At 35.5% G+C, this 275,169-nt stretch overlaps 11 protein-coding genes and 1 long non-coding RNA gene across 15 annotated transcripts; 5 read left to right on the top strand and 7 right to left on the bottom strand.

Moving 5' to 3' along the window:
- Positions 1–3,291: 3,291 nt before the first annotated feature.
- LOC136817151 (piwi-like protein 1) lies at positions 3,292–31,615 on the bottom strand. The gene is made up of 26 exons (XM_067073488.1): positions 31,386–31,615; positions 26,989–27,030; positions 26,523–26,742; positions 25,606–25,667; positions 25,099–25,190; positions 24,572–24,604; positions 24,142–24,216; positions 23,587–23,707; positions 21,323–21,441; positions 20,320–20,447; positions 19,960–20,026; positions 17,176–17,364; positions 16,707–16,791; positions 15,821–15,913; positions 14,153–14,293; positions 11,589–11,702; positions 10,980–11,084; positions 10,113–10,292; positions 9,341–9,457; positions 8,738–8,838; positions 7,103–7,196; positions 6,013–6,204; positions 4,915–4,979; positions 4,451–4,558; positions 4,192–4,261; positions 3,292–3,859 (listed from the first exon to the last, which is right to left on the bottom strand). The coding sequence occupies exons 1-26, from the start codon at positions 31,437–31,439 to the stop codon at positions 3,773–3,775; spliced, it is 2,754 nt and encodes a 917-aa protein (XP_066929589.1). The 5' UTR covers positions 31,440–31,615; the 3' UTR covers positions 3,292–3,772.
- A 1,368-nt stretch (positions 31,616–32,983) lies between these two features.
- On the top strand, positions 32,984–64,727 carry LOC136817142 (uncharacterized). 2 transcript variants are annotated; one of them, XM_067073478.1, is made up of 22 exons: positions 32,984–33,190; positions 34,272–34,484; positions 35,748–35,948; positions 38,495–38,602; positions 39,161–39,232; positions 45,868–46,380; positions 48,191–48,388; positions 48,791–48,936; positions 49,704–49,854; positions 50,630–50,766; positions 51,461–51,609; positions 52,539–53,857; positions 55,442–55,534; positions 55,706–55,837; positions 56,695–56,913; positions 58,255–58,485; positions 59,366–59,526; positions 60,450–60,626; positions 60,881–61,099; positions 61,642–61,792; positions 63,199–63,312; positions 63,480–64,727. In XM_067073478.1, the coding sequence occupies exons 1-22, from the start codon at positions 33,127–33,129 to the stop codon at positions 64,385–64,387; spliced, it is 5,676 nt and encodes a 1,891-aa protein (XP_066929579.1). In that variant the 5' UTR covers positions 32,984–33,126; the 3' UTR covers positions 64,388–64,727. The 2 variants fall into 2 exon arrangements, with proteins under 2 accessions (XP_066929579.1, XP_066929578.1); XM_067073477.1 differs by having other exon boundaries at positions 60,450–60,629.
- A 1,388-nt stretch (positions 64,728–66,115) lies between these two features.
- Positions 66,116–69,380, bottom strand: LOC136817141 (RNA-binding protein 41-like). Its single transcript, XM_067073476.1, has 3 exons — positions 69,182–69,380; positions 67,687–67,837; positions 66,116–66,588 (listed from the first exon to the last, which is right to left on the bottom strand). The coding sequence occupies exons 1-3, from the start codon at positions 69,347–69,349 to the stop codon at positions 66,488–66,490; spliced, it is 420 nt and encodes a 139-aa protein (XP_066929577.1). The 5' UTR covers positions 69,350–69,380; the 3' UTR covers positions 66,116–66,487.
- Positions 69,381–70,078: 698 nt separating this feature from the next.
- On the bottom strand, positions 70,079–75,526 carry LOC136817175 (uncharacterized). The gene is made up of 3 exons (XM_067073511.1): positions 75,451–75,526; positions 72,231–72,350; positions 70,079–70,302 (listed from the first exon to the last, which is right to left on the bottom strand). The coding sequence occupies exons 1-3, from the start codon at positions 75,524–75,526 to the stop codon at positions 70,079–70,081; spliced, it is 420 nt and encodes a 139-aa protein (XP_066929612.1).
- A 6,835-nt stretch (positions 75,527–82,361) lies between these two features.
- On the top strand, positions 82,362–90,660 carry LOC136817174 (aldehyde dehydrogenase, dimeric NADP-preferring-like). The gene is made up of 10 exons (XM_067073510.1): positions 82,362–82,406; positions 83,055–83,198; positions 84,118–84,175; positions 84,524–84,697; positions 85,269–85,354; positions 86,100–86,263; positions 86,883–86,964; positions 87,635–87,783; positions 89,602–89,915; positions 90,527–90,660. The coding sequence occupies exons 1-10, from the start codon at positions 82,383–82,385 to the stop codon at positions 90,658–90,660; spliced, it is 1,329 nt and encodes a 442-aa protein (XP_066929611.1). The 5' UTR covers positions 82,362–82,382.
- A 22,835-nt stretch (positions 90,661–113,495) lies between these two features.
- On the bottom strand, positions 113,496–116,848 carry LOC136817169 (uncharacterized). Its single transcript, XR_010848042.1, has 3 exons — positions 116,568–116,848; positions 115,498–115,726; positions 113,496–113,574 (listed from the first exon to the last, which is right to left on the bottom strand). It is a non-coding gene; the product is annotated as an uncharacterized lncRNA (long non-coding RNA).
- Positions 116,849–124,183: 7,335 nt separating this feature from the next.
- LOC136817140 (ganglioside GM2 activator-like) lies at positions 124,184–130,148 on the bottom strand. Its single transcript, XM_067073475.1, has 5 exons — positions 129,903–130,148; positions 129,176–129,269; positions 127,985–128,180; positions 126,669–126,834; positions 124,184–124,934 (listed from the first exon to the last, which is right to left on the bottom strand). The coding sequence occupies exons 1-5, from the start codon at positions 129,957–129,959 to the stop codon at positions 124,806–124,808; spliced, it is 642 nt and encodes a 213-aa protein (XP_066929576.1). The 5' UTR covers positions 129,960–130,148; the 3' UTR covers positions 124,184–124,805.
- Positions 130,149–138,054: 7,906 nt separating this feature from the next.
- LOC136817150 (kinesin-like protein KIF21A) lies at positions 138,055–201,317 on the top strand. Of its 3 annotated transcripts, XM_067073485.1 has the most exons (38): positions 138,055–138,099; positions 152,021–152,253; positions 152,645–152,824; positions 154,066–154,108; positions 155,515–155,697; positions 156,696–156,810; positions 158,994–159,136; positions 160,902–161,054; positions 162,102–162,217; positions 163,264–163,366; positions 163,899–164,080; positions 164,635–164,729; positions 166,290–166,350; positions 167,211–167,376; positions 168,933–168,983; positions 169,517–169,673; positions 170,719–170,801; positions 176,609–176,781; positions 177,195–177,354; positions 178,411–178,503; positions 179,082–179,228; positions 180,428–180,688; positions 182,261–182,407; positions 183,525–183,635; positions 184,393–184,494; positions 185,151–185,332; positions 186,992–187,040; positions 188,256–188,782; positions 190,403–190,480; positions 193,529–193,662; positions 194,003–194,139; positions 194,661–194,701; positions 194,935–195,169; positions 195,486–195,521; positions 195,929–196,063; positions 196,874–197,000; positions 198,328–198,400; positions 200,817–201,317. In XM_067073485.1, exons 2-38 carry the CDS (start codon positions 152,210–152,212, stop codon positions 200,884–200,886), a joined length of 4,893 nt encoding a protein of 1,630 aa, XP_066929586.1. In that variant the 5' UTR covers positions 138,055–138,099; positions 152,021–152,209; the 3' UTR covers positions 200,887–201,317. The 3 variants fall into 3 exon arrangements, with proteins under 3 accessions (XP_066929586.1, XP_066929588.1, XP_066929587.1); XM_067073487.1 differs by lacking the exon at positions 190,403–190,480 and having other exon boundaries at positions 200,817–200,977; XM_067073486.1 differs by lacking the exon at positions 138,055–138,099 and having other exon boundaries at positions 170,722–170,801; positions 200,817–200,977.
- A 4,613-nt stretch (positions 201,318–205,930) lies between these two features.
- LOC136817139 (uncharacterized) lies at positions 205,931–234,964 on the top strand. Its single transcript, XM_067073473.1, has 9 exons — positions 205,931–206,144; positions 208,724–208,813; positions 210,239–210,293; positions 212,006–212,151; positions 212,730–212,766; positions 216,554–216,646; positions 230,024–230,113; positions 231,928–232,044; positions 233,368–234,964. The coding sequence occupies exons 1-9, from the start codon at positions 206,106–206,108 to the stop codon at positions 233,439–233,441; spliced, it is 741 nt and encodes a 246-aa protein (XP_066929574.1). The 5' UTR covers positions 205,931–206,105; the 3' UTR covers positions 233,442–234,964.
- A 4,522-nt stretch (positions 234,965–239,486) lies between these two features.
- On the bottom strand, positions 239,487–242,711 carry LOC136817138 (uncharacterized). Its single transcript, XM_067073472.1, has 3 exons — positions 241,960–242,711; positions 240,824–241,750; positions 239,487–240,301 (listed from the first exon to the last, which is right to left on the bottom strand). Exons 1-3 carry the CDS (start codon positions 242,635–242,637, stop codon positions 239,516–239,518), a joined length of 2,391 nt encoding a protein of 796 aa, XP_066929573.1. The 5' UTR covers positions 242,638–242,711; the 3' UTR covers positions 239,487–239,515.
- Positions 242,712–255,456: 12,745 nt separating this feature from the next.
- LOC136817173 (uncharacterized) lies at positions 255,457–259,326 on the top strand. Its single transcript, XM_067073508.1, has 5 exons — positions 255,457–255,634; positions 255,720–256,672; positions 256,942–257,035; positions 257,144–257,307; positions 257,530–259,326. Exons 1-5 carry the CDS (start codon positions 255,457–255,459, stop codon positions 259,324–259,326), a joined length of 3,186 nt encoding a protein of 1,061 aa, XP_066929609.1.
- Positions 259,327–262,525: 3,199 nt separating this feature from the next.
- Positions 262,526–266,523, bottom strand: LOC136817137 (uncharacterized). Its single transcript, XM_067073471.1, has 3 exons — positions 265,831–266,523; positions 264,617–265,543; positions 262,526–263,486 (listed from the first exon to the last, which is right to left on the bottom strand). Exons 1-3 carry the CDS (start codon positions 266,506–266,508, stop codon positions 262,749–262,751), a joined length of 2,343 nt encoding a protein of 780 aa, XP_066929572.1. The 5' UTR covers positions 266,509–266,523; the 3' UTR covers positions 262,526–262,748.
- Positions 266,524–275,169: the final 8,646 nt, after the last annotated feature.

Below are 275,169 nucleotides of genomic sequence, written 5' to 3'. Positions count from 1 at the left end.
TCAATTAAACTGGGTATTCGGCGCTATTACGTCACTTTCGTTTTCAACCCCGTTCATTTGCCAATGGTCGAAGTGAAAAATACCCTGTTCATTCAGTTAGCCACACTAGCGTCCCGCCAAAATGCGTATCAAAGATTAATGCTGCGAAAGCGCTATATCGTTTACTTGACTCTCAAGCAAAAAAATGCGCCGCAAAACTTCTAAAGGGATTCATGAAAAAATAACCCGGCGCTTTTTAATGAAATTAATATTTTCAAAAACTTTGAGAAATTGCCTAAAATTTGTGCCATAGATGAAAAAATTTGAGCCAAGCCAACCTTGAAAACTAATTTGAAGATCAACTTCCCAAGAAAAAGATCTACGGGGGAGGCGGAACCCACCTAGATCCGCGCACTGCCGGATAGGCTATCTCCCGGAAATTTTGCCGGACCTCAAACAATGACCAATTTACATGTGCGTAATTGTTTTACTTTAGCGTATAAACAAGGCCTTAAAAATCGAAGTGCTGTCTCGGGAATTGAATGACAAATTTTAGTTGGTTGATTTTGGCTGCTGCACGTTTTATTTTGTTTCCAACTTTTATTTTTAATTATTATTGTCTTGCGAACTTGATTCAGGTAACTCTCATCCTTGTTGTTGAAATGTATCCTGTAGATGACTGATGTTGTTTTTTCTGAAAGCTAGATTTCCTAGTGTGACTAACTGTCATTTGCCAGGATGTGCCGACTGCTGGTCATAATACAACTACGCAGCTCCGCTTGCATCTTTACTCTACCATTTTTGTTTTGATTTTAACTTTGTATTTTAATGACCAGCCAGGTCTTTCATTTGAGGGCTATGCATGTTAACCTCCAATGATGCAAGTTACCCGATCTCACGGTATTTGTTAAAAAACAAATTGCGCAATTTTTGTATTTTTTTCTGCTTCTCCACGCCACACTGACTGCTGGAAAATCAGCAGATTTCCAAACAATTTTTCAATGGCCCATCAAACTAAATTCCCAGGCCTAGAATCTAGAATTTCCCAGAGGCAAATTTTCAATCACCAGCCTATAAAAAAAAGACACAGCAAAACGGGACAAACGACCCCGATCATGAACAAAAAACATTCTTTATAAACGTTAAACCTAAACTCCAAGCCAGATGTGACTGCTCATGTATAAAAATTTATAAATAAAACTCACCAATACTATCAAAGAGGATTTCCAATATCAGTTAGTGTTAGAACAGAACAGCAAGGAAATTATAAAGAAAAACATCAAAAAGGGACCAAAAAATCTTTCAAAATTTTCTCCCCCTTTCCCAATTTTCTTCCGAATCCGAGTCCGCTGGTCATTTGATTCCGCTTTGCTAAATCGGGGAAAACTTAAACCCGCCCAGGTGTATCAGGGTGTTTTCTAAAAACCGCCCACTCAGCAGTAGGACCTACTGCTAAACCTGGTTTAAAAAGTAAGTCTTTGTTCCCAAGGAAGGGGGGGGGGGGCGGAGTTACTCGGAGGTACTCGATTTCAAAAACGACCATAAGGTGCGTGGGCCAAAATTAGGTCCTTGAAAATACAGTGCAGAGAAAATTTAGCCGAATTTGAGTAAATTTGGGCGAAAAATCGACCCTTCTTACACCTCTACTACGGTGCGGCTTTTTGACCATACTGTAAAGTTAGGGCGGGCAAAATGGGTGTCGGGTATGTGCGAGTTAACCATCGAAGGTCTCTCAAAAAACGATAAATTAGCAATTGAGTCTTTGAAAGGGTCCCACAATTACAAAATATCAAAAATCAAGTCTCCCCAAAATCTTGATAATTTTGAGCTAAAATTGGAAATATAGTCTCTCAAAGGGTCGCAAACAACGTCGAAATTTAGTCTCTCAAAGGGTCTATTTTCGAACTTTAGCTACATACACCTGACAACCCCCGCGTTACGCATCATTTGAGGATTTTTGCCAATTGTTTGGGAGAAAGTGACGATAAGATATAACCAACATTTTTCGATATAGATATCAAGTAGAATAAAAATGTCAACTCTTCACTTCAACAAAATCTAAAATATATAATTTTCCAAAGTAAAAAGTTTTGGTTACCTATCTAAAGCTAGCTGCATAGCTTTTGTAATAAATGTTATTCTGGTCTATGTACAAAGTTTTGCCAAAAAAGGGCGAGCGCTTATTTAACAGTGGACTCTCGTTAATTCGAACTTCTATTTTTCGAATCATTCTATAATTCGAACTTTTCTTCAATTTCCGTCATAGGGAAACCCTCGCAAAATAATTTTTATAACTCGAATCTTTCTGTAATTCGAACAAATTAGACTCCCGTTCGAGTTCGAATTAGCAAAAGTTAGAGACTCCCCAGAATCAAAAAACACCCCGGGTGTGGCAAATGAAGGAAAATCCTAAAAACCTAGTCAAATACCAATAATATACTATAAAATAATAATAAGAGAGAAAAAACACAAATAACTAGACATAAAAACTAAAAAATGCGTTTTTCTAAATAAAAAATATGGTATCAATGTACTCAAATAATATGAAGAAACCCAAAGCATGGAACAAAATAAAACCAAAAAAGATTGCTTGGAAGATAAAATTTAGGAAATTAGATGATATCTATATGATTAGAACTGGTGGAATCTTTCTAACTTCGTTTATAGAGATAAGATGGTCCATTTTCTGCAGCCATGGCCGCAGTACTAAACCTTTTAACCATTGGAGTCCAAAGTCTTGAGAAATGGAATTATCAATAAAAATACAAAATCATGTCATCGAAATTGATAAAAAATAAGAGGAAAATGTCAGGGACAAAACCTATTAACGTTACCTACTTTCTCCTTTCTTTCTAATTACAGTCTAATAGACCTTTTCATAAACTAAGTCACGAACATCACTTGCCTCGTATTCAAACAATTACCATGGTGATTATGTATATATATATATCCCTTGAGACATAAAATGATTTTTTTTATAAATAGAAAGTAGTTTTAATAAAATCCGCTGGGAGTTAATCACCTTGGTAATAATTTCAAAACGAGGCAAGTGATGCTCGTGACGTAATTTATGAAAAGGTCTATTACTCTCCTTAGTTCAAATTCGAGAGGGAAGTCCAATTTGTTCGAATTAAAGAAAGCTTCGAATAATAGAATTTTGAATTAGCGTCAGTCCACTGTAAATAGCTTTGATAGTTCCCAGTGCAAAGGGTTAGCAATTTAGATGAAACATTTGTAAAATGGCGCGGACAAAACTACTACATCCACTACATCCGTTAAAAAAAACACATTAGAATCCTTTCGTTTTTTTTTCGTTTAAAATACTAGTATTAGTAATGTAAGTTTAGTCATCAATAGTAAGAAGTCTGTCACTTATGTACATACATGCTATCAAGAGTCTCCTTCTCCGAGGGTATCCAACTTTAATCTCAGAATATATACATACAAGGGTTCTGTCTCGGTTAGTTACGCTTGAGGAAACATTATTTCAATAAAAAAGTGATAGTAAAAAGAATTTTCAACGCATTGGTTTCGTTTTCTTCGTAACAAAAGCAGCCAATAAAGCATGAAATGTAGAATGTAGAATTTCCTCAATACGAACGGACACAGTCCAGCGTAAAGATATCCTTTTTATGAAATAATCAAAACAAGTTCCACACCTAGCGAAGTAAAAACAAAGACCAACACTTTCAAGCGTGAAGTATTCCATTCGACCGTAAAATGCGGAAGATTTCCGTATTAAACAAATCGATGACTTCCGTAAGAAATAAATGAACGATTTTCCGTAATACGGTTATAAGAAGAATAAACGATCGGATAGTTCTTGTGATGGATCTTTGTGAAGCGATTGACCGACCAAGAAAGCCAATTTGTGAGCGTACTGAAAAAATAATAAATTGATATAAAGAAAAAAGCGTTTTGAATGCCTTTTAAATCACAAACAATAAGTTGGACAAAGAATTGGTCAGAAAAAAAGTACCCGTAAGAGAAGACAATGTGGCTAATGAGAGGAATATTTTCGGCCGAAGAAAATACCCTCCTGGGTAGCCATAATAATGATAACACTTTTTATAAACAACCCCTAGATTTTTGACTCAGGACTGCATGCAGTATTCTAAGCTCAACTCTTGAAAAGTAAAATCCGTGGAAACAATGTTATTAATCAAAGGTGAAATAAATTATTGAGCAAATTGAAATAAGATGTTAACATACCTGACATGGTGCAGGTACACGAATGGTGCCAGGCCAATTGTAATACAGATGCGTCAGTTTATACGAAAGTCTGAATAGAAGAAACGAAGTAACTTTTTTTTTAAGGTTTATTTCCTAGACCAAAACCAAGAGGTTTAATCTTAAATAACAGGCTTTTCATTCAGAAAAATTTAAGAAAACCTAGAAAATTTAATCTTAATTTTTTTCTTTTGCTGTTTTTGCTTGATTGATATTTCTATAAGAACATTTTCAAGGTCACCTTTGAATATGATCTGGCATCATTCCAGTGTCGTCGTGGACTACCACGTAATGAGTCGGCGTCACGGTGCCTTGACGGACGTGTTGTGAGACAAGGAAAAAGTCGAACCTAAAATATGAAAAGGTACACGCTTTTTTTATTCAAACAATTTCATAAGAACACGCTGCTCTAATAAAATTGAAATATAACAATAACGCTATTTTGGCAGGCGTGATGATTTAAGTCCGCGATTGTTCACAGACGGGGGCATAAATAACACTGAAGGGCCATATAATAGACAATTAATGGCATAATCAATCATAAAGTCCAAAAAGAGAGCGTTATTACTTTTACAACTCGCTATCTATCTTTCTATCAATGTATTTTATCCTTGTTCACAAACAAAAGTATAGAATTTTCATAATTCGGATCAACAGAACAGTTTTTGAATGTCCAAATATAGATTAAAACCTTAAGAAGCTTACCATTCACGTCTGGTGATTGTGTGATCGAGAACTGAACCAGGTTTTGGATTCTCCAATTGATTGTTCTAGAGGATGGAATAAAAAGTTTCCAGTTATTCCAATTAGCGGGAATACAATACAGAGCCTTTATTTCTCTTAGCCAGGAACTGAGACCGAAATTTTCTTCACCTGATAGCGTTAAGACAGCCAGTTCATACGTATAGGCTATTCGATCTTGCAATTTAGGTAAAATGGATAATCAGATAAAAATTAAATTCAACCAAAAGATTCCTTCCATATAGTCCTTAGCAGGACCTTATTAAAGTTTTCCTGGCTACTTGTTTTTTAATGTCAAAATATTTAAGAATGTAATTTTTAGATTAGTGCTTGAAAGCAAAAAAACAATAGAACTTCAAGGTGAGGTACGTGTGTGCGGTACGAAAAATAGGAGATTTCAAATCGTCATATATCTTTTCTTTGAATGTTATTTCTTTAAAAAAATTGGTGGTCTTACATTACAAAGGACCATGGAAGGAATCTTTGAGCTATGTTTTACTTTTTATCTGGTTAATACCTTTAAAAAGTATACTGATTTATTAAAATTTTAATTTTTTTTTGTCTTTTGAGGTCTAAAAAAAATGATTGCTTTGTTGAGATTCATGGAACTATGAATAAATTTTGCGAAAATGACCAAAATATGTGAAAATCGCAAAAATTAATCCACTTAATGCATATTAATTGTCACTTTAATAACTGCATTATTGTACCTTATTGGTACTAATTTTCGCGGGAACTAATTTTAGCGGTAGAAAAAAATATCCGAAAAATTGCATTTCGCGGGTTTTAATTTTCGCAGTTTTTTTTATTCTGGAATTTTCGCGGGTTTTAAATTTCACGATTTTGCCCTTTTTTGGACAATTTTCTTTCATTTTCCTAAGGATTTTTCAAATTTTTCGATAAAATTGGAAAAAAATTGTGTTTCGCGGGAATTAATTTTCGCGGTTTTTAACTCTCAAAATTTTTCGCGGGTTCAAATTTTCGCGATTCTGACGAAAAACCGCGAAAAACGCTAAAATTAATTCCCGTGAAAATTAGTTCCAATAAGGTATACGTGGGTACCTTAGCAGAGAAAAGCCTCTGGCTGATTCTCTTCTGAACAACCACCACACACAGCTTCGGTTCGTAAGATGCCCCTAGCAACGGGAAACATTCTCTCAGCTGTTGCACTTCATAGTTCGCCACAACTTGCATCTGCCCGTCACCCACACCGTCACGGAAAACAATGATCTTCTCAGGTAAGCAGTGGTTGTCCTGAAAGAAGAAAGATTTTACGATATGAGCGGTGTTTAAGTTTGAAGATTAATATCAACCCTGTTGCTAAACCTTTATCACACAGACCCGATATTTACGGCTAAATTCATTTCCGTAGAGGGTCTGTTGTCATTGTCTTTTCTGATTTGAGATTTTTCAAACCGACCGCTGCGCTGGAGTGCGGGTGAGAAGGTTTCCGTACGGGAATTTTTTTATCAAACAGACAGACAATGCGCACAGAGTGCACTACGAAACGATAAACTTGAGATACACTCTAGTACATAGTAAGGTGAGATATAACAGACTGTAATCTAGTTTGGAAAAGCTTCCAGCAGATATAAAAAGTTTCAGGTATCAGTTAATAAAAGAAATCGTGAAAATTTTGACAAACTATTTTCTACCGGGTGGATAAAATTGGGGCGTATAACCGATTCTGGTGATTCAAAAGATGCGATCATTTAAATACATTATACATATACTGGCTAACACACTTCAACCAAGATGGTTTCAATAGGTAAAATGGATTAAAAGGAATCGGTCCGTAAATAAGATATGCTTTGAAATGAATTTAGACTTACTAGCTGACAAATTTCATCGGCTCAGTGTAAAAGGCAGAGCCCCATTAAAGAGACAAAAACTTCTGACAAAATTTGGAAACAAACCGTATGCAGCGGGATACAAAATCAAAACAAATGTCACATGTCAAAATAAAAAATAAAAACAAATATGGCTGATTTTAATTGTTTCAATTGTTTTACAAGTTTGTTTTGGACACGTGATTCTAATTGTTCTCTTTAATGACACGTGGTTTTCGCAATGGTTACATTTTACTACTTTTATATCCCTTTAAGGAAATTAAAAGTTAACAGATCTTCGGGTCAGTAAAATACACACTTACATCGTGGTACTTCTTGAGGGCCGACGTGAAACAAACTTTCAATCCATCGATCAGCTCTTGACCGGGCATTTGGAAACAACAACGAGAATACCACCTAGTGGAAAGGTTTGGAAAATATGCGTCAAACATTGAAGTAACATAAGGGAATTAATTTTCGCGGGAACTAATTTTTGCGGCAACTTATTTTTGAGGGTACTAATTTTCGCGTTTTCGGGTGTCTACTTCAAAAATCAGTTCTGCAAAATGCAATTTTTACAATAAATTCTCGAAAACTCGAAACAGGGTGTCTACGGATTTTTTATCAGGATTTTCAAGGTTTTCAAGGTTTTTTTGGTCATTTTTAAGTGGTTTTTCAAGGTTTTTTGGCAAAAACTTCGGTACTTTTCAAGGTTTTTTGATACTTAGTTGACATGGCTCTTTACAGTTTTTTTTCAGAGTGGTAGGTGAAAGAAAAATAGAGGAGGCAAATAAAATTTATTCGCTTTTGGTGCCCGGGGAATTACTTCACAGTTAAATTTCTTTCTCCCTCTCGAGAACAATACCAGAAAAAGAAATACTCCAACTCCCTAGTCTTCCAACCGTAGAAATAAAGAATTAGAAGCAAACCAATTGTTTACAGTGACCGAGGAGGCGCAACCATGGTTTGTGCCGACGAGAGAAAATTTTGATTTTGACTCTTTCAAATCGCTAAAGACGCCTTGTTTTTTATTTATTTTTTACAAAAATTAATTGCCAAAAAAGATGTTTTAAGGCGTCCTCGAAATTTTATTGATGAACGGCCATTATTCCAAGACGCCCTGAAACGATTTGAAAATTGAGGAACAGTCGATTTCTTAGGGCTCATGCAAACGGAAAATTAGTGACAAAAACTCAGCTAATGATAAAAGAATATGTTGCATTTGTTGCGACAGAATCGCAACAGAAACAGGGAAATATGGAATTCTCTAAATGTTATAAAGGTTTAGCGCCGCAGGCGGTTTTTTAGTTATTCCTATTTTTCGAATGACTGGATAGTGCTTTTCAAGGTTTTTAACGATTTTCAAGGTTTTCAAGGTTTTTCCCAGAAAATTGATAGTTTTCAAGGTTTTCAAGGTTGGGTGGTTCATTTTCAAGGTTTTCAAGGTTTTCAAGGTCCCGTAGACACCCTGTCGAAAGGAAAATGAAAGAATTTCGACAAAAAGTGGGTGTCAGCCGCGAAAATTAGTTCCGCAAAAATAAGCTACTGCGAAAATTAGTTCCCTTAAGGTAAATGCGAGATCAGTGTTGTATCTTTATACTATGAACATCTGATGTATACAGGACAGGACGGGTTCAACCTATGAGGCAAATTTTGAGACTTAAAAAAATAACTGGCCGGTGTTAAATGGGCCAGCGCTAAATTAGATCCGGCGTAGAAATGGGCGCTAAGGTACATTAAGGGAAGAAATTTTCACAGAACACGAATATTCTCAGGATTAAAAAATCACCAGTAAAATTGGTCTTTTTAGGGCAGAATAGCCTATTTTGTAAAAAAAATTCTCTCAACCAAGAAACTAAATTCACGAAACTTCCGAATTTTGAGTTGTGAACCGCGAAATAAAATTCTGCGAAAATTTCTTCCATTAAAGGGCAAAGGCGTCCTTCCAAGGGCGGTACCTGGTAAACGTTTTGTTTGTGCTGGCGACAAAACCTCCAATAGAGCGAGACCCTTTCGAAGAGTCGTGATAAACATCGATACCGATTATCATAACGTTTTTCTGAAATGATAAAAAGTTAAAAATTTAAGAGAGAATTTTTTTAAAAGTTTATTTTCAAGAAGGAAATACTAATTTTTATTTTATTACATCGGCCATCAGGTGTCAAGGAATCGATTAACCCACCCTACCCGAATGAGTGTTCATAATTAGCTAATATACGGAGTCCAAGACTTATGACTATCCGGCAACATGACTGAGAAGGGCATAAATAGGATACTTTTTGAAAGAGTATAAAAAGACTTTCTAAAAGGTACCAAAACCATTTTCTAACTCCTAAGTTGCAATATTTTATGCCAGTTTGAAGTTTTGGATTTCAAAAATAATGTTGCCCGCTGGAAGAGTTAAGTGCATAAAATTAAAAGAAATTGCGTGAATTGCGAAAAAAAATGCGCGAATACGTGAATTTGGAAAACTTTTTTTGCGTTATTGCGTGAATTGAAGGTCCGCTGGGGGGGTTCATATATCTAATCAAGACATCCTGATTGGTTGAAAAAAAACTTACCATTGGGATATTTAAGGCCCAGAGTTCACCGCCAAGTTTGACGTTGATTTGTAATGCGACCTTCTGTGTGACACTTCGCAATTTGTTGGCTTGAGATATTGTTCTCGCGTTGATACACTAAAAATATTGAAAGGTGAAAACCGAAATAATCAAGAAGGGTTCGTATCATATGGAAACTTCAATTGCGAGAGACATTTATTATAATGTCAAATATCAAATATATAACATATTTTTTATAAGAACAAACATTTAAACATAAGACCAAAATGTAAAGAACAAATCATTAAAAATCAGTTAAAAAGCTTTGCGGACTATAAAACACCCGATTTTTTAATAGGAAATTAAACATTTGCAGAACATTTTTAGGGTGAAAACTCAAAAAGTTAAGAACATCCGAAGGCTTCAAAAATTTTGGATTTTCTCATGTGTAGTTTCATCTTTTGGATTTTGGATCGCTAAGTGGTCAATGGCGTCAGCGTCTCAAACCAGAGATTTGCGGTTCGAGTCCCCACTCCTTCCAATGTTCCATTCAGTTCATAGATAGCCGAGAAAACCCCGGACCCCGTGAAAACAATCGAAAGACTGTCTAAAAGTCCTAGATTACTGGGCTACCTTATCGGGGAAAACTTCGTCGGGGAAAAGTGACGAAATTTTGGACAAGTGACGAAAATTTTCCCCGACGAAGTTTTCCCCGATAAGCTATCACGTAAAATATCGACTCTATTTCTTATAAAAAGAACACGTTTAATATCAGACAAACAAACCAACCAACCTGTGACGGTACTGGAGAATCGACACAACACAATTTCTTGACGGCCGCATAACGGTCATCACGTGACGTCGGGAAAATACAGACCACCATTTGTATTTGAGGATTGAGGTTCTCGCGGATGGAGCGCAGATAGGATTCCGTGCGGTCGTCTCGAAGACAAAACGTGTGTGGGTCGTTGCACTGGAAAGGAGAAAGAAGGAAGAATGTTTTTCAATTACCCAATAAAACACGGGAAACACGCAAAAAGAACATATGTGGGAAGCTGTACTGGAAACGAGAACGAACGAAGGAAAGAAGTTCTAAGTTCTTTGATTAAGGAAGCAAAAATTCCCGAGTTAAAAATTCAAAAATAACTCGGAAAGCTAAAAGAAGAAAAAATTCCCGAGTTAAAAAATGGAAAATAACTCAGAAAGCTAAAGGAAGAAAAAATTCCCGAGTTAAAAAATGGAAAATAACTCGGAAAGTTAAAGGAAGCAAAAATTCCCAAGTTAAAAAATGAAAAATGACGTCACTAAATTCCCCAAAAATGACGTCATAACTCGAGATAACTCGGTTTTTTCTTAACTCGGTTTTTTAACTCGGAAAAAATAACTCGGGAATTCCGGGCCTTTTTGATTAACCCTATAAAACAGCAATAAGGCATGAAAAACGAGGCATCGACGCAAAAAGAACATAATGTGGGACGCTACATTGGAAAGGAGACAGCATCCCCTTTTTTTTAAATAGAAAAAAAAAATCCGCGAGAAAACCGACAGAGAATGTGACCGCTAGATACTACTCATCCATTGTGATTTTTGAAAAGGTTCTCGCACCCATTTTAGAAAGGGGGGATTGGGAAATTTACAAGAAAATTCACAAGAAATTTACCTGTATCCCCATTTGCGGGCAGCATTGTTTCATTGTTTGTACGAAATCCATGGCTTTTTGTTGATCGCGTTTAGTGAATAAAACTAACCACTGATTGATACCAACCTATGTATTGGAAAGAATAACTCACCAATCAATGAAGGAAGCTGTTTCTATCAGTGCAAAGTTTTTCGTCTGAGACGGAAATAAATAGCGAGGTTAAGACCATGTTCGGACGCTTCGTATCGCTCCGGTGTGGTATTTGTTACGGATAGGAAGTGTTCATACTGATTTCAGAACGTTTCGGAGCAAGAAAACGGAGCAGTTCCGTTCCGAGTGAAGCGAAATCGTTTCGATCTGTTTTGCTTTGTAACGTCTTCTTTTTTGACGGTTCCAATTTTGACGTTCACACAGTGTTTCGGAAACGTTTCATTTCGGAGCGAAACGGAACGTAGCGGGTGAACGTGGTCTAGGTAAATCGGTATAATCATGACAACGGAGGAACAATTAATAGGCCAGTGAGTATCTTGGAATCGGAAAAAAAGTGGATCTAATTTGAGTGTGTTGCATTCTCCAGCAGAAAAATACACAAAGTGTTTAAAAAAACAGAGGGAATAAAAGGGTACTTACGGCGCTAATGACTCGTTCTCGGGTCGCTTCTCGCCCCCAATCAGCCTGGTCGTTGGCAACAATAGTTTTGCTTCCAAAGACAATCTTCTCGTTGGGCAATTCACGACCTTCAGTCTAGAATAGACAAATTTCAAATGTACTCGAGAGTTTAAATATATTTATTATTATACCTGTAGGCAAAAACAGGCATTTAAATAATTCCTAATATACCACGGCTATTACGAGAGATTCCTCAAATATCTAAACCAACCTATTAGCCAACTTCTCAAGAAGGAATCATTTTTGTCCATGTTACAGTTTTCAATCACATCTTTGCTAGGATATGATGATTTAAAAAATAGGATTGCTAAATCAGAATCGAATCAAATTGTACACGACCAATCAAAGTTGTATTTAATGGCGGGCATGTAAAATACAAATTTATGAGAAACTTAAGGGAATTGAAGCAGTACGACAAGTACGCCAACATGAGCATTACAGACGATTTAACAATAATGGAAAGAAACCAAGTAAAAGAATGGAGAAGTAAAGCAAACGAGAGAAATCGAGCAATGCCGCAGAGCAATTACAAATGGAGAGTGCGAGGAAGTCATCAAGGAGGATTATATTTAAACAAGCAATATGCTGAATGGACCTACCTGATGATTAAAGTTAGATAGCAATGCGAAAAGAAAAATGAAAAAAATCAGTCAGAAAATATAGCGTTTAGCGAAAATACACAACACAATAAATTCATCATTGATTGTTGATGGGGGGAGAGGGAAGGGTTGTAGGGAAATAATAAATAGGAAGTTCTGGTCGCAAAAATCAGTTTTATTGACAATTGAATCATGCTTGATAATGAGCATTCTTATGAATAATGTTTTTGTGTGAAAAGCATAGAAATATAAGTAAACTAAAGAGTCGGACTAGGTCATGTTTTGGGCATTGTTAATACGATTCTTTGAGCAAAAAATCAGAAAAAACTAATGAGAAAATCTCGAGAAAATGCCAAAAAACAGTTTTTTTTTCCGGCATATTTCCGGCATTTTCGGCCGGAAATGAATTTTTTTCGAAAATCAGGCTTCGTCATAATTTAGGTATTGACATTTTGCATCAGTGTGCAAAATTTCATGAAAAAATATAAAGTACAGCTCAAAAAATTCAAGAAATACCGTTTTTCCGGCGAAAATCGGCTGTTCCGGTGATTTTTAGAAAGTTCCGGCTTCAAAAAATCTATTTTATTGAAAATTAAAACATGCTTGATGGTGGGCATTGCTATTAATAATGTTTTTGAATGAAAAAACAACCAATTATAAGGAAAAAGTTCAATGAAAATCCAGAAAAAGGCGATTTCCGGCATATTTCCGGCATTTCCGGCCGGAAAAAAAATTTTCTCAAAAATCGGACTAGGCCATGTTTTGGGGATTGTTAATACGCATCTTTGAGCAAAAAATCAGAAAAAACTAATGATGAAAATCTCGGAAAACCAGTTTTTTTCCGGCATATTTCCGCCATTTTCGGCCGGAAAAAGATGTTTTCGAAAATCGGGGCTCCGTCACAATTTAGGTATTGACATTTTGCATCAGTGTAAATTTATGAAAAAAATATAAAAGTACAGCTCAAGAAATTCAAGAAATACCGTTTTTCCGGCGAAAATCGGCTGTTCCGGTGATTTTTAGAAAGTTCCGGCTTCAAAAATCTATTTTATTGAAAATTTAAAAACATGCTTGATGGTGGGCATGCTATTAATAATGTTTTGAATGAAAAAAACAACCAATTATAAGGAAAAAGTTCAATGAAAATCCAGAAAACGGCGATTCCGGCATATTTCCGGCTTTTCGGCCAAAAAAAAATTTTTCTCAAAAATCTGACTCGGCCATGTTTTGGACATTGTTAATACGCATCTTTGTGCAAAAAATCAGAAAAAACTAATGATGAAATCTTGAGAAAATGCCAAAAAACCGGTTTTTCCGGCATATTTCCGGCATTTTCGGCCGGAAATGATTTTTTTTCGAAAATCGGGCTCCGTCACATTTTGGGCATTGCCATTTTGCATCATTGTGCCAAAAATCAGAAAAAACTAATGAGCCAATCCTGAGAAAAGCTGGTAACAGACGGACAGACGAACGAACAGACGGACGGACGGACGGACATCGGTTAATTTATAGGACCTCCGAGGTAGGTCCAAAAAGATATTTTGTAAAACAAGATCGGTTTAGTAACCTTTGTAATAAACCAAACCAATGTATGAGCGATTTATAGAAGCCCATGTGCATGCACGGTGGCCTGGAAATCTGTAAAACATTATTATTATTAAATAGGTGACGTTAAAAAGTATCCAGAGAAGCTCATTCATCATTGCACTGTCTTCTAACTTTACACCATGGACCCAACAGCTGATTGGTTGCAAGTGACGTATTGATTGATTTTATGCAACAACCAATCAGCTGTTGGGTCCGTGATGTAATGTTAGAAGACATTGCAGTAATGCATTTTATGAATTAAATTCTAGGTAAGATATCGTTCAGCAGAAGGTCAAATTGGACCTGTCAGTAGAAAAGCTCAGAAAATTGGACACTTACAGAGAGTAGATCTTTGTCAAGCTCGAGATTCCACGATTGTAGTTCTTCCAGAGCTGTTGGAGTCTTGTAAATGTTATCAATGAATTTCTTCATGGCGATTTTACGTTGGTTGGGTGTCACTCTGGTGTGTTGCGCAATGTCCTGAGAGGAGAAGGAGATGAAAAGAACCATAAACAAGCAACATGCTGAATGGACCTACCTGATAATGAAAGTTAGTTAGCATTGATAGCAATGCGAAAAGAAAAATGAAAAAAATCAGTCAGAAAATAAAGCATTTAGCGAAAATACACAACACAATAAATTCATCATTGATTGTTGATGGGGGGAGAGAGAAGGGTTGTAGGGAAAAAATAAATAGGAAGTTCTGGTCGCAAAAATCAGTTTTATGACAATTGAATCATGCTTGATGGTGAGCATTGTTATCAATAATGTTTTTGTGTGAAAAAACATAGAAATACAAGGAAAAAATCCAATGAAAATCTGCAAAAACGGCGATTTCCGGCAACCGGAAAAATTTTTTTCTCAAAAATCGAACTCGGCCATTTTTTGAGCATTGCGAATACGCATCTTTCTGCAAAAAATCAGAAAAAAACTAAAAATGAAAATTCGAGAAAAAGTCAAAAAACCGGTTTTTCCGGCATATTTCCGGCATTTTCGGCCGGAAAAAAATGTTTTTCGAAAATCGGGCTCTGTCACATTTTAGGTATTGTCATATTGCATCAGTGTCCAAAATTTCATAAAAATATATAAAGTACAGCTCGAGAAATTCAAGAAATACTGTCTTTCCAGCGAAAATAGGTTGTTCCGGCGACTTTTAAAATAGTTCCGGCTTCAAAAATCAATTTTATTGAAAATTGAAACATGCTTGATAGTGGGCATTGCTATTGATAATGTTTTTGAATGAAAAAACAACCAATTATATGGAAAAGTCCAATGAAAATCTAGAAAAACGGCGATTTCTGGCATATTTCAGGCATTTTCCGCCGGAAAAATTTTTTTCTTAAAAATCGGACTCGGCCATGTTTTGAGCATTGTTAATACGCATCTTTGAGCAAAAAATCAGACAAAACTAATGATGAAATCTCGAGAAAATGCCGAAAAACCAGTTTTTCCGGCACATTCCGCCATTTTCGGCCGGAATAATTTTTTTTTCGAAAATCGGGCTCCGTCACATTTTTTGGGCATTGCCATTTTGCATCATTGTGCAAAAAATTAGAAAAAACTAATGAGCCAATCCCGAGAAAAGCTGGCAACAGACGAACGGACGAACGAACGAACGAACGAACGGACAAGAGTTAATTTAAAGGACTACCTTAGGTAGGTCCAAAAAGATCTATTTCATACTCATACATGTGTGACCTGTTTCACCTATAATAATTTTACGTTGATTAGGCACAATATTCTGAGAGGAATGAGGATTTTTAGATTTTTAAAATTCACAATTCACTGCAAGGTTTTTGTAAAAGTCAAAAATGACAATATTCATGATATGCACTTATACTGCAATGTCTTCTGACATTACATCGACATTACATCACGGATCCAATAGCTGATTGGTTGTAAGTGACGTAAAATCAGTCAATACATCACTTACAACCAATCAGATGTTGGGTCCGTGGTGCAATTTTCAAAGATATTGCGATGGTGCATATCATGGATAAATAATACCTTCATGACTCTGAAATCAGCACGAATGGCATCTGTCAACCCTGTCATTGAGCATAACTCCGGAATGAGACAAATAATCTCCAAAGGTTTTCCCTAAAAACAAATTATTATAAGAATTGTTCAGCAACACTTAAGTACACTAACAATATGTATAAAATTAAAAGCAATATCGAAATTTATTCATCACAGCAATTTGCTTGCTTTAATTTCTATGCTCTTGTAAAGAAAACACCCCCATATTAAAATCTACACAACGTACTCACCTTTCAGGGATTGAAATATCGGTCAACGGTAAAAGTACTCTTTCTCCAGCCCAAAAATCATAATTTTTAAGCTAAAGCAACCCAGGTCTTTTGTACAGTCACAGTGGGCAACCCCCCTGGGATCTCGGGGGGGGGGGGGTTGAGGATATTTCAGATTTTTCAAAAAAGGCAGGGTTAGGTTAATGATAAATTTAAGGTGGGCTACCCTATCTAGGTAGGGGTTGTCAAGTTTTCTGTGTTTCTTCTGTCTTTTTCAATCAGTTTAACGCAAACAAGAGAATAAGCAAAAAACTAATTTCAAAAAAAGTAATCCATGTTGAAAGTTGTTTTCCTCTAGTCTCTTTCTCCCCAGTTTGTAGTAGACTCTAAACCACAATAATGAAGTTGGGGTTTTGAAGATTTTACAAATTTAGGTAGAGATGGTTGAATAAGGTGGGGGTTGGGCTGATAAGAGATTTCAGTTGGGGTAGCCCTTATATTGGTGGGGTTAGCCCTTATATTGGTGGGGGTGACCTTTTTCAGGTGGGGGTTGGAGGGTGTTGCCCACTATGGCACGACCCACTTGAAATCCTGTGAAATCGTTATTTAGAGCCCTGCTTAATATTTGAATTTAGTAGGGTTACCCTTTGTCTGACGCCTTTGGTTTCTTTTGGTCGATGAATGAGGAGAGGTTGTCCTGTGTCAGTCAGTTCTTTGTTGTAAGATTTTCTATAGAGGAAAAATTAAAGACAAGTCCGTGTCAATGAGACATACAAAAAAATACTTACAACAAGGGGTGGGTAAATAAGGGTGTCGTAGATTTTCAAATAGGGGTATTGATTAAGGATTTTTAGAAAAATCTTCCGCAGTGATAAAAATATGACATAATATATAAAGCTTGTTATTTCTCAAAGAGCAATATAATTTCTAAAAAAAATAATGCCAAATAAAGGCTCAATAAAGGCAAGATTAGAAACATAGCAATTTAAGTCATCATGATACAAAAATTTTCTTAGGGGGTAGGTATATTTGGTGAAAAAAGTGTAGTAAAAAAATACTTCCAGGCTGGTCCCGAAATACTACTGTAAGGAAGAGCAAACATTGTTTCCAAACCTGTAATACTCGATGTAGGACATTTCTTCTCCGTTGAAGTACTGGAATTTGGATTCGGGTGATTTGTCCCAAGCAATGTCGTCAATACGGTAGGTTTTGTTGTTGTAACGAGTGAGCACGACATTTCCTACCAACTGTTTCGTGACCTCTGCTTGGAAATTGTTGGGATTCTTTTGAATAATATCGTACCTGATGAGAGATAAAGATGAAGTTATATACAGGTCATTTTTCATACCAGGTTATCGGACGCTCCCCCTCCTGAAATTACTAGAATATTGGTAAAAACAGCGGTTAGTGTAAAACGCAGGTCACAGGTCACAAGTCGCAGGTCACAGGTCAGTGATGACAGGTTGACTCTAATCAATGTCATTGCAGAGGAAAATGTTTGGAAAACACAAAATATTATCAAAAACATAATTCTCAAGCAATTTCATCCATATAAAACCATTTCAAACATCAAAATTTAACCATGTGCTTTTATCGATCTTTCGCAGTTTGCGCCGTATATAACGCAGACCAGAAAATATTTGAAACCATATTATACGTATAACAGGTATATTACATATTGTAATGTTTGTAATGTTATACTTATAATAATACACATCGCTCTAAAACTACCTTCTCAGAGAACTCACGAGCTTCTGATTGGTGTAATTTTATATCCAGCCATATTGTTATCATTACATTCGGTATGCTAAATATTTTTGGTGTTTTTCTCTTGTAAGACATGATATTTTGTGATTCTGTCAGTATTTTTGTCAAAAATTGTCATTAAGTCATTAAAATAACAATTGAATGATTAAAGTCTATTCACGATAAGTGTGCACTCTTTTTTCTTTTACCTATAACTTTTGAAGGAATTCTTCAATCTTTATAAATTTGGTATCGTTGGAGAGATATTTGGGAGTGGAACAATTCGAAATAAAACAATCTTCTAAAAGATTCTGGAAATGAAGATGAAGATGAAGAAGAAAAAGATGAAGATCTTGTAGAAAAGTGCTATAACTATCATTTTCACTGAAGTGAAACCTTGATCATAGAACGTCATCACTGTGAAAAAATTTCTCAAAAATAATCATTCAGTCAAAAGATATCAAACAAAGTTATAAGCTAATTGACGTCTAAAAACGCTGTTTTCTGCTGTTTTTTGGGGTCAATCACTTATTAACTTTGTATCATAACTTTGTATTGAAAAATATTTTAGTGAAATTTCTTCACAGTGATGACTTCCAAAGATCAAAGAATATCTCCAGTGAAAATGAAAGTTATAGCACTTTTCTACAAGTTCTTCATTTTTTTCTTCTTCATTTTTATCTTCATTTTTAGAATTTTTTTAAAGATTTTTTTATTTCAAATTGTTCCACTTGCTAATATCTTTCCAATGTTACCAAATTTATAAAGATTGAAGAATTCCTTCAAAAGTTATAGGTAAAAGAAAAAAGAGTGCACACTTATCGTGAATAAACTTTAATTAGTTTCATCCTTCTAAAACCACTCTTAGGGACCTCGCAAGCTTCTGATTGGTGCCGTTTTATATCCATTCACACTATCAACATCACATTCTGTATTATAAATATTTTTCGTGTTTTTGTCTTTTCTTGCATCAGATTTTATGATTCTGTTAATATTTTTGTCAAAAATTGTCATTAAGACATTAAAATAATAACTGAATAATTAATTAGTTCCATCCTTCTAAAACCACTCTCTTAGGGACCTTGGGCAAGCTTCTGTTTGGTGCCATTTTTTATCCATTCACACCATCCACATCACATTTTGTATAATAAATATTTTTCGTGCTTTTGTCTTGTTAGACATCATATTTTATGATTTTGTCATTGTTTTTGTAAGTAAGTGTCACTAGGTTGTTATTCTATTCAATTGTAATTTTATAATATCTAAATAACATATACTTATTACTTTTTTGTAATTTAATGCGTTATGTATTGATGTTATGTTATGTATATGTTATGATCTTATTATCTTTTTTCCGGTCTGCACTTTGTTGACCTGTGACCTGCGTTTTACACTAACCGTAAAAACAGCCTTTTTAGTGGAAAAACACTGGGAAAAGTGCCCTATTTTGCCACCAACGGACGCTGCCTTGCCTTTCTAAAATATGGCATGATATACATTGAGTCGATATTGGAAGTGGATAGCCCATAGGATTTTTAGACGGTCTTTCGATTGTTTTCACAGGGACCACAGTCAGCCAATCTATGAACCCGAACATTGGAAGGAAGAAACAACAAGGTCAAAGTATTGCTCATTATTGACGTGTTGTTTTTCAAAACAAGTATTGCTTTTTTAGAATTTCAGTAAAAATGAATTCGGATCAAATCAGATGAAATGCACATTTTATTTTTGAAAAGTTTCATTCTCTCCAGACGAGAGCGATTAATGCAAACAAATGCAATTGAATCAATCGATCGTAATCAAACAGAATCGAATACAATCTAACATAATCGAAGCAATCGAACGGCAAACCCTGGATAATATTTGATCACAATTCGATTGCGTTCGACAATCGAATTGCAATTATTCGATCACATTCAATTATGTTCGATTCGTTCGAGCGCGATTTTCGTTCGAACGTGTTCGATTGACACCGTCTGGTTCTAGTGGAAAAAGCGAAAATATCACACGTGCAGCCGGGTGTGAAACCGCCCAATATTCACTCATAACAATCTCAAATTCCTCTTTTCAAAGCAGTCTTGTCTGCCGAGTGAACAGTTTTTGTACATCTGAGGGTAAACTACCTACACTACAACAAAACCTTTTACTTACATGAAGGTAAGCACAGTGTCAGTGCGTAGAAGACGATGGGAAACATCAGCTAGAAGCATCACGCCTCCTGTTAGAGAAAAACAAGCAAGATGTCAATTTTTTAATGAGATCAAATACATTCTACTAAATACGTCTGATATTCAGACATGTTACAAGAATGTTCTTTTTCATCAAAGTTGGCACAAAGTTCTTTGTCTTAGCGACTCAGTGGATGAATCCGAAATCCTTCTGGCTACCCTAGCTTCTACATGTACTTCTAGAGGGTTCAAAACTCTCTTATATATTATATAATGACTAAAAATCATGAAAAAATACAAACGAACAAACAGTCATGAGGTGAAGTATGTGTACAAAACCAACCTTCGTAAGCTTGGATGGACGTGATGTAGCCAGGCCATAATTCTAAACGATGTTGAGGGATGGGTGCTGGTCTTTTTGGGTCGTAATAATAACGGCCTACTTGACTCATCTCAAGGACCTTCATAACACTGAGAAAAAGAAATAGAAATGAACATGATTGCTTGCTCTAATTTTTACAAAAGAATGAAAGTGTCATATATTGCACTTTTTTTATTAGAATGTCAAAAACATTAGAAGGCTTCAGATTTTTTTTTTTTTTAAGGCTAAAAATGTTCTTTAACATGTTCTTATTTTCAGCATATGTTGTGAGTATTTTGGTCTAATTTCCTAAGAATTTGCATAGCGTCAAAATGTTTGTCTAAATTTTTTATCACAAAGCCTTATGTTTTTGTATACTTAGTTCTTATTAAAAGAATGGTCCATTGTTAGAAATAGCTGATAATAAGAGGAGTGTCTGGTTTTTACATTTACTTTGCCAAAAGCACACAGAATTCATAGCATCTTCCCCCCCCCTTCTAGTTGGGGGGGGGGGGGTTACACCCTAAATTTTTCCCAAAAAAGAAGGGAACTGGAAGTACACTATTTTTTTGGGGGGACCTATGTAATTGGGGGGAGCTAAAATCTCATCACTTAACGTGGGGGCTAAAATAAATCGGCTTAATAGTTGCCTCCAATTACCCAAATTGAAGCTCATGAATCTGAAAAAATTTTGCCTGCGGAATATTTTTATAAAAAATGTGCAAAATATTTTATCTTAAACTTATAACTGAACGCAATTTACATTGGAAAACCCTTTTTTACTGGATCAATTTTTTGAAAGAGTCTAGGGTCAAAAGTCCTGGGGGCCAACAAAAAATTCATAAATCTTTGGGGGGACTTAAAACTCAGGGGGGGGGGCATAATTTTTGCCTTGGACCTAAACCCAGGCTGATGCTATGCAGAATACATTGGTAAACAACCCAGTAAAAATCATGAGTATGGCCAGGAATAAAAAAATGTTTACCGTCTGAGAACGATGTTATATAATTGAAGACATTCTGTTGGAGCAAGAATTTTGACGAGAGTGATTTTCAATTCTACTGTTGCTCCGTCTGTTATCCGTTTGCTTTGCAGTTTCATTTGCTATAAAAAGAAAAATAGGGCATTTTTTCAAAAATGTTCGGATTCACTGGGCACTGGTACTTCCAACGTACAAATGAATAACAATTTTTAATGGTTTGAAGATATTCGACCTTTAAAAGGACATAAAACTACTGGCGAAATTTGTAAATAAACTGTATGCAGTGGGATACAAAATCAAAACAAATGTCACATGTCAAAATAAAAAATAAAAACAAATATGGCTGATTCTGATTGTTTCAATTGTTTTACAAGTTTGTTTTGGAAATGTGATTATAATTATTGTTCTCTTTAATGACACGTGGTTCACGTAATGTTTACATTTTACTACTTTTATGTCCCTTTAATGTACATAATTCAGTATTTTAAAGGAAAAAATTTTGGTTGAAAGAAAATGTAATCAAAATAATTTCCATGCTTTTTTGTTGTCAGTCACAAAGTAATATTTGGGTAAAATATCTTATCTGTTAGCAAAGAAGAACATGAAGTGTTGAAACTAGGTTTTGTGAACATGGACGAAAAACTCCTCTTACAGGTGAGACCGAAATGGAGATAATTGTGTTTCAGCTCGACAGATTTTGGTCTACAGACAACAACACTTACATGGTCCATTAATTATATTGGAAATATTTGGAATTCTTTAAAGGAAAGACAAGTGATACTTTTATGGACCTACCTGGTTATGCATTTAACACATATATAATTGATATCACAAATAGTGACGATCTATTAAAATTAGTCGTTTGTTTCTTATATAAAAACACGTTTAGAAACCAAAATTTCATGCTCTTGAAATATTCTTTCATATTCAAGACTTCGAGAGCAAAAAAACATCTCATCAAAAAATTCAGTAATTCTAAGAACATTGATGTATGATTATTAATAGTGATTCTTATAGATAAATATGCATTTTTTGAGCTGAAAAATTCTTTTTTTACAAAAATCTGCTTGAACCATCTTTAACCTACTTTCATGCAAAAAGTCAGAAAATAACAAGTCCGAAAAACCCTTTTTTAAGCTGTTTTTTAGCTGAAATTTACCCAAAAATTTTCTTTCCAAAAATCGAGCTCCATCACATTCGAGGGTTTATAGTTATGCATCTTTGTGCAAAAAATCATAAAGAATAAAAGAGCCAATCTTGAGAAAAGCTAATACCATAATTGATAGTGCGCTTATAAAAAAATATCGAATTTGGCCACTTTTTCTATAAGAACAAGCCAAGCAGCCAAAATTTCATGTCTAAACACATATATTCTTTAAAAGTAAGCCCTCATGAGCAAAAAAAAACATCTATCTCATAAAAAATTGAGTAATTTGACAACAACATTGAGGTATGCTTATTAATAGTGATTCTTATAGATAAACATGCGTTTTTTGAGCCAACTACAATTTTTTTGCAAAAATCTGCTTGAACCGTATTTTACCTATGATGGTACCTTACTTTCCTGCAAAAAATCAGAAAAAATTAATGATCCAGTCCAAAAAACCCATTTTTAGCCGTTTTTGGCCCAAATTTGCCCAAAAATTTTTTTTTTTTGAAAATCAGGCTCCGTCACATTCGAGGGTTTACAGTTATGCATCTTTGTGCAAAAAAACGTAAAGAATGAAAGAGCCAATCTCGAGAAAAGCTAATACCTAAGTAATTGATAATGTGCTTATAAAAAAATATTGAATTTGGCCAGTTATTCTATAAAAACACGCCAAGCAACCAAAATTTCATGTTGAAACACACATATTCTGCAAAAGTAAGCCCTCCTGAGCAAAAATCTCATAAAAAAATTGAGTAATTTGACTAAGAACATTGATGTATGCTTATTAATAGTGATTCTTTTAGAAACATGCGTTTTTTGAGCCAATAAAATTTTTTTCCAAAAAACGCATAAGCCATCTTTTACTTACGATGGTACCCTACTTTCATGCAAAAAACCAGAAAAAATTAACGAACTAATTTTTCACAGAGTCCAAAATCAACGAACGAACGAACGAACGAAAGAACAGACGAACGGACAAAGGTTAATTTATAGGACCTCCACCGGGGTAGGTCCAAAAAGTCATTTGCAATTTTTTATGTTTTCACTGTAAAGGGTCCCTGGATGGTTTGAAAATATAATTTATCCCAAAAATGAAAGAACTCTTATTGCTACTCACTGGTTTTGGTAATCGATGAGGAATAAAGAGAGTTGCACCATCAAAGGCTTTTGTCTTTCCAATCAGTTCTGCGTGTTCTTTCAACATTCCAAATCGCATATTTCGACTTTCAACCGGAGGGCTGTCAGAGAGAGAATGCATTAATTGGCAATTGGGAAGTGTTCAAAAAGGCGTTCTAAAAAATCTTCTAAGGTTTGCTTAAAACCAGTTAAAACCTGATAATGTTAAGATAGAACAGTCAGTTTTAATTTTTTGTTGATACCTTATAATAGGGGCCCAATTCTTATGATCTGTAGCATCTTTCGTGGGACTCAATTGCATGTAATTCGTTCGGAAAAAAAATAGGATTATGGAACTTTTTTGGGAGAGGGCCCGCGAATTAGGCCTGGCAAAAGTTTTATGGCCTTTTTTTAACCTCCGGAAAAGTAAAGAAATATTGACGATTTTTCAAAAATTGAAAGCAAATGATTGATACCATCGGATAGAGCATGAAATTCTGAGCAAAGAAGTATTCCAGCCACATGTTAAAGTTCAATTATGAGGATGTAAACTTACTTGAAAGAAACATTGTATTGGAATGCACCTTCTTCGCGTGCTTTAAATGAAATGTAGTTGACAAACATCGGGCTCCTGAATAAGAAATGGTCTTAGTTAGAATTTTTTCGTCAGCCATTCTAATTTGTGTCGGTATTCGGCTAATGCTGTCACAAATACCGACGTAAATTTGGCTTTTGCCGGTGTAGAAGTGCTTAATGTACTTTAGAATCCAGAATTTTTTGCAAACACAAATAAATCTGAATTAGAAAGGCTATTGATTCATACAAATCCCCATTATCAAAACGACTTGCTGAGTACGCCATGATTTGCATTGCTGCAATCAACTTTTCATGAATCTTATAAAAAAGAAAGTGGTAAAAAACTTTCCCGTTGGCTACCATTGGAGAATTTCTGATTACATGAATAATACTATAGTTTGAAAACTTACGGGATTCCAGCTGAGCCTTTATCCATTCGCTTCCTATAAAAAAGAAAAACAAAAGGTTTTTTATCTTTATAGTTAAATGAATGAATATGAAGCACAGCCTTCAAAAACAACAAGCTGTTAGAAAAAATATTGTTTTATACAGACTGTTAAACAATTATTGTTAAATTTATGAAATGACATGAAAGTCTTTTTTCATGCCCTTTTTGCATCCGGTCATTGGACGCTGCCCCTCCTAAAACCACTAAAATTTTGTTAGAACCTGCCTTTTTAGTGGAAAAACACAAGAAAAAGTGCCCTTTTTGAACAACAATGGACACTGCCCTGCCTTTCTAAAATGTGTCCTGACATGGGTATAAAAATCTGGCTCATTCTTTGGAAACAACCAAAAGAAGTCTAACCTTATCGATGTTGTGAAAAAGTATTGCTGGGTGTTTCAATAAAAGTGTATATAAGTCTGATGTTGAAATTAAGATTCTGAAAAAACTAGAATTTAGAAACTATCAATTTCACAAAAAAATATAACTTACGTCAATTTGGGTGCTTCAACTGTCAAACGTTCCAACTCAGAAAGTAAAGTGCTGTCTTCTGATGTTGTTGATGTACCAACCGTTGAAGGAGCCTATCGATAATAAGAGTGAAATTTTGAAAAAAGGAATTCAATGTCAAAAAAATTTTCTCAGCGACAAGAATTGTTTGAATATATCTAAAACTAGGAGAAAAATTCTTAAACAGTTGTTAGTTGTTAGTTGATTCCAATTCAAAAAGCAGGAAAGTTGTGTGAAAGTTATTCAGAAGGAGCTTTTGGAGGTTTTGTTTTTAAATAAGAGTGATATTGTTTGCTTACTCGTCAATTTTAATCTAAAAGCTTTTTCACATTGAATTGACACAGATGCGGAGCAAGATTAGTCAGAAATAGGAAAAGAAAAACAATAATTTGTTTGTTCAGCGCAATATAACGTTAAGGAGACACTGTCCTGTGTAAAAATAGTGTATTATATATAATCAAACAAAATGAATTTAACATGAGTGTTCACCTTTTGTTCAGACGCAGTGGATGGAGTCGGCAAGCCAGCAGAAGGGACAGGAGGTGGGGATACTAAAACAAGGAAAAGTTATGATGAAAAATAGCAATTTGTTGTCGTTTTTCACATGTCTTATCAGTACTTTTATCAGCATTTGCTTCATTTAATACTGACTTTTAAAGCTTAGAGAAAAAAACATGTTACTAAAAAAGAAGCACACATGCTCAAACATCAGTATTTAAACTTTTTCTTCAACAAATCTCACCATTTAAATGCGACTCCACAAGCAATTAAAAGTGCCTGGAAATCTGACCAGTCTTGCTAGGCTATTGTGAGCGGTCTAGTTAGTGATCAAATTTTTGTTTTAGATCAGCCTTTGGACCTTCTAGAAATGATTTCAAATGATCTTGACCACTTCTTTCACCGGTCCTGGCTGCTCGTTAGACCAGTCCTGGCAAATTTCCAGGGTTTTGAGCTGCTATCGTTTTTATTGCAAAGATTGAGTTTGAATTTAGTTTGAAGAACGAAAAATCAACTTAGGCTCTGTTTAATTAGTTGGGAACTATTAAAACAAAAAGAATTAACCTCAAAATGGGGTTTTTCTGTTAATAAGGGCCTAGGATATCAAACTTTTGTCATGAATCTCATTGCTCATGTACAAAAATAAGGATTGAGTTTCAAAATTCAAGCAAAGATTGAGTTTCTGCCACCGTTATCCGGTAGCAGAAACTGCCACCGTTATCCGGTAGCAGAAAAGGCCTGGCAATTTGCCTGCTTGGGGAGTCACAAATTTCTTCATTCTTCTTTTTACAAAGAAGAGTGCATTCTAAAGCTTTATGATTATTATATTAGCACATTAAAATTGTCCTTATCAAGGCATGACCCCATCATTTTGAAATTAGGAAAGAAACAAACAAATTTCATGTTACCTGACTTGGTTCTTTGGGGTTCTGATGGGGGTTTCTCATCTGGTGGTGGAGGAGTTGGAGTTGGGGATTTAGCTTTCTTTTGTAGAAGCTGTTGAGCAAGAAGCCCTCTACCCATCATGACAGGCCCTGTTTTTTGAGCTGGAGCTTTTGATGTTTGGGTATCAGCAGTAGAAGGTGGCTTGACACCACTAGGTGCGGGAGGCGATGTAGTTTGTCCATTCTGAAATTGAAAGAATGTACGGAACGGTTAGGATATTAATAAACCGTTTGCGCTTCACTTTTACAATTTATAAAGAAATCTTTCCATAACAAGAAACAAATTGAAATCAAACATAACAGAATTGAACACTGATTGATTCATGTTTGATTGAGCTGGATTGAGTAATCCTTTTGTCAGAATGTCAAAACGACTGATTCCAACGAGACTGTAAAACAGTAGGAAAAAATATCAAGAAAAAGAACAAACCTGACTTGAATGACCGGGAGTCTTCACAGGTGTTTCAAGGGCCTGAAATAAAAGGTTTTGGGAATACAAGTAAGAGTAAAAGGATCACTAAATGATAGCTTGTTGCAGTGCTTGATTTTGAAATAGTTTGATCTGGTTTGATGGCAGATGTTACTTTTCTTAACTACACAATATCAAGTCACTAAACAATATTTTGTAAACAGAAACTGTTAGTGGTCGATAAAATTTAAGTCAGTTAGTTAAGTTAGGGAAAACTAGGTCAAAATAAAAAAAATGTCTTTTTTCCAGAAATTGACTGGCTGAAGTTTTTTTGGGGACACGCCCGGTCGCAAAGGAAACGTTTTTTTTTGTGCTGTCATTTCTCTTTTATTTTCATTTGTTTTTTGTTCTCACAAAACGTTTGTTCACTTCACATGCGCTTGATCGCAGATATTTCATATGACTTTTAAATAGAAAATTTTTAGGTCTTTTAGCTTCATGCCTGTTCTCACTTTTGGTCAAAACTTTTAGTAGTAAACTTAATGCATTTCTATTTTCAAACCGCGTACTCCTCATTGCTTTTTTAAAAATGTGTATTTTCTATAGGATACTCTTCACTAGATATATCATTTTAGTCTTTTGAAACTATAATCTTACATAATCTTACAAAAAAAATCAACAAACCAAGCGAAACACACAAGTTTTGTAAATCTGCTAAAAAAGAAAAACAAGAGTGTGAAAAAATTCTAAAAATGGAAAAAGAATATTTTGAGGTCAGCTGGGTGAGTCTTTTTTGTCACCTGCATTTTACTCTAGGGGCTGAGTTAGGAAACGTGTGTGGCGTTATTTCGATCAGGCACAAATTTCCATAATGGCGGATTTTAGATTTTCAACCCTTTTTAGCCCTCTTGCTTGAAAAAAAATTGAAAGATTTTAGAGGCTCTGCCAGCCTAAGGAAAATATTTTTTGAGCTTGAAACCCTGCATATTATATACCAGTGCTGCAAATAACGGCCAGTGACCGGTAATTACCGGTCATTTTGTAGTTTCTACCGGCCATTCTGAAGCTCAGTTTTTCGTTTTGTCCGGTTAAAATTTGAAGATTAGGGGCTCAGATAAATACTTAATAGCGCTTCTAATTAAAAGAGGAACAATTTTTCAATTGAAATAGGTGTTTAGCCAATCTAATAATCCAATAAGTCAATCTGTAATAACAGACTACAAAGGTGGTTCCGCCAGGCCCCCTGCTCGTTACACTCAAAAAATTATCGGCCAGCTGAAGTTTCCCTATTTGCAGCACTGTATACCAATCGATCAGAAATTTTATGCTGATTAAGAAAAAAGGTCAGAACCATGGTCTGAAAATTTCATTACCAAGAGATACGAAGTACTTACGTTTTCTAAGTTTTGAAAACGAAAGTACTTCATAGCTCGAGATAGCAAAATTTTCAGACATGGTTCTGACCTTTTTCTTAATCAGCATAAAATTTCTGATCAATTGGTATATAGTATGCAGGGTTTTAAGCTCAAAAAAATATTTTTCTTAGGCTAGCAGAGCCTAAGAGCCCATGTGACGAAAGAAAATTTTGAATTCGCCATTATGGATTTCGAAATTCATGTAGAAAAAAAACTTTTCCTGAATTTTATTATTTGAACGGTAGGCAAGTCCCTCCAAAAATTTCAAGTAAATTAAGTAAGCCAATCAAATGTTACAGCCACGCAAATCTGGAACCAAAAGTAGTCATTTCAAAAAATCGAAATCGAAAGTGCTTCATATCTCCAGATAACGAAATTTTCAGACCATGGTTCTGACATCTTTCTTAATCAGCATAAAATTTTTGATCGATTGGTATATAATATGTCTACGTTTAAAGTTAAAAAAATTTTTTTTCAAGCAAGAGGGCTAAGAAGGGTTGAAAATCTAAAATCCGCCATTATGGAAATTTGTGCCTGATCCAAATAACGCCACACACGTTTTCTGACTCTTCAAGGACTATACTTTCATGATCAAAAGAAAAAATGACTATACGCCGATGCGCATACGGGACCTAACTCAGCCCCTAGAGTATTTCCAGAAACAAGACCCTTATTTATTTTTTGACCTAAGTAAAAAAATTGGTACCGTAAAGTTGGTTTAATTTCGACATCCTTCTTTAGTTTAGAGATAGGAATAATAGAAAGGTCTGAATCACTGATGGACTCCTTAACTAACTGACCATGCTAAAAGCAAAGAAAATTACCTTAAGAGAAGAAATTTTGGCAAATGGGCAAGGCCTGGCTTGGCAATTGGGCCCATTTTGATGCAATTTGGCGGAATTTATTTTGGCGATTTAATTAAATTTCTAAATTTTAACTTCCTGAAAAAAGTAGAACGCTCTACTCAGCCAACGTGGTATGTTTCGAAAGCTAAACTATTACAGTGGAAAATGCTAAGAAATCAGGCTGATAGTTCTTGCTTTTGTTATTGCCACAGGTGTGAGCTTCAACCTCCCTACTTGAAGAAATGGCAATTTTAAGGGAAAATTGAGACTTATGCAACGTTACGTGAAAGAATTTTAATTTTGGCAAGAATCAATTTTGACAAATGACCAATAAATTTAAATTTGGCAGGAAGGAATTTTGGTGAATTTGTCAAAATTTCTTTCTGCTAAAATGACCCTGAAAAAAAGGATATTTTTTTGTAACCATGTTTAAATGGTTTTTTAGAACGTGTTAAAATCATATAATTTGTCAAAATTTTAAAAAACATCGGAAATTCCAGATTTTTCTGCTAAAAAATTGATTTTGTATTGGAAATCCAAAGTTTCAATTGCTTTTGTATTGGAAATCCAGGAATTTCAAAAAAACATTTTGCCTCGGAATTCCGCCGTCGTCCACCCCAGGGTAACCTGATAACAGCTGTTCGTAATTTTCTTACGCGCACGGTAAACCTCTGAAAGCGGTTGAAAAATATACATCTGAGGAAAATAGTCCTCTCGCGGGAAATTCTACAACAAAAATCTTGTTGTGCGCCGGAAAGTTAAAAACTGTTACGGCGCCCTATTCATAAACCCAGACGTCCGCACTCGATGACGGATCGATATGTGATTGATGGATTACTTAACGATCCGGATAGGAAATCGATGGAAGATTCAGCCATTAAAAAGTCTTGAGTATCGATCCTTCGTTGATCCATTATCGAGCTAGTATTTCAATGGAGTATACCGATTCGTCATCGATTTGTTATCGATCTTAAATCGAGTACGAGTTGATAGGGTCGATAAGGTCGATAAGATCGATAAAGATCGATGATAGATCGATAACTGAATCATAAACTTAAAAAAATCTTGAGTATCGATTCGTAACGATCCTCTATCAGTTAGTACCTTTAGCCAAATTAGGAACATTTTTCTTACTTTTACCAATATTCCTAATTAGGAATCCTATTCCTAATTAGGAAGAAATATTTAAAAGTTTAATATCTCTGAAACAAGCTACATTCGCAAATTCCAAGTATGACCAATAGATTCGGTATACCAAATATGATAACTATTCAAAAAATTGAAAAATTTCATTCGCGGATGGTGGAATTATTAACCCCCCAAAAAAATAATTCCAAATTAGGAATTAAACGAACTGCCGTTTTTATTATCACGAAGAAAGTGAGTTTCCCGCGTTTTATAAATAAGATGTAAATTTACTGGGAGGAGAGGCCTGGAGAAGTGAAGTTTTTTCTAGGAATTATAGCTCGGTCCCCCGAGAAAGTCAAGAGCTCAATCTTTCTTTCCCACCTAAATGGAATGGTTAGAATCTTATGAAGTACTTTTTAACGTGCGATTTTTTCTATTTTTGGAGAAAATCTAGGTATTTGCTTTATATTCCTAATTAGGAATTTTTTTCTTCCTAATTAGGAATAAGATTCCTAATTAGGAATACTAGTAAAAGTAAGAAAAATGTTCCTAATTTGGCTAAAGGTACTGACTGTCTATCGATCTCCTATCCGGATCATTAAGTAATCCATCGATCACATATCGATCCGTCATCGAGCCGTTCCGATGATCGATCCTATCGAGCGCAGACGTCTGGATAAACAAAATCACGCAACTTTGTTATTGTTCCTAGTCCTTTTAGACGAACGCTGTCCTTACAACTTCGAGATTGCATATTCGTCAGATCGTTATGTTTTCACACACCAAAACATTCAAAATCTGATCTCAGGTTACCCCAGGGGAACAAAGACTTGAAGACTGGAAGAGCCCAATAATAGTTTTTAATAATAAATTTTTCCTGTTCCACATGTGGAACTTTATAAAAAATCTAAACTACCAAAGCTAACCGACTGTCTTTAAAATCAGGGAAGTCTGCAGATTGGATGAAATGTGTATATAAACAATAAAAGAAATGAAAAATGAATAAAAAATTATAATAAAAAAAGTTAACCTTTAGAAGCAAAGCACCACGACCACCACGTCCAAGACCACCTGAAGATGCCATGATGGCTGACCAATGTATCTATACGAATTGAAAATTTTCCTTTAACTGTTTGATACTAAAAACCACTAATAAATTTGAATATGAGCATGAACATAATATGAGCAATAATCAATAAAAAATCTTCACAGGAACAAGAAGACTAATTTTCTGGTTTGTTTTGAAAAATGGCGTAGCGTGCCAAAATTTTTGAGCTTCATTCAAAATGGTAGCCGTTCGACAACCTCGTCTCCAGTTCCCTTGATATTTGCGTGTGCATTGTGTAAGGTTATGAGATATGCGGAGCGAGTAGCGTAATCGTAATCATTGGTTTGGTCAAAGACTTAGATTGGGTAGGCCAAGCAGCCACCCAAGCACAGTAAATCACAAAATGAGCAAAATATTTGTTCTGTTTTGCAAACAAAGGATTTTCGAAAGATTTTTTTTTAAGAACAGATGATACGTCAGCTTCGGAAAATCTCGCAAAAAGTTAGTAGAATAAAACATTTTAAAGTCCTTTAAAGGGCAGCCCTTTCGATGGATGTAAGAACCTTTAACCCCACCTACCTGCAATCAAAGTCATAATATTTGAGAAAAAAGGGATTCCCATGAAATCTTACAGTCACAAATGATTTGGGAGGGCTCTAAATTAGGTTGGCCGGGTTTTAACGCTAGAACGTAGAACTAGAAGACCTTATTATCTGAGGAACTAAATAAAAGTCCAAGAATGATCCAATAGGGCTCAGAATATAACCTGGAAGTCTATAAACCCCTCCCGATGAAATATTCGAATAAATTTATCAATTTGTCCAAATAGAGACTTTTTCGCACGAACTTTAAATTGCTGAAAACAGGAATTAGCCAGAATTCCCGATATATTTTGACCGAGATTGGCCTTTTATGACCTGTTATTTGTAACAAGGTTATTAAGTTCGGAAAATTCCGACCCTTAGAGATATTTTGACTTTAGTTGCTTTTGTAAACCTTAGAGTAGAGACTTTGTGAAAGGTAAAGAAAAACCACCCTTCGAAAACACAGGTGGTGGCATCACCGATCTTCGAATGGTTTGCCGGCGGAGGGGGTAATTAAGGTAAACGACATGCCGTACGTACGTGCGACCCTTAAATAAGGGTCCTTTAAGCTTCTCAAAGGTGCATTGTGGGTCGAGATGAGCAAAAAATAAGAAAAATGCCACTCCAAGAAAGTAAATTTTTGGAAAATCATATTTTGCCTTAAAAAGGTAAAAAAAAAATTAAGAAAATGCACCGTTATGGTCCATTTTAAGCCTGCAAATTTTCTCAAATTCAGCTAAATTTTCTCTGTAATGTAAAGGTCCAAAAAGCCTTTTTTTAAGTCGTTTTTTAATCGAATACCACCCACCGTGTTTGCGAGACGGCGACGGCGTCTGTTTGGTGTCTTTAGCCAAAATGAATTGGCAACTTAGAGAATGGAGAGTGCTGCTTTCAAATCAGGAAATCAAAAAAAAAAAGGAAATTCAAAAAAGAAAAGAAAAAAGAAACCATTTGTAACGCTTGGATGAACAATTCCAATATACTGTTTTCTTTTGTAAACAAAAAGTTCGAAACGTAAAGAAACGTTCGAAACATAAAACAAAAAGCGACTAGTAAAATCAATATATTTAAATTGTCGTGAAAATTGTAATAAAATTATGAAATAAAATATGTACAAGGTTTATGATGCTGTATGAAGAATGTCTGGTTTGTTTACTTCATGTTTGTTTTGTTTGTTGATTGTCGTCTTTTGTTTGCAAAACGGTAAGTAAATAATAACATCAAACTAAGCACAGAGCTGCCTCTCCACTGCGTACAGGAATCATCGTCCTTGAATCCGAAATCTTAAATACTCTAAGACATCCTCTTCTCAGAGACCCTTTCCCACTGCAAAAATTGTCTATAATATCGTCCTAAGTGGAAAATTATACTCTAATTTTTGTCTCCGCTGAAAATAATCAGATTAGCAAATCGTCACTGCAAAATAATATGCTAATTTTTCCATTCCTAGTTTTATGGTTCAAAAACAATGGAATTAAAATCCCCAGCCTTTAGAAACACCTGAAAATCGATCCCCATCGCGTTTTGGTGCGTTATTTCTACCCCTTACACGGAGCTTTCATTTGCCTCGTTGTATCAGAATCATATCACGTCGACGAGTCTGAACTCTCTACTGTACTGAATATTTGAGCTGTAAAGAATACACCCCCTTCTCACAGACCCGGTGGGATTCTTTCAGCCAGTGGCGGGGTGAAAATAACGGACCAAAATTCGATGGGGATTGATATTCCTATGATTTATTGTAGCTGGGGATTTGAATTCAACTTTTTTCGAAACAGAAAATTCAGTGGGGATGGAAAAAATAGCACACTATTTTGCAGTGAGGATTTGCTTATCTGACTATTTTCAGTGGGGACAGTATAATTTTCCCATGGGGACGATATTTTGGCCAATTTTTTCAGTGGGAAGGGGTCCTAGTGGGTCTGTGTGAAGGGGGTGTTCCAAAACAAGACGTTGATTCGATTCCCCATCAGTATTTGAGTTGCTCCTGTTATCGTAACTGGCCAAAGATTCCCATTGTGGATCACTAAGAAAGAGGAATTGAAAAATTGTATAGAATTCGCAAAGGAAATACAAATTGTTCCCACCTAAAAAACTCGCGTTGGGATGGGTTTGGATAGTTTTTTTAATTAAATTTCTATTAGAGGTAACGTTATAAAGCACTTTTCCTATCATCGAGTTTAAAATTTCAGGCAGTTTTAGGGTATATTTTCAACCGATGAATTTTTCACGTGGTGTGAAAGCTAATAAATTGTAAAAATGTAAAAATTGGTCATTTTTTTAGCCTCTGCAAATGAGCCGAAACAAGATGTCGCAAAATGGAAAACAGGAGCTGATGGGCTAGTGTATTTAGTCAATAATCATAAACTAGCCTGGGAAGATGCTAAACAATTTTGCGAGAAGAGGTCAGGAAAGCTTGTGGTGGTACCAAATGAACATGTCAGAGAATCTTTAAAAGATTTGTTGAGAAATCAAGAAGATGCTCTTTACTGGACAGGTAAGAATTTTTTCAATTTTCTTTGCTTTATTACAAAGGGCAATCTTCTTAGGAGGGGGTCGTACAGGCTCAAAATACCTTTTTCCCATCAAAATGTTGGCTGAATCCCGGAGCCCCGGAATCCCGAAAATTTAAGAAATTCGTAAAAACCGTCACACTGGTTTGTAGAGAATAAAAACCGGGATACCGATAAAAACAAGGCTAAATATCGTCACTGTCTGATTTTAGAATACCGTTTTCCCGTCTTATTTTTCGTCAAATCCCGTAATACCGTACTAAAAAAGGGCCAATCCCGTCACATTGTAAAAGTACAACCCCCTTCTTATAATATTCCTTACAGCTAACTTTCTCTTTATCTAAGACTTAGTCACACTCGGGGTTCCTGCCTTATAGATACCTTGGCTAGCTACGCAGCAAACTTGCGTAGCGAGAAAACAATTTATCAAGCAACAAAAAACTCTCAAAACAAAATCAACTCAGATGAAAAACTTTTAACACACAAATATAATCCACACACATATTCTTTTTCAAGAATCTATTTTGAGCGAAGGAAAAAATTATAATTGCAATATTGACATTTTTCTTTTGTTTGGAGTTAGTGCACAAAGTTTTAGGACATTCATAAATAACAACATCAGTCATCTACAGGATGTTTTTGCTAGATTAAAAATGAGAGTTACCTGAATCAAGTTTAAAATCACAAGTGCCGATATTGCGCTTTTGCAGCAGTATTATTTGATACACAATTCAGCGGACACTAGTGTGACTAACTGTCTAAGGTTTATAGTAAATCAGCACTATTTACCGTCTTCGATTTTATTGGTCCAAATCACTTCACTCCCCCGTTTCTAATAAAAGAATATATAAACTCGCTAATGCCTGGTAATACACCATTAAACATTAAAAAGCCGATGATACATACACGAAGCGAGGTTACATACAAGACGGTAATAGACCTTTTCATAAATTACGTCACGATCATCACTTGCCTCGTTTTGAAATTGCTGCCATGGTGATTAACTCCCAGCGGATTTTACTAAAACTACATTCTATTCATTAAAAGATCATTTAATGTCTCAATTGACATAATCACCATGGAAATTGTTTGAAAACGAGGCAAGTGATGTTCATGACGTAATTTATGAAAAGGTCTATCGGCAACATGATCCCACCCGTCCATCTGCTCAGTTATTTTTTACATTGTAATCATGTTTTCGGGGGATACGTATTTATTTAACGGTGTTAAAACTGTCTCTTTTATAGGTCTTTCCGAAGATCTTTTTAAAAAATGGGCATGGGAAGAAGGTGGTGGTGCAACGCCTTTCACAGACTGGGCGGTTGGTCAACCATATGACGAAGATGGAGTTCCAGGGTGTGGGGTGGTGGATGTCCATGCTAAATGGCGTGTTTCGCATTGTGAGACCGAGAGACGTTCTGTATGTCAGAAAGCAGATAATGGATTAGGTAAACATTCATTTTCCTGTGGGTTTACCAACTGACGGTACGTGCGGTGAAAAAATTATTACTTTTATAATCGTGTATCCTTATATTCAAGCAAAAAATCGGTGAAATTCATAGTGCATTTTTCTCAAATTTTCAACTCTTTTAGAGTAACAAACAATCAGAATTTTCGGGCAAAAATTTGTAACGTTTTCTGTATTTGTTGAAATTACGGTGCATTTATGAAAAATTCCATCCTTACAGTGCATTTCTGCTATCGTGAAACAATACCCTTAACCACCGCAAATAGCCATTGGTATATTTGTCTGGTTGCCCCCCCCCCCGGTCTCAAATCTGCAGATTCTTTCCCTTTTCTTTTAACACGTTCACTGTAGACTCTCTATCGACTTGTTACACATACATATATATGTATATACATTCATATATACTTGTTATACATACATATATATAGAACTTCAGAACTTTTCAAGCGCATGCTCAATCAGGGAGCTGAAAGATCTTTCTTGCGAAAACAAATAGTAAAGTGTTTTGATAGATTTCCAGAGACTTTTATGAAATTCGGAGAATCTTTAAATGGTTTTTTAGCACAACTGCATTTTTGAAAAATTGAAACATTTTTTTTTTTTTAATATTATGTATTGTATGTTAGTTTTCTCAGTCATTTTCTTTTTCGTTCTTTCCCGTACAGACGGCTGCACGGACTTTAGGTGTCGAACCGGGTTCTGGGCCTATTTTTTGAAGATTTGTGTTTTTTGATACTTGTCTTTTGTCGTTTGTCTTGTTCTTGTTCTTGTCTGTTGTTTACCCTTTTTTGTTTCTTTGTACCTATTTGTGTGGGAGTTTTTGTTTATTTTTCTATGTTTGTTAGTTTGTTTGGACTGCGGGTCGGTTCAGGGACTGCGCCTGTCGCAAGTCAGGGACTCCAGATTGCATTGGTTGGGTTTTTGAGTGGGTTTTGGTGTTTGTGTTTTTCTGCTTGGCTTTTTAAACTTTATGTCTATTGGTTTGTTGGTTCTTTTTCGCATAAAATTCTCATTTCTTGACAGGATGTTTGATTGGTTTGATTTAAATATTTAGAAAAATTCAAAAAAATGGAAAAAAACGTATAATTATAAAAATATTAGTGCATTTTTATGTTTCATCTTTATTTTATTTAGTATTTTCAACACTTTCTCTCCTTGAGGTAAGATCTCTGATCTTCACCATATATATAGTATGAAAATAAAGTGTTTTCTCCTGTCAGATCTACAAACAACAAAGAATGGCCGAATTCTTTTTCCTCTTAGAGAGACGATGTTATAATGAAAGGGTAATTAGTCCTCTCTGGGTCCCTCTGTCTTTATCCTGGCTTGGGACAGGCTGACTGTCATTCAAGACAGTCAGGCGACATTACCCCCAGCGGCCTGTACAAGATGACAACAAACTCCAGGTAGACTGACAGGAGAAGAAAACAAAAAATGAATCAACGAAGGTGTAAACACCTTAGACTCCTTTGGAGCCGGCTGCACTAGACACCAGGCAGGGGACATCCTCGCACATCCTGATGTACTAGGCAAATATATATAGTATGAAAAAATAAAGTGTTTTCTCCTGTCAGATCTACAAACAACAAAGAATGGCCGAATTCTTTTTCCTCTTAGAGAGACGATGTTATAATGAAAGGGTAATTAGTCCTCTCTGGGTCCCTCTGTCTTTATCCTGGCTTGGGACAGGCTGACTGTCATTCAAGACAGTCAGGCGACATTACCCCAGCGGCCTGTACAAGATGACAACAAACTCCAGGTAGACTGACAGGAGAAGAAAACAAAAAATGAATCAACGAAGGTGTAAAACACCTTAGACTCCTTTGGAGCCGGCTGCACTAGACACCAGGCAGGGGACATCCTCGCACATCCTGATGTACTAGGCAAATATATATAGTATGAAAATAAAGTGTTTTCTCCTGTCAGATCTACAAACAACAAAGAATGGCCGAATTCTTTTTCCTCTTAGAGAGACGATGTTATAATGAAAGGGTAATTAGTCCTCTCTGGGTCCCTCTGTCTTTATCCTGGCTTGGGACAGGCTGACTGTCATTCAAGACAGTCAGGCGACATATATATATACTATAACCGTACATCCTGTGCCCAAGTTCAGGAGTTGCCATAAAGCCATTATGGTAATAACCGGGAGGGCGCATTTCTATACATTGTATATACTATATACGTATTTGAAACATCCAGAAATAAATAAAAAAAGAACACTCAAACATTATACGACGTAAAGATTCTCAATCATCAGTTTATGTAGGGCAATTGCCCACACATCTTAACGAATCCAACTCGGACGTTAAAGAGGCACTCGCACTTCCGGTCTCATTCTATTGTCTACACATCACAACACCCTTATGTTAGATTTATTTATTTATTTATTTTTTTTACGTATTTATTATATTTACATATACGTATTTGTAAAGTACATCAATATAGAAAGGTGTCCGAATTATATGGGTATCATTTTTTTCGGACACTAGTGTGCTTTACAGCCCAGAATGTATCAATTATGTTTAGATGACGAGGAAAGTGAAGTAACAAACAGTGAACGCCTTCAAGCGGAACAATCCGGTAAACGGAAATCGAAAGTACCGTTACACATGACAACAAATCATAAGCTGTTCAGTAAGTTAATAAATTCTTATTTCATAAGAATAAGAACGCTTTTCTTTTTTCCTGGACAATCAATCTCTTCTACTCCAGGGGGGGTTAACCTTGTCAACCGACGGAGGTGCTCCACTGAGGTTCAAAAAATGGACCCTACGAGGGAATTTTGCCGAAATTTGCGAAAAAAGTGACCCTGAATTGGACTGATATTCCAAAATTTTCTACTTTTTCTCCAAATTTTCCAAAAAAGGCACCCTATGAGGGACTGATTTTTCTATTTTGGTGTTTTTGTGATCCTAGCTGGGACTCATGGAGGTGGACAAAAGGTACCCTGACCAGCGGCGCATCCCCGTAACCCATTTTGCCCTAGTACCCCCCCCCGTGCTTCTACTTTTCTAAAAGGAACCAGATGAGGATTCTCCTTCCAAGGATAACATCATCGACTGATTTATTTGGAGTTTTATCCAAAAATGAGTTTAGGTTTGGGGGACAAGGTTGCCAAATTGGATATCACTTTGACCACGTTTCAGTGGATAAAAAAGCTGATCAATAGACTATATATTGTTTTATTTCCAGAGCGAGGATTCATCCCACGACCATACATCCTTGATATCAAGCCAACGTTTCATATCCGTCATAAATTCGAAGGTATTAATTCATGATATTCATGATGTAATCTTTGCGCCTAAACAATAGATGTGACGTAACAACTTGCCGCCATTATTAGTGGCAAAGAAATTGTCCCGCTAACCTATTTTGTATTGTAACCGGGGGTTTACGAAAAAGAAAGCTTAATATCTTGTAACGTAATATAATAGAATTAAATATCTTTTGGAAATCTATTGCAGATAATTAAAGAATTTCAATGAAAGAGTTTTTTCTTTGATTTGGAGTATTTGTACTTCTGTATTAATCTTTTCTTATTTTTTTCCGGGGGTCCTTGCTTGGAAAACATTGGGGAACACATTTGTTTTGCCACCAATAATGGCGGCCAAATGTTTTGATTCGGAGTGTCAATCAACGAAAAGATTACATAAGATTACATCATGAATATCATAAATATTACATATAATATGAAGGCTAGAAAGTCTTCAACCTTTTCTCTAACCAGCGAATTCAAAGGAATTCATGATATTCATGACGTAATGTTTTCTACGGAAAGAGCCCGGTTTTAGCCAGTAGTGGCACTTTTTAAACTAGACAAAAGGTATATAAAAAGTGCCACTACTGGTAAAAACCGGGGTCTTTCCGTAAAAAAACATTACGTCATGAATATCATGAATTAATACTTTAGAATTTACTTAGTTAGGTTTGTAACCTTCGGTGCAATGATTTGATTTGGAAAAAAATATCAATGAAATCAGGAGACTTCAAAGTACATCCATTAAAATTTTGACTTGAAAAATTGGCTAAAAAAAGGCAAGCAACAATAGAATTAACGCACGCCTAAATTGAATGCTCTCATTACTTATAATGCGAAGTCTAAAGAGGAATATTAAGCCTTTCTCATGCGAGCAAAGATGACAACTTAAATTTTGCGCCGCCGCCGCTTTACGGATGGTTGATCAGATCTAGTGTATCTAATTGTTTTGGCGATGCACATTTTTTAAGACCCTGGTGGAGGATTGTTAATTTCAATCTAACGTTTTAATCAAAGCCAAGTAATTCATGGAATTATCTCTAGAGCTTTCAGCTATACCTCATTGAAAGACGTTAGATTTTTTGCTAAAACTTAGCACAAACACTACAGTAAAACCTCTAATTAACGGACAATGGACAATGGTGCATATTATGGATACCTGATTCATAAATAAACTTCAAGGTCAAATCCTCATAAAAAAGTTCCCAAAAGGGGGACACTCAATTAGGGGACCCTCTGATTAGTGGACAAACCTATTATCCAAATTAGTTTTACAAATTTGCAGTTTTTCCTTCACCCTAAATTCACGACCCTCGACGACGAATTTAGTATATTTCTAGACATTCTTTGAATCGTGAAAACTAAATTGTTGCGTTTCAACAACCTTTCTCTAGTTCTTCTATGTTCTAGTGTCTGCAGATAAGTACTTTAGACTTCAATTTTACATTTTCGACACCCGTGGAATGGCCTAATTTCAAAATTGGAGCTCTTAGATCAAAAGTTTATACTTTTAATTAGCGGACATTCGCCAAATTTGGTACAATTTGGCGGAATTTATTTTGGCAATTTAATAAAATTTCTAAATTTGGCGAGAAGAAATTTTGGCGAACGACCCATTTTTATTCAATATTTTAGATGAAAAAAGGGAGAAAAAAGGGTCTTTAGGAGAAATAAAGACTAGATTGAAAAAAAATGAAATTTGGCGAGAATTTATTTTGGCGAATGAACAATAAAAATTTGGCGGAAAGAAATTTTTGGCGAATTTGGCCTTCCCTTAAGGGCGATGGTGCCCACTAATTAAAGGTTCAACTGTGAGTTTGGACATGCAAGTGTAACCAGAGACGATTAATCTAAAATATTTTCTTTCTTACAGAGTATATATTTGCCAAATACAAGCAAGAATTTCAATTACGTTTATGAAATTTATTTTTAAGAAAACTGCTAAGACAAGCTTATTATTCGACTCACTCTGTTTGTTGGGTCAAGCTGGAGTTTTTACAAGGTTTTCGATGATTCGATCGGTTGGTCGTTGAATCTTGAGACAAAGGATGTTATTACCCCAAAAAGTTGATAATTAAAGAAACCGTAATTATGACGTCATAATTTGATCGAAATTTGGACCAAACATGTATCAAACTGATTCCTAAGTTTTTGAAAAAAAGATTTTTTGGCATAATAGCACTGACCTTTATATATCCCTGGACCAAGTTACTCAATGCCGACCAAGCAAAATATTACCTTAAGTGGATTAATTTTCGCGTGGACAAAATTTCGCGAATGGAAGATTGAAAATTTTCGCGTGGACTAAATTTCGCGATTTGGCCTATTTTTTACCTAATTTCTTTCATTTTCCTAGGGGTTTTGGCAAAAATTGCAATTCTAAAAATTTCGCGTGGACAAAATTTCGCGAAAATGGCCAAAATACGCGAAAATCGCGAAAATTAATCCACTTAAGGTATGATCGGAGTTTTTTTGAAATTGGTACCCGCGGATAGATCTAGTTTCGCTTGTACGCTAATGATGTAGCACTGTTTGTCGTTAGGCAAAGTTTCAAACTACAAAGGCTTTTTTCCCGGTACCAACTTTAAATAAAACTTCAATCAAAGATGGCGGGTATAGCTTGGTCCAGGGATACATAATGGTCAGTGCATGACATGCAATCATGACAGGGAAATAATTAAGAACGATGGCGTGCTTTCGGGCTATGTTTAACGTTCTAGCTATTAGCAAGTTTATTCATCGGATGATATCGAGGGTGAAGGTAAAAGTCGACGCAAAACAAAGTCGATAGTTGATGTACGGCTCTATATCGCCTTTGCTTACCTAAAAAGACGACGGTATTTTGGTGTTTTTACCTTCGTCGAGCAAAGTGGATGGCGATTTTGTCAACTTTGCTTTATATCGTCTCCTTCGGTTTGTCTCTTGTGATTTTTGTGATCGCGATGACAGCAAAAACGTAATAGAGGGGAGTGCTGGATGGCGAGTGGGCTCATAGTTATTGGCAGAGCTAAGATCTTTTATTTGATACAAAGAGTTGAATTAAGGTTAGATCTAGAGAAATTTTCTCAAATTTCTGTTGTACTGTATACACGTTTTTTATGAGAGCAACTATTTAAGAACATAAGGCTTCGATGACCAAAATTTTACAAACAAGTTTAGAACATTTAAAGATTTTGCAGACACTAAAACACCAATTTTCTTTTAGTTATCAGGCAATTACACAAAAATTTTCAGAAAATGGTTAAAATTAAAACATTTTTCAGAAAATTCTTAGGCTTAAAAATAAAAAATTAAGAACATCCGAAGGCTGTAAATATTTTGAACGTTCTTATAGAGAATTAGCGGTTTGTTTGCTCTCGTGTTTCTGTTAGAAATCTAATCTCTAGAAAAAGTCTTTTTAATCATATCTTGTGAAACATAAAATCTGAAAGTTTCTTGTATTCAAGGGATAGCATTATTGATAGTTTTACTTCGAGAAGGTTAATGTCAATTTATACAGAACCAGAAATGGATACACAAGAACAAATCGAAAATTTGAAGATAGAATATAAACAACTGTTTACAGAAATTCATAACGAAAAAGACCGAATTTGTGATTTAGAAAAGCGAGTTGTTGATTTTGAAACTCGTATTCAAGAACTTGAAAAGCAGCAAGGGGTAATTGAGCCTCAAATAAAAAGCCAAAAGGATGTAGAAATAAATGATATAGGATGGTATCAGAAATTGAAAAACATTTTCAAAAAAGACGCGACGAGAAATGGCTTCGTCACAAATGAAATGCGTTTTCAGGAAGGAATCGAAAGGTTTATCGAATGTAAAGATTATGACGAGATAAAGCATATTTACGAGAGCTATGAGGAATATTACGAAGACATTTGGCGACGTATGGCGCTCGGTAAAGCAAACTATTGCGGAGATTATGTTTTCATCAAGCAAAAGATAGATTCTCCTGATCTTAAAGTTTCTGGCCATAAAAAGGAAAAGTTCATCCAGTTTGAAGCAACTTCAATCTTAGCTTTTACTGGTCGATTCTCTTTGGCAGTTTTTGTTTTGCATCCAAAACACGTTGGAAAGTATCTCATGATGAAAGGAATAACTGAAACGCGCTTTCAAACAGATTGCATCACAGAAGATTTTTATAAAGATTGGGATGGTACTGTTATATTTTGCTGTTGTTGTTATAACTTCATACAATATCCTATCAAAATATTCAAAAACCACGAATTCCCAATCAACGCTAGACTTAAGGTAGAAGAAGGGGTAATACGCTTTATTGAACAGGGAAAATATGAAGCTGAAAAACAGACATACTCAACCTATGCATAGTTTTATGAAGATCTATCTAGTCGAATGGTCTCCGATGTATCATATGGTCCTATGGAATACCGCCTGACAAAGCTAACGAAAGAGGAAAAACACCCTGAAGTTACATTTATACCAGAAGTTTGTTTTAACCCAAGTATTTTCCTTAGTAGAGTCTTCGTACTGCACCCTCAAGATCCGGAAAAATACCTGGAGCTAAACCCAACTGTTAGAAAATCACTCTTCAAATCTATAAAGTCGATAATGTCAAAAATAGGTATTCAGGAACCTTCGATGCCCCAAGGTGGTCAAGAATCTTGGACTTTTGATAGGTTAACCGAAGATTATTATAAAGAGTTCAATGGACAAAATAACTTGATTTTATGTGCAAGATACAACATGAATTATAATTTAATTTTATTGATTTTGTCCGTAATTTTAAGTGTTATGCTAAGTTGTTTAACCCCATTCCCTATTTTTGATTTTATCGAATTGTTTTTTGTTTTTATTATCCTCCTTTTTTTTGTTCTCGGAATGGTTTTAATTTATGTATCTCCAATATTATTTGTTGTGATGTATTTCAAATTTTACTATCTTTAAATTTATGACACCATATGAAATCAACCAATTTATGGATTCCGAACTGATAAATAAAGCGATGTAATTCAATATCTTCGAAAAAATACAAGCAAGGGCCTTTTCACAAATCATTTGAGTGCAACGAGTAAATCTCTTGAGTCTTCAAGTGTTGCTCTTGTTTAAATAGAGACTTCTTACGAACTCCCCTGGGAATCAATTACCAATTAGCAATTTTTTGAAAACGAGGTAAGCGTTGATCGTGACGTAATGTATGAAAAGGTTTATTGCAATCCATACTAAAGTCTGTCTCAAAATAATTTGCAGCTGGAGACAAAAATAGCTGTAACTTTTGATAGAATTCGATGCTGGTTGACTCTATAAACACTATAAAGTAGTAAAAAACGACAAGAAAACAGCCTTCTGTCGATCAACCAGCAATAAACTTTGTTTGATATCTTTTGATTGAATGAATATTTTTGAAAAATCTTTTCAAACTGATGATGATCTAAGATTGAAGAATCACTCCTGTGAAAATGGTAATTATACCACATTTCTACAAGAAGTTGATTATTTTCTTCTTCATTTTTCATTTTCATTATCCTTTTTTTTCTCAAATTTTTTACTTCATAATATTCCACTCAGGAATATCTTTTTAACGAGCACAAAATCGCAACTTGATTCGAATTCTATCAAAAGTTACAGCCATTTTTTTCTCCAGCTGCAAATTATTTTGAGACAGACTTTAAAGATTATCTTTGAATGTTACCCGAGCTGTGAGAGAAACACAGAGAAATGGATAAATTCGTTGGTTGTCATTTTAACATTTTGTCATTATTTTTACTTACTTGTGTTGTGCCAGTTATGCCATTGTCCTGGTAAATATATTTCATTCATAAAAAAGTTATGGACTGTTTCTAAGTGAAAACCATGAAATCTGAGCTAATTTCTTAACAGGTTTGATAAGAGGCTGTTTATCGTATGCTTGCTACCTTTATAAATCAATTTTTGACTTAAAGATTTTATTTTTACATAAGTATTTCCGTTTTTTATCAGACACATGTTTCATATCAGGACAGTGTCTTCCTATTGTTATATTATGCTGATATAAGCAAAAAAAATTTTTTTCTTTTACTCTTCTGACCAATCTTGCTCCACATCCGTGTCAATTCAATATAAAAAAGCTTGTGAATTAAAACTGATGAGTAAGCAAACGATATCACTCTTGTTTTAAAACAAAACCTTAGTATTCTCTGAATTCAAACGCAACGGTAACCATTACACCCCCTTATCACAGATCCGGTGGGACCTCCCTCATATTGGTTAAACTGGCCAAAACATCGTCCCCAATGGAAAATTATACTTCAATTTTTGTCTCCACTGAAAAAAAAATCAAATAAGCAAGTCTTTAATACAAAATATGGTGTTATTTTTTCCAACCCCACTGAATTTTGTAACTTGAAAACACTGATAGAATTAAATAAAAAACAAGAGGATATCAATATCCCCAGCAAGTTCTAATCCGTTATTTTTGACCACACTGGCTGAAAAAAATTCAAATATGTAAGTCCTTAATGCAAAATATGGCGTTACTTTTTCCAATTCCGCTGAATTCTCTAACTTGAAAACAATGATAGAATTAAATAAAAAACAAGATCCCCGGCAAGTTTCAATCCGTTATTTTTGACCACACTGGCTGAAAAAATCTAACAGGGTCACATCTTTACATCTTGGATGAAATCAAACATCTTTCATTTTTATTCAGAAAACGATTTCATCAGAAGAAACAGAGTACCTACAAGACATTCAGGAACAAGAAAATTGCGTATAAACGGCAGACCTTACAACGCGAAACGATCGCAGACTATACAATCAAAATCAAACCTACCACAACAGGGAAATGAGTTCGATTTCTGGATCCGAGAAAGACTTGGTGACAATGATATGGAATTATTACAACAGAACCTCGCTGAATTCACCAAAGACACATCAAAAGGCACATCAAAAATCAAAAGTCTAGAAAAATCATCTTCTAGTCTACCGCAGACTGGTAATCGACGTAGTCCTCCAACTGAAGCCAAAATCAAGGTCTATGGGGGCACATCAAAAATAGGTGCTGGTGGTGAATATTGCGTGCTACCTTTCCGGTATAATTCGGAAGTACATAGGAATTGTTTACCAACTAAAGATGGCAGAAAAATGTGGTGTTCGCTAAGCAGTAATTATGATCGTGATGCATTATGGGCTTATTGTGATGGAGATATTGAAGACCCAAAAGGTAACGACCCTTACCGGAAATTTGACCAATTTTGACCAAATTTCGATCTTTCTGGGGGGTCAAAAAAGTTAAAGTTTTCCTATTTCTCCTATACCCTTAGTGGGAATGAAATTTGATTTTCTGATTTTAACGACCCTTAGCGGGACTTTGGAGATCTAAAAAAGGTACCCTTAAGGGCGGCACATACCGTACCCTCTATTTGCCTAAGTACCCCCCCCCCCCCACCAGGTCTTTTACTACTTAGCCCTCTATAACTCAAATTCTTCTATATCTCAAATACCTCCTTAACTTTGACAAATTTTTTCGCCCATTGAGTTACACATTTTTTTCAGAAGCAACTCCAACTCCAATTTTCGGGTCAGGGCTGGAGTTGCTTACTAGCATTCTAGCTCATTTTCTGAAAAACTTGCTTTGACCACCCCTGATATTAAACCATATTTATGCTTTATTAGTTGAAGGGCTATTGTTTGCCATGCTTAATTTATCTAAAAAGCTTTAACGCTTTAAGAGATAGTGAAATAGCAAATTTCATTTTGTCTAAACATTAGCAACCTGGTTGCTTATAATGCCTTATAAAATTTCCATAACTCGAACAAATGTGTGCCCCCCTTGCGTGTTTGAGTACTCTCGAGTTCCTAATAAACGTACAGTAACAAATAAACATACAGGGTTGAAAATGGAGGCATAAAAATCTAATTGAAGGGTCTTTTCAAGTTTAGGTTAGGGGTGTAAATAATGGTTATTCTGCTTTCATTTGACGAATAGATAAAACCTTCATAGTCAAAGAAAGGTATTTAGCCTCAGAAGCACAAGTAGAGACTTGAAATTGAAGAAAATCTTTGTCAAAATTAATAAACGTACATGTACGTTTATTAGGCACCCGAGAGTAATGGGCTTTTCCGGAAGTCCGTGCCCCCCTGTTGAGGATATCGGATATCCAGGAGGTTAACGGTTTTTGTTCAAAAGTGGATATCCAGGAAGTAAAGTGTCTTTTCAAGTAAAAAATACGATATACAGCCATCTTTATAAGGATAACGATTTTTGTTCAAAAGTGGATATCCAGGGGGTAAAGTGTCTTTTCAAGTAAAAAATACGATATACAGCCATCTTTATAAGAGAGGATATCCAGGGGGTTGAGCATAATTTTAAGAGTGGATATCCAGGGGGTCTTTACTAATCAAGTAGGATATCCAGGGGGTTCGATATTTCGAAAAATCGATATCCTCAACAGTGGGGGTAAAATCTTTTTCTGGAAAAGCCCAATGGAGACTCCAATTGCTTCGGATCATTTCTGCAAGATATTCTTAAAAACTGATTAGCAAAAGTTAATTCTACCGTTAGTAATGCAAAATGCTTTTTTGGATAAGGTAGATGAATGCAATCTAGTCTTTATGTTTTGCTTTTTCTTTGACGAATATGGTTAGATTTTAAATTTTCTAGATCATGATTGACTGAAGACGACGGTGTACTAGAACTTTTACCCCCCCCCCCCCCCCCATTTTGTGACTTAAAACTGCGGGTTGTTCCAAATCGCTTCAGCCACTTTGCGCTCTCCTCAAAAGTGCATAAACTCACTAAGGTCTCTCTGGGTACTGGAGAAAACATGCCATTTCCATTAGGTGGGGGGGGGGTAAAAATGTTGCCCACGGGTTTGACAAAGAAACTCTTTCGCTTATACCCTCGAAACACCCAAAACGTTATTTAATTTTGGAGAAAAAAAGTTTTATGATTTGCTTTGATTTGGTCTGTTTAAAGTTGCTCTTGTGATGAATGAAAAGGATGCTAAATTAAATATTTTAAAACTTTTCAGCTTCAAGTAGTGGCTCCAAGAAACACATTGTTGCGCCGAAAAATGAGACTTCATCAGGCCGCATTGAAGGGAATGAAATCAAGGAAATGTTAGGTACAGTTCTCGATAGCGAAGGAGCTTCACACAATGAAAAACGTAAAATATTGAAAGGAATTATCGAAAAACAAAATGGCGGAGAAGGAAACGCAAATTGGCAAGGTAACAATTGTTATACCGTTGAATCTCTCTATATCGAACTTGAACTGGGAATTTTATTCATTCGACTTAAAGAGAGATTGGAATTATAGAAATATATTAAGAGGGTTTCTCATTGACGGAAACTGGAAATAAGTCATGTGCCCGGTGGTAAGATCAACTCACTAGAGATCTCACAAACGTCAATTTTTATCAATTTTTTTGCATTTTTTTTAATTTGCGGCTCCATAAACTCGCTGAAACAAAAGTAAATTTCCAACTTTTCTCTGTCAAACCAAAAAAACGAATATCAATTTTTTGAATATGACCAAAAATGACGGTCTTAAATTCGACTTTGGTGTTAGGGGATGGCTTCGTCCATCCTGGGGTGATTTGACATTTGACTTGCTTCATTTTTTATCATAGGAACACAGCAAACATCAGATCCATTATTTTATGAGATGAGTGACACATTAGAAGACGAAGAGGAAAAATTATTGAGCGAAAAATCCGATTGGAAGCCTTCAAATGATATGTTGGCAAAGAAAAATGGTACTTTTATCTTGCCTAAGGTAATGTTATCTCAGTGACATACATAAGAAATATTCCAGACTTAAAGCAGTGTAGATAGCCACCATTTTGTATTTTTAGTTAACAAAGAAAATTCCTATGATTAGCGACCTTCCTTTAATCAAGGACTCTCTTTCCGCTGATTCGATCTAGTAGGCGAAAGATCTGATTGGAAGCCTTCAAATGATATATTGACAAAAAAAATGACACTCTTATCTTGCCTAAGGTAATGTTATCTCAGTGACATACATGAAAAATATTTCAGACTTAAAGCAGTGCAGATAGCCGCCATTTTGTATTTTTAGACAACCAATATTGCACCATGGTACTATATTTTAAAGAACATCTTAGCCTACAAAATAAAAAATTCTAGACAAAACACGCTTTTACTCGATGTTTTTATGTGCTCGATACATGACATTTATTTCTGATTAGTTCGAATTTATTGACACTAATAAAGGTATCAGCTGTAAAGCAAGTAACATGGGAATAAAATCACTTTTTCGAGTAATCACATGTTTTGACTGCATTGATATAATTTTGCAACTCGTGTATTAAGGACTATTTTTCCGCTGATCCGATACAGGGATACAGTTCGTTACAGGGTCACTTTTTTCGCAAATTTTTGGCATCCCCGGACTGTAACGTTAGATAAAAATACTATATGTATATGTTGCCAATATATGTCGGACATTTTGCTCGATAAGTCATAAACTTAAGATCCTCATTCTACAGTTACCAAACGACCTTGTGTTTTTTTATCGGACAGGTAACATCAGAAGGTAAAGAATTTTCGGACAACAAGATTAAAGCTTTATTTGCCAACAAACATAAAGAAGACAAAGCAAAACAGAAAACAGAAGCGGATAAAAAGGCAATGCACAGTGAACACACAATCAAACATATATTGAATAATTATGGTAAGTCTTGTGAAATACCATAATCGTACCCATCGTACCGGGGGGGGGGGGGCACTCGATCTGAAAACGACCATACGTTCGGCCCAAAATTTGGCTTCTAAAATCGGACCCTTACAGTGCAGTGAATTTCCATGAAAAATCATACCCTTACAGTGCACTTTTTCAAAATTTCTCGCCCGTAAGCGCGAAAATTTTTGCAATTTTCCAAGAAAATGTGGAATTTTTCCTCAAAAATTGACCAATTTTGTGCCAATTTTACCGAAAAATTTGCCTTTTATCACAATTTTCTACCCTTACAGTGCAGTTCAGTGCAGTTTTGTAATTTCCTACCCTTACAGTGCACTAGCTGAACTATGAAAAACCTACCCTTAAGGGCCGAACGTCTGGTAGGTCATTTACCTTGAGTGCCTCCCCCCGGGCCATCGTACTGGTATGGCATGTGCGGGAAGTAAAGGTTGGATTTTAACCTTGTGAAATCACGTGTTGCAAAAAAAAATTATAACAATCTCGGGTTTTTGGAGGTCCACACCCTATGAATAAGCATTCCGACTTCAAATAGACAATTTTAGGGTATTAATCTCACCATAATACTCTTTACGACACAGTGCGTGTAAAAATGGAGAAAAAAAAATAAGAAAAAGAAAGAAAAACATCTTTTGGTTTTGCATAGCCTGACAAATAATACAAACACTGAAGTTCCTAACCTTCCGGCTAGAGACCATAAGATTATACCACCAGGAAAAATACAGAAGAAAACAAATTCTCATTTTTTTAGGTGTGAAAGCTCTCAATGATTCAGGATGGGGAGAAGATCCAACCGTCAATAAATTTGCTCCGGATGGAGAAGAAAAGAATAAACCTTCTGACGCTGTGACGGAGAAAATCACACTAGCACCTACTGCTAATGATAAGGTATACATGATACAATCAACTCTCTCTAATTCGAACTTCTATTAATCAAATCCTTCTGTAATTCGAACTTATCATCATCCCCCTTCAAGGAAAAACCTTAGCTTTCTATAATTTGAATCTTTCTATAATTTGAATCCTTCTATAATTCGAACAAATTCGACTTCCCCCTTCGAGTTCGAATTAGAGAGTGTCAACTGTACAGATTTTTCAATCTATGTATGCATCCAGGTGGCTCAGTCGGTAGAACATTCACCTTACAATCTAAGGGTTGAAGGTTGAGGGTTCGCTTCCCGGTAACCGTCAGGTCGGTGCAGATTCAGTAGCTTGTATTCTGATCAAAGATCCACCTCAGCATTCGATCTCTCAGGTTCTAGCGTAAATAGAAAACAGGATAAACTCCCTCATTCTCGACCAACGAGCGTTGCACTCTTTCGCATGTTTCCAACGTACTTTCTCTATTGTGTTAAATCCGCCAGAGTCTGAAACACCTTATGTACAGTTGACGCTCTTTAATTCAATTTCCAAGAAGAATTGTATAACGTCAAATTTGAGAGCGTCGTCTAAAGAAACAATATTTTAAGAAAATACTGGAAAAAACCACACGTATCATGTCCAGTTTGTTGTATTTTTGTGTACTTTTCCTCTGCTAATATGGATAAAATTCTCAAACAAATATTTTTCATTTTCTCGCAAGGCCACGGAAAACATGTCCATGGATAAACTGACGAAGACAAAATCATTTGATATTATGGACGAAGAAATTAAGGAGAGAGTGAACAAGGGAGAAGAAGAAGAAACTGCCATCTTGTCTCAAGAAAACGAAGTGCTGGGTCACCATAGCGGGTAAGACATAGGAAACATTGTGATAGCAGTGTGGCTAGTAATTTCTGAGGCGTTATGAAAAGCAAGGTCGATTTCGCTTTCTAGCGCCCCGTTCTTTTTTGCATTCTGAAAAAAAAACAGTTTTTAGCAAATGGAAAGAAATTTACCTAAAAATATTCACAGACTTTAGTCTACTGTTAAGAAGTTAATTTCTGAAAAGACAGATCTCCAGCTAACAAAAGGTTGGTAAATAAAAAAGCTTCGCTTGAAATCTTACTTTATACAGTCTTTCAAAATCGACTTTCCTTAAGGTAAAAATCAATCTTTAAAAAATAGATCAAGTTCTTTTAATCAGTCCAAAACATTTGAATACATAGACGTTTGAAAAACTGTTAAAACTGAACATTCCATCGATTTTGACGCAATGCTGGATCTAAGGGTGGCTCAGAATTTATGATGGTGAGTGTTTCTCCATTGTCCGTATAAAAAACCTTGGTCTGGAAGCTGGAAGCTTATTGTTTTAATTTTTTGTCAGCTTTTTCCTTTTGTTAATATCAAAAGATGAAAATCGATTTGCTCAGTTTTTGATCCCGTTACCAAGTACTCTTCTTGGGATTGGTTTAAGGTTTAATCACATGATCAAAAAGTGAGCAAAACAAACTAATTTCTCAACGATAAGTTCAAGTAAGAAACAATGGAAAGAAACGAAAGGCTTCCATACCGCGGTTTTTTATAAGGACTATGGTTTCTCTTAGCCATACTTAAAAGAAAATCAATAGAATATTCGTCATTGATTTTGAAATCCACACTTAGATCCGCCACTGTCACCGCAGCTGACACACAACGTTACTTCAACGTTTATCTAACGTTAACAGAGTCTTTTCAACGTTAGATAGGCGTTCAAACAACGTTGTGTGCCACTGTGACTAGCCTTTACCTTTCTCTCATAGAAACCCCACCAATCTTGAGAACAATGATAGTAAATCAATGAAAAACAAAGGATTCGTAATGGTAGCCCAAGACACGACATCACATAAAGATCAACTGGAAGCTGATGGTTCTGGCAAAAGTTTCACTAAGAACAAAAAGTTATCAAGATTGAATCATAACGTAGGGTTCAAAGATACAGATTTAACTTCGTTCAAAATAACCAAGGGAAGTTCTGGTAGAAACAACAACAAAGGCAAATTATCATTTTCAAGGGATGAAGATAAGCCAAGGAATGGTCATTCAACTAAGCATCTATTAGAATCAATGCAAGGTTTATCTGGTAGACAACCAGAGCCAGCGTCCGGTCTGGAACACTCTGAATCTAAAGCATTGAAACATTCTGAGGATACTGATGCTAATGGAGTTGGTGACCCTTTGAATGCTCTAAATGATGTTTCCACAACTTCTTTTAATGGTTTGTCGGATAATGACATCAAGAAAGTTGCCAATATTACCGAAAATGAGAATGCCGATATATCTTACGATTTATTGAAAATTGATAAAGGAAATCGGGAAAATCGGGTATCTGATAAACCGGGAAATCGGGGAACAATGGTGTTAACTCCTGAAGAGATGGAAGAAGTGAAGGAGAAGAGAAAACAGAAATTGAAAGAAGAGAAGGAACGATTGAGTTTGAAGATGGAAGGAGAGAAAGGATCGGATGAACGAATGACAGAAAACCAAGAAAAAGTATTAATGAAAGTTGATGAAGAAGAAAAATTGAAAGATGTTCAAAAAGAAATTGATATGAAAGCTGAAGAACAGGGAGCCAACGATCCAGTGAAGATGAAAGAAGATAAAAAGAAAATGAGCACGAAATTGGATAAAAACGAAAAAGGAAATTCGTTGGAAATGGGAAACGATAAAAATGCATTAAAAGAAGCTACCAAGGATTCAGAGGAAAAACAAAAAGGCGATTTAAAGAAAATTGAAGAGAGTAAAGGATTGGATTTAAGCGAAGAAGTGAAGAACAAATTAAACGAGGAAACGAAAAAAGAACAAGAAAAGAATCGAAAATTAACACAGAATCAAGAAACAGAGGGTGGACAAAAGGTGCCCTCAAAGGCGGAACACAAACAACCCTTGGGTGTACTCAAAGTAGCACAAAATTTACTTTTGAATGCCGCCCTTGCCGCCAATAATAAACAAAAGACTGCTGCCAATAGAACAAATGCGTTTTTGAAAGAATATTTCATGAGATATGGTAATCACACATTTGATAAACATTTGAAGGAGGCTAACCCGAAGAATGGCAAAGAGAAACAAGCAGCTTCTGAAGGTAAGCTATCAGGGCCCGGTTGTTCAAAAGTGGATTAGCGGCCGATTAGCTTAAGTTTTCCCGCGCGATTACTTAATTTGACGTTCGAACAACGGAAGTTAATCCCTGCGATTAACTAATCGAAATTTAATCGCGATTAGTGCTAATCGAGATTTAATCTAATCGATTTTTTGAACAACCGGGCCCAATTGAATAAGTTAACAAAGTATGACAAAGACTTTTGTAATTTTAGGCCTTTTTCAATGTCAGAACATATTGTCATTCCACTATAACGACTTCCTGTATTTTATTGACCGCTCTCTGAAGCAGATCTTGATCATATCATCATTGGGCTCTTCCAGAAAATTTTCGTACATGGGGGGAGGGGTGGAGGTGGTGGTAGTAAAAAATCTACAAAATTTGCTTTGTCCGGGGGGGGGGGGGGTGAAAAACTTAATTGATGGTAATTTTGCTGTTTTAGGGGACCCCAGCCCCACTGGAAAATCTGGTAAAAGCTTCGACCCCGGTAGGAAAATACCCTGGAATTTCAGTCCCACTGGGAAATTTACATAGATGTCATCCCCACTCGAAATATTAAATGTTTAAAAATTGGACCTCGAAACCATCCCCACTAGATTTTTTAACCTTGGAACAATAGAATTTCTATCCTCATTGGGATTTCAATAGGGAATCTTATCCCCACCGTGGAAAAGATTTTTACCGGGGCTGTGAGACATACTTATTGGCCCTTTTTACACCGGCCCTTATTGGCGTTATTCTTGGGCTCGTGGCGTAATAAGGGCCGGCGTAAAAAGGGCCAAGATTTTGCAATTTTAATCTAAAAGCGGCGTTAATTTTAGACTAGAGTCTACTTTTGGCTGAACTTTGCTTTTTGATAATCTTTTATGACGCTGAGTCCAATGAAGTAGACTGGGAGCATTTGGCGAGGTTGCCATTTTGAAAACAAAAATGTTTAGAATCCAAATAACAAAAAAGCTACTTGAAGTTGAAAAATATATGAGAAAAAAGCATTAATAACAGATTTTGAATACCTTATTTTCAAATAAAAACATTGCTTCATTCTTTTTTTACCTGGCAAAAACAACGAAAATCTGGTGTTACAGTCCGCCTAAGCAAAAGCATATTACCATATACTACCGGGCCACTTAATCGCGCCATCCAGTCTATAAAAAAAGCTTTAAGTGGACCCCGGGCTACGTTAATTTCTATCAGTATTTCTCAATTTAAAGGATTTTAGGTTTGATTCGAAGACGAAAATCATTCATTGTTTTACTCCATATTTAAAACTTCAGTTAAATATTTAATATATTTAAAAATCAGTAATTTTCGATGAAATATTCAACAGTTTACTACTGAAAAATGACATTTTAATGTAAAGTTTAGTCATTATTTACTAATTAGAAGCAAAGTAGCCATTTTTACAAATTTTGGCGTTATTAACGGCCCTAATTGGCGTAAGCCCAAAATTAGGCTGTGACGTAAAAGGGGTCGGCGTTAAATTAGGGCCGGCGTAAAAAGAGCCGATAAGGTAGGCTAGTTCACTCTGGTTCGAATCTAATGATTTTACATATTTTCTCATGAAAGGGTCAGCAACAGTGGATGGGCAACCGATTACACAATCAAGCACTAATCCTCATGATACGAACCGAATGATTAAAGCTGAAAGTCCGGAAGGAGGTAGGAAGATTCTTGATAGGGCGTTTGTGGGCGTTCGAAACACCGTTTTCCCGTCAAAATTTTGGCTGAATCTCGGAATCCCTCCTTTGGGATGGTAAAATACTGGGTAAGCAAATGAAAGCCATACATTAAGATGTCATTAACTTTTAAATTTGTTTGTCATTTTTATAGATTCGTTCTGTGTGTTCCCCTTTGTATACAAAGGAAAGACTTATTTCGATTGCACATCAGATGATGATCCAAAAGGCAAACTGTGGTGCAGTACAACTCCAACGCACAACTATGATAAAATTCCTAAGAAAGGTTAGTTTCTTAGCCAGAGTGTCAGACGTGATGTCTAACCTCCGTTCAGTTTTCACTACACTTATACAAACGCCTGATTCTTGATATAAGTCAAGATGACGTCATATTTTTTAACGGAGGCACTCGAAAAAAGCCGGATTTTGACCTCCGTGTTTCTATTTTTAGTAACAGAGAGGGGTTAAATCCCTGATTCTTTTTGGGCGTTTCCGCTAGAGAAATGACTTACGCATATCAAGAATTACAAACAACTCTTATTGCGGCTCGTTTCACCGCATCCAATCAGATTCTAGTATTTTCTCTCGCAATCATTTTTAAAGGTTATGAGAATAGCGCAGATGTTATTGTTTTTGACTTTGATAACCAAATATTTCTATTGCCTCGGAAGTAAGAAAAGTCTTGCAAAGGCGAGCATGCTTTTAGCGAGTTTGTTTGCAACTAAGCTAATAAGCTTTTTTAAAGTCAAAATTATTAGCTTAGAATCTTGGCTATAAGTTTCGTGGTTGTATAACCAGAGTCGAGATCGACTTTAAGAATTCAATTTCCAATAGCTGTCTACAAGCCATTTTTTACAGGCCCGGCGGAACAACCGTTAAAGTGGGGAGGCTAAAAGCTCAAAATGAGGTAAAATTTGCTAGGAATTTGAGAAAAAAATCTCATTTGCTCAAAAGTGGGAAGGCTGAAGTCTCCCCAATCTCCCCACTTCCGCCGGGCCTGAAATTCACAATAATGTCTGATATGCTATGCTAAATAAACCGACAGCCGTAAATTTCTAAACGAAATTATTCTATAGGGGAAGGGGCTTGAAACTAAATTTACAGCTTGACGATTTTAAAATTAATGTTCTCTTTTGTACAAAGGGTATTGCAAGTTGAATAGACGGGACAGTATCCTTGCAAGGAAGACTAGAACTACGGGTCGTTCTTCTACATCTACGGGCCGAACAACGGCTAAACTTGAGGCTTATACACAGAAATATCAAGCAATGAAGACAGCCCTGTCAAACGCACCACATATGCCAAAGAAACAAATACTGACAGACCAAAAGAAACCGTGCGTTTTTCCGTTTGTCTATAAAGGTATTCTAGCTTTTTCTTTCTTTTGACTATTTCTTGTAATACTTTAAGGTCCCCAATAAACATCTTCCAGTTATAAATACACCCCTGTGTCACAGACCCGCTAGAATCCCAGTCCCACTGGGAAATTTGACCAAAATTTCGTTCCCTTTGGAACAATACTCCATTAGAAATATGAATTTGAATACTTCCTTATACAAAATTCAATAGAAGAATTGCAAATTTCAATCCTCATTGGGATTTCTATAGAAATTTTAATCCCCTCTGTGGAAAAAATTTCCACCTGGGCTATTACACAGGGGTGTATTTTATTAATGGTTTTTATCGTTTGAAAGTTGATAAGATTCGATAAAATCAAAATTTTAACTTTTTTTCATTATATTTTCTTAAAAAATTTCTACTCCCCATTTTAATCGGACCACATTCTATTTGAAACCTTAGAGCATAGTCCGTATACTTAGAGTAACTTTTCGACTGCGACTTTTTTGCTAAAGCTGTCTATTCGAAGCAAGGCGAGCCTCTTAGTCTTTTCTTTGAAGTTTTCCACCTATTTTTGGCCTTTCTCTTAGTAGATAGGAATCAAGTTTAAAGGGATAATCAGATGGTTTGAGATATTTTGACTGTAGATTACTTCAATGATTCTGAGCAAAACATCCAATTCTTCTGTCTAAATCTTTATCAAAGCCGAGATATTAAAGTTACAATTTTTTACTTTTAGCAAGAAAACAATAGAACTTTCACGTAAGAACCATGTAAAGAACTCATTTTCAAAGGTTTTAAATTGTCATATGTAGACTTTGAAAAATAGTTAGACAAAAAGATTTGTAAGTTTTGGCTCAGAATTATAGAATAAATGAACAGGTGGAAGATCTCGAACCATCTGATAATCCCTTTAAACACCATAGCCTAATTCTCTGCCGTAATGATGCAGCCTCTTTAGCCATACATTAGTCTGAATCGCAGACCTCTACAAAACCGCAGGTAGCATAGGGAGCCCGAGCTCTTAGTGGATGCGAGCAGCCTAGTAATTCATTATCTACCTTTAGGGAACTAATTTTCACTGAAATTAATTTTCGTGTATTTGAGTATCTATGGTACCGCGAAATATAAGTTCCGCGAAATACAATTTTCACTATAATTTCTCGAAAACTCCTAGAAATATGAATGAATTTTGGCAAAAAGTGTTAAAAATCAGTAAATTTAGGACCCTGTCAGATATCTTCAGAACCTAAAAAGGGACCTTGGCTAGCGGCACGTCCCTGTACCCAATTTTGCCTAAGTGCCCCTTCCGGGAGTTCTACTCTGACATGATCTTATATCAATTAAACATCTTTCCAAATTTAGGTGAAAGTTATTTCGATTGTACCACCGAGGATGACACAAAATCATGGTGTAGTTTGACAAAAAGTTATGATCAAGACTTGAAGAAAGGATATTGTTCCAAAACAACAGATCCACAACACCAATCGTCAGATACGAGAGAAGTAGACGAAGAAGAAGTCCTTGCATTGCAACAACAACAAGCATTGTCGAATAAATTGGATCCATCAGCTACGGTTGCTGACCAGAAGTTAGGTAAAAGGACTAAATCTAACCTCGTCTCCAGTGTATTATCGGCATTTTATACGCTTACTGATAGTGTCAGATATTACCAGGGCATTGTCTGTTTTTTTTTTCAATCCCCCCAACTATTACCATTTCAGAACCCCCGTTTTTAATATTTGAAAATATTTGTCAAAAGTTGTCAAAAGCAGAGTCCCTTTTTTTACTCCAATAGACCTTTTCATGAATTACGTCACGAACATCACTTGCCTCGTTTTGATATTAATGTAATGGTGATTAGCTCCCAGCGGATTTTATTACAACTACTTTCTATTCATAAAAAAATCATTGAACGTCTCAAGGGACATAATCACCATGGTAATTGTTTAAATACGAGGCATAAGATGTTCGTGACGTAATTTATGAAAAGGTCTATTATCTCGGTTTTAGTCCATTTAGAGGTAAAATTTCTAACATTCCTTGGTAATTACATTTTTTCTAAACCCCTTTTATTAGGTTCCTGAGAGTATTCATCTAATAATCTTCCAAGTGTGAGAAGACTGCGTCAGGGCTTTTACCAGGGAGTAAGAGACGTCAATTTCTAAAGTTTTTGAATAATTAAATGTTGACAAAAAACGTTGGAATAACGCTGTGTGATAGCTGGGATAATTTGAACAAATAAGATTTCCCATTCGAAATCGAATCATAGAGAAAATAAACTGTATACGTTTTTGTTCGAGAGACGATATCGGCTTTCCGAGTTCTCCCCCAATGATTACCCATGATGCATTGCGCAAAAAGATTCACGGACGATATTGACTTTCCGTGAATTCTTTGCGCAATGCATCATGGGTAATCATTCGGGGAGAATTCGGAAAGCCGATATCGTCTATTGTTCATTAACATTTTTCAGCAGGAGCAGCTGTTACTGATGACGAAGAGCTAAACAATGGAATCGTAAACGAGGCTGTTAAACAAAGATTAGCTGAAAAAATGAGAGCGAAGTCCAATCCTTTTGATAAGAAACCTCAACTACTGGATCCTTCAAACCCAGCATCGTTACCAGAATTGCAGGTACAACAATGCAAAACAATATCTAGATAGTGGGGGCGTACGGTATTTCGGAATTGCGGAAATCGACCCTTTTTTCTTCGGAATTTCGGAATTCGGGCAAAATTCCTTCGGTATTTTAGAATGCTGAAATTGTTTCGGTATTGGAAATCCACGAATTTTTGCTTTGGAATTTTTATCCCTCTTTTTCGGAATTCATACATGAAAAATCGATTAGATTTGAGGAAAAATCCCCAAAAAATCCCCAAAAAATCGGTATCAGAATTGCAAGTATTATTTTACGGAATTTCGGAAATTTGGTAAATACGGTACGGTATTTTGGAAATAGCAAACCCCGTACGCCCCCCTTTATACACAAAATAATATAGAAGCACTAACCTTTATATACCTGGACTAAAATTAAAACGCAATTTCGGAAATTGCGTTTTCTCCAAGAAAGCGTGACCAGTGAAAGAACTCGATTGGTTGTGTTTTCAACCGTCATAAGGAGCTAGGGAATTCAAACTTTCAACCCTAACCATGCTATTCATTTCGCCATCAGTATATAAAAGAAGAAATCATAGCATGGATCTCCAGGCTAATCTAATGGGCTTTTCCAGAAATAGTCCGTGCCCTCCTGTTGAGGATGTCGGATATCCAGGGGGTTAAATATCTACAAGGGAGCGGATATCCAGGGGGTAAAGTGTATTTTCAAGTAAAAATACGATATCCAGGGGTAAGCATCTTTATAAGAGAGGGTATCCAGGGGGTTGAGCATATTTTTAAGAGTGGATATTCAGGGGGTTCGATACTTCGAAAAATCAATATCCTCAACAGTGGGGATAAAATTTTTTTCTAGAAAAGCCCATTGTGTGAAGAAAAATTATATTTGCGAAATAAAAAACAAAAACGCTCAAATCTTTTCTCTTATTATTCAAATCTTTTAGAACCCATTGAACCCGCTTCATCCAACCACATCAATTACATCACAACCATTGACACAACCAACGCTCAGCAAACCTGATTTATTGTTAGAAGCAAAACAACCGACAACACTTCAAAGCGTTGGGACAACTGTTGATGAGAAACTTCATCAACAACAAATACAAGAACGACTTGCTAATGTAGTAAGGGAGATAATTATCTTGTTTCTCTCCATGATGGCGTGGCTGGATGATCGATCACGCTTCGTAAATATCTCCCTCTCGGGCAAATTAAGACAAGTCCAAAATTTTCTAATTTACCTTAAATTTTTACCATATCTAAGCCTAGATATGCTTATGAACGTAATGCTTACAAAAAAAACATGTAGGGCCTGGTGCCTAATTTCAATGTATTTTTTATTTGATTTTTCATACTTTTCTTATTCACTCCTTAGAATCCACAGGCTATCAAAGAAGTTTTCACAGAGAATGGAGGACAATGCGTTTTCCCGTTCATATACAATGGCAAATCATACTTTGACTGTACCAGTGATGATGACATTTCTGGCAAAAAATGGTGTAGCACAAAATACAAGAATTTCGATTTGCGCCCTGAAGGAAAAGGATATTGTGTTGATACAACTACGGAATCAGGAAGACTTTTACACGCACAGGTTTGATTTGCTTAGAATTATTTGTAATCTGTAATTCCTTTGTTATGGCTGTTTTGATTCCTTCATTTTTACGGTCAAACTTCTCTTAAAAGATTTTTTATCCGACCGGGCCTCGTTTCTATTCTGTTTCCATGGAACATACCTTTGGAATCAAGGGACATTTGTCACCTTTTAGCTAGACTGGAGTCGTTTATAATACGCGTGTAATACAGTATAGGCGTTATATGATAATACGATTATTGTTACGGGGATTAGTTTGTAAATTTGTTCCCTCCATTGCTTTTTGCTTTATTATTATTTCTACTGTGTTTGAATTAGTCGTCTAGCTTGCTACCTTTTAGCCAATTTTCGTTTAAAAATTCTCATGTTTATTCCAATGGTTCACGAAATATGTTTTCCTCAAATTCGCGAAAAAAAGTCGTAAATTTTCTGTTAAAAGGATCTGTCCGCAAAAGTTTGTACACATAAAGTTAGTAGGGTGATGAGTAAGCAAATCGTTACAATGTCTCTTTGAGCTTTCAAGATTCACATTTTTATTTCAGATCAAAATGGAAAGGACAAAGATGGAAGTAACAGAACAACAAGCACAAGCGGAAAAACTTTTACCAGACCCGTTGAATCCGGAATCGACACCGGAAAAGCCAATACAAACGGAAGATGGGAAAGAATGCGTATTCCCTTTCTATTATAAAGGTTAGTATGAATTGTAAGTTTAGCCGCACACACTTTCCTATAAAAGCAAACTACGTCCCCGTATATCCCAGGCTTTATTTACGTTACTTGCTTGACGCCAGAGAATACCCTGGCGTTAGCTGATGCGAGTTCCCCCTCTCGGGGGACTTCTCAAAACTACGTCATAAAAGAATCTTACGTTACAAAGTTGCACTGCAATGCAATGGTTTTGAACCCAAGAAAAATTGAAATCTGACGTTTTGTTTTTGGGTTACGTAATCTTATGCGTTCGAAAACCAGCCGATGCCAGGGTATCATCTAGTGCTATCAGTAAGCATAAAAAAGCTGATACAGTGGAACCTCTAATTAGCGGACACCATCGGGGAAAGGGGTTAGTGTCCGCTAATTAGAAGTGTCCGCCTTTTAGAAACTTTTGATCTCGGAGCTCCAATTTTGAAATTAAGCCATCCCAGGGTATCGAAAATACAAAATTGGGGTCTAAAGTACTTATCTGCAGACACTAGGCCCTAGAAGAACAAGAGAAAGGTTATTAAAACGCAACAATTTAGTTTTTAACAAATAAAAGAAAATCAGTGATTTATGATTTCTTTGGCCCACCTAAATTCGTTGAATGGGTCAAGGGAAAACTGGAAATTTATAGAAATAATTTGAATGATAAGACTAATAAGTGCTCGAAATTAAAATATCTAAAATTTTTTTTTTCGATTTTGGACGTTTGTGACCAGTTTGATATTCAATGTCCGCTAATTGGAGAGCTAAAATAGGGGTTTTGGTCATTTCGTGCGAAAAAATTTGTCCGCTAATCAGAGGGTCCGCTAATTGAGTGTCCGCCTTTTAGAAACTTTTTTATGAGGATTTGACTAGGAAACGGCCGGGGAAAATATAATTGTCCCCTAATCAGAGGTGTCCGCCTTTTAGAGTGTCCGTTAATTAGAGGTTTTACTGTAATACGCATGGAACGAGGTTGCAAAAACTACCTTATTACATGAATATAAGTATGGAAGTATTTAACGGCCTTGAAATTAACACGGCATCAAATTAACACGGCATCAAATTAACACGAATGAGCAGGTGTAAACTTTCGAAGTGAGCCTTCAAAAGTTTGAGGACTCCAAAACACCAGATTTTTAAGGAAAATGGACAGAAATACTCTTAAAATAGTGAAAAAAAGAACATGAACTTTTTTAGGAGTATAATTACCGGTATTTTGACCCTCTACTACACCAATAACCTCGTAGTGGGTAACAAACGTGTTAAGGGAAACTTAACAAAACTCCTACATTAGTTGTGCGTCCCGTGTGGTTTTCACACAAATGCGAGATCATTGAAAATGAGCCACACACAAACAAAAAACAAATGCAAAAAAGTGCTAGATTCAATCCATCATCCGATTTTTCCCTCTATAGGTCAGAAATATTACGATTGTATCGACATAGATGAACCGTCAGGGAAATATTGGTGCAGCACAGTCGAAACATCTGTTCCCGTTAACGGACAATCACAAATCGCTCCTGTCAAAGGTATAAACTATTTTAAGCAATTTTTGGCCGTACTTGAGTTAGTGGCTGACCGAAAGGCTACAAGATTTTAATTTCATACGAATGGCGTGCCCCCATTTCATATTAATTGTATTTCTTTGAATTTTAAGGAAACTGGAATCTAAGATTTTCAATAATATTTCATTTAGGATATTGCATGGATGAACGAAATCCTGGTCTTATTTCATCAACAATGCCATCAAATACTAATCGATTGGGAGCCTTAAACACCAATCCATTAGATCCCAATCGACCGGCAACCGATCCAGAAAAGATGGCAGAGCAAGACAGATTACGCGAGGCATTGGATCCATATAAAAATCTGAAAGATCCTTTATTAGCCAACGCAAGTCCTGAAGAAAAACTGAAAGCTAAAATCGATGCCGAGAAAATTCGTAACGGCGAGCCAGTCACTAATAACCCTGATCCAGAAAAAGCATTACAACTGGAGCAATCAATTCAAAACGGGAACCCGTTCGAACGTAGAGCCATAAGAACGGAAACGGGAGCTCCTTGCGTATTCCCGTTTATTCATAACTCAAAATCATACTATGATTGTACGTCAGATGACGAGCCGACTGAGAAATTCTGGTGTAGTACAACAAATAATTTCGACCGTGACGAACGTAAAGGCTATTGCGTTGATCCACGTAATAAGAACGCGGGCGGGACGACCAGCGAAGCACAAATGAAGCTAGACGCGTTACGTAAACTTCAACGTGCTAGTAACCCACTCAACGAAAAAATATCCGTTAGACATAAAACATTAAATAGTGTAAATCAACCTTTAAGTCGTAAAGATTATTTACACTTAGCTGGTGAAGAATTAGTAAGCTCTGATAGTGGATTAAAAATTTACGGAGGGAACAGTAAAAAAAGCGCCCGATGCGCCATTCCGTTTATTTATAATAGGAAGAGTTATTTCTCGTGCGTCAACTTCACAAATCCGACGCGCAAAGGAGAATCTTGGTGTGCCACAAGTCATAATTTTGATAAAGACATGAAATGGGGATTATGTTGTACACAATCAAAATGTGGTAAAGATTGGGCTGATTGATCTATTTTACAGACCAGAATGATCTATTTCACAGACCAGAATGATCTATTTTACAGACCAAAATGATTTATTTCACAGACCAGAATGATCTATTTTACAGACCAAAATGATCTATTTTACAGACCAAAATGATCTATTTCACAGACCAGAATGATCTATTTCACAGACCAGAACAAACAATGATTTGATGTTTATAGTTGTATTATGTACAGTTTTTATTGACCAAAAACAGAATTTTTTTTTTAATTGTAACGAGCTGAATTAAATTTTATTTCAAATTTATTAGATTGGGCTTGTAAAATTAAATTAAAAAAAAAGATATTATGCTCATTTAAATGTATATGCCTTTTCAAGAAAAAATTTGAATATTGGGGGTGGAGGATATAACATTTTTTGGAAATCTACTCCCCAGACATTGTGACTATGGACCCCCGGACAGCAGGTCTAACCCCCCGGACAAGCATCATGGACAATCAAAATTACCCTCAAACAGAGCAAAATCACCCCCAAACAGTGCAAGTTAACCTACCGGACAAGGCAAATTTTGTAGAATTTTCTCTACCCTCTCCCCCGGACACTATATCCTCCACCCCCACCCCCCCATGTAGAGACATTTTCTGGAAGAGCCCATTTCAATAAAATCAGGAAAGGAGATCGTGGACTCCGTAAGGGAATCTACGGAAGGTTGATTAGCTAAAATTACTTCTCGTCAGAAGTTGTGGCTTTCGTGAAATTTAATTTCGCTATTTTCAAAAAAAGTCCAATAATCATATAGATTTATCTTTGCTAGTTAACGTTAAGAAAATTTCGCGTGGACCTAATTTTGCGAATCACCTTCATAAACATAAGTTGAAGTTAGTCCTAAAAAGCATGAAAATTAAAAATTTACAGTGCAGTTTACGTTAAAAATATGATTTTAGAATTATCGCAAAAATGAAAAAATTGCAGAGCTTTGTTGTGTCGGACGCAATTTTTGATGACGCCGAGTACATCGAAGTAAACTGGCATTTTGAGGATTTTCAATTTCTTTTTGAGAAATTCTATGAAAATATAAATAAAACAATGTAAGATCTTAAAAATTGAACTTAAATATTCATTAAACTATAATAAATATACAAAAATAATTTCGGTCACTTTGCCATTTTGACATTTTGTTGGCTTGTTTTTCTTCAAAATGGGATTGGTTGCATCTACAATCGCCGCCAAAATATATTGACAATTTTGGGTACTTTAACGTCTTTCAGAATTTAAAGCTCGGGCGAGAATTGCAGTTTCAGTACTTGCACTTTGTTTCATTGGATTTTTCGATTTGGGAGGGGTTAAGTGGCTTCTAGGCTACATTCTCAGCCTTATTGAATCATTTTTGAGCTTTTTAGATCTTGAGATCCTAAGGTCCTAAGTCTCGTCAAATCTAATGTTAAAACTTTCCAACTGTACTTCAAAGCACTTAAAAATCACTTGCGGCTTTAAAGTTTTGAGGGAATTCCCCTTTTTGTCCACAATATTTCGGCGCCGATTGTAGATGTAGATGTTTTGCTGCGTTCTATGGCAAAGTCAAAAATGAAGTCATTATACACCAGGCTACTCATCAGTGCCATCCAATTCATCAAGAACTCATATTGAGCCTCCAGGCTAGCATCCATAATCAATTAATAAATTAAAAGTTTTAATTCACCTCTCGTCTACCATTTTAGACATCCTCTGGTTTCCAACCTTCGAATCCCCGCTCCTTCCAATGTTCCGCTCAGTTTATAGATAGCTGGTCGTGGACCCCGTGAAAACAATCGAAATACTGTCTAAAAGTCCTAGATTACTAGGCTATCCATGTAAAATATCGACTCTGGTAGGAGAGTCTACAATCGGTTATAACATCAAAGTTTAACCGTCACTTATCTGGACCCAGCTTGGACACAACGTTGTTTAAACATTCATCTAACGTTATATGGACGTTGTTGTGTACATTAGATAAACGTTGAAAAAAACGTTAAGTGTCAGCTGGGGATGACCTCGGACTTTCCACCGAGGAAACGCTAATCACTAGATAACCTTTGGTTTGGTCAGGACAGGACACCAAGACAACCCATTAAAAAAATTTGAAATTCAACCCTCACTTCTAGGTCGGCCATATTGAATAACCATGGGTTTTCCATGAAGCATGTAGCCATTACAAAGATTTAAAGCGCGGACAGCGCATTCAAGATCTGTCAAGAAAAAATAGCAATTTTAATCCGTTTTCTATCCATACCTCCGTAACACAAAAAGCACAGTTTTGAAACAAAACAAGAATCATTAAAAATATATCACACTTCTAGCTGTTAACTTTGTGCAGGAGTCTCTCATATTATAACGCTCATCCACAATAAATGACTTAATTAAGATCGGTCAAGCAACCGAACTATTGCATAAGACTAAATGTACACTGTTACTACATCCGGTTACTGGTGATCACGACACAAAGAGCTACGTACTGGTGATATACCATGGTAGACCATGGCCAGCGGATTGCTAAAGTTTCAATGCCGCGGTGAACAAGCTTTGACCATTAATTTTAGTCAACTTGAGGGTGCTGATTCCGAATTTGAATGTTACCAAGCTTGAAAACCTGCAGTTTTTGCGTAATTTGCGATTTTTTGCGTTTTTTGTCAAAACTGTAAGCCCTAAAAATTCATGATTTTTTTTTGGGGGAGGGGGGGGGGTCTTCAAATTCAAAAAAGACCTATACCACGTGATAAAGCTCTTCAAAATGAGCAAAAAATGTATTATATCAAAGTCTCAACTTTTCTTTCTGGTGGTCAAAAATTGATTGAAAACAGGGAAATTCCCCACAATCTGCATAATTTATGCTAAATTAAAGCATAAATTATAGCACTCTTTTTACCACTCAATCATAGCAAATGCACATTTACTTGACAAATGAATCTCAGGACTGAGTGGGAATCGAACCCCGGCACCCTACATGGAAGTCAAAGCTGGAATGGGATGACTAGGGTGAAGGTACATTCATTCGCTAAGTAAATCTCAACACTGGATGAGAATAGACCTTTTCATAAATTACGTCACGAACATCACTTGCCTCGTATTCAAACAATTACCATGCATGGTGATTATGTCCCTTGAGACATAAAATGTTTTTTTTTTATGAATAGAAAGTAGTTTTAATAAAATCCGCTGGGAGTTAATCACCATGGTAATAATTTCAAAACGAGGCAAGTGATGTTCGTAACATAATTTATGAAAGGGTCTATCGAATCCTGATTTCAAAATGAGCATTTATCAACCCTAATGCATCTCAAACTTACCAGAAAATGTCACAAAGGCTTGTCCTCTTATACGACCTTGTTGAAGTAACTTATACTCCACGCTTGATTGATTCTGAACGAAAAATCTTGAAAATAAACAAGCCAAATCTTCGGATGTCGTTTGCTTGGCAAGATTCTTGATGTATAGTACCTATAGAAGGAAAAAAATTCATACACATTTTTTATTTGAGAATGGTGTTATTGATAGAGAAAAAAGTTTAAAAGGGTAATTTTCACATACAATCATGGACAAAAGGTTTGTAGACTTCTGCAATATTTGCAAAATACTTCAATATCGATCAAAAACAAGCTCCCAAGAGGTTCTGGGTGCTTTCCAAACCCATCCAAACCCATCGAAAGCTGTTCAAAGTCTTTGAAAGTCACCCACTGGAGTCTAACCACAAAGGCTTACCACAAAGGCTTTACTAACTGGCTTACACCAGTATCAAAACGCTTATTTTTTGCTTGTGGTCCCCTCAAAAACAATTCAAAAGCAATGCAACGACTTCAAAAGTGTTTTTCTTAGCTTCCCTCCCCTTTCAGACACATTGAAGAGTCATTTTGCTCTATTTCTCATCATTTTTCACTGAAATTTCATTTGTCTACAACCTTTTGTCCATGATTGTAAACACCTAGAGGTACTTAAGAGACATTATTTCATCGCCATCGAAAGGGGACACTTATATAAGATTAAACCTTCAAGGTAATCACATCCAAATCGTTTAATAGGGGGGGGGTTCATGGTTGGTGGAGGAGTGGAATCGGCCCTTTTTTGGACGGAGGAGCAAAGTTTTGGACGGAATTTCAAATTTTCAAATCGCGGAATCTTTGAAAAAAATCTTGAATATCAAAGAAATTTTCCAGTGTCGCAATTTTAGTCCTTTTTGAAACGATTTGATGGATAATGGAGAAAGATTTGGCGGAATTGCAGAATCGGGTACCCCCTGAAACCCCCTAAAGAGAGACACTTAAAGGGATAATCAGATAGTTTGAGATATTTTCCCGTAGAAACTTTCCGTGGTTCTGAGTAAAACCTCCAAGTATATTTGTCTTTTTTCCAAACTAAAATTCTAAAATGAGTTCTTTTACTGATTTTACGCTGATATGCAATATTGGTTCTTTACTTATAAAAGTCAAAAATATGTAACAAACAAAAATAGTTTGAGGTTTTTCTCGGTACTAGAAACGGAATCCATGTTTACAATATCTACACGTATATATACACGTTTTTTTATAAGAACAAACTATATAAGAACAAAACGCATTGATGGCCAAACTGTTAAGAACAAGTAAAGAACACCTTAGCGCTTTGGAGACTCTAAAACATCTGATTTCTTAGAAAACCAAACAAAAATACCCTCGAAAATACCCACAAGTTTGGGAAAATAAGAATATGTTAGGAAAATTTTTAGGCTTAGAACTCAAAAAGTTAAGAGCATCCCGAGGCTTCAAAGATTTTGGATGTTCTTATAAAAGAAACGTGCAAGACGCTTACTTTTGTGGGTTTACCAGCTTTGTATGATTTGAATTTCTCAATCTCCAACAGTTGGTTTAGCTCTAAACGATTCTTATATATTAGTTGTTCAGGCGTGGGTTGGACACGCTCGTTGATTGGTCGGTGTAATGGACCAATGAAATCGCTTGATTTGTCGTTGTCTTCCATGTCTATAGTCTCGTTAGATGATTTTTTCTCTTCCTCTGTTCAAATGAAAAAAATTCAAAGGGTTAAACAAAAAGAGTTTTTAAAGAGAAATCTTCCACCTTTCTAAAACAAGGAAAAGTGAAAACTTTCAGGTTTGCAGCGCATTTGGGACGACTTTCTTTTTTCTGTGGTGTACTTTTTTCGAAATCTTGCTGTACATTTTTTTACGGCACATCAAACCGGCGTTTCAAAACCACGCAGTGCATGCGTTTTTAATGGAAAATTTCCATTTGCTACTACCGTCGTTTACCCATCTGGCACACAACGTTGTTTCAACGTTCATCTAACGTTATATAGACGTTGTAGACGTTAGATAAACGTTGAAACGACGTTGTGTGCCAGCTGGGTTTGCATAAGATTCCTCTTTCCTCAATAAGATTCCTCTGACACTTTCCAAGTCCGGGACTCCGGGTAGTGAAAAAATGAGCTTTGGAAAGTTCGGCAATTTTGTAAGTAAAAAAGATTTTCCATATATACATTGAGAAAAAAATCTTTCCAATCTCATGCCGGATATACCGGAAAAAAAGCGGAAAAGTCCCGGAAAAGCCAGTGAAATTCTAGTACTTCTCATCTACCATTCTAGGCATTCTCTGCTTTCAACCATATGTAGCCTTCGACCATTAATGTACCATTTGGAAAACAGGGTTTCAATAAGAGTGTGTAATTTAACGGAATAAACTTTCGAGGGGATTAAATTTCGCGTTTGGGCCTATCCACAAAATTACCAGCTTTGTATGATTTGAATTTCTCAATCTCCAACAGTTGGTTTAGCTCTAAACGATTCTTATATATTAGTTGTTCAGGCGTGGGTTGGACACGCTCGTTGATTGGTCGGTGTAATGGACCAATGAAATCGCTTGATTTGTCGTTGTCTTCCATGTCTATAGTCTCGTTAGATGATTTTTTCTCTTCCTCTGTTCAAATGAAAAAAATTCAAAGGGTTAAACAAAAAGAGTTTTTAAAGAGAAATCTTCCACCTTTCTAAAACAAGGAAAAGTGAAAACTTTCAGGTTTGCAGCGCATTTGGGACGACTTTCTTTTTTCTGTGGTGTACTTTTTTCGAAATCTTGCTGTACATTTTTTTACGGCACATCAAACCGGCGTTTCAAAACCACGCAGTGCATGCGTTTTTAATGGAAAATTTCCATTTGCTACTACCGTCGTTTACCCATCTGGCACACAACGTTGTTTCAACGTTCATCTAACGTTATATAGACGTTGTAGACGTTAGATAAACGTTGAAACGACGTTGTGTGCCAGCTGGGTTTGCATAAGATTCCTCTTTCCTCAATAAGATTCCTCTGACACTTTCCAAGTCCGGGACTCCGGGTAGTGAAAAAATGAGCTTTGGAAAGTTCGGCAATTTTGTAAGTAAAAAAGATTTTTCATATATACATTGAGAAAAAAATCTTTCCAATCTCATGCCGGATATACCGGAAAAAAAGCGGAAAAGTCCCGGAAAAGCCAGTGAAATTCTAGTACAGGAAGTTGAGTCTTATGCAAAAGGACAATATAGTAGTATAGACAGGAGAGTCGCTAGATATAAAAAGATAATTACCGTGTCATAAGAAATCTGCTCACCTACACAAATTTTGCACTTCTATTGTATGTGTTAGATAGTAAAATCTACCACAAAATTTCGAAAATGTATAAGGTACTCGATATTTTAATTAAAAATAGATAGCGTAAAGTTTTTGTCAGACTAGAGATTTGGAAAAAGAGATACGAAAATTCTTTTTTTTTTCTTGTTTCATAAAATATCTTTCTTTTTCTACTCAAGTCGTACTTAACGTAGGTCTTTTCAAGGTTAAAGTCAAATTTTAATTTCAAATTGTGTGGACTATTTGAGGTAGAAACTATATCCTTTAAAAATCACGGTATACACGGTTTAATTTTGCCAATATAGCAAGTCCCAGACTTAAGGCTATAACTCCTAACCACTTGATTTAAATGGCCATAAACCGCATATTTTTAGAAAGACTGGCCAATGGCCATAAACCGCATATTTTTAGAAAGAGTATTAAAATATCTTTCCGATGGTACCAAAACCATTGTTAAGGGCTCTCTGACCATAGTGTTTTTTTTATATTTGCCCAGGGCTCGAAATAACGGTCGGACATCGGACATTGTCCGGCCCAAATAGCTTCATGTCCGAGCGACCCAAAAATCATAATTTTCAAGCTAAAGCAACCCTGATTAAAATATAGTTTTCTGCCTGATGTAAGCAACAAAACTATGGCATGTTATACATTTTCTGTTGGACCAACTATTCCTGAATCTGAAGATTTAAAAATCATAATGAAAAAATTTGATGAAGAAAAAAATGAAGACTTTTGTGAAGAAGAGTTTTTCAACCTTTGAGGACCTTATTTTCAACGAAGAAAAAACATTTCATCTTTAACCAAACTAAAAAGAGATTTTCGGAAAATTTTTGTAAAAGCTTCTTTGTCTCGAAATCTTGAAAATGGTTAATCTAACAAAAAGGTTAATTGCCCATTAAAACTTAGCACTTTTTGATGAAGAAGGTAATATAACATTTTATCAGCGTCTTTTTAAAGTTCATAACGTCATTATTGTAACTAAATTCTTACTAGTAATTACTCTTGACAGGATGAATAACCAAACAACTTGTAAAGGCAGTTTTTTATTAAGTGTCAAAAAAACCAAAACAACAGTTTTATCTTCAAATCCCTTAATAAACTTTCTGACTATGATCAGAGCCCTTAAACTCTCAATCTACAAGCTTTTATGGCCCTTTTATCCTAGTTTGAAATTTTGAATTTCAAATTTTCACATCTTTGAAAAAATGTTGCGCTCTGCTCTAGAAAGATTAATGAGATACCTTCTTCAACTTCAACTTCATCTTCTTCGTTCAGATTGTAAGACTTTCTTAATTTCTTGAGCTTAACTTTTTCTTCATATTCACGTAACGTTGCAACGACTGGATGGTCAAAAGAAAGATCTGAAAAGAAAACAAAATGACTTTAGTCTACACTAATACAATAATCAGTAGCGTGGTGGTATTGGGGGGGGGGGCGCTGAAATACAAAGAGCTAAAAAAGACGTCTCTTATTACTAATTTCGGCGCCCTTTTGCTTTTTTGCACCTTAATTGGCAGTTTTCTACATAAAGAGAGTAAAAACCCAAAAATTTTCGTGCTTGCTTTGCTCGCGTTATTTTTGCAAACTTATTTATTTTTTAGCAGGGGGCGCCAAAATCAAAATTTTCTCAAATTGCCTCCCCAGCTTGCCCGATTTTTTGTCGCCCCACCACACTACTGGACTGACAATAATGACCGGTTAGTGAGGGCTTTTCTGAGAAATATTGCCTGCTGTCAAGTAACGACCGAGCTTACACAACTTTGCAGTGTATAGGCCCGTCGTCATACGAAAAGAACCAATTGCATTGCGCAAAAAGCCGTGTAGCCGGCTTCGAAAAAGTAACCGGTTAACAATATTTTATGTGTCCAGAAAACATCATCAATAAACATTCTCAAACCTTGTATATTGATTTCTATACAGGAGGGCATAGCTGCAGGATACTGACCCATAGCCAGGTGGTGGTGTCTAATTTTGAATAACCATCAAAATAGTATTGCCTGGTACTATATTTGGGGTGTCTATCACTTACTTCAAGTTAGTACCTGGTTTTGAATTTCTGTTCTGATGGTTATTGGTGGGTAAAAATGGTAAGGATTTTCAAATTTCGGAAAATCAGAACAAAAATTCCTAATTATCTGTAAAAAATTCTTGAAAAATAATCAGATTACTTTTCAGAAATATATTTTTTGAATTCTAGATTTTCTAATTCAAAAAATCGAAATGTCACAGAAAACTTTCCAGACTTTTAGCTCTCTACATTTTGGGGAGGTGGATTTGGCTGCTAGTGCTAGTTATTAAAAGGCATTTTCCCAGGTGAAGTATCCATATTTTGTCCATATCTTGGTAACCAGATTGAAAATAGGGATACAGGTTCCTTTTTTCTCACCAGGTAAAAGGGGGTGGTGGTACCAAAGACAAATTTTCCTGGAAATCAAGGTTAGCCCTTTAAGTGTCACGGTTCTTTTTTCTAAGTTTTTTAAGAAAATCGTTCAAACTTTATAGAAAGGAGTTAGAAGCTCGTTTATAGCTCGTTGAATAACTTAGAGTCTCCTGCGCGGACCTGACTGAATGATGGAAAGGTACCCAGCGGTAAAACTTCAAATCAATTCACTAACAAAATAAAGTAAAACAGGCCCAAATCCAAGATCTAATCTCAATATTTTAAAATAATGAGGTTTGAATATTTTACTTAACAATCTGTTTCATTCGTCTTTTTCCGGACACTGTTTTTCCTGTCAAAAAGCTTGTAATTCAAAAATTTGATGAATGAGGAAATAAAGCATTAAAAACTAATCGTCTCAAAAACTTTTTAACCCTATTCGAACTAGGGGGGGGGGCTCTTTCTGTTCGGAGGTCAAACTATTGGTAATAGCTCCTGAAATAATAGAGCTTTTGCCGTGAAATTTTCTGTAAATTCCTAACTTTTATTTAGCTTCAAAATAAAAAAAAATTGACACCTAAAAATTTTCACACCTTGAGCATGATGACATTTCTGACAGTAAGGTGTCAAAAAAATTGACACTTTTCCAATACAAATTGATTCTTAATGTCAAATATATCCTTTAAACCGTAATTTATTGAATATTTAGGATAAAATAAGCATTTTAAACTCAGGCAACTTTTTGCTAAAGCTTTTGTTAGAATACAATAGCTATTTATAAGAACAAAGGCAATTTTCGGTTTTTGCTCACTTTGGGCATGATGAGTGACGTCATCAAAAAACTTTTTTGTCAAAAGTTACCTTACGTGACAAGGGTCTTGTGTGCCAAATTTCATCCAAAAAGACCCACTAGATCAAAAATTAAGGGGTGGTGCAGGAAAAGCCCCCCCCCCCTAGTTCTGAACCGCCCCTAAAAGCCTAGGTTGAATAGGGTTAAGGCTTTGGAAGTTTAGGTTTTAAGCCTAAAATGTTCTTAAAATGTTCTTAAAATGTTCTTATTTTCAGTATTATGGACTAATTTCCTAAGAAATTGCATTTTTTAGAGAACTTTATTTTTTTCATTTAACTCTTAAACCAAAGTGACGTGTATGTACCTTCAAAATTGGCCAATATACCATATCCTATAATTAAGAGCCACTTGATTTAAAAGGGTATATATAAGCAGGGTACATTTTTAAAAAGTATACCGTCAACTGCTCTAACATGGGACTATCTGACAAAACATGGGACGGCAATTTGGCTAGCATTTCACCGAGCCTCCAAAGTCATTTGATTTGAGTTAAGGAACGGCGTATTTAAAAATACACGATTTCTCTTTCGATTTTACAGTAAGTGAAAATACAAACAAGATATGCAACAGTCCCATGTTTCGACCAATCGTCCCAAGTTAGAGCATTTGACGGTAACATTTCATCATGGATATTCTTAACCTTTTTGGGAAAATCATCCTAAAATATTCTTATAGCACATTCTTAGGTTAGGATCCTAATTCATACTAGATTTAACATTTAGTTCATACGTCTCAAGCATAAAATCGCACTTTTGTAAAAGGAGTGAGCCTAACTTGGGGATAATTTATAATTTATAATTGGAAATGCTCTTAAAATGGCATTCTTAGCTTCAGTAGCAAAATTCCATGATGGTGATATTCATAGCATATTCTTAGTTTTTTGGCCATTTTCATCATGGACATTCTTATAAAGTGTATTCTTATTAAAAAAAAAGCGTGTATCGTCTATTTCTCAAGTTACAAGATTTCATGTAAGTTTGAAGTTGCAAGTTGAGCATTTTCATGATGAAAAATGTTGCGCTAAAAAGGTTAAAAACGATATGTTGCCTCTCTTTAATTAGACCTTCAAAGGACAAAATGCTTTCTTCTATCTAAAGAAAGATTCGAATTATGGAGAGCATTTTACGCTACTCTTTACCTGAGGGGATCAATGTTTTTATAGTTCAAATAAAAGAAAAATTCAAATAATGAAAGTTAGAAATAGGTAGTGTCCACTGTATGAATTACAAACCAGTTTTTGCTCTTTTGACTGCATGGTTGACATCATACGATCCAGAAATTTCTGAAGACAAAATTAACAACAACATCAGAGAATCGAATTGGTTCTTCTAAACTTCGTTGATACTCCGTTAATTTACGCTTGATTTCAATTAGTTTTCCTTTTTCAAGGAATGTGAGATCATCCTAAAACAAAGAGCATAATATACCATAAAGTAAGTTGGTTTTTAATGTCAACATCCCTTTTCTAATTTCGACACCCTTCTTTTATAGTGATAAGAATAACTGAATAATATGAAAGTTGGAATCACTGATTGAAAAAGGATTTTTCTTCTGATCACCAAGCAAAGAAAAATAGTTTCGGCATTTTTATTGTTTTCAGCTCTAATGGGTGTCAGAATTAGATGAAGGATGTTGACATTAGACCTCCAGGCTTCGGCATATTAGGCGTGCGATCGCACGCGCACGCCTCCGCACACGCCTAAAAGCCTTTTAGGCGTGCAATTTATCACACGCCATAAATCATGAAAACCTAGCGAGGCGTGCGATCAATCGCACATGCAAAAATTTATTCTAGAAATATTTTTTCTGCTTGTTGAAAGAAAATCAAATATCATTTTCTACTTTAATCATAAGAACCAAATAGATGAAAGATAAACTTTCCTTTACTCTTTCAAACTGCTATAATTATGTATACAAAATTTCTTATAAAAAAGTTACTCTAATGGATACACATCTTCTCTCTCCTCTTTCTCTCATACTATGCTTTGGTCTTCAATAAACAAGCCTTTCTCAAAAATAATTTTTGCTGCACAATTTTTCGTCTCTCTAAAACCTTTTTAAAAAATGACTTTTGCTGTATGATTTTTCCTCTCTCAAATCTTTTTCCTTCCCTCTCGCAGGGAGTTTCTAAACATCGACCAGAAATGGCGACCACGACCAGCGACCACGACCGGCGACCAGATAAATTTGGGTTATCGAGTTTTTCCTCTTTCTCCACCGTAGAGTCTTTCTCTATTATGATCATTTATTTATCGAATTGAAGAGTAAAGCTCACCCCTGTCTCACCTACAGTGATTATAAAGCCACGTGCAAAACGTGTAGAGCAGCCATTTCAACGCTCTTGGAGCTTGAATAGAGCGTAAATTTCTATCCTTTTGTATTTTCGGCATCAAATTAATTAGTGACAAAATTTGTGCTGGAATTTATTTAGGAAGCTTTATATTTGATCATCAGATCATTATTTTGTCAAAATAAGTCATTTTGACAGTGTAAGGACAATATAATAATTGATGAGATTGAAATCTCTAAAACTGGCCTTCCCAGCTTTTTCCTACTGACAATTTCTATCTATTCATACTAAAGGCATCTCATTCGGTACAATTAAAATATTTGGTGTAATAAAGTTTACAGGCATCACACTTAATTGCCCTGTCAATATTTTTGTCAAAAAGTGTCACTTTGTCTAGAAAATGACTGGTAACGTCAAAAGTCACTTTTAGTATTCTCTAGCTAGAGTAATTCTCAGCCACGTGCTCAGTGGTTCATTTGAAAGCCACATCAGGACTCGATTTGGATGTTCTCTAAGGTGGAGAGAGCAGGTAAACTCGATAACCCAAATTTATCTGGTCGCCGGTCGTGGTCGCTGGTCGTGGTCGCCATTTCTGGTCGATGTTTAGAAACTCCCCCTCTCGCATGCTATGTTTATGAGGTCGTTGGTTTATGACAATAAACTAGCTCTTCTTAAAAGTTACTTTTGCTGCATGATTCTTCTTCTCATTTGTTTTCCTAAAGTAAAGTATTCTCCTTCGTGATTATTCAGTGCTCTTTTGGTTTCTGTTTTTGTTTTTCAAATATGAAGATTGAATATACACTTTCTTCTTTCCTGTTGTCTAGTTTTATGTAGATAAAAGAAAGATCATTCTTAGGAATTGTTCAAAAGTTTCAGCCTCATCATTATTAATGATGTTTATAAAATAAAAGAAAAAAACGATCGCACGCGATTGCACGTCTAAAGAAAATGAGGCGTGCCATAATTCGCACGCCTAAATTACTAAAAATTACTACGTAGGCGTGCGATGATCACACGCCTTCTTTTTTCTTATGCCGAAGCCTGGACCTCGGGTAACTTAATGCATGTCCCAGAATAAATAATGACCTCATAATCACGTTTTCTTAAAAAAACTCAAATTCTGCTGAGAAAAAAATTAAAGTTACACCCAATACGGTATTCTACATCCAAATATGCTTCCAAAAATGTATAGTTTATTATGGTTTAGGGACTGGAACTTGGGCGGAAAAATTAATGCAATTCTGGGACATGCATTAAGTTACCCGAGACCAAGTTACGATACTAAAATTCAAAATTACACAGTGAACTGGACTGTTTATTTTTGTCTGGAAAAACGCCTGGAAAAATTTGGCGACATCTGAGCGTGCTAGCCTCTGGGGTCCTGGGTGGTCCTGGTTGCAGTAATTTGTTTATTTGATAGACCTAGAATGTTGCGTTCTAGGAAATATGAGGTAACCAACACTAGACTGCTAGATAAACTTATTTTAAGTAATACAATCTGACTGAGAGAAAACTGACAGTATCAATGTATATAAGATAAGTAAGTAAAAGAAATTACATGAATGGTACAACCTTGACAACCTACCTCCTTAAGAATTCCATCATCAAGCTTTAACTTCAATCTAATCTCTGAATCAGTTAGTCCTTTTTCACGTAGTTTTGAGGCTCTGTTCTCTTCTTTTTCAATTATATGGTATTCATTTAGTGTCTTTGTACCAGATCGTACAGTTGAATTATTCTTTGAAATATGCTTTCTTGAAAATAGTTTCTCATCCATATCATTCTTTTTTTTAGCACACACACTGAAAACGAAAGTGAATTTGATAGCGATAACTAAAATGCGCCAAAAATTGTGGTTGTTCGTACTAAATAATTTTCAGGTTTGTTTTGCGATTGTAAGTGAGGCCACGACTAAGGAAAGGAAAGTATAATGGTAGCCGTTGCTGCGAAGAAATTTTGAGGTTTTTTTATCTGATTTTTATTATATGGTCGCAGTCACAGTCATGTGACCAGTGACAGAATTCTTATTCCTCTGCATTGTAGGTATGAATATCCAGTTATCTAGTATCAGATTTAAGTAAATATGAATAGGTCATCAGTCTTTTTGTCAATTTGTATGTATGGATATACTAGCTGGAACTAGAACTGGGTCTCTAGTTGTCTACCCGTTGGATGGAGAAGAGAAGTGAAGCTGGGTACCGTAACTTGGTCTAATGTCGACATCCCTCCTCTAATTCCAACACCCTTTTTATCAGCTGAAATTGATAGAAAGGTTGAAACTGTTTTTCTTGGCTTAGTGGTCACAGAACAGAGGAATAATCCTTTTTCAATAGACCTTTTCGCCTTTCCATCCGCCATCTTGAATTGTATGCAAAAATAGAGGAACGAAAAAGCCGTGGTTGGATTTAGTTGGAAAGTATGCAAAACATATGCAAGTTTACACAAAGATTAAAAAGACAACAAAGCATCTTATAAATAAATATTATAATCATTGGAACAATAAAAGATGGAATTTCTCAATCCAAAAAGAAATATTCACAGAACAACAAAAGCTTTTTAGAAATTTGTTCTTAAAGACATAGCATATTCTGTTTTCATGCCATTAAGAAATTCCACGAAGACGGAGTACACACATCAAACTTTCAAAACACGCAAACTGAAAAGCAGTAATTATGACGTCACACATTATCATTGTTTTGATTTGATCATTTGGCAGCTCTATTCCCAGCAGAATAATTTACCGTCAGCCAAATAAGGATTATTTTTTACCTTCGCTGATGATTTTTCAGTTTGAATTTATGTCAAATGTTATTAATTTTTAAAGTGCTTGTTCTAAGAGATGAGCGAATATAATTATTTTTAGTTTTCAAGAGAAGCAAATTTAATCTTTCTTCTACAAGATTACACTTTAATATAATGCCAATTATGCATGTAAGTTTTATTTTAATACTTTCTTTTTTCATATGTTTTGCATACTTTCTAAGGGAATTTCACCACGGCAATTTGGCCACCATAATTTTTGCATACAATTCAATATGGCGGATGGAAAGGCGAAAAGGTCTATCAGTGCAGTGATTCAAGCTTTCATATTTATTCCTGTCTCTAAACTAAAGAAGGGTGTCAGAATTAGACGAGGGATGTCGATATTAGACCAACTTACGGTAACTTGCATCAGTGGAGGGTAACTTGCATAGCCATCAAATGGTTGATTGGTCAGTCAAAGCAGCAAAATTTCAAAACAAATGAACTAATTCAGCTTTGCTTGCAGCTCTACCATTTAACTTTGTATTTTAATGACCAGCCAGGCCTACTGTAAGTAGCTATAAAAAACATGCTTTTTTATGTTTCTTTTGTTTTTTGACTGAATCTATATATACGATCTCGTTTAACTGTAGCATACTAAGACCTTGCTGATGCTGTAATCTTAGTAAATACTATACTAAGACATATATAACATCGCATTCAATTCCATGTGCAAAAGTTTCCAGAGGCTCATCAAACAATGGAAAATGCCCCTTAACAAATTTTTATTTTTTTAAGGGTAAAAGCAGCCATAAATCTAAAAATGATCCGTTTTCTTAGAAGGATTCACTATTGCTTTGTTTCCTAATGACCAATTAATTAGGTGCTACTCATTAAAAGATGCCAGAATGGGAACATTGTGAATTGTGACTGTGTAGGGTATATATCAGTAGTGTATATCAGTCTAATACACAAACTACTCATCCGCTGAGCTAAGTTTCATCATTGATTAAAATATTTCTATCAAATTAGACTACAGTTAATAAAATCATTTAATAAAAGGACCTGTACAATACGATTGATTAGACAGCCATAGAAAAATAGTTTTGTTCCCGTCACGCAGCGTTTGTTAAAAATACATACGGGCAGGCGGGACGGGCGGAAAGATTTCCAGGTTTTTGAAAGTTGGGTCAGAAAGCCAATTTTTGCTTTGATCTGGGAGGGGCTGTATCTTTTGTGTTCTTCTTGCCAAGTATAGTTAAAAAATGCTGTTCTCCCACTTAATTTATCAGTGTTATTTGTTTTGTTTATGTGTTCATTTGTTCTGGGGAGAAGAGCTAGAGAAAAAAGCTATACAGATGAAAGCACAAGTTGCTTTTTCTGGATTTTTTCCCGCTTCTCCTCATTGGAAAAGCAGCAGAAAATATGAAGGGGGGTGACGCGAACAGAACAATTTTTCGATGGCCCCTTTAGAGGTAACTCTAAATAAAAAAGACTTCTGAATAACTCCCACAAAGTCTTCATTCATCGTTAAGAAAATCGTCACGCTCTTACCAGGGGGGTATTTAGGTTTTTGGGTATGTGCGGTAAGGGTAGCTTTTTTTTAAATCTCCTGTAACTTATGGCATGTCCAAAAAATATATAATTTTGGTGCAGAAAACTGGGAGCCTTTGGAATGTTCATTTATACGTCAAAGTAAGCGTATGTAGATTTCAAAACTGCCTGTTAATAAAAGTAGTTTTTTGTCTTTTTGAGTAAAATTAGAGAAAAAGAAATTTATAACGTAAAATTTGAAGGTCTCAAAAAGTACTAATCGAGGGCGCGTCAAAAGGGTTTTTAATACTATCTTTTTTTTCAATACCAACTTATTTTTTTAGGTCTGGAATAGTCGATTTAAAAAACTTTGAGTTAACAATTTTCAAGTTAGGGATTTTTGCATTAGCTATTTAACTCACACACAGAAAAATCTACCAACAAAGCTCAAGGAAGCCGCAATACATTGAAAATGCAAATTATGACGTCACAAAACTCTAGTCCAATTGATTATTCATTTTCATAAGAGGAGTTTCTAGTTAAAAATCAACTACAGTATCTGGAAAAAGTATTATATAATTAAGTTGGTATTAAAGACCCTTTTGGCGTGCCATACTAATCAAAAGATGAAATTTTGCCCAATGACAGGTATTGGTAATTTCCAACTTTTGAAGAAAAAATTTCTCAATTTTTCTGATGATGTCAGCAGAAATTAGCAATTTAAATATTTTTTGGCTAGATGGAGATCCATTGGAAAAGTAGTAAAAATATTTGTTGTATGTTGTTCGAATGTTGCATTATCTGATAGTGTTAGACATTTTAGACATTATAATGCTAATAAATCGTGTAACTTTTATATTTATACTATCTTTTTGCATAGGTTAATTGCATATTTTTCAAAAAATCTAACCATGGAAAATTTGCCATTAGTTTTTGTATGTTATTCAAGATAATATATAGGCTGTCGTATTCACGTTGAAACTTTATTTCTTTGCTTAGTGCTCAGAGGAGGGATAACTTTTTCAATCAGTGATTCCAACCTTTTTTTTTCCTACCTCTGAAAAGGGTGTCAGAATTAGATGAGGGATGTCAAGATTAGACCATCTTATTAGGGTATGGATAAAAGAGGTGTAGATAATCAAAAAATGAAAAGATTTTGACAGAAAAACCCTTATAACAAAGAGTTTTCCCCAAAATTCCATGACTTGTATTTTATTGACTAGTTATCTTATCTATAGTACCCTAGGGAAGAAATTTTTGCAGAATTTAATTTTGCAGTTCACAGCTCAAAATTTGCAAGTTTAATTTTGTGGTTGAGGTAATAATTTGCCTAAAAAGTCCAATTTTACAGGTGATTTTTTTTAATCCTAAGAATATTCGTGTTTCATGGAATTTAATTTCACCGATTTGTCAAAAAAAACAAAAAAATTAAATTCCGCGAAAATTTGTTCCACAAATTAAGTTACTTCGTCTTTAAGTCTTTTTGGGACAGCTCCAAAAAATTGCTCTGTTTTTTAAGAACAGTTAGTTCAAAAGGTTATGTTGCTTGTTAAAGGGTTAATGTTTTTATCTTTTAGATCTATATAAAAAGTCTCAAAATGGCAAACTTTGGTTATGATAAGGTGATATGAAATGATTTTTATTATTTATTTTATGTGTAATTATCAGAAAGCTGGAGTAAAGAGCTCTGAACTAGTGAAAAGTAAAAAAAATGTTTTGTCTGTTTTTAAGATTCAAATAACTTCTTTTCCTTTATAATTGTCAACTTTATTAACTTTGGTTTCATTTCACATTACAATCTTTACATATATACTTAAAAAATTTATGGCCGGGTAGCTCAGTCGGTAGAGCATTCACCTTTCAATCTTAGTGTTGTAGGTTCGATCCCCGGTCACCGCCGACTCAGCGCATGTGTAACATAGATTGTGTAATCTGATCTAGGTGGTAAGTTTCTGGGAGCTGAGAGTAGGTGTGGCACTCCACTTGAGCATATATTTGCACCCCCCTTATAAATGTCTTAAAAAAGTTGGGAAAAAATCCCAATGACACCACGGTTTTGAGGTGGTTCCATCAAATTTTGAAATGGTTGAACCTAGAGTAGGGGGAGGTTATTCTAAGCTAGGGGGTGGGGTAGTGACCTCCTTCCAAACTATTCAGCATTCGATCTCCCAGGTCTAACGTAATAATAAAGGGGATAGACTCCCTCACTCCCAGCTCTCTGCTGACAGATACCAGATGAATATATTTACTTACTTTCTCTTTTTCTTAAGATTGTGTCAACGTTACGCAACAATTACAGAGAAGGCAATCTCTATGAATATGGCAAACGATTGGAACAACTTCAAGCATTATATCGCTTGGTAGAGGAAAATGAAGGTGAACTCCTTGAAGCATTACACAAAGATCTTGGGAAGGTATATGGTGTAATTTTATCATTTTATCGATATTTTGCTGTTTTTTGTTATCATTTTAATTAGGCGAAACCAATTTGATTAGTTGTTTTACGGGACCGACCGACCCTGAAATTTCAAAACTCGAAATAAAAATAAAATAATTTTGGTATTATATTTTTATTTTTATTGCTTTACAGTCTGCCAAATTTTCAAAATTTTGGTAGTTTTTCCAAGGTTTCGAGAATTTTATGTTCAATTTTTCATTTTATTTATGAATTCAAGCTTTTTTTTGTCTTTTTTCTTCTTTTTCGCATTTTTGTCAAGATGTATGATTTTTTGTCTTTTTAGGAGATTTTATAGGTGAAATTCTACTTTTTATTTTAATTTTTTCGTTGACCGACCGACCCTCTTTTTTGGGTAGCTTGGCCCGTAAAACAGCAAATTAAATTGGCCTCGCCTTAGAATTGATATAATGGAGTAATTGACTAACTAGCTCTAACTTTTATTATCTAAATATTAGTTTTTTCAAAAAATGAAAATTTTGTTGTTTGTGATCTGACTCCACATTGATCCATGGTAAAATCAATTTTCAGATTATAAGTTTTATCTTGTTTTTACTGAAGCCGTCATATGGTCAAAACTTTTAGCTCTAACTTGTCAAGTTTAAATCGGATCATACTGTACTAAGAAACTTTTCTTCTTACACACTGCCTATAGAGGTTTTCATGTTTTGTTAAGTTATGTAATTTCTTCCGTTATAGAAGCAAATGTTTGATTTGTGTAACGTCGTCTCTACAGATTCGAACGTTTGCTTCCACAATGGTGGAAATTATGTAACTAAACAAAATATAAAAAACCTCACTTTATATAGATTTTTTATACCTACTCTCTTTATCTACAATGTCTCATCATAATATTTTTATCTATTTTTGTCTTATAGTGTAAAACAGAAGGACGGATCATGGAAACCATGATTGTAATGAGAGAATGTGGTGAAAGTAGGTATCCTAGCTAGCTAGAATTAATTGAATATTGAACCTGGTGCAGCCCTTAGGTGTATGTTTTTAAAGGTTCCCCAAGATGCACTGTAAGGGTTCGGTTTTAAGACCCCCATGAAAGTCTGCACATGGGGGGGGGACAGGGACCCCAATATTTTGCAAAGTTATTTTTATTTTACTTTAAAAAATCTTATATATACCGTTTAGAGGGGTGAAATAAGGGTGAAAAGCCATTGTGGGTGACATATTTTTTTGGCCCCCTCAATTCGATTAGCACGCCGGGGGCCATGAGTCACCCTGGGGTGAACTGAATTTTTCTAAATATCAAAATCAAATTTTCTTTACCAGCAATTCAGTACCTGAAGACATGGATGAAACCAGAATCTGTCAAACCAGATCTTCTCAATTCACTGTATGCATGCAAAATCATTCGTGAACCATTGGGTGTTGTTTTGATTATGGGAGCATGGAATTATCCGGTGCAATTAACGTTGTTGCCCTTGATTGGTGCCCTTGCAGCTGGTATGTCAAAATTAGTCTAATTGAAAATCCTTTCAGAAAAAAGCGTTACATGGACTTTTTCAGCAGTCGACCCACTGCTTAAGAGAATTTCGACAATAGTCCCTTGACCCTTCTGGACAAGGATTTCAACCATAAATTTCCACCAGACATTGGTAGTTAGTATGACTTTTTATTTTTTGCTAACCCCGGAACAATACATCCTTTGCCTCCATTCTGGCGTCCATCTGATGTCTGGCTATTTCGATGATACCCACTTCAAATATTCACGATTAAAATATGCAGGGCGAAAAATGGGCTGTCTTAACCTGAGCTCATTTTCTGGTGTCCATATCCGATGTCTGTCTCACCTGAGCTCATTTTAGTGGGGCCCTTTATTTATTTTTTTGTTCTCTACACTATAAGAACGTTCAAAGTTTTCTGATATGATATTAGTAATTTTGAATTTGAGAAATAAAGTTAAGATAAATATCTGTAAACCCAGAAAAATCCCTTCTCGATGAGTTTTTTTTTCTACTCACGATGTTAGATATATCTTTTTAATTGAACCCTTTTTTAATACATCAATTTTCAGGTAATTGTGCCATTTTGAAGCCATCTGAATTATCACCGCATAGTGCTCAAGTCATGACAAAATTGGTGCAAAAATACATGGATCCAGTAAGTAATCAGTGCCATTACGTCATCACAAAGAGCTAACGAGGGAAACTCTTAAGATGAGAAATGAAAAGCCAATAGCACAACGCACTTAATCTAAAAATAGTAACAAATTTGCACAAATTTATTCGTTTGTTGTACGACCGTACAGTGATCCTATCCTCCTTTGCGTTAATTGCTCTTTGCACGTTAATAGATTACAATATCAAGAGAAAGGTAATAACTTTCACAGTTTTCCAATCATTTCGAAATGAACTGTGGAATTGTGGGAACTCATACAAATTTCAAGTTGAAATAATTATGACGTGTGAGATGTGGAGCGTTATTATTTCCCATCCAGAACGCGTGACATGTGTGCGGATTGAACAATAAAATCTATTGCCAGGTTTTCGATAAATTTACCCGCGTGAAAATGAGGAAACTAAAACTCTAGATTGGTGAATCTCAAGGCTTGAAACTAGATTATCAATATTGTATATATTAGACTGGAGTCGCTCAAAATCCATGTAATGCAGTAGTTATCTTACAATATCAAAAACATTTTTTTGGGTGACTTTTGAGTGTATTTAGAGGGAAAAAAAGGAAACATTTCTCTCGCTTTACCAGACCTCTTTTGTTGAACGCAGTTTCGTATTTTTTCGTTTAAAATATAATTAACAGCATTACTATACCCGATGAGCGAGTCAGAATGCTAACACTTTTGACGATGATACACAGAAATGAGAAACCCTTCTTCCTTCTTCCCTAGGATTTCGTTCGAATTGTGAATGGTGCCATCCCAGAAACAACAGAACTCTTGAAACAACGTTTCGATAAGATTTTCTTCACTGGTAGTCCTTCCGTTGGAAAGATAATCATGAAAGCCGCCTCTGAATATTTGACACCTGTTGATTTAGAACTAGGTGGGAAATGGTATGTATCTTTATAGTCTATCAGTCAAGAATAGAGACAAATTTATTTTCCGATACTACAGTAGTCAGATTTTTTCTTGAATCGCAAGTCAGATTTGCAAATATCTTTTTATAGTCTACATAATCGAACCCACATCTTTGCGCACCGTAGCGCACCGTCATGCTACGGTTGCTGTTTACATAAACATTAAAATGGCTTCTTCCAAATCAGAAAGATGCTGATGTTCGTTGTTTACTAATTATAATTCATCAAATTCCCTGTGGTTTTTCTAGTTTTTCAACGACTGACCATTGCGCATTATAGTAAACGAGCAACCGTAGTGCAGTGGTAGAGCATCCGGCTACGGTGCGCAAGGTTGTGGGCTCAACCCCCAGCCGGGTCATAGCAAAGATTTCCAAAATTGTACTTGATGCCTATCTGCTTGATACTCAGCAATTAAGAGAAGGAGAAGGATCAAGGGTAAGTGGAGCAATCCAGGGAAGGGAGTGGCGCCCTCCCTCGTCTACCTTCGGGTAGATAGCTATCGGAAGAGGAGCCTTCGGGTCGCCTCCGACTGTGGTCGCAGACTTACTTACTTTATAGTAAACATCATTGTATTTTTTTCTCTCTATTTTTCTAGCCCAGCAATTGTTGACGAGAGCTGCAATTTTGATGCCATTGGCAACAGGATAGCGTGGGCTAAACTTGCTAATGCTGGACAGGTGATTTTGTCTTCTAAACTTTCGAAATCTTTTACAGTTCGGCAAGTTTATTGTAGAGTGTATAATCTTAAAAGGTTTCATCTCAATTATCTATATAAAGCGATTCTTTTCTGCATAACTCACCAAAATTTCAGGTAGGGTTGTTAGCCGCGTTAAGTAATAAAATAATTTTGTTCTTTTTCTAAAGAACGCAACATCTCCATTACTTCAAATGACCAATTAGTGAAGTATCTATAAAAAACTCCAGCTCATCCCAAATTTCAAGAACATGTGCTTTTTTGCTGTTCATTTTTTAATAAGAACAAACTATATATACAATGCTTCGATGGCCAAAATATTAAGAGCAAGTTAAGAACATTTTGAGGCTTTGTGGACTCTGAAACACCCGCTTTTTTAGGAAAATGAGGAAAAATACTCGCACAATGTTGAACATAAGAATATTTTAAGAACATTCTTTGGCTTAAAACTAAAAAAGTTAAGAACAGCCGAAGGCTTCAAAAATTTTGGACGTTGTCATAAAAAACGTTTTGGACAACCTGATTCATCTTTTCTTTACTGTTCAGGCTAAAACTCAAAAAATTAAAAAGATAAGGCTTCACAGATTTTGTATGTACTTATAAAAAAGAAAACGTATGGGCAACTTGACTAAATTTTTCTTTACCGTTTTCAGACGTGTTTGGCAGTAGACTACATCATATGTGTTGGTAATTGTCGAGACAAACTCATCGAATCACTGAAGAAATCTATTGAATCGTTTTACGGTGAAGACCAACAAGAATCGGACAGTTACGGACGGATCCTGAATAAGCGACATGTTGCGTAAGATAACAATACACGTTTTTTTATTAGAACAAACTATTTACGAACATAAAGTTTGGATGGCCAAAATGTTAAGAACAAGTTAAGAACATTTTAAGGCTTTTATGGACGCAAAAACACCTGTCTTCTTAGGGAAACGGGTAAAAATGGTCGCAAGAACATTTTTAGGCTTGAAACCCAAAAAGTTAAGAACGTCCCAAGGCTTCTAAGATTTTGGATGTTCTTATGAAAAAATAACGGCTAACGTTGTTTCAACGTTCATTATGTTATATGGACGTTATTATGAACATTTTGATAAACGTTGAAACAACGGATTCTGAATAAACGACATGTCAGATCACATCACAGCACGCATATATCATTGTTTCAATATTCAACTAACGTTAAATGGAGGTTTTGAACTTTAGCGTACTGCAGTGAATCTAAAAATAGTGATTAAGTAATTGTAATTAATTAAGGTGCACGAGCAGTTAACGCAAAGGAGGATGGGATTGCAAATCGTACAAAAGAATAAATCTCATTTCTAAATAAACTATGAGATTGAAAATCGTACAAATTTGAGCTAAAGGTTCGAGGGCTCGAATTAGCCGATTTTTTGTCACCCTCTCGTATATTAAAAGCTTTTTAAGATAGCTAACCATGACAACGAACAAGCATAAATATTTATAATATTAGGGATGGTCAAACCAAAGTTTTCAAAAAATGAGCTAGAATTCTAAGAAACCATACGGGCTGACTCGAAAATAGAGTTTCTTATAAAACAATGAGTATCTAATATCCACAACGTCCATATAACGTTAGATGAACGTTGAAATAACGTTCTTGGCCTGCTTGGATTGTCTTTTCGTATCATTGATAGCAATTGAAGTTTATTGGCTTCAAGTGTGAACTCTCATTTCTTATCACGTGGAAACCATTCTCAAGGGATTTGCCAATAATTATATCGACATGGTTTCCAAGCAAGACTTTCCCAATCGGCATAGTGTCCTCCCCCCCCCCCTTTATAAAGAGGGGGGGACCAATTTTCAAATTTTGAATGGGTGAGGGGGGAAAATGAAAATTTGAATAGTAAAGGGGGGGGGGAAAGAGGGGGAAAAACATCGATAGTTGGCAAATTTGGTGGGGGGAAGTGTGAAATCACTTCAATTTTATCTCAGCAACCAAGGTCAGTCCACATTATATCATGTGATTAGATCATGATTGAAAAATTAACCAATTTTCGTTCTATTTTGTCTAGTATTCCTTTTGCAGCAAAATTTTACGTTTGTGTCAGGTTGAAATTTGAGAAATCTATACGGGTATATGGGGGGGGGAAATGATATTTTCAGAATTTTCTGGGGGGAAAGCAAAAAAGAGGGGGGAAACTAAAAAACTGAAAAGTCATAGGGAAAAAAAAGAGGGGGAGATTTAAAAAAATCAAGAATTTGGTGGGGGGAACAAACCCTGGAGGACACTATGAATCAATAGAAAACTTTTTCCAAATGATGACCAATCGATAATCAATACGCCTTTTCGACCGTAGCCGTCAATTGCCGCGCGGGCATTTTTTTGTCCGTTCTACCACCCTAAAACCATCCCAATCTTTTTTTCGCATTTTAAGACAATAAAAAAAGTGTAAAAAAAGGATTTGATCGAGTTTAGTGTGGTAAGTTAAATAATAAAGTGGCACGCGCCTGACTGCGCGACTACGATTGGAAAAGTGTATTTATGGATTAGATATTGATAGACAATCGACAATCAGGATTTTAAGGGAGGGTTGATTGCCTATTGATCTTGTGACAGTGTTTCATTTTTTTAATTTTACCATTTCTTTTTCAGACGTTTACAAAAATTGATCGATCCATCAAAAGTAGTTTACGGCAACAAGGTAGACGAAGATGACCTCTACATCTCGCCTACCATTATGAAAGACGTTTCACCCGACGACCCGGTCATGCAGGACGAAATCTTCGGCCCCATTCTTCCAGTCCTCACAGTCAAGAACATCGATGAGGCTATACGTTACGTTCAAGAACGCGAAAAACCGTTAGCATTATACATTTTCTCCAACGTTCAAAAGACAATCGATCGCATCTTAAAGATGACGTCATCAGGCAGTGTTTGTGTTAATGATGCAGTTGTACAGGGAGCCGGTAAGGAGTTTGTTTTAATAGCTACATGGTAGCACACCCCTGTCTCGCAGGCCCGGTGGAATATTTCCCTCAGTGGGGATAAAAATTCCTATTGAATTCTCAATGGGGATGGTTTTGGAGTGGAATTTTTAAGCTTTGGATCTCGAATATTTAGGTGGCCGCATCTTTATGATTAGTCCAGGCTATAAGGCGGTCTCCTTCCTTTTTTATTTTGTGGATACCGTCTCATGTACTTTAAGTGTTCAAATGGTAAATAAATAGTTACTTACTTGCTTGGTACCAGGAATGGGGCTGAAATTCCAGGGTATTTTCCCAACTGGGACGAAATCCTTGCCAAATTTTCCAGTGGGGCTGGGGTCCCAGCGGGTCTGTGACACAGGGGTGTGATAGCACTGGTCTTTACTGGTCGTTTATAGTAGCCATTAAGAGCCTTGAGTCAATGCTTCATGCTTTAAAATTCATCGTTTTTTGACATTCATTTGTCTTTTTAGGGCAAAATAGGCCATATTGTGAATAAAAAACTCTCAACCCGCGAAATTAAATTAATTATCACTTTTAAAAAACCCTGGTTCTAGTTACTAACCTGTCTGAATTATAATTTTTTGTTACAGTGCCAACTTTACCATTTGGTGGAGTAGGAAATTCAGGTATGGGAGCCTACCATGGCCATTTCTCTTACGATGCTTTCTCACATCGCAAAGCTTGCATCATCAAAGACCAAAGACTGGAGTTTTTAAACAAGTAAGTCGCATCTGTATTTGATTCTACTTTGATTTTTTTTTTTACATTCACCAAAAATTCACAAAAATAGAATTCGTCGTAATTATGAAAAATATTTCAGCCGTCTTAAATATGAAAAATATTTCATCCGGTAGAAAATTCGTCGGTGAAAAAGATTATTAAAGATTTTTCTTCTTTAAAAATCGTCTGCCAACTAGCCGCAGAATAAGATAAAAGTGCTGGCTTTCCTAAACAATCCATTTAACAGGATCTTCTTTCCAAATTAGCCACAGCTCGCCACAGAATAGTAAAAAGAAGCCGGCAGCCGACCTTACCACTCATAAGTTACATAATTTTCGTTAAGCCCTTGCAATTTGCATATCCTAGCGCTTCTTTCGGTGTGTGGCACTCAATGTTGTTTCAACATTCGTTTAACGTTATATGGACGCTGTGAACTTCAGATGGATGTTGAAACAACGTTGTGATTTTCTCTTCGTAGAATCCGATATCCACCATATGTCTTTGACTGGAAGCCATTAAATTGGATTGTCTGGTTATTGGTCCCCAAAGGCCGACCGTCGTCTTCATGGTCCAGTTGGCTGGGTCTTGCACTATTGGGAATTGTAATTGGGTTTGTTTACAATTTTGTTTTAAACAAGCAATGATCTTTTTTTCTCTGGTGGTGAAAGTTCAAACATTTTCCCCTGTTTTGCTAGTCGAAACAGCTATGGAAAGCGCGGAACGCAAAGGGGTTAATATATATTCTCTAAAGTTCCAAATGAACGTCCCATCCCGGTTTTTTTTTTTTCGAAAAAATTTCTCGAAAGAAGTCCCCCTTTTTATTTTTATTTTTATTTTAAAATATTTTCAGCTATCAAAAGCTGAATTGCTCTTATTAGCCTGGGTTTAGCTTACAACTACCTTTTTTTTGGGTGGGGTTTTTGGAGCAATTTTTCGGACCCCCTCTTTTTATTCGGTCGTTCACTAGATTTTGACGAATTTCGGACCCCTTATATTTGGACCCATTGGGACCTGATAATTTGAATCATAAAGTCTGTCTCAATATAATGTGCAGCGGAGACAAAAAAAGCTATAACTTTTATTGGAATCCGAAGTAGAAAGAAGTAGATTCGTTATATATATTACTAAAAATAGAAACACAGAGGTCAAAATCCGGCTTTTTTCGAGTGATTCCGTTAAAAATGTGACATCATCTTGACTTACGCATATCAAGAATAGCTTTTTAGTGTCCGGTACAGATTGTTTCGAGATATACTTTAGTAATTTTATTATTTTATTGATATTTGTAGACGCATTTAAGCACTATAGGTAGGATTATCAATCATGCATTTTTTTTCAATAATGTAGCATTCAAGATTTGTTCATTCAAGCTCTCTTCAATTCAATTCATAGCTAAAAAAATCTTGTTCTGGCTCATTTCTGCTATACCAGATAACACATACACTATAGATTTATAAAGCCCGAAGGGCTAGATGTCGGGCTTTAAGCCATCGCAGGCAAAAAAAAGTGAATATCGTAAAAAATATTGTTGCTATTGTTTTCGAAAACCTGCGAAAGCTTCTTATCGGTCAAGCGCTGAAATTCTATTGTAATGTCATGCGACTTAGATAGGATTTCCTACCTAACCACGTCACACTTTTCAGCAAAAGCTTTACATTTAGCCCTTCAAGCTTTATAAATCTATGACCTACACGCCCCTTCTCATAATGTTATGAAGTGTTTACAATTAAAAACTTTCTGTTGGAAAAAATGTTTGTTTTTTCAACTCTGAAACATTCCTTTTCTTTTGACGTGATATAGAAAATTCGCAAAAGTCATCATCAAGCGTAAAACCATTGCTTTGTAGACATTTTTAAGCTACAATCATGGTCGAAATCTATTGAGAATTAAGCTTATTTCCTCGTTTTTCGAACTTTGAAGTTCGGGCGAGAAAGTCGATTTTGGGTCATCTCTTAAATTTAATCGGATATTTCAATTTGGCTCGTGTTTATAGACTTCAAGACTATATTATGAGCCTTATTGGACCATTTTTGAACTTTTGGATCCTCAGATCCGATTATTATAGTTTCATAAAATTTGATGGGGTGTTAGAATATTTGTTATTGATTTATTTTTTTCTTATAATTTTGAAAGATTCAATATGGCGATATCCTCTAGTCTACTTCACTGGACTCAGGAAGAAAATTTCAGTAAGAAGTAGGCTCTAGTCTAGGTCTTCCCTGATGACCAAACCCGTTCCTGAAACCATCACCATCATAAAAATCAGAAAGATTGGATTCAGCATGGATTTATCATAGAACTCTGGATAAACATCAAATAAAACGGTGGAGAGCGAACTATTGTCTTTCCATTGTTTTAGAAAACAATCGATGTTCTAGCTTTGTCCGCAAAGGACAACTGTCATGGCGGCTCGAAGGTCCCGGATTTTGAAAAATGATTAATAATCCCATTTCTAAAAAGTCCTGTAACTTCTTGTTTTTGTATATTTACCGGATGCAACTTTGAAAATGAAAGCAAGAAAGCTTAACGAATACATTTATGAAATTAAATGTGAAAAAAACTTCATAAAACAAGAAAAATTGAATAAAATGCCTAGAATGACGCTGAAAATAAGGTTGGTAATATCTTTCCAATTTTTTTCCTGGGGAGCTAGGATTGACATATGTTAAACAGGAGTATGTTGGCTTCATAGTGATATGAAAATCTTTTGGAGGCACGCGGTGGCACGGTGGTTTCGGCGAGGTGGAAGTTTGAAATTTTCTGGTGTCAACATTCAATTTCTTATACATAGCATGTTTGTCGCATCTTTCTCACAGCTTGAAACGTCATAACGACATATTATCAGCAATCAATTTGATGCATTTGACTCTCTTGAGAGATCTTTAAGTCTCATTTGGGAATTGTATAGCTGTGTTTTGATGAAAAATGCAATAAAAAAATTTACGAAAAATTACTAGTGAATGGAGGAGGGTGAACAATAATGTCATTACTGCGGACAAGGCTAGAACATGAGAAATCGATGAAAAACCAGCTCGTTGTGTATCCAGAGTTCTATGATAAATCCATGGATTCAGTAAACGAGTTTTCATCGCCAAGTTTCCGGGGCTAATGCGAATAAAACGTTTTTTTTAATGGGTAAATCGGGGGTGGAGGATATAACATTTTTTGAAAATTTACACCCAGACATAGTGGCTTTTGACTCCCGGACAAGCATCAGTTAACCCCCCCCCCCCCCCCGGACCTTCATAATTACCCCCAAACAGAGCAGTTTTGCCCCCCAAAATAAACCAGGGTAAACTTTGTAGATTTTTCACTGCCCCCAGGTAATATATCCACCCCCCCCCCTCTTCATGGACGAAAATTTCCTGGAAGAGCCCAATATACAGTGTGGCTGGATTAAAAGCGGAACAGAGCCTCACAAAGGAAATTTACTGGTTATATTGTAGCATAAAAAAATGGACACATGTTTTTAAGTATTTTGTTATTTTAGTAAAATTCTTTTGTATTCTTCGAATTTAATTCAAGAAATAGAAATTAATGATTATAATAATATAATTGTGTTTGTTTAAATTGACCAGATAATTATTTTTCGTTCTTTACAAAAAGACAACAAAAAAAATAAAATATATGTTACAATAAATAACCATCTTATTGCTGTAACAAAGTAAGATGGATCTAAAATCCACAATAATTTTTTTTACAGTTCATCTAAAATTCAATATTCAGCGATCTTGTTTATGAGCCATCTTACCATTCCCGCTCGGCCATACGTCGTTGAGTGAGCGCGCGTCTTAAAAGTAGTCCGCTAGCATATTCATCAGAACGCTTATTAACAATACCGCATCCAGCCTTGCATCTCTTGTTGCAATTAATGTATGCGAATGGATTATTCACATTTGTATCGTGTAGACACACATCAGTACAATCATTTTGACATGACGCAGATTCAGCGCCCCATTGATGAAGTGCCATAACAGCAAATATTGTTAAAACAACTGCGACTTTCATTATTTGTTCTGTATTTTGTATACTTTTTCTGTAATAAAAATTAAGATTAAGAATTTTCAAGATATGTCTCCAACTTTGTCTAACCCATTGGAATCTACAAACAGAAAAGGGAAACAATGAATTTTGCGCCGCTTTTGGAAAGAAGGATTAAATTATTTTGAGCGGAACGATTGCCTCGTTTTGAAATCGTATTACTAATACGCTTATATCCCTTGAGTCTTCAAGTGTCGATTTTTTAAAAATATAGTAGCACTGGGCGAAATAAGAGATTTCCAATCCTTGAAATATCTTGAAAATATGTATACTTTTGTAAATATGGAAATATGACTTTTCTATATTTCCAAAGTTGTGGAATACCATATTTCATGATATTTCCAAATCTGAAATTCATTGAAATATCATATTTTCAAGATATTTTCAGGATTGGAAATCTCTTATTTCGCCCAGTGTAAATAAAATCCTTTGGGAATAAATTACCATAGTAACATTTTCACAACGAGGCAAGCGTTTCTCCAGACGTAATTTATGAAAATCTTTATTACTAGTGTCTTTCTGAGACGAAAAAAAAATTAGCTAAAGATACCTTTCCACTTCAAGCAGATCCTGAATTTTATTGTTATCCTGAGTAATTTTTTTCTTTTTTTATATACCTTTTGAAAATAAAAAGATAGGTGGGAGGTGGAAATCTATCAAAAAAATATGAATAGTATATTTGAAGTGAAAAATAAATGTTATCGATTTTTTTTAATCGAAAAAGCATTAATTTTAGTTGAAATAGTTTTTGTAGATTACTTTAATTTATCTCTTCTTTTTTTTACTTTTTGTATCCTTTGCATAATTTTTTCCAAATCGATGTTTACAAAAGGAATAAAAATTGAGCAACAATGAAAAGATATCAAAAAAATAAATCTATCTCTCCTGCCGATAAATTTCCCCTTTTCTCTGATTGCTCCGCGATAAACTTATAAACAGGCTTGTTTGGGCGCAATTTTTGTATCCATAGCAACTAATAGACCTGAGTAGAATAATAATAGCACCCCCATCTTTTGTATGAAAACTTTTATGAGCAACAACGGGGCTCCAAACGCCAAGAAAAATCACGACTCACGCCACCGGGGGGAGAGGGTTATGGCCCATGACCCAAATAAAATGCCGATTGGAAAAAGGGAGCTCTCCAAACGTATATAATTATAAGCAATTTGTCCAATGAAACTTTGCAGTGTTTAAGGAATAAATAGTTTTGATAAATCAATCCTGTCTAATTTTTTAAAGTCTCTGACCAGTTTGACCGTCGATGTCCGCTGATTAGGAAGAAAAAAGTAGGATTTTGACCAATTCGTGCAAAAAAACTTTGACCCCTAATTGAAGGGCTCGCTAATTGAGTGTCTGCCTTTTATGAGGATTTGAATAGAACTGTCTGCTAATCAGAGGTGTCCGCTTTTAGAGTGTCCATTAATTGGAGGTTTTACTGTATAATAATTCCATGTAATTTAGACTGTATTTCCTAATATAATGAAAGGGAGCCTTCTAGTGTAGAGATGCTATAATCATAATAGGATTTCCAAAATGGACGAACTATACAGGAAGTTCAAGTTTGGTGGATAAGCCCCATAAGCTTTTTTTTGCCTCTAATATGACGGAATTCGTTGAAAGATTTCAACGGCCTTGCAAAATTTAGGTCAATTGTCCACTGGAGATGGAAAAATTTATTTCGTTTTCGAAAAACAAAACAAGATTCGGGAAAAGAATTGTTCAGAATTTCGGAATTGGCACGAATAATTAGTCAAAAATAACGTCAAAATATTAATTCTCGACAAAAAACTCAAATTTCAAAAAAGAAATTTAGGTGGCAAAATTTTGTATTTTATTTTGACAGTGCGATAGAAATTGTGGAAAAATCGACGGAACGGCGAAGGCGAACCGGGTACCCCCTGAAATCCCCCTCCCCCGTTTTCATGGTAAACTTAGAAAAGATATATCATGATAAAAAAATTATTTTCGGATGGAGAAAAAAGATAGAAAAAACATTTATATTACAGTAAGGAAAAGATTCTTATCTCAGCAGACTGTATCATGCTGTCTGCAAAGTGAAAAAAACCTTTAAGAGATTAAGAGCTATTAATAATCGATAACAGAGTAAATCTTACAGTACCAACCCACCCTTCTAACAGAAGTGACGTGTACTTATACACAATATACCGAGTCCTAGATTTAACTTGGTCCGCCCCCAGTGGCCGATTCTTTTTTTTTGGGGGGGGGGTATAATTTAAAAAAATGCTGCGCACTGGAAAGGTTTTTAGATCCTTCATCAAAGCTTCCAACCATTGCGATTTCTGACGGGAAGAAAATAACTTTAAATAAATCAATCCTTTCATACATCTTCAGTATAAGATTAAGTAACAGAAGCTGCGTTTGGTTCATTTTTTAAGTTTTATTTTTCTAAACGTTTCGGCCTCAACAGAGTACCATCATCAGTAAAAAAAACAAAAAACTTTACTTTAAATACAACAAAAAAAGAAAAAAATATATTGAATTTGTGGTGGAGGATAAAAGATTATTTTGAAATTGTCTCCCTGATCATTGTCCCGGGCAACAGGCATTTCTAACCCCCTGGACAAGCATCAATTAAATCCTGGACATTCGAAATCAACCCCCAAACAGAGCAGTCCCCCTCCCCCGGAACACAGACAAGGCAAAATGGACAATATATCCTGCAACCAGAGCTCCAACACCACTCCTTTCATATACGAATATTTAGCCCATTAGCCCATTGTACCTTAAGTGGATAAATTTTGGCGTGGATTTAATTTGGTGATTGGCCAAAATACGATTTTTGGCGGGATTTAATTTGGCAATAGATCAATTTCGTAAAATTTGGCGGGGATTTAATTTGGCGAATTGGAAATTTTGTCACACTGAAATGGGCGAAAATTACTCAAAAATATACTAAAAAGTTGTGATTTTTCACATAATTCTCTTTTTGTTAAATTTGGCGGGGATTTAATTTGGCGAATTTTGGCAAAACTCGCCCAATCCGCCAAATTTAATCCCCGCCAAAAATTATCAATTATCGTATGCGTGATGTCATAGAATTTTCTTGATTAAAACAGTCTGATAAATAAAATAAGTAATCAAATTAAAAAAATATAAGCCTGAATCTAGATGGTGTAAAAATACATTTGCAAAACTTTGAAAAAAAGAAGAAAAATACAAGAAAATGAAATATTAAAAACAACCTTCAAAAAATAGATTAAAAAATATACTAAAAAATATAAAATAAAAGCACTTTAGTAGTTTTGTCTACTTCAGACTATACACGTTTTTTTTTATTAGAACACCTAAAATTTGGCTGAGCCTGAATGTGCTTATTTTTTTAGCAACTTTCAGCCTAAAATGTTCTTAAATGCGCTCTTAATTTTTCAGACTACTCTAAATCGACAATATCATGCAAAATAAAGAGCACTTAAAGCCCTTAAAATTGGTAAAATTTGGACAATATTTGACTCTCGATTTTAGAAAATCCCATGCCTAAGTTCGGTTAAAACTGCTTGAAAAGAGGAAAAACTTGTAGTCTCTTGTCATTTTTTCCAAACTGAGGTTGGGCATGTTCTTACGATGCTCTTAATTTTTCGACAAATTTCAGCCTCCATGTTCTTATAAATTGGGTTCTAATAAAAAAAACGTGTATGGTATTGACTGGTGAGATAAATATTCCAAAATACTTTTGCATTTTCACAGATGGTTCAAAATACAGTTGACACTCTCTATCTCAACGTTCGAATAATTTGTGACAAGCCTGTTTATAGTGTCTCCAGGTTTTAATTTTTTAGCCCTGACTTTGTCCTATGGTCCTACTGAAAGAAAAAAATTGTCTTTGCGTTTAAAACAGTATTTACATTCTTATATCTTCACTTTTTTATAAGCATAACGTTTATAAGCACGTTGAGGCTCAAGTTTGCAAAAAAATAAGTATAATGTTAACACATTGAAACCCCTGTCTCATAGCCCCGGTGGAACTTTTTCTCACAATATTAGGATAGAAATTTCCATCGAAATCTCAATGTGGATAGAAATTCTATACTCCCAGCTCCAAAAATCCAGTGAGGATGATTTTGGAATGCAAATTTTCCAATATTTGGTGAATGAAAATCAAAAAGAAATATTCCAGTGGGCCTGATATTGGAGAGTATTATTGCCACCAAGGACTAGATTTTTAGCTAAATTCTCCATAAGGCGGGGCTCCCGCAGGGTATCTGACACAGGTGTGTACATTGAAACATATCTTTAAAATATAAAACGTAAGAATATTAACAATTATCGTGTTGACTATAAACATAAAATTTTGCTGAGTAAAATGAGCCTGGAATTTTATACACGATATGCATCCCCTATATCAAAACATATCAGAGAGGATGCCTAAATGAGTCTCAGCCTGAATTTTCTTCATATTTATAAAACAAAAAAGAGTGTAATCGCATATTTATCATGAGAGAGAAATAAAATAGGTCTGTAAATTCCAAAACATTAATAATGGAAGAATTATAATGACTAATAAATTCTCGAATTGTATCTTGTAGTTTTTTAGATCAAAACAGCGTTTCGAATTTTCTGTGATACCCTTTTTGATTTATAACACGGACTATAACATTGTCCGGCAGCTTTCTTGGCAAGACATGCAAATAAGTTCTGCATATTCCCTTGAACATTTGGTAGTTCGTCACATTTTTCAACCTTAAAACATACTCCACATCGCGTAGCATCCGTCTTTTGTACATTGTGTAAAATCAAGACCAGAAAAATAGTGAATGTGATAGTGTAGATTCGCATATTTTCTTTGGTCTGTATTTTTTATGTTGTTTCGTATTTTTTTTTTACCTGAAATTTGAGAAAAGAATTTGATTTAATATAAATTCATACCGCCACATCATACCGTCGTTTAAGGCAGCATTCTATTTCCCGGGCTAGATTCCACTGCCACTCTAAAGTGAAAATAGACCTGTCAGTTGAAAAATGGATTTTAGAAAAAAATAGCCAGTTTCTTTCAATCCGACACAAGCAATATATCCCGTACATCTGGAGAAAATCTCTTTACAAACTGCAGCAGAGAGATGTCCCGGAAAGGCCGATCAAATCTTTAACTGGAGTCTAACTCAAAACGATACTATCACCTCCTTTCTTCTTTCTTACCCACTGGAAAAACAATGGAATTCAAATCTCCCGCCATAAAAGACATGGGAATATCCCCATCGACCATCAATCCCCATCGACTTTTGATCCGTTATTTTTACCCCCACTGACTGAAAAAATCCTACCAAGTCTGTGAGAAGGGGGTGTAGTACCGATAGACTCATTTCCGATTCATTTTTTTAGTTAGAAGCCATCCATTTGTCTTTCGCAATGCTCTGTATGTCATTGAGGTTTGAAATGACTAATAGTACTGTAGCCAGTATTCTCGATTCCAATTCCACTTCTAGTAAGTGGGAAGACATCAGTTTATTGGCTTACAGGCTAGTCATGTCTTGTTATGGTGATTTGAAAATAACTTTAGTACTGCGTCCAAATAGTCTTATATATCCGACTTATAAGCGGATTACAGGCTAATCAATACATGTTTTCTTAGCACTTACATATAATTTTTTATAAGAAAATCCAAAATTTTTTCGAGGCCCTTTTTCAGTTTTAAATACCTGAAAATATTCATTGTAGTTCTTGGTGTCACCTTTTTGAGTATTTTTCCTCTTTAAAATTCAGCTGTTTCAGAGTCAACAAAGACTCAAAATGTTTTTAACTTGTTCATAAAATTCTGACCATCGAAGCCTTATACACCCCCTTCTCACAGACCCGATAGGATTTTTCAGCCAGTGGGGGAAAAATGACGGACTTAAACTTGATGGGAATTGATATTCTCATATTGTTTATGACTAGGGATTTCAATTCTTTTGGTTTCAAGTCAGAAAAGTGGGGATGGAAAAAAAGTTAATATTTTGCAGTGAGGATTGGTTTATTTGATTATTTTCAGTAAGGACAAAAATTGGAGGATAATCTTCCACCGGGGACGATATTTTGGAAAATATTTTCTTAATGGGAACGGGTCCCAGTAAGTCTGTGAGAAGGACGTGTCCTTATGTTCTTGTGTTTTTTGTTCTTAGAAAAAACAAAACGTGTGTAACACAAACTCATTGCTATATACCCTAATATATGGATTTGAGAGAGATTTGAACAACAGTTTTTGTTTGGATAAGTCTTTTTCGCTGGTTGGTACAAATTTCTCAACGTCCTTAAAACGTTTTTTTGACGCCAGATGGATGTATGTAAGACAGTATTAAAATTTTTGTTTGTGCTTCCACCGAGCGCTGAAACTAAATCCTTTATTCAGGAAATATTGCAACATATGGAATTAATGAATATACACCTTTTCGACCGTAGCCGCCAATTGCCGTGCGGGCATTTTTTTTGTCCGCTTTATCCCACTAAATCCATCCCAGTCCTTTTTTCGCACCTATACACAATAAAAAAATGTGCCAAAAAAGGATTGGGTTGAATTTAGTGGGATAAAAGTGGCACGCGCCTGACCGCGCGACTACGGTCGAAAAGCTTGAAAATTGATCATTATTTTGTAAGGAGCCATCTTTTTATAAGAACAAACTATGAGAACATCAGACTTCGATTGCCAAAACATTAAGAACAAACTAAGAACATTTAAAGCCCTTTAAAGCACCCAATCTCTTAAACAATTGCATAAATATACTCACATAATGGTAAAATTAAGAATATTTTAAGAGCATATTTTGAGGCTAAAATCTCAAAAAATTAGGAACATCCGAAGGCTTTAAAAATTATGGATGCTCTTATAAAAAAACGCGTATTGGTAACTGAGCCTGTATTAACTCTTTCCTAAAGTCTTTTTGATTGAAGAAGATACTACAATACTACACAGAAGAGTTTTGAAAACTCGAACACGGCAAAAATCTTGTAAGGGACTTCAAATCTGCAAAAAAAAATGTAGAGCTTATCAAACAACAGAACATTGAATCAAAAAGCGCCATATAAATGTTTCGAAAAATTTCCACCCAGGACATTCTTATTCCAACCCCGCCCCGCTTATTAAGTTTTGAGATTTTTTCCAACCCCCCCCCCCCCCCCGGTTAAATAGGTACCCGAGAGTAAGATCAGGGTGGTAGTAGCAAATATTTTTATTCGTAATTTATTCTGAAGACTCTACTAGGATGTGATGAAGGTCGACTCTGGCATGTATCTTATACTTTAATTGAATTGAATTTCGGTCATTTTCGCAAAAATGAGCCCTCGTCAAGAATTTAAAATCTGAATTTCTACCAAAATCCTTTGGAAGATGTGAAATTGGTTCGAAAAAAGACCAATTGGCGATTTTTTTGTTTCCGCGAAAATTTTGGATCCTCAATTTCGGTTTTTTCAAAACTGCATGTACTTTCACCCCTTAAACAAACCTATTTTTGGACTTTAATGATGCGTATTAATGTGGTGGTGATAAATCTACCCCGTCAGATGGTACATAATGCATTAAACTCGAAAAAGTTAATAAAAACCGTTATAAATCTGCCATTTTGATGACGTCAGAAATAGAAAAATTTGAATAACTTCATTTAGAAAAAAGCTTTCGAGCTCAAATTTGAAATAGCTCCCTTACGGTAATTGAGTAAAAGTCCACGCGGAAAATTAATCCTCTTCAGGTATGCTTTATATCAATTACGACAAATGTCTGAATCATTTTTTGACAATAAAAAAAACAAAACAAAAATAACCGTCTAATGACGTAACTGTGAAATTTTCACATTCGAAAATATATTTCCAAAAGTCTTCCGAATGTATATTTTGTTGATTTTGTTAAGCTTCTGACTAGACAATTTGGCCCATATCAAAAATAGGGAAAGTAGATTTTTCAGCCAGAGTATGTCTGCGGTATTTTATAAAGGTTTAGACTGGCACGCAAGTCGGGCTGGAATGGTATCACGCGGGAAAAGTGAGCGTAGGAGTAAGGTAAGCGTAGGAAGAAATTTTTTTTGTCGGCGACAAGCGGGCTAAAGTTATGTTAATCAGGAGCCTCTGACCAACATTTGCTAGTTCTCCTACGCAGCTCTTATGTTAACAAACGCCTACTGCTTGTACGTTCCCGCCCTCTGACATGATTACTTAACAAACTAGTTTGCTAGTCTAAAAGATAGTAAACCAAACTTACAGCTACCTTTCCAAAAGTTCGCTTGACATCCAAATGCGACAAAATGAAAAGAAATTCGGACAACTGTGCGGTACAGCCTCGTTGAAATAAAGCAAAAAAAAGTTCTCACATAATACCACAAAAGAATTTTTGTGAAGTCAGTTTTAGATGGCCAGCTTATTTTGTCCTTCGAAGTATAATCAGAGTTTCCCAGCTGACACACAACGTTCTTTTAACGTTTAGCAAATGTTATTTGGACGTTGTGAACATTAGAATAACGTTAAAACAACGTTGTGTGCCAGCTGGGTTCTCATTTTCAGCGGAAATATTTTCATTTGAATATTGAGCGAACCTTTGGCACTTAGCTGGTACCAGATGCCGAAATTTACTACGACACACCCCTTTGCTCTTAAGGTCAGGCAAATTTTAATATATTGGCCCGATCTTTAGAGCTTTAGCGTGGGTGGCCGCCAATCTGCCATCGGAATATCAGATAACTTTTGAACTAGATAAAAATGATTGCGGTACACAACATCATTTCGCAACTTTTTTCTTATTGTGCTATAATAACACGTGCGTGATTTTCCATCCATCGGCATTTAGCCCCTTCGATGCATCCTTACGGGCTGAAAAATTCTCAATCAGTGAGTCCAAAAAAAGTGTCCAAAAGAGAGCAATCTTTAACCTCTCGCGCGCAATTATCAATTGACGAATCCAGGCTAGAAATTGAATTATCTGAATTACTATTGTGCGCATGCGTAAGAAAACCACAAACAATTAATACCCCCGATTAATATGGTGAAATCTTTCTAATTATATAGAGATACTTATTTCAGAAAAATTAATTTTTTATTGCTCGCCCGACTCGAGCTGCTCTACATATCAAAAAATTCACTCCTGTAAATTAAGTTGTATGGCGACCCTGCCACGGAAAATATGTTAACACTACCAACACGGCTGGGCCTTTAAGCCGCTTAGGCTTTCTTGTTACTTTTAGTTTGGCGTTTGTACGGAAAATAAGTATGGCTTCATTTCCCATCCAAGAGTCTCATCTCTAGCCCCTTGGCAAGCTTTAAACTATAAATGTTCGTCAAAACTCACATCTTGTGAGTTTAAAAAAATCGATTTCTTAGGATGCTCAAAATTTTGTTTCGAGTTTTTCTAAGATAGTAAAAATGTGTAAATTAATATTGCGTGCCAAATTTGTATTACAATTTAAAAACTTTGTCATCTTTTTGAGAGGGGTAAGACTTATTATGAGCACTGCTAAACAACGGGCAAATAAAAAGTCAATCAGGTCAATCGATTTGTTTTGCTTTGAAGTGGTGACCCTTATATCAAGGTAGCAAGTGTGTACACGTTATTTATAAAAAACGAAATATATGAGAACATAAGACTTCGATGGCCAAAATATTAAGAATAAGTTAAGAACATCTTTATGTATTATGGACTCTAAAACACCCGCTTTTGTAGAAAATTACGCCAAAAAAACTCTCAAAAATGGAAAATTTAGGAACATTCTAAGGCTTATAACTCTAAAAGTTAGGAAAATCTAAAGGCTTCAAAAATTTTGGATATTCTTACAAAAAAATGTGCAAGTGTTTAACGAGTGAGTCATGTTGGCCCACAACATTTTCTTTGAATGAAGGGTATAAACGCCCGGTTTTTTTAAGTGTTTAACTCAACCTAAAGGAGGGCATGAAAGTCAGATATACATAGAAATATTTTAGTCTAATCTTTCCTCCATAGGAGAATCGTTTAGATAGAGTAATGTAGTTAAAAGTTAGAGAAGATGAATTGCTTCACGATATCTAGATTGAGTTAAAAATGTATGTCGGATGGACAAAACGCGCCAAAATTCGTTGCATTCAAAAGTTGCACTCAAGAGAGAAGCATTTTCCTACAATATTTGAAAAACTTTAAAATGAGTTTTAAAATGTTGTGACAATGTGGGCTAAGCATATTAAGATGTGGTGAAAAAAATAATTTATTTTTGAATCAGCTAGTCTCGAACAACCTTTCTTACTTAGATTTTTTATCTCAGTATCGGGTGGCGTGGGCATACTAAAATTTCGAGTTAGAAATTAAAATGTTGCTTATGGAAAAAAAGGGAGCGTACTTTGCAGTGTGACGGTATAACCATTAAGTTTAAAGCCCGAAGGGCTAGAGTTCAATCTCTAACCTTTCTCAGGCAAGAAAAAGTGAAGCTCTAAAAAATGCGCCGCATTTTTGACGACAGATTGAATCTAGCAATTCTTTTGTTTACGATTGATATTTTTTTCGAAATTTAACGGTAAATTTTAGTTTCAATCTGTCATTTGTGTAAAAACCAGGCGAGCCGCTCAAGGCCGCGCAACTTTGGTAGGATTTGTTGGCTTCAAATCCTACCAAGGAGATTGACTTCTAGCCCTTCGGGCTTATACTTCATTGGGTATAACATTACAAGTGGTGAGAAAATAAGGATGAGTGATCCATGCCTCGGTATTTCAGTTTTCGTGACCCCCATACGCCCCCTTCAAAAGCCATTTGTCCCTAAACTCCCCTGGAAAAAGCTGATTTTAAAGCTCAGCGTGCTGACCAATAACAAACATGGGACAAAAAGTGCCAAAAATTTTTTTTAAAACAACAGAGATCCAACGAAAACAAAAGTGTATTCCCTCTCGAGAAAACAGGCACCTGGCGTCACAACCGACGTCGAACCATTCTCTATTGCAAAACGTCAAACGTCTGAGATCAAACATCGACTGAACATTACTTCCTTCGACCTAGTTAGGTAGTTTAGAGCAAGTGCTCACCTTTCTTTTAAAATATTTTTGTACTATGCAGTAAAATTCACCAGGTGTTATGCAAATTTTATGCTATTATTTTGGCCTGATAATCTATGATAAACAATCTATAAGCAGTTCAATTTTTTTTAGAATTATTATTTCTAACTGTAGAAGATGCTACAGTATCGCAAAATGACAGCTGGCACACAACGTTGTTTTAACGTTCATCTAACGTTATATGGACGTTGTGAACATAAGATAAACGTTGAAACAACGTTGTGTACCAAATAAGATGGTTTCTCCACACAACGTTAGTCCAACACTCATCTAACGTTATATGGACGTTGTGAACATAAGATAAACGTTGAAACAACGTTGTGTACCAAATGAGATGGTTTCTCCACGCAACGTTAGTTCAACGTTCATCTAACGTTATATGGACGTTTTGAACATAAGATAAACGTTGAAACAACGTTGCGTACTAAATGAGATGGTTTCTCCACACAACGTTAGCTCAACACTCATCTAACGTTATATGAACGTTGTGAACATAAGATAAACGTTGAAACAACGTTGTGTACCAACTGAGATGGGTTCACCACACCCCAACAAGACCAAGCATCGAATGAACATTGATTCATACGTATATAATATATACTACCACTATACAATCATGTCGATTAATACTATCCTTTCTATTATAAAATCAAACAACATTTTTTTTATAAAAACAATCAAAATTTTTGAAGCCTTCGGATGTTCCTAACTTTTTAGTTATTGAATTTTAAGAAAAATGTTCATAGCATATTCTTTATTTCAGCATTTTTTGGAGTAATTTTGTGCAATTTCCTAAGAAATCGGATGTTTTAGAGTTCCCACAAAGCCTTAAGTTAGTCTTAACTTATTCTTATATAATATGTTCTTATAAAAAAACGTGTATAAGATGTTTGTTTTCTGATGTTTTTATCAAAATAAACATTGGAGGTCTTGTTGTAGTCAACTTTGTTATTGTAAGAACAAAGTGAACTAAAGAATAATAATTCTAAAAAAATGGAATTATTCATAGATTGTTCATCATAGACTATTAGGGCAAAAGAATAACATCAAATCTGCATAATACCTGGTGAATACCACTAAAATACAACAGCCCTGGTATTCAAATCAAGGACAATCCTTGGTTATCTTTTGGACAAATCAAGTACAAAACAAAGTACACTTTGGGAGGAAAAATCCCTGGATATCAGGGGTAAATTGGAATGTACTGGAATTGTACTAGTACTTGATTAACTCCATCCAAAGTTGTCCTTGATTGTACTTAGCTTAGATTTTACAAGATTGGGCTGCTCCAGATTGTCCATAGTTCACACCTAATTTTTTTCATTACTCTTAAAAATTTATGTTTAATCAAGTACACCCTGGTTGTCCACAGTGTACTTAGTTTTGTTCTTGATTTGAATACTAGGGTTACTAGATAATAAAGTTTTGATTTTTTTTTCCAAAGCAGGTATTAACATTTTCTCTAGCAAGGACAAACTTGACCCGCACATCACAGTTTGGTATACTTTAAAAGACACATCAGAAAATATTCTTATAAATAACATTCTGTCTATAACAGAAGGAAATTTGCTTATTTTTGATGACGTCATTTGAATTATGCTATGTTTTGAAAGAGCGGTTGATCATATTTCCATCTTATTCGATGAAAAAGCTCATGCATGTTGCACACAGCTCTATTCTTTCCAAAAAGAGGAGAGGTTTGCCGCAAAATCACTTTTGATAATCATATTTGATCGAACTTGACCCTCAATTAAAGGAGGAGGCAGTATGAGGCTTCTTGAGGCTTCTTGTTTCCAAAGTATCGAAGTATTTTGTCGTTATTTTAGAAATTTAGAGGAAAAAATATTTGAGTTTCATTTTCGATTTTACTTTTTTTTTTAAGCCATTTTGCCAGAATTCCAAAAGAACGACATCTTCTCATTGCCAAGATTTTGGCGTAAAAAAAGGTGGGCTATTTCCGATACCGAAACCCTTTTTAAGGATTCCGAAATACCGATTTGTTTTTGTTGTATGATTACTGAAATTCCGAAGTAAAACGGTCTATTTCCGTAGTACCGAAATCTTGTTCGACCCGCCACCCAAAATTGAATTTTTATGGAATATAATAATGTGAGACATTCATTCGAATGTATGTATCTATAAAATAAATAAAATGAACATGGAAACGAGTAGGGATTCCATCCAAGAGGCCCTGGTACATTGCGCTTACTCCTTGAACTCTCTAGTTGTTAGATTGAGAATGAAATACACGTTGTTTCTTTTAAGAAACACACTTTTATGAAACATGAGGCTCAGCATGCCTAAAATCTAAGAAACATCTAAGAAATATGCTGAGGCTGAGAATGAGAAAATAACATTTTTTAATTCGGTTTTTTTAAGAACCTTCCAATCCAGCCTTCCATAAGGCTGATTATGTCAAAAAGTTGTGAGAAACATTTAAGGCTCAAAAGGCTGATTTCTTAAGAAACATCGAGGCTGCTTGATAAAACTAGTTTCTTAAAAAAAAAACGTGTAACTAAATAAAACTTAGCTCACCTGGGTTGATTCTTTACTTACAGTTGTGGATCCAAGGATAGTTCAAACTTTTACGACAAAGAGTGTGTCTTTTAGCCAAACAAAGATGAGGAATCTTTCCCAGCAAGCACACAACGTTGTTTTAACGTTCAGATTACGTTATGAACGTCATGGACGTTGATACGACGTCGAGTGCCGGCTGGGTTGTCGTAAATTCGGAACCCTCTCAAATGCACGACTGATTTAACGTAATAGAAGAAAAAATTCAAAGAATCGACTTGAAGGAAAACAAATTGAAAAATCGACTTTACAGGCGTTTCATAAAAAACGTTCCCAGCTGGCACACAACGTTGTTTCAACGTTTATCTAACGTTCACAACGTCCATATAACGTTAAATGAACGTTAAAACAACGTTGTGTGCCAGCTGGGTTGTAGATACCGGTGGTATTGAATAAGGTCATTCTAGTCGATACTCAATGGGCTTTTCCAGAAAAAAACCGTGCACCCCCTGTTGAGGAGGTCCAACCTTTTGTGACCTACCCCCTTGGAATTTCAGGCAATTTTAGGATCATACCCCTCTGGAATTCCGAATTTTTACAAATTTTCAATCATTACCCCCTTGGGATTCCGCTTATTTTTGACGGATTTTCGTCTACCCTTATGGAATTCCACTGCATTTCAAACCTTACCCCCTCGGAACGGAAATGGACCTCCTCAACAGGGGGTGCACGATTTTTTTCAGGAAAAGCTCAATTCACAAGTGTTCGCGTACTACCTACTCCCTCTTCTCGCAGACCCACTGGAACCCTTCCCACTGGAAAAATTGACCAAAATATCGTCCCCAGTGGAAAATTATCCTCCAATTTTTGTCCTCTTACTGAAAATAATCAAATAAACCAATCCTCACTGCAAAATATTCACTATTTTTGCGATGACTACTGAATTTTCTGACTTTAAAACAAAATAATTGAAATCCCCAGCCATAAAAAAATATGTGAATATCAATCCCCGTCGAGTTTCAGTCCGTTATTTTTATCCCCATGCATTGGATGAAAAAATCCTACCGGGTCTGTGGGAAGGGTGTGTTCTTAAGCTGGATCTATTTGATGTTTTTTGGTCCATTTGGACCTATATACATGTTACCTAATTAGCAGTTATTTTATCTGTAAGTCAAATGACAAATAGCCGCTTAGTTTTAATAGAAGGAAACTTACTATATTTTTTGACAAATCTTGACATATTTTGTCTGTCTGTTAGAAAGTCATCTAAAATTAGAAATGGTTGTGTTTGTTGTTCTTGCGAAAAGGAAGTAATAGCTTAGCTCCAAGATCAATTTTACATCATAATGCTATGTCATACACGTTTTTTTTTTATAAGAACAAACTATATAAGAACATAAGGCTTCGAGGCCCAAAAATTTAAGAACATTCTAAGAACATTCTAAGGCTTTGGAAACATGCATTTTCTTAAGAAATTACATCAAAATGCTCAAAAAATGCTGAAAATAAGAACATTTTAAGAACATTTTTAGGCTTCAAATCCAAAAAACTAAGAGCATCCGAAGGCTTCGAAAATTTTTGACGTTCTTATAAAAAAAAAACGTGAAATGTGATAATATTTCGTTTGTTTTATGGAAGGTTTTCTCTGGAATTTCTGTACCCTGGACTATATATTTTTTCATACAGTGTCAAATATTTCAGTCTCCACAGGCTATATTTTAGAGAAAAGAAAAGACTAGACTGGATTTGTTTATAATGCGTGTAATACAGTAGTATAGTCGTTATATGATAATACGATTATAGTTATGGATTTAGTTTGTATATAAACTAAAATTTCTGTACCCTTGACTAAATATATATTCTTAATACAGTGTCAAATATTTCAGACTCCACAGGCTATAAATTCCTAATTTTTGAGACAACTAAAGTGTGGTGCTCAGACTAGACTGGATTTGTTTATAATGCGTGTAATACAGTAGTATAGTCGTTATATGATAATACGATTATTGTTACGGGATTTAGTTTGTATATAAACTAAAATTGTTCCCTAAATTACTTTTTGCTTTATTTCTACTATGTCTGAATTAATCGTCTAGCTTGCTAGACTTGTCGTTGAAATACATTACAAAATTATGCAAAGATAGAAAAGATGACATAATTCTTAAACTGTGCAGGTGAATTTTGATTTGACCTTTCCCCATTTCAATTGATAGTGCAACATTCGTGTCAATGAAACCGTAATTTAATTGCTGAAACGACTCGGCTCTTTCTCTCTCTGATTATACAACCAGACTGTGTTGCTTATTTATATGTGGAGAGTCTGGCGAACAGTTTTAGCCGCGCGGATCACTAGTGGTCCGCTCTGGTTGCTTGATCTAAGTATTTTTATAGTTACTGGATCTCAGACCCCAAAGCGCGTCAACTCATGGGACAACGCTAGGAGAAGGAGGTTTTGATGTCACATTTCATTTATGACAGCAACAAAAACTCTAAGGCTATTTAATAGGGTAGCAACTAACACGTTTTTTTCATAAGAACATCCAAAATTTTTGAAGTCTTCTGATGTTAACTTTTTCAGATTTAAGCCTAAAAATGTTCTTAACATGTTCTTAATTTTGCCATTTTGTGGGTATTTTTATTCGTTTTTATAAAAAATCGGGTCGTTTAGAGTCTGCAAAGCCTTAAAATGTTTTTAACTTGTTCTTAACATTTTGGCCATCGAAGCCTCATGTTCATTATATAGTTTGTTCTTATATAAAAAACGTGTAAGACGCCTAACAAATTCGTCCTCCTTGTAGATACTACCTGCGGTTTTGTAGAGGTTTTTGAACAACAGGTTTTTGACGTTAAAGAATTCAGTCTGCAGAAAAGCTAAGAGGCGTGGCCCTCGTATCCCCCTCCTTTACCAGACGCGAGATTTTAATTTCGTTTTCAATATCCAAGGCAAACTCCTGAATTAACTATTTTTGACAACTTGAAGGCTGCGTTCGATGGATCAAAACAATGATACTTTTGATTTTCTCGATATGGTTTGTGATGTGTTTGCTGTATGTCATGTTAACATCCAGAGTGACTCCTAAATCCTTCAAGTCCATCTTGGTTTCGATAGGAGAGCCAGTGTCTGAGAGGTAACTTGAGTGTTCTTTCAGTTCTTCATTTTTTCCGTATTTAAGATGGTTGACAACGTTGGTGTTTGACGTGTTTTTTGTTTGTTTTTTCATCCCAGGGAGGCTCTTTTATTACAGTTATTTGCAAGTATCAAGGGTCTCTTTCCCAGCTTTCACGCCTTCTGCTAAGGGTTAATAAATCTCTTTAAAAGACTCACGAAAATCATGAACTTATGAAATTATTCATTAATGATTTTTTACAAGTAACCAGGTTGTTAAGAATCGAGGATTCAAATTTTTCACTATATCGTAAAGTTAAAGCTTTTTAGATAATCGGCAAAAGATAGCTATTGTCCAAATAAACATAAATATGGTATGATCAGGAGTGGTCGGCCAATGCGAATCTCCCAGAAAATGAGCTAGAATGCTAAGCAAGCCAAAGACTGTCCCAAAAATTGGAGTTACTTGTGTAAAAAATGTGTAATGATTTTCAACTATAATTTTAAAGCCCCAAAGGGTAAAAGAATCTTCAAACTTTTTCAAGCAAGAAAAACTGACTTCTGACTTAGGTTGCTTTTGGAATGACCAATTTATGTAATCTACCTGTTTTCTTTGTTTTCGAGCGAAATATTCTAGCGATAGAATCTTACTTTCAATTTGGTGTTTGTTTGTGTGAAAACCACGCGTTTTATCTCCCTAAGGATGCTAAAAACATACCCTTTGCTGAGCTAATTATCCCTGGGTTAGAAGTATAAGGTCCTAGGTGGAAGGATACAAGAAAAATAATTTTTTTTTCATTTCTTCTGCCTGCAGAATTTGACTGTCCAATAATAAAGATTAATATATGATAATATACATTCTAAACACTACACATTTAATATTAATTAAATAAATTGTATATTGATACCCAGTTGGCACACAAAATTGTATCAAAGTCAATTTAATGTTCACAACGTCCATATAACGTTAGATGAACGTCAAAACAACGTCTTGTGTTAGCTGGGCATGTGAAATACCTTTAATGAATACCTTTTAGAGGTTTCCTTTTCGAACCTTCCTAAAGTGCACGTGTAAGTGTAAGTGTAAAAGTGTAAAAGCTAACGATATTATGCCCAAAAAGGCTCCACTTTATAGGCCTATTTGGGCCGCACGTACGGTCGTTTTTTAATCAAGTGCTCCCCCCCGGATGGATAAATATTTCCGTGGACGGTTTTCTTTAAAAAATTTAAAATCTTTGCATGAAAAAGATTTCCAGAACCGTTCCTTATTTCACTGTGTCAATTAGTAGACTTTGGTAAACCATACCGTTGTATTTCGCAGCAGCCTACGCTTTTTGGCTCTAACTATGTTCACTTTCCAAACTTCTTTACCAAGGCAATTTCATTCTTTTTAATGAGAATTCTTATACCTTTACATAGATGATCGCATTAAGCGTGAAACTGGCTGTGGTGTGTTTTTAAATTTGTAACAAATTGAAATAAGGAAATCTTTATAAACACTATTCCCGCGTTCCTGTGTCTAAGGAAAGACAGACAATTGCTAATCTACAATATTCGTAGCCAACAACAAATGATTAGCTTCTACAAACATACGTATTTACAAAATCAACTAATTATAAATCATTTCCACAATATTAATGAGTTTAGATTTTCAGTAATTAATTTACTAATTAATTTACCAATGTATAATATTAGGCCTAAATCTTTTTCAAGGCTTCCTAAACAAATCAGAAAATTTCAAATTCGAAAGGTTCTTAAAGGGGAAAACATGGTAGGGGAAAATTGATGAAACCTTTAGGAAAGTGACGAATTTTCCCCGACAAAAATCTATTCTGGAATTTTACGCGACTAAAAAATTTCCCCCACTAAATTTTCTTTTATTCGTGATATGCATCACTGCAATGTCTTCTAACATTACAACATGGACACAACAGCTGATTGGTTGTACGTGACGTAAAATATTAATCAATACGTCACTTTCAACCAACAAGATGTTTTGGTCCGTGGAAGACATTACAATGGTGCATATCATGGAATAACGTATTTAAAAAATTTAAATTATTGGTCTTTTGTGTCTATTGTGTCATATGCACATGCGTGTACTCGTTACCATTCTTCTTGGGCCATCAACTGCCGTTTGATTTGGTAAAGTGTGCGAAGTAAATCCAATTCACTTTCACTTTCTTCCTCCCCTGTTGTTATGACGTCACGTTTCGCATCATCGTCGTTCCCATCACAGACATCGAAACATTTATTTCGTTTTTGCATACACTGAAAAAACAAATGTGAAGAATTTGTTTAAAACACAGAAGTTTCTTCATAATCCTTTCAATCACAGACATCAAAAATGTATTTCGTTTTTGCATACACCGAAAGAAGGTTTGAAAAAGGGTTTGGAAGATGAATATTTTTACATAATAGGTTAGAAAGTTTGAAACCACAGTCGAGGGGGGGGCCCTAAAGCTCCCTTTTCTCTAGCTATCTACCCGAAGGTAGGAAAGTGAACCACCCCTTTCCCAAGATTTCTCCACTAACCTCTCGAATTTGTCTCTTTAGCTGCTGAGCATCAAGCAGAGAGCCACTAATACCCAGAGTGGAGTCCACTCTTCTTTAAAACTGAAGACTTGTGTTACTGCCTCATCCTACCATCTCAAGTATGAGTTGGGGCGTGTATATTTTTTAGATGCACAAATCCCAAATTTGAGTTCAATGGCACCTAATCTCAGGGATTCCTTTATGGATTTTTTCCTCAAGGTTTCAGGATCCAGACATAATCGTAATCAGTGGCGTGGTGGGAAAATTTCTCTGGGGTGGCCAAGGCAAATATGGCGGCCTTTTTAAAGACTTTTTGTTTTTGGCGCCCCTCTCTATACGCTCATTATGAACACAAAAAAGAAAGTGTGCGAGCGAAGCGAGCCAGAAAATGTTGAGTTTTTGAGGTGATGAGGGGCGCCATTTTTGTTTTTTCATTTATCAATCTTTCGATATGGGCGCCTGAAAAATCCTTCTTAACGTCCCTTATTTTTGGGCGCCCCTTCTCAAAAGGGCTCCGCTGGGGGGGGCCTGGCCCCCTGCCCCCCTGCCACCAAGCCATTGATCGTAATCAATGTAAGAACATAATCAATGAAAGAAAATGTTTTGTCATTTTTGAGAAATTAGGGAAAAACTACGTAATGACGTCATAATTGACGACAAATTTAGGTCCTTTGGAGATGTCATAAGTAAGTTGGCGGATGAAGATTATTTTGTCCCAAAAACGATATTGAATATGAGAAAAAAAACTTGTTTTCAGGGCCTGAATAAAAAACATTTTGAGATTGAACATAATAATTCAGATTTTGCGGCGATTGGATAATAAGGTGGATAAAAAAAAGATTAATTTTGGCGGAAACTTAATTTTGCGGATTTCAGCAACATCCGAAAAATCTGAGAAAAAAGTTTTCTGCCCAAATTTCCTCCCATAAAGTAGTAATATAACAGGCAGGGATAGCTTCAAATTAGCCTATCATCTCGGAATATCAGCTGATTAGCCTATCATAGGCTATTTAGCCTATTTCATACAGGCTAATTAGCCCATAATGAAGAAAAATTAGATTTTTGAGCCAAATACTAATAGTCGCATCTTTTTTTCACTAAAAACAAATCTTATATGTTTCAAAGAACATTCTCCACTTAAAAATCTTTTGTGTTCAGCTCCCAGAAAAGATGTATTTAAAAAAAACTAGCTGATAGGCTAAATAACTGATAATAGGCTAATTTTCTGATCTTGTACCGTGTGCAAAAAAAAAAAAAAACAAATTTAACAAATTTTTCCGCGAAAAATGTCGAAGTTTTTATACTGCGCATGCTCGGCGCATGCGCAGTCAGAAAAAATTGAATATCTCCTATTCTGGAGCTGATTAAGGGATGATATTTGGAATATACATTAATTGAGTGATTAGAGATTAATCTGAGGATTTATAGAATGCGACTATTAGTATTTGGCTCAAAAATCTAATTTTTCTTCATTATGGGCTAATTAGCCTGTATGAAATAGGCTAAATAGCCTATGATAGGCTAATCAGCCTATGATAGGCTAATTTGAAGTTATCCCTGCCTGTATAAGTAAATAACCTTATAGGAAGAAATTTCGATGGAAAATTCTTTAGAAAATAAGTAAGCAAAGAAAAGAAAATAATAAAATGAATAACAAACCTCAAATTGTTCTTGAAGGTTCGTTCCACAGTTTAGAAAATTGGTTTTACACACTGATAAACATTGCTCATGTTGGATGATTTTGTTCCTGTTGATGGACGCTGCATTAATGTCTGTTGATAGTATTAGACATGTCAATGCGATGGTAATGGAGACAGTTTTCATCATTTGTGAAGCTGTTGTTGAAGTCATCTTTGGTGAAAAATGTTCTTGCTTGTTCTATGAGGATCTATAAGAAACAAAACTTTCTTGTATACAGCGTGTTCCAAAAAGGCGGATAAATGTTTAGGTTAAGTCAAATTTTCATAAATTATGTCAAATTTTATGACTTCTATATTAAATATTTCAATCTCAAAAAGCTATTCAGGCATTGAATACCCATTGACTGAGCAGAGAATTTTAATCTTATTTCAAGTCCAGATTAGATTCCATTATTTAAACTGGGCTTACAACGTACTCTTTATATGGGAATTTTATACATGTTACGCATCTCCTATGTAAAAACATATCCGGAGGTGATACGCACAGCCTATAAAATCATATAAGTGCATATAAAGTTTTTAAAACATTGACTTCCAAGCCAGAAGGGCTAGACTCGAGAGTCTCTGGATGGGAAATGAAGCCACTTATTTCCCATCCAGAACACCCGCGCGTGGTTTTTACGCAAACGCTGGACTGAAAGTAAAATCTATCGCTAGATTTAAAAGAATTCATTCCTCAAAAACAAAGAAACCACTAGATATAATTCGTCGTCATGATTGCCGCGTTCTAGGTGCGTTCTAGATAAAAAATAATAGATCTTATCGGAGTTTTTGATTTTTCTAAAAAAGCGATGCATTGTGGAATTGTTTCGGGGGTACATAGAAATCTCTCAGGAATCCCTCGATGGAATTCTATTGTAATACCCCCGAAACAATCCCACAATGCAGCGCTGTTTTAGAAAAATTAAAAACTCCGATAAGGTCTAAGTATTGGCTTCACATTTCCATGCCTGGGATAGGTTAGAAAACTGAATGAGGGCTCTAGCTTTAGGAAATAAATTTATATTAAAGATATCTGAATTTTCTCACCTTCTCGATCAATCAACCAATCACTGAGACGACGAAAATTTAAAAAGGTCCAATCAGCTTTCAGAATTGACAAACTGATATCAAGCGAGTGTACTCAATTAAGATATATCTCAAATTTTCTTCCGAAGAACATTACGAAAAACACAAAATAACACCCCTTTGCGAAAATAAACCAGCTTCTTTTCAAAACTGAATATTACAATAATTTAGAAAATTAAGGAAATTCAAGGTACTGTTGTTCGAGAGAAAGTTTGGAGGGACCAGCCTTTAACTCTTTGCTCTCAAATATATTCTGGAACATGATACTTTCTCCGACCATATCTTATATACTCGAAAAAATTAATGACGTAACTGTTTAGTATAAAAATCAGGATGTTTCAATTAAAGACTAATTTTTAAGTTAACTCCGCTGTTCAAAAATTTTTCTTTTGAAACTTTAGAATCAAATTTATGCCCAGTCTCTTTACCACTAGCAACGTACATCTGACGAACACCCAACGTACATTTAGCGTACACCTAACGTACATTTAACGAAAACCTAACGTCCATTTAACGTACATCAACCGTACATCAAGCATACATTCGACGTTCACCCAACGTACACCCAACGTACATCTAACGTACATCTAACGTACATCTAACGTACATCTAACGTACACCCAACGTACATTTAGCGTTCAAAAACCTATGATTCGGCTTCCTTTTCACTATCTAACTTTGAATCTTATCGATAAGACAACAAATACTAATTATAAACACACTCGTTTTCGGGGATTGGTGGGTCCAACCGAAATATCTTTAGCTTTACGCCCAAGAGAAGTTGAACCCGACAGAGGATGCAACACATCAAAGCCAAACTATCATTCCTTTCCGATGGGAAATTGGCTCGTTCCTTTAGAGCTTTAGCGTGGGCGGCCACCAACCGTCATCGGAATATCAGATAACAAAAATTCGGGATTTTTTAGAAAACTGTCTCTCCAATTGTCACTTTTTCGCTGACTTTGTTTCTCTAGAGTTAATTTTCCTAAATATAAAGTCTGTATAATATAAGGGTCTGTTTTATACCAAACATTCTCCAACTCTTGAACCCCTCGGATGAAATCCTGCTCTCGTTACTTTGCTACACGGTATACACCTTTTTGATCGTTGCCACCGATTGCCGCGCGGGTAATCTTTTTTGTCCGCTTTATCCCACTAAAACCGTCCCAGCTCTTTTTTCGCACTTTTAGAAAATACAATAGAAAAATGCGTCAAAATAGGATTGGGACGGTTTTAGTGGAATAAAGCGGACAAAAAATGCCCGCGCGACTACGTTCTAAAAGGTGTATTAGATAAATAATGGTCAACGGTACCGTGAATAGCACGCACAGGTCAAAATCATATATTGACGCTGTGTCGACGAATCGAGATTCTATTCAGCGCGCAATCAACGAAGACAAAAGTAACCATGACGACCATCCAAGATCTTGGATGAGGTTCAAAGCTGATATTTTTATTCCCGTCGTTGAAAACACAAAGTCATCAATGCTTTGTAAAAAGAGCAGTGATAGAGAATTATAACATAAAGTCTGTCTATTATTTCGATTCAATTAAAGTGACATTTCCATAATTAAAAGTTTAGGAATTACTGTTATACATTTGGGGATCATGTAAAAGATTTCTTTTGAAATAAACTGATTTCAACTACACTTGGAGGTTTCTGGGGAACTCGTAAATTAGTAAACTGCATACTGATACAGTCTGCAAGACATTAATATGGTAATATTTGCTCTTCATCTTTGATTTTTTCTACAGTGATTAGATTGACACATGCGCGATAAAATTTCTATTCTTTGTCTTCAGAGGTTAATATATTTTTTGAAAACTTAACCTCTGATACTCAGGGTAGGTCAACGGTGGTCAAAAAATTTACGAGTGCTGGTAATCCCGGCTAGCACGGGTCGGTTGAAAACCTTAGGTATTCAATTTTGCACCCAGATTTGGCTATCTATTTCGGTACTGGAAAAATGGCGAATCAAAATATTTAAATTTTCACTTACGGGGGAATTTTAGATTGAGAAATCCAAAAACTATCAATGAATTTACTTTTTGTTGACGTTATTTTCCAGTTGGGAATTTCTAGAGCTTTTTGATGGTCTCTCGTTTATTTTCAAAGCGCTTTTCATTCTCTGAAAACTTAACCTCTGATACTCAGGGTAGAGGTTGTCTATGTGGAAGAAAAGGCTCGATTCGAAATTGGAAAGGTAATTAAAGGGATCATCTTTCATTTCCAACACAAAATCCCTCTTAAAAAGGGATAATATTTTCTTAATAATCTGCATCAATAAAAGTTAAAGATAAGGTGCTTCGTTCTTGTTAATTAGAAAAAACATCCCCCTATTATTTTCAATGTCAATGATGAATGAAAAATTTGAAGATTACACACTCTTTATATAAGAATATTTTTTAAAAACACGCGGCTGAAAATGTACCTCAGATTTCAGAAATTACTTAGAAAGTACAGTTGACGCTCTCTAATTCGACGTTCTACTATTCGATAGGCTCCCTTATTCGATGAAATTTAAAGTCCCCGTCAACAGAAAACTCTCATAAACGACGCTCCCTTACTCGATAAGCTCCCTTATTCGATGAAAATCCTATTCCCCTTGAAGATCGAGTTAGAGAGCGTCAACTGTATTGATTTTAATAGATTATTTTAAGTTCTTAAGTAAAAAGAAGCTTAATAGTTTGGATGTAAGCAAACAACTGGAAATCATCAAAACAAAATGGCGACAGCGTGAACAGAAATCACAGATGAAAATCAGGAAAAGATCAGCCAGTGATTGAAAATGTCCTCACTTATCATGCATGGAAGAAGAGAAAGGTCAGTCGAAGAATGGAGGTACCAATTCAAGATTATTGTTTGCTATATTTCACTTTCTGATTGGAAATAAATAAAGCGAGCAAAATTTTCAGTGTTCTTTTTTATAATAGGAACATCATGAGAACGATTTCAAAAAATTAAGTACAGCCCAGTCTGAGATCTGAGCTCTGAGCCAAAATTTACTAGTTCTTATAGAAAATCGTGTACAGACACAGAAGTATGATTTCCAGCTCACAAGTTTATAGGAAGAATGTTAAAAACTTGAAAAATAAATTAAAAAACAGGAAGGACTTTTCACAGCTATAAAATAATCACCTAAATAATTATTTTTCTTATAAGAAAAAACTATATAAGAACACCTAAAATATCAGAAATATTAATTAAGAACAAATTAAGAAAAGACTTTATAGACTATATCCATTTTCTCTAAAAATACTCACAAAAAATGCTCATAAAATGGTTAAACGAACGTTTTAACCCTTTAAGTGCCACAGTCCTTTTTTCTAAGTTTTTTAAGAAAATCGCTAGTTCAAACTTTAAAGGCTTATATCTCCGGATCTAGAAGGAGTTAGAAGCTCGTTTATAAATTATAGTTCGTTTGATAGCTCAATTCCAGCTGGCACACAACATTGTTTCAACGTTTATCTAATGTTCATAACGTCCATATAACGTTAGATGAACGTTGAAACAACGTTGTGTGCCGGCTGGGATTGCTAAAAATAAAGTATGAAATTTGATCTTTAGCAAGAGACCTGAAAATGGTCAATAGTGTAGACAGGAGGGACGAAAAATTTGTGCAAGAGAGCAGATTTTTATGACACAGTAATTATCTATTCATATTTTAAAAATATGATTAACTGTGTATCATAAAATTCTGCTCTCCTATACAAATTTTACGCCCCTATTGTCCATTTGACCATTAAGACCATATGTTCTTATATGAGGCCCCCAGCGGTTTGCATGATGGCGTGATTGGAACTTTTTCCTTGCGTGATGGCGTGATAGGGCAAAAATCCGAGGCGTGATGCGTGATTTGGGCTATATTTCGCTATTTTTTGCGTGATGACAAATTTTAGCGATTTTCGTGATGCGTGATGGAGAATTTTTTTTTGCGTGATGGCATGATTAGAGGTGCCGCTGGGCTGGGGGGGGGGCTTTTATATAGTTTGTTCTTATAGAAAACGTGTATCTTCTTATCTTTATGTCAAGCTGTGGACAACTCACTTCCCCATCCATGATGTGCAAATATTAAAAAAAATGATATCAAATTTTGAAATCTAAAAGATTAATATCAAATTTTGAAATCTAAAAAATTGATATCAAATTTTGAAATCTATTCTTTTAGTTCATTTATTTCATCATATATGACCCAATGAATAAAATGTATTAATCGTTAATAAATATGTTTAGACTTCTGCTTGTATCCTCTAGCGAAAAGAATTTCTTACTCAGGTGAGTTAAGGAAAGTCCAAAACCTATTTCCCGATTTTTTCCACCGCTTCCCATTGTTCCTTAACTCTCGTATATAGCTCAAAAGAAGGAGGATTTCGGAAAGTGCTGGGCCGAAAATTTAAATCAAGCAAATCTCAAGATATCGGCCAAAAACTGATTTTGACGTTAGGAAATACGTCGAAAAAAACACGTCAAAAAGACAAGTTAAATGACGTCGTTTTTTTAAACAGCGATAACTTCGATTCTATTACTACAATTAAGACCAAATTTCGACTGGGCATGTTGATTGTTGATTTTGAAATAATGCATGAAAAAAAATTGAAATTTTTTGATGACGTCATCATTATTTGACGTATTTTAGTTTTTAACGACAGTAAATGACGTCATCTAAAAATTTTGAAAATTTCTCAACAAATATTTTAGAATCGTTAATCTACGTCTCCAGTCAAAGTTTGGTGTTGATTGCATTAATAGACTTGAAGTTATCGCTGTTTTCAATAATGACGTCATTTGAATCTTACTTATGACGTGTTTTTTCGATGTATTTCATAACGTCAAAATCAGTTTTTGGTTGATATCTTGAGATTGGCTTGATTTAAATTTTCGGCCCAGCACTTTCCCAAATCCTCTTCTTTTGAGCTATATACGAGAGTTAAGGAACAATGGGAAGCGGTGGAAAAATCGGGAAATTGGTTTTGGACTTTCCTTAACTCACCTGAGTACGCACGGTAAACCTCTGAAGGCACGTGAAAATTATACATCTGAGGAAAATAGTCCTCCCACGGAAAATTCTAAAACAAGAATCTTATTGTGCGCCGGAAAGTTAAAAACTGATACGGCGCCCTATTTATAAACACAATCACGCAACTTTGTTGTCGTTCCTAGTGCTTTTAGACGAACGTGGTCCTTACGATTTTGAGATTGCATATTCGTCAGATTGTTATGTTTTCACACTTCAGTGTGGTGTGCAGAAAACATTCACAATCTGATCTCAGGCTATAGCGACGAGAAAGCCAATTTAACAACGCTTTAAAGTACGATACTGAATAAAATCTAAGGCTTTAAACATTATCCACTCACAGTGCAACACAGACCTTGTACTCACAGTGCAACACAGACCTTGTACTCGCAGTGCAACACAGACCTTGCACTCACAGTGCAACACAGACCTTGCACTCACAGTGCAACACAGACCTTGTACTCACAGTGCAACACAGACCTTGTACTCGCAGTGCAACACAGACCTTGTACTCCACAGTGCAAACACAGACCTTGCACTCACAGTGCAAACACAGACCTTGTACTCACAGTGCAACACAGACCTTGTACTCACAGTGCAACACAGACCTTGCACTCACAGTGCAACACAGACCTTGTACTCACAGTGCAACACAGACCTTGTACTCACAGTGCAACACAGACCTTGTACTCACAGTGCAACACAGACCTTGTACTCACAGTGCAACACAGACCTTGTACTCACAGTGCAACACAGTACCTCACAGTGAACACAGACCTTGTACTCACAGTGCAACACAGACCTTGTGTCACAGTGCAACACAGACCTTGCACTCACAGTGCAACACAGACCTTGCACTCACAGTGCAACACAGACCTTGCACTCACAGTGCAACACAGACCTTGCACTCACAGTGCAACACAGACCTTGCACTCACAGTGCAACACAGACTTGTAGCACAGTCAACACACCTTGCACTCACAGTGCAACACAGACCTTGTATTCACAGTGCAACACAGACCTTGTACTCACAGTGCAACACAGACCTTGTACTCACAGTGCAACACAGACCTTGTACTCACAGTGCAACACAGACCTTGCACTCACAGTGCAACACAGACCTTGTACTCACAGTGCAACACAGACCTTGTACTCACAGTGCAACACAGACCTTGTACAGTCACAGTGGACTCACACACACAGACCTGCACAGTGCACAGTGCAACACAGACCTCGCACTCACAGTGCAACACAGACCTTGTACTCACAGTGCAACACAGACCTTGCACTCACAGTGCAACACAGACCTTGCACTCACAGTGCATTTACATTAGTTTAAATGTATAATTTCATAGCAATGAAATCTGTTTGAAAACGAGGACAACAATATATTTATGCATCTCGAGAAGAGTGTATTCCCTTCCTTACAAAGGAAGAATTTCATTTGAAAATTTTCATACGAACAAGATAATTCACTACCGTACAGTGCAAGTACAGGTAAAAACATACCCGCACATCAGTGCAGCACTGGCCAAAACATACCTTTACGGTGCACATGCTGAACCTTGAAAAACCGACCCTTAAGTGGGGACAAGCTGGAGTTTTTATAAGCTCTTATTTGATTTGGTTGGTCGTTAACCAGTAATAAAACAATTTTGTTACTTGTTCTAAAGAACGCGTCATCTCTATCACTTCAAATGACCAATTAGTGAAGTATCTTGTAAAAACTCCAGCTCATCCCCTTAAGTGCTGCACTTCTGGTAAGTCATTTACCTTAAGTGCCCTTCCCCCCTCGGGAATTTACCTAGTCATAAAAATGCGGTTCTTAGTCTATTCTCTTAAACTGTTAACAGGAGAGCAAGACCACACCCTATGCATCCTTTCTCATATAACGTTATGGAGCGAATCTATCATAAATATTTTTTTTAATGTCCTATCTTTCATGCGGTGATATAAAGACTTCCCCCAAGTGATTACACATTAAGTAATTGCTTTTTGCGAGATTTCTAATCTAAATCAATCCCGGGCTACTCGATTTCGAAACGACGGTATGTGCCGCGCAAAATCTGCCTTTCAAAATCGTACCCTTACAGTGCAGTTCAATATGGCTGAAAAGGTACCCTTTCAGTGCATTTCTCTTGATTTACCCAACCCTTATAGTGCACTATATTTTTCAGCTGTAAATCTGCGTGTAAAAAAGGCTTGGGAAGTTTTCTGTCTCAAAGAAAAACTGAGAAAATTATTCTTGTCAGATGTAATTATCAGACAATAGAAACTTTTTCAAACAAAGGAGAAGTAAAAACCTTTCCTTTTATCAACTTTTGAATTTGTTTTAAAATTCGACCCTTGCATTGCAATCTCAAAGAAACACACCCTTGCAGTGCATTTTGGGATGCTGAAAAACCCCACCCTTAAGCCCGGCACATGACGTAGGCCAGATCATATGAGTGCCCCCCCCCCCGGGAAATTAATCAAACACACAGACGCACAAAAATCTGTGCCAAGTCTTCCCTGGCGACGAAACCAGTATAATTTCACTTAAAAATTACTTGAAATGAAATGTTACTTGAGATAGAAATTTCTTTTTTAATCGGAAAAATACAAATAATTCAAATAATCAAATAAAAAATAATTCCTATATCATAAATCCCTATGAAAAATTACATAACCTCGTTCCCAGGGACTGGTGCTCACTTTTTTTATAACTTTGATGGACATCCTATATATAAAAAGGCAAATCGTCGTAGAGACGAGGTTAGATTAAAAATACTCTAAATTTCGTTTTATTTTGTAAAATAACACATTTTAGATCTAAAAATATTACTATGTGGATGAAAAATGAAATTAAGAAAAAATTTTATAAAACAAGATATCTATCAGTCCTTAAGAGCTACTTAGACTACACAATATATTGACGAACAATATTCAACAATATGGTTTGCGGACCGTAATGTACGAAGTAAACAACATGTGTACTATTATAAAAAGGAATTTTCTTTCTATAAACAATCCCCTTTATTGTTGGAATATTCGAGAATATTGCGAATCGAATTGACAATGTATTGCGAACATTTTTTCAATATATTGCCGGTATTCAGCAATATATCGTCATTATATTGCCTGACAATATAATTGTGTAGTGTATATAGCCCTTTACGACAACATTTTTAAGCGAATCGGATCTTTAAACGGTAATTTCGACGTCGTTATGGTATTGTTCATCTTGGCTATTTGCTTTCAAGGAAACTTTGAAATCATAACAAGCCAAAACAGTTGATCCATTACTTAGGGTCACTTTAGCTTCGTAATCGCCCTGGTAAGGAAAGAAATCAATGTAAATCTTCATTCAACACAATCATGAATTTTGCCCTTATGTATTACAATGAAAATGGCATGGTGGTGAGTTTGAGTCTCGCCGGATCCGTTGGTTTTTCAACAGTTCTGGTGGCTGGTCAGAAGAGAAACTGTACTCACTTCATCATTTAACACAAGTCCTTTTAAAATACGACCATGGGTCACAGACCCGATGGAATCTAAAAACTCATCCCTGGAGCTTGTTAAGGTTGGAATATCAAAGTGAAATTTCATCCTCTATTTTGAAAACGACACTAAAAGATTACTCAATGTCACTTTAGCTTCGTAATTGCCTTGGTAAAAAAATTAAATCAATAAAAATATTTATTTAACACAAGTTTAAGATGCGACCATGGGTCACAGACCCGATGGAATCTAAAAACTCATCCCTAGAGCTTATTAAGGTGGAAATATTAAAGGGAAATTTTATCCTCTCCTTTAAAAACACACTGAAAAGTTACTTAGTGTCACTTCAGTTTCATAATCGCCCTGGTAAGGAATGAAATCAGCAGAGATAAATAGAAACTAAAAACTCATCCCGTAAAATCTGTGACAGTTATTTTACCAAAAACCCACAGTCAAATTAACCCTTAGACGGCGAAAACCGTAGATTTAAGGTCTGAAAAGTCGATTTTACCTTTCGGCCACATCTCCTGATTACTTCATCTTAAGGGGTATAAACCAAATGCTTTTAGAAAGAATATGAAAAGAGCTTTCAAATGGTACCAAAATCTTTGTATAACTCTCAAGTTCAAGCAAGGTGCGCCATTTGAAAGTTAATTTATTTTGAAAAGAATTGCTTAAAATTTTGGCTATTATCAAAAGTGGTGCGCTGCAAAAGGGTTAAATTCTCGCAAAAAAACAGGGCTTTTAAAAGCGATGCTAAGCTTTTACAAGTTTATGGGTCCATAATAGCTTAATAGTAATTCTCCATCGAACAGATACAAATACAGGCATTGCAAAATTATATCAATGCAGTCAAAAAATGTGATTACTCAAAAAAGTTCCTCAATCCTCTTTGAAAATATTTGTGATTTTTTAGAAGGGTTCTCCCAAAGTCTCTCAAATCGCACAGGTTTTTTTTATTATTGTAAGTGTGACGACTGCAACGTTTTGGAAATATTACCAGGGTTAAATGTTACTTCTATGAATAGAGTATACTTCTTTCAAACCTTTCAGGAAATAAATCACTAAAATCACCAACAAAATATTTTGGAAACAAGCTAAAGATCCCTTGTGACGTAATATATGAAACTCCCTTGCATAGGCCATTTCACAGTTGCAAAGCGTAATGGGTGATCAGAACCACCACGCGCTAATGACGATATACTATTGGTCCAAAGTTTTAAAAAGTTTTGAAGATTTTTGCGTCAAGCCGAAGGGAAGCCGTTATGGAGGCGCAATCAATCCTGATTACCCATGATCCATTTCGACTATGAAAATCGGTGTCCACTTTCGCGCGACATGAGCGAAAACTTTTTGACGTTTTTGTAAGGTCATTGGTCGGTTGAAAAATGAAGCAAATTCCATTGGTCGAAATTGACGTATCGGATGAAAAAAGTAGAACTTCCTTCAACTTTTTTTTTTGTTCACGTGAAATTTCATGACGTAATCTTTTCTTCAGGCAAAAAAGATTAAGAAAAAAACTGTCGTCCATTTCGCGTGAAAATGGAGACCGGTCTTTACAACTTACATTTTCGGCAAATGATGGTAATGGAAGCTTTGGTAATGCAATAACAGTTCCAGCAGGTACGTTGAACTCTTTTGCAGGGAATGGACAATGGCATTTGAACCCCATGTCTATCAATTGTTGGGGACATTCGATTTTAGCCAATAAAGAACAGACATCGTTGTAAGTGCTATAAAAGGTGAAAAACATTTATGAATGGAATCTTTATGATGAAATATCTGCAAGAATCTTTAAATTAATTAACAAGATCTTGACAAGAATCTTGCAAAGTTCTGTAAAAGTTTCTTGATAAGATCTTGGTAAGCTCTTGTAAAGATTTTCTACCAAGGATGGCGGTGGTAATAGGCTACACAAATCCCCTCTGATGTGTTTCGATGTAGGGGATTCGTGTCATGTATAAAACCCCCGTCCGAGAGTTACCCCCGTCTTTATTATTTTGAGGGGTTATATTGCCATTGCAAACACTCCACCGCAGACGATCATTATGGTAGAACTAGAACATGCGAGCTTTCGAATCGCTTCTCGACTCGCTTGCAACAGGTTACCTTATCGGCCAAAACTTAGGGCCGACTAAAAATTTGGGCCGACTAAAATTAAGGTCAACTAAAAATTTGGGCCAAATTAAAAGTTTATAATTAAGCTTTCCTTATTTCCCAGTATTTTAAGCTTTTTCCTATTTTCCATCTGCTTGTAAATTTAGAAATGGTCCAAGTTTTTAATCGGTCATAATCATTAGTCGGCCTTTAATGACTGAATTTTGACGCAGTGACTGAAATCAGGGCCGACTAATAATTAAGGCTGACTAAAATTAGGGTCGACTTAGTTTTGGCCAATAAGGTACTTGCAAATTTAGGGTACCTACCAGACGGAAATTTTATACACGATGCGCATCCCCTATTATCAAAATCAATTTCGGGGTTAGAAGTAGCCGTAGTCGAGTGATGGATAGTGGAAGTATATACACCCCCCTTCTCACAGACCCGGTAGGTTTTTTTAGTCAGTGGGGGTAAAAATAACGGATCAAAAGTCAATGGGGATTGATATTCCCATGTTTTTTATGGCTGGGGGTTTGAATTCCATTGTTTTCAAGCCAGAAAATCCAGTGGGGATAGAAAAGCGACTACAAGTGATGTAGCACCGTTTCTCGTCAGGCAAAGATTTTTAATGGTTTACTACGATGTTAATACAATGGTTTCTTTGGCACTTCCAAAAAAACTCTGATCAAAGATAGCAGATATATAGCTTTGTTTAGGGTTTATAAATTTCAGTGCATGTAGGGTTGATAGGTCTATATAACTTTGGAAATGAAGTTTTCATACCATGATCCGAGATTATCAACGCATGGAATTTCAACAAAGACACCAAAGATTTTGCGTTTAAGAACAAGAGCGGCAGATGTAATGTCGGTGATCTCGGTACTGATCGCAGCATCTAACCCGATGGTTACGTTTCCTGGGATGGTGATTGGATCTGGAGAAATGCTCAATGATTTGATGTTCAAGTCAGAGCCTTCAGCTGAAACGATGATAAAAAATGGTTTTTAGCATCACTGTAGAAAATCAGTAAAGTAAGTAGATAAATAAATACAGATGGCGCTTTCTAATTTGACGCTTTCTAATTCGACGTTCTACTATTCGATAGGCTCTCTGATTCGATGAAATTTTAATAGGTCCCCGTCAACAAGAAACTCTCATAAACTACGTTCTTCTATTTGATATGCTCCATTATTGGATAACATTTAAAGTCAACGTCAACAAGAAACTCTCATAAATTACGCTTTACTATTCAATACGCTCCCTTATTTGATGAAAATCCAATTCCCCTTGAAGAACGAATTAGAGAGCGTCAACTGTAAGTTTCGACCGCAGTCAAGGATGACCTGAAGGCTTCCTTTAGCTGTCTACCCAGAGGTAGGTGGGGACGTCAATCCTTATCCTAGATTGCTCCACATACTCTTGATCCATCCTTTCATTGCTGAGCAACAAACAGAAAGGCATCAAGTACCTTTTTTTGTACTAAATACGTCGACCCGGCCGAGGATTGAACCAACCACCTTGCTCACATTTATACACCCCCTTCTCACAGACCCGGTGGGATCTTTTGAGCCAGTGGGGGTAAAAATAACGGGCTAAAAATCGATGGGGATTGATGTCCTATCGTATGTTATTTCATAGCTGGGGATTTGAAATCCATTGTTTTCAAGCCATAAAATACAGTGGATGGAAAAAATAGCACAAAATTTTTCACTATTTTTCATTGGGGACAAAAATTAGAGTATAATTTTCCACCGGGACGATATTTCGGTCAATTTTGTTAATGGGAAGGGTTCCCAGTGGGTCTGCGAGAAGGGGGTGTATTTATCATAGTTGTTCTGTTTGGGGGTGAGAGCCCCCCCCCCTCCTCAAAGAGGTAAGCAATTTGTTATGGTGGTTTTGCTTGGGTTGCTTATGCAGTTAAAGCTCTCAAGATTCAAGACTTTTCCTTTATTATAAAAATCAACATTTTCTTACCACAGTTAGAATAACTGAAACCCAAGTTGTTGCTTCTTTGAATTTTAGATGATTTGACTAATTTGATCATTGGGATTCGCTCCACCTCAACTCTCTAAAAAAAACATCAAAATTTGAGTTATTATTCTTGGCATTTTCAAAGCTGACCTCTTTAAAAGACAGAACATGTCGAAGAAGGATATTGGAAGGCTAAAAACAAACTAGTCTGTCCAATAAGCCTTTTTGCCATTGATGTCATTTTATATGCAAGCAAAACCATTTTTCACACAGTTGGCCCGGTACGATATCACGCGGGAAAAGGGAGCGTTGGAAGAAGCGGGCGTATTTTAACGAGCACCCGCCGCCCTTATGTTCCAGTTCGCTGGCATGATTGATTAAACCGACTAGTTTAGTTTTCTCGTGACGATTTTTTCTCGCAACAGACGTTCACCTGCGACTCTGACCAAACATCTCCCAAATCGAAAATTCCCCGACAGTCTTTTCCCCGAAACCAGACATTTCCCCAGGAAAAGGACGTTTAATTAAGATCCTTATTAAGGTACTGAAATAAAAAAACCTTTCCAATCTTCAGCCAGCTATTCCACGCAGAAAGAGAAGCTGAAAATCCCGAAAAACTCAGTGAAATGCTACCTGTTAAATGCTACCCGTCGGTTGTTTATTACCCTTAAAAGTGCACCCCGGGTATCCAAAACGACGACCATAGATAAATAAAACAAATCTAACTTACTTGTGGTGCAGCAAAGCAAACAGCCACCAGGGCTGCCAAAACAAAAGCAATCTTCATTTTTTGTATGGTGATAAGTTATATTGCTCAAAAACCAACAACCTTCTTTTTCTACTTGCGATTTGATAAGAAAAGAAAGCTTTTTGGCTTTTACAGAACTGTTTTTAGTTTTACACTTAACCGTTGACAGCTTACCTTGTAACAAAGTAACATAAAAGTCACTTATAACATAAAACAAAGTTTAAGAAATGAAACCAACCATATAATGTGTCATCACATGATTATAAATCATTAACCATCTACAAAGGAGAGCGTCAACACTCAGTTTTTTCCTTATATATGGAAATAAAAAATCTCCACCGTATGTGTTTTTTAAAATGTCATATGATTTGATATAAATGCATGTTGATGCTCGAAAATGTTGATATCGTTACCTCCTATACGTTTTCTTATATAAGAACATCCAAAAATTTTGAAGCCTTTACATGTTTCTTAACTTTTGAGTTTTAAGCACAAAAGCTCTTAAACGTGTTTTTATTTTCACTATTTTTGTCCATTTTCCTAAAAATTTGGGGTTTTCAAGTCAGCGAAAGCCTTAAAATTAACTTACTTTTAAAATTTAGCCATCGAATCCTTATGTTCTTATATATCTTTTTCTTATAAAAAAACCTATTGAAGTCTCATTTTTTCAAATGTGTGTTTATTTATAATACGATTTCTAAATGTTTTCATAAGATACTTATGTGGGAGTGTATGTGCTTTCATCCCATGTCAGTTTATTTTTCTGTCACAGTTACGAGGGTATTTTAGAAGCCCTGGGGCCCTGTCAGATATGAATTTTTGGTAAAATGGTGATCCTGTCAGATAGACATCTTGAAAATAGTAGATTTGGGACCCTGTCAGATACCTTCAAAGCCTAAAAAAGGAACCCTGACCAGCGACACGTCCCGTACCGAATTTCGCATAAATCCCCCTTGGGTACTAGGTTTGCGAGATGACGGGTGTGTGCTGCCGGATTTTGGCGGTTGGGCCCTTAGAGAGACTAAGGCTGACCCTTAGAGGGATATTGAAATAAAGGAAAAACCCGAATTTCTATAAAATTATATGACCCTTATCGGGAATATTTTGCTCCGAATTTCGGCCTTTAGAGGGTCAAGAAATGGGGTTTTGGGTTTTGTTTACAACACTTAAGAGGACTGGAACTAGATTTTGTGATTTTACCACCCTTTATACATTTTAGTGGGATTTTGAAAATCAAAGGGCGGCACAAACCCGCAACCCCCTTTTGCCTAAGTGACCCCCCGGGTTTAGAAGAAGGTAGACTGGCACGCCAGTCAGGCTGGAACGGTATCAAGCGGGAAAAGTGAGTAAGGTAATCGTAAATTATCAATTTTTCGTCTTGACAGGGTTACCATTTTACCAAAAATTCATATCTGACAGGGTCAACTTTTCGAACTCTAGCGGCACGTCCCCGTCGGCTGTCAAGGTTAGAGCCCCCGCCCGGGCTCCAAAACAACAACACAAGGAGAATATTTCTTGTCAAAACCGTTATTAAAATTTTTTTTACTTTGTTTAAAAGAGACGTTCATAAAATGTTTCATTTCACAACACAATTGATATTTTAATTTCAAGTTTATTGTGTTTCTGCAGAAGAAGCAACCGGCAATGGCCTTTTTTTTGAATATCTGCTGTTTGCCCATAGCTAACCTAGATTTTCAGATCTGTTGTTCTGAATACTTTGGAATCCTTACTCTTAGAAATATCTATGTACTGCTTCCTTAACATGTCAAACAAAATTTAAGACCCCTTCTCCTATACATATTTAAATCTGTTGTTCAGCTAAAATCTACTTTCTCTTTCTAGAGAAAGTGTATTCAATCTGTACCTAGCCAAAACGGGTTTTTTTGCAAAAGTTGATGACATCAGCAAAGAATTTCAAATATTTTTTTCGTGGATCGCTTCCTTTTATTGATATTATAAAGCTTTGGTAAAACTTTGAAATCAAAAGCTTTCTTCTAATAGAAGTTATTCAAATTCTTATTTCTGTGACGTCGAAAAATTAGGGTTTTTCGAAATTTTTTGATTTTTCAGCAAGTAAGACCATGCCCCATCTTATTTTCTATATCGAAATGCTTCGAAAAAACCACACACACGACGTTTTTTTGATGTTTATCTAACGTTCACAACGTCCATATAACGTCAAATGAACGTTAAAACAACGTTGTGTGCCAGCTGGGGCTGTACCGCATGCTGGCTCACTTCGTTGAAAATTTATCTGTTAGTGTTATAACCCTTCGACCCTTTTCCCTAACCTAGAAAATATGATGTCACGTCGTCATCTAAGAAATATTATTTGGTGATACATGGTGATATCCTTCATCAACAATCTCTTTTCCTGTAAACACAAACAGCAGATAATTTCATAGGCTGCGTTTAGACCAGCCTGGCATTTGTAATTGCTTGCAGTATTCTTTTGAATTCTATTGTTCCGCGCAATTGTTCCGTTTGTCAAATGCCTAATGATGCCAGCGTGTTGGCATTTCGTTGGCTTATGAAATGCCATTTTGAGCAAAGGAATCCCCTTTCTCCACAGGAATAAGGCGGGTTCGTGGAGGTCAAAATTCTTGCAACGTTACAAATCATTTTCAGAAGCTCCTTTTGGGCTCAAACGAAGCGTATAACTAATTAAAATAAGATTCAGTCTAGGCAGATGTTTTTTCATTTTGAAATTTTGCGTAATTCGCAAAAATCCTCAATTTTGCGCTATTTTGATGACGTCATAAAAATTGAAATTCAAATAACTTTTGATAGAATCATCAAAATAATTTCAAACTTTCACCAAAGATGCATTTCAATGCAAATTTTCAAAAAAATTTCAAAAATTTTCAAAATCTTGATGACGTCAGCATTTTATGAGGATTTTAGTTTTTTGCCTTAAAATTGATGACGTCATCAAATTTCATAAATTTTTTTATGTAATTCTGACAACATTATTGATATGCATCTTTGGTCAAAATTTGAAATTATTTTGATAATTGTATCAAAAGTTATTGGGATTTTAATTTTTATGACGTCATCAAAATAGCGCAAAATTGAGGATTTTTGCGAATTACGCAAAATTTCAAAGTGAAAAAACATCTGCCTAGACTGAATTCTATTCTATTTAGTCATACGCTTTGTTTGAGCCCAAAATGAGCTTCTGAAAATGATTTGTAACGTTGCAAGCATTTTGACCCCGCCTTAATCCCCTGGAGTTTCTGGCATTTCAAATCAAACAAAGTCAAAGGAACCAAAACAAAGAGAAAAAATGACATTTTTGATTTTTTAAAGTATTTGCACGTTTTTTATTCAGTTCTTTCTATAGATTGTAAAATTTGCAAGATTTGCCATAGCCTAGCCCTACGGCAAAAATTTTCAGTCTTAATGACTGCAGTTTTTGAGAAATTTCATGCTTTTCATTGTTTGATCTGTCAAAATTGAACTTGAGGGAATCACCTTTTCAGTAATGACTCTAAAAAGACGATTCCTTAAATGCCATGACAGAAAATACAATGGAAAAGCTATTACAATCGAATCCCTCATGAGAAAATGCCAAATTACAAATGCCAGTTGGTCTAAACGCAGCCATAGTCCGTATAAAAAAACCCGATCTGGAAGCCTTTTGTTTCTTTCCATTGTTTCTTAATTGAGCTTGCGTTGAGAAATTAGTTTGTTTTGCTCACTTTTTGATCATGCGATTAAATCTTAAACCAATCCCGAGAGGAATACTTGATAACGTGATCAAAAACTGAGCAAATCGACTTTTGTCTTTTGGTATTTACAAAGGAAAAAGATAACAAAAAGTTAAAACAATAAGCTTCCAGACCAGGGTATTTTGTACGGACTATGATAATTTGAAGAAAACAAGCCATCCTGAAAATGGGACGTGCTGGTCAGTTTCGAAGAAAAACCCACTACCTGGAAAAGAACAGCATATACCTTAAGTGGATTAATTTTGGTGGGGATTAAATTTGACAAATTAAATCCCCGTCAAAATTTAACAAAACGAATATTATGTAAAAAATAGCAACTTTTCAGCAATATAGTAATATTTACCCATTTTAGTGTTTCAAAATTTGGATTACGCCAAATTAAATCCCCGTAAAATTCTTTGTATTTCGTACAAATGGCTCGCCGAAGTAAACTAGACTCAAAAACAAATTTCTACTTGACCTCGTGTTCTGAAACAGCTAGAACTTTTTTTCGGGACACCCTATAGAAAGAGACCATTTCAATCAATAGCATGTAGTGGTGAATCTTAAAATAGACACTGATTTTTCTGTTTGACCGAAATTCAATCCCCTTTGAGCGTAAATTACACGTAAATTACACTATTACAAAGAAAAAGTAATAACTTTCACGACGAAAAGGATTGTTGGATTGAATTTTGGTCAAATAAGAGAAGTGATAATCAAGATGTTTGTATAACGATGCGAAATTACACTTGAAGTTGAAGTCTCCAGAAACAGACTTAGTCAATAGTAAACATGCATACTGATCAGTGGCGTGGTGGGAAAATTTCTCTGGGGTGGCCAAGGCAAATATGGCGGTGGTGAGGGGCGCCATTTTTGTTTTTTCATTTGTCAATCTTTCGATATGGGCGCCTGAAAAATCCTTCTTAACATCCCTTATTTTTGGGCGCCCCTTCTCAAAAGGGCTCCGCTGGGTGGGGGGGGGGCTGGCCCCCTTGGCCCCCCTGCCACCACGCCACTGATACTGATACAGTATAGGTAATATTATAGGCTCTTCATATTTGATTCTTTCTGCAGTGATCAGATTGACACATGCGTGATAAAACACTTGGGCGTCAGAGATTGATATTTTTTAAGAAACTCGGCCTCTGAACACTGTCAGAGGGTCGTTTCTTCTATCTTCTGAAAATTCAAATTACAACCCACTTTCAATAAACAGAATTGAAAATTCCTATTTTTGGCGAGGTGTACGCGAGTTCGACTGTTATCCATGTATAAGCTATAAAAATCTATAAAAGTCTGTTGAAGGTTTATCGTTTTTCTGATTCGCGTGTTTATCAGAAAAGGGAGACTTCCCAATTCCGTATTATACAATAAAGTGGTCCCAGACGGCGTAACAACAGACGAATTTTCTCACATGTCACAATTCCAAATTTGTTAAAGGAAGGTGGTTTATTGTTTTCAAACCAAAATTCAGTGAGGATGGAAAAATAGCACAACATTTTGCAACGAGGCTTTCCTAATCTGATTATTTTCAGCGGTGCCAATAGCGTGTAATTTTCCACTGGGGACGATATTTCAGCTTTTTCCAGCGTGCTCAGGCAAGTTAAGGCCTGTGCAAAAAACTCGATAAATCGTGACGGCCGTGACTTCCAGTTGTTCAACCCCTTTTTATGGGAAAATTTTTCGTTATTTTCACTCTTCATATTAATACCTTCCCAAAAATTCCTGGGCCAAAAATTCTGTTTCTGCCATTTTGGGAAATTTAAGGCAAAACACTTTTTGCTGACGTCGGCAAAAATTTGAAATACTAATATCTCCTGGAATATTTATTGAAATGAGCTCAAATTTTGCACGAAGGTAGGGTGGATAAATGTCTTTCATTTCCAAAAAAAAAAAATTCAAAAAATTGATGACGTCAGCAAATATCAGCAATTTTCATTTTTCATGAAAAATGCTGACGTCATCAATTTTTTGGAAAGTTTCTTTTTGGAAATAAAAGATATTTATTAAAACCAACGTACCAAATTTCAGTTCATTTTGATAAATATTCCAGGAGTTATTAGCAATTTAAATTTTTGCTGACGTCAGCAAAAAGTGTTTTTTCTTAAGCCTTAAGTTAATTTTCCCAAAATGGCTGAAACAGAATTTTTGGCCCAGGACTTTTTGGAAAGGTATTAATATGAGGAACATAACTCAGTTAAAATTTCTTCCAGAAAAGGGGTGGAACAATCGGCCGTCACGAGTTTTATGATTTGTTGGATTTTTGTGTTGGTTGCCATGGAAATGACGGATATTTTTGACGTCAAAATTTAAAATTCCAATAATTCCGGGAATTTTTATCGAAATGAGCTCAAACTTCATACATAGGTAGGGTTCATGAATATCTTTCATTTCCAAAAAAAAATTTTCCTGAAAATTGTTGATTTTTGCTGACGTCATCAATTTTTTGAGAATTTATTTTTTGGAAACGAGAGATACTTATGAACCCTACCTTCGTACCAAATTTGAGCTCATTTGGATAAATATTCCAGGAGTATTAGCAGTTTAAAATTTTGCTGACGTCAGCAAAAAGTGTTTTCCTTAATTTTTCCAAAATGGCTGAAACATAATTTTTGGCACAGGACTTTTTGAAAAGGCATTAATCAACCTCGTCCCCGTGTATCCCAGGCTTTATTTACGTTACTGATTGACGCCAGAGAATACCCTGGTGTTGGCTGATGCGAGTTCCCCCTCTCAGAGGGGGAACTTCTCAAAACAATACGTCATAAAAAAATCTGACGTTACAAAGTTACACTGCAATGCAATGGTTTCAAACCCAGGAACGAATGAAATCTGACGTTTTGTTTTTGAATTACGTAATCTTGCGCGTTCGAAAACCAGCCAATGCCAGGGTATTATCTAGCGCTATCAGTAAGCATAAAAAAGCTGATAATGCGCAGGGAACGAGGTTGGGCATTAATATGACGGGTGAGAAAAATCCAAAAATTTTCCCGAAAAGGGGCTGGAATAACTGGCCGTCACGTATTATTTGATTCGTTAATTTTTTGCACAGGCCTTAACTTGCCCGAGTGGGAAGGGTTCTCAGTGGGTCTGTGGGAAGATGTAGTCTAGCAAGCTAGACGACTAATTTATACATAGTAGAAATAAAGCAAAAAGTAATGAATGGAACAATTTTAGTCGTCTAGAAACCTTTGTGCACTAACTCCAAACAAAAGAAAAGTGTCAATATTACAATTATAATTTTTTCCTGCTCAAAATAATTCTTCAGAAAAAAAATATGTGTAGATTTGTGTATTGAAAGTTTTTCAGTTGAGTTGATTTCGTTTTGAGAGTGTGTTGTTGCTTGATAAATTGTTTTCTCGCTACGCAAGTTTCTGCGTAGCTAGCCCCTGTATCTATAAGGCTGGAACACCGGATTCTTCCAGTCGTTTATACAAACTAAATCCCGTATTATTATTATTATTAGTATTGGTATTATTAGTATTACACGCATTATAAACGACTCCAGTCTAGGGAAGATGGTGTTATTTCTCAATTAACTGTCAGGCCTCCAGGGCAACGTTTCAAAAACTTAAAAAATTACACCCTAATCCTCTAAAGTTTTGAGATTAATAGCTGCCACCAAAATTTCTTGGAACATGGCCCTGCCGCTCTTGCTTATAGTAGTTAGGTCTGTTAGCACAAAAATACTTCAGAAAGAAGTGATAAAAGCATTTGGCACAGATGATCCTTTTAGAGGGTCTAAAGCTTAATTTTAAACAGACACACGCAGTTTTGCCATCAGGCGTCCTTGGCAAAAAAACTATTTTTTTGGGAAAATGAAATTTCAAAATACGCTTTATGTACTGCATGCTAACGACATAGAGCAACAGGCCTCAATACTCTCATTGGGTCCTTAAAAACAGTTATCTGACATCTAGTAGATGCAAAAATTTTCCGCCGCGGTGGCGGCCAGATAACATCCGGCCGGCCGGATGACTATTCCACCGACCAAGAAACTTGCACCGACGGAGGAACTATTTCGATCGACGCCGAAATTTCCGTAGGCTTCTGCTCATCCTCTAGCGAAAAAAGTTTCTTATAGGAAGTATATCTATAGAGGTCATAGAGGTCTGCGATTCAGACTAAAAAATTTCCGGTGAATTATTCTGACCCCTACCACCCGCCACCTGATACTTTAGCGTGGGCGGCCGCCAATGTAATCCGCCATCGGAATATCAGATAATAAAAATAAAATAAAATAAAACAGTCGCAAAAACTTTCCCGCCGACCTTCAAAATCAGGCTTAAATTTTATCTTGGTCACACGTTCTTGAGAATGAATTCAAATTTATCTGGAAGCTAAACTTTCTTTAAGTAAGTAAGTGTAGCCACGATCTAATGGCGGCGCTGCGCGGTCTATGTTTGTTGTGATAAAAAAATCATGGAAAAAGAACAGCCGAACACTGGACTGGTGGGGAAATCAAGGTGAGAATTTTGATTATTGCTGGGCAGGTATACTATGATGAAAAAACGTTATGAAACTGTGCAATTTATGGGGATACGTTTAAACTTCCATAACTTTTTTCCTATTTTCTTCTTACCTTACACCATGGCATGAACAAGCGACTGGACATCCATCTCCTTTGTTTTTTTGTAGAAAGCGCTGCTAGAGCTTTGTTGCCGCCTCGTTAAAAACATAAAATGAAACAATAAATTTTGATGATATGCCTCTTGGGAACACCTTGCTAATTACTGTGAAGTTGGGTAACTTGCATCAATTCAGTGGAGGCTAACATAACATGCATATAGCCCTCAAATGAGTGACCTGGGCTGGTCCTTTAAAAAATACAAAGTTAAGTCAAAACAAAAATGGTAGAGGAGAGCTGCGAGCAGAAGCTGGTGGTTCATTTGTTTTGAAGTTTTGCTGCTTTGATTGGTCATTCATTTGAGGGCTATGCATGTTAGCCTCCACTATGCAAGTTACCCGATCTCACGGTAATGGGTTTTCAGGCAAACCAAAATTAGGTTTTAAGATGTAAAAAGGCTTTTATTTTGTGGGTGAAAATGACTATAATGTGCAGTACTAGTTTTTATATTTGCATAAGACAAATAAATGCCTAATCTCGCAAATTCTACGTAAAAATACAAAAATGAAAAGGTTTAATAGCTAAGATAAAGATATAAAAAATTAGAATAAATAGGTAGTTTATACAATTTTAAATTAGATTTATTAGATTAAAATTCATAAAAATTTAGAAAAGTTAAAAACATTACAGTAATAAAAGTGTGTTAAAAATAGTACACTAATAGGGGACGCACAATTAGCAGGGTCACATGAGAAAGGTGTTCAAAAGCTGAAGGAGAGCACAAACTAGAATCGAGGTGAAACAAGAGTCCAGCTGGTCGCTAGAGGATAATGTAGCAAAAAACATGAGTATGAGCATAAAGTCAGTGGAAAAACGGGCGCAGATTAAGTGTACACTAGAATATTAAGCTATCGATAGAATTTTTGAGTTCTTTTTCAGTTTTCAAATTTGCAGTTCTAATTGGTAATTTGTTCCATATTTTGATGGTAGATGGAAAGAATGAGTTTGAATAGCATTTAATCCTGCCCAGAATGGGCTGATATTTCACATTTTTACAACGCTGTCTAGCTGGGTGAATGCTGCTGTCAACGAATTTGTTTCCTGACAAAATATCAAATAACATTTTCAATTTCGATTTGGATCTCCTTGTTTCCAGTGTTTCGAGTTTAAGTGATTTCCTTAGATCGTTTGGGCTGACTTCTGAACTCCATTCCCTACAGATCCAGCGGATAGATTTTCTCTGAATCATTTCAATTTTCTGGGTAAGGGATTGGTTTTCAGTGGGATCCCATACAGTGTTGGCATATTCCACCGTTGGTCTGATAAAAGTTTTATAACACTTCAGACGTGTTTCTTTGTCTGCCATTGATAGGTTCCTTTGAAAGAATATTCGGGTGTTATTTGCTTTGGAAGTGGCAAGATCAATGTGATTCTTCCAAGAGAGATTATTCGAAATTACGACACCGAGATATTTAGCTTTGTTAACAGTTTTGAGCTGTTGACCATGGATTTCATAGGTTTTATCATGAATTTTTCGTTTGTTGGTGACTCTGAGGTTAAAACATTTGTCTGGGTGAAACTCCATGGACCATTTGTTTTCCCATTTTACCAATTCGTCTAGGTCTTTTTGAAGCTTTTCGCAGTCTTCCTGTGTGTGTATTGAGCGGTAAAGATATGCGTCATCGGCAAACAGCGCAATTTTCGATTTTACTTCAAGTGGCATGTCATTTATATAGATTAAGAATAGCAGTGGACCGAGGACAGTTCCTTGGGGGACACCTGAAATGACGTTTGAAATTTTGGAGGATTTCCCACGAACAACAACACATTGGGTGCGATGAGATAGAAAGTCTGTAACCCAAGTTAGGACGTTGCCATGTACTCCATAATGTTTAAGTTTAATAATTAGTTTACGATGGCATACCTTATCGAAGGCTTTACTGAAATCAAGTAAAATACTGTCAACTTGTTCTTTGTTGTTGATAGCTCTAGCGAGGGTATCAATGGTTTGAAGCAATTGGGTCTCGCACGATCTTTTCTTGCGAAAGCCATGTTGAGTATCTGTAAGACAGCTGTTATCCTCGAGGTGGTTGATGATGTGGCTATGAACGATGTGTTCTAAAACTTTGCAGGTGACAGACGTCAAGCTAATCGGTCGATAATTTTCTGCTTTGGACCTATTTTTGTTTCCTCCTTTGAAGATTGGACTGACTACAGCATGTTTCCAATCAGTGGGTATTTTCCCTTGCTTTAATGATGCATTGAATAATAGGGTGAGACCGTCAGCAACTTGGTCAGCTGATTCCTTTAGAATACGGGCTCCGATTCCGTCAGGACCGCTAGCTTTAAAGGGATTCAATTCGTTAAGTAGTTTTATGACTCCGTTTTTGGTAACAATGATGTCATTGATCTTTTTTCCTTTAGGGCCTAATGGTGTTGGGGTTGTACCATCATCTTCTGTGAAGACACTTGTGAATTGGTTATTTAGAATCTCTGCTAGTTCCTCCTCTTTGGTATGGATTTCGTTGTTTTCACCCAAGAGAGGTGATAAACCACAAATGTCTGTTCTTTTGGATTTCACAAATGAGAAGAACTTCTTGCTATTTTTCTTATCATTGCAAATGTTTTCTTTGATGTAGGTGTTGTATACGTTTTGGCAGGTCTTTCTTGCCAATTTTGCTGCCTCCTGGTATATTTTCCAGTCTCTATCAAGTTTAGTTCTTTTGTATACTCGGTATCTTCTTGACTTTTTTCGAACTGCCTTTTTGCATACTACGTTAAACCAGGGTTGATTGAAACGCTGAGATGTGGTCTTTGTTGGTACATGTTTGTCCTGCGCATTCGAGATAATTTGCTTGAACGTTTCCCAACATTTATCGATGTCTGTTTCTGTAGTGTTTGTTGTGCAGAAGTTTTGTATACCTTCAGTCATATCCTTTTGAAGGCCTTCTATATTTGCCCGATGCCAAACATAGATCTTGCGTTGGATAGGTTTCGATTTTTGGGGATGGCAGAAAACATCAGCAATAACAGCTGTCTCATGGTCACCAAATCCTTCATACGGCTCACATTTGTTAGTAAGACCAGGTCGGTTCGTTAGAATTAGGTCAAGTATGGCTTTTTTCCGAGTTGTGAAGTCAACAAGCTGATTGAGATTTAGAGCATCGAAGGCTTCAAGGAAATCTTCGTTTAATTGTTTTGAGTATTGGCTTCTGACAATAGTGTTAGATTCCCAGTCTATGTCTGGAAGGTTGAAGTCTCCACAAATCCAGTGCGGATTCTCTGGAATTTCGATTGCATTTATTCAGGTTTATTTTTTATGACTTCTAATGGTACTTTTTCTAACGAGTTTGATTACTCTGTTCTCACACTTATGTCTTTTTTTTTCGCGTCCTTTTCCGTGATTACTGTTATTTATATTTTTAAAGACAGGTAAGAAGGCATATTGATGTAACTGTCAATTGACGTATATGGGTGGGTGGGTTAAAGGTTGTTGACGTTTTTCAGAAACATCGGTTTTTCATTCCATGCCAAATATTACTTCTCGCCATGTTTCTGTTTGATCGCTTCGGTTGTTTTGAAAACCATCTAATGTCTTTTCTTTGTTTGACGGCCCGAACGGCCCTTGAATTTTTGCAGATGGCCGTTCTTTCTGTCGCTACATACTACAGAGATAATTAATTACGTGAATTTTGTGAACAAGTTTAGAAATTATCTCCGTTTCTTTTTTTTTTCAAATATAAACTATGCGAGCCGTAGTGAAAATCAAGATGGCTGACGAAACAGCAATGAAGGCAGTTTTTATCGATTTTCAGGGATATCAAGGTGTTTGACGTTTTTGGGTGTGGGTGGGTGGGTCAGCTTTTAAAACGTCAATTGACGTTCTTCTAACCTAGAATCAATTTGTGACTGACCCCTAAGTAAAAATGTGTTTTGAAATAATGCAAGCAAAGCGAGAACAAAAATTTTAGGGTGTTTTCTCTCTTTTTAGGGTAAAAACGTGGTGATATAACTGGATATATATAAAGAAAAATAATAGGAAATAGTCAGCCCCCAGCTTTGCCATTAAAATTCCAGACCCCCAAACATATCAGGTCCCCCCAAATATTTGGCTAGGTATTTTAGCTCCCGGTTTTCATTTGCATTTTTTGGGTGTAACCCCCCAAAAGTCAGGGGGTTGACGCTATGGACAGAGACAGCGTTGTGCACCCTTCATCTCGTTAGGTTTGTCAATCGGCTAAGCGTTACTTGATCATACAAAGGCTTTTTCTAGGATTTCTGCCAGAACAAGTGTCATACTCCATCTAAAGCTCAAACTTCTGAGAAAACAATACAGAATATCGTAAGATGTCAGATATTTCAACGGACAAAGACTGGGGACAATAACACCATGAAACAAATCCAAAATAAAAATATCTCTTTTCGCTCTTGTTTTATTCTATAGTGCACCATTGTTCTCACGTCTAATCTATTTTGCTTTTATGCACGAAGTACTAAAAGATTGGACAAATTTGAATGTGGAAGGTTTACACTTTGTCTCGCCCACTCCTTTAGAGCTTTAGCATCGCCGGTTGCCAATACGCTATCAGAAAATCAGATATCGAGTGAGTGCATAAGTACCATATGAGAGTGAATAAAGCAAGTGAATACAATTATGAATAAATCAACAGGGCCTTGAAAAAAAATGGGTTTGACAATGTCCAATGTTTGATCATTATTACAGGCCCTGTTATTTACCATTTTAGGCCCGTTTTAAGCACTTTTTCTAATTTTCTCTACCAGTCATGACCCATTCTCAGAATTTTGAAGGTTGGGTTTATTTTACAACTTACTGTCAATTGAGAGGTTACTTTCTCAAAAGAAACTTTCTTAGCCTCCAAACAGAGAGAAAGTTTTGTTGCAAGAGTCTATGACAAAATTGGGTAAAGGCCACATTTTTGGTACACCTGTCCCTTCCGTTACGCTTTTGACTTTCACTGCTCATATCTTGAAAATTAGCATTAAACTTGCAAAACTTCCAATTGATTATTGATCTGGGGTAGAAAGTGCCCTTACGATCAGAGTTTGGCCAGCAATAGGACATTCTTTCCTCTTACAGACCCTGCAGAAGTCTAAATTTCACATTTTTCTACGAAAAATGCAAAAAAAATAAGATTCAAAATTGTTTTTTCTTCAACTGGGATAAAATATTCACTTTCAATTTTTTTCAGACCACCTAATATTGATAGGAGCGAGTTTTCACAATATTTTGAGTAAATACTTTTTTCACTGTTGCTCAGGTTTTGCATTTTTCTAAAAAGCATGTTTTGCGACTCTGATCTTGTCCCTTCCGTTACGCAAATTCATTTTCAAGAAAATCTTTGTCAAATAGCTATAGTTTATGTTAAATTCTCACAAGTTACCAAAAAGTTGGGATTACTCCAAATTCAATTTGCAAACCATTATCCTCTATTTTTGACATGTTTTTTCATTGACAGTCCTTCCCATTGGAAATGTGCCTTGGTTTTGTCCCTTCCGTTACGCAAACATTAAATTGAACAGCATCTCAAATCTTCGACTTAAAAAACTTTTCCTTTTGGTTGACTACTACCCTCATTAGACTTCTTACTTGCAGGTACATTTAAACTTTATTTTAACGATGTGGTGGGAGTTATCTCCTTGGAAAATTTGATGTCCCTTCCGTTATGGATGTCCCTTCCGTTACGCCTTTTTTAAAAGGGAGTGTTACATGGACTTGGATGTTCATTATAGTGTTTCTTTCTTCAAAGCCAAGATATCTGAAGTTATTGCATTGTTGAAAGACCTATTGTAGACTGTTCTCACATTTGCTACACTACAATGACTTCTTTTTATCTCTTAACCCTTAGGCTCCATAGGACGCGTTTTCGCGTCCTGAAACAGCCAAAATACCAAGTCCTAAAGCTGGGGTCCCGTCTCCCTAGGACTTTATTTAAAGGGCAAGAAACCAAATGTTTTTGAAAGAGTATAAAATTACCTTTCCAATGGTACCAAAACGAGTGTCTGAATCAAAAGCTACAAGCTTTTACGCCATTTTAAAATTTCAAATTTCAAAAAAAATCATTGAAATTTTTCAAAATTTTGATTTTTTTTGAAGACTCCAAACTGCTCAAAATACCTGAAAATGACAATTAGGAGTTATTCGAAGTTGTTTTGACCATAAAAAATCTTTACTAGGGGTCTCATTAACCCTTAGGCTCCATAGGACGTGTTTTCGCGTCCTGAAACAGCCAAAATACCAAGTCCCAAAGCTTGGGTCTCAGCTCCCTAGGACTTGATTTAAAGGGGATTAAACCCAATGCTTTTTGAAAGAGTATAGAATTACCTTTCCAAAGGTTGGTACAAAAACGAGTGTCTGAATCAAAAGCTACGTAAGCTTTTACACCATTTTGAAGTTTCGAATTTCAAAAAAAAATCATTGAAACTTTTCAAAATTTTCAAAACTACTGCGAGCTCAAAGGGTTAACCAAAAATTTTTGATTTTTTTTGAAGACTCCAAACTGCTCAAAATACCTGAAAATGACAATTAGGAGTTATTCGAAGTTGTTTTGACCATAAAAAATTTTACCAGGGGTCTCATTAACCCTTAGGCTCCATAGGGCGCGTTTTCGCGTCTTCTTTTTTGAATGCTCAATATAAAATTTTAAAGAAAAACTGAAATGCAAGTCACATTTTCGGTTTCAGGGGTCACCTACAGTGGGTCACCTAAATTTTAGGGATCATCTAAAACTTGGGATGTGGCTTGAATGGCCCAAAACAGAGCTATTTTCAAATTTTGAAAATTTTTCAGAAAATTTGTCCCTTCCGTTACGCTTATTCTATACCTAATATTTACAATTTTTAGGAGTATTTGTAAGTTTATATAGTTAGTTCTGGTTAGTTCTATCATTTTAGGTTAAAAGATCATATTTGACTATTATTAAAATTCAAACTATCTGGGCCAAATTGAAAAGTCGTCAACCAAAACACAAAATCAAAAATCTTACAAACAAAATAAGTAACTGTGATTTTTTATTTAAATAACCCTTAAATTTTCCAATTTCAACTTTTAAATCAACCGAGTCGCACTTTTAGACTCTGTAAGCAGGTGATTTTATCGAGACACAACTAGTGAGGTTTGTCACGGAAGGACAAGTGTTAAAATATAATGGACCTTCTTTTGAATAATAAAATGATTAATCAAAAATGAAATGTTGTTTTAAAACAAGTACATACCCTAGTTAGTTTAATAGGTTTATTCATTTTGAAATAAGTCGAACAACAAAAAAGTACTGCAAGCAGAAACTTTTTTTCAAATATCGAATTCCTTCCGTGACAATTTCAAGTCAAAAAGTTTTTTCACCAGTTTTGTGCAAGTCCACTATTCTTGATATTATTGCAAGTTCTAACTATTGGTACCCCCTAACAAAAAATGAAATTACATTCCAAAGCAACCTCCTTCATATTCACTTACAAGGTCTGAAATTATTGTCCTTCCGTGACACTTTCACCTTGTCCTTCCGTGACAGATTAAAAATATCTTGTTATTTTTAGAAATCTTGGACTTCAATGGGTCTAATTTATTGCAGGAGAGTGTCCTACAAGGTTTAGAACCATTGGGAACCAGCTCAACCCTGTATGGAGCTCAGAATAAGCTTAACTAAGGCTCCAGTACAGCACTGTAAGCTTACAGTGTAGGCCCAGGCGGCTCTGGAGGCCTAAAAACCTGTTTTCTGGCAAAACTACTGTTCCCAGCGGGTTCTAAACGCTCAAAATCGCTTCAGCACCATGGAAATGTGCTAATTAGAGCCTTTGGAAGTAGCTCACTCGCTTGTAAGGTTGCGTTTTTACGTTTTTTGCTTAAAAACGCTTAAATAGAGCTTTTTAAGCGTTTTAAGCTATTTTAGTGAAAATTCGTCGGTTCTACCCCCTTCGCTGGACTTCAATGGGTCTAGTCCATTGCAGGGGAGTGTCCTTCAAGGTTTGTGACCATTGGGAACCAGCTCAGCCCTGTATGGAGCTCAGAATAAGCTTAAAACTAAGGCTCCAGTACAGCGCTGTAAGCTTACAGCGTAAAGCCCAAGCGGCTCTTGAGGCCTAAAAACCAGTTTTCTGGCAAAACTACTGCTCCTAGCTGGTTCTAAATCCTCTAAATCGCTTCAGCACCATGGAAATATGCTAATTAGAGCCTTTGGAAGTAGCTCACTGGCTTGCAAGGTCGGGTTTTTACGTTTTTTGCTTAAAAAATATAATCTTTCCTGTAAAATTTCCTAATTATTATCACCATTATAATTGAACAATAAAAATACAGTTCCAAGGTTTTGAAATGAGCTGAATAGTAAAAATGGCTATGATTCATGATATGATGTGTCACTTCACTAGTTTCAGTCAACATTTCTTACGCTATTGCTGATTTTGAAAAATAGGAATTTTTTCCTTCCGTGACGGTGTCCTTCCGTGACACTGACCTTTCTCAGTTGCAAAGGCCTGTAGCCATTGAAATTAATTTTTTTTACTCAGTTCTTTTTTCAATGACAAGCAGATAGACATAAGTTTCTTCTGGTGGTATTTTGGTTTTAAAATTCTCTTTAAATTCACAGGAATCTGAATCAGCATACTTTTGTCTTTTTTAATGTCTTCGCTGCGTTCCTTCCGTGACAGAACCTTCAAAGTTCAATTATTCAACGAGGAAAAACTTTTATGAAATTTATTTTGCTTTGGAAGTAGTAGTACTATGAAGGCTTTAATTCAGGACTAATACTATTTTCATTCATTTTACCATTTTTCAAAAAAAGACCAAAAAAGGCTCTGATTTCCTTCCGTGACAGGAACGGGACTTTTCAATTTGGCCCATCTTTTGATTGAAACAAGTTTTTTCCTAGTAAAGATGTTAATTAAAAATTTGAAAGTTGTCCCTTCCGTTACGCAAATTAGGCTACCCCTCCAACCCGAAAATGTAAATTCATGAAAAACGATTAGGAATTGGTTAAAACACTTTGTAGAAACATTTTAAGAGTAACTTTAGTCTTATGTTATGAGTGTCTCTTTTTTGTAGAAAAAACAAGTTTTTAGTTATTGGTTGAAAATGAGAAAAAAATCAACCACAACAACTTCTAGGGTACTACAGTTCTGCAAAAAGGTAATATAGAGGAGCACATACTTGATTATCATCATAGAGGTATATACACATCCAAATAAATAGGTTTTAAGCAATTTTGAGGATGAAATTTTTTTAGCGTAACGGAAGGGACAGGTGTACCAAAAATGTGGCCTTTACCCAATTATGAAGTTATGAATGAATGTTATTAGATTACTAGGTGTTATTTTCCAACGGGCTTCCTGGTTAGCCAGTCTGTTAGGTTAGGGTTTGATGATTATGATAGTCAAGTGATTCAATAAACATGAAATTCTTGCCTGCAATACAATACTATTGATTTGGTCACCAATCAGGCCATTTTTCAAGCCCTTTTAGCATCCGGTTATCAGACACTGCCCCTCCTGAATTCACTAAAATTTTGGTTAAAACAGCCTTTTTAGTGGAAAAAAGTAGAAAAAGTGCCCTTTTTGACCACTTACAGACGCTACCCTGCCTTTCTAAAATATCGACTGCCTTTGTTCAGTGTAGTTAGCACAAATTTAATTTTCATTTTTCAGCTTTAGCAAACAAAACCCAAGCTTTAACAGTTCTGATAAAGGAAATAAAAAAAGGAGCGAGTCGAGCGATGAGGAGCGATGGCCAAGTGGTCAAAGGCGTCAGCGTCGCAAACCAGGGATTCGCGGCTCAAACCCCCGCTCCTTCCAATGTTCTGTTCAGTTCATAGATAGCCGAGCCGGCTGGCTGTGGACCCCGTGAAAACAATCGAAAGACTGTCAAAAGTCCTAAATTACTGGGCTATCCACGTAAAATATTGACTCTATCTATCTATCTATCTATCCATAAAACGCTAGCTTGGATGGAAGGCATGTCCAATGAAATCAACTTTTTGAGAGAAAATCATGTATATATAAAGTTTATTCCTACATAAAGAAAGTGAAGATAGTACCTGTTTAGACAAATTCTGATTTTTCAGTCTGTAGAAACTACTTTGTTTCAGGTGGTCTATGGCTATGGGTTTACATTATTTCCAGCAATATGATAATGCATTAGCCATGCAGAAATGGATAATTATTTATTTCTACTTCATTTCACAGTATTTTCTTTAAAAAGTCTTTTATTATGATCATTTCACTCTTTATTTACATCAAAACAATTTTATAAGAACAATTTGGTTAGAAAAAAAGTAAGAATAGTTAAGTTTTTATTTATCAATTTTATAAAAAAGTAAAAAAAAATAATAGGGTAAATTTAATGTGAAAATATAAGAAAACAAATAACGAAAAGATTTAGTTTAAAATAAGTGCCAGCTGGCTGGGGCTCACAAAAAAAGAATATAAAACCTCAATTATGTTTACTTCCTTGTTTTTTAAATTTAATGCTAGAGAATAATATGTTTAAACGTTCATTGAGTAAGTTTCTCCATTGAATTACAAGCATGCTTTATTTATTTAAAATGATCTTGATTTTGTTGTCGTTAGGTGGTTTGCAGGCTATTAAAATCAATTAAGTAATAGATTATGTTTTATCAATCTTTATATAAGTATTATTCTTTGCATAGTAGCCTTGAGGTCAGTTCAGATACCCTGGTTGTATATTTTATATTGTCTGCATTCGTTCCTTTAGGCATAAAATCCCATTTATTCAGGATCAGATCAGGTCATTCATTGAAGTAAGAATTCTTATTGTGAAAATAACAGTATAGTTCTGTGATTCTATTTTTCTGGTTTTTAATAATCTAGAACTTTCTTGATTAGAAACCTAGTATGTAAAGAAAATGGGGTCATTTGTTAAGTTTCGAACCCCTGGTGCCAAGTAATGGCATTTTAAGGCAAAAATTTGACAGTTAGGGCGTTTTCCGATGACATCAACACTTTTCTGGCAGTATTTTCAGAACAAATCATTCTCACAGCTGGTTAGCCCTGAGTTTTAAGTATCCAAAAAATATTATGGTTTGTTAGGTTTTGATGTCTAGATGTCAAGTTTATTTTCAAGGTGGGTAAATATGTTGAAAAACTGCTGACTCAGCAAAAAGTATCGATAATTTTCAATATTTAAACCAAAATATCACGAGATCTAGATGGTTTTTAATTAGTTCTAGTGTTTGGATTGAGTTTCAGTTTATATAGCTTTTACAGCCACTATCATGAAACAAACATCAACCATGGAAATATAAACACGATCTTTGTTTACTTAATGGATTAAAAGTACAACATAAAAGTTTATCTATTATGGGATAAAGTTTTGTCTTTTTATGTCATATTTTTCTTATATTGATATGTAACTAACCATCAAACATAACAACATCTAAAGGTAGTTCTAGCTGGAAAAAGTAAATTTTGATTTAAATGATCTTAAAAGTTATCTAAATCCTGATTCGAGAGAGCTTTCTTTCCTGTAATTTGTATGTTGTTTTATTTTGTTTTGTTCAATTTTTTGTGTTTTTTTATATTTTTTGTTTTGTATACCAGTGCATACATAAAAAAACTGAGGATGATTTATGACTGAGGCAGGAGATTTAAAAACCTTTAAATATTTTCAATAAAATAAAACGCTAAGATGTATTTTTTGGACTTGCTTTTTTTTGTCAGCTTTTCATGGCTTTTAATGAAACATCTTTTAACAAATTCAAGACATTTGTGATTTTGCCAATTATGATTATGATAATGTCAACCTGTATTCTGTTTTTTATATCTGAACTTGTGTTTCAAAAAATGAGGACTAATTAATGTAGTTTAGAAACTAATTGTTGATTAATATGTTTCATTAGTAAAAAACAATAAAGTGCTCTTCTCTGCCATTCCAGAGATTTATGCAGATCCCAGTATAAATTTCTTGAATCTATTTCAATGTTCCGACTAGGATCTTGATGCCAAATTTCATCCAGAAGACCCACTAGATCAAAAGTTAAAAGGTGGTACAGGAACAGCCCCTCCCCCTAGTTCTGAACTGCCCCTAAAAGCTTACTTCGAATAGGGTTAAGGTTCCAACAATCTCCTGACTCAGACTTTATTGCAGTTTTCTGCAGATTTAGTGATTTTAGGCTCGAAATTTACAAATTTTAGATTCTGAAGTTTTGAATTTGTCATATAATGAGCCTTGCAATTAGTTTTACTTTGAAGACAGTATAGCTTTGTAGCTTATGCTGGCTTTGAATACCACTTCAAAAGACTTTGCTATATATTTGAATATAAAAAAGAAGTCATTATTGATTCAAATAGACAGATCATTGAATAATGAATTATGCTTAGGAAAGTATTGATGGCTCAATCAATTATTTAGATGACATTGTTTCAGTATAATATTTCTTCTGTTTATTATAAGAAACGAACCAGAATATATCTGAGTTTAGTAACCCTCTATGATTGATACTTTTTGGTACACAAATTAACGTAACTGGTTATAAATGTAATCACCCTATGTCTTTTTTTCTTAAAATACACCATTTGGAAAAAAATATTACTGCCTCATGGCAAGACCATTATACTATACTCTATTATCAAATTTTCAATTCAATAATTATACGTCCATCCTTTAAAGTTTCTAACAAAATAAGGAAGAAACGTGTATGATATTCATATACAAAATGAGTTAAAAACTACAAGTTAATATGAAAGTTGATATTTGAAATCTATTCTTTCCTATGTCTAGGTTGATAATATTTTATGGTAAGGTTACTTTCATGTGGTGGAATGGGTTTTGAAATTCACGATTCATGCCTCTTTTAGGTAGCTTCTTTTGGAAAATGCTTTTGCACAATGTTTTAACATTTAGTAACTCTGTGTAAAAGATGGAATTGTACCAGATATTTTGAAAATATTTATGCACTTATCTATAAGTTGATGTGATTAGATCCTGTGTGATAGTCTTACACCATTATTTAAGGTGTCCTCTTCTTTGTGTTATGGCTGGGGGCCTTTATAGCCTGGAAACCTGGCAACAAAAGGTAATTTTCTGAACCCAATTTTTCCGATTTTTATGACATGGTGATGGCTTCAGGATCTGGTTACATCACCAGAGAAGACCTTGCACATTTTCTATGCTCGTATTTTAATTGTTTAAAAAATATTTTACGTTTAATAAATTTGGGAATTTTCTTTATCTCGTTAGAAAACAAAGGGTGTTTTATAGATGAAAAAACAATTTCAAAAAAAAAAGGTTTGTAATTGTATCACTTTTTAACAAAGTTTAGATGTAAGTGGTATTCGAACTACAATCCTTGCCAATATATTATGGCACATTTCCGGTGGTCAAATTTAGATACATTGCAACAAACCTCCCCCTCTCCCACTCTGAACAATGTTAGTGGGAATGAAGTATTGCTTGTCCAGCCCTTAGCTTGCCCCGACAACATTGTTTGGGGGGGGGGGGGGGAGGAAGAGGGGGGATGCTCATTTCTGTACTTTTTGTGTCAATGATTGTAAAAAGAGGGGTGGTCCTGAGATCCCCGAAGACACTATAATGTCTCTTTGTGATGGAATCGAATGAATAAATGTTATCGAAGTTAAACAAAAATTTACGTCTCGTAAAATAATTCTTATACTATAATGTCTTTGGTGATAACATGCATAAATGTTATCGAAGATTCTTATTTCAAAGTTTGATAAATAAAATATTTTACGATTTTTTAAAGGAAAAAATACATCTTGGTTGAAGAAAAGAAATTCACGTCTGGAAAATTAATTCTCAAAGTTTGATAATAATAAAAATATCTTTCGATTTCTTTTAGAGGAAAAAATACATCTTCATTGTCCATCGACACACTCATATCACTAATCCATTCCATAATGAAGAAAAAATGAATCAATTTTATTATAATACATCATTTTAAAGACAACAAAAAAAAAATTACCCCCACCAACGTTTGATACAGAATCGTTACTTGTTGTATTGAACTGAAAAAAAGAAATCATTCAAAATGGCAGCACCCGGAGATGATATGTCTGTTCAAGTGGCACTCAGGTTCGTTTGTTGTTTTATATAAGTTTTTTTTTCAAAGTTAACAGTAGGTGCGTCTTGCAATTCCTTCGGCTTCATTAATTAACACGTAATGCGTTAATATTTGTCTTTCTTTTAAACCACATTTAGTTATTTCCTGTGATAAATATATAGGAATGAATCCGTAGGGGTGGTAAAGTCATTTTCGGTCGGGGTTTTGGGCGGCGAAATATGAAATTTGTTTTTTAGTAATGCAGGATTTGTTAGATTTGTTAGACCCCCTCTTAAGAGTTTTAGACGATCCTATAGTCTTCACAAGGCCACTAAAAGGGTATAATTTAATTTAAAGAGTGGCTTCGAAAGACCTTCTCAATTCAATAGAATTGATTTTTGATATGATTTTCTCGTTTCACAGGATTCGTCCACAGAGTGCAGCCGAGAAAATTGACATGTGTCACGTGTGCACTTCGGTTACGCCCGGCCATCCACAAGTGATTCTTGGCAAAGACAAAGCATTTACTTATGATCATGTTTTTGATATTGAATCACGACAACCAGATATTTATGACAATATAGCACGCCCTCTTATCGAAGGGTAAGAGTAATATTGTTGCACTACTTTCCTTTTCAAGGAGCGATGGCCAAGTGATCAAAGGCGTCAGCGTCTTGAACCAGGGGTTCGCGGTTCGAATCCCCGCTCGTTCCAATGTTCTGTTCCGTTCATAGATAGCCGAGCCGGCTGACCGTGGACCCCGTGTGCAATCGAATGACTTCCTAAAAGTCCTAGATTACTAGGCTATCCACGTAAAATATCGATTCTATCAGATTCTATCTATCCTTCCTGTTTCTTTGAATGGGTTGGCGGGGGCGGGGAAGGGCATTCATTGATCTCTGGATCAGGCTACACGTACGTAGGAAGCCTGTCCAGGTTTAGGCTACGTCATTTCTTCCTCTGTTTCGAGTGTAAAACTCCTACTCTTCGGGATATGAGCACTGCTCTTATTTTGAATATTGATTTTCTCCGGATACATCGCATGCGCACTGAGATTTTAATGAAACAATAGAGACTTTCGAAAACTAAGCCAATCAGCTGTGTTTTAAACATTCTTTTATTTGAAATCTCTATTGATAAACATCTTTTGTGAAAGTTGTCTATTATGTTTAACCCCTATTGATACGCAATTCCCGGTGGGGGGCTACTAGCCGCCGCTTATAGCAGTGCCTATAGACCAAGAGAAAGGCCTAAAAGCCTGGAGCTGTCTTTTGTGTAGACTAGTCCAGTTTAAATAGCTGACATTAGTCTGCCATCTTGTTTTCAATTCTGGTTGCCAACAGCACGATTCGAATGTTTTGAATTTCTAACGCTCGGAAATCTATGATAAATTAGAAAACAACATGGCGGACTAGTCGACTTTAAAACTGAACACACATTCCCTGGAAATCTCTTTAAGCCTATCTAATGTGCAACGGCAAATTTAAACTAGACAAAAGTCGTATAAAATTTGCCACTACAGGCAATAACTGGGGTCTTTCCGTATAAAAAATTACTTCGTGAATATCATGAATTTTTATAGACTCATTACAATGATACATGGAGTTGATATTTTTAAAGTTTTTGTAAATACCGTTATTTCTCCATTTTTGATTAATTGAGTTTGAAAACTCGAATTTGAAATTTTGCTTTCGCTACCGAATGACGGTGGTAAAAAAGTGCTCGAAAAGAATAAAGATACCCTGAATACTAGACTACATACCAGCACAGACGAATGTTTTAAAATGCCATCTGTCCGTTATCATTACGAGAGACGATTTTAATTTATTAATATTATCTTTCAGGTGTTTCGAAGGATACAATGCTACCATTTTGGCGTATGGCCAGGTAAGAAAGAAGAAAATTATTTTCAATCATCTTTAATTTAAAACAAGATTAATTATTTTTAAGTTCTTAAATGAAAACGCTGAAAAAGTTTAGGTTGTTCTTAATCATCATTTAATTATTAGCCCAAAGGAATCATTTTCAATGATTTAAGATATATAGACTATCAACTCTAAATTAGATTTTTCAGGGGAGTGTAAGCTTTAAAAGGACAATCTAATTTTGTTTTGTATATCGTTTTTTTTAACTTGAAAGGTTTAAATGTTTTATTTTTATATAAGTGTTTCCGTTTCATATCAGACACATATTCCATACCAGGACAGTGTATTGTTATATTATGCTGATGTAAGCAAACGATATGACTCTTATTTAAAAAGAAAACCTTTAAGTCTCCTCCTCATAGAGTGCTCGATAATTCAAAGGTTTGGTTTCGAACTAAGTTGATACTATTGTATGCTTACTCATCAATTTTAAATTACAAGCTTTTTAACATTGGATTGACACGGGTGTGGATTCAGCGAAATTAGATTGTCTTCGCGAAGCCTACACTTTGCGTGGATGCGCTATTATGTTAAACTCTCGAGTTTAAAACAAGAAATTAGTCAGCTCCCTCATCATCATAAGTATATCTCCTAAGTACCGGCCAAGTTTCGAGTTTATGTATGTGTGTTTTTCAGCGACGGAGACGGTAAGGTTCTTATTTGACTAGATCATGACCAACTGAGGACGACGGTAAATCAGCACTTTTACCGTCCTCGATTTTGCGGGTCAGAACTGCGGGTTTTTCCAAATCGCTTCAGTCACTTTACCGTCCTCAAAAGTGCAAATACATAAACTCGCTATTTGTACTTTTGAGGACAGTGTAGTGTTTGAAGCAATTTGTTATAACCCGTAGATCTGACCCGCAAATTGAGAACGGTCAAAGTGAAGTACTAATTTACAGTCATCCTCAGTCAGTCAGGATTAGATAAAATTAGAAACTTAACCGGCGGAGGAACGCAGGAAAGCGCAGATACATAAACTCGCTAGAGACGGGAGCTGGTAAAACGTTGAGTACTAAAAAATTAAAGTTGTTTTCTTATTTACGGTTATTTAAAGCTCCTTACTGTTGATCACTATTGAAACACTTGAAAACTTGATAACGAGATTATGTATTGGAGATATTCTACGGCTACGGTTGCGGGGCTGCCCGTACGGGTCGTCACCAAAGGCGACATGTCGTTATCTAATTTGCTCTGTACGGGAAAAACACCAAAACACCGTATAAGCAAAGTCGACATAATGCCGTACGTCAAGTATCGAACTTGCTTTCACCCGCCATTACTTGCCTTACTCGCCATTACCCTCGCTACTTCAACCGTAGCCATAGAGAATTCCAGATACATAATCTCGCTGATATATCTCTTTAGACGGGTTCTGGTAAAACCTTCACAATGGGCACCAGTTTCGACGTCGGCATCCCTGAAACGGCGATTGGAATCATTCCGCGTGCCGCACTTCATTTATTCCAAGGGATCAAAGAACGTCGCGATAAAGCAGAAAGCGAAGGAAAACCGTTACCGGAAATCAAAGTCTCCGCTCAATTCTTAGAGGTTTGTTGAAAATCTTCCTGTGATATCTTAGGGGGACTAATTTTGGCGGCAACTAATTTTGGCGGGAACTGATTTCCGCTGTTTTAGAACCTGCGATTTACAAATTTGGCCATTTACCGTATTACTTCGAACAAACGCCCGGGGCGTTTATTTAATTTTTTCGATTTTGGGAGGGGCGTTTAAAAGAAGGGGGCGTTCGATGAATTATTTTAGTCTAAAGTCGAATATTTAGAGCAAATATACCCTTTTTTAGTTCTTTATTGGGATTTTAGTGCAAAATTTCTTTGGTTCAACGATTAAAGTTGCATCGAAAACTGCTCTGGTTACAAGAAATGACTAAAATCTTCCTTTTCAAACCCAATCAACACTGATATTGAAGTATTAAAGTCACAAGTTTCTAATAAACGCCCCTCCCTAGAGGGGGCGTTCATTCGAAGGGGGCGTTTATTAAATAATTTTCCTTTTAGGAGGGGCGTTTATTCGAGGGGGCGTTTAAAAAGGGGGCGTTCATTCGAAGGGGGCGTTTATTAAATAATTTTCCTTTTAGGAGGGGCGTTTATTCGAGGGGGCGTTTAAAAAAGGGGGGGCCTTTGTTCGAAGTAATATGGTATTCATAAAAAAATATGAAAAATCCTTAGGCAAATGAAAGAAATATGTCCAAATTTTGATTACTCCTTGCTGGCACGCATTCTCTTTAATGGCCATTGCTCCGTAAGAGAATCTGTTCAGGTTGGCGCACCGTTTTGATCTTTTTCATCCAGATTTGGGATTGATCAGGATGGATAAGCTTTTGAGCGCGTGATTGGCTAAAGCAAAACAATCGCACGAAAACAAGTGCCAATTGCAACATATGAACCAGTCGCTTTCACTTTCGTTTTCAAGCAAAAAGCACTGTGGTTCTGTTTGTTTTGGCTTAATGACCAGGTCAGATCGTCACATTCGTAGAATAGATGATCTGTTATGAGATTCTCAGTCACTCGTCTTTCGTTCCCTTTCAGCTGTATAACGAAGAAATAGTCGACTTGCTGGACATAGAGAGCAAAGGAAAGAAACAAATCCGTGTTCACGAGGACCATGATGGAAACATCTATTTGACTGGCGTCTCGTCTAAAGGTTTGGTTTCTTCTTCTTAAAATCCCTTGGTCAGCGGGTGTCTGATCGACCGCCGGAGGCGGTTTCTTTCATAGTGGTACGCTAATCTCGTTTTGCCTTGGCTCATTACTTTGTATACAATACCATTTACTTTCGTTTTTTTTTAAGTAGATTACCCAGGTGTTTCTCTTTTTTTCCCTGAATGTCTTTTATTCGGAATTGAATAATCGAGACATGAAAAATGACTATATTGTAATCTGTTTTCAATGAATAATCTAAAATGTACTGGAGATGACATTAATAGGCGTTAATAATGTGCGCGCGCTCTTTCGCGAGCGTGATGCGTGATGGAAGGCGGTCGTTTCAGTGTGTGTTTAGATCCACACTGTGACCTAGTTATACTGACTTAGACCTAGTTTAGACGGCCCACTTTTGCCCTGCCTATTCTTATTGTAAATTAAGTAAAGTATGCATAAAGTTGGCTGTCTAAAGTCAGTCAATGTATTGCCCACTTTTGACGTCAATGCAATGTCTTTCTTCCATCTTTTCTAAGCAAAGATTTTAACTGCCAACTTTTTGCCCACTTTCTCTGCTTACTCTAACAATTAGAGTAGGCAGGGCAGACTGCTGGCTGTCTAAACTAGAGCTTAGCAAGGATTTTAACAGCCAACTTTTTGCCCACTTTCTGCTTACTCTAACAATTAGAATAGGCAGGGCAGAAAAGTCGGCCGTCTAAAAACTAGAGCCTATCAACCCTTAGTGGCGCAGTCTGCTTTTGAGGTACACTATGATTTACAAGAAAAATTTCTCCCATGAAAAGATACCCTTGTATAGATTGTATTGTATTCATGGCGTTCTAAAGTTTAACTTTAGAACGCCATGATTGTATTGCATCTTTCATAAGGACCTGCATTGTTCTTAAAACCCCTTGGTCAGCGGATGTCTGATTTCACTGACGTATCAACCCTTCGTGATCTGCTTTTTAGGTACTTTATAATGAATTACAAGAAAAATCTCTCCCATGAAAAGACTCCATCACATACAGCCAATTCGATTGACTTAAAAATATGCCAATTTTGCCCTGATTGCCAATAGAGGATATCGGCTTAACGTGAAAACTCAGATTTGACCCCCGAGAATTGCCCACAATGCTTTGCACGGAATAAAGTTCACGGTGAAATTCTTTCCACACAAAGCATTGTGGGCAATTCTCGGGGGTCAAATCTGAGTTTTTATGTAAAGTCGATATCGTCTATTGTTTTGAATTCTTTTGAAAAAATTTGGCAATTGGGGCATAACTGGAGAAACATAAATGCCAAATAAAAAAGATGTTTTGTATCTGTCGTTCTTGGCAATTTTGGAACTTACCTCCATACAAAACACTGCTCCTACGAGACCTGTGTTCTTTTCGCTTTTCGAACGTCAAATAGAAGACCTTCCAATGCTAAAACACTGCTCCTACGAGACCTTAGCCTATACTAGACGTCACCCGCGTTTTTTTTTACGCAATTAACGTCTATTCCACTTTGCGACTTTTTCGAATGTTTTGAGCCCGGGTTTTCGGGCTCTAAACATTCGATTTTTTGACGTCACTTTAAACTTTTGAAGCCCTTGCAGTAGCAAAATAATCGAATTTGCGTCAAAACACTTGAAAGGCTTTTATTTTTCGAAAATGGAACTCACTAAGAAACGAGATGAAAAATCCCGGTTTTTAGTGAGGTGCTCGCTAACGAGACCTGTGTTCTTTTCAGTTTTCGAACGTCAAATAGAAGACCTTCCAATGCTAAAGCAAAATAATGCCGATCGGAAATTTGATTGGTTAAAAAAATCGCCCGCGCGTGTAAACACTTAGCGCTCCACAAACGCCGACAGAAAACTGCCGACGAAGCATCACAAAACGGAAATCAAAATGGCGGCGTAGCGGCGTGGGATTTTGCCACATAACTGTGATATTTTGACATTGAAATGGTGGGCTTTTCCAGAAATAGTCCGTGCCCCCCCTCAATATCAATATCCTCAAATGTGGGGGTAAAATTTTTTTCTGAAAAAGCCCAATTTTGGATTTTGCAAAGCTAGGGAGTATGGTAAAAAAGTTTCTCAATCGAAAGGGCTGATAGATTGTATTTATTGTATTGCAACTTTCATAAGGACCAGCGTTGTTCTTGACTCAACATCAACGATAATTCTTTTTATTCTTCATCTAGGTGTGGTCTCAGCGGAAGATTGTATGGGCTTATTAGAAGAAGGGGCAATCTCACGAACGACGGCCGCCACCAATATGAATGCGACGTCCTCGCGGTCGCACGCTATTTTCACCATCTTCGTCAAACATCACAGGCTAGCTGCAGTAAGTATTCGATGGAACAAAATATTTGACAATTCATGATATGTACCACTGCAATAATGACTTCACAAAATTATGCAACTTTTTGTTTTTGTTCCACCCAATACGTCACTTTTTCTATTGTTTAAGTGACGTATTGGGTGGAAAATTTTAAAAAAGTTCTCAGAAGACTCTCCAGTGGTGCATATTATCATGAATTCGGAAAAATCAGTAAGTTAGACCATGTTCAAACGTTACGGTTTGGTATCGCTCCGGTATGGCTTCCGTTACGGAAGAAGGGTGTTCCTATTGGTTCCGGAACGTTTTGGAGCAAGAAAACGGAGCAGTTCCGTTCCGATGAAAATAGTGAAGTGAAACCGTTTCGATCTGTTTTGCTTTATAACCACTGACTGACCTTTGTATATCCCTGGACCAAGCTACATCCGCCATCTTTGATCGGAGTTTTTTTGCAATTAGTACCCGAGAAGAAGCCATTGCAGTGTTAAAAATTTAACGTCTAACGGTGCTACATCATCAAAAGTTTTTGAGGGAAAGTAGATCTAGCGTTCTCGATTCTTTTTCACCGCTATTGAGTAGTGCCGCCATTAGGGTACCAATTTCAGAAAAAATATTTTTGGTTGGTCAGGATTGAGTAAATTGGTCCATGGATAAATTAAGGTCAGTGTTTTGTGTTTAGTGTCAGTGTAACATCTTCTTTTTTAACGTTTCGAATTTTGACGTTCACACTTGTTTTGTAGTCTGTGCAAGTACCTGTAATGACATTTTTGCTTGTTTTTTTTAATGAAGTCAGGGGGGGGGGGTCAAGCAGTTAGTACAAGACATCATGCCGGTTAGTACCGTGGTGGTATAAATTTTCAAAAATCAGTTAGTACTTGATGATACTAAGTGACTGCTAGGGTGGTGTCAAGTAAAAAATCTAGGAAAACAGTTAGTACAAATGAATACTAAGTGCTACTTTTTTACCTTTTCCAGAAAAATATTAAAAATAAATGTCCTTTTTATCTGTTTAGATTTGATAAGCTAAGTTAAATCTGTAGAACATTGAAGCTACTATTTTCTTGACTTAGATCGATTTTGAAATTGTAAAAGTTCGTAATCTTGTTCTTTATAAATCATGAAAAAGTATTTTTTTTCTGCCTTGATTGAACGCTACATATTATGTTTATGTTTTTGGTTTACGGTGTTTCATTATTGTATCAATTGAGAAGTACTTCGTTATTTGAAACTCTTGTACATATATCGCTGTACAGCGTTGTGTTAAAATAAAATTTTTGATTCATTTTAATTCATCATACCAAATCAATAACTGTTTCAAAACAATTTTGGGAACATGGTTTGACAAAAAGTAAATATCACACTCTCGTTTGATAGGTTTTAAAGGGGTGGTCCTTAGTGAATTTCCTTTGAAATCACTTAGTATATTTCATACTAACTGTCAAAGGGTGGTGGTGTGGCCTCTTTCCTCCAAAGAATCACTTAGTAGGCATGATGTCTTGTACTAACTGCTTGACCCCCCCCTGATGAAGTGAATAATAAATGTTGTCTTCTGACCAGCCACCAGAACCGTTGGAAAACCAACGGATCCGGCGAGTACTCACAACCATGCCATTCGCGGGCATTTGCTCTACCATTGAGCTACGGGTCCATGTGGAACCCGAGGACTCAATTGCCACTCGGTAGAGCTGGAAGTGAATTCTCTACTGACTGGTCAGAGACAGTGAATCGGGAGAAATCCATCTCCACATAATTTTTTTTTAAATTTTTACAGTCTGATGGCACAGAAGATGGAGATAGTTCAGAAGAATTCGAAGTATTGAATGCTAAATTCAATTTCGTTGATTTAGCTGGTTCGGAACGTTTAAAAAGGACTGGGGCAACTGGTGATCGTGCTCGAGAAGGAATCTCAATCAATCAAGGCTTGGTGAGTTATCTGTTGACGTTTAGAAATTTAAAGGAACATAAAAGTACTGTAAACAAACCGTATGCAGCGGGATACAAAATCAAAACAAATTTCACATGTCAAAATAAAAAATCAAAAGAAATATGGCTGGTTTTGATTGTTTCAATTGTTTTACAAGTTTGTTTTTGACACGTGATTTCAATTGTTCTCTTTAATGACACGTGATTCGTGCAATGTTCACATTTTACTACTTTTATGTCCCTTTAAACTATAGGTTGAAAAGGAGAATGTAATCGAGTCCCCTCCCCTTGGCCAGAGGTAATTTTTTCGAAAGCCAGCAACCCATTGGATTTTTAGAAATTCAGTAGACTCTCGGTTATTCGAACTTCTATAATTCGAACTTCTATTTCGAACTTCTCAACAATTCGAACTAATTCCCAGTCCCCGTCAAGAACAATCCTTTGTAATGTACTTTCTATAATTCGAATCTCTCGGCTGTTATTCGAACACATAAGTTTCCCCGTTCGAGTTCGAATTAACGGGAGTCAACTTTTCATCTAAGGTCCGCCTCCTTCGAATCTTCATCTTTCAAAAAATTTCCACTGACCCCCCCCCTGGATTCTTTAGGTTTTGTGAGGCCACCAGGCCCCCAAACTTCTCATATGCTGTCAGTAGCGGTTGATGGTTTAAGGGGCTGTTTATGGACGAATCTGTCTCGTTCATGCTTAAAAATGAAACCTATAAAGTTTTGCACCGCATTTAATGCGACAGGTTATCGAGGTTATTTTTTTGGAGGGATGGGATGATCAGAGAAAAGGTTATTCTAGAACTTCAAGCGGGTAAAAGACTGATTTTATTTCGTCCACTCTCACTTTAAAAAATATGAAGAAGAATTTTTCAAATGGTTATGTTTTTGCAAAATTTCCAATTTCCCAGAGGGTATCCAAACATTTTCAAGAAGTTTTTTTTTTTGATTTTCCAACGCCCTTGTATGGGTATTAAGTTATCAATAAATTACACTCTAACTTCCTTTCTTATGAATTTTCCCTTAATTCTCTAATTGGACAGCTTTCACTTGGAAATGTTATCAGTGCACTTGGTGATAGAAGCAAGAAAGGATCTCACGTACCTTACCGTGATTCCAAACTCACCAGGTTATTACAAGATTCTCTCGGTGGTAACAGGTAAACTTCTTTCGTAGATGCATGAAAAAAGTCTTTCCTGGTCATTTTTTTAGTATAGCTTATAGGTGTAGATTTTCAAAATATTTTCAGGCCATTCTTTTAGTATAGCTTCTGCGGTGTACATTAACAAAGTCTTTCTTGGCCATTTTCTCCAGTTCCTTGAGACGGTGCCACATAGTGAACATTGTCTTAATCTAGACGATTGTCAGTATGTGACGTCTTGGTTCTGGAATCCAATGCTCTCGCATATCAGGTTGAGGTCATTGCATTAAATGTCATCTGAAGTCAAAACAATGATCTCAACTGAACGTTTGTAAACCTGATGGAGACCTCCACTAAGAATGACCTTCCTGGTCATTTTTTTAGTATAGCTTCTTCGGTGTAGATTTTGATAATCTTTCCTTGCCAATGTTTTACCACTGAGTGATATACTTACTTATAAAGTCGTTTTTCGCCATCGATTTACCATTGTTTTTGAGGTGTACATTATAAAATTCTGTCGCAACACACCTATCAACTTTCTTTATTCATGATATGCACCACACTGGAGAGTTTTCTGAGAATTTTCAAAATTTTCCACCAAATACGTCACTTTATAAACAATAGAAAAAGTGACGTATTGGGTGGAACAAAAACAGAAAAGTTGCATAATTTCGTGAAGTCATTGCAGTGGTGCATATCGTGAATAAAGCGCGAGGAGATTGAATTCTAGTCTAGCAGAAAGGGGTGACGTTAATATGAATGAAGTCGTTGTATTTGATATCCTTGCAAACAAAGTAAAGAGTTTTGACGTCAATTCTTAGTCTAATTTATTACCAAAGCCCTGAAATTCTATTGTAATGTCACGTGACCTAGGTAGGATTTCCTTCCTAACCTCGACACACATATTCAGCAAAAGCCATGACATGCAACCGTTCGGGCTTTATAAATCTATGCTCAAAACTCAATCACATGTTTATAAGAATCGTGGCTATTCTGTTGTAAAAGTAATCTGTGTAAATAAACAGGTTATTTATTCACACTCTCTCTCTCTTTCTTTTTTCTAGTCGAACGCTCATGATAGCATGTGTAAGTCCTTCAGATCGTGACTTCATGGAGACACTGAACACATTGAAGTACGCAAACAGGGCTCGCAACATCAAAAATAAGGTAATAGTCGAAAAAATAAACTTTGCCTGTACTAAACGGAATTTTCCCTATACAGTAACGTCTCTATTCCACTATCCTCGCTACTCTTAGGTTCCAAATAAACGCCCCTACCCCCGCTTGTTAATTTTTCGAAAATTTTCCAACCCCCTGGACCTTATTAGGACCCCCCCCCAAATTTTTTAATCTTTAAGAACATTGACAGCTGTCAAAGAGAAGGCCCCTTCTTTTACTCTGATACCTTATTTTAGCCTATTTACCTTATTTTTGGGTTTTCAGAATTACAATTTCCAACAAAGATTTTCCAATTTCCTTGCCTAACCCCTGAATTTCATAAAAATTGCTCAAAATAAGGCAAAATAGAACAGATTTACGCTTATTCGCCAAAATTAGTTCCCGCCAAAATTAGAAAAATTCACTATTCGCCAAAATAAGTTTAGGATATTTGCTGCCCGCCAAAAAAAGTTCCCTTAAGGTAATTAAACTCAATCGTATGTCTATTTTAGTTAATTCAAAACACTTTTTTGTTTTCCAGGTTGTGGTTAACCAAGACAAAGCGAGCAAACAGATTGCCTTGCTTAGACAAGAAATACAGCAGCTGTCTCTTGAGTTGACAGAATATAAGCAAGGCAAACGAGCTGTGGACGGGGGTAATGAATATATGACCGACACGTATCACGAGCTTGAGATGCTGAGGACCGAGAACGAGACATTAAGGTTTGATATGATATTTGTTTTGGACCCTATTTGGACCTCGGAGGTACTTTAAACCAACCTATAGTCGTCCGTTCGTTTGTTCGTCTATTACAAGCTTTTCTCGGGATCGGCCTCTTTGGACCTACTTCGGAGGTCCTTTGGTCGTCATAGTGATACGCAAAATGGCGGAACTCAAAAAGTGACTGAACCCAATTTTTGATGGGACAAGTTTTAGTTTTTTTGCCCTTTTTCTATTGAAACCACACTGAGCTTCATATAGACCCTGGATGTAGAAACTAACATTCTCAAAAGAAATGAAGAAAAAAAAGACAAAAATAGAAATGAAAGGGGTTGGCGGGTCCAACCGAAATATTTTTAGCTTTGCGCGCAAGGGTAGTTGAAACCGACTGGGGATGCGGCACATCAAAGGCCGACTATCATTTCTCTCCGATGGAAAATAGGCCCACTCCCTATAGAGCTTTTGCCTGGGTGGCCACCAATCCGCTATCGGAATATCAGATGAGCAGCTTCTTTATGTACCGATCGACTTTAATCAATTTTTCCGGTATTTTTAGGATGCGAGTGAAAGCCTTACAAAAGAACATCGATTCTCAAAACATCCAACTCACTGAATTGAAAGTGACGTCAGCGTTAGCGCACGTGACCTCAGGTATGCTTTTTAACTTTTTTTGATAATTATCGAAGAAAGCGGTGGCAATTATAGGTTTAGGGTTTGAAATCAGCGAACTGGGTCCAAAAAAATTTGACGCTTAAAGTAGTGGGGGAAGGGTGGTTGGGTTATGGGCTAGTTTGAGGTATAGGCTAGTTTGAGGTAGCGCCTCGATGCATTAGCTGTCTTGGATGCAAACTAATCTTTACTCGGACAAATCAGGGATATTGGATTCTATATCCGAAATAATAAGCCGTCGTTCATCATCATAGAGGGTGGACATAGAAGGTGACGGCCTAAGTTTATTCTTTCTCTATTCTAGAAATTCTGGTCCTGAGTATTACCAATACAGTCTGCAGACGAACATATTCTCATTTTCACGTGCGTTTGGTTTGGGAAGGCGAAACACGAACGCGAACTACCCATGTCTAAACTTTTCAATATATCTCCAGAACTAACAGATTTCTTGAAATTCTGTAAAAAGGTCCAAGTTCCTGAATAGTTTTACTATGTTTTGTGAAAAAATCATAACCATCAGTGAAATACTCGTCCATCTATTTAAAATTGAAGACAAAAATTTACGAAGAAAAATAAACCACACAACACAAAAAATGCTTTTTTAAACACTTTTTTCCACCGAAAAACAAATAACTTTTATAGACTTACCTTCCCCAAACATTGAACAAGCCTCTACTAATTAAAGTAAATGAGATAAAACCTTAAATTCAACCAGAATTTACAACCTTTTGTCCAAAGCAAAAGACGTGCTTTTCTCGCCGCCATCTTGTTTTAGAATGAGAATTCCAGAGAATTCCATTCGGTTCCAGTTCCCAAGCTCTTTTTTTCATCCAATCAGATCGCGCGATTTCACTTTTGCTTTCTCTAGTCCAATAAGACTGCGGGATTTGAGTCATGTGACATCTCTATTGAAAAACCCGCGCGGAATAAAATAGAAATACAGGGGGTCACACTACTGGCTACAGGAACTGAAAGCAAGCAATTAAGGCCAATATTTTAGGTTTTTCTGAAGGACAAAAGGTATAGGAAGCTTTACTGAAGGAGGGATAAGGCTGGGACTATCTAGTTAAAAGATATGGACAAAAAAGGCACTTTTTTGGGTGATAATTAAGATTTACTTATAAACTTTAATTCTCTTACCCCCGTCTCGGGCCCCTCTGATATGAGCAAGGGAACCATGCTGGCCACCCTTACTGAAAATTTCAGATCAAAACAAACAAGGAATTAATTCCTGTAACTCGAAGAAAATTGGAAAAAGCTGGTTTTTGACTGTTTCTGATCCTAAAGTGCAATTTTTTGGTAAAAGCCATGCAATTTATGTTTGGATTTCTAGAAAGCTTACCCATTCATTGTCAATATATTTTTTATTTGAAAGTAATCTCTTCATGGAATAAAAAGATATAGTCAAATCTTGTAGGGTCATTTTTCAAAAAAAGTTTGCCAAATTCGATTTTCGCATTTCGCGATTTTACCCTACGCAAACGCACGTGTTTTATTCCTGGCATAATGACCGTTTTCTACTGTATTGTCTTATTTTTCTAGACGACAAAGTTGGTCTCGAAGATATCGTCAAAAAATACGAAAACGAAATCCAAAAATTAAGGTACGTGTTTTTCATAATAGGTCTTCTCATAAATTATTTTCAGTACAACGACTGCCTCGATTTCAAACTATTACCTAGGTGATTAAATCCCTCGAGTCTTCAAGTGTTACTTTCTATAAATAGAGTAAACTTCTTATGAAATCCTCTGGGAATCAATTACCATAGCAATATTTTGGAAACAAGGTAACCGTTGCTCGTGACGTAATTTGTGAAAAGGTCTATTGTCGCAGTAACTTTTTTTAGTAGAATAACACTTTTCAAGTTTAACAGCGCTCTCAGTTTTATGGGTCTGGTCTATTAGTGGTTTTGTTACAAGGAAAACTTGTTCTCGACGCAGGGCATGTTTTGGTTGTTTCTCTAAAGCAAACCAAACAAATTCCCACCATTTTCCCAGAGATGAGTTTCCTTATCAACTCAATGCAAGAGAATCTTACAATTTTCACAAGAGCGCTTCTACCACTGACCTTTATATACCTTGGACCAAGCTATAGCCTTCATCTTTGATCGGAGTTATTTTGAAAGGAGCCATTGCAGTGTTAAAAGATTAACGTCTAACGTCAGACCCAGTATCTACGGCTAATTTCAAAATTCATTGCCGTAGGGGATCTGTTGTCATTGTCTTTTCTTATTTGAGATTTTTCAAACCGGCCACTGCGATGGAGTGTTGGTGAGAGGGGGGACGATGAGAGATGTTTTGCTATTTATAAATCATACTTCATCGCAGAGGTTTCCGTACGGGAATTTCTTTATCAAACAGACAATGCACACAGAGTTTACTACGAAACCATAAACATGAGTAGAAAATACTGGGCGTTTGCCATCACGTCATGCGTATCATTATGCCTGTATTGTATTTTCAGCAACAAACTCCTCGAGTCAGAAGCGATGTCAACGGCAGCTGTCAGACGAGCTCAAACGGTCAGTCGGATGGCCATGTCGCCTGGCAACACCACTAATGAAGATGATAATATACATTCCATCATCAACGAAGCTAAACAAGACTTGAAACGCGAAAAGAAAGCGAAGGTAATTGTCTTCCCTCCCTCCCTCCCTCCCTCTCCCTCTCTGAGTGGTATGTGCGGACGGGACCCCCGAAAACCGACCCTTAGAGAGACCGATTTTGGCTGAAAAAGTGACCCTTAGAGAGACTTTTTTACAATTTTTTGCTTTTGAAATTTCTTAAAAATCTTAAATTTTCCGACCCTTAGAGAGACTGATTTAAAACTCTCTGATTTTTCCGACCCTTAGAGAAACTTTGAAGGGTGAAAAACCGACCCTTACCATCCTCACATACTCTCACTCCCTCCCTCCCTCCCTCCCTCCCTCCCTCCCTCCCTCCCTCCCTCCCTCCCTCCCTCCCTTCCTTCTTTGTACAAAGTCTCCGGAAAAAAGGGTATAATATTGTTGGAGCGGGGAAGCGGAAATCATGGAAAACTTTTAAACGTTTTTGTAAGGTCATGTGGTCGGTTGAAAAATGACGCAATTTCATTAGTCAAAATCGACGTAACAGTTAGAAAAATTTTTAACTTCATTCAACTTTTTTTTTGTTCGCGCGACACTTTTTTATGACGTAATCTTTGCTTCGGGCAAAAAAGATTTAGAAAAAAACTGTTGCCCATTTCGCGCGAAAGTGGAGACCGGCCTTTAGTTCCCTACTGGTAGTATCCAGAAAAAACTAACGTGACGTAACGTACCCCTACCTCTAGAGTGGCCATTAATTAAATCTATAAGCTCCTTAAAATTCTCTGAAGTGATAAATACATGTTTATCAAGATTTCGGAATAAGATTTTCTCTTGCTCGACTCCTCGCGAGTTTTATGGCAGTCTTTTTAAGCGAACACATGATGTATGATTAAAAATATCTTGTAGCAAAATAATCCAAGTTTTAAGTTACAGAATACACCATCAACTTAGGGAATAGTTTGTTGTAATGGCATAACAAATATGATTATCCAAAAAAACTTGGAGAATGTTAAATTTTGACAGAATTTATATTAGAATTGGGTGTTATTTATATTTAATTACCTCATCAGCCTTTTTTACGCCAGCCCTAATTTAACGCCAGCCCTTATTACGACACGAGCCACTGACCTTTATGTAACCCTGGACCAAGCAATATCTGCCATCTTTGATTGGAGTTATTTTGGAATTGGTACCCGAGGAGAAGCCATTGCAGTGTTAAAAATTAACGTCTAACGCCGCTACATCATCAAAAGAATTCGAGGAAAAGTAGACCTAGCGCTCTCGATGCATTTACACCGCTATCGAGTAGTGCCGCCATTAGGGTACCAATTTTCAAAAAACTCCGATCAAAGATTTTGCTTGGCTGGGATTGAGAAGCTTGGTCCAGGGTATATAAAGGTCAGTGCACGAGCCCAAAAAAATTACGTCAATAAGGGCCAGTGTAAAAAGGGCCGATAAGGTACCTTAAGGAATGAACGAAATGGACTTCTTTGATTTTAGAGTACATTATAGGGAAAATGTTAGTTGTTTTGTTTTTGACGTGGAAAATTTTCTTCTCTCTTTCATCTACCCTCCTCCTTTCAACCACCACATTGTCTACCTTTGACATCGCTCATCAGAAAAAAATGAAGATGAAAATGAAAACATTGGAGGAGAATGATGAAGAAGAGGTTTGTCTAAAAGTTTTAAACCTTTTTTTTTGTGTAAGAATTCTTTTTTGAAATCTTAAAATTTCGCGGATATGCGAAGTGAAGCTGCTAAATTTAGTCCCCCCGAAAATTTATCCCACTAAGACCATATGTTCAGACGTTACGGTTTCGTATCGCTCCGGTGTGGTGAACGTCAAAATTCGAAATGTCAAAATTAAAGAAGACGTTACATAGCTAAACAGATCGAAACGGTTTCGCTCCACTTTTTTCATCGGAACGGAACAGCTCCGTTTTCTGTCTCCGCAACGTTCCGAAACTAATATGAACACACTCGATCCGTAACGAAAATCATACCGGAGCAAAACGGGACAGTGACGTGTGAACATGGTCTAAAGTTCAATTGAAACTTTATTGAAATAAGTCGAATTTATGTTAAAACGCTTAAACAAAAGATTCTTTTGTTTCTCGTGCCTCTCTTAACCAGCTAGAATTAACAATATTTTGTATGGAAACTTTCAAAGTTCTTGAAAACGGTCCTATTAATATAATTTCAGCCAAAATTGAACGGTACAGAGAAACTAACGTCACCAGAAAGTGAAGAACTCAGTCAGACTACCGAGGACAATAACAGTGAAAAACAACAAGACGGGGGAGAGCCTGGGGACGAAAGTGGTGATGACGTCATGGACGAACTAGAAGAGGATGAAGAAGGTTTGTTGCTATGACGTCATTTTTTATGAAGATATCATTTTATGACGCACTATTGTCTTGCTGAACCATAGGCTAGCTCTAATCGTCTCAAATTAAAATCTGTTCCAAGAAAATTAATTGCTAGCACAAATCGTACTAATCGCTTGAGTCATTTTGTTTGTATCGTGTATCGTTCTCACATTCTAGTAACTATGGGTTGTAATCCCACCGGTATCTTATATAAAACACTAGATAGAGCTACTCTGTATTTCCCAAGCAACGACAGGTGGTGAAGCCATCTTTGCTGAAAGTAGGTAACTTTAGAAAATTTGGTTTTCACTTATATAAAGTTTTTTAACACTGCAATGACTTCAAAATTTCAAGAATCGCGTAAGCTAAATTGCGACGTCACTTCATTCAAGATGTCGAATTATTTTGCTTCAGCTAGAGACGGAGTAGCTCGTAATGAAGTTGTGTCCTACATTGGTTTTCGATTGTCGTACTTCGTGCTTCCATAGTCATTATAAAAACACTGGTCTGGAAGGCTTTTGTCTCTTTTTATTGTTAAAAGATGGGGATGAGCTGTAGTTTTTACAAGATACTTCACTAATTGGTCATTTAAAGTGATAGAGATGACGCGTTCTTTAGAAAAAGTAATGAGATTCTTTTATTACATCTCAACGACCAACCAAATCAAATAAGAGCTTGTAAAAACTCCAGCTTGTCCCAAAAGATGGAGCTTACGTACCAGAATCGATTTATTTTGCAAACTTTTTGATCATGTGATTAGAAAATAGACCAATCTCAAGAGGAGATTTTGGTAACGTGATCAAAAAGTATGCAAATCGCAACTTGTCTTTTGTTTGTAACAAAAGTAAATTGAACAAAAAGCTAAAATAATACATTGCCAGACCAGGGTTTTTTTATAATGACTATGGTGCTTCGGAGTAGCTCTTTCTAGTTTCTTTATATAAGATATCCGTGGGTTATCCACATCAAGTTTTACCGGGCCATGTAAGGTATTTGAAATATTTCCCTTTTAAAATATTTCTCTTTTCATCTTTAGAAGAAGAGGAAGAAGAAGAAGAATTGATGTCCAACACTGATTCCGATGATGAAGTCGAAGAAATGCTTAACAAATCACTCAAGGTACCATTTTTGTCTCGCTCATCCCGTCAGAATCAACTTTTTTTACTTTTGTCTCAGTTATTAATAATAATAATAATAATAATAATGTTTTACAGATTTCCAGGCCACCGTGCAAGCACATGGGCCTCTATAAATCGCTCATACATTGCTTTGGTTTATTACAAAGGTTAACTTCAAACAGATATGCAACAATAGTGACAGTTTCAATCATACTCAAACATTTTCTCTTTCCAAGCTAGACCGAGGTTTTCTTTAAACTCTTGTATTGTAGATGATTTAACTACTTTTTCAGGTAGGCTATTCCACTGTTCAATGCCCCGATAGTAAAGGGAGTTGCTCTGTGGTCCACGGACACCATCGTTCGCGAAAATTCTTACCAGCTCAGAATTATGTGTTCTCATTGGTCTTATTCGTTGGTTAAATTTCTTAGGAACACACGATTTTTCATAGTGATTTAAATGTTTAAAGATCTCAACCATATCACTTACCGCACGCCTATATTTTAGACTTGGGATTCCAATTCTTTGTAGTCTGCTTTCATAACATAGTAGTCCACATGTTTCGACTGTTTTTGTAGCGCGCCGCTGAACACCTTCTATAAGTTTTTTGTGTTTTTTCAGTTTCGGTGACCAAATGACTTGGGCATATTCTAGGTGGGGCCTGACAAATGTTATGTAAAGTTTACGGAATAATTCAGGAGTGAGATACGTGAAGGCTCGTCTAATTAGACCAGCCATTGAGTTTGCCTTTTTTACTTGGTTTGATATATGTTGGTCGAATGAGAGATTTTGGTCAAAGATAACTCCGAGATCCTTTTCGAATTGTACATGTTTCAGTAAATTTCCTCCGAGTGTGTATTGATGTACATGTTTAATTATATTCGGCTTACCTAACGTTAGTACATGACATTTGTCGGGATGAAATTTTAAAAGCCACGTATCTGACCATTGCTGTAGTCGATCGATGTCCTCCTGGATTATAAGTGCATCTTCAATTGATTCTATTTTATTGACAAGTTTAGTGTCGTCAGCAAATAGAAAGAGTTGTGATTTAATTGAATCTGGTAAATCGTTGATGTATAGAACGAAAAGGGTAGGCCCTAGGACACTACCTTGGGGTACTCCACTAAGAACTAATTGTTTTTCGGATTCAACTCCATTTACTTTAACTATCTGAAATCGATCCTTCAGGAAGTATCTGATCCATTCAAGCAACTTATTTTTTATTCCGTAGGCTTCTAATTTGATTAAGAGCCTTTGGTGGGGAACTGAGTCGAATGCCTTTGCAAAGTCAAAGTATACTGCGTCAACAGCTTTACCGTTAGCAATGTCTTCGGTACACACATCTAGATAGTTTAGCAGTTGTGTTACTGTTGATCGGCGATTGATAAAACCATGTTGCTTGTTAGAAAGTAGTTTCTCTTGCTCTAGATGCGACATAATATGTGTTTTAAGAATCTTTTCCATCATTCGACACACAATGGATGTCAGGCTAATCGGACGGTAGTTTTCCGCTATATTTTTGTTTCCTTTTTTGTAAACAGGTGATACATTAGCATGCTTCCAGTCGTTTGGAAGACAACTTTCGTTAAGAGATTTTGTCATTATTAGGAAAAGCGGCTCTGCAATATATTCAGCGAGCTCCTTTAGCATCCTTGGGTGAAGTTCATCTGGCCCCATGGATTTGTTTGGATTTAACGCCTTGAGTTCCTTTTTTATAGTTTCAGTTAGTATATTTATCTCTACTTCTTTATCCGTCCTGGACTGGAATTCAGGGAGTTGTTCAAGTGGCTCACGTGTAAAGACACTACAGAATTGGCTCTGGAGTATGTTGGCTTTACTTTTGTCATCATATTTGATCGAATTCTCATTATTAGGGTTTTCGAGGAGAGGATGTATTCCCGTTCTTGCTTTCAGATTGCTGCGTACATATTTCCAGAATCTTTTTGGATTTGTTTTTGATTGTTCGCTGATCTTTTTTTCGAACTCTCTCTTGGAGCGAGTCAGGGCTCTATTAGCGGCGTTGCGCCATCTTACGTACTCCCTTCTACGTCTTTCAGTGTCGTCGTTTTGAAGTGAGATGATCCATTTTCTATGCGCCTTACGTTTCTCTTTAATTATCTGACAAATTTTTGGATCTAAGGGATGCTTCCCTTTCCTCCTTTGATTTGACAGGTTGTTCATATTGTGGGTAAGTGGCACATAGAGGTTTCGGAGCTCGATCATTTGTTTTAGGAATAGGTCCCAACTCTCATTCACATCTAATTCAATCGACTTTTGGATGAATTCGATAGACCAATTGATGTGGCTTAGATGAGATCTCATAAACTGGTAGTTGGCTTTGCTGTATTGATATCTATCAAGCTCATTTTTGGACCTACCCCGGTGGGCTGTAGGTCCTATAAATTAACCTCTGTTCGTTCGTTCGTCCGTTCGTCCGTTCGTCCGTTCGTTACTAGCTTTTCTCGGAATTGGCTCATTAGTTTTTCCTAATTTTTGGCACAAAGATGCAAAATGGTAATGCCCAAAATGTGACGGAGCCCGATTTTCGAAAAAAATTCATTTCCGGCCGAAAATGCCGGAAATATTCCGGAAAAACCGTTTTTTTGGCATTTTCTCGAGATTTCATCATTAGTTTTTTCTGAATTTTTGCACAAAGATGCGTATTAGCAATGCCTAAAACATGGATTAGTCCGATTTTTGAGAAAAATTCTATTCCGGCTGAAAATGCCGGAAATATCCCGGAAATCGCCGTTTTTGCAGATTTTCATTGGACTTTTTTCCTTATATTTCGTTGTTTTTTTCACACAAAAACATTATTTGTAGCAATGATGCCCACCATCAAGCATGGTTTAAATTGTCAATAAAAGTGATTTTTTGAAGCCGGAACTTTCTAAAAATCGCCGGAACAGCCTATTTTCGCCGGAAAAAAAACGGTATTTCTTGAATTTCTCGAGCTGTACTTTATATTTTTTCATGAAATTTTGCACACTGATGCAAAATGGCAATACCTAAAATATGACAGAGCCTGATTTTCAATTAACGTACTTTTTTCCGGCCGAAAATGCCGGAAATATGCCGGAAAAACCGGTTTTTTGGCATTTTCATTTTCTCGAGATTTCATCATTATTTTTTTCTGATTTTTGCACAAAGATGCGTATTAGCAATGCCTAAAACATGGATTAGTCCGATTTTTTGAGAAAAATTCTATTCCGGCTGAAAATGCCGGAAATATCCCGGAAATCGCCGTTTTTGCAGATTTTCATTGGACTTTTTCCTTATATTTCGTTGTTTTTTCACACAAAAACATTATTTTGTAGCAATGCCCACCATCAAGCATGTTTTAAATTGTCAATAAAAGTGATTTTTTTGAAGCCGGAACTTTCTAAAAATCGCCGGAACAGCCTATTTTCGCCGGAAAAACGGTATTTCTTGAATTTCTCGAGCTGTACTTTATATTTTTTCATGAAATTTTGCACACTGATGCAAAATGGCAATACCTAAAATATGACAGAGCCTGATTTTCAATTAACGTACTTTTCCGGCCGAAAATGCCGGAAATATGCCGGAAAAACTGGTTTTTTGGCATTTTCTCGAGATTTCATCATTAGTTTTTTTCTGATTTTTTGCACAAAGATGCGTATTAACAATGTCTAAAACATGGCCTAGTCCGATTTTTGAGAAAAATTCTATTCCGGCTGAAAATGCCGGAAATATCCCGGAAATCGCCGTTTTTTTTTTTTTGCAGATTTTCATCGGACTTTTTCCTTATATTTCGTTGTTGTTTTTCACACAAAAACATTATTGATAGCAATGCCCACCATCAAGCATGGTTTAATTGTCAATAAAAGTGATTTTTGAAGCCGGAACTTTCTAAATATCGCCGGAACAACAGCCTATTTTCGCCGGAAAAAAACGGTATTTCTTGAATTTCTCGAGCTGTACTTTTATATTTTTTTTTCATGAAATTTTGCACACTGATGCAAAAATGACAATACCTAAAATGTGACGGAGCCCGATTTTCGAAAAATATTTTTTCCCCGGCCGAAAATGCAAGAAATATGTGCCGGAGAAAACCGTTTTTTTTTTTACATTTTTTCTCGAATTTTCATCTTTAGCTTTTTCTGATTTTTTGCAGAAAGATGCGTATTTGCAATGCTCAAAACATGGCCGAGTTCGATTTTTGAGAAAAAATTTTTTCCGGTTGAAAATGCCGGAAATCGCCGTCTTTGCAGATTTTCATTATATGTTTTCCTTGTATTTCTATGTTATTCACACAAAAACATTATTGATAACAATGCTCACCATCAAGCATGATTCAATTGTCAATAAAACTGATTTTTGCGACCAGAACTTTCTATTAATTTTTCCCTACAACCCTTCCCTCTCCCCCCATCAACAATCAATGATGAATTTATTGCGTTATGCATTTTCGCTAAACGATATATTTTCTGACTGATTTTTTTCTCCTCGCATTGCTATCTAACTTTCATCATCAGGTAGGTCCATTCAGCATCTAGCTTGTTAATTGTGAAATAGCCATAGAATTTAAAGGAAAGGACACTGTGATCACTGAGATGGAGTGGGGCAAGGTATTTTATCTCGGAAACTTGATTTTCTTCCCCTGTAAGGATGAGATCGAGTATTGAAGGTTTGTCGGTGCCTCGTCGCCGTGTCGGTTCAAGGACATGTTGGTATAAAAAACAGTCTCTTAAAGCATGAAGGAATTTCTCCTCGTCGCTATCTTCTTCACAAGGTGAGGACCAATGGACCCAATCGATTCTCTTATAGTTAAAGTCACCTATAAGACATATATGGGTGTATTTCGGATTTAGGCAGAGATCTTTTATGAGCTTATTCATGTTCTTATTATTTTCATCGAAGATGTTTGTTTCGGTTTTTGTCGGGCTTCTATAAAGACATCCGAGTAACATGATGTCTTTGTTCTCCATTGCAATTTCTAACAGGCAAGTCTCTTCAAATTCAACTTTCGTTTGTATTTGTAGGATGAGGTGATCAATAGACTTGTGGACTAGAATGATGATTCCTCTCTTTTTTTGTATTCCTATGTTAGTTTTATATGGTGTAGAATAATTCTCAATTGAGTAGTCTTGGTCTTTTCTCTCAGAGATCCGTTTGGTGTTGACTTCGGTGATCGCAATTATATGAGGTTGTTCGGTAGCGACGTGCTTTAAAAGTTCATTTTTCTTCTTAGATGTCATTTGGTCTGCATTTGTGTAGATGATAGTAAGTTCACTAATTGTTGTGGTTGTGTTTTTTGAATTGTTTTTGTTAGGTGGGTTTTCATTCAAGCTGTCGTTATCGTTATCGATCGGTTTTATTGATTGATTGGGTTGTTGTTTCGTTTTTGTGTTTTGCTGTACACCTTCTTTATTTCGAAGCCGTTTTTGACGATCCTCGAACCCGATAATTAAATCAACTCAACTTTTTAAAAACAGTGTTTTGTACGAAATGTACAAAAGGAATGTCATCTTCATCTCACTTGAACTGTCCGAATCGATAATAAAAGGTGAAATGAGAACTTTTTAAAAATTTTTCTCTGTCAACCAATCCAATTTAACAGTCTCTTCCAACTACAAACAAAAAACATCGACTTATTCATTTTTTGCCTTACTATAACTGTCACCTATAACTTTCCACGACAAAAATAACTATCAAATGTTTTTATTTTTGTCTCACCTGGTCAGTCCGAATTAATACCATTTTAAATAAAAAAACAATTTTTCCACTCTTGTCTCTGCCAACCAACCCAATTTAACAGTGTTTTGTACGAAAACTTATTTTCAGGACGAAGAAGAACTACAAGATAATATCAACGATTTGAACACGGATATTACCATCAAACAGAAACTGATCGACGAACTGGAACACAGCCAGCAACGGTTGACGGCTCTGAAACACCAATATGAACAAAAGATGTCCTTGCTCCACAACAAGATCAAAGAAACTGAAGATGAAAGGTTTGTTTGCCTCTTTTACCCATCCAAAATTAACAGTATTTTGTATTGAAATATTTTGGGATACTTATTAAGAATTGAGTGTTTCTTTCTCCTTGCCCTGCAACAAGATCAAAGAAACTGAAGATGAAAGGTTTGCCTCTTTTACCCAACCCAAATTAACAGTACTTTGAACGGGAACCTTTCTTCAGGATACCTATTAAAGGTTAGGCGTTTCGTACTTCATGTTCTACAACAAGATTAAAGAAACCGGGCATGAAAGCTCAGTTTGCCCTTTTACCCAACCTAAATTAACAGTATTTTGTACAGAAACTTTAAGGGATAAGCTTTTGAAGAACATTTGTGGCATAAAAGAAACATTCTCGTGCCTCTCTTAACCAGCTTGAATTAACAGTATTTTGTATGGAAACTTTCAGAGACAAAGTTTTGAAGAACATCGGTACAGTGGACGTTGTGGCTAAAGAGAAATCAGACGAAGTCAGGAAAAGATACGAAAAGAAACTGCAGACCATGCAAAAAGAATTGTCTAAATTGCAGAACGCTAAACGTGAACACCAGAGACTGCAGAAAACTAAGGTACAGTACAGTGCCACGGGGGGGGGGGGACTCATATGGTCCGACCCACGGCATATGCCTCTTTTAAGGGTAGGTTTTTCAAGGGTGTACTTTTGATAGAGTGCACTACAAGGGTCTCCCTTTGTAGTTGGATACACTATAAGGGTGTGTGTTTGGGACTGCTGTAAGGATCCGATTTTGAAAGCCGTTTTTTGGCGGCCCATGCCGTCGTTTAGAAATCGAGTCCCCCCCCCCCCGGTACAGTGGTCTTAGTGTTTCAACCTCAAATATTTTATATAAAACACTATAGCTACTTTGTATTTCAAAAGTAATAGCAGTTGAATGAAGTAAAATAATGCGCCATCTTTTCCAAATAGCCTATAATGGTAGACTACAGTTCGTTACCGGCAATTTGTTCAATCAAACATACAACCTGCCCGGTGTAAGGCAAGAAGGCGAGAGAATAGACTTTTAATAAAATAATTTGCCGGCACCGAACTGTAGTCTATTTATTGAAGAGACGGTGGATTCTTTGCTAAGCGAGCAAGCGGAGCGCGCCTTCTTTGTCCAAACACGAGAAATAGTATAGACTTTATACATTTAATTTTGTCCATTTTTTCTGAGTACTTCGCGCGTAAAAGCAAAATAGATCATTTTCGGCCAATCAGACGCTGGAACAATGCCGCGCTCTAGAATAAAACAAGAGCCAAAAGAGATATTTTTATGTTCGATTTGTTTTTCAAATATTATTTGTGGATGCTATTGCTTCAGCTAGGTACAAAAAAGCTTAATCCAGTGTTTTATATCTTGTTTCAACTCCGTCGTGTACTTACAATATTTCTTATAAAAATCAACAACTACTACAGTATTATCCGCAAATGCTTTTATGGGAAAAAAAGAGCAACAGGCGAAGCCGCTCGAGTGTTCTTTTTGCTTCTGTTTGCTTCTTTTGACAAGTTGAATTCGATAGTGTTTTATTAAAACTTTCAAGAAATGAAATAAACAGCAACTGAAATTTATTTTCTTGCCTCTCTTAACCAACTGAATTTAAAAGTGTTTTGTATTAAAACTTTTCAGGAACAAAACGAGCAACAGTTGAAAGGCCTTCGCAACGAAATGAATGATATGAAGAAAATGAAAGTGAAATTGATGAGACAAATGCGAGATGAGGTAAGCTTATAGAAAGTTATTTTTCTAGCGGAAACACCCAAAAAATTCCGGGATTTGACCCCTCTCTGTTATTGAAAATAGAAACAAAATCTGGCTTTTTTCGAGTGCTTCTGTTAAAAAATATGACGTCATCTTGACTTACGCATATCAAGAATTGAATCATGTCACAACCAACTTTCGCCTCGTTTTGAAAATAATGCTATGAGAACTTATCCTGTCGGAATTTGTTTAAGGTTAATTGATTAAAAAATCATTGGGGAATGTCCCAAGGGAGATAATCACCTTGGTAATTGTTTCAAAACGAGGCTGAAGTTGGTGTACGTGACGTAGTAACGGAAAAGTCTATTGGCTACATTTCCCATTTAAGAGATTCTCATATTGTCCTTTTTGGGCCTAAAACTCTGAGGCAGTGAAATTCTTAACCCTATAGATATCGAGTCTAGCAAGATAGACGACTAATTCAGACATGGTAAAAATATTCCCATAGCAATCATCGTATTATTATATAACGCCTATACCACTGTATTACACGCATTATAAACGACTCCAGTTCTAATAAATATCTTTCCAACGAATAGGTTGCGCGCAACAAGAAGATGGAGAGTAAGTTGAACAGACAGATGGAGAGCGTCCTGAAAGAAAACCGCAAAAAAGAAGTCGAACTGAAACGAATGAAAGATGAAAAGAAACAAAGAGATTTAGTCTTGAAACGAAAACAAGAAGAGGTAACCCCGATTTACCGGTTTCTCCCGATTTTTAACTAAAATTTCCCGATTTTCGTGAATAAGCTTTCAAAGATTGTGTCTTATTTCGAAAGAAAAAAGAGCCGAATTAGAAAAAATGAAAGACAAGAACTTGAAACGAAACTTGAAACGGGAACAATAAGAGGTTACCCCGATTTACCGATTTCTCCCGATTTTTAACTAAAATTTCCCGATTTTCGTGAATTAGCTTTCAAAGATTGTGCCTAATTTCAAAAGAAAAGAAAAAGGAAAATGAGCCGAATTAGAAAAAACGAAAGACAATAACTTGAAACGGAAACAAGAAGAGGTAACCCCGATTTTCCGATTTCTCCCGATTTCTCCCGATTTTTAACTAAAATTGTGACTTCTTTCGAAAGTAAAAAGAGCCGAATTAGAAAAAATGAAAGCGTTTGTTCGGAAGTGGAAACGGAAACGGAAACGGGAAGTGATTTTCCCGAATTTCGTTCCAAAATTTTCCCGATGTATGAAAATTTGCTTTTGCCAATAATGCCTGATCTTGAAAGAAGGAATTCCAATTAAACAGAATTTAAAACGAGAATTGGTCTTAAAACATGAAGAGGTAGCCCTGATTTTCCTGGATTTCGTTCTAAAATTTCCCTGTATTATGTGAATTCGCTATCAAAAATTATGGCCGACTTTTGAAAGAAAGGAAAAGTTCGATTGAATAATATGCATAAAATGAAAATCGACTTTTAGTGCTTTTCTTCAAGATGCTCTTATCATATTTTATTGCAAGGATATCCGGGACTAATTGAAGCTCTCTAGAATCTGTTTTCTGAGGTCAAAAGGAAGAGCTCTTATTTAAAAGAGCTTAATTTTAACTTAGAGAATTTCATTTCAAGTTTTATTGATGATGGTGATCGGAAGACACCGAAACGTCCAAATATATGTTGTAAATTATAATACACCTTTTCCCGGTTAGACGTTTCGTATAAAAAGTCACCAAAATTTCGACTAAACAAATCATCACATTGGCTAAAAGCAAAAAAATGTGCAGAGTATGAGAAAAATGTGCTTTCTGTGCTCTTATTCAACGTAGTCTACACCAGCTCCAAGCTTTTAGGACTAAGGGTTTTACGATCAAAAGGAAGCAGGATGATGACGTAGACTACATTTAACATTTCCCATATTAATAAATGATTCACGTTTATCTTATTTAGTTGAAAGCGATGCGGAAACAAGCCAAACCCGTGTCCGGAAATGTCGCAGCACGCCGCGGACGTCCGGCAAACTTACAACTACAGTTCCAACAACAACAAAATTCAAACCTCAACGAAACTTTCGTTGTGGACGAACGTACTAAACAAGGAATGGTCACGCCTACTAACAAGAGAAAGAATATCGCATCCCCTGGACGTGGCCTCCGATCGCCGGCCGTCTCAAAGAAAGCCAAACAGAAATGGGAAGTTTTGGATAGGAAGGTAAGGAGATGTAGTTAGAATGATAATGATAACATAATTGCACTGCAATGGACGATTTTCGTAATTATCGTTACAATATCCCGAATTTATTAAACTCGATCTTTACAATATAAATTCAGGAACTCTATAATCTCCGAGCAGATTTTGATACTCAACGCATGACACGTATTCACTCTAAAGGCAATGCCTCCTGTCCAGTTTAGCGCACCGCTTTGATCTTTTTGTTCATTCAAATTTTGGGTGAATATTAAATGAGGTTTTGAGTGCGCTGATTGGTTCAAGCAAAAAAATCAAAAGCCAGTCAAAGCATAAACATTAGAACCCAGTTGCTTTCACTTTCGTTTTCAAACAAAAGGCAACGCGGTTTTGAATATTTTGGCTGAATAACCAGACCAGATCGTCCAAATCGCAATATCCCTTTAGAGCAGAGCGTGGTATGCGCAGAATGGATGATCGGTTATGGCTGTAGTTGCTTTAGTTTTCATAGCCACTTCAGCTGCTTTGATTTTATATTCGTCGTTGCTTCATTTGTCTTTTCCGAGAAGTTGAGACCATGTGACATAAGTTTTAGTGAATACGCTTAAAGGGTTGAGTAACATGCGTCATAATTACCGATGGTAGGTCCCAGGTAACATAGTCATTATAAAAAGCCCCGGTCTGGCAATGTATTGTTGTAGCTTTTTGTTCAATTTTCTTTTGTTACAAAGAAAAAGACAAGTTGCGATTTGCATATACTTTTTGATCACGTTACCAAAATCTCCTCTTGGGATTGGTCTATTTTCTGATCACATAATAAAAAAGTTTGAAAAATAAATCGATTTTTGTACGCAAGCTCCATCTTTTAACAGTAAAAAGAGAACAAATCCTTCCAGACCAGTGTTTTTATAATGACTATGTCTATACCATAACACGCTTGAAAGGGGCACCAAAACTTTAAAAATGTCCCAACTTTTAGGAGAAAAACTATATTGAGAGATAATTATCTCATCTATTGTCTAGATAACGGATATAATGATATTCAATAAAGAACACTGCATAGATCGAAAAAATAACATAAATTGATAAGTGATTGACAACTGGAATATCATATCTCAAACAAGTTTTCTGATCCATTCAGTTTACAATGCCTAATAAGCTAATCTCCATATTCGAACAAATTTGTGTTCCCCTCTGCGTGTTCGAGATATGGTGACTCCATTGTATCCTTCTTACGCAGTAGCGAATTTGAGTATCGGGGGATATCGATGGCGACGGTAAGTGAAGTCGACACAAAACAAAGTCGATAGTTGATGTACGGCTCTATATGGCCTTTGCTCAACTAAACAGATGGACGGCATTGTGATGTTTTGGCGACATGTCAATTTTTGCTTTATACCGCCTCCTTCGATTCATCACTATGCATCATATGGTATCTGTGTTTCGCGTGCACAGAACCAGCGGTGTCTGGACAGCGCTAAGCGTTCCAACTTGAAAAAGGAGGAATTCCTACTTCGTAAGGAGTAGGAGGACCCATTCCCCAATGGGGAGGGCTCATATCATTATAAACCTGTATAAACTCGCTTTTCTTTTTAGATTACGGAGCTAACAATACGTATGAAGAACGTGGCACAAATGGAGAACGACATGGAACGATGGTTGGCCGACCGTGAACGTGTCTCTAAACAACTGGAGGGAGTCCGAAAACGTAAAGAAGGGATCGAAAAGAACGCTAATAATCAGGTATTGTGTTGTTAATACAGTGAAACCTCTAATTAACGGACACTGTCTAAATAGTGGACACAACCTATTCCCCCTTTTTTAATAAACGCCACTAAAACAGTCTCCAAAAAGCGGACACTTTGCTTACTCCCCGATGGTGTCCACTAATTGGAGGTTCCACTGTATTATTATCTTATATTTGATATGATTCGTGCGTGCATCTGTTACATGATAATTTCATATTCAATTTACAGCGAAAAAAATTTGTGCCTTATATTAGAAAGAAAACTATTCAAAGATGTACCGCGAGGGTCAAATTTTGCTCAGCTCTTTCTCTGCACTTGAGACTAATTTTTGTCCGCACACATTGTCGTTTTAAAATCGAGTGCCCCTTCATCTGGTTACTATACCAACACTCTCGGAAGGTTGCATCTTCGTTGGATAAAATGGAATAATTGAATGTTAAAAGCACCCGTGACCAGATTAAATGTCTCAATTAATTCTCGTTATCCGAGATAAGAGAGAGGTCACTTGACCATACCAGGTGGTCAAGGGCGTCAGTGTCTCAAACTTTGCTCCTTCCAATGTTCCGCTCAGTTCATAGATAGCCGAGCCGGCTGACCCGTGGACCCCGTGAAAACAATCGAAAGACTGTCTAAAAGTCCTAGATTACTGGGCTATTCACGTAAAATATCGACTCTATGCACTTTTTACTAAACACACATCGATTATCAAGTATTTTTTGCTCTCTATGATTGGGCTTTTCCAGAAAAAAGAATTACCCCCATTGTTGAGGATGTTGATTTTTCGAAGTATCGAACCCCCTGGATATCCCACTTTATTAGTAAAGACGATTACCCCTGGATATCCACTCTTAAAAATATGCTCAACCCCCTGGATATCCTCTCTTATAAAGATGATTACCCCTGGATATCGTATTTTTTACTTAAAAAGACCCTTTACCCCCTGGATATCCGCTCCCTTGTAGATATTTAACCCCCTGGATATCCACTTTTGAACAAAAATCGTTAACCCCCTGGATATCCGATATCCTCAACAGGGGGCGCGGACTATTTCTGGAAAAGTCCATTCCGATTTCACCTTTTAAATTAATCGATTTTCCCTCTCTCTCTTGCAGGACGAGAATGTTTTACGTGAATTACAAAATCAATATGAAGGATTGGAAGCACATCTGGATTACATTCAAGAAAATATCACTGAAAGTCAAGGAACGATTATGGGCTTAGAGGTTCGTATCATGCAATGCAGATATCATATTCTTCTTATACACACTACAACGGCTATAACTACTTACAGATGTCCCGTGGAAAATGTGTCTTATTTTGAAGTCGACCGGTCCGCCATGTTGTTTTCTATTTTTTCTTGGATTTTCGAATGATCGAATTTCAAAACATTCGAATTGCGCTGTTGACGACCAGAATGGAAAACAAGATGGCGGACTAGTCAGCTATAAAACCAGAGAACTGGTCACGCTTCCTTTTATATAGTAAGCCAAATCCAGTCAAGCAGTTAAAGATCAGTGGATTGTTAATACTCTCAAAAAAAGTTATCAACGAAAATATTCATATAGCTCCCAAGCTGAAGATTAGTTGTATTGATGAAACATCTATTAGTTAGTTAATTTATCAAGCTTAAGCATAATATATTTCAAAATTTTAGCACTTAAGTACAACAAAAAGCTACGGCAAATTTTCAATTTAGTGCTCGTGGATAAAGTGAATGTCCCACCCAGTCTTGAAGAACTGACCTTGAAATTTGTCTGTTTTTATTTTGAATTTTAAAATCAATATCCTGACATTAAACGTTGACATTATCACTTTTTATACAGAGACATACAAATCAATCTTTTCATACAGCAAAGAGGCCCAAACCCTACAAACAGAATTTACAATTTATATACCAAGACACTTGTTTTGTGATTGACCCTTTTAGTCATGCGTCGAATAAAATGAAATAATCTCAACCCTTTTTTAATTCACTTGCAGGAGGAAGGCGAAGGATTAAATCCAAACGAAATCATCAAAGCATGTACTCTCAGCGAAACGAAATATCTACTCGAACACTTCTACAGCAAGTCCATCGAAACGGTACCATCTTCCTTTTTTCTTCATAATGTGAAATATGATCTTAAAGCTTTCTTCAGCAAGATACTTTTAGTAGGCTTGTTTATGATTTTCGCGCCGAAGCTAAGTCAAAGCTCTGCGACAGCCTGGAAACTTAGCTGTATAGTGGGATTTAGCTGAAATTTTGTACACGCAGCCCTTGAGTGAATATCTGGAGGGTCCTTTTTTCAACATAAGGGCTAACATTTCGCAACAGTTGCAACCAAGCTGACACACGACGTTGTGAACGTTGGATATTCATGATATTCGTACCGTAATATCTTTTACGGAAACGCCCTTGCCCTTGCCAGTACTAGTGTTAAATTCCATGGAGAAACATCGTAATGAAACGGCGGAGAGCGAATTATTGTTTTTCCATTGCTTAAAAAAACAATCAAATTTTTCGACTACTGACATAAAGCGATGCGCGCTTCTGTAGAAAACATTACGTTATTACTATCACGAATTATAGCCTGAGAAATCAACGTAAAAACAACTTAAAATGTAATCTCTCCTTAAATCTTACAGTCACAAGTTCTACCAAAGAGATTCGCTTCCAGCCCTTCGGGACTTCATTGATTTAAGTATAAGCCTGAGAAGTAAAAGCTAAATAAATTTCTTTTTCTGAAATTTCCTTACAGGCACAAGAATTAGCGAACAAAGATGCAGCATACAAGGAAATTCAAATCAAACTGGAAGCAATGGAACAACATTGTGAGGTCCAACAACAGTTATTGCAACACGCTTGTAATTTAGAATATGGTGCTGGGTATATGCAGATCGAGGAAGAACACTCGAACAACAGTTCAAGTAATAGCACAGGGTAAGGGCTTGTTTTTTTTATTGCTAGCCAGTTAACGGTTGAGTGTCCATGAATCAAGTAATAGCACAGGGTAAGAGCTTGTTTTCTTTATTGCTATTCATGATATGCACCACTGCAATAACTTCACGAAACTATGCAACTTTTCTGTTTTTCTTCCACTCAATACGTCACTTTTTCTATTGTTTAAGTGACGTATTGGGCGGAAAACTTTAAAAGTTTTCAGAAGACTCTCCACTGGCGCATATCATGAATAGCCAGTTCACGGTCGGGTGTCAAAGAATCATGGGTAATCAGGACCACCGCGCTCTGATAACAACTTTCTGTTAGTCTAAAAGTTTTGGATGTTTTTGCGTGTAACCTTGTCCTGAATAGACCTTTTCATAAATTACGTCACGAACATCACTTGCCTCGTATTTAAACAATCATTATGTCCCTTAAGACATTAAATGATCTTTTTATAAATAGAAAGTAGTCTTAATAAAATCCGCAGGGAGTTAATCACCTTAGCAATAATTTCAAAACGAGGCAAGTGGTGTTCGTGACGTAATATATGAATAGTCCTGATTACTCATGATTCATTTCGACTGTGAAATGGTCTATTGTTAGTGAGTACATCTACTGACCTTTAAAAATCCTGGACAGTAAGCTATCTGTCATTTTTATCAAAGTTGTATTGAAAGTGACACTCGCAAAGAAGCCATTACAGTGTAAAAGAATAATGTCATTCCCACTGATCTCTACTTCTTGACTGGACCAGGTTTCGCATTTAAAAGAGTGTCCAGTTCTAGAGGTGACGAGTCCGCTATCTTGTTTTCAATTCTGGTCGTTAACAACGCAATTCGAATTTTTTTAAATTCGAACGTTCGAAAATCCAAGCTAGAATAGAAATCAACATAGACGGACTAGTCGAAAGTTCAAAACTGGACACACTTCCATGGGAGATCTGTGAGCAGTTAGCCTATCTACAATGTGTTTGTTTTTTTATTGTGTGGGTGAAATTTTATGTCAGTTAGGGACAAGCAGCTTGCTTAAGATTCGGTTGGCTGGGTTTTCAACTGGAGTTTGCCGAATCGTTTTTTTACGGAAAAGTTTCGACGATTTCAAAGTTTTATTTTCTTTATAAGGCGAGGCCAATTTGATTTGTTGTTGTACGGGCCAACCTACCCAAAAGGAGGGTTGGTCGGCGAAAAAAGTAAAAATTAAAGTAGAATTTCATCCAAAAATCTTCTAAAAATGCAGCAAAAGCTCAAAAGATACAAAAAGCTCGAATTCATGGATAAAATGAAAAATTGAACATAAAATTCTCAAAACCTTGGAAAAACAAAGAAAATTTTGAAATTTGGCAGTCAGTAAAAAAGCAATGAAAATAAAAAGGTGGTACTAAAATCAAATTATTTTTTTTCGATTTTAGGAATTTCAGGGTCGGTCGGGCCCGTCAAACAACTTATGGTCTCGCCTAATTCGAAAAAAATACAAAACACTTATTATAAACATATACTAAAAACAAGACGAACACAAAAGAAATATGTGTATATTTAGCTCATCCCTTCCCCTGCAAAGCACTAAGTGATATCGTCAGGGGTACTAGACTGAAAAGTCTTTCGAATTTTCGAATTAGAGGGAATAGCCTATGTACAACTGTTTGTTTCTATTCTCTAGATTTTCGTCAACAGAATTAAACGAAACCTCTGGTGTGTCAATCAGAAAGGTAAGTTATTCTTAATTCGTTTAGAAAGTGTTTTATTGTAGTCATAACTTTATGAAGCCTCGATCCTGAGTTACACTTAAATCTCGACACTCCTAAGGCGTATTTTTATCTAGCCTCGATACTATTGATTTGTAATGTTATCTAGCCTCGATCCTGAGAGCCACCCTGAAATTTTGACACTTTTTAGTCATAACTTTATGAAGCCTCGATCCTGAGTTACACTTAAATCTCGACACTCCTAAGCCGTATTTTTATATAGCCTCGATCTTGAGAGCCACCCTGAAATTTTGACACTGTTTAGTCGTAATGTTATCTAGCCTCGATCCTGAGAACTACACTCAAATCTCGACACTGTTAAGCTGTAATTTTATCTAGCCTCAATCCTGAAGGGTACCCTTAAATCTTGACACTGCTCAGTCGTAATATTATCTAGCCTCGATCCTGAGAGCTACACTCGAATCTCGACACTGTTAAAAGTCGTAATTTTATCTAGCCTCGATCTTGAGAGCCACCCTGAAATTTTGACACTGTTTAGTCGTAATGTTATCTAGCCTCGATCCTGAGAGCTACACTCGAATCTCGACACTGTTAAAAGTCGTATTTTATCTAGCCTCGATCCTGAGAGTTAACCTTAAATCTTGACACTGTTAAAAGTCGTAATGTTATCTAGCCTCGATCCTGAGAGCTACACTTGAATCTCGACACTGTTAAGGATGAATAATCATAAAAAATGATTTTAGAATTTTCTTCACAGCAACTTTGCATTTCGATTTTGAAAAAAAAACAATTTATCTCAACTGTTTAAAGAGTAGCTGAATTTGTGATCGGATTAATTTTTAGCGAGAATTGTTTTCGCGGGCCCGAAAAACTCGCGAAATATTTTGGATTTTATTTCGCGAATCATCGTTTTGAAATATTTCGCGTGGATTTAATTATGCAAATGATTCCAAATTTGCCCTGAAAATGTCAAATGTCAAACCTGATTTCGAAAATTTACGGATTGATTTAATTTCGCTAGTCAGCGACCTCACTCGATTTTTCAAATTTGCAAAAACGCGCAATTAAATCTCACGAAAATTAATCTAAAATTAAACGATAAACAATATAAAACCCTTTTGTTTGCGTCTATTGAAAATACGGCAGTCGGGCGAAAATATGGTTCTTATTTAAGATCAAATGAAATAATATTAATTTTGCTATTCTTCTTTCATTCAGTCACGGCGGAAAACGGCTCTACCTGAAGAACTACTACATCCAAAAGACAAGAAAGCCAAAATACCCACCGAACCCACCCTATCGACGATCGGTGATGACGGTTTCGCTATTCCCGAACCGCTCACCAAAACGAAAGCGGAGCCAAACGAACCGGCGCAACCCGATAAATCACTACGACTCGCTGATAAATTTCAAATCGATGAAAAAACAATGCAAAAACTTATAGACTTAGAGAAATCATTAAAAGATCGTAAAACGGGGACGGGAGTTTCGGGATCTTCAAGTACCCGTGCATCAACGGCGGACACTGACAGTAGGGGCCGTTCCGGCTCATTTACGGATGATACGAACCCGGTAAATCAGACGTTACCGGATAACTTTCAACGCAATACGCGTATGACAAAATCGGCACGTCCTTTCGGTAAATCGGCCTCCGGCAGCTCCATACGTAGCGCCGGCTCTTTACGTAAACAAGGTTCTTCGAAAAACTCACCGCTAATGGAAAGGAAATCAAACGCAGAACCAACGTAAGGAATTCTTATACGTTTCTTTCAGAGGAACTTCGACACATAGAATTTGATTTCCTTAAGATTCTTGATATGCGGGAGTCATTTTTCTAACGGAAACACCTGCAAAGGTCGAGATTTGACCCCTCTTTGTCACTAAAAATTAAAACAGGATGGTCATAATACAGGTTTTTTCGGGTGCTTCCGCTATAGGAAATATGACGTCATCTTCACTTACGCATTATCAAGAATAGCCTTTGAATTCAGTGTGTCTGGGAAAACGCGGAACAGATTGTATTAAGGGCTTTGACCATAGTCGAAAAAATTGATTTTGTTAATTGAACATAAAATTTATGTTTTAGGTTCCTTCAAAACAATATTTCTTCTTCGCCCAAAATAAGCTCTTCAAAGTTGAAATAAAAAATCTTCGTTTTCTTCATCAAATTTTGTTGTTGCGATTCTCAAATTCTCAAACTCAAGGATATAGCTGGCCTAACAGAAAATGTATAACATGCCAAAGTTTTGTTAGCTACATCAGCCAGAAATTTATATTTTTTACGTGGCAAATATTAAAGATTCACTATGGTCAGAGCCCCTAAGTTAAAATGGGCTTTTATGAAAGAAATTGAGTATTAAGCTCACAAAAATCCACTTAAATTATTTGAGAATTATAAATCATAATCTGCGTTTTTCCGGACACGCTGGATTCTAGGCAGTTCTAGGTCCTGAAAATATCTTACCTATTCGTTTCAAACAAAGTGGAAAGTTCGGGTTTGAATTCTTTATTATGTATGATTGTCTGTGTTATGAATTTCCTATAATTACTACAAATGACTGACTGAATGAATGAATGAGTGGATGAATGAATGGGTTGTAGCAAGTAAACTGATGAACATAATTATCGTAAGTGACTAAAGCGAATGAATGAATGAATGAATGAATGAATGAATGAATGAATGAATGAATGAATGAATGAATGAATGAATGAATGAATGAATGAATGAATGAATGAATGAATATATGAGTGGATGAATGAATGGGTTGTAGCGAGTAAACTGATGAACATAATTATCGTAAGTGACTAGGGCGAATGAATGAATGAATAAATGAATGAATGAATGAATGAATGAATGAGAGATGACTTAAACTAACAATTAATGACAAATAACACCAACTACTAACAACTTACCATAATGACTCTTCTTAAAACACAAATTTGACGGTTAACTGACACGCATGCATTTCTACCATACACACTACCACAAAACATTACCATATGCACAAAACATTACCATACTATCATACAAACATTACACAATTATATGCTGTCATCCATGGGAATTTAGCCGAAGGCTATAGACGTAACACAAAACAATACACATACAATACACGATTTTGCATGCTTGAATACAACAAATTATTTTATTCTAGCCTTTTGTAGAGTTCGATAGATTCTAAGGACTTTATTTTGATGGGAATAAAAATATGCCTAATTTTTCTACCTCTGTCTTGACTTTGACCATTTTTTGCGTCATTTTTCACAAATTTGTCTTTAGATATTTCATCTTCATATAATCTCGTTTTCATTTTTTTACCATCATTTCCATCATCAATCATGTCTAACTATTTTCCATCCATCAGAACATCATCAGACATGGATTCCAGTGATGTCTTTAAGCGTTTAACCAGTAACCTGCCACCTGAATCCGATCCTGACCTGTAAGTGCTAACCTGTAACTGTAACTTTAACCCGTAAGAAATGACCAGTAAAAATAGCGAGCCTATGTATCCTGAGTTTGTCGAAAGTAGAAATGGTTAGTTTTTTTCTGTTCTATAAATAAACCTTTACATAAATTACGTCACCAGCAATGCTTTGCTATGCTTTGCTATGCTAAATTTTGCTATGGTCATTGGTTCCCAGAGGAGTCCACTGCACTTTATTTTTGGAAAAGTAACATTTGGAGACTTGAGGGATGGAGGACTTTCGCGAACGACTGCCTCGTTTTGGAACCGTTACCAAGGTGAGTCTACAAGTGTCACTTTTATAAATATTCCTGAAAAATTGACGTCAGAATTTCAAAACGAAGAAGCCCTTGTATATGAATAGTTTTTCAAAATATTTTTATTTAGCTGATGATTGTCGTCCATACGGGCGGCATAAAACTTTAAAGTTCTGAAACAATAAATCAAACAGGAGACAGTTTTGGTACATAAATTTCCTAGTTCTCCCACTTTTCCCATCCAAAAAGTCAAAGTTTTGGCCAGAAAAATTGGAGAGTTTGTAAAAATTGTAAAATACCTTCCCATTTTTCCCATCTCAAAAAAGCATCCTTGAAAGTTGTAAAGATGTGAAAAATAGGACTTTTCCAAACTCTCCCAGCAAACAACAGCAATCATTTGGATTTGCAAAGTTTTGGTATTTTGGTGGGAAAATGGGATCTATGATGTCATAATTATTCCAGGCTCAAATGAAAATTATGCATACCATCCTCCAATAGCAATCGAATAAAGAACTTTCACTTTCGATTTCATGAATAAATAAATTATAGCGGGCGCATAAATTACGATTTTCCAAGGTCACCTTTACTTGAAAAAAATTATGGAAATATTTTATATTTCGTGCTACCATGTTGCAACCATGGAAAATCCCCCATTTTTAAAAACATTTACAAAGTCTTGGTTAGGAAAGTTGTAAAAGTGTGAAAGATTGGAAAAGTGGTAAGTTTTTTTCCCAAAACTTTCTCCTGAAAGTCTCTTTCTTTTAATTTAAATATTTCTTATAAACTCCTCTGAGAATCAAATATCATTGTAATCGTTTGAAAATGAGGTAAACGTTGCTTGTGAAGTGATTTATGAGAAGGCTCCACTGACATGTTGAGAACGTTTGTAAAGGCCGGTCTCCATTTGCGCACGCTGCGATCGCACTTTTTTATTTCAATCCTTTTTGTTTGGAAAAAAGATTACGTCATAAAAATGACCGCGCTCGAACACATTTCAACTTTTTTCAACCGTCACGTCAGATCGTGCCAATGTAGTTGCTTCATTTTTCTTTTGACCTATAGCGTGGAAGCTTTACTCGAAAAAGTGCGATTGAAGCGCGTGCAAGTGGAAACCGGCCTTAAATCAAAGTTTTTGAGCGTCCTTGATCTTGTGGGTCAAGATTGCGGAACTGAGATATATGTAGTTTGACTTGAGAAGTTTTATTCGCGTTGGTGTAATGCAACGGCGGAGTGACTGGAAATTTTTTGAATAATCCGCAGTTTTGACCCGCAAAATCGAGGATGGTAAGAGTGCTTTATTTACCGTCGTCCTCAGTTGATCAGGATCTAGTCAAATCAGAAGCTAACTGTTTCTGTCGCAGAAAAATACACAAACATAGACTCGCTGTTATTCGCGATATAATTCATCAGTGACTACTAGTTAGCCCGTATAAGATTAACCCATAAAGTTCCACTAGCCTGTACCAAAAACTCTTTCCGTATGATTGTACTTACTCCTATTGTTAGATACATCAAAATACCAAGGGTACAAGACTTAATCTTTATAACAATTTCAATTTAATAAATAATAAAAGTCCAAGATATTTTGAGCAAAAGATGAAAATTTGTGATTAAAAAATACTGCAGTACACATTTGTTTATAAGCAACTCCGATCTGTTGGTCAGGACTTTAGGGTTGCTAAGCATTCTTGCTAATTTTCTGGAAAATTTACTTTAACCACCCCGGATATTATACCTTATTTATGCTTATTGGGTCGATTGCTATCCTTTGCCATGGTTAGATTAGCTTAAAAAACGTTTAATCAATTCGAGATAGTAAAAATAAGGCTAGATTGAGGCATCAAGCTTTAGTAACCTGTTTGCTCATTAAAAAAATTGCGTACAAGCTTTGTGTGACCTTTCTACCAGCGAAAAAGTCCTACTAAAAACATTAAAGTTGAATAAAAACATTGTGCCTTTGAACTTGAAGATTCAAAATAATCGAAAGGTTTTGAAAGGGAGCCTCGTCAAAATAGAGAACGAGATTCTCTTGTAATAGATAAACCATATTTGGCTCTTCCAGAAAAAAAATGTCCATGGGGGATTGTACTCTCTCACGTATAACATAGCGTAGTAACGGTAATGGATTTTGATATTTCCGTAGATATTGGGTCTGTTTACAGACTAGGAGCCGGGTGAGGGATATATCAGTTTTTAAATGTTCTACCCCCTTGACATTTAAATTTTTCATTAGCGTTAACCCCCCCCTGGCCATTTCGATTCTTGACCTTGGCAAATATCGAATTTACCCCCTGAACACTATTACCCCTGGACACAATCAATCAGCATGGTAGTTTCTCTTATTTTTTCCGATTAACCTGCAAAATATAATTATCTCCAACCCCCTTAAGTATGTACAGTTTTTTTTCCTGGAAGGACCTATTTTGCTTTAAACATTCAAACAAGCTCCACGGTGTTTTAACTCCATCTTTTCAGCGTCATCCTGAAAAGTTACCTTCAATCATTCAATATGTTTGCATATTTTTTTCATTTTAGCGGTCAAATTCTTCCTTCGGCAAGCCGTTCTGACGTGTTAATACGACATATCTAATACCTTATCGGCCAAAACTTAGTCGGCCTTAATTATTAGTCGGCCCTAATAAGTTTTGGCCAATAAGGTGATGAATTTTTTATTTTTAATTTGCAAATCTTGAAATTTTTTCATTTGTTAAGATGCCGTCTCATTTTTCTTTCAAATAATGCAAACGGTTTTTCTTTTTCTCTTTAGCGGTCAAATTCTTCCTTCGAAAGCGTCACCCGGCAAACCGGAAGCTCTGACGTGTAAATATACGGCGACGGGACATAGTAGCGCCATTTTATCGTTAGACGTTCAGGATTATCTCATGATGACGGGATCCAAAGGTATATTATGATATTTGTTTACTTTAATCTGATTATTTTCAAGATATTTAATTTCGCGAGTAAGAAAAAAATCGTGACATTTTTTAGATTTTTTTTTGCGAATCAGTCAAATATCAGTCGAAAATGTCCCTGAAAACGCCACTTTTTGTCTCAATAGCAAACTTACAGGATATTTTTTAAGCCTGAAAATCTGATCTTAAAATTTTCACGTGGATTTAATTTCGCGAGTCACGTGATTTCGTGAGTTTTATTTGAATGAAAAATTTATTTTGAACCCCACCCTTCAAGCCTGTCCTGTGCACAAATATTTAAAATCTTTTTTTTTCACCTCTTTACACAGATCGGACAGCCAAAGTTTGGGATTTGAACACAAACGAGGAAATAGCCTCCTTTGCACAACATAAACGTGACGTCAATGTGGTCAAATTCGTACCAAACAGTCGCTTAGCGCTGACCGTATCTCATACTACGGTTAAGGTGAGTGCCGTTGTTTTTGATTTTCCAAATGAAGGAAATGAAGCTCTTTTTCCTAAACTGACGTCAGAAAATATAAGAAGCTACTCGTTATATGCACCATTGCAATGTCCTCAACGGACCCAAATGCTGATTGGTTGAAAGTGACGTATTGACTGATTTTACGTCACTTACAACCAATCAGCTGTTGGGTCCGTGATATAATGTCAGAAATCATTGCAATGGTACATATCATGAATAATAAAGTTGAGAAATTGATTGCATTGCAGCGTGCAATAATACCTTGGACCGTGCAATTCATGATATGCACCACTGGAGAGTCTTCTGAGAACTTTTAAAATTTTCCACCCAATACGTCATCACTTAAACAATAGAAAAAGTGACGTATTGGGTGGAAAAAATTTCGTGAAGTCATTGCAGTGGTATGAGTAGCTGATGTGATATTTATAACACGGTCGTTAGTAAAATTTATAATTATTGTAGATGAACAAAGTTAACAGGTATGTGTTATATGTTCCATTTAGGTATGGGACCTGAGACAGCAAGCAGTCGTTAAAACCCTGAGGTAAGATGAATATACGTTATTACTAAAAAAAAAATGGTGTTATTCTTAACTTTTTAGGAACATCATATCCTAGAATATTCTTTTCGGTATTCTTAGGTTGGGATCTAAATTCCAACTAAATTGCGGAACTAATTTTCGTGGTAGACACCCAAAAACGTGAAATTAGTTCCCATGAAAAATAGTTCCGCAAAAATTAGGAATAAACTATCAAATATTATTTTCTTACTTTACAGTGGCAGCTTACTACAATCCATTACCGACGCTACGATATCCGACATCGGTATAAATTCCGCCGGATCCGTCATTTACCTAGCGTACGGGAATTCCGTTAAAATGATTGACATGAAAACGTACTCGACGCTGGGCAAACTAACGGGACACACAGGTGCTGTGACGTGTTTGCTGGTCGCCAATACGGGACACAATCATGATAACGTCATCACAGGGTCCAAAGATCATTACATAAAGGTGAAATGGTTTTCATACTCTTAAATTTCCTGATGAACGGGGGTAAAGGTAAAAGTAAAGTGCTCCTACTAGGGTTTGAATTTCTACTTGGGTTTGAATGTTCGTACACGGGGGGGGGGGGGGGGTTGTAGGAGAGTATATTGTCCGGGGTGTTTTGCTCTGTATGAGGGTAATTTTAAATGTGTTCAGCTGAGAGTTCAGTGAAATTGAGTTATTTTGACCATCAAAGCCTCATGTTCTTATATAGTCTGTTCTTATAAAAGAACGTGTAATTGTCTCAGCCAAACAGATTGAACTTTCTTTTTTCTTTTCATAGATTTATGAAGTGGTCGATGAAGTTGCATCGAGTCAGGTAAAACAATACTTTCTCATTATTGTAACTTCTAGGTCCCCAACAACTAGCAAGTTGTCATATTCGCTATCCAGCTGGCACATAACGCTTGTTTATTGTCCATGACGTCCATATAACGTTAAATGAACGCTGAAACAACGTAGAGACGTACACGCTTTTTTTTTATAAGAATAGTGTACTTTGGATGAGGGTCAAGAATAGTGTACTTTGGATGAGGGTCAAGCATTCTTAAGAAAGTGCCAAAATTTTGGGTGAAATATTCTTAACGTATTCTTAATTCTTTAGACTTGACTTTTTTACAAACATGAGAAATGATGAGTTTTGGATTTGTCAGCATAGGACCGCTTTACCTAATAATGTTATTTTCTTCCCTGAATAGCTTTGATGATGCTTTTGTTTATTTCCAGATGCCACGGACGAACCTGGAACCTCCGCATTACGACGGCGTCGAATCGCTTGCCATGAAAGGTGACGTCATCTTTAGTGGGTCACGTGATAATACGATCAAGAAATGGAATTACGCCAACCACGCCCTTGAAAATGTAAGTTATGTGATGGGAATGGGTTTTGTTTCTTTCAAATTTTACCGCTTCCTGTGCCATGTTTAAAAAAAATATTTTGACACAAACATAGATTATTAGTCTGTACACAGACCCGATATATACGGCTATTTTCAAAATTCATTGCTGTAGAGGGTCTGTTGTCATTGCCTTTTCTGATTTGAGATTTTTCAAACCGACTGCTGCGATAGAGTACGGTTGGAAGAGGAGATACGACTAGAGAAGTATTGCTACTTATAAATCATACTTCATCGCAGAGCTGCCCGTACGGAAAATTTTTAATCAAACAGACAAAGCGCACAGAGTGTACTACGAAAGGGGCCGTCCACATAGTACGTACTAAGGAGAGGGGAGTCTTCTCAAAAGCGTATGCTCGCGTACGGGGGATGGGAGGGGTCAAAGGAAAATGTACGTACGCAGAGAAAAATTTTTCATAGCCCTTTTTTGCTTGTATTTGTCGATTTTACGCTTCTTATACGCATCAAGGAAAAGAAAAAGTTTCTTGATAAAGTTTTATGTATGAAATAAAGGTCCGAACCAAACGATTTGAATTCGAAATTTTCTTCAAACGAGGGGGGTGTGGATGAAAAGTACGTACTTATTAGGGGGGGGTATAGCCATTTGTGTACGCTTGCGTACAGGGGGGAGGGGGTATCCGATTTTCGACATTTTAGTGCGTACGTACTATGTGGACGGCCCCAAACGATAAACGTGAGATACACTCTGGTACAGATTAATAGAATACAAAACATGAGAAGAGGAACCCCTATAAAATTATTTTTGTTTACTCAGCATATGACGTCAGCACACAAAGACTGGGTGACAACTCTAAATTTCGTCCCTGGCTATGACGTATTGGTTAGTGGCGATCGAAGGGGAGTCATGCGTCTATGGGATGTCAAATCTTGTAAGCAAATCGGTAAGTTACAAAATCGTGACAACTTTTGGGGGAACATCATCCTAAAATAAACGAATGTTCTTTATTTTTTCAGACAGGGAAAAACACCATACATTTACGAGATCTTTTGCTCATTTCTTTGAGCATTATCTAGTCTTAAAGTAGAAAAATTAACAGATTAGTCAAATAAATCGAGAAAATCAAAAAATAACAAACTAGAAATTCGCTATGCCCTCTTCCACAAAAACATCACTTAAACAAGTGTACAAAGGTACAGATTTTTTCTGTACGTTAATAATGTCAGATACTGTATATACTTTATAAGAATATTTACGATGAAGGTAAGGTAAGAATACCATCAACATTGAATTTTGCAAGTACTGAACCTAAGAATGTAAATTTTAGAGCATTTTTACCATTTAATTGCTAATCATTACCCAGCAATGCTAAAAGGTTCAACAAAAATGCCAAATTTGAGCTTGGGGTATGTATTACATACTAGATTTTGGCTGGGATTGGATCCAAACCTAGGAATAGCGTAAGAATATTTCTAGGATGATTTTCCCCAAAATGTTAACATTATTCGTGATGAATTGAAAAAGATCATTCTTATAAAAAACATTTATTCTTTCGGCATTCAATGGCATTTTTGTAAAAGTTTTGAACCTTACTGTGAGATACTTGGCAATTAATCTATCATTAAAAATGCTTTAAAGATTGCATCATTAGTTTCAGTTGCCAAATTCTATGATTTGATATTCTTAGCATATTCATAATTTTTGGGCCAGTTTTATCATGAATATTCTCGTAAAGTATATTCTAATAAAAAGGCGTTCAATGTTTCCTACAAACAAATCAGTTCGCTTGAAGAAAAACAAATTTTCTGTTACGATTTTTTTATAAGAAACAATACATTTTTTTTGAGGCTCGGCTGTTCTTATTTTTTGGTACTTTGAGCCTCAAATTGTTCTTATCCTTTTCTTATTTATAGGATGTAATTGAGGTATTTTAATTACTTTGACCACTAAATAGCTTGAAATTGAGTAAATTCAGGCTCAGCATTGCTCTTATATCTTTCTTATTTTTTGGCGATTTTGAGCCTCGTTGTTCTTATAAAATTGTTCTTATAAAAAAAGTGTAGCAGATTCATGTTAAAAAAGTCACGAAAAAAACGCTCTGATTGGTTGAGACATAAAACAATTACCTCACACTAAACTTTTTTGAATTAACAATGTTTTATATGTGTAATTTACAGCCAATTAAGAGCTCTACTCGACGGTTTTGGTGACTTTTTACACGAATCTGCTAATAGGAAATTTGTATATTTGATTACTTTTCGATGTTACAGGAGAGGTTGCTGGTCATGGGAAGTCTATCAACGCGATCAAGTGTAACGAGACATCTATATTCACTGCATCTAGGTAGGAATCGTCCTCTTCTTTGCTTGTCACATTCGTCAACCAAAGTCCGAAGGGCCCTACTCTCGGGTGCCTAATAAACGTACATGTACGCTTATTAATTTTGACAAAAGTTTTCCTCGATTTCAAGTGCCTACTTTTGTTCTGAGACCAAATACCTTTCTTTCAACAATGGTGGTTTTATCTTTTCGTCAAAATAAAAACAAAATACCAATTATTTACTTCCTAACCTCAGTGAAAAGACTTTTCAATTAGAATATTTATGGCTCCATTTTAAACCCTGTATGTTTACTCCGTCGTTACTGTACGTTTATTAGGAACTCGAGAGTAGGTCGGAAATGATTATTTCTTTCGATAACTGTTTGTTTGGAATGCTCCACGCCACTGGTTACACCTTCCCATTTGCTTACCAAACTCTTTGAGTTGATATCGAGTTGATTGTTCTACATCTGCCAATGTGAGCTTTAAAAGCTCATTTAATGTTAATCGATACCTTGATTTTTCGTCTGTTTGAGAGAAAAGTGAAGCTCTAATAAACATTCACCCAGCATCTGGATAAGGCTATCACTGTGTCTCGCTAATATTCTTTTGGGGGGAAATATTCTTTCGTTATTCAATGGCATTTTTGTGAAAGTTTTGAATTTTACTGTGAGATACTTAGCAATTGATCTATTAAAAAATACTTGATGGCATCATTAGGTTCAGTTGGCAAATTCTATGATTTAATATTCTTATTTTTTGTGCCAGTTTTATCATGAACTCCCCTAAAGTATATTCTCATGAAACAAGCGTGCCGATTCTGCTGATTGGCATTGTGAAGGCTTCGATCACAGACTTCCACTGTAATAGACTGTGTTCGAAACTCAAGCACTTCCAGGCAGGGTGTTAGGAAAGTATGGCGATAGACTCTCTACCTTCACCGAAATAACAGCCCTCTTTGACGTCACTCTTGTCCCGATACTCCAATCATTAATTCGTCGATTCGCAAAGTCACACAACCATTAATTAACTCGTACCTTATTGGGGAAAACTTTGTCAGGGAAAAGTGACGAAATTTTGGCCAAGTGACGAATATTTTTCCCCGACGAAAATTTTCCCTGACGAAGTTTACCCGATAAGGTATATCAAAACACATTTACGACCGTAGACTTTTATATTTAATTATCCCCTAATCTCGATCCATCCCTTTTTTACACCTTTTTGGACCTACCCCGGTGGAGGTCCTATAAATTAACCTGTGTTTGTCCGTTCGTTCGTTCGTCTGTTACCAACTTTTCTCAGGATTGAATCATAGGAATCTTTTGATTTTTGGTACAAAGGTGCAAAATAATGGTGGCCAAAATGTGACAGAGCCCGATTTTCGAAGAAAAAAAATTTGGGGGCAAATTTGGGCCAAAAAACGGCTAAATAACGGGTTTTTTGGATCAGTTTGGTCATTAATTTTTTCTGATTTTTTGCATGAAAGTAGGGTACCATCATAGGTAAAAGATGGCTTAAGCAGATTTTTGGAAAAAAAAACTTGTTGGCTCAAAAAACGCATGTTTATCTATAAGAACCACTATTAATAAGCATACATCAATGTTCTTAGTCAAATTACTCAATTCTTTTATGAGATAGATGTTTTTTTGCTCATGAGGGCTTACTTTTGAAGAATAAATGTGTTTAGACATGAAATTTTGGTTGCTTGGCGTGTTTTTGTAGAAAAACTGGCCAAATTCAATATTTTTTTAAAAGCACATTATCAATTACTTAGGTATTAGCTTTTCTCGAGATTGCCTAGTTCATTGTTTATGATTTTTTGCACAAAGATGCATAACTATAAACCCTCGAATATGACGGAGCCCGATTTTCGAAAAAAAATATTTTTGGGCAAATTTGGGCCAAAAAACGGCTAAAACGGCGTAGATATCAATTATGTATGTGTTAAATGCATAACCAGGTAGGTCCATAAAAGTATCACTTGTTAATTTTAAAATTAGTGAGGTTAAGTAAATCGGTAAAATCACGACGACGAACGAAAATTTAACAGGCTACTAGTGAGTTTCAACCAATCAAATTTCGTATTTTCACTAGCCTTATACATTTTTCGGGGATGTTCTGGAGTTTTTATAAGATACTTCACTAATTGGTCATTAAAAGTAATAGAGATGACGCGTTCTTTAGAAAAAGTAACAAAATTGTTTTATCAAAAAAGAGCTTGTAAAAACTCCAGCTTGTCCCATTTTTCGTCCGTCGTCGTGATTATCCTTGTATGCTTAACCTCAGTATTATCTATAGGTGCGAAAAAAAAAGACTAGGACGGTTTTAGGGTGGTAAAAAAATTGGCGGCTACGGTCGAAAAGGTGTATTACACCTTTACATTCGACTCATTCATTCATGTTATTTTTTTAACATTTACCTTATCTTTCAATTCTTTCAGTGATCGCTTGGTCCGTATATGGGAACCTTCGAAAACGTTGGACGCTCAACTTACCGCCATCAGTTCATAACGCCCGCTACGTTTTGGTGGTTGCCGCCCTGGTAATGACTGTCTTGATGGTGATAGTTGCCGCCCCAGTTATAAAGAAGTGGTGGTATGTGTGGAAGTTATTGCATCTTGGAAGCTATCAAAGATGGTTGAAAAAAGATCGATTGTATCTGACAAACGGCTGTTCATGCATGTGAAAGCGTTATGAAATCAACCCTCATCTAAAAACTGCTGTTATTCTATTACATAATAGATGTTACATTGCTCATATGAACCGTACCGTATGGTAAATACATCAGGTTGCATTTGGTATCGTTTTTACATGATTTTTCATTTTACGTATTCTGTTATCAAGCGATCACAAAAACTTGATATCATAACATAATGTATAAACTTATAAGGAGATTCGCAGCTAATGATAATATTACGTGTTATACATATAACATCATGTTACTCTCTCTTGTATTACACTACTTTCAATATGCATGGAACATACTACAAAGAAGCTGATGTTAACATAATGCCGGCGTTATAACATACATAGTACGCATAACGGCAAAGATTCGTTCGCATTTTATAGAACCATTTAAAAGACTTATTGAATTGATTACACTCTTCTCGAGATGCATAAATTTATTGTTGTCCTCGTTTTCAAACAGATTTCATTGCTATAAAATTACATATTCACATTGATGATTGTGTTGTTTACACCTCATGAGACATTTTGAATTTCAAGTACTTTTGTTTTAGAGTTATATTTGCCTTTTGGGAATTTAAATTGGTTTAAATGTATAATTTCATAGCAATGAAATCTGTTTGAAAACGAGGACAACAATAAATTCATGCATCTCGAGAAGAGTGTATTGGTTGACTTTGAAAGGACATTTTTTTCCTTGTTTATGACAGATTTAACTCATAGCAAAAATGTGCTATTATGAAGACGAACGTTTTTGAAATGCCCTCTTAACTTTACGTAATTTAGTCATACTTTAAAACCTCTGTACCTCCATTGTAAAACATCTGTAACTTTTTTTTCGCCGTTCCAATGGACTTTTTCATAAATTACGTTACGAACATCACTTGCCTCGTTTTGAAATTATTGCCATGGTAATTGTTTGAATACAAGGCAAGTGTTGTTCGTGACGTAATTTATGAAAAGGTCTATTTCAAACATGTGTGACACCCTGAAGGCTAGTCTGAGAGTTTAACCATTTCTTTAACAGAAATTTACTAACGCAATGTTCAAGATTTCTTCTTCCGCCACAACTAAGGTTTGCATAACGTTAAAACATTTCCAGATTAAAATTAGCAAAATTCGAAGAATCGAACTGAATTTATTATTTACAATATATCGTACTAACCCATACCAATCCAAAAGTTCCTTTAACAATCAAATCAAATCTGAGTTAAATCTCAAAATTATGATGTGTAATTGAGCCAAAACATCAGCGGCATAACAATTTGATTGTTGAGGAAATTTTTGAATAGCACACCACTATGCAAACGTCATAATTATAAATTTTTACATTTGACCGGAATTTAATCCCACAATCCTTTTCATCTTGATTCGTAATGCGTGCAATTTATTACTTATGTATTGTCAATAAGTCTAATTGACTTGCAAAAGCAATTAATGCAAAGGATAGTGGTATTGAAACTCGGACAAACAGTAATTTTGATGTCTATTTTTAGAATCACTGCGGTATGCTATTGCTATGTGCAAGTACGGTATTTTTTGCGATTTTGGAATGCGGTTTTGGAAATATTTTCTTCCGTTTCTGTTACAGTTTTGAGTTTTTTGTTACCAAAAAAATGTTCTAAAACTTTTTAAACTCTTTGTTATATTGGGCCATTCCATTTTATCTCCATACAGGGGGGGGGAGTGGACGTACATTTCCAGGGGGTATCCTCACATTTTCAAGAATTTTATTTTGACTTGAAAAGGTTTGTTCACCCCCCCCCCCTTGTATAGATTTTTAATGGAATGGCCTATTTAGATATGGACATTGGAAAACAATTTTTTTGAACTTTAAAGATAACTTTTATCTACAAACAATATGAAGTAAGATGTATCAGCTACTTACGAAAGTATACGGCCGGGTCAGAAAAACAATTTATTTCACCCGGCCGGTTTCCGGAAATACTACTTTTTTTTTTTTTTTTCGCCTTACCAAAATGATGTTTCTTGAATATTGAAAATATTTTCTGTTACTATACTTATTATTATTTATTCCTGTCAGATTTTTTCTTCCTTAATATCATATACAGAATCTTGAAAAATGTAAAAACCCTTCAAAAATTTATTTCAAATGAATAACATACAACAGTTGAAATCATAGCAGTCGTTATTGAATAGACCGCGTTTTGTTTCAAAACTCTACAACCACTATTTTTCCCGTAAACCGCCCAAACGCCCAGACTCTGCGCATATATACTTTCCCGCGTTTACTGACCCTCTAAACGGGCGGTAGCATCGTCTATATTTGAATTTACAGTGAGCTCTCTCTAATTCGATCTTCAAAGGAGAAATATTCGAATAACAGAAAGTTATTTAAAATAATATCCAGCTGAGGGGATCAATATTTAGGTTTGAATTACAGAAAAAGTCGAATTAGAGAGAGTCGACTGTATTTGACCATCGTTATGAATACACTTTTCTCGAGATGCATAAATGTATTGTTGTCCTCGTTTTCAAACAGATTTCATTGCTAAAAAATTACATATTCGCAATGATAATTGTGTTGTTTACACCTCATGAGACATTTTGAATTTCAAGTACTTTTTTTTTAGAGTTAATGTTTGAAAACAAGGACAACAATAAATTTATGCATCTCGAGAAGAGTGTATCAAGTGGAGGTAACTTGAGGTTTGCAATCTACTCCTGGATGGAAACCAAAACACTGCGCGTTGTTTTCATACAAACGCCGGATTGAAGCTAAAATCTATCGCTAGATTTCAAAAAATGCAGTCTTCAAAAACAAAGGAACTGCTAGATACTATCCATCGTCACGATTTTCGGTGCGTTCTAGGCGCCTTTTAGATGGGAAATAAATGGCTTCACTTTTTCTTGCCTGGGAAAGGTTAGAGATTCTACTACTCTACCCGCCCTTCGGACTTTTAAACTCAATGCCATATTATTGGTAAGTAGAACCATTGAGATTAAAGCCCAAAGGGCTAGAGTAGAATCTCTAACCTTTCTCAGGCAAGAAAAAGTGAAGCATTAAAAAATGCACCATATTTTTGACGACAGAAATTTAGCGGTAAATTTTAGTTTCAATCTGTCATTTGTGTAAAAACCAGGCGAGCTGCTCAAGGCCGCGCAACTTTGGTAGGATTTGTTGGCTTCAAATCCTACCAAAGAGATTGACTTCTTCTAGCCTTCGGCTTCTACTTCATTGAGCAGAACTGGCGATGCAGGATGAACCGAACGCTCGGTTAAGGACACCACGCGAGCAAGTATCCCATCAGAAGCTAGTCAGTTAGACTACAACTGTATTTCCTCTGTTTTCCGTTAAGTCCAGAACACACACCCTCGACTCCATGGCTTATCTACCCCCCTTACGCTATTGATGATTCTGATGGACGCGTTGACGGGGGATGCGAGGGTGCAGAACACACGTCGATTTCTTTTAGATATAGTAAAAGAGAAAAATTCTCTCCATAAAAAAAACACAATTTTGACCAAATGCACTCACACACACAAAAAAATTACCCATCACCACCATGTACCTAGACGATGCTATCGTCCGTTTAAAGGTCAGTAAGCGGCGGGAAAGAGTTAGGGCGTCAGGGCGGTTTACGGGGAAAAGTGGCGGTAGAGCAACCTCGTCCCCGTGTATCCCAGGCTTTATTTACGTTACTGATTGACGCCAGAGAATATTATCTAGCACTATCAGTAAGCATCAAAAAGCTGATAATACGCAGGGAACGAGGTTGGCGGTAGAGTTTTGGAACATCTCCCCCACAGCTTACTCCACCCGAATTTATCACGCCTTTCCTAAACTATTCCCTTTTCTAGCGATCTTGTGTGTAGAAGATAGGATCTTCTACCAAACCTACGCAATAGATCTTATCGATATCGGAGTTTTTAATTTTTCTAAAAAAGCGGTTCATCGTGGGATTGTTTCGGAAGTAGTATAGAAATCTTTTGGGAATTCCTCGAGGGAATTCTATTGTAATACTCTCGAAACAATCCCACAATACATCGCTTTATTAGAAACTCTGTATTTCCCAAGCAACGGCAGGTGAAGCTAAATGTTTCAACATATCTTTGCTGAAAGTAGGTCACAATCAACCTCGTGCCCGTGTATCCCAGGCTTTATTTACAATACTTATGGACGCCATTATCTAGCGCCATATAGTTAAAGCATAAAAAAGCTTATGATGCGCAGGGAACGAGGTTGGGTCACAGTTTTACCGGCAGTTTCTTCAACTAAGCAACCGGCACCGAGCTATGGTCTACTATCAAAGATGACGGATTATTTTGAGGTCAAGGCACCTTTTTCACTTCCATGAGTCCCACGTAGGGTCTTATATTAAAAACGCAAAAAAATAAGAATCGGTTCCTTAGGGTAATAGGGTACCTTTTTGAGGAAATTTGGGAAAGAAGAGGAAAAATCTGACAAAAATTTTGAAATTTGGGAAAGAAGAGGAAAAATCTGACAAAAATTTTGAAATTCAGTCCCATTCAGGGTCACTTTTTCGCAAAAAAGAGTCCGCCCACGTAGGGTCCATTTTTCAGACATTTTTCAGCGGCACACCCACATCGGTCAGCAAGGGTAGACCCCCCCCCCCCCCGGGTTCGGACCATTGAGTTTAATGCCCGAAGGGCTAGAGTTCAATCTCTAACCTTTCTTAGGCAAGAAAAAGTGAAGCCTTAAAAAATACGCCGCATTTTTGACGACAGATTGAATCTAGCAATTCCTTTGTTTACGATTGATATTTTTTTCGAAATTTAGCGGTAAATTTTAGTTTCAATCTGTTATTTGTGTAAAAACCAGGCGAGCCGCGCAACTTTGGTAGGATTTGTCCCGTTTTCAAAGATGACGTTATCTTAGTGATCAACCACTTTCGCTTTCGATCTCAACGAAAAAATATTTTTTTCCAAAGAAATGTGAAGGAGAGTTTGGAGGTGTTTGTTGTGTATTTAGACATTAGAGTTTGCTGGAAAGTGGGTTTGCAAACTTTTATTTTTGTATGCCTCTGTTGCAGCATTTATCTTCGTTTAATTTGTGATAAAAAATGAGTGTTATCAGAAGCCCCAGACACATTTTCAGACAAGTAAGTTTTTTTAAATTTTAAACCAGACCCGATCAATCGAACTTGTCGAACCAATCGAACAATCGAACTAATCGAACTCCATCGAACAATTAAAGTTCGATTAAAAAAATTAATTTAACTCTAAGATTTTTTTAAAGATTGTGAGTGTTCAATTAAGTTCGATCAATGGGTTTCGGTTCGATCAGTTCGATAAACCAATTTTGTTCGACAAGTTTGTGCTGCTCCGCCACTGTATATTCAGGTATATTACCTAGCTTCTTTTCAAAGCCAAATTCGTAATGTAAATCAGGAAATTACTTCCGATAACCGATTACACACTTTTTCTGTATATATCCTTTTAGCGCCAGAGGCGGTTTGTTGGGGCGTAGTATATATTCCGCCACTTCGGCCGCGCGCAAAATCGCAACAGAGGGGCTACAGACTTTATTCCGGTTAGACAAATATCCGGGTACAATAAACGTCAAGCTGTTAAGTCGGGGAACTGTCAAAATGGCAATCGCGTGCCAGGACAAAGTTTTTGCAAGCGAGGGAAGATATATGAGGATTTAATATCATCGAACTAATCAAACTTTTTACTGACCGAACTAATCGAACTGCTATTGCTTCAAAAATTGTGAGTGTTTGATTAGGTTCCATTAATTTTTTTAATTGAACTTTAATCGTTCGATGGAGTTCGATTAGTTCGATTGTTCGATTGGTTCGACAAGTTCGATTGTTCGGGTCTGGTTTAAAGAGCACTAGAGGCAGGGAAACTATCCAGGATCCTACCATTCTAAGCCAGCCAGCCAGCCAGCAAAAACTAAATGACACTTGTAAACTTAAGTTTCTTACCATTTCCATTAAAAACAACCAAAAACATTACTATATACTTCCCAAAGCCGAAGACCAAAACAAATTATATATCTCCCAAGAAGATTATGGTGCCCTTTTTTGTTGTAGATGGACTGTGGTTTAAAAGTTTTTTGGAGGTACGTTGTGGTGGCAAGGTGTTTTTTTATGAGGTTGAAGTTTGGAAATTTCCGCTGTCAACATTCAATTTCTTATACACAACACACTTTTTGCGTCTCTCCTCACAACTTGAAATGTCATAGCGACATAATTGGTAATTAAAAATAGAAGAATCTAGCTCTCACGACAAGAAAATCTTTTAAAAGTCCATCTTGGGAATTGGATGACTGATTTTTGATTGAGAATGCAATTAAAATGCTAAGAAAATTCAATTAATGAGGGAAGTAATAAGGGACAAACCCTTAGGACCCATGACAACCCTATATAATGCAATTGAATTGAATTGAATTGAATTGAATATATTTTCGCTGCAACACAGCAGGATAACCCCTTACAAAAAAAAATAGATTTCTCTAATACAATGGGGAACCTAGAAGAAACTGAAAAATTATTACAGAACTAAAGAAAAAATGAATAAACGATTATCATAATATTAATAGTGACAACAAAATAGTGAATATATATAAGAAATATTTTTACTTTTATTTTATGACAATTTCTTTGAGTAGATTTATCTATAAAGTTCTTCCTGTTACACCACCCACCACTCCCACCCTGGGAAAACACACTAAGTTCACGCACACACAATACACGCACACACAGACACACACACACAAAGATTATTCGTCTTCAACTTTGTATTTGTCTAAATAGAATTTTGTAGCTAAAGATTTTAGTTCATCAGTATCAAGGTTGTGAAAATCAGTGTCAGGATGATTTATTAGTAACTCATTCCATTGTTTTGACGAAAGACGAGAGAAAGAGTTAAGTCCAAAATTTGTGGTTTTGACCGTTGAAAGTTTTAGTAGTTTAATAGCTTTGCCCCTGGTGCCAGTTTTGTGATCAATTTCATCAAAATTAAGTGTTGATAGGACATCAGATGGAAGATTACCCTGGAGGTATTTTTGAATAAATAAGATATTCATTTACTTTCACCTGATCAAAGATTTTGAGTAATTTAAGCTCAGCAAACAGGGGAGTGGCAGAAGTTCTTGGCTCACTAAAGGTCATGAGTCTTAGTGCAGTGTTTTGAAGAGTAAGAATCCTATGTGTGACAGTATTGTCACACAGTCCCCAGAGTTGACTAGCATAGCGAACATGAGGAGCAAAAATTGCATGATAAATGTTTAGAAGGATGTGAATTGGAACATAGTGACGAAGTTTGGATATTGCCCCATTTGCCCTTCTCAATGTAGCAGCAACGAAAGAAGTATGGACGCAACGCAACAAAACCTGGTCCACTGGGTCCATTTCAAAACATGAATGAAGTATTTAAAGGCTATATATAGCTATCAACTTAAAAGTCCTCTATATCGTTTTATGAGAGCTTTCGGTCGGTTTATAGTTTTTAGGTTTTATTGACTTTGGAATTTTGTCAAGCTTTTGGGGTCAAGGGATTTTGAAATGGACCAGGTTTGGTTGTGTCGCATGAAAGATGTCACACACCTCCTCAAGAATTTACCCCTGCAAAATTATGTTTTATTCTGGCGCAATCTTCAGGCAATGCAGTGTATTCAATTTTAAATTTTATTTCAATCAGTTGAAGTTAAATTTTATTTTATTTTTTTCAGTTATTTGACCAAGAATCGTGGACTTTCACTTATTTATTGGCATGCTTGAAAAAACGTGAAGCTATTCTCGTCGACCCAGTGGATACTCAGGTATATGAATGTATTTCAGAGGGGAACCTAAGGGGGATTTCGGTACACATTTTTTTTACCTAAAAACTATCGAACAATCTCTCTTCTTTCAAATATCAGCAAAATCTTTGAAAAAATCCTTCAGTTAAATCTGTTTTGGTTGACTTTCGCTTACTTATTGGCATGTCTGAAAAAACGTGAAGCTGTTCTCGTCGACCCAGTGGATACTCAGGTATATGAATTGTATTCCAGAGGGGAACCTAAGGGGGATTTCGGTACACATTTTTTTACCTAAAAACTATCGAACAATCTCTCTTCTTTCAAATATCAGCAAAATCTTTGAAAAAATCCTTCAGTTAAATCTGTTTTGGTTGACTTTCGCTTACTTATTGGCATGTCTGAAAAAACGTGAAGCTATTCTCGTCGACCCAGTGGATACTCAGGTATATGAATTGTATTCCAGAGGGGAAACTAAGGGGGATTTCGGTACACATTTTTTTACCTAAAAACTATCGAACAATCTCTCTTCTTTCAAATATCAGCAAAATCTTTGAAAAAATCCTTCAGTTAAATCTGTTTTGGTTGACTTTCGCTTACTTATTGGCATGTCTGAAAAAACGTGAAGCTATTCTCGTCGACCCAGTGGATACTCAGGTATATGAATTGTATCCTAGAGGGGGACCTAGGTATCTGGGAAAATGAAGGGTACGGGTATATACTGCCCTTAAGGGTCCCTTTTTTGGATATTAAAAAACCTGCTAAAGATGGTCAAAACCATAAAATCTAATTACACTCTTTTTTTAAAGGCATAACGTTTATAAGCATACTTATGCTCGAATTCGGTAAAAAGTAAGCATAATGCTAAGCATACCTCCAAGCTGAAATGCAAAAAGAAAAATTGCAGCTTTTCTACAAGGCTGACCTTTTAAGGGTCAGACCAAAGATTTTTGCCCACGGCGCAAAATTACAAAGAAAACTTTTCATTCTTTGAGCCGAATCAATGTTCCGACTTAAAAATTCGAAATTTTCATCTTCACCCAAAGAAAATCAACAAATCAAAGTCTATAAAGCATAAACATATTTTTTTAATTTTGCTAAACATATTGAGCCTTGACCCGAATTTCCAAGGTCTATCCAAGTTATTAATAAATGGGTCGCTTTCGGAGCCTTTTTTCTTCCATAAATATAGTTTTAAAACGTGAATTACGCCACCATTCTTGGATGTCAAATTGATTCCAAACGTTAAGGGGCATTTTTTACAATATAGTCCCAAACAAAAAAAAGTGTTCTGCCAGGTTCCCAAATTTACCATTCGTATTTGACAGGGTCCACTTTTCAAACTCCAGCGAGTGGTACCTCCCCTTCGGCTGGCAAGGTCAGGGCTAAGATTAATCCATGATGAAATGTAAAATATTAAAAGCATCGTTACTTCTTCTGATTTTTCAGGTGGAAAGAGACTTGAAACTAATGGAAGAACTGAAACTCGATTTGAAATACGCAAGTAGGTATCTTAAAGCTAGATTCCTATAAAAAATAACTTCTGAATCTCTATGAATAAAAACAGTTGAAATTTCAAAAGCTTTGCAGTCGCGAAATTGTTTTTTTTTAAGGAATCATTAAAGCCAGTATATTTGTTCATGATATGCACCACTGGAGAGTCTTCTGAAAACTTTTAAAATTTTCCACTCAGTACATCACTTAAACAATAGAAAAAGTGACGTATTGGGTGGAACAAAAACAGAAAAGTTGTATAAATTCGTGAAGTCATTGCAGTGGTGCATATCATGAATTCTTGAGTCTGCTAAAAAATAGTCGAACGTGCGCAACGCACTGGGCTCAACTTCAGTAGCTTCAAGTTATTTATAGGCCCAATTGTAGACCCCAAGATATTCATCAAAGGAAAAAGTGTGCCAAATTTAAGCCAAATCTGACAATTTTTGAATTCTCCAGGCGAAATACTCGTCCCCAGGCCCCAAAAATCAAAAGTTTTGAAAAATGGAAAAAAAATCCCCAGATATTGAAGTTGAGAACATCCCCACAGCTCCATTTAAAACGCAGACAATTCATTTCAATTCTTATTCGACACTTTCCAGTCGAAACATTGTAAGCTCTCTGTCCCGGGGGGGGGGGGGTACTAGGGTTGCGAGCTGACGGGGGGGCCGCCCGACTTTCGAACTTTGTCCCTTACCGGACTAAAAAGGAGAAAACAAAGGAAAACTTTGAGAGAATTGAGAGAAAACTTTAGCGGGACAAACTTGACCAACTTTAACCAAATTTCAATCTTTCAGGGGGTAAAAAGTGGAAATTTTCCTATTTTTTCCGACCCTTAGTGGGACTTTGGAAATCCAAAAAAGGTACCCTTAAGGGCGGCACATACCATACCCTCCATTTGCCTAAGTACTCCCGGACATTGAGTTTAAAGCCCGAAGGGCTAGAGTTCAATCTCTAATCTAAGCAAGAAAAAGTGAAGCCTTAAAAAATGCGCCGTATTTTTGACGACGGATTGAATCTAGCAATTCCTTTGTTTACGATTGATATTTTTTTCGAAATTTAGCGGTAAATTTTAGTTTCAATCTGTCATTTGTGTAAAAACCAGGCGAGCCGCTCAAGGCCGCGCAACTTTGGTAGGATTTGTTGGCTTCAAATCCTACCAAGAAGATTGATTTCTAGCCCTTCGGGTTTATACTTCATTGCCCCCGGGCTCTCTGTTCATTGAAATGTTATATTTAAGTGAAGACATTCCAGTATTGCATCGAACCATTAAGATACGTCACGAGCTATCTCTTTTGTTTTGATGATTGGTTGAATAACTGCAATCTTTATGCAAGCTCAGCGTTTTTGGAGCAGCGATTCAGACCTCGGAAAACATAATGTCAATCTGGCTTTAAAGGTTTTATTTTTACATAAGTCTTCTGTTTCATATCAGACACATATTTCATATCAGGACAGTGTCTGTGTATTGTTATATTATGCTGATGTAAGCAAAAAAAATGTTTTTCTTTTCCTCTTTCTGACCAATCTTGCTCCACACCCGTGGCAATCCAATGGGAAAAAGCTTGTGATTTGTGAATTGAAATTGATTAGAAAGCAAACGATATCACTCTTATTTAAAAACAAAACCTTTATTAAACTCCAGTGGCACATCCCCGTCGGCCGTCAAGGTCAGTGGCCATCCGGGTTAATGTCTAAAAAATTTACTTTCATTTCTTTCAGTCAACACTCATTGTCATGCCGACCATATAACCAGTACCGGCATTTTGAAAAACAAAACCAACTGTAAAAGTATGATCAGTCTGAATAGCGGTGCAAAAGCTGATATATTACTCAATGATGGTGATCGAATTTCCTATGGTGATAGGGTAAGCCAACTAATTTCTGAATCAAAAATTGTATTGGGCATCGGGACATCTCATCGACATCATGGCTAGAATTTATTCCGCCCCTTGCCTGAGAATGAAGTGGCTATAAGGTTGAGCAGTCGGTGGCACCAATGAATTCCTTTTCTCAAACTATATACGAAATTCTAAACTTTGCTTTTTAATGAATTTTGATGACGCTAAGTCAAGTTAATTGGTAGACTAGAGGATATTGTCTTCTTTATATTTTACCTTAGCTTTCAATAAATTTAATTACTGTGTCACAAAAATCTGCTCTCCTACAAAAATTTTGCCCCCCCCCCTTGTCTACGCTACTGAGAGGGTATGTTGTCATTGTCTTTTCTGATTTGATATTTTTCATGAAGCAAGGGGAGAGAACACTATGTCCTGGCAGTCCTGGCAATGAAAACAATCTGCAGAATCCTATATAGATTTAAATGAATGAATTTAGCGATACCTCCTTTAACTAAAGCCCAAATAAATAATAAAATTAATAATAATTTAATAATAATATGTCACGTGTATTAATTTTAATTTTTTTCTTCTCCATTTTATTTAAGGAAATAGAATGCATTTCCACGCCTGGACATACAGATGGTAAGATGGGACGAATTTAATATAATATTCTATGCCCAGCTGGCACACAACGTTATTGGTCAGCCTCGGTGACCCTTCAAATCGGTTCCGCGATTTTTTTCCCGCTGGTGAAGCTCTGGATCAAAATTTTGAAACTTTTAAAACCGATTTCCGAAATCCGATTACCGATTACCGATCTCACTTTGATTTCTAAACCTTCTTCCGATCGGGTTAACTTTTTGCGAACTTTTAGCGTGTGTTGTTTTTAACGATCATAATGTGGTGTTTCAAGATTGCGGCTCAAGCCGATAAAGTTAAAGTGTTGTTCCAAAGTATTTCCAGTGTGAATCTGTTTGTCTGTTGCAAGCTTCAATTTCTGTCATTTATTTTTCTAACTCGGCAAATCAAACACATTATTTTCATCAAGGGGATTTTTTTTCTACTTCTTTTGAAGGTTTAAAGCCGTTTGCTCAAGTTTTTGTTTATGTTGAATTTTCTGTAGCTAGTTTTTGCAATAAAAACATATTATTCTTGTTTGCCTCTAGAGGGGGGATTGATGGTGTTATAATGCTATTGGAATTTGATAAAGTATACAAAAGTACAGCTACTGTCTAAATTTGATAAAGACTAGATGCAATCGTGTTTTTTTGGACTTGGACGTTGGCTTCAGACGACCCTGCCGATACACCATACATTCCGGCGTTATCTTTTGTCTGGTATTTTCTTCATTAAATTTTCAAAAGTGCGCACCGGACTACACCGGACTGTCTGGTAAATTTTTCTCTCGGAGGAAACAAAGTACACCAGACACTACACCGGAACTTTTGTCCAGTGATTTATCCATATATTTGCGCACCTGACAAACTGCACCGGAATATCCTGTGTATCGGCAAGGTTGTGGCTTCAGTCATATTATATAAGGCGTATCGCAAAAAATTATCGAAAATATTTTTCTGTTAAAGAAGCAGCTACATCTTGTTGAAAGGGAATCGGCGTGGACTTGTCCGAATTTAAAAATTGAGAAACCGTCAACCGTGGATAAACTGGTTTTCGGTTTACTCTCCCTTAGCACGCGGCTCGCTACTTCGATTTGAAAACTTGTAAACACAGAGCGTGCAGAGGCTGACAGTGGGAATCCAGTAAAGCAGCGGAAAAGCTTTCAGACTTACTGTACCACGGCAGCAGGTAGAGTATCTACCGATTGATATGGAATAGACCTTTTTTTAAAAAGGACGTCCTGTTGAATAATTATGTACTCCAGCCATAAAAACAATGATAGAGCCATGCATAATTACTGTATCATGCATATTGTAATAATTATGCATGGTTTTATCATTGTTTTTCTGCTGGACTACATAATTATTCAACAGGGTGGCCTCTTTGAAAAAAGGTCTATGAATGGTGACAACAGTTATTACATATCTTTCATCGGACTTGCAGAAAGCGGACTGCGGAAAGTTATGAGAAATGGTTTCTAGATTTTTTAATGAAGTATATATACCAATACCATCAAGTTACACAACATGGCCACTCTCTGGCAAATTGTGTTTTTCTAGAGTGTGCGGTTTGTGACTACTGTAGCTTAAAATTGTTAATGGCGACCAGTTACAATTTCTGGTAGGAGCTGCAGAGAATTGTGACAACAAGGCTCAAAATAACAATTTCAAGTGGGTCAGACAAAATGTCCGATCAGGGTTGCTTTAGCTTGAAAATTATGATTTTTGGGTCGGACATGAAGCCATTTGGGACGGACATTGTCCGATGTCCGACCGTTATTTCGAGCCCTGTGACAAGGTGTTATATATTGGAATTTGGTAAAGTATACAGACTAAAATTGTTCTGCTTTAGAAATTTATGAAGGATAAAAATATTTCTCACAAAGTTATATATATACTGAAGATGTAATATCAGTCATTTTAAGGAAAGGAAAAGATATGATATATAAGCAGCTTAAAAAGATCTAAATTAAAAAGACAAGAATGTTTTTGTATTTTTGAAGATTATACATTTTTTGATTTATTATTTTTTTGAAATCATTCCAATATCAGATGAAAAATACAATAAGAACGATTGACTTTGAAACAAAAGAGAGATGGTCAATTTAAAAGAATGAGAAACACAAAACCACCCAAAATAACAACTCTCTCAACACACATATATAAATAGAAAACAAAAACTATGCCTGAAGTCCCGGACTTGTGACCGGTTCAAAGCGACTTTACACATGTTACGGGTACCCAACACTCAGTCTCCCTCAGGCAATATCTAAAACCGACCCGCAGTTCCAAACACATAAACAAACTAAATAATAAAATAAAATTAAGAAGAGAAACAGCTAAAAGATATTTATAACTGATCCATTTCTATAGGCAAAAACTATGTTTTTCAGGAGTTTGCGGTTTTCTTAAAGTTTGAAGCTTAATGGCAGTCAGTTACAATTTTTAGAAGAAGCTGCAGAGAGTTACGACAAAGTGTTATTGGGGTTTTATCAAGTAAACAAAAAAAGTACAGTTTCTATGTAATGAAAACTAAAAATGGTTCTCTCTGCACTAAAATTACGGCATGTATCTTTATTTTGGGTTTGACTTTTTGGCAATTTTCTTATTTTTTGTAGTATAACACTTTGGTCAGATATGGATATTGTCTACACCCAACAGAAAAAATGTATTATAACTGACTAAAATGAACAAAAAGTTTAATTACACTAGACTAACTAACATCCCAAACGAGCGAGGTTCCTGGACTTTTCAACCGGCAGCTAATTGCAATTGTATCGAACGCTGATCTAACATTTGCTCGCATCTCATCAAAATTATTCCTTTCACCCCTTTGACCCTCTAACCCCTTTGACCCTCTAACCCTCTTAGCTCTTTTGGCTGACCTTCCAGCCTCGGCTGGTTTATTTCAATGTTCATTTAATGTCACAAGGTCCATATAACATTAGATGAACGATAAAACAACGTTGTGTGCCGGCTGGGCGGGAAGACCTTCAGAAAAATATGGGTCGGTCGGTCGGTATAATAAAAATAAGTTTTTTAAAACCTTTGACTCGGAAAATCAAGATCTAAGATATTTATGACTTTTTGATGAAGCTTTTTCTTCTTTATCGACGAACAAAGTTCGTGATATTTTCTTAGTAATTTTTTAAATTCATCTTATTTCTAGGATAAATTAATAAATTTTCACCGATTTCAGTTTTTCAGTAAAAAGCCTATACAGTCCATCCTTCAACTTTGCAAATTCAATGTTATTTTTTTTCGTTTTTATTACGTTTTTGGACATTACTGTAGATGAACGTTGAAACAACGCTGTGTGTTAGCTGAGAAGGTTGGCTCTAATAGGTTACACACAATGTTGTTTCGACGTTCATCTAATGTAACTCGAAAGGTCACAAGGAACAATTAATTTTACTTATTACGATTACTTCCTGTATTTCCTTATCGGCCCCTTTTACGCGCCGGCCCTCATTACGCCACATCCTAATTTTGGGCTTACGCCAATTAGGGCTACTAAAAACGCCAACATTTTTAAAAATGGCTACTTATACTTCGAATTAGTAAATAATGACTAAAATTTAAATTAACGCCGCCTTTAGGTTAAAATTGCACAATCTTGGCCCTTTTAACACCGGCCCTTTTAACACCGGCCTTTCTTACGCCACGAGCCCAAACTTAACGCCAATAAGGGCCTTTGTAAAAAGGGCCCATAAAGTATTCTATAGGAAACTCTTTTCGCTAGAGGATGGGCAGAAGCCTAACAGAAATGGGAAACAGAAAACACAAAATAATGAATAATTTTTTTTTTAAAGGTTGTATGACATTGGTAAATTATGAAGAACGAATTGCAATGACAGGGGACACACTTCTGATACGAGCTTGCGGTAGAACTGATTTTCAACAAGGTCTGTTATCCATCAATTTTTCATATTTTTATGTACAATTCTTTTTCAAAGAGCCATGTCGTTTATCTGTCTGATATTCCGATGGTGGATTGGCGGCCGCCCTTGCTAAAGCTCTAAACGCTAAATTTCCCATCAGAGAGGAATAATAGTCGGCCTTTGATATGTGGCAACGCCAATCGGGCGTAAACCTGAAAAAAATATTTCGGTTGGAGCCACCAATCCCTGAAAACGAGGCAGATGTTGAAAATTTTCCCGACCTTCAGAACTTAAGCGTGTCGGATGAAGATTTCTGCATCTGGGTGCCAGATAATTATAGAAAGGGCTCCTCTTCATTTTTTAAATAATTTTTTCACAGTGACAATATTCTAAGATAAAAGAACTACTGCTGTGATAATGGTAACGGTTCTTCACGAAGTTGATTTTTCCTGCTGCAAATTCCTTGACGCGGTCTTGCAAAATTCCGTAATCTAAACCTTCCAGATGCTGAAAATTGTCCCGACACTCAGAGCTTTAGTGTATCGGGTGCGAGATAACCTTGTCGCCGTCTAATGACGCGATGACGTCTTCTTTTAAAGGAGCGTCCATCGTTTCGTCGTCGTCATCTTCTGCGTCGTCCTAGAAGAATGACGAGAACAAGATTGGACTTTTTCAAAAAAGTTTTCGTACCCGGTCTATTGAGGATATTCATTTCTCGAGTTCCACAGCTCCCTGGATATCCGACCTGAAAAAAATTAACCCCCTGAAATCCAAATTGATAGAGTGGATAAAAGGGTTTTAGGATTGCATGTACATGACAAACGTCCTGTACCCTCTGGATATGCAAGCATTTTTTCCTGAGCCCCCTCAATATCCAGGCATTTTGTCTTGTATAACAATGGACTACAGTACAGAAAAAGACTCTTTTTTGTTTAGGTTTTTGTAAATGTGAGCAAATTCAGTTTAACTCTCTGTTCCTTAACTTTTCTTTATTTTTGGACCTACCCCGGTGGGGTGGAGTCCGTCCGTCCGTCCGTCCGTCCGTCCGTTCGTTCGTTCGTTCGTTACCAACTTTTCTCGAGATTGAATCATAGGAATCTTTTGATTTTTGGTACAAAGGTGTAAAATGGTCGTGGCCAAAAGGTGACGGAGCCCGATTTTCGAAAAAAAAAATTTTTGGCCAAATTTGGGCTAAAAAACGGCTTAAAAACAGGTTTTTTGGACTTTGTGAAAAATTGGATCATTAATTTGTTCTGACTTTTTGCATGAAAGTAGGGTACCACCACATACATCAATGTTCTTAGTCAAATTACTAAATTTTTTATGATATAGATGTTTTTTTGCTCATTAGGGCTTACTTTTGAAGAATATGTGTGTTTAGACATGAAATTTTGGTTGCTTGACGTGTTTTTATAGAAAAACTGGCCAAATTTGATATTTTTCTATAAGCACATTATCAATTACTTAGGTATTAGCTTTTCTCGAGATTGGCTGTTTATTCTTTATGATTTTTTGCACAAAGATGCACAACTATAAACCCTCGAATGTAACGGAGCCCGATTTTTGAAAAAAAAAATGTTTTTGGGCAAATTTGGGCCATAAAACGGCTAAAAAAAGGGTTTTTTGGACTTTGTGAAAAACTGGATCATTAATTTTTGCTGATTTTTTGCATGAAAGTATGGTACCATCATAGGTAAATAATAGTAATAGGTACCTATGATGGTACCATACTTTCATGCAAAAAATCAGCAAAAATTAATGATCCAATTTTTCACAAAGTCCAAAAAACCCTTTTTTTAGCCGTTTTATGGCCCAAATTTGCCCAAAAACATTTTTTTTTTCAAAAATCGGGCTCCGTTACATTCGAGGGTTTATAGTTGTGCATCTTTGTGCAAAAAATCATAAAGAATAAACAGCCAATCTCGATGGCTCAAGCAGATTTTTGCAAAAAAAGTTTGTTGGCTCAAAAAACGCATGTTTATCTTTAAGAATCACTTTTAATAAGCATACATCAATGTTCTTAGTCAAATTACTCAATTTTTTGATGAGATGTTTTTTTGCTCACGAAGTCTTGGATATGAAAGAATATTTCAAGAGCATGAAATTTTGGTTTGTAAATGTTTTTTTTATAAGAAACAAACGACTAAATTTAATAGATCGTCACTATTTGTGTTCTGAATGATTGTTTAACGGTCATGCTCACGTAGATATCAATTATTTATGTGTTAAATGCATAACCAGGTAGGTCCATAAAAGTATAACTTGTTTCAGAACATTTTCAGCCTCGAGTTTCTTATAAACTTGTTCCTTATAGGTATATTAAAGAAAAACATGTACAATTTTTTTACTCGAAAGGCTTTCAGTAGTTAACAAAAGTAAAGATGTTTTTTTCTCCGCTACAACTTCACCCAAGAAAATAGACCCTTAATTTAATTCAGAATTCCAGTTATCAAAGACGAGAGTTTTTGATTACATTTTTGTTGTTAATAAATAATGTTTGAATATAAAGATAACGTTTAAATTGAAAAAAAAATTGGTAAAAAAATAGATTTTTGATGACAAGAAAAAACATTTACATTGATTTTGTGAGTGAAAAAATATTTTTACAAATAGTTTCTAAAAATAAACAAAAAGTGTAAGATATTAAGAATCTACATGTTTTTTATAAGAACGTTATAGGATTTCGAAGCCTCTTAGATGTTCTTTAATTCTTAGGTTAAAACCTTGAAAATCTTTTCCATTAATTTTCTTTAAAGGTTGCGTAAAAGTTGCATATTTTAGAGCTTGAATAAAAGCCAATAAGAAAAACGATGTTGCTTAAAAAAATACACAATTCGTGACTCCATTTTAGTTGCCAAAGAAAATATTTGTTCCCTTAAAATGATAAAATGTAACAAAAACTGAAATAATTATCTCGAAAACTCTATGTAATAACTAATTTCATTGATTGTGATTAATTATTTGAGTATTAAAAAATATTTTAAGTTTAATCATCGGAAGAATCGTCACTATCGATTTCATCTGAAGAAAATTCTTCTCTTTGAACAATCATGAGATTTGTCGTGCATCTCATGATCCAATTACATGGATGGTCTTCAAAAATTTCTTCAGATCTACTTTCTACGATGATGATGATATTCTTCCACTCGAAGCCGGAACTATGTTCATTGTCATCAATCAATAAAATGTTTCCGTCTACGAGATGTTTATATGGACTTTCACCTTCATTGAAATCGTTTTTACGTCTTCCATACCTTTTCCATTTCAATTTCATCGTGTTCAATGTTTGAAGATGATCATCCTTCTCGTATGCAGTATCAGATATCACTAGCACTCCTTCTTTCGTGATCTTTCTCATTTCTTTGATGACATCTTCAAATGATTTGGAATGGTACGGTTTCTCTCCGTCAGGGTGGTTTTGTGGTGGAAGTACTAAACCTTCTTTATACTCCGAAGGATTTCTTTCTTCAAAGCTGAATGCCTCCTTTACTATACTTTCACTGTTTCTTAAATTCACGTCAAGTTTATATTTCATGAAATTGTCATACACCGAAAAATCTTCATCACCTGATAAAATATCCTGATGACCCAATCCGCCCGATGCAATCCAAATCACATCAACGTGCTGTTTGACTTTCATTATCATTTCTTTCAATTGATTATCGGAAATATAACACTCATCGATGAATAATGCTTTGATGTGTCTTGTTAGAATCCTCTCCATTAGCTTTTCAATTTGCTCTTCATTTTTCTCTTTATCGATCTGTTTGTAAGAAAAGAAAATATTGTTTTAAGTAAATCTGTTCATTTGCATGCAAAGGATCCTAAAAGTCTATTACGGAAAAGTGCACGATAAAATTTTAATTGACCTATCGTTTCTGCCTTTGCTTTAATAATACCAGTAAGCTTAAAATATTTACAGTATTAAGTGTAGATCAGTGCAATATTAGTTTTTTAAGGTTGTTTCATTTTTTAAATTCAAAATATTTATCGCATACAAAAACAGCAAAATTTTTCTCACTCTAACAAATTTGAGTGTTTTTTCCGAATGAACATAACGCAATGATCAAATCATGAATCGGCGTTGGCAACTTAGGTTGTAGCCTTAAAACTATCTCAATTTTCTTTTACTTTTACTGCTCTTATCAGTTATTCTACGATATCGTTTTGTAATCAATAAAACAATATTGTAACATAGTTTGGAGGCGATCATTCGATCAAAGCCGTTTTTATTCAGTTAGAATTAGAAAATGATTCAATTTAGATTCAAAATGCAACTTACGTAGTACGTGTATCCATAGACGTCAATTCCATGTTCTTTTCCCAATTCGTCTTTCAATCTCCACTCAAGAAGGCTTTCTAAATCATAACTCCTCTGAATGACATACATAATATTGTATTCCGTCATTCCACTCAATTGTTTTGCTTTCTCCTGAAGGATGGCAGACTTGCCGCATCCGTAAGGGGCATAAAAGAGGATCTTATTGAATTCAGAAGTGTTTGTCTTCATGATGGGAAGTTGGCGCTGACTGTAAAAGAGTATGTTGTCAGTAGTGCAGACGGTATCGATGGCTTGCGAGATATACTCGACCCAGTTTGACGTTGTAATGGGTGCTGTTTTTGAAGCATGAATTGCAAACACAACGATTCTTAGGAGGTCTTTAACTTGATTTACTGCTGGGATGTAAGGTATTCCAGAGGGAACGGTCGGATATTTTGCAAGCAAGTTGGATAACCAACATTTCAAATCTGTTTCTTGGTCAATATAATGTTGATTGTTAAAAGAAAGGTCGTCCTTTTCAACCAAAATGGCTGGATGGTACGTCCAGCCTTGTCCCAATTGATCACTCAACCTCTCTTCTATCAATTTATGGTATTTATTCAACTGGTCAAAAGCTTTTCCAGTAAGTGTCCGTTTGATTTCAACGCCTATGATTATTTTTTTGGTCCACGAGAAAAGAAGGACGTCAATCTCCTGATGCAATTTCTTTTGGACATTGGTGAGGAAATTGATGGAACTGAGAATCACAGTATCTTCAAGAACAGGGTCATCTTTGATGGAATAGAGTTTTTCGAAAAACGAGTGTTCACCTTTTTCACCGAGCTCCGAAAGAACTAATCCGAAAAGCCATTTTATTGTTGGATGAGGTGGTGGGTTTTGTTTGACCAAGTTTTTGACTTCTTCTTTAACATCTTTTAACGTCTGGGAATGAAATTAAAGATTTTTTATAATTCAATTAGCAAATTAAAATATTCAATTAGATACAGGTCTTTGTGCTTGTATTAAAGAATTTTTACAGTTTTGAGAATAAAATTGATAAGTTACCTTTTTGAGAGTTTGTTCCAATTTTGATCCTGGTGATTTTGAAGCCAATTCCTGAATACATGCTTGGATGAATGTGTTTTTGTCCTCTGTCGTTAATGGTAAAGTCAGATCGTTTGTACTTGGTTGACGAGAGGAAGAACTTTGGATCGGTTGATTTCCAATTTCTTCCATCAAGAGATACAGGATTTGGACATTCAAGATCCAATTATAGAATTCTCTTGCGTTGATATCATTACCGCTAGAGTTGTTTAATTGGAGATCATAGAAAGCTTGAAGTTCTCCTGTAAACCAAAAAGCTGGCGAATCCTTCTTCAAATTATCCAAACATTTCTTAAGAGTGTTTATGTCAACATCGTAATCGAGGAGATGCACGGTTGAATCCTTCTTCGCGTATTGGTGAGATTGAAAAACTGGGGGAATAAATACAGGATCGTGGCGGTTGGTGTTGAATAATGCTGAATCAGCATATTCTCTTAAGAGAAGCTGATCAGCTGCGAGAATAGGGTCGGTAAATAAATGACCATTCCCGAGGTTGAACTTTCTGTTTTGGTTATCAATTGTAGATTGTGCATTTTTCAATATTTGATTATATAATGACGTTCGTGGGGTGCATTTTGATGGATCGATAATCTTCAATTTCAATGCAGCGACTTTCTGTTGAAAATTCAATTGTGATGCCATTTAGAATAAGAATAAAAGTTTTTCTCGAATAAAAAGTCAAAAAATTACTCAAAACTTGTAGAAACACACATAAACATCAATGTTCATCGAGTAAAAAATCAGTTAATTTTCCGCCCTTATATTACTCAGTGTCATTTGCTTCCATTCAGGGGGTAACAAACAATAAAATAGATCAAAATCGTGATCTTAGGTGGAGAGCTCTTTTACTTTATAAAGACTTTGTTGTGGATAAAGGTTCTCTACCTGCATGTTGTCAACTTGTTTTATCTAAAATATGCGAAAAAAGATATTGATTATAAACCCCCTTTCTTTTTATAAACATAACTAACTAATTCTGAAGGTATCTAAGGTATCCATTGACTCAGAAATATTTGTTCCTTATTTAAGGGGGTACATTATGACTAGGAGGATAAGACCATTCCCGAAGACGGAGATTTTATTTGCCTTATTAAGAATTTGTTGTGGATAAAAGTTCTCCAAATGCATGTTTTCAATAGCATATTTTGTCAAAATGAATTACTAAAAACAATTAAAATGATTATATAAACCCCCTGTCTTAGTTTCCTTTTACCAACGTTAATACGAGCTTACTCAAAATATCCAAGGCACCTTTTGACTCTGAATTATCTGTTTCTCCTCGGGGGTAGAGTATTATTTTGAGGACTAGAATTTATGTCAAAGACGGAGATATGTTTTTCCTTATAAAGACTTTGTTGTGGTTAAAAGTTCTCTAGCCGCATGTTTTCAACAATTATATAACCCCCTATCATAGTATCTTTCGGTAAACTTTAATACTATTGCATGAATATCTATTCAACTTTAATCTTATAATTATTTGTTCCTTATTAAGAGAGTAAACTATAATTAGGAGGCTTATAGGAGGCTTAGAACATTCCCCAAGGAGGGAGATTTCATTTTCCTTATTAAGACATTGTTGTGGATAAAAGTTCTCTAGCTGCATTGTCTCCAACAGTATGTTTTTTTCTAAAATGTAAGACCAAAGGTATTGAAAAGGCTTATCTTAACCACCTACTTCTTTATATCAAATCCAATACCTTTTATTAACAGCTTTCTAAAGGTATCTAAGGTGTATTCTTAGACTATTAATCATCGCTAAGCCTACAAATTATTTTCTTTTTTATAAGAATGATGTTTTTTTTCATTTCATGATAGATATCCTTAACTTTTTGGGGAAACAATCATCCTAGAATATTCCTACAGTATTTTTAACTTAGGACCCTAATTCAAACTAGATTTAACATTTAATTCTTTCGTCTAAAGCGTAAAATGGCCTGTTTGTGAAAGTTGCGAGCCTTACTTCGGAGTAATTTACAATTTATCTATTGAAAATGCTCTAAAAATGCCATTCTTTACTTCAGTCACCTAATTGCCCATGATGGTAATATTCTTAGCATCTTCTTAATTTTTAGCCAATTTTTCATGAAGATTCTTATAAAGTATAATTTTTATAAAAGAAAGCGTGTAATTGATTGATGAAAACTGTTATATGGAGGGATTTTTAGTATATTCACAGGCACTTTACCTATTGTGGTTTTACTTTAAGTGGGTAATGTAAACAATATACAGGGGAAACTATAAGAACAAAATGAAAAAATATTAAGGACAAGTTAACAAATATATAAAATTCCACACAAACTCTAAAACACTCAATTTCTTAAGACATCGCACAAATATACTCATCAAATGATAAAAGTAAATGTATTTTAAGACCATTTTTAAAGAATATCTTTTTTTTTTCTTTTTTTTTTAAATCTATAGTATAGTAACAACTCTATCCTCCCGCAAAAGGACCATCAGATCATACCGCCAGGAGGAGGGAACCCAAATGAGCTTACAAAATGAGCAATAATGACTAAGAAATGAAAATATATATAAAAAGAAAAAAAACCTGGAAAGAATATCTTATTTCTTCAAAATTTTTGGATGCTCTTATGAAAAAAATGGATATGTTAGATGTGCTATGATTATCTCAGACGATGCTATCGTCCGTTGTAGAGAATAAGTAATTAAAGGGAAATATAAAGCTGCATAGCCAGGGCGTTAACACGGATTACAGGAAAAAAGTGGCGGTAGAGTTTGAAACAAACACTGTAACACCTCTATCACTGCTTATATAGCCCAAATTTACCATGCCTCTTAAACTATTCCCTTTTTTAGTGATCTTGTGTGGACGATAGGATTGTCTATGACTCTCTGTTTGATTTGGTTGTGATTACTATATTATAGGTATATAAGGAATCGTTTATAGACTTTAATTAGACTCTAATTAGACTCTAATTGTTTTTAAATACATAACCGAATTAAAGGCTCTGACCATAGTCCAAAAATTGATTTTGGTATTTGAACATAAAAGTTATATTCCAGGTTCCTTTAACGCTTTTAACAAAGAACTGCTTTTATAAATTGCTTATTAATCGAATCCCTTAAGAGTAATTAAGAATTTAATTGCAAAAATGACGTTATGAACTTTAAAAAGATGTTTTTAATATGTTGCATCACCCTCTTTTACAAAAAGTGCTTAGTTTTAATTTGATTTTAATTAACTTTTTTGTTTCAAAATTTCTTTACACTGTCCGCAAAGAATTGAACTATTTTAAATTTTGCGGAAAATCTTTCTAACACAATGTGTCAAAAGTTATGATTGTTTTTTTATGCAAAATCCAGATGAAAAATTGATGAAAAACCACTATTTTCAAGATTTCGAGACAAAGAAGCATTTACAAAATTTTTCATCAAAATTTTTATTGTTCGGTAAAAGATGCACCATCTACTGCGAAAATGTTTTCAAAATGTTTTTTCTTCGCCGAAACTAAGCTCTTCAAAGTTGAAATACTCTTCTTCGCAAAAGTCTTCATTTTTCTTCTTCGTCAAATTTTTTCAATGCAAATTTTGAATTTTTAGATTCAGGAATAGTTTGTCTAACAGAAAATGTATAGCATGCCATAGTTTTATTGGTTACATCAGTGAGAAAACACATTTTAAACACGGCAATTATGAAAAATTCACTATGGACAGAGCCCTTAACAAAGTTCTGCAATAATCATCCTCTCAAGCATACCACCATACACCCCTGTATAAGTGACCATACATCCCTGTACAAGTGACCATACATCCCTGTATAAATGACCATACACCCATGTATAAGTGAACATACATCCCTGTATAAAAGACCATACATCCCTGTATAAATGACCATACACCCCTGTATAAATGATCATACATCCCTGTATAAGTGACCATACATCCCTTTATAAGTGACCATACACCTATGTATAAGTAACCATTCATCCCTGTATAGATGATAATACACCCCAGTATATATGATATTACACCCCTGTATAAGTGATCATACACCCCTGTATAAGTGACCATACATTCCTTGTATAAGTTAACATACATCCCTGTATAAATGACCATACATCCCTGTATAAGTGATCAAACATCCCTGTATAAGTGAGCATACATCCCTGTTTAAGTAAAAATACAACCCTGTATAAATAACCATTCACCCCTGTATAAGTGACCATACATCACTGCATAAGTGACCATACATCCCTTTATAGTGACCATACACCCCTGCATAAGTGACCATACACCCCTGCATAAGTGACCATACATCCCTGTATAAGTGACTATACATCCCTGTATAAGTGACCATACACCCTGTCTAAGTGACCATACATCCCTGTATAAGTGACCATACATCCTGTATAAGTTACCATACACCCTGTATAAGTGACCATACACCTCTGTATAGGTGACCATACATCCCTGTATAAGTGACCATACATCACTGCATAAGTGACCATACATCTCTTTATAAATGATCATACACTCTTGTATAAGTGACCATACATCCCTGTATAAAGTGACCATACACCCTGTATAAGTGACCATACATCCCTGTATAAGTGACCATACACCCTGTCTAAGTGACCATACATCCCTGTATAAGTGACCATACATCCTGTATAAGTTACCATACACCCTGTATAAGTGACCATACACCTCTGTATAGGTGACCATACATCCCTGTATAAGTGACCATTCACCACTGTATAAGTGACCATACATCACTGCATAAGTGACCATACACCATGTCTAAGTGACCATACATCCCTGTATAAGTGACCATACATCCTGTATAAGTTACCATACACCCTGTATAAGTGACCATACACCTCTGTATAGGTGACCATACATCCCTGTATAAGTTACCATACATCCCTGTATAAGTGACCATACATCCCGGTTTAAGTGATCAAACATCCCTGTATAAGTGATCATACATCCCTGTTTAAGTGACCATACATCACTGCATAAGTTACCATACACCCCTGTATAAGTTACCATACATTTCTGAAAAAGTGACCATTCAACCCTGTATAAGTGACCATACATCCATGTATAAGTTACCATACATCCCGGTTTAAGTGATCATCCATCCCTGTTTAAGTGACCATACATCCCTGTATAAGTGACCATACACCCTGTCTAAGTGACCATACATCCCTGTATAAGTGACCATACATCCTGTATAAGTTACCATACACCCTGTATAAGTGACCATTCACCACTGTATAAGTGACCATACATCACTGCATAAGTGACCATACATCCCTTTATAAATGATCATACACTCTTGTATAAGTGACCATACATCCCTGTATAAAGTGACCATACACCCTGTATAAGTGACCATACATTCCTGTATAAGTGACCATACATCCCTGTATAAGTGATCATACACCCCTGTATAGGTTACCATACATCCCTGTATAAGTGACCATACATCCCTGTTTAAGTAAACATACAACCCTGTATAAATAACCATTCACCCCTGTATAAATGACCATCCATCCCTGTATAAGTGATCATACACCCCTGTATAAGTTACCATACACCCCTGTATAAGTTACCATACATTTCTGAAAAAGTGACCATTCAACCCTGTATAAGTGACCATACATCCATGTACAAGTTACCATACATCCCGGTTTAAGTGATCATCCATCCCTGTTTAAGTGACCATACATCCCTGTGTAAGTGGCCATACATCCCTCTATAAATGAACATACATCCTTGTATAATTGATAATACACCCCTGAATAAGCGATCATACATCCCTGTATAAGTGTTCATACACACCTATATAAGTGATCATGCACCCCTGTTTAAACTACCATTCATCGTAGTTTAAATGGCCAGTGAATAATTGATGAAACATCCCTGTACATATAACCCAAGGAACCTTTAAGAAAAATTAACTAAATCATAACCCCTATTTAAGAGTAACTTCTTAAACATATTTTAGAAACACAGTGAACTTCTTTTACAACTTGGAATGGAAAAGTTTTTTGAAAAGAAAAATCTTCTGCATAATAGATTAGAACTGATTACCCACGGAATATGAATATGTGTTCACTTTGAATAAGGAAACTTTTGACTTTTGAATTTAGAATAAGGACGAGAATTTGAATTCTTTTTAACTAAATGTCATTGTGCATCAAGGTTTTCTCCAGCCAGGGGTTTTTAGCGGGTCACTGCATATCATAATTATTGAGCCAAAAAAAAAAAAGAAACTGAATTAGAACTTGGAATAGATTCATTTAATCCATTATAATCCTATTTTCCATAAATTTAAGTCATAATTGCCATTCAACTAAAAGTTTGACTTACATTCAGAATTCTCTTTCATGAGATTGATATTTTAACTCACTCTATGTATTGTTTGGCGATCTAAAATTTCTTTGTTATCTTTATTACAGCTTCCTTTTAGATCGGATAAAAAGCTCTCTAGGGACAACGTTTTAAAATAGTTCTCAATCTTATCGAAAATAGAATGGAAGCCCGTGAGAGGGGAGGTACTACCACTAAATTGTTATCAGATATGTGTAAAGAAGGGTCCCTTTTGTAAACCCTTGAAAGTCTCTCAAATGGGTACAGAGAAGGATATATTAGGAATCGACTCTCTGAAAGGGTCCCGAAATTACGAAATTACTCCATCAAAGGGTCATAAACTTAATTTAATTTTGAGCCAAAAATTTGAAAAATAGTCTTTCAAAGGGTCACATAAATGTCAAAATTCACTCTCTCAAAGACTCGAATTTGTTGTTTGGACATACCCGTCAATTTATAAACCTAGTACCCTTCCTGAAAAGAGCTTTCTAATTGCCGTATCTTATCCGTCTTTTTTAAGTCTCTTTCTAAGCATTTTAATTGTTGCTTTATCCTTGATAATCTATTTGACATGTTTTGCTATCTTCTTAACAATGTGTATTATAAGGGATTATATTTTTAGTGAAATTTGTCTGCAACGTTTGAAATACATTTGTTTAATGTTAGTTAGATGTCTGGTAAAATTCTGTTCACCGCCAGAAGTACATTTTCACAAAGGACTTGCTAAGAATTCGCCTAGAATCTAGAACTGGCCAAAGTTAATTTTTCATTCGCCATCTATTTGAAAACAAAGAAAAATGCATAAATGCAATGAAAACAAAAGCCTGAAAGGGGCTACAAATGAATCAAATAAACCTTCCACCGAAGAAAAATATTTTAGCTATCAAACATTAAAAGTTATGATATTTATGAAATTTATTAAGAAAATCGTTTATCAAACGTTACTTTTTGCCCTTTCTGTCCGACCCACCGACAAGAGGTCGGTGCGAAACTTTTTTTTTCAAAAAAGTGAAAAACTTCAGGACTCAAAGAGTTAAGAGTGAAATTAAGTTATACTTCCATATTTTAATTCCTGAAAAGTATGATTTGAATTCAGTGATTTCCACCTGAATCTGTACAGGCTGCACGTTGCCTTCACATCAACACCAAATTGAAAAAAGATTTAATATCCCTAGATAAGAGAAATTGAACCAATCAAAAAAAAAGAAAACCTCCTCTGTAACCTCAGTCTCCTAGATGGCTGTATATGCCTAAAATCGTCGAGGCGATCCAGAAATGCCCAAGGAGCAACAGCCCTTCCCAGATGGTTATACCTTAAGGGAACTTTTTTTGGCGAAAACTTATTTTGACGAGCGGCAAGAATCCTGAAAATCTTTAATTTTGGCGAGAACTTATTTTGGTGATTGATGATTTTATTTTTATTTTGGCGGGAACTAATTTTGGCGAATGACAGCCGAAATCTGTTTTCTCTTGCCTTATTTGAAGCTTTTCTTGTGAAATCAAAAAGTTATTTAGGCAAATACCAAAAGATTTAATTTTGGGCGAGAACTTCTTTTGGCGAGAGGGCAAAATATTTAATTTTGGCGGGAACTAATTTTATCAAATTTGGTCTAAATTTGCCGAATTCGCCATAAGTACCTTAAGGTATATGCCTTAATTTGTCGATAGTTATAAAAGATATGTTCTTCATTCAGGTGATCCAGAAATACTTTACGAATCAGTTCACTCAAAGATTTTCTCGCTGCCGGAAGATTTTCATTTATATCCAGCTCACGATTATAAAGGTATGACATGTTTTTTTGAGAAACAAAAGCAAAATATTGGAGTGTTTAGGTATAAAACATTCTGTAGTATACCAATATCTTACTATACTAAATGAGTTTATGAAAAATGTCTGTAACGCTAGCCCAGTAACATATGTTAAGGTTTTTAAAATTTGAACGCCGCGGCTGGAAAACCTATCCACCTTCGATACAAAAAGTCTCGCACTAAGTTTGACAAGCGTAGAAAACTCGGATTAGAGAAGACTCTATATAGACTAGTAAACTAGTCGTTGAAAACAGATCCATATACAAAAAATTCAAGCTCTAAAAAAAAGAATCGAAGAGGTGAGGTTGCGTGTCTTTTCTGAATTTCAACGACTAGAAGCTTCTTCCCTCAAAAAACGTTGTTTAATTTTACAACCTTTTTTAGGTTTTTGAGAATCCATCCGACTTTTTTGACTATATGATATTTCATAGTAACATTAAACATGGGAACATATAAATAAATGAGCATTTCCAAAAATACAATAAACAGAAAGAAAAATAAATGCAATCCCGCACGGGTCAGACATACAGAAATCTGTATGTCTCTCCTTACGAATTTAGGTGAAGAAAAAAAGGCGTCGGAAGAAGCTTCTAGTCGGTTATTTTCCTTTTCTCTCACGCGCGCTGAATATTTAATTAGTGTTTACATTATTTGATTGACAGCTTTACTATAAGTAATAACCGACTAGTCTACTAGTCTAGACTCTATACTGCTATTTCTAAATTTTTTTTTTTTTTTTTTTTTTTTTTTTTGTAAATAAAGTAAACACTGCAAATAATATTTGGACCAAGAGATATACATTAAAATAAATATAAATATTATAAGACTAAATTAGTTAAAAACGAATAATAAGAGGCAAACAAATCAAGTATCACAAATCCACATCATAAGGATAGTGGCATAACCTTGCGGTCACGCCGGGCGCAAAACAAGGGGTTAACGAGAATGCAAAAGTCTGAAAAAAAATAATCTCAAAATCGACTGCTATTTCTAAACGAAAAAAGTTCTGACGTCAATTTCATGAAAAAGTACTGCGACGTCACAAAGTTTCAAATAAAAAGGTGTGGCATTTTTGTTGCACGATTTCGAATTATTTTATATCAACACACGCAACAAAATCCAACATTGTTGTTTGATGATTAAACTTCGTCTAACATTATTTAAAAAGGTTTCAATGTTGGTTGCATTGCATATGCGCCGGTCTTAAGCTGTCCGCATGTGAAGCCAACAAACGGGAAAACCCTCAGTGCTCAATCGCAAAGCGCGAGCCTCTCCTTCACAACTAAGGCTTTTTCTTTCCTAGAAGCAACCCTCTCACCACCTCAGACACCTTTGGGCGTCTGCAACGACGGGTACCCTCGATAATTTTGACAGAGTCACTATGGCATTTCATTGAACACAAACTTCTGTTTTCTTAAAAAGACATATCATCGAGGCTTACAGACACAAAATTTTGACTAATGTAGAAAGTTTAGAAGTATAAAAATTATTGTATTATTGTATTCGGCATTTTAATCCAAAACGATGTCAGGCATTAACCCATATTATAGTATTTTAAAGGCTTTTGATGTGCAAGCAAAACCGTTAACCGGCGTTTGCGACGACGGGAACCGTCTAGTATAGCACTAAACATTTTTTCTTGAATTCGACAATTTTTTTTTCCTCATATTTTTCGTAATTTTGAGTGAAACTCATTGTAGGGCTTTTACCAACTCTAAAGGAAGAATAAAAACAATTATGATGTAATCTTTCTTTTTTTGTCCAATAAGAACCTTTTATTTTCCATCAGGACATCACGTGACCACAGTCGTCGAAGAAAAATCTTTGAATCCTCGATTAACCAAAACGAAAGAAGAATTTGTTCAACTTATGAAAAACCTTGGTCTCGCTTACCCGAAAAAGATAGGTATGGAAAAATTTTGAAACCTTCTGAATGAAGATTATTCAAAACCAAATTTTGCTTCTGATATGTCTAACCCATTTGTTTGATAATGGAGTATGGACTGTTAATTTATTCATACGTGGAAGGGACTGTCTGATAGTCTTATATTACGGAAAGAAACTAAATCTTTCAAGCTCACAATTTCTCAACCAAATTTCTTCTGCACCAATCAACTCCGGACTATAATCAAATGGGATTTAAACTAAAAAATGCTTTTTTGGACCTACCCCGGTGGAGGTCCTTTAAATTAACCAATGTCTGTTTGTTCGTCTGTTCGTTATGAGCTTTTCTCGAGATTCGCTCATGGTTTTTTTCTGATTTTTTACTAAATGATGCATACTGGCAATGCCCAAAATGTGACGGAGCCAAAAATATTTTCTCGCCTCAATAATTGAATATTTATTCACAAAAATCACTATTTATAAGAATGCATTAATGTTCTTAGCCAAATTTTACTCAATTTTTTGATGAGATTGATGTTCTTTTCCTTCCAATCCCATCTCTTAAAACCACCTCCAATGGGCACGGGGGACAATCAGTGATGAAAACAAATGACGAATTTTAGTAAATGGTCACTCTTTGTGTTCCGTATGATTGTTTTAACGGTAACGCTAACGTAGATACCAATCATATATGTGTTAAATGCATAACCAAGTGAGTAGATGTTATGTCGGATGGCCAATAGTCACCATTGTTATTTTCTATCTCTTATCCTATCTTTCTCTTTTCTGACTATCTGAGACTTTGTTTCTTATTTTCTAACTATCTAAGTTTTGATCTGTCAATCATATTTCGTCCAATCAAATCATCGCACCGTATGGGGTTTGAACCTTCGCCAAAGAAAGACCTTCGGTTTCGGAAGCAAGCACTTTATCCACTGAGCCATCGTCGCATGCCAAATCTTGCAATATAAAAGAACTTATATCGAACGGACAAATCTCTTTATATAGATGAAACTCCCAACCCTACCAGTGCCCCTACAAGGATCCCTTCGGGATCCTAAGTTAAGTCATAGGGTACGAGTGCCCCTATGAGGACCTTTGGTCCTTTATTGTGACTCTTGAGCTCCAATCCTGACCCTAACTGATGATAACCGAACCCCCGTCTTCCATGGTGACTTTTAGCGATGCGCGGATGAGAAAATAAATAAGATGACTTTTGGCCATCCGATCTAACATTATTCAACCAAGTAGGTCTATAAAAGTATCAATTGTCGACCTTTTGATCAATCTACGGTTGTTGTATTAAATCGTTAACAATTATATTCTTCAAATATCTTTTTTCTAGATGAAGCTGTTCCTTGGAATATGAAATGTGGACCAAGTCAGTTAGGTCAATTACGTATGGATGGTGGTGAATAAATTACGCAAATAATTAATTATATGAATTGAATAATTATCAATGATTGCATGGATTCGAGAACTCAGTAGCATTTCTCAGAGGGGTGTCTGAAAATTCGTGTGGGAGAGCAGATTTTTATAACAAAGTAATTATATATTCATAATGTTAATAGATAATTACTTCGTAACAAAATTTTTCCCTCCTAGAGAAATTGTCCAACACCCCTGAGAACGCTACTGGAAATTCCCTTTTTTAGAAGGCCCATTAAACGGGTAGCGTTTGCCTAAAAAATTACTTTGTGTTTAATGCAAAAAGTAAAATGATTCTTGATTATCTAATTTTACATCTTTTTCAACAGGAAACTTTAATTATTTTACCCTTGGCACACTGGGACCCCAGCCCCACTGGAAGATTTGACAAAAATTTCAGCCCCATTGGGAAAATGACTTTGATTTCATCCCCATTGAAATTCAATCTTTAAAAATTACACTCCAAAACTCCCTAATGGATGTTTAACCTTGGAAAAATAGAATTTCTAGAATATAATAGAATTCTTATCCCCACTTGAGGAAAAAAGTTCCAGTAAGGCTGTGAGACAGGAGCGTTGTATTATTTGAAAAAAAGGTCTCATTCAAAATATGATGAGGCTCTGTATCCTTGGCATTGATGAGCAATATGTTGAATATTAAATCATCATTTGTGCAATAAATTTGAAGATTTTAATCTGCGTATGACACGTATTTACTGTGAAGGCCATGACTTAATAAGAGAATAATCTGATCAGATTCGCCAACCATCTTACTCATCTATTAAATTCATCAGATTTAGGATTTTTTAATGAGCTTTTGTGCGTGTTGATTGGATAAAGCAAAACAATTGCACCAAAACAAGCATCGGTCCAAAAATAGATATTACCTTATCGGCCAAAACTTAGTCGGCCTTAATTTTCGTGGGTCTCAATTATTAGTCGGCCCTAATTTTAGTCACCTCGTCAAAATTTAGTCACTAAGGGCCGACTAATAATTAAGACCACTAAAAATTTGGGCCATTTCTAAATTTACAAGCAGATGGAAAATAAGAGAAACTTAAAATACTGGAAAAAAAGGAAAGCTTAATTATAAACTTTTAATTTGGCCCAAATTTTCAGTCAGCCCAAATTTCAGTCACCAAGCCAAAATTTTGTCACTTAAGGCCGACTTAGTTTTGATCGATAAGGTAGTACCCAGTTGCTTTTGCTGTTCTTTTGAAGTAAAAGCATTGTAGTGTTTTGGCTGAACAACCAGGTCAGATCGTCACATTCACTACATCTCTCTAAATTATAAAAGGCACGATGTGCGCAGGATTTATGATCTCTTATGAGAGACACATCTTTTTGCTAGAAACTAGAGTGAGGCTGTTCTTATGTTTTCAGCACTTTGAGCGTCAAAGTTTTCTTATTCTGTTATCAATTTCAAGGTAAATTCATTCAGGGCGTTTTTATCTTTATTCATATTTTGAGAATTAGCCCTTGATTCGCGAAAGATTGTTTTATTTTTTTTGGCATTTTTGAGCCTTCTTTATCTCGCAAAACTGTTCTTATAAAAGAAAAAGAGTGTATGAATGTTTATGATGATAAAGGACACATTGTGCCAAACACCAAAAATATTTGTTCATTTATAATGCTAGTTAATTTGTAACGTACAAACATTTTTTATAATACATTGGAATTAAACGCACTAAATATAAGAAAATGATAGGAACCACAATGAATAAAATTGTCCCCCCCCCTTTGGCATTTTTGAGCCTTCTTTTTCTCATAAGACTGTTCTTATAAAAGAAAAAGAGTGTATGCATGTTTATGATGATAATGTCACATTGTGCCAAACACACAAAATATTTGTTCATTTATAATGCTAGCTAATTTGTAACGTACAAACATTTTTTATAATACATTTCATTTATAAGAACGTACTAAATAAATTAATATTCTTGATAGAAACTGGTATCAATGATTAAAATTGTCCTTTCTGAAAAAATTTAAGAATATCCGTGAGGAAATGGAAACACCATTCTTCTAGAAAAATGTGCGTAGCATTCACAAAAAAATGTAGCTACGTTCATTGGTAAAATGAAATGGAGTTAGGTTGAATTAGGATCCTAACCTAAGAATACCGTAATAATATTTTAGGATGATCTTCTCCAAAAAGTTAAGAATATCCGTGAGGAAATGAAAAACACTTTCTTATTAAAGGCGTTTTTGAGATGTGGAAAAGTTGTGAATCAATAGTATTTACGGTGATGCTTAGACTATAGCCAGTGGATTGCTAAAGTTTCAAAATAAAGAAAAATAATTCAAAATGCCGGTGAACCAGCTTTGACTATTGATTTTAGTCAATTTGAGGGTGCTGATTTGGAATTTGAAGAGCTTGATAACCCGCAGTTTTGGCGTAATTTGCGATATTTTGAGTTTTTAGTCAAAACTGTAAGCCCTGAAAATTCATGATTTTGCGGGCTCTTCATGCTGTATGAGATGCCTATACATTTGTTTGAACGTCAGCAGACACCCCTGTGTCACAGACCCGGTGGACCCCCCACCCCGGTGTAAAAATAGGCCAAAAATCGGCCAAAAATCGTCACCGGTGGAAAAAATATCCTACAACTTCAACCCCACTGTCAAATTGCTCTAAAAAATGCACTCCAAAACCATCCCCACTAGAATTTTCGAGCTGGAAACAATAGATTTTCTATCCCCATTGGTATTTTGATAGAAATTTTCATACTCACTGAGGGAAAAAGTTCTACTGGGGCACTGAGACAGGGGTGTCAGCAGGAAAAAAGTGTGGAAGGGCATGCCGTTTACAATCAATTGTTCTATTTTCTTTATTGACAAAATGACTTACTTCGAAAGAGATAATTTTCTAATGATTAAACTTGTTGAGAATATTTTTAGACTTAAAACTCAAAACGCTAAGAACATCCAAACGCTTCAAAAATTTATATGATCTTTAACGTCTTTACATTTTTTCACAAGCATAACTCAGCTCGTCAGCATATTATGAAAGTTTTGGAAGTGGTCAAGTAAAAATTCGACATTCCACGGGCTACTCACATTCCATGCTCCCAAAATTGGAACAAATTTTGACAAATTTCTGAGATCTCACAAAATAATTGGATCGTCGTGTGAATTATAAGCATACAATAATTCATAATAAAAAAAATCAAGCATAGACTAAGGACCCTCTATTTAATTCAGAATTCTAGGTATCAAAGATGGCATTTTTATTTTTAATTATTCTTGTTGTTATTCATACGGTTTACGAATGATATTTTTGATAAGATAAATGACATTAAAATAAATTTTGTAAAACAAATAATTATTTTTTTATGACAAGAGATTGACATTAATTTTGTGAGTGAAAAAAATTAACAAATTTAACAAAATAGTTACTAAAAAAAATTTCATTTAGTCAATTTAAATTAAATTGTGTTTTCACTGTATTCACAACAAAAACCATATTTTCAATAGATCATCCTAGTATATTTTCCTCACTACATTTGTCAGATATAAGTAGATCTGAAGTGATACAAGAATCCACTTGGACTTGGCACAATTCGTGAATATAAATAATCCAGAGGGCGGAGAGAGCGTCGTAGACTTTCAATAATTCATCACACAATTATAAAAACACCCTCCAGGCTTTAAATTTCTTTAAATGGATACATCATTGAATATGCTTTTGGTCCTTTGTATGGCGTAAGGGCGTGATTACCGTGATTACCAAAATTACTGCAATTACCATTGCCTGAGGGGTACATTTTATACATTGTCTTATAATGGTGTGGCGCTATGAAGGGCGATATGTTGTGGTGTAAGGGCGTGATTACCGTGATTACCAAAATTACTGCAATTACCATTACCTGAGGGGTATATTGTATACATTGTCTTATTATGGTGTGGTGCTATAAAGGGCGATATATTGTGGCGTAAGGGCGTGATTACCGTGATTACCGAAATTACTGCAATTACCATTACCTGAGGGGTATATTGTATACATTGTCTTATTATGGTGTGGCGTTATAAAGGGCAATATGTTGTGGCGTAAGGGCGTGATTACCGTGATTACCGAAATTACTGCAATTACCATTACCTGAGTGGCGTAAGGGCGTGATTACCGTGATTACCAAAATTACTGCAATTACCCTTACCTGAGGGGTATATTGTACACATTGTCTTATTATGGTGTGGCGTTATAAAGGGCGATATGTTGTGGCATAAGGGCGTGATTACCGTGATTACCGAAATTACTGCAATTACCATTACCTGAGGGGTATATTGTACACATTGTCTTATTATGGTGTGGCGCTATAAAGGGCAATATGTTGTGGTGTAAGGGCGAGATTACCGTGATTACCGAAATTACTGCAATTACCATTACCTGAGGGATATATTGTATATATTGTCTTATTATGGTGTGGCGTTATAAAGGGCGATATGTTGTGGCGTAAGGGCGTGATTACCGTGATTACCGAAATTACTGCAATTACCATTACCTGAGGGGTACATTGTAATACTCACTTTGTATTATGTTTTCATGGTAGAGGGTGATGTGTAAGTTTAGTATGATAGTATGACACGCATTCATAATAAAGTGAGGTTATGTTTCAAATAGTCATGAAAGTGTAGTATGAAATGTGTAAGTTGTCGCTTGTTACGCTTTGTATAGCACGAAGTAGATAGGGAAAGCCACATGTCATCATTTGTGACAAATGCAACATTACTTGAATACGTGTACAAGTGAAGTATTTTTCGAAGTGTTTTTCAGTCCACCATAGATTGCAGACTTCCCCTGCAGATACATCTGTGTCTTTAGAGGATGGGTAAAAGATATAGCATCTTAAAGGTCAACCAGTATTTTGGGACCCTAGAATCAGCATTGATAAAACCTAAATATGAGAAACAGCAAAAAGTCTTGGAATTCCATTCCTATCAGCTTGAGTTAATAGTCTATAACAATAAATTAACATTATATATAAAAAATTTCGCTGAATCAGCAAAAACGGCAAATTCTGTCATTTTTTTGCAAGATATAGGAGAAAAATAACTTTAAAGCTTAATATTTTCACTTTCAGTTAAGCTTTTTTTATGAAATTTTCACAGCTTATTCCATCATGAATTGATCTATTTTCAAAAGAGATTGGTTTTCAGAAACTTGATTAAGACGTTGTTAAATCAAAATTGTCATTTTGAAAATTTCTAAACTTTCAGTTTGGACTTTGCAATATCGAAAATCTTGAAATATTTCATAAAAATCATAAATTTTATATCCATCGGGTCGTAAATTTAAGGGTAAACACAAATATGTTCATAGTTTTTCCCCCTATTACCACTGGGCTTAATAATTTGATTTTAACTACACCTACATTTTGGGGGCCCCAAACCTCCATTTTGACAACCAGGGGTATACTGTAAAAATTTTATCAAACAAATTTATGCCCAAAACATTCTAAATCACATTTCAAAACTATGGTCAAAACTGTGTATTCATATCTTAAAGATATCTCGAGAAATTGCTAAAATTGCAAACCTCCGTTTTGGGGGCCATTAGAAAAAAGTTACCTATCTTTAAGCGATTGAAAAATATTGTTGAAATTGAAAATTATGGAAAAGAACTTCCAGGAAATAAAGTAGAGATGTTAAAGTTTTTTATGCAGCAAAAAATTTTGTAAAACCTCTTTTCCTCTAGATTTGAGAGAAATTTTAAATTTGATCGACATTTTGGGGGCCACATACTGTACATGTTTTTTATAAGAACGTCGAAAAATATTGAACCTTTCGGATGTTTTGAATTTTTAGCTTATAACCTTGAAATGATTTTCCATTTATTTTCCTGAAAGGTTGTGTAGAAGTTGCACATTTTAGAGCTTGAGTAAGCCAGTAAGAAAAACGACGTTGCTTCAAAAAAAAATACGCAATTCGTTACTCCATTTTAGTTGTCAAAGAAAATATTTGATAATGATAAAATATAACAAAATCTGAAATAATTATCTTGAAAATTCTATTTACTAACTAATTTAAATGATTATGATTAATTATTTAAGTCTTAGTCTTTTAAGTTTAATCATCGGAAGAATCGTCACTATCGGTTTCATCTGAAGAAAATTCTTCTCTTTGAACAATCATGAGATTCATGGTACATCTCATGATGTAATTACATGGATGGTAATCAATATCACCAAAGATTCCTACCTTGTTGATGATGATGATGATGTTTTTCCACTCAAAACCGGAAATTAATCCATAGTTCTCAATCAATAAAATGTTTCTGTCTACGAGATATTGATATGCACTTTCACCTTTATTGAAATCGTTTTGATTTTTACCATACCTTTTCCATTTTAGTTTCATCTTGTTCAATGTTTGAAGATCATCCTCCTCGAATAGTAAACTTGGTATCACTAGCACTCCTTCTTTCGTGATCTTCCTCATTTCTGTGATGGCATCTTCAAATGAGTCGGAATGGTAGGGTTGCTTTCCATTAGGGTGATTCGGTGGTGGAAGTACTAAACCCTTTTTATATGTCGAACTATCTCTTTCTTCAAAGCTTAATGCCTCTCTAACGATACTTTCACAGTTTCTTAAATTCACGTCAAGTTCATATTTCATGAAATCGTCATACACCGAAAGATCTTCAACACCTGATAAAATATCCTGATGACCGAATCCATTTGATGCAATCCAAATTACCTCAACGTGTTGTTTGACTTTCGTTATCATTTCTTTCCATTGACTATCGGTAATCCAACACTCATCGATGAATAACGCTTTGATGTTTCCTGTTCGAATCCTTTTCATCAGCTTTTCAGTTTCCTCTTTAATCTTTTCATTGATATCGTTAAGGGACTGTTTGAAAGAAAAGAAAGATATTATTTTAAGTAAATCTGTTCATTTGCATGCAAAGGATCCTAAAAGTCTCTTACGGAAAAATGCACGATAAAATTTTAATTGAACTATCGTTTCTGACTTTTCTTCAATAATACCAGTAAGCTTAAAATATTTACAGTATTAAGTGTAGATCAGTTCAATATTAGTTTTATTAAGTTGTTTCATTTTTTAAGTTCAAAATGGTCACTCATCAGTCTCTCATACATAAAAAGCTTAATTTTCGCACACTTGGGGATTAGAAAGTTTTTTTCCGAATAGAAACAATGCAACAAACAAACCATGAATCTGCGTTGACATCAGTCTTAAAACGATCTCAATTTTCTTTTACTTTTACTGCTCTTTTCAGTTATTCTACGATATCGTTTATAATCGATAAAACAATGTATTGCAACATAGTTTGCAGGCGATCATTCAATCAAAGCCGTTTTTATTTAGTTAAAATTAGAAAATTATTCAATTTAGATTCAAAATGCAACTTACGTATTCTCTGTATCCATAAACCTCAACTCCATGTTCTTTTCCCAATTCGTCTTTCAATCTCCACTCAAGAAGGGTTTCTAGATCATCACTCCTCTCAATGACATACATTACATGTCCTTTGTATTGCGCCATTCCACTCAATTGTTTTGCTTTCTCCTGAAGGATGAAAGACTTGCCGCATCCGTAAGGGGCATAAAAGAGGATCCTATTGAATTCAGAAGTGTCTGTTTTCATGATGGGAAGTTGACACTGACTGTAAAAGAGTATGTTGTCAGTGGTGCAGACGGTATCGATGGCTTTTGAGATATACTCCACCCAGTTCGATGTCGTAATGGGTGCTGTTTTTGAAGCATGAATTGCAAACACAACGATTCTTAGGAGGTCTTTAACTTGATTTACTGCTGGGATGAAAGGTATTCCAGAGGGAACGGTCGGATATTTTTCCAACAAGATGGATAACCAACATTTCAAATCTGTTTCTTGGTCAATGTAATGTTGATTGTTGAAGAAAAGATCGTCCTTATCAACGAAAATGACAGGATGATACGTCCAGCCGTGTCCCAATTGATCACTCAACCTCTCTTCTATCAATTTATGGTATTTATTCAACTGATCAAAAGCTTTTCCAGTAAGTGTCCGTTTGATTTCAACGCCTATGATTATTTTTTTGGTCCACGAGAAAAGAAGGACGTCAATCTCCTGATGCAATTTCTTTTGGACATTGGTGAGGAAATTGATGGAACTGAGAATCACAGTATCTACAAGAACAGGGTTGTCTTTGAGGGAATAGAGTTTGCGAAAGAATGAGTGTTCACCTTTTTCACCGAGCTCCGATAGAACTAATCCGAAAAGCCATTGTATTGCTGGATGAGATGGTGAGTTTTGTTTGACCAAGTTTTTGACTTCTTCTTTAACGTCTTTTAATGTCTGGAAATGAAATTAGGGATTTAAAAAAAAATTCTCTTTGAAAGCGATGGACCAGTCAAAGTATTCAAAGAGACAAAAAGATTCGACACAAGACAATTGACAATAATAATCACAATCAGCTGCAGAGGTCCTCGTTCACCTAGAACTTTGTTACCTTAATAATGAAAAGGTTTTTATAACTTTCGAGAAACAAATAATTGATATGTTACCTTTTTGAGAGTTTGCTCCAGTTTTGATCCTGGTGACTTTGAAGCCAATTCCTGAATACATGCTTGGATGAATTTGTTGTTATTTTCTATTGTTGATGGTAAAGTCAGATCGTTTGTAATTGGTTGACGAGATGAAGAACTTTGGGTTGGTGGATTGGCAATCTCTTCCATCAAAAGATACATGATTTGGACATTCAAGATCCAATCATAGAATTCTTTTGCGTTGATTTCATCCTTAGAGTTGTTTAATTGGAGATCATAGAAAGCTTGAAGTTCTCCTGTAAACCAAAAAATTGGGGAGTCCTTCTTCAAATTATCCAAACATTTCTTGAGAGTGTTTATGTCAACAACGAAGTTGAGGAGGTGCACGGTTGAATCCTTCTTTGCGTATTGGTGTGATTGAAAAACCGGGGGAATAAATATAGGGTCGTGGCGATTGGTGTCGAATAGTGCTGAATCAGCATACTCTCTTAAGAGAAGCTGATCAGCAGCAAGAATAGGGTCGTTAAATAACTGACCATTCCCGAGGTTGAACTTTCGGTTTTGTTTGTCGATGGTGGATTGTGCATTTGTCAATATTTGATGATATAATGACGTTCGCGGGATGCATTTTGATGGATCGATGATCTTCGATTTCAATGCAGCGACTTTCTGTTGAAAATTCAATTGTGATGCCATTTTGAATCTGAATAAAAGTTTTACTCGAATAAAAAGTCAAAAAATTACTCAAAACTTGTAGAAACACACATAAACATCAATGTTTATCAAGTAAAAAAGCATTTAATTTTCCGCCCTTGTATTACTCAGTGTCATTTGCTTCCATTCAATAAAACAATAAAATAGATCAAAATCGTGATCTTAGGTGGAGAGCTCTTTTACTTTATAAAGACTTTGTTGTAGATAAAAGTTCTCTGCCTGCATGTTGTCAACTTGTTTTGTCTAAAATATACGAAAAAATATATTGATTATAAGCCCCCTGCTATAGATTCTTTTTATAAACATAAATAACTCTCTCAAGGTATCTAAGGCATCCTTTGATTTGTTTCTTATTTAGGGGGGTACATTATGACTAGGAGGATAAGACCATTCACTAAGATGGAGATTCATTTTTCCTTATAAAGACTTTGTTGTGGATAAAAGTTCTCTACCTGCATGTTTTCAATAGCATATTTTGTCAAAACGTATTACTAAAAACAATTAAAATGATTATATAAACCCCCTATCTTAGTTTCCTTTTACAAACGTTAATACTATAGCCGCATGTTTTCAACAATTATATAATCCCCTATCATAGTATCTTTTGGTAAGCTTCAATACTATTATATGAATATCTATTCAACTTTAATCTTATTTGTTCCTTGCTAAGATGATAAACTATAATTAGAGGGATTAGGAGGCTTAGAACATTCCCCAAGGAGGGACATTTCATTTTCCTTATTAAGAATTTGTTGTGGCTGAAAGTTGTGTCCAACAGTATGGTTTTTTTGTAAATGTAAGACCAAAGCTATTAAAATGGATAATCTAAATCTGATAAATATACAATACCTTTTATTAGGAGCTTTCTAAAGGTATCTAGGGTGTCTTCTTAGACTGTTAATTATCGCTAAGCCCACAAATTACTTGCTTTTTTATAAGAATGGTGTTTTTTTTCATTTCATGATAGATGTTCTTAACTTTTTGGGGAAAAAAATCATCCTAGAATATTCCTACAGTATTTTTAAGTTAGGACCCTAATTCAAACTAGATTTAACATTTAATTCATACGTCTAAAGCGTAAAATGGCCTGTTTGTGAAAGTAGCGAGCTTTACTTCGGTGTAATTTACAATTTATCTATTGAAAATGCACTAAAATGGTATTTTTAGCTTCAGTTACCTAATTGCCCATGATAGTGATAGTCTTAGCATTTTCTTAATTTTTTGTCAAATTTCATCATGTATATAAAGTATAATTCTTATTAAAAAAGGCGTGTAATTGTTTGATGAAAACTGTTATATGGAGGGATTTTTAATATTATTCACAGGCACTTTACTTATAAGTGGGAAGTGTAAACAATTTACAGGGGGAACTATGTAAGAACATAAGGCTTCGTTGGAAAAAATATTAGGAACAAGCTAAAAAAAAAATTTAAGCTTTGCTCAAACTCAAAAGTTTTGGATTTTCTTTTGAAAAAAACGTGTGTATATTATATTATGTATTAGATAAGGCATCGTTTATAGAATTTAATTAGACTAATTAGACTCTAATTCTTTTTAAATACATAACCGAATTGACAAAGTTCTACAATAATCTTCATCTCAAGCATGTTTGATCGTAAATAAACCAGTTTTTTGTTGTGATTACATAAAAATGTTTCCGTGTCCCCTTAGCATAGAATTCATATTCAACCATACATCCCTGTATAAGTGACCATACACCCCTGCATAAGTGATCATACATTCCTGTATAAATAACTATACACCCCTGTATAAGTGACGATACACCCCTGTATAACTGACCATACACCCCTGTATAACTGACCATACACCCCTGGTATAAGTTACCATACACCCTGTATAAGTGACCATACACCCCTGTACAAGTCACCATTCACCCCTGTATAAGTGACCATACACCCCTGGTATAAGTGACCATACACCCCTGTACAAGTGACCATACACCCCTGTATAAATGACCATACATTCCTGTATAAATGACCATACACCCCTGTATAAGTGACCATACACCCCTGTATAACTGACCATACACCCCTGTATAAGTGACCATACACCCCTGGTATAAGTGACCATACACCCTGTATAAGTGATCATACACCCCTGTACAAGTCACCATACACCCCTGTATAAGTGACCATACATCTCTGCATAAGTGACCATACATTCCTGTATAAATAACTATACACCCCTGTATAAGTGACCATACACCCCTGTATAACTGACCATACACCCCTGTATAACTGACCATACACCCCTGTATAAGTGACCATACACCCCTGGTATAAGTGACCATACACCCCTGGTATAAGTGACCATACACCCCTGTACAAGTGACCATACACCCCTGTATAAGTGAACATACACACCTGTATAAGTGACCATACGTCCCTGTACAAGTAATCATATATCCCTGTATAAGTGATCATACATTCATGTATAAGTTACCATACATCCCGGTTTAAGTGATTATCCATCCCTGTTTAAGTGACCATACATCCCTGTGTAAGTGGCCATACATCCCTCTATAAATGAACATACATCCTTGTATAATTGATAATACACCCCTGTATAAGTAACCATACATCCCTGTATAAGTGTTCATACACCCCTATATAAGTGATCATGCACCCCTTTTTAAACTACCATTCATCGTAGTTTAAATGGCCAGTGAATAATTGATGAAACATTTTTTTTTTTTTCCGTTTAATTATTTGCGTTTAATCACTAAGCTATCATAAAATTACACGTTAAAAGTTTTATAGCTATTGTTTGTGAGATAAAAAAATGTTTACGCTAAAAACATTCGCAGGAGATAGAAGAAGGCATTGCTACCTTTTCACCTATCCCCTTGATTGCGATAGTGTTTATTTACATCTGCTACATGTTTCATATAATAGAAAAAGAGAAATAAAAGAATAAAGAAAAAAAAAGGATTATATAATTTATTTACAACCTATGTGATAAATTGTCATTTAGTAATATTTTTCAAATCTGTGTTAAAAATATATTTCTTTACAGCCTTTTGGAAACATAGTTTTGATTTTTCTCCACAAGTTTCTTTGAGATCACTACTAAGAACATTGTTCCACATAAAAGGACCCCTATATCTAATAGCAACCTTTTGACATCTAATCGTGCACCCTGTATTTTAAAAGCATTTTTGAGTATCTTGTTTGGTATATATGATTTATTTGAGGAAATTGGTTAAAAAATAAGTCGGACAGGTTTTAGTTTTAACGCTTTGCATAAATGCAATTGTCTGGTAGATGTTTATTCGATAGATATTAAGCGCGCCTAAGTCTTTAAAGTGATGATTAAACCGGACTAAATTTATTTACACCAAACATGATGCGGAGTGCATGTTTTTGTTTACTAAGAGTTTTTTTAAGTTCGATTTAAAAGTACTACCCCATATTATGTTACAATAATTTAAATAACTATGAATAAATGCAAAGTAAAGTTTTTGAGCGAGTTTAGTTCAAGGACTTGCTTCGCTTTAAAAAGTACTCCGATGTTTTTAGAGATCTTATTTTCAATGGTTTTTAATGTGTTTATTCCAATTTAAGGATTCGTCAATTATTACTCCAAGGAAGCTTGTATCGTAAACTCGTTTAATTTCTGTATCGTTAATTCGTAAGGAAGGGAGTCTTAAAGGTAGGTCGTCAACTTTACTGCGTTTACAGAAAAGTATGTACTTCGTTTTTTTAACATTCAGTGATAATTTGTTAGCGACAAACCAGTTATTTATAAGATTAAGTTCATTGTTAACTACTTTAAAAAGTGTTTTTAGGTCTTTGTTTGAATAGAAAAGATTAGTATCGTCAGCAAATAGTATAAAATCCCTGTATATATAACCCAAGGAACCTTTAAGAAAAATTAACTAAATCATAACCCCTATTTAAGAGTTCAGTAGCTTCTTAAACATATTTTAGAAACACAGTGAACTTGTTTTTTAATTTGGAATAGAGCAGTTTTTTGAAAAGAAATATCTACTGCACATTAGATTAGAAATTGATTTCCGATGGGATATGAACCTTAAAAATTAGGACTGTTAACTTTTGAATCTAGAATAAGGACGAGAATTTGAATTATTTTTGACTAAATGTACATCAAGGTTTTCTCCCGCCAGGGGTTTTTAGCGGGTCACTGCATATTTATCATTATTGACCCAAAAAAATAATATGAAATCGAATTTGATCTTGGAATAGATTTATTCAATCCATTGCAATCCTATTTTCCAAATTTAAGTCATCATTGCCATTCAACTAAAAGTTTGACTTACATTCAGAATTCTCTTTCATGAGATTGACATTTTAACTCTCTCTATGTATTGTTTGGCGATCTAAAATTTCTTTATTTTCTTTATTACGGCTTCCTTTCACATCAGACAAACACTCGCTAGGCGACAACGTTTTCAAATATTTCTCAATCTTATCAAAAATAGAATCGAGCCTCAGGGAGGGGGAGGTACTATGGCTAAATTGTTATCAGATATGTGTAAAGAAGGGTCCCTTTTTTAAACCCTTAGAAGTCTCTCAAATGGGTACAGAGGAGGATATATTAGGAATCGACTCTCTGAAAGGGTCCCGAAATTACGAAACATAAAAAATCGACTCCATCAAAAGGTCATCAACTCTGGTAATATTGAGCCAAAAATTTGAAAAACAGTCTTTTAAAAGGTCACATAAATGTCAAAATTCACTCTCTCAAAGACTCGAATTTGTTGTTTGGATATACCCGTCAATTTATAAACCTAGTACCCCTCCTAAAAAGAGCTCTCTAATTGCCGTATCTAATCCGTCTTTTTATTAAGTCTCTTTTTAAGCATTTTAATTGTTGCTATATCCTTGATAATCTATTTGACATGTTTTGCTATCTTTTCAACAATGATGTATTAAGGGATTATATTTTTAGTGAAATTCGTCTGCAACGTTTGAAATACGTTTGTTTAATGTTAGTTAAATGTCTGGGAAAATTCGCTTCACCACAAGAAGTACATTTTCCCAAAGGGCTTGCTAAGAAATCGCTGATCTAGAATCTAGAGCTGGAAAAAGTTAATTTTTTATTCGCCATCAATTTGAAAACAAAGAAAAATGCATAAATGCAATGAAAACAAAAGCCTGAGGGGCTACAAATGAATCTAATAAACCTTTCACCGAAGAAAAATCTTTTAGCTATCAAACATTAAAAGTTATGACAAAAATTTATTAAGAAAATCGTTTATCAAACGTTACTTTTTGCCCTTTCTGTCCGACCCACCGACAAGACGTCGGTGCGAAACTTTTTTTTTCAAAACAGTGAAAAACTTCAGGACTCAAAGAGTTAAGAATGAAATTAAGTTATACTTCTATCTTTTAATTCCTGAAAAGTATGATTTGAATTCAGTGATTTCCACCTGAATCTGTACAGGCTGCACGTTGCCTTCGCATCAACGCCAAATTGAAAAAAGATTTAATATCCCTAGATAAGAGAAATTGAACCAATCAAAAAAAAAAGAAAAACCTCCTCTGTAACCTCAGTCTCCTAGATGGCTGTATATGCCTAAAATCGTCGAGGCGATCCAACCAAGAAGCAACAGCCTTTCCCAGATGGTTATACCTTAAGGGAACTTTTTTTATTGAAAACTAATTTTGACGAGCGGCAAGAATCCTGAAAATTTTTAATTTTGGGCGAGAACTTATTTTGGTGATTGATGAATTTTTTTTATTTTGGCGGGCTGTGGCGGGAACTAATTTTGGCGAATGACAGCCGAAGTCTGTTCTCTCTTGCCTTATTTGAAGCTTTTCTTGTGAAATCAAAAAGTTATTTAGACAAATACCAAAAGATTTAATTTTGGGCGTGAACTTCTTTTGGCGAGAGGGCAAAATAATTAATTTTGGCGGGGGCTAATTTTAGCAAATTTTGTCTAAATTTGCCGAATTCGCCAAAAGTACCTTAAGGTATATGCCTTAATTTATCGATAGTTATTTAAGATATGTTCTTCATTCAGGTGATCCAGAAATGCTTTACGAATCAGTTCACTCAAAAATTTTCTTGCTGCCGGAAGATTTTCATTTATATCCAGCTCACGATTACAAAGGTATGACATGTTTTTTGAGAGAAAAAGCAAAAATGTTTGAGTGTTTAAGTATTAAACATTCTGTAGTATACCAATATATAGCACTAATCATTTTTCTTGATTTCGACAAATATTGTTCGTCATTTTGAGCGAAACTCATTGTAGGGCTTTTACCAACTCTAAAGGACGAATAAAAACAATTATGATGTAATCTTTCTTTGTTGTCCAATGAGAACCTCTTATTTTCCATCAGGACATCACGTGACCACAGTCGCCGAAGAAAAATCTTTGAATCCTCGACTGACCAAAACGAAAGAGGAATTTGTTCAACTCATGAAAAACCTTGGTCTCGCCTACCCGAAAAAGATAGGTATGAAAAAATGTTGAAACCTTCTGGAATGAGGATTATTCAAAACCAAATTTTGCTTCTGATGGGTCTAACCTATTTGTTATATAAGGGAGAATGGACTGTTGATTTATTCATACGTGGAAGGGACTGTCTGATAGTCTTATATTACGGAAAGAAAATAAATCTTTCAAGCTCACAATTTCTTAACCAAATTTCTTCTGCACCAATCAACTATAATCAAATGGGATTTAAACTAAAAAATACTTTTTTGGACCTACCCCGGTGGAGGTCCTTTAAATTAACCAATGTCTGCTCGTTCGTCTGTTCGTTATGAGCTTTTCTCGAGATTCGCTCATGATTTTTTTCTGATTTTTTACTAAATGATGCATAATGGCAATGCCCAAAATGTGACGGAGGCGAAAATATTTTCTCGCCTCAATAATTGAATCTTTATTCACAAAAATCACTATTTATAAGCATGCATCAGTGTTCTTAGCCAAATTTTACTCAATTTTTTGATGAGATTGATGTTCTTTTCCTTCCAATCCCTTCCCTTAAAACCATCTCTAATGGGCACGGGGGACAATCAGTGATGAAAACAAACGACGAATTTTATTAAATGGTCACTCTTTGTGTTCCGAATGATTGATGTTCCTAGCCAAATTACTCAATTTTGAGTCCATAAAAGTATCAATTGTCGATCTTTTGATCAATCTACGGTTGTTGTATTATATCGTTAACAATTATATTCTTCAAATATCTTTTTTCTAGATGAAGCTGTTCCTTGGAACATGAAATGCGGACCAAGTCAATTAGGTCAATTACGTATGGATGGTGGTGAATAAATTATGCAAAGAATTAGTTATGCGAATTGAATAACTATCAATGATTGCATGGATTCGAGAACTCAGTAGCGTAGACAGGGGTGTCGGAAAATTCGTGTAGGAGAGCAGATTTTTATGACAAAGTAATTATCTATTCATAACATTAATAGATAATTACTTCGTAACAAAATTGTTCCCTCCTAGAGAAATTGTCCAACACCCCTGAGGATGCTACTGGGAACTCCCTTTTTTAGAAGGCCCATTAAACGGGTAGCGTTTGCCTGAAAAATTACTTTGTTTTTGATGCAAAGAGTAAAATGAATCTTGATCATCTAAATTTAAATCTTTTTTAACAAGTAACTTTTTTAGCTAGCTTTTTAACAAGAAACTTTTGGAAAATTTTGCAAACATTTCAGCCCCAATGGAAAAATGAATTTCATTTCATCCCCATTCGAAATTCAATATTTAAGAATTACACTCCAAAACTCCCTACTGGTTTTTTAATCTTGGAACAATAGAATTTCTATCCCCATCGGGATTTCAATGGGAATTCTTATCCCCATTTTTTGAGGACAAAAGTTCCAGTGGGGCTGTGAGACAGGAGTGTGTTATTGGAAAATAAGTTTTTCGGTTTATTCAAAATATGATAAGGCCCTTTCAATCTCGTCACTGAGCACTATGTTGTACAATAAATTTTTGAACAGATTCTGATTACTTTGCGCATGACACGTATTTACTGTGAAGGCCATGGCTCATTAAAAGAGAATCTGCTCAGGTTCACTGACCATTTTACTAATCTATTAAATCCAGATTTCGAATGAATATTAAATGAGCTTTTACGCGCGTTGATTGGATTGGGTAAAGCAAAAAAGTACATTTAGTTGGCTGAACAGATACTCTAGCCTGGGTATCCAGACTCAAAATTTCAGAAAAAAACACTCTTACCTCAACATACAAAGTTTCTAAAATTTTAGAGTCTGGTGCAACTAAAAAAGTTGGGTACAGTTTATTTGATAATGCCTGTGAGTGAACCCTTGTTGACAGACTATCAAAACTTTGTAAACCCAGGCAGACACACATAATTAACTTACTATAAAACCTCTTTTACAAACTCAAAAAGCTTTCAAAACTACTTTAAGCTACATCAAAACATCAGCCACATTTATAAAGGTTCTTTTCCAGCGGCCATTTTGTTTAGAAATGAACCTGCGTTTTCATTTTCATTTGTTTATCTTTTTTTGCAAGGTCAGCTTTTTCCATAAATTATGCACGCGCATTGAAAAATATCAAATACCCCGCGAAAGTTCTGCTCAGTGACTGGGCGCGTACTGACCAATTAGAGACACTCGCTTATGCAGGGACAGATATCCCTGCAGACGAGTTACTTGGACCAGACCGTAAACCAGAGACAAGATTATAAAAAACTAGACGGTGAAATAGTTTACGGTCTGGATATCCAGGCTACAGATACTCCAGCCAAACAGATCATTACATTCACAACATCTCTTTAAAAGACAAAAGTTTGGTGCGCGCAGAATTGATGATCTTTTATGAGATTAGAGACATAGGGCGCGTTCACACTGGAAAGTTTACCTAATTAAATCTATCAAAGTTAAACAAAGAGATTTATGATGGATGAATACACCGGTTTATTTTCTTGTAGGTTCACGAGATCTATTATAACACGGTAATTGATTTTGCTTAAGGCTTCTCATTGGTTGATTTTTTATTGAGAGTTTCGATTTCACCTGTGATTGGTTGATATTGGTATCCATACATCACTTGAAATCCGCAAACATATTTGTTCTAATGGTTTTACTCATTAACTGCATTCATCTTACACATCAACAACACCGTTTGCACTACAGGGTGTCCCTAATTAAAGTATCGAGTCGAAACACAACTATGAGTAGAAAGTTTTATGTGCGTGTTCACAAAATTGTATTTTAAGCTCTCCCTCTTTTTTCTTTGTCATTACGATTAATTTATACGTTGTAACTACCTTTTGTAATAAGCCTGTGTGATGGAGAACGTTCTTATATTTTAGCGATAACACACACAAACTTTTCTACTCAATCGCATGTTCAAACTCGATACTTTAATTAGGGACACCCTGTATTTCTAATTTTTTCCTCAGTTCATTCGTTTTTGAAATCGTAAAACTTTTTGTTCACTGCACGCATTCTTTGTTTATGCTTCCTTAATAAAATCTTTTGTTTTAAGGGAAGCCTCTACCCTACCCTTAAGACAATAGAGCTTACGACTCTTTTTAATTAAGGAAGATCGATTAAAAATTACAATACTACGCGTTCGACTCTTTGCTAAATGCACGTTCTGTATTGTAGTCAACAAAAGATTCTCCTAACTACATTTTTATTAAGGAAGGTCTGTTGTGTGAACACGACCATACTGTTTTTTTAGTGAGAACCATTAAACCTCTTTTGAACTTGAGGCTGTTGTATACTTTTATTCCCCTTTTGAGAATTTAGCCCTTGATTTGCTAAAGATTGTTTTATTTTTTAAGCATTTTTGAGCCTTCTTTATCTCATAAAACTGTTCTTATAAAAGAAAAAAGAGTGTATGCATGTTTATGATGATAAAGGACACATTGTGCCAAACACCCAAAATATTTGTTCATTTATGATGCTAGTTAATTTATAACGTACAAACATTTTTTATAATGCATTTCATTTATAAGAACGCACTAAATATGAGAAAATGATAGGAATCACAATGAATAAGAATATGCTAAAAATGTTTAGATCCTAACCTAGGAATACCCTTTCTGAAAAAAGTTAAGAATATTTGTGAGGAAATGGAAACATCATTTTTGCCACCGAACGGAGCGCAGCGGAGCATAGGTGGCGTAATAGTTTCGCGATGAGTGAGAGGTTAGTGAAAATTTTTGTCTGTTTGTTTTTTTTTGTCGCCTTTAGTTTCCGTATGTATGTTCAGCACTCCGTAGCCTATACATCCCGTTAGATTATTTTTGGAAAATGGAAAGAATTGCCTGCAAAAACGAAAGTGGAAAGAAACTAAAAACGAAGTGGAGGAGACTGAAACTAGACTTAAAAAGCTATGCGGATGAGAGAAAAGTATCTGATTGGTCTGTCAATGATTTGCAAAACCGAAAGTGTAGCACACGGAATTCTAGAACAAAATTCATTTTGGTTTGTTGATGCTTATGGTACAGTTTTGCTTTGACCTTCACAGTTTTCACAACCTTAGGGAGTCTCTTTCTTCTTTTTCAAATATTTTTAAGCAATTTGTGTATTTTTTACCAGTGAAGTTTGTTGACAGTCAAACTTTCAATCTGTCTACTGTCTCTTATAGACATTCAGATTGACTTTATTTCGGCTAGCAGTTTGTCTTAGACATTCAAACTGTCCAGATCTGTCTTAGACATTCAGACTGGGTTAAACACTGTCACCTCCAGTTTGTTCAAGACGTTCAAACTGTTCAGAAGTTAAAGAAAATTATAAAGGAAATATTAAAGGAAAGACTACTTGATTCTTTGAACCTGACTGTTCAGGCTGAAATTAGGAAAAAGAACCATGAGTACTGTTAATCAGGAAGAGTTTATTGACCTAGAGAGTGCTCTTGCAATTTCCCACTTTCAAAATTCATGCAGAACTTCTCGGTATTATTCATGTGCTGTAGATTCTTTTCTTGAGATATGTTATCGATTATTTCTTCCCAAAATCCAAGAGAAACTACGTCAAAACGATCTTAGTGAATTTTTTAATTTGCTTTTAATTAGTGGTTCAACAGAGATTGAAAGTAGTGGTTTTAATGCATTAAATGATGCGATAAGATTATTAGATGAAGTACGAGAACCTGTTTGGAGAAAAATAATAGAAAATTGTGGATCTTTTGTGGAAAGAGACTGTACTGCCCAATTTTCAGAAATATTTTCAAGCAATTTTTTCAGAGTGTTATCAAAAGAGGAAAAAAGTATTTTTGAGACAACCAACACAGCTAAGGCTACTTGCACATGCACCGTTGAAGTAAAATCTCAGCTTTCTAGCATGGTTAATTATATTTCTGAGTTATCTTACCCTGAGCTTCTTATAAACGAAAATAACTTGCCAATCTATTTGGAAAAGTCCTTTGATCTTCCCAACGCAGGAACTTGTTATACGTGTGGAGTTAATATTGCAGCGAATACTCAGTCGTTAAATCTTTCACATTATTTGTTGATAGAATTTGATGAAACAGTTTTGAATAGATGGAATTTTTTAGAACAATTTACTTTGCAGGAAAGCTCTTACAAGTTGTTAGCATTAGTCAGAAACACTGGTGCTCATTTTGCATGTGCTTTATTGTCTGAAAATAGATGGATTTATTTTGATGATCTTAAACAAGATAGAATGTTTTATGTAACTTTAAATGAGATGCTTCAAGAACTTTCAGGAGGATGGTTTTTTGGTGTTTACGAAAAGATTTCTGAAATTGATTTTGTTGTTGAGCAATCAAATATTACTGAAAGTCAAGCAATTGATCTTACATCAGCAAAAAATACAAATGATTTTAATGAATGTACAAAAAAAGAGTATCCATTACGAAAAAGAAAAAATGTCCATTTTGAAGGTCTTTCTAACGAAAATCCAAAGAGAAAGAAATTAACTGATATTTTCAAATCAATTGATTGGAAAGTGAAACATGAAAAACTCATGAATGATCCAAATAAGCAACGTCATAAAAATTACGACGCTTTAAAAAGAAAGCAAAGATATGATCCAATCATGGCCAAAGAAAATTATGACCCAATCAAGGCCAAAGAGAAATATAATTCAATCAAGGCCAAAGAAAATTATGATCCAATAAAGGCCAAAGAAAATTATGATCCAATAAAGACCAAAGAAAATTATGATTCAAAAAAGAGAAAAGAAAAATATGATGCAGATAAGACAAAAGAAAATTATGATCCAAGAAAAAGAAAAGAAAAATATGATCCGATCAAAGCAAAAAAAAATTATGACCCTGAAAAGCGAAGGAAAAAATATGCAGAAACAAAAAAAAAAAAAAACAAAGAACTAAACTTAAATAAAAGCATGAAAGATTTTCAAAATTCCATGAATTTTACAATTACTCAATGCAAAGATTGTTTTGAATCATGGCCTGTTAGTGTTTCCAAGATAAAATCAGATAAATATTTTTGTTCACGTTGTAAAAGAGATAAAGGAACGCCAAAGAAATTCAGCGAAGAAAATAATATGAAGCCAAGTCAAGTACCTGCAGCCCTTAAAGGCCTCACTCAAATTGAAGAAATGCTAATTGCTAGAGCCTTTCCAGTAATGCAAGTGTACACACGTCCTAGAGGAGGTCAAAGGTCATATAAAGGTCATGTTTTGAATTTACCTCATAATGTTAAAAAAATAGCAGATGTCCTTCCTCGAGAGCCAAAAGATATTCCGGTGTTGATCTTTAAAATGAGCGGAAAAAATAAAACGTCCAAGGAACTTACTGTTAGGCGAGCATTGTTATGGTTAACTGGGACTAATGAGAATGGAGAGCCAAATAATTTTTTATATAATGAAATCACTATTGACATGAAGAGAGTGGAAAAGTTGCCTGAGAAGGGTGTAATTGAAATTTCAAATTTGCAAGTAGAACCTGTTGATGAAAATGAACAATGTGATTCTGATTGTGATTCTGAAGATAATGTTCCAGATTTAGGTCCTATTGATCACAACTCTGAACGTGCTTTTAATGAAAATACAGAAATGAGTAGTTTTTTACCAGCCAAAGTTAAAATGCCAAAGGAAGCTGACAAAACTAAAAAAAAATTTAAATGATTCCAATAATGATGTAGATATTGGAACATCACCGCTTAGTGAATTTAATACGCCCTATTTAGCAAGCCTTGCTTTTCCAACATTATTTCCTGACACAAAAGGAGACCCAACAAACCCTGCTATTATCAGGCGTATAGCTCAATCAGAGACCGAAGACTTTGCTGAAAAATTGAAACATTTAATCAAGTTTGCAGAGTTGAATGAAAACGGTAAATGGTACTATAGATTTGCTTCACATCCTAGATTTGCATTTTGGGGATTTAATATGTTGTATCGTAAACGACTAATAAATCAAGGAAATTTTTTCATCAAGCAAAACCCAGGAGATGCTAATTTGAGTATTGATGAATTACAGGACATGATCAATAATAACAATTATTCTTTTGTCATGAAAAAGTTACAGCGATATTCAAAGAATGTTACAGGTACAAATGCTTATTGGTATGATGTTAAGGAAAAGTTAAAAGCAACTATTACACAAATGGGTACGCCAACTATATTTTGGACTTTATCTATGGCTGACTTTCACTGGCCTGATATTCATGATCTATTTACGAGTGAGGAATCAGAATCAACAGATTTTCGACAAAATATAATAGATAATCCGCATATTGTAGACTGGCTATTTACTGAGAGAGTTAAAAGTTTTGTGAAACATTGGCTATACGTAAGTTTAGATACAGAATGGCATTGGTACAGATTTGAGTTTGCTGTGATGAGAGGTTCTATTCATTGTCATGGTCTCGCAAAATTGAAAAATGACCCAGGAATATGCAATTTAACAGAAAAAGCTTTAAAAGGATTCTTAGCTGAAAACACTTTAAAGAATGAGTCGGAAATAGATGTCGGTCAATATACTGCTTTACGGTATGACGTAATTGAGGGGAAGGCTGCAGAAACACAAATTTGTGACTATGTTGATTCTTTAATGACTGCTGTAAACCCAATTGAGGGACCTGTTGATGAGTGGGTAAAACCAAGTGTTCATCCTTGCAAAAAAAGATTAAGTGATGTACAAGAACCCAAGAAGACAACCTTAATGATGATTATGTTGATTTAGCAAATAGTGTGCAAAGGCATACCAAATGTAGTTCAGCCTATTGTTTGAGAAATAGAAATGATAAACAGGAATGTCGCTTTAAATTTCCTTTTGAATGCACTGATAAAACACATTTGACCTTTGAAAAAGTTAAATTAAAAGGAGGTGGTGAAAAATATGTTCCAAACATTGTTCTTAAGAGAAATGATCCTCGAATGAATAGGCACCAACAGTTACAGTTACAAGCTTGGAGAGCAAATTGTGACATACAGATAATTTTAGACCATAATGCATGTTTGAATTACATAGCTAAATATGCCTCAAAAGCAGAAAAAGTATCAGATGTTGCTAAAGATGCCTTTATGTCAGTGATTAAAAACTTGACCGGACAGGAAACGTCAGGTAATGTGTTTCGGAAACTAATTATTAAATCAGTCGGAGAAAGAGACTTTAGTGCACAAGAAGTTATGCATCAGATTTTATCTTTGAAACTCCATTGTTCTACATTTGATGTTGTTAACTGTTCGCTTGAAGGGTCTAGACAAATGAAGGTTGTTGATCAGGAAGTAGAAACAAAATCATCACTTTTAGACGACTATGCAAGTAGATATTCAAATGGAGATCAAGAAATAAAGCAAAGTAACCTCATAGATTATATATCGAACTGGACAATGAACAAAAGTACAAAGAAATTTCAAAAAAGGAAAAAAAAAGTTGTTGTTCGAACTTTTTCTAATTTTAGTTCTAATCCAAAGAATGCAAATTATGCCTTATTTTGTAAATTCCAGCTAATAAAGTATAAGCCCTGGAAAGACTCCATAGATGATTTATGGGAAGGCTTGCCAGATAGTAGTGAAACGTATTGCCTAAAATGGAAAGAATTTTTAAACAGCACAACAGGAAGAGATTTAGTTCCAAATTGGAAAATACATTTTATAAATGCGAACAATTTTGAATATGAACTTGAAGATGATGATGATGATGAAGAGGAAAGTGAATCTAATCTTTTACGAGAAGATTGGATGGACATCGCTGATCTCAATTCCTCTAGGAGACCTAATACTGTTTCACCAGATGATGAGCAATATTGGGCTGAGATAATAAACTCCTTTACAACAGATCAAATTAATGCAATGCCATTTTGGATTGATGAGCAGAAAAAAATCTTTAAAAGTTCACAGATTGATTACAGTCTCTATGACGTTAATAGATTGAACAAAGAACAGCTCAGAGCATACAATATTGTCAAAGATCATGTTCAGGGCATCAATCTTGACCCTTTGCTAATGATACTTACCGGGATTGCAGGTAGTGGAAAATCATATTTGATTAACTGTATCAAACGCCTTTTAGGTGAGAAATGTTCATTAACAGCCTTTTTTGGAATAGCTGCTTTCAACATAAACGGTAAAACTTTGCACACTACTCTTCAGTTACCAATTAGAGGAAAAAACAAACATGAGTTGAAAGGAAAGGCTCTTGAAATATTACAAGAGGGAATGTTAGGTGTAGAGTATCTAATTATTGATGAATTTTCAGTTGTTGGTCAAAGGATGCTAGGTTGGATAGATAGTAGATGTCGTCAAGCTACAGGAAAAATGGAGAGATTATTTGGTGGAATATCAGTTATTTTGGTAGGAGACATTGCACAGTTACCACCTGTACTGGACAGTACTTTATACAGCTCTTATCCACAAAATGAAATTGGAGTTGCAGGTTATGTTGCATATTGTTGTTTTAGAACTGTTATAAAACTTAAATCAAACATGAGATCTGCTGGACAAGACGAAATTCAAAAGAAATTTCGGGAAGCTTTGAAAAATTTGAGAAATGGTGTGTCAACAATGGAGGATTGGAATCTATTTCTTACTAGACAACCTGATAGAAATGCCATAAACTATAAACATTATACTAGATTGTCTTTTGCAAATGAAACTGTCAGAGAGCATAATACCAAGATGCTGGATAGTTTAGAAGCTCCCATTGCTACAATCAAATCAAAAAATACACCAAAAAGTGCATCTAAAATATCATCAGAGGACTTTGGTCTAGAAAATGAAATTTTTCTTGCTAAAGGTGCAAAAGTAATGCTTACAAGGAACTTATGGTCAGATGTAGGGCTTTGCAATGGAAGTTTAGGTACTATAAAGGACATTGTATTTCCAAGAAACCAATTCCCACCAGTACTTCCTATAGCTGTAATTGTGAAGTTTGATAAGTATACCGGACCAAGTTTTTTTGATGATGTTGAGAATTGTGTGCCTATTGTTCCATTAGTAGCAAGTACCACTGAAAATGGTGTGTATCAGGAGAGAATACAAATACCTTTGAAACTTGCATGGTCAATCACTATTCATAAATCACAAGGGTTAACACTAGATAAAGTAGTAGTAGATTTGGGTAAAAAAGAAAGCTTTGACGGACTAACTTATGTTGCATTATCACGTGTGAAAAAGCTAAATGATATGGTAATTGAATCATTTCCATTCGAAAGAATCAATAAGTTGAGTGACGGTAAAAGATTCAAATTTAGAGTACGTGAAGAAAGCAGACTAGAAGAATTAGCAGCACGAAACAAGCCTTAGAAGTAATTGGTTGGAATAATTTATGTCATGTCAAAATCATTGCACGGGGGGGGGGGAGGGGGCTTCAGGGCAGGGAAGGGTATTTTGCAAAAAGCAATATTTTCTTTTCTTTTCTCCTTTATTTTCTCTTCCTTTGAAATACATTCTTATCCAACGAGTGAAATTATTTTGTACTTTTTATCATGAAAAAATTGATGAATTTAAGATAAGAAAGATTTCAAAACTGGTCCAACTACAGGGTGTCCCCAGAACAATAGATGAAAACATTCTTTTGTTTTAGGAGGAATTTTTCATGGGATACTCTGTACTTTAAATATCTTGATCTTGAGTAGAAACCTTGCCTAGACTTTTCAAATCCTTACATTATTTTTTTTATATTTTTATCCTAACTTATAGAATATTATATTGTTTTGTAATACATGAATTTTTTTATATCTTTATAATAAATCTGAAGGATATTATATTTTTATACAGAATTATTGAAATTACGTATTATTTATGATTTTGTACAAATTTTATTTGATTGATTGAATTTACATTTATTACTTCCAAGTTCCAAGTTGATTACAATAATGTGAATGTGAATTGATGTTTAATCTTTACCACAGAACAATAATGAACAATGATAAAAATGATAATAGTAGAACAATGAATGAATATGGACAAAAGTGATTATTTTTGGTGGTTGAATTGGCAACGAAATTCCGCTGTAACGAAAATTATTCGACAAGCGTCATTCAGCATACTCTACTCCCTACAACAATGCTTAAAAATCCTGTATTATGGAACTTTGACAATAAGTATAAATAATTTTTTCATTATGTACTTTTATAGGACTTGGATTTTTAATCTTTTATGTTTAACCTGTGTTCTTGTTGATATGTCTGGTAAGCACTATTTGGGAAATTAATATCAAAAATTTAAAGAAACTTGTGAACTATTTTGAGGAAATTTCAGTACACTCACCATATTATCATCTAATTTCATGTTTCTTATTTTCCATTTAAGCTTATCTTATGAAAGAGGATTCATTTACTTTGACAACGCAATATTGCCTCGTTACTGCTACGATTACCACGTTACGTCATCATTTTCCATCCTTCTGCACGATATTGCTGTTACAACTGCAAGATAACTGGCATATCAATTTTGTCCATGAGATCCCTTGTCATGCCGTTGGAAAAAGTCCTGGATAAGCTATTTCCTGTTAATTCCTGGTTTCTGCTCATCAATATTGCCTTGTTACTGCTACTATTACCACGTTACGTCATATAATTTTCCATCCTTTACACGGCGCTGTTACAGCTTCTAGATTACTGGTAAATCCTTTTAATGTAAACAATTATGGATCACGATATCCTTTGTTAAACCGTTGGAAAAACTCTTAAGTACGTTGTTACCTGTCAATTTTTGGTTCCTGCTCGTTATGTTTCTGGCTCATAGCATTTCTTACTTATGCTGTTTGGTTCTACTATGGGTCATTTATATTACAAATTGGTTGGAATATAGTTGCATGTCTTTTGAGTGTTTTATTATCTGTAATTGACTCTACCTGGAAACTTTTGCTAATGAATATTTTAAGATTCGTATTTTATTATTTGTAAAAGTAATTCAAGTTTTTAGAAAAAAGTATATTTCGTTTATGTTAGCTTTATCGTTGATATCTCAAAGAAAATGCTTTTGAGAAAAATCATTCGAATTATTCCTATTATCATTTCCAAACTTTCGCTATAAAGCATTAAAAAGCTTTAATAAGTATTAATTAGTCTTTATAAATGTATATAAATAGGCATCTGTAGAGGGTGGCAGTTAGTGAAAGCTATGGCTAGTTATAAAAAAGCGTGTGTGAGATGTAGAAAGGCTGTGGCTCAATATTATTTACGGGGATGCTTGTTCCCGATGTCAAATTTTATTTTCTGTTTTATTTTCTGTTGAATCACGTAATTTTATTGTTTTGATTCAATATATTGAAACTACATTCTTTAATTTAGTTTAAAATGGTACACGCTTTTTTTTTATAAGAATACACTTTATAAGAATGTCCATGATGAAAATGGCCAAAAAATTAAGAATATGGTAAGAATATCACCATCATGGAATTTAGCAACTGAACCTAAGAATTTTTATTTTAATTTATTTATTATTAATTTTTAATAAATTATTTTAAAGGCATTTTAACCTGTAGATTGGCAATTTCGATCTTAACCTAAGAATACCGTAAGAATATTTTTGGATGATTTTCGCCAAAAAGGTTAAGAATATCCATGATGAAATGAAAAAACACCATTCTTATAAAAAAAAAAGCGTGTAGGTTTTTTGGAAGTTTCTTAACTTTCAGAAAGAGAAGATTCAGCAAAAGGGTTTATTGTTCGTGACCAGGTTTCCGAAACCTGACGAGAGAAGTGAGCATTATTGAAATTAAAGTCTGAGTGATCTGACGCCACTAGAAACATTTTTCGGAATATCATCCAATAGATTTTGCCTAGTTGTAGCTACGTAACGGTGACAAAAAATTGTTTTGTTGAAATTTCAGTGAAATAACAGTGGACTACAATACAGAAAAATACATTTTTTTAGTTTAGGTTTTTATAAATGTGAGCAAATTCAGTTTAACTCTCTTTTTCTTAACTTTTCTTTATTTTTTTCGGAACATTTTCAACCTCGAGCTCCCTATAAACTTGTTCCTTATATATTAAAAAAACGTGTACAATTTTTACTTGAAAGGCTTTCAGTAATTAAATTAACAAAAGTAAAACAAAAGCTAATATATTTCTTTCTCCAGTACAATTTCACCCAACGAAATAGACCCTTGATTTAATTCAGAATTCCAGTTATCAAAGACGACGAGAGTTTTTGATGACATTTTTGTTGTTTATGAATAATGTTTGAATAAGATAACGTTAAAATTGAAAGTTGAAATAAAATTTAGTAAAAAAAATAGATTTTTGATGACAAGAAAAAACATTTACATTAATTTTTTGAGTGAAAAAATATTTTTACAAAAAGTTTCTAAAAAAAAAAAGTGTAAGATATGTTAATAGTGTACATTTTTTTTATAAGAGCGTTAACAGATTTTGAAGCCTCTTAGATGTTCTTAAATTTTTAGGGTTAAAACCTTTTCCATACATTTTGTTTACAGATGGCATAGAAGTTGCAGATTTTACAACTTGAGTAAGCCAATAAGAAAAACGATGTTGCTTAAAAAAAATACACACTTCGTGACTCCATTTTAGTTGTCAAAGAAAATATTTGTTTCCTTAAAATGATAAAATGTAACTAAAACTGAAATAATTATCTCGACAATTCTATGAACTAACTAATTTCAACAATTATGATTAATTATTTAAGTCTTAGTCTTTTAAATTTAATAATCTAAAGAATCTTCACTATATCGGTTTCATCTGAAGAAATGTGCTCTTATGCTAATCAACAATCATGAGATTCGTGGTACATCTCATGATGTGATTACATGGATGGTCATCAATAATTCCTCCTTTTCCTACCTTGATGATGAGGATGATGTCACTCCACTCAAAACCGGAAATTAAATCATAGCCCTTAATCAATAAAATATTTCCGTCTACGAGAAATTGATATGGACTTTCACCTTCATTGAAATCGTTTTTGTATATTCCATACCTTTTCCATTTCAATTGCAACTTGTTCAATGTTTGAAGATCATCATCATCCTCGTATGCAGTATCAGATATCACAAGCACTCCATCGTTCGTGATCTTTCTCATTTCTGTGATGGCATCTTCAAATGAGTCGGAATGGTAGGGTTGCTTTCCATTAGGGTGATTCGGTGGTGGAAGTACTAAACCGTCTTTATAGTACGAACGTTGTCTTTCTTCAAGGCGTAATGCCTCTTTCACTATACTTTCACAGTTTCTTAAATTCACGTCAAGTTCGAATTTCATGAAATCGTCATACACCGAAAGATGTTCATCACCTGATAAAATATAACGATGATTGGCTCCGTTTGATGCAATCCAAATCACATCAACGTGCTGTTTGACTTTCATGATAATTTCTTTCGATTGATTATCGGTAATCGCACACTCATCGATGAATAACGCTTTGATGTTTCCTGTTCGAATCCTGTTCGTCAGCTTTTCAATTTCCTCTTTATTCTTTTCAGGGATATCGGAAATGCCGAACTGTTTGTAAGAAAAGAAAGATATTATTTTAAGTAAATCTGTTCATTTGCATGCAAAGGATCCTAAAAGTCTCTTACGGAAAAATGCACGATAAAATTTTAATTGAACTATCGTTTCTGACTTTTCTTCAATAATACCAGTAAGCTTAAAATAGTTACAGTATTAAGTGTAGATCAGTTCAATATTAATTTTATAAAGTTGTTTCATTTTTTAAATTCAAAATGGTCACTCATCAGTCTCTCATACATAAAAAGCTAAGTTATCGCATACTTGGGAATTAGAAAGTTTTTTTTCCGAATAGAAAAAACGCAATAAACAAACCATGAAGCGTTGACAACTGTCCTAAAACGATCTCAATTTTCTTTTACTTTTACAGCTCTTTTCAGTTATTCTACAATATCGTTTATAATCGATAAAACAATATATTGCAACATAGTTTGCAGGCGATCATTCAATCAAAGCCGTTTTTATTTAGTTAAAACTAGACGGTTCTCGTCGTCGCAAACGCCGGCTTAGCTTGTGCATCAAAATCGATCCAATGAGGGGTCAGCCATTGCTTAATTCTTTCTCAAACTCGATATATTGAATCTTTCAGGTTTTGATGACGTCATCAGACCCAAAATGCCTCAATTTGAATATATTTATTTTCGAAAGTCTCTTTATACCCACTCTTACCTTTCTTAACTTATTCTCTATTAAATTCCCGATCCAATGAGGGGTCAACCATATCTTAACTCCTTTCCAATCTCGAGATATCACATTTTGAAGTTTTTACCCAAAACTGTGACGTCATTTGGTCACTTTACCCCTAGTTTTGTCAACGGTCTATTCGCAGATTTTGGAATTTTTGCAATCAACAGGTACCTTGTGCCCCAAGGGTTCCAAAAAAACCAAAAAAAGTCAATTATTTCCACGGGATTTTTAAATTTGTGAAAGATTTACACTGCAACGACTTTTCCCCAGAAACGCTAATAGATTACCTACATCCGTATACTCTTACGACTATGCGAAGCCCGTGACAGACGGAGATGTCTCTTAATGCTGGGCTAGCGTTTCATAAGTTTTTCATAAACTCATTTAGTATAGTAAGATTAGAAAATGATTTAATTTAGATTCAAAATGCAACTTACTTTGAGTTCGTATCCATAAACCTCAATTCCATGTTCTTTTCCCAATTCGTCTTTCAATCTACACTCAAGAAGGCTTTCAAAATCTTGCCTTCTCTGAATGACATACATGACACGTCCTTTGTACTTCTTCATTCCACTCAATTGTCTTGCTTTCTCCTGAAGGATGAAAGACTTGCCGCATCCGTAAGGGGCAAAAAGGAGGATCTTATTGAATTCAGAAGTGTCTGTCTTCATGATGGGAAGTTGACGCTGACTGTAAAAGAGTATGTTGTCAGTAGTGCAGACGGTATCGATGGCTTGCGAGATATACTCCACCCAGTTCGATGTCGTAATGGGTGCTGTTTTTGAAGCATGAATGGCAAACACAACGATTCTCAGGAGGTCTTTAACTTGATTTACTGCTGGGATGAAAGGTATTCCATAGGGAACGGTCGAATAATTTGCCAACAAGTTGGATAACCAACATTTCAAATCTGTTTCTTGGTCAATGTAATGTTGATTGTTAAAAGAAAGGTCGTCCTTTTCAACCAGAACGACTGGATGATACGTCCAGCCTTGTCCCAATTGATCACTCAACCTCTCTTCTATCAATTTATGGTATTTATCCAACTGGTCAAAAGCTTTTATAGTCAGTGTCCGTTTGATTTCAACGGCTATGATTAATTTCTTGGTCCACGAGAAAAGAAGGACGTCAATCTCCTGATGCATTTTCTTTTGAACATTAGTGAGGAAACTGATGGAACTGAGAATCACAGTATCTTCAAGAACATGGTCGTCTTTGAGGGAATACAGTTTGCGAAACAATGAGTGTTCTCCTTTTTCACCGAGCTCCGATAAAACTAATCCGAAAAGCCATTTTATTGTTGGATGAGATGGTGGGTTTTGTTTGACCAAGTTTTCGACTTCTTTTTTAACATCTTTTAACGTCTGGAAATGAAATTAAGGATTAAAAAAAAATGTACTCTTTCAAAGCGATAGATTCCGTCGAGGTGTACAAACGAATTCTTTCTTTTGCTGAACTATATCAACCTGAAATAAACTGTCAAAAATTGTCGCTGAGGCAAAACCAGTCAAAATATTCAAAGAGACAAAAAGATTCGACACAAGACAATTGACAATAATAATCACGATCAACTTCAGAGGTCCTCGTTCACCTAGAACTTGTTACCTTAGGATTTTTTTAAATTTCGAGAACCAAATCGTTGATATGTTACCTTTTTGAGAGTTTGTTCTAATTTTGATCCTGGTGATTTTGAAGCCAATTCCTGAATACATGCTTCGATGAATTTGTAGTTATCCTCTGTTGTTGATGGTAAAGTTATATTGACTGTTTCCAACTCTTTGACCATTAGATACTTGATCTTTACATTGAGAATCCAATTGCTGAATTCTTTTCCATTGATCTCCCTGTCAGTGTTGTTTTCCTGCAATTCAGAGAAAGCTTGAGGTCCCTTTGTTAACCAATGGCGACAATGGAAGGATTGGAGCTCACGTGTGAACCAATGTGCTGGCGAATCCTTCTTCAAATTATCCAAACATTTCTTGAGAGTGTTTATGTCAACATCGTAGTTGAGGAGATGTACGGTTGAATCCTTCTTCGCGTATTGGTGAGATTGAAAAACTGGGGGAATAAATATTGGATCGTGGCGGTTGGTGTCGAATAATGCTGAATCAGCATACTCTCTTAAGAGAAGCTGATCAGCGGCGAGAATAGGGTCGTTAAATAACTGACCATTCCCGAGGTTGAACTTTCGGTTTTGTTTGTCGATGGTGGATTTTGAATTTTTCAATATTTGCTCATACAATGATGTTCGTTGGGTGCATTTTGATGGATCGATATTCTTCGATTTCAATGCTTTGATTTTCTGTTGAAAATTCAATTGTGATGCCATTTTATTTTATTTTTTTAACTTGCAAATAGAAAAAACAGTAGATATTAAAATCAACACACTTAACAGCCTTTTTTTATCAGATAAGAGAAAGTGAGAGTTCAAAGATTCGAAAGATCTTGTTTGCTTTATAAACAGACTTTTGTCAATTGTAGTCATACCACGGGACCCTCATTAAGAAATTTTATTCAAAATAAGGTCTGTTATATTCTAAGTAGTGTCTTGGTCTTACAAGAAATTTCTCTTTTATAAGAACAAACAATATAAGAAGATAAGGCTTCGATTATTAAAATACCAAGAAAAAATTAAGAACATTTCAAGGTGTTTCTGACTCTAAAAGCAAAAATACTTACAAAATGGCGAAAATAAGAGATGTCAAAAATACTTTTAGCCTTAAAACCCAAAAAATCGTGAGGTTTCAAAATCTCTGGATGTTTTCGTTAAAAAACGTATAGTTAAGACATTAGGATATTTTGTGGTTTTCTTTATAAAAATAGGGGGGGTCCAAAAAATTTTTTGGAAATTTTGATGTTTAACTATCCTCTTTAAATTAATTTTTCATGCTGATTCCGAATTTGAAATCCGTTTTTCCATATCTCTTACCCCTGGGCGGCTACCGGAGACCCTTTTTTCGGAAAACAGCCCAAAACTGCTAAAAGTCAATTTTTTTGAAATTTTCTATTATGAATAGCTTTCTAGTGATGTGATATCTTTTTTAAATCAGTTTTTCATGCTGATTCCGAATCTGAAATTTATTTTGTCATAGCTCTCACCTTTGGCCTGATATAGGAGGCTGTTTTTTAACTAAAATCTTCGAAACTAAGGAAAATTGATAATTTGAAAATGTTTCATTTTGAATGAACTTTAAATGAAAAATTTAATGGTAACTACTTATTTCAGATCAAGTTTTCATGCTGATTTCAAATTAGTTTCTGCATATCTCCTGCCACTGACCTGCTACGGGGCCGGCTACACGAGGTTCCTTATTTAGAAAGGATATTTCTAAGCTTTTAGTTTGTCTGTGGCTTTTTGACACTTGGCTAATGTTATACATTCATCGTCATAGGGTTTCTTGAGTACTATATCTTTATCCAATGAGCTAACCCTTTGTACTGCTGCTATGAATTTATCTGCTCAACTAGTCATGAAGCAAAATTCAACCTGCTTAGAATCTCGTTTAAACCATCTTGAGCTAGTGAACTCCTTTCAAATACAATGATTCCCTAAATTAATTGAACATTGAAAAGTTGATAATTGTTTTTAGGAAGCCTTAATCATTTAAGGGGTAAGTTAAAATTAAAATCACTAGGCTAATATATGGAATTTTTCAAATAACTTTAATTCAAATAAGGCATATAAGAACAGGTTTATAGTGAATCTATTGAAAGATACCAATGTTTAAGAAATATAACCTACACGTTTTTTTTTTATAAGGAACACGTTTATAAGGAACTCGAGGCTGAAAATGGTTCAAAAAATAAGGAATTGTTAAGGAGCTGCTCAGGCTGAGAATAAGTGGATTTGAAAATAATGTACCTTATTGGGACTAATTTGACCAAATTTTGATCTTTCAAGGGGCAAAAAGTTCAAAATTTCCTATGTAGTAAGGAACTCCATAAGGAACTTTGAGACTGAAATTCTCTGTAAAAATAAGGAACTCCAGGCTCAGAGCAAAGTTAAGATTCCTTATAAAAAAAAACCATGTATTACTAAAAAGTAACTTTCAAACAAATGGACCAATATGAAAGCATTTACATGGTTGTCTCCCAGGAAAGGAGGGACGTTTTACTACTTAGAAGTTCACAAGATACAGTAATTTAATTTCTCAAAACTTTTTTCTAATTAACTTCTCAAAGAACCCTTGTTTGAACAGATAGGCCCAGATAGTCATATTTGTGGAAGTCCTTTATAAATGACACCAATAATATTGTAATTAAATCAACAGCTTAAGGTCTGATTTTTTTTTTTTTTTAAAGCATTAGTTCTTCAAATCTATTTAAGCAAGTATTTAAGGGATGGATAAAACAATAGCGCCTTTTGATTGGTTCAATAAACAACTATTCGAATGTAGGATTTTTAGATTCTATCTATTCGGTATAAGGTCTATACATCCCTCTGATTTTCATTGTTGTAACTTAACCTTTCAAACAATGATATACGGCTTGTTTGAGCCAATATCAACTTTTGAATGTCCAATGCGGACAATCATTGCATTTGGAAGAAGTTTACTAGCTTAAGATATTTTTACCGATTTGATTTTTACATTTTTGATTATATTCTAAGCAGACAAATTAAAAGCAGCTCAGTCCATATGGTTGCATCATTGCATAAAGTACTAAAAACTCTTTGTAACAAGGAATGTATAACCAAATGTTTTGATAAATGGAATCCAAGTACAACAATCTCCTTCCTTAAACTCAAAAAGTGTAATTTTGGACCCCCCCCCCCCCTATTATAAAGCGAACAAACAAACAGAATTTCATACAACACTTCTATTCCAATATTTTCATTTCACAAGATGGAACAAAAGACTCTATCTAATGGGCTATAATAACATAGCCTGTGGTTTCCAATTACTGTATACCGTTATAATTTATAATTTGTTATAAGCACGTTTTTTCTCGATAACTGAACATAACATATTTAACCATAAGGCTTCGACGTCCATAGGCGAAGCGAGATACCCTGCAAAATTTATGAGGGAGTGCAGACGTTTATGACATATTCATCTTTTGATAAAACAAAGACAATAATTAGAGTGTCGTAAAAACTGCTCTCATCCATATATTTTGCAGGGTACCTCGCAACGCCTTCAGAAATATATAAGAACACTTTAAGACTTAACGGGCACTTAGAACATATTTTATTCAAAAGTTACTCAAATAAAGTTTTAAAGTTTGTAAAAAAGAGCATGTTAAAATCATGTTTTTAAGCATCAGTCTGAAATGTCGAGAACACCAAGGCATTGACATTCTTACAAAAAGTGTGCGTAAGAGGATCTTTGTTTATTTTCTCTCTTGCGTGCAACACAATACACGATTTTTTTTATAAGAATGGTGTAAATCCATTTTATCATAGATATTCTAAACTTTTTTGGGAAAATCATCCTAAGATATTCTTACAGCATTCTTAGGTTAGGATCCTAATTCAAACGTCTCAAACATAAATTGACATTTTGTGAAAAGAGTGAGTCTTACTTGGGGGTAATTGACAATTTATAATTGAAAATGCTCTAAAAATGGCGCATTCTTAGCTTGAGTAGCAAAATTCCAATATGGTGATATTTTTAGCATTATTCTTAATTTTTTGGCCATTTTCATCTTGGATATTCTTATAAAGGGTATTCTTACAAAAAAACCGTGCATGTCAGTTATCTTTGGGTAAAAGATGCTACAGCAGAATTCAGAGAGATAGGTTAGTTAAACACCCCTGTTTCAGTGGCCAAAGCAGTTATTTAGTTATTAAGAATGATAAAAGAGGGGTTCCAGGGGGTACCCGATTTCGCAATTCCGCTAATTTCTTTCCAAATTCCCGTCAAACCAACCGTCTAAGAGAGAACTGAAATTCCGCCACCAAAAATTCCTTTGAAATTCAAGATTTTTGTCAAAAATTACGCGAATTTCGAATATTTTTTGCCAATTCCGAAATTCCGGAAAACATTTTGGAAAATTCCTTTTCCCGCATTAAAATTGTCCAACTTTCCGTCTCCGTCAGAGGACCCAATTTCCGAAATTCCGCCTAAATTTCCATCAAATTATGCCACTCCGTCCGAAAAAATTGGTAGAAATTTGAATCCAACTACTTTTTTATAATATAATTATGGGAGCATGACAGGCTAATACTTCCTCCTATATCACACCCCCTTCTCATAAACCCACTGGGATCATTTCCCATTGGAAAAATTTTTATCCCCGCTGAAAATAACCAGATAAGGAAATCCTCCCTGAAAAATGTTATGCTATTTTTTCCATCCTCACTGAACTTTCTGACTTGTCAACAAAAGATAAATATCAATCCCCTATTATAAAAGATATGGGAATATCAATATCAATCCCCACCGAGTTTTGGTTCGTTATTTTTACCCCTACTGGCCGATAAAATCACACCGGGTCTGTGAGATGAGGGTTTATTTTCCACTGGGGACACGATATTTTGGCTAATTTTCCTAGTAGAAAGTGTTCCCAGTGGGTGTGTGGGAAGGGTTCCCAGTGGGTGTGTGGGAAGGGTTCCCAGTGGGTGTGTAGAAAGGGTTCCCAGTGGGTGTGTGGGAAGGGGTATCTCATGGAATTGGGCAACCCAGCCTATAATTTTTAGCGTTTAACCATCGCGAATACCATATGTTTGCTCAAAAATGTTTTTTTTTAGATTGAGATATATGTTGCATGCTAGAATTAGGCAAGGTTTGCATCTTAACCTTTGATTACTTAAACATTTATATAAGAATATTTCAGGATAATTTTTCTCAAAAATTTATGAATACATGTATAATCATATATAAAAACAAAAACACCATTCTTGTAAAGAAGCGTGCAATGGGCTCTTCCAGAAAATGTCCTTATATAGGGCATATAGGGGGTCAACTGATGCTTGTCCGGGGGACAAAACCCGATGTCTGAGGGGCCAAAAGTCACTTTGTACGGGGGTAAATCACTGACAATTGTTATATGCTCCACCTCCCCCTCATATTCAATTTTTTTCTGGAAAAGCTTTTCGCTTAGAATATGTAAGATGGGATACTTGATACTTCTGTTGTCTTGTTGCTAAGATACTTGTTTTTTTTTAGTCAAATAACTTGTATAAACATTTACTCTGTGGTCATTTAAAATCGCTGTCATTTTGTTGTTATTGCGAAATTTCATTCTCACGCCACTCACCAATTCATTTAAATTATGTCACAAATATTTCCCTTTCTTTCCTTATATACAGGTTTTTTATAAGAACAAACTATACATAAGAACATATGGAATCGATGGCTGAAGTGTTAAGAACAAACTAAGAACATTTCAAGGCTTTGCGGGCTCTAAAAATGCCCTACTTCTTTCCTAAAAACACGCTTTTCGGTTTTAAGCCAAAAAATGTTTCTAAAATGTTCTTAACTGTTCTTGCTCAATGAACGATAGTCTGTCCTTATAAAAAAATGTGTGGAAGTAAATTTTAGAAAAGCGATTTGATAGAATCTTTTAAACAGAGGTCGTGTTCAGACCAAGGTTTAAAGCAATTAGGTCTACATGTTTCTTTTGTATTCCTTTTGTATTTAACGGCACGCTCCTCATTAGTTAAACCAAAGTTTAAAAAGGAATCACCCTCTGGTTTTAAAAAAAGTTTTTACGATTTCGTTACAGTTTTCTGAGTAGACGAAATCAGAATTCGCAAGTGAAAAGCATGCTCCTTTTGTAAATGAAGAAGAAAGAACGTGAAATTTATGTCTTAGAGACGCCCGGAGCATCTCTAGCAGTAATGACTTCAACGAACACGAATTAGTGTTTTGCAGAGGGATTCCCTGAAATCTTTTTTGTTTCAAAGTATCTCAAGAGAGAAGATGACATGATTTCAAGTTAGGAAAGGAGATTCCTCGAGATCGCCAATCGATGATGACAAAAGAAAAGTGATTATAATTGAATTCCCATATCAACAAGATACTACTTAAACCTTGAACTTAAACTTTCATGTCTGAACACGACCAGAGTGTTTACATCTAGGAGTGAATCGATTAAGAAATACACGTTTTTCTTTATAAGAATACACTTTATAAATATGTCCATGATGAAAATGGCCGAAAAATTATAAATAATGCTAAGAATATCACCATCATGGAATTTTGCTACTCAAGCTAAGAATGCTATTTTAGCATTTTCAATTATAAATTATCAATTATCCCCAAGTAAGGCTTACTCCTTTTACAAAAGTGCCATTTCATGCTTGATACGTATGTACTAAATGTTAAATCTAGTATGAATCAGGATCCTAAACTAAGAATGTAAGAATATATTTTAGGATGATTTTCCCGAAAAAATTAAGAATATCCATGATGAAATGGATTTACACCATTCTTATAAAAAAAAGACGTGTACATAAATAACAAAACGGTTTCTTTCTTAAGTGCTAATTGGTTTTTCCTAAGCTTTCTCATCGGTTGAAATTTTGTTACGAAACAGGGAGGGGAGTCATGCAGTTGGTACCAGACATCATGATGACTAACTGCAAAATTGAAAATCTGAGAGCACACCCACTACCCCTTAGCAGTTAGTACCCAAAAGTACTAAGCACATTTGACTACTTGCAGGTTGACACCGCCCTTTTTGCACCGAGTACCCCGCAGTACTAAACGCATTTGACTATTGCCAGACTGGTCCCTCTTTCTGCCATATTTAGTGGTCTTGAGTGGCCGAAACTCAAGGTAATCACCTGTCAGTACCCTAGACAGCCCTGGGGTTGACACTAACCTTGGCAATTTTTCTCTATTTGATTTATAATAAACACAAAGCCTAACATATGATACAAAGCTACAAGGCCCAACATTTAAAGTCAAGTCTGCCCAACATTATTTAGGTCTAAAACCCTAGAAATAAGAAAATATCACTTTTGCATTGTTTGACGAAAGACTGGGAGAAAAGCTTAAGAGGACATTGTAGTGATGCACAACTTAATAAAAACACCCCTGTGTCACTGACCCACTGGGACCCCAGCTCCACTGGAAAATTTGGCAAAAATTTCTTCCCCAGTAGGAAAATACCCTGGAATTTTATCCCCACTGGGAGATTGACTTATATTTCATCCCACTCGAAATTAAATGTTTAAAAATTGGACTCCAAAACCATCCCCACTGGATTTTTTAACTTTTGAACAATAAAATTTCTATCCCCCATTAGGATTTGAAATATATTGAGAATTCTGGTTATTTTAACGTTTTTTAAGGTTTAAGCATTCGATTTTGGGCTATCTCTTTAATTTAATCGAATATTTCAATTTGGGATGGGTTGGCAGACTTCCAGGCTATATTCTGAGCCTTATTGGACTATTATTGAACTTTTGGATCCTAAGTCTAGCGTTAAAACTCAGAGTTAAAACTCTACCCTTACAACCTACTTTAGTTTAGAGTACTTACAAATCGATTGTGGTTTCAAAACTTCTTTGAGAATTCTTTCTCAAAAATTATGACCTTAATTGTGATACCAAATGCATGACCCCCCTGTATGGAATGCAAGTATGGTTCCAGAAGCAGCCGGAGGAGAGAGTTTTTAGAAATATCTTCTAGGAGACCAAATGTCGCGAAAAATAAATTTGAGATGTGGCGAAAATTTGACTTTGAGATGTGGCGAAAATTTGACTTTGAGATGTCAAGAAAAGGATTTAGAGACATCGCAAAAAGCTGACTTCGAGATGTGGCGAAAAATGAAATTAAGATGTCGCAAAAAGTTGACTTTAAGATTTCGAGAAAAGAATTTAGAGACATCACAAAAAGCTGACTTTGAGACATGGCGAAAAATGAAATTAAGATGTCGCAAAAAGTTGACTTTAAGATGTCGAGAAAAGAATTTAGAGACATCACAAAAAGCTGACTTTGAGATGTGGCGAAAAATGAATTTGAGATGTCGCGAAAAGTTGACTTTGATGAGACCAATTTGATGAGGGGCAAGTCACTACAAAAATAGTGTACGAGATTTATGATGTATTTTTGATTTATGAATTACTTATGATTTATTTTTGATTTATTTTTGATTTATAAATTTGTGTACGAGACTTATTTTAGTGATTTACCCCTCGCAATTTGGTAGGCTATAAGTAGGAAAAATTAAGATAAGCTAATCATCAACAAAAGCTGGTCCTTATAAAAACAGAGTTTGTTGCGACCTCCTGGGGAGGGAGGGTATTACACCCCTGTCTCATTACTTCGGTGGAACTTTTTCCCTCAGTGGGGATGAAAATTTCTATCGAAATTCCAATGGGGATAGAAAATCTATTGTTTCCAGCTAATGGTTTTGAAGTGCAATTTTTTTCATTCAACTTCCAATGGGGACAAAATCATAGATCGATTTCCCAGTGGGGATGGAATTTTAGGGATTTTTTTCCACCGAGGACGATTTTTTGGCCAATTTTTCCAGTGGGGCGGGGAGTCCACCGGGTCTGTGACACAGGGGTGTGGTGTTGCTTGGTGAGAAACAATCTAAATTTTAAAATACATGAAGAGACCTAATTGCGGGAAGGGGTGCTGCTTTAAAATTGGATTAGTTTATTAATGAGAATATTATTATTAAGTCCGAGATTAGGCAAGGCCAATTTAATTTCTGTTGTTTTGCCAAGCTACCCAAAAGAGGGTCGGTCGATCAGCGAAAAATTAAAAATAAAATTAGAATTTCACCAATAAAATCTCCTAAAAAGGCAGCAAAAACTTGACAACAATGTGAAGTAGAAAATAAAAAGACACAAAAAGGTCTTCATTGATAAAATGGAAAATTGAACAAAAAATTCTCAAAACCTTCCGTAGAAAATTCCGTAGTTTTTTTTTTTTTTTTTGATTATATAGTAACATTAATTTCGAAATTTGGTTTGTTTATATACAAACATGAAAACTGCTGAGACAGTTAAAAGGAATTTTCTTTATAAGACCAATTTGATTAGTCACACCGACCCTGAAAGTACAAAAATCGAATTAAAAATAAAAAA

This window comes from Clytia hemisphaerica, unplaced genomic scaffold (assembly GCF_902728285.1).
Source record: "Clytia hemisphaerica strain Z4C2 unplaced genomic scaffold, Clytia hemisphaerica genome assembly, whole genome shotgun sequence".
Taxonomy (NCBI): domain Eukaryota; kingdom Metazoa; phylum Cnidaria; class Hydrozoa; order Leptothecata; family Clytiidae; genus Clytia; species Clytia hemisphaerica.
Note: the sequence above shows the minus strand (reverse complement) of the source record. Positions and strands in the feature narration are given on the sequence as shown.

Coding starts and splice junctions, on each gene's coding strand:
- LOC136817151 (XM_067073488.1), bottom strand. CDS start 31,439: ATGGCATCTTCAGGTGGTCTTGGACGTGGTGGTCGTGGTGCTTTGCTT. Junction 26,743..26,988: donor CTCCCGGTCATTCAAGTCAG/GTTTGTTCTTTT, acceptor TTTCAATTTCAG/AATGGACAAACTACATCGCC. Junction 4,262..4,450: donor ATGCCAGATCATATTCAAAG/GTGACCTTGAAA, acceptor TCTTCTATTCAG/ACTTTCGTATAAACTGACGC.
- LOC136817142 (XM_067073477.1), top strand. CDS start 33,127: ATGTCTGGTTTGTTTACTTCATGTTTGTTTTGTTTGTTGATTGTCGTC. Junction 61,793..63,198: donor ATTCCCTTTCTATTATAAAG/GTTAGTATGAAT, acceptor TTCCCTCTATAG/GTCAGAAATATTACGATTGT. Junction 63,313..63,479: donor ACAAATCGCTCCTGTCAAAG/GTATAAACTATT, acceptor TATTTCATTTAG/GATATTGCATGGATGAACGA.
- LOC136817141 (XM_067073476.1), bottom strand. CDS start 69,349: ATGGAAGACAACGACAAATCAAGCGATTTCATTGGTCCATTACACCGA. Junction 67,838..69,181: donor AAGCTGGTAAACCCACAAAA/GTAAGCGTCTTG, acceptor TTCCTTCTATAG/GTACTATACATCAAGAATCT. Junction 66,589..67,686: donor AGCCTTTGTGACATTTTCTG/GTAAGTTTGAGA, acceptor TTTTCTTGACAG/ATCTTGAATGCGCTGTCCGC.
- LOC136817175 (XM_067073511.1), bottom strand. CDS start 75,526: ATGTTGTTGTTAATTTTGTCTTCAGAAATTTCTGGATCGTATGATGTC. Junction 72,351..75,450: donor AGTCAAAAGAGCAAAAACTG/GTTTGTAATTCA, acceptor TTTTCTTTTCAG/ATCTTTCTTTTGACCATCCA. Junction 70,303..72,230: donor TGAAGTTGAAGTTGAAGAAG/GTATCTCATTAA, acceptor TCATTTGAACAG/AGGAAGAGAAAAAATCATCT.
- LOC136817174 (XM_067073510.1), top strand. CDS start 82,383: ATGGCAAACTTTGGTTATGATAAG. Junction 86,965..87,634: donor AACTTGCTAATGCTGGACAG/GTGATTTTGTCT, acceptor TACCGTTTTCAG/ACGTGTTTGGCAGTAGACTA. Junction 87,784..89,601: donor CTGAATAAGCGACATGTTGC/GTAAGATAACAA, acceptor TTTCTTTTTCAG/ACGTTTACAAAAATTGATCG.
- LOC136817140 (XM_067073475.1), bottom strand. CDS start 129,959: ATGAAGATTGCTTTTGTTTTGGCAGCCCTGGTGGCTGTTTGCTTTGCT. Junction 126,835..127,984: donor GTTGATAATCTCGGATCATG/GTATGAAAACTT, acceptor CACCTTTTATAG/CACTTACAACGATGTCTGTT. Junction 124,935..126,668: donor TACCATCATTTGCCGAAAAT/GTAAGTTGTAAA, acceptor TTTCCTTACCAG/GGCGATTACGAAGCTAAAGT.
- LOC136817150 (XM_067073485.1), top strand. CDS start 152,210: ATGGCAGCACCCGGAGATGATATGTCTGTTCAAGTGGCACTCAG. Junction 162,218..163,263: donor GATTCTCTCGGTGGTAACAG/GTAAACTTCTTT, acceptor TCTTTTTTCTAG/TCGAACGCTCATGATAGCAT. Junction 188,783..190,402: donor AAATCAAACGCAGAACCAAC/GTAAGGAATTCT, acceptor TCCATCCATCAG/AACATCATCAGACATGGATT.
- LOC136817139 (XM_067073473.1), top strand. CDS start 206,106: ATGAGTGTTATCAGAAGCCCCAGACACATTTTCAGACAA. Junction 208,814..210,238: donor TCGACCCAGTGGATACTCAG/GTATATGAATGT, acceptor CTGATTTTTCAG/GTGGAAAGAGACTTGAAACT. Junction 212,767..216,553: donor CACGCCTGGACATACAGATG/GTAAGATGGGAC, acceptor TTTTTTTTAAAG/GTTGTATGACATTGGTAAAT.
- LOC136817138 (XM_067073472.1), bottom strand. CDS start 242,637: ATGGCATCACAATTGAATTTTCAACAGAAAGTCGCTGCATTGAAATCG. Junction 241,751..241,959: donor TGGAGCAAACTCTCAAAAAG/GTAACATATCAA, acceptor TTTCATTTCCAG/ACATTAAAAGACGTTAAAGA. Junction 240,302..240,823: donor TTTATGGATACAGAGAATAC/GTAAGTTGCATT, acceptor TCTTTCAAACAG/TCCCTTAACGATATCAATGA.
- LOC136817173 (XM_067073508.1), top strand. CDS start 255,457: ATGAAGAGAGTGGAAAAGTTGCCTGAGAAGGGTGTAATTGAAATTTCA. Junction 255,635..255,719: donor TAATGAAAATACAGAAATGA/GTAGTTTTTTAC, acceptor ATAATGATGTAG/ATATTGGAACATCACCGCTT. Junction 257,036..257,143: donor AATTTTAGACCATAATGCAT/GTTTGAATTACA, acceptor AGGAAACGTCAG/GTAATGTGTTTCGGAAACTA.
- LOC136817137 (XM_067073471.1), bottom strand. CDS start 266,508: ATGGCATCACAATTGAATTTTCAACAGAAAATCAAAGCATTGAAATCG. Junction 265,544..265,830: donor TAGAACAAACTCTCAAAAAG/GTAACATATCAA, acceptor TTTCATTTCCAG/ACGTTAAAAGATGTTAAAAA. Junction 263,487..264,616: donor TTTATGGATACGAACTCAAA/GTAAGTTGCATT, acceptor TCTTACAAACAG/TTCGGCATTTCCGATATCCC.